At 41.3% G+C, this 228,740-nt stretch overlaps 2 protein-coding genes, 1 long non-coding RNA gene and 1 pseudogene across 4 annotated transcripts; 2 read left to right on the top strand and 2 right to left on the bottom strand.

The window, feature by feature from the left end:
• Positions 1 to 26,373: 26,373 nt before the first annotated feature.
• LOC116705784 (uncharacterized) lies at positions 26,374 to 26,565 on the bottom strand (annotated as a pseudogene).
• A 21,359-nt stretch (positions 26,566 to 47,924) lies between these two features.
• On the top strand, positions 47,925 to 210,916 carry inpp5a (inositol polyphosphate-5-phosphatase A). Of its 2 annotated transcripts, none has more exons than XM_032541127.1 (16): positions 47,925 to 48,439; positions 97,279 to 97,320; positions 109,444 to 109,544; positions 110,947 to 111,034; positions 142,687 to 142,750; positions 144,623 to 144,726; positions 152,550 to 152,602; positions 153,810 to 153,929; positions 167,009 to 167,093; positions 184,155 to 184,250; positions 185,146 to 185,220; positions 192,260 to 192,333; positions 203,599 to 203,710; positions 207,790 to 207,858; positions 208,777 to 208,813; positions 209,155 to 210,916. In XM_032541127.1, the coding sequence occupies exons 1-16, from the start codon at positions 48,362 to 48,364 to the stop codon at positions 209,586 to 209,588; spliced, it is 1,632 nt and encodes a 543-aa protein (XP_032397018.1). In that variant the 5' UTR covers positions 47,925 to 48,361; the 3' UTR covers positions 209,589 to 210,916. The 2 variants fall into 2 exon arrangements, with proteins under 2 accessions (XP_032397018.1, XP_032397019.1); XM_032541128.1 differs by having other exon boundaries at positions 47,928 to 48,439; positions 208,777 to 208,864; positions 209,155 to 209,278.
• On the top strand, positions 55,472 to 75,297 carry LOC116705182 (uncharacterized). Its single transcript, XR_004335871.1, has 3 exons — positions 55,472 to 55,571; positions 61,357 to 61,361; positions 75,286 to 75,297. It is a non-coding gene; the product is annotated as an uncharacterized LOC116705182 (long non-coding RNA).
• A 2,086-nt stretch (positions 210,917 to 213,002) lies between the features above and the next one.
• On the bottom strand, positions 213,003 to 216,431 carry nkx6.2 (NK6 homeobox 2). Its single transcript, XM_032541129.1, has 3 exons — positions 215,594 to 216,431; positions 214,817 to 214,989; positions 213,003 to 214,472 (listed from the first exon to the last, which is right to left on the bottom strand). The coding sequence occupies exons 1-3, from the start codon at positions 216,030 to 216,032 to the stop codon at positions 214,224 to 214,226; spliced, it is 861 nt and encodes a 286-aa protein (XP_032397020.1). The 5' UTR covers positions 216,033 to 216,431; the 3' UTR covers positions 213,003 to 214,223.
• Positions 216,432 to 228,740: the final 12,309 nt, after the last annotated feature.

Below are 228,740 nucleotides of genomic sequence, written 5' to 3'. Positions count from 1 at the left end.
AATGCAAAGAGGGGGGAAAGGACCTATGAAAACGGTGTTTTTATCCGTTTAAAGGGGGGATTTTAAAATTTTTAACCTTTTGTTTTTTCCCCTCGCCCAGCAAGTTTTGGGTTTTTTGGGGTCCAACTTTTGGTTTTTTATCGACATTTAATAATCCATTTATTTTAAAGGGGCCCTTTCGGACCAAAAACGTTGTCTTCTTGTCGTTTTTTTTCCCCAAATTTTTGTACTTTTTTACAATTTTTTTTTTAGCTTTACCGCTCTTTAAACGTGTTTTTCCAGATGCTTTTTTATTTTAATAAATTTTTTGCATTTTGGGCGTTTTTTGGGTGGAATGTTGGGTTTCATAAAATGTTTGGGGTTTTGGGCATAAAAAAAAATTTTTGAAACTTTTTTAACGTTTAAAACTATAAAATTTTTAAAAAAACCCCCCAAAAAAACCCAAAAAAAGTAGGAACCCGGCCCTTTTCTGGGAAAGCGAGATTGGCCCATCCAGATTAAGGATAAAATTTCCCGGGAAAAGGGGGGTTTAAACCTCTTTTCTTTATGGGCAAAACAGTAAATGCCCTTTTTTCATACCCCCAAATTTCCTCATGGGAGATACTCAGCCATTTAAAAAGGGTTTTATAAATTATAAAGGGAGAGATTTCCCATAATATTAAAAAAAAACAATGTCATTGGGGCAATTTTGGATTTAGCTTGTGATGTCAATATTTTAACTGAAAGCATGTAAACTGTTGGTTTAGGGAGGGGACTAATGAAAGATGTTATCCAGTTGCATTGTGGGAAATGTAGGATCCAGTGTTTTAGGATTTTGCCTCTAAATAGGGTCTGAAAGTGAGAATATCTCGGTCTCGCTTCAGTTATGACAATACTTCCTTTTTTAATCCGTCCCTCACAAGTCCCCAGTCTTTGAAGTTTGAAGTGTGCTACAACATTGCTGGAGTGGTCCTTCTAATACAATAAAATGTAGAAAATACAGAGGGTTTATGTCACTAATTCAGATGAAAAAAAAAAAACTTCTTAACATCTCCACCCCCAACTAAATTCCACACATTTTTATTTTGGATCACCACTGAAAACTGAAAAAAGAAACTGCAGATTCTATTTGGGTCTGGTCATCACCACTTATTATTTAAAAAGAGGATTGATGAATGTGTAAACTTCTATCAATGTTATCATAATAGCCTCATTTATGACTTAAATTTGATAAAAAGCATAGTATGCACTTGGGGAGTCCATACTGCTAAAATGCTGCTGCTTCTGCTTCTGGTCCTTTGTGTTCTCATTTGCTATAGGAACCATATAAAATCTGTTTTTAATCTAGAAATTCCCCGAGCTATAATCAGACACGCCCACCAGTGTTACGGCTGCACCTTTGCATTGAGTTGAACAAAACTGAATTCATGATATTTGGAAATCAAACTATAAATACAGATGTGAAATTAGTAATTGATATTGAAACATTTGAAAGTACAGGTGTTCTGATACCAGTATCGGTACCGCCTTCGATTCTGCCTTAAACGCTGGTATTGGTATCAGGAAGTTTATGCACCAATCCCATACCACGTGATAAAGCCCTACAGAAAGTCTACGTTCAATAATTATTCATTTTATTTTACGTATAATTACATTATTTGACATTTAATGGGCCACACCCGAAACAAGGACCCAACATTTAAGTTCCCTCCAGAGCAGCAAGTGCAGACAGTGCGAGAAAAAACCCTGTAGCAAAGAAACCTCGGTCAACCCATCTAGTCACGTTGTCTGACGGCCGGTTGGGGTTTAGAATGAAGAGGAATAACAAAAATTAGAAATTAATTTAAGTAGCAGTTCTTTGGGTTCTGGCATAAACAGGACCGTCAGAATTCACGGCAAGCAGTAGCAGACATCATGCAGGAGCAGGGCACCAAGGTACAGTTAATGGCATCACTAGAACTGTACGGTGCATGCTGGTATAATTTGAGTCTCTGATCCTTGGCAACATTGGGGAAACAGATACTGGCTGGGAATGACATCCCAGAATAACTTAGTAACAGCATTTCTGGACAATGAGCACTTGAAAAAAGATAGAGGAAGATGAGCTCATGTATCAAAATAGTCCCTCCCTTGTCTAACACTAGTACCAAACCAAAAGACGGGTCAAGCTCCTCCCCCGGCCAGAACTCTCCCCACGGATCGGGCGTGCCAAGTTCCTTTTGTAATTTAGTAGATGGGAATCAAAAATGCTATCTCTCCTACATATTGCGATTCTAGCCTAACTAAGCTTATCAAAAGGAAGGTCTAGCCTACCTTAAAGTGGAGACGGTTCGCCCCCCGGCCCCACTGGGAACCTGGTCCTGTTCTACGTGAGTAGTTATGTAATTTTTCCGTATTACACTTGTTTAGATTTATGTGATCCAGACCGACACAAAGAAAGAAAAAATCCCATCCATACAGAATAGTACAGCTGTTAAAAATGAAAAAAAAAAAAATTACACACTGGTGTCGATCATAACCATAAAAGGCCAACGCAGGTGTTAATCAAATCGGGGAAAAAAAATACAGACCTCTCCTTTAAAGAGTATGAAAATAAGTTTCTTGGTGTTGTAATTGACCGTAAACTCAGCTGGAAGCCACACATTACATATCTGTGCAGGAAGATGAGCCAGGAGTACTGGTTTATTGAGCAAAACTAGATACTGTACGTGTTCTATTTATGGTTTTAAAATTTTAGTTTTGCCTTGCAACATTGTTGATTGTTCGAGATACTGTAAAGAAATGAAATGGAACTAAAACTAGCAAGGCACAGGACGCACTCTAAAAACAGATCTGTTATGTTGTTTCCTGTATGAAAATCTCTCCCTGCATGTCTCCTTGTATCCTCCTTCCGGTCTGCCCTCTTTCACCCATCTTCCAGGCTCTTCCTCAGCTGCTTGGGCCGTGCCGTGTGTGTGGATTTGTAGCCCCGTAGCCAATAGGAGTGGGTCAGCATGTATGATGCGTAACCAGTGTCTGCGGGTCAGTGGACAGGCCGGTCGAGGTGGGGGGGACTCTCATCTGGCTGTCTTCTCACCTGATCCTTTTGCTATAGAGGCTCAACTGTTGTTGACCCCCCCCCCCCCCCCCCCCCCCCCCCCCCCCGCATTCATTTTATTCATTCATTTGATACAGGAAAGTTAAAAAAGTAACATTACATTACAATGTAAAAATGGGCCCGACTCAGTTTAAAAACTGGTTTTCAGCAGGTTCCTGTTTTGCATAAGACATAAAACATGATTACAGCACGTGAGGTAAATTTAGACGACTAAAAACAACAAAACAGTTACCTAAGGACAAAGACATTTATACGAGACATCAGCTGGGCTAAACAAATACAGACAGTGCAAACAAGGCCTGGACAATACATGAAAAAATTAATTAATGCGTGTAAGTGTCACTAACTAACTAACCTGACTGTATCTACACTGTTAGACATTTCATAACTCTTCACTCTGTTTCCTTTGGACCAAAGCTGCCCCAGAGCAGACTGACAGGGGACAGGACAAAGAAATTGATCAAGAAAAGTCTCTCTAGAAATAGACCTGATTGGGTGGTAAAGGCCAAAACTGTTACAGTAACTTCTATTAGGAAAAGTTTAATTCAATAAGATCAAATATCTTTGGTTGGGAATTTGTCCCTGGCTCACCGAAGACAAGAAACAAGCAGTGGACAAGCAGTGAGTCAAACAAACATAGACGAGGCCATGACAGCACTATGCTAGACCAACGGCACCATTAGCATTCTACTGCAACATTTCTCAACAATGCAGTGCAGTAGGGGTCATTCCTATGTTCCCAGGGTCCTTTTATTTAAAAAAAGGGGTATTTTTGCAGTTGAAATTGCAAAATAAAAGGAGACAGATGTTTTAAATGCAGTTCGAATGGTCAAAAATCCAAGTGACTTGCTCAGGGACACATAGGCTGATGTATCACAGTGGGAATCGAACCCGGGTCTCCCAGTCCAAAGGCATGTTCAGTTCAGGGGCCTGGACACAATACGAGAGGATACATAAGACCATTTAACACAGTTGAATTAGTTTTATAGTAAAATATGATTTGACAATTTTATGGATACGCTCTTCCAGGCATTTAAATCAAATACAAACTTTTTGAATGAGTGAGAATTTCAAAATAAAGGCGCATCTTAAAGGTCCCATGGCATGAAAATGTCACTCCTATGAGGTTTTTTAACATTAATATGTGTTCCCCCAGCCTGCCTGTGGTCCCCCAGTGACTAGAACTGATGATAGGTGTAAACCGAGCCCTGGGTATCCTGCTCTGTCTTTGAGAAAATGAAAGCTCAGATGGGCCGATCTGAAATCTTACCCCTTATGAGGTCATAAGGGGAAAGGTTACCTCGCCTTTCTCTGCTTCGCCCGCTCAGAGAATTTGGCCCACCCATGAGAGAGACATCATGACTTTCAAATGAGCAAAGTTGCAGTTGCCCCCCCCCCGGTCTCCCTTCTCAAAAGCTACAGACTCAGAAGGGGCACATCCTAAGGAAAGCTCATTGTGGGACCGGCTCTAGTGGCTGGAATTCTGCACCAAGGCTGAATTTTGGGAAAGAGACTTCAGATACAGTATTAGGGGACCACTAAGGTCTATATAAAAGAGACTTCAGATACAGTATTAGGGACCACTAAGATCTATATAAAAGAGACTTCAGATACAGTATTAGGGGACCACTAAGGTCTATATAAAAGAGACTTCAGATACAGTATTAGGGGACCACTAAGGTCTATATAAAAGAGACTTCAGATACAGTATTAGGGGACCACTAAGGTCTATATAAAGAGACTTCAGATACAGTATTAGGGGACCACTAAGGTCTATATAAAGAGACTTCAGATACAGTTATAGGGGACCACTAAGGTCTATATAAAAGAGACTTCAGATACAGTATTAGGGGACCACTAAGGTCTATATAAAAGAGACCTCAGATACAGTATTAGGGGACCACTAAGGTCTATATAAAAGAGACCTCAGATACAGTATTAGGGGACCACTAAGGTCTATATAAAAGAGACTTCAGATACAGTACTAGGGACCACTAAGGTCTATATGAAAGCATCCAAAGAGCACAATGTCATGGGACCTTTAAACATGACAATATATATACTGTATGTTTTTTCACTTTGTAGCAATAATCATTGAGGATTGAATTGATATGTCGGTCCAGATCGATGTAGCGTTACACCCCTAGTTCCAAGGTGTATAACATCAGTAGGCAATAAGCTGTAGGGTTGAACATTTGACCTAAGGAAAAACCTTGCTGAGAACATAAAAACCTTTTGAAATGTCTCATTAATGTGTCATATTACGGTGATACACCAGTGGAGCAGTTACTCTGTTCTTGAAAGTAGGTCAATGTTTTTTTACCTTTTTCTTTTTTTAAATGTACACTTCACACAATTGCCCGACATGCCTCATCATGCCTCTACTCTCTGATAAACTGAGCGTCCCAAACACGCCTTTTATCAGCTTCTATAGACTTTGTCTCTGAGAGACATCCTCTAACAAACAGGATAAGGACATGGACAGCACTCTCCTATCTTATCCTATCTCCCATCCCTTAAAAATGATGCTACGTTCAGGAAATGCTTAGCTTAGCTCAGCATAAAGACGGGGGTGGGGGCAGGGGACAGCTGGCTCTGTCGGTCACCTCTAAAGAAGTTGTATCTTTAGTCACACACACAGCTCAGTTAACCATCTCCTGGCCAGTGGTGGAATGTAACTAAGTGCATTTACTCAAGTACTGTACTTAAGTACACATGTGTGGTACTTGTACACTACTTGAGTCGTTTCTTTTCAGACCACTTTCTACTTCTACTCCACTACATTAGACATCTACTCCACGACAAATGCACATGTAGTACATAAAATGCCATGTTTTATTATAAATTAAACTACCCAACAATTCAATTTTATTTATAGTCTCAAATCATAACAAGAGTTATCGTAATACACTTTACAGATAGAGTAGGTCTAGACCACACTCTATAATTTACAAAGACCCAACAATTCCAGTAATTCCCCCAAGAGGAAGCATTTACTGCGACAGTGGCGAGGAAAAACTCCCTTTAGGGAGAAACCTCTCTAACGGCCTCCAAGTCCAGCTGATGTGATTAACTGATTAAACCCAGAACTGTTTGGATCGGTTCCAGTTCCTAAAGGATTTGTTCTGCATTGAGTACTTTAACTTTGAATACTTCAAGTACATTTTCCTGATGATACTGACATACTTTTACTTAAGTAACATTTTATGCAGGACTTTATGCAGGAGTATTTTCTACACTATATATTCATTTTCAGGTTCATAATTGTATTTAGAAATTATATCAGAACAGGTTTACATGGTGTATCTTTTTAAAACCATATTTTTGTTGTACTGCACATTGCTGCAGCTCCTCTTTTCACCCTGTGTATTGAGCTCTCTGTTTTAGCTACAGAGTGAGACATCTCACTCACTCACTGTTCCATCTTTGTTGGGAGTTGCACATGCACAGTACCTAGGTAAGGACTACTAGCCAGTCAGAAGCAGAGTATGAGGAGGTGCCCTGACAGTACCTAGGTAAGGACTACTAGCCAGTCAGGAGCAGAGTATGAGGGCCCTGACAGCACCTAGGTAAGGACTACTAGCCAGTCAGAAGCAGAGTATGAGGACGTGCCCTGACAGTACCTAGGAAAGGGACTACTAGCCAGTCAGGAAGCAGAGTATTTGGGCCCTGACAGTACCTATGTAAGGACTACTAGCCAGTCAGAAGCAGAGAATGAGGCCCTGACAGTACCTGGGTTTAAAGACTACTAGCCAGTCGAAGCAGAGTATTAGGGCCCTGAAGCACCTAGGTAAGGACTACTAGCCAGTCAGAAGCAGAGTATGAGGACGTGCCTGACAGTACCTAGGTAAGGACTACTAGCCAGTCAGAAGCAGAGTATTAGGGCCCTGACAGTACCTAGGTAAGGACTACTAGCCAGTCAGGAGCAGAGTATTGGGCCCTGACAGTACCTAGGTAAAGATACTAGCCAGTCAGAAGCAGAGTATTAGGGCCCTGACAGTACTAGGTAAGGACTACAAGCCAGTCAGGAGCAGAGTATGAGGCCCTGACAGTACCTAGGTAAGGACTACTAGCCAGGCAGGAGCAGAGTATGTGGGCCCTGACAGTACCTAGGTAAAGACTACTAGCCAGTCAGAAGCAGAGAATGAGGCCCTGACAGTACCTAGGTAAAGACTACTAGCCAGTCAGAAGCAGAGTTTTGGGGCCTGACAGTACCTAGGTAAGGACACTAGCCAGTCAGAAGCAGAGTATTAGGGCCCTGACAGTACCTAGGTAGGACTACAAGCCAGTCAGGAGCAGAGTATGAGGCCCCTGACAGTACCTAGGTAAGGACTACTAGCCAGTCAGAAGCAGAGTATTATGGCCCTGACAGTACCTAGGTAAGGACTACTAGCCAGTCAGAAGCAGAGAATGAGGCCCTGACAGTATCAGTGACAGTAGGGTCTAAAAAGCTGTTTAAAAGAAGTCCAAATGCTCAGAGCAGGGCCAAAGGACCACCGGGCAGGACGGACAGCGGGGACATAAAACTTTAAATAAAAGGTCTCCTCCACTCCTGCTTGGCTCCTCTCCCCGAGACACTACCACATGATTATAATAAATAAAATTACAATAATTAAAACATGTATATATACACTGTACATAGAGAAAAGAAAAAGGGGGAGGGGGAGTTATTAAGATAAATAAAAAAATATATATAGAAAGAGAGTAAGAGTTGTGTTGATAAAGAAAATGCCCGGTGTCTAGTCTAAAAGAAATTCTATTAAAATATGTTAAAATATATTAAAATCATTTTTCGACATAAATTACTTTGGAAACCACATTTAAAAGTACTAAAATACTGTTTGAATTACTTGCCCCTGAGGATAAAAAGTACACATACCATTAAAATTAGTAAATAAGTGCTTTTGTAAAAAAAGCGCCATGAAGATAAAAAGTGCCACGCGATAATAAATAAATAAATAAATAAATAATGGTAAAACATTTAAAATACATCATAGGATAAAACCACACGGTTAGTAGCATGCATAAAACCGATGGTATGTGTATCATCACGTTAAAATCCAGAGGCCAGCAATTCATGGTGTAAAACAAGATGATAAATATTAATAATCCCATTAAAATAAACCATATAAACACCAGAGAATAAAAATCATAAAGGACCACCAAGGCATCTTTAAATAACTTTATTTAAGAGAGTAAACACGAAGAATTGTCTGTACATTGGTTGCCCCCCCCCGCAGGCAGAAATCAGTTACCTAAAAAGAAAAAAGCAATACACTCTGAAAAACATTATATAAAATAAGAAAGTCATGAAAATAGTTTTATCTGTCTTAATGTTTTTATTTTCATTTTTAACTCTTTCTACCTGTGCTTTATCTGCTTTTTGTTGTTGTTGTTTTTTAACTGATTTTGTGTAAAGCACTTTGAATTGCCCTGTTGCTGAAATGTGCTCTACACATAAAGCTGCCTTGCCTATACTGTTCTTTAAAGACCTAAATTCTGTGTTTCTGTGTTTCAGCGAGAAGTTGCTCAAGCTCAAAACGAGCTAACTTGAAGCAATCAATGAGGCTGTGCTATGGGCAACTATAACTAATCATAGGAGACAGCACATTAATACAGTCTGCTTTGAAAAACAGTTATTCTATGCTTTTTGTGTCCGGATGTCTTAATTATGACTTTGCTGGGATTCCTATCAGCTCTTTCCGTGTTGCTTCATGTAGACCTGCAGTTCTCCTCAGTCGTTGCCCGATTGTTACGTTGTATTCATGCGGAGAGGACGTCGGTTCTTGTTTCTTTACCTGCCTGCTACGCTAAGAAGGACATTCTGCCTGCTTCTACTGCCTGATGTCTAGCCTGCCACCCAGTTGTATTGCTGGCCTCACCTGGTCCTGACTGCACTGCAATAAACGTTGTAAAAAGACCTTCCACCTTTGTCTGCTTCTGGGTCCTGTTAAACTATATCTGACATTTTGTTCACAAAATGATCACAATATGGAATAATCTGCAAAGGGGTTCAGGTTTACCAATGAGTATTTGCCACATTGTGCGTTGAAATCGGCGACGTTGCCCCTTTAACCCTTGTGTTGTCTTCCCGTTATGAATGGACGTTTGTTATGAACTTATCCTTCCAGGCCAAAAAAAAAAAAAAAAAATTGCTTTTCCAATGTTTTTGGTGCTTTTCTGATTTATTTGTCACTTTTTCCATGCTAAAAAAATAACCTGAGCTGGTTTAATAATAGGTTTTACACTTATTCTTGGAATTCATGGTCAACAAAACCTAATTTAGATCAAATTATACATACGTTTTTAGTTAAAAAGGCAGAAATTAGGAATTATTTTGACTAATAGTTAAGATCAGAGGATGTTGAGTGGATCACAGATGGGTAGATGTCAAAGTTTAGTCTGGATACTCTTTTGAAACAATTAAAAAATCGTCCATGTATGGAATCGTCCATGTTATTTTTGGACAATTTGGTTGAAAGGAATCCACATTTGTGATATAAAACACTTTGTCAATTTGACCCGAGGACAACACAAGGGTTAACGATCACCCTTTTAGATCTGTTGTTTTCTCCGCTGCCCGTTGAAGGTCTGATGCCATGGTTGGAAGCTGTTCAGCGGGTCTGTCTTGCTTCCTGGACGTCCATTGTTTTTACAATAGTTGGTTATTTTAGCTACAAGAAGGACAGCGAGGGCGTGATGCTGCACTACACGCGACTTGAAGCCCGATTGAGTCCCGGCTTTTGGACTGTTGTCTGATTGTCTGGTATTCACATTTACACATTCAAATATAAAAAGGCCAGTGTCAGCCCCCACGGAAATAGAACTCTGATTTACAGTTTAGAGAACGCCATCTGGTTCTGGCTCTGTTTAATACAGCTGTGTTGGTTTTTCTACTTTGTGTTAAGTCTGTTCTTCCCGCAGGCGAGTGCTCGCCATCTGAGTCTGTGTTTGGCCCGGTGGCTGTTGTTAATGTCGATCCGGCACACTGTGTAGGGGGGGGGGGGCTGGGGGGGGCAGGCAGCCAGACAGACACACTGCATTTTCTAAAACCTAGCTGTGCTAGACGCACAAATGACACACGCGCACGTGAACACGACGTGTGAAACAAAGACGCTGTGTTTGCTGGGAGACCTGCAGGCAGGACAGCAGTGAGCACTGTGGGGAGATCTATCATGCTGGGGCGGGGGGGGGGGGGAGTTTTTTTACAGAAGTGGAGCCAATATCGCCTTCCACTGTGGATCCATCGGCCACCAAGGGGGAAACGTCTGCTCCAGTTAATCCACAATGTTGGCATTACTATCCCAGCGTTACAGTATCTACAGCTCTGAGATCAGATACTTTTGTTATTCATTGGTGGGCTATTTGGATATTTGTGATAACTTAAATATGAGCCAGTGGCTTCGGTCCTGAGAGCTCAAATAATGTGCCAATAAACCACACACAACACACATATCCAGTGCAACAAAATGCCTCTACATTGTCTACACTCAGGGCGCTTTCACAGCTAAAGTTGGCTGGACTCGATTCGGGGGTGACGTTGCAACATCAGAATCAGAATCAGAATCAGAATCAGAATCAGAATCAGAATCAGCTTTATTTGCCAGGTATGAGGACACACACGAGGAAGTTTTCTTTGGGGCATCGTTGCTCACACTGTGCTTACACACAAAACAACCAATACAAAATATACACACTATTATGTACACAATATATACATACTTACATGCCAATTAACTGAGTAAATAATACAGTTTTAAATGCTATAATCAATCCTGCACTTAGTGTTACCAGGTATTCGTCAAAACTATGGAATCACTGGAACCCACGCACTTGTACCTGTTTTAATTATTGGACATTGCAATTTGTAGATTTGTATGTATGTGTGTGTTTCTTTTGTGATATTTTTGGGGATCAGTTTGTCTATATGTATTTATGTCTGTGTTTGGTCTGAACCCCTTTTGTAATGTGTTGAGTGTACTTTTTTGTGTTTTTTAATCTGGACCTTGAGTCTGTAAATAAAGAAATACAATATAATATACTCTAAACAGAACAACATAGAGGCATGAGTGAACGAAGAGTTCAATAAAAATGTTTAAATATGGAGCACAGTGCAAGGATACTGGGATAAATAGCATTAATGTTATTATATTACAATATGAACAGTATGAACATTGTTGCATTTTTGATTTTGTTTTCATTTTTGCTTTCGCTCTGTACTTTCTCAAATGCACCAAACACTGTAAACACGTTTCGCGATTAATTGGACAAAATATCAGAAACGCGCCGATACTTCTGGGGTTCTATTTTCAGGCGACCAATGTGAGCCGCTGACAGACAGACGCACGTACCAGATGTTATGTAAGCCCGGAGCTTCATCACCACACAGGTGTGGTGGCGTACTGCGGCAGCCTACTTTGAATTTTTTCAAAGTAGGCTTTTTTTTAAAGTGGGCCCTCTCTAAAATGGGCCTCAGCTATCTGCCTGCCCAGGCTGTAGAGGGGAAACAAGCTAATTACATTTTGAAGTTAAAAACACAGTTCTTGGTTCAACGTGTAGGAACCAGTCCCATGACCGAGCAGGAGGGAACAGATCCTGTTGATATAAAAACACACACTCCTACACACATGCACATAGTCTTAGTAATCCCTGCATTTCCTGGGGTTGACATGTGCCGTTTTTTGGTGTTGTTGTTTTTCTACCCCGTCCTCTTTGAAACCCAGTCCTAGACTTAGATTGATAGATCACACACGCTCACACACAGGAGGTTCTAGCGTTGCATCACTCCTTCCCCTCCGTCCATCACGTTTCCCTTTTCGCAGCATGCGGAGGGCTTTGCTGCTTCTTCTTGTTTCAGTGCAGCGTAAATCTGGGACAAAAATAGGAATAGGAAGGCACATGGCAGTGGGATACTGGGTGCAATTATTGCTAATGATATGCACCCATGCAAGCTGTGGTCATAATTATCTTTGGAGGAAGCCTGGTCTGTGTGTGTGTGTGTGTGTGTGTGTGTGTGTGTGTGTGTGTGTGTGTGTGTGTGTGTGGAGATGCTCACAGGAACAGGCTCAGCACTGAGAGCCAAGGCTAAGAAAGCAAACCTGCCTTGACATTGTTCAGATAGCATGGCCGCTACCCCAGATTAGCCCCTTTGGGTGGTCCAATGTTAGCGGTAACATGACACCATGTTAGACAACATAGTCCTCCGGAACTTAGCTTTCAACTTGGGTTTACCCAAGACTGGTTGAATTGGAAGTCAGCAAGTAGTAGTGGTAGTAGTTTATTTGAATGTGTAAAACACTAAAATAAAAAATATACAGTACAGTACATTATTAAAATGACAGATAAATTAGGTAATGTACTGTACTTCTTAGCACTTGTCTCCCAAAATGATTGATTCAAAAAAAATTCTCATTTCCAAAAAAGAGTAGGAAGAAGATCATAAACAACTTCTCAGGTTCCACCCCGTTCTCTACTTTTATCCTTTAGTAAATACACAATCTTATGCTTCACTTATTTACACATCATAGACACAGACGCATGCATACACACCTACACACAAGTTACTGTGTAACTGGATGTTTGCATGTATGGAAGCCCATTTGTGCCAGCTTAAGTTTGTAAAAGTAAAAAAAAATATACTAAATGAATACTCATGGTAAGACAACATACTTGTACTATGTACTAGTCCAAGGTTTTGAGGTAATAAATGGAAATTATGAAGCAATAATTCCAAAATATTCACTTTGTAATCCAAATTTTTTACTTTGTATTCCACAATTCTGACTTAGTAATTCAAGCACGCGTGAGCAGTTTTAGTTTTTATCATGACTGATCAAACAAGAAGTGAAATGATTGACTCAGCTCGTGAAAATTACTTACATAGTTATTTACTTGACTAACTTTTCACAATTGTTTTTGGTGAAAGGGGGACTTCCGTAGTCTAGAGACCTGCAGAAACACTGATTTTGCTCAACATGCTCTTCACTTGGACTCATTAGACCTCTATTAGACACACACACACACACACACACACACACACACACACACACACACACACAAGGATGTGTTTTCCACTCTATTTACCCCAGAGGATGCCTTTGTTCTTAGTGAGTTCAAATGAGATCCTCTATCTTCACAGACAAACCATCCAGCCTGACGTGTTCCACCTGTCCCCGGAGTTGCTAGGCAAACGGCAGGGTGGCTGCAAAAAAACAGGCTTTGGCGCGCATCCAGCTGAGCCGTGCATGTACATGTCCTTTGTCCTTGATGTCTCCGAGTCATTCGTCCCTCCTGTCATCTGTATTGATAATCTACATTTGCTGGACAGGCTGATTTAGTTTGGGTCGTTTTATTGATCCAAGTTAATCATTCGGGGTTTGATCTATTCAGTCTCTCATTCACATCCAGTGGCCTCCACCTCTTAATCTTTGCCTTTACAATGTAATAGGGATAATAAACACTTTATAAATGGGTCATTTTCCTTCTTTAATTGAAATCTTTTAGCTTGAAGATGAAAAAAGTATTGAAACGTGTGCTGTAAAATGAGTGCTGGCCATCAGTGTGATTCTAATTCTGATGAATGACATTGCAACATCAAGATGTTCCTTAGCAATAACCACATTATGCAATTTTAAAATGTCTCTCCTCCTATGGTTGCCAAATATGCAGTGTTTCCCAAACGTTCCACCACGCATTTCTAGGAAGAGTCTATTACATATTTTTCAAGGACCTGGGTGCGGCCCAGCTCGACGATTCCCATGACAGCTTGTAGGTCACGCTGACCTGGCTAATCACAGTCTGGGCCCCGACAGGAAGCAGCCTTCACTTATGATGGACTTTAAACCTTTAAACAGTGTGCTTGTGTGTTACATTTCTCTCCCTGCCCATGCAGCCACACAGGGATTTTCCTCAAATATTAACACAAGCGGACGGATTGAGTAAACATTGGGACTTCTTTGTCAAGGCCGTCTTTAGTTCAGGTTTCTCCAGTTTGTGGTCGGGGCCCTGGCTGGGAGCAGGCATGAGTTCTGGGCTGAATCCTCCAGGATGCGGCTGTGGTTCTGCCCGGCAGTAAGAAGCAGGCCCCAGGCCTCCCCGAGCAGCTGTCAGCACGCTCCAGAGAGGGAAAGAAAGCGAGTCGCCCTGCCCCCAACTTTAGAAGCCTGCCTGCTCTCACTGCAGGGACTAAAGGGGGATGGTCACTCGTACACAGACGTATAACATGGAGAAATCACATGCAATTCCTCAGCATCTCTATATGAAATGACTTTTAAAGATGTGGACTTGGTGAATCATGAATCCTCATGTAGATCTATTGTCTTTTTTCCCAAATGGTTGCCAAAGTAGAGGGCCTATTAAAGCCTTTTGTCCTGTGTTCCTGTGTGTCTTCCCATCTGGCCTTGTCTTTCTCAACCCCCTGTTTACCACCTCGTCCATTGTCTGCTGGCTGTCCTCTACCAAAGACACAGCCAGGTGAAACATCCTCAAGGGTTTTAAACCACCAGTGTGCCAGCGTCTCCCCCAGGAAGTAAGAGCCTGTGTGAAAAACTAAATGGCAGGATAATGAAGACATAGGCTGACTTATGATTGCACAACAGTGTACTTTGTGGTGGAAATGCAGCATGACAAAGTAGGGAGAAAAGGTCATGCTGTATCTTAAATGTAAAATGCTAGAGGATCAAGCGTGAGTGAGTGATGTCTGAGCTTGAGTAAGGACATTCAGCAATAAGAGAGCACTGTAAATAACTTTTAAAGCTTTTATTAAATTATGTTTTGTCTTTGGTGAATCTGTCTGTGTGGGATTTGTTTCTTTAAGGGTACTTTACATAATGTCTGCTTTGTCAGATAGAAGCCGATGTGACTGAAGACTGAAAAAAGTTGAAGAAGAGTCATATTTGAAGGCGAAACACAGGATTTATTTAATAATAATAATAATACATTTTATTTAAAGACGCCTTTCATGACACTCAAGGACGCCGCACAGGGAATTCATAAATTAAGAACAGCAAAACAAATACTATACAACAGCAAAACAAATACTATACAACAGAAAAACAAATACTATACAACAGAAAAACAAATACTATACAACAGAAAAACAAATACTATACAGCAAAACAAAACCAAAACTATACAACAGCAAAACAAATACTATACAACAGAAAAACAAATACTATACAGCAAAACAAATACTATACAACAGAAAAGGCGGAGCAACAGACATTTAGGTGGAATACGCAGTTATAAACAGATGTGTTTTTAGTTGTGATTTGAAATGGGGAATGAATCAATGTTTCTGAGTTGGGGGGGTAGTGAGTTCCAGAGACGGGGAGCAGAGCGGCTAAATGCTCTGCCCCCCATGGTGGTGAGACGGGGCGGGGGGACAGACAGGTTTATGGAGGAAGAGGATCTGAGGGAGCGGAAGGGAGTGGGACGCTGGAGGAGATCAGACAAATATGGGGGGGCGAGGTTGTGGATGGCCTTGAATGCTAATAGAAGGATTTTGAATTTGATACGGAACTGGACCGGGAGCCAGTGGAGCTGTTGGAGGACAGGAGTGATGTGGTGGATGGAGGGGGTTCGAGTTATGATGCGGGCAGCTGAATTCTGGACCAATTGAAGTTTGTGGAGGGATTTGTGAGCGAGACCGAAGAGGAGAGAGTTGCAAAAATCGAGACGGGAAGTGACGAGACTGTGGACAAGAATTGCAGCAGTGTGGGGGGTAAGGGAGGGGCGGAGGCGATGGATGTTACGTAGGTGGAAGTAGGCAGACCGGGTAATGTTATTGACATGGGGTTGAAAGGATAATGTGCTGTCAAGGATGACACCCAGACTCTTAATTTAGTGCACATATGTATATTTGAATGGATAAAATAGGTATTGGACACCGGGACGAATACTGTATTTGAGTATGAGGAAAGAAGACAAGAATGTTGCAAATAAGACCCGGTTATTGCGTATTATTTAAATTACTGAGTACCTGAATATTTACAGTGGTACAGTGATGTTGATACCTTAAGCAGGACTGAGTTAAGTGGTAAAATGGTGTAATAATGACAACATTTTAACATTTTGGGGGAAATTGCTTTGTGAATTCTGAGTGAATTCTGAGTGCTTATAATAGCTTACATGATGTGTATTATTGTTTTTTTGTTCATGGGTTTAAAGAAAATAAATAAAGTTGATTTTTAAATGATGACCAAATCAGAAGGGTGCATTCACGGAATTGTGTGGTCCAGTGTTAGGATCTATCTTACAATCAAAAAGGATGTTAGAGTCCAAACCTCTATATTATTCAAAAATAAATAAAACGTTTTAAACATAATTAAGAGAGAAAAAGGAACTCCACACATCGAAGAGAATAGCTGGAACCAAAAATGACTTAAAGGTCCCATGAGTCTCTTTTATATAGACCTTAGTGGTCCCCTAATACTGTATCTGAAGTCTCTTTTATATAGACCTTAGTGGTCCCCTAATGCTGTATCTGAAGTCTCTTTTATATAGACCTTAGTGGTCCCCTAATACTGTATCTGAAGTCTCTTTTATATAGACCTTAGTGGTCCCTAATACTGTATCTGAAGTCTCTTTATATAGACCTTAGTGGTCCCTAATACTGTATCTGAAGTCTCTTTTATATAGACCTTAGTGGTCCCCTAATACTGTATCTGAATCTCTTTTATATAGACCTTAGTGGTCCCTAATACTGTATCTGAAGTCTCTTTTATATAGATCTTAGTGGTCCCCTAATACTGTATCTGAGGTCTCTTTTATATAGACCTTAGTGGTCCCTAATACTGTATCTGAAGTCTCTTTTATATAGACCTTAGTGGTCCTAATACTGTATCTGAAGTCTCTTTATATAGACCTTAGTGGCCCCCTAATACTGTATCTGAAGTCTCTTTTATATAGACCTTAGTGGTCCCTAATACTGTATCTGAAGTCTTTTTTATATAGACCTTAGTGGTCCCCTAATACTGTATCTGAAGTCTCTTTTATATAGATCTTAGTGGTCCCATAATACTGTATCTGAAGTCTCTTTTATATAGACCTTAGTGGTCCCTAATACTGTATCTGAAGTCTCTTTTTAATAGCCTTAGTGGTCCCTACTACTGTATCTGAAGTCTCTTTTATATAGACCTTAGTGGTCCCCTAATACTGTATCTGAAGTCTCTTTTATATAGACCTTAGTGGTCCCCTAATACTGTATCTGAAGTCTCTTTTATATAGATCTTAGTGGTCCCCTAATACTGTATCTGAAGTCTCTTTTATATAGACCTTAGTGGTCCCCTAATACTGTATCTGAAGCTTTTTTTATATAGACCTTAGTGGTCCCTAATACTGTATCTGAAGTCTCTTTTATATAGATCTTAGTGGTCCCCTAATACTGTATCGAAGTCTCTTTTATATAGACCTTAGTGGTCCCTAATACTGTATCTGAAGTCTCTTTATATAGACCTTATGTCCCCTAATACTGTATCTGAAGTCTCTTTTATATAGACCTTAGTGGTCCCCTAATACTGTATCTGAAGTCTTTTATATAGACCTTAGTGGTCCCTAATACTGTATCTGAAGTCCTTTTATATAGACCTTAGTGGCCCCTAATACTGTATCTGAAGTCTCTTTTATATAGCCCTTTAGTGGCCCCCTAAAAACTGTATCTGAAGTCTCTTTTATATAGACCTTAGTGGTCCCTAATACTGTATCTGAAGTCTCTTTTATATAGACCTTAGTGGTCCCTAATACGTATCTGAAGTCTCTTTTATATAGGCCTTAGTAGGGGAAGGCATATTAATAACCTCATAAAGTGACTTTTTTATGCAAGGGACCTTTAATAAAGAGTTAATAAAATGTGTTGCCAATAGTAATCTATAACAAAGCATCATATTTTATAACCTCCTCATATGTTTTGTATGCAAAATCTTAATTTGTAAAGCAAATAGTAACAAAAGATGTCAAATAATTGAAGTGTGAAATCAAAATACTCAGAGTACCTCAAATTTGTACTTTAAATTTGTTCCTTTTCATTGCATTGCTAATGCAAAAGAACACACTAAGCGTATCCTATCTGTACCCTGTAAATATTAAACATGTACAGAGTAGTTAAAAAATACTCTTTTGTTGTACTTTTCACGCTGTAAAAAATTGTGTGTGACCATTTCTGTCCATTTGTCCACTCCACAAATCAACGCACAAGTGTGGTTACGCCATCATCTACACGACAACTCGCTCTTGAACGCAGCACTGGTGTGTTCTCCGAACAGGAAATTGAAGGAGAGATAAATTACCACACCTCTTACTCTTCTCCCTTGTCGCCAAGAGCGATAACAGTAACAGTCCCACACAGAGAGTACTAAAGAGAGACATATCAACTTGTCTGGTTCAAGACCCTGAATTTAAGGGGGTTTTGCAGGCGCATCCTGGGGTGACTGATTCATTTACTAAAAAGAATCTGTTCTGTGAGACATTCTAAAAACATTTCCTGTCTGAATTGGCCCTTTAGTCTTCTTCCGTCATTGACAGTACTTTCCTAGAAATGCCATTTAAGCTCTTCCATTTGAGGTATTTTGTAATTTATCTAACCCTAACCTACCCAATACAGGCAATACATTTTAAGGTCTCAGGTCTACATTTGATTATTGATCCACAACTTAACAGAAGGACATTTAATGTCCCCCAAAACCTCCCCAGGAGTCTGCATACCAATAAGATGACTCTCTGGAGAGCTACATATATTAGCATTGTAACAGGTTGACACATATTAACCAGAAATGCATGAAAGGGTGTTGTTGTGTGCACTGAGAGGGGGGAGGGGGGCTTCTTGGCACATGCTTTGATCAGTGTGTGTTCACATCTTAATATGTAACCTTTCCACATCATCTGTCATCTCCTATGACTCGTCTTGCTGGAATTCTGTAATCACACCAATACACACACATGCGGTACATTCTTTACATGGGGAGGTGCTAACAGCATTGTTATCTGCTGGTATTTCTTTTTGTTTGTCTTTTAAAGTCCAGTCCATGTGTACCTTCTGACTGCTCTGGTTCTTCTATTATTTAAATGACACACACACACACACACACACACACACACACACACGCATTGTGTTCTCCTCTATAAACCCTACACTCAGATTAGGGACTGGAATCTGCTACACGGATCCAAAAATCGAAAATGTGTCTGTCTGTGATTGTGCAACGTGATAACGTGATACGTGACAATGGAGATGAAGTCTGTAAAAAGTAGATTAGATCATTTGTGTGCGTGCGTGTTCAGCCTTGAGGCTGGAACGTTTTGATCCCTGATCTTTTGCGCTGTACTAAATGTGCAAAACAGCAACGGGTGCACGTACGTGTTTATTCTTTTGTAGACCTTTTACTTACACATGGGACTCTCCTGTCCCTAGTGTGTGTGTGTGTGTGTGTGTGTGTGTGTGTGTGTAGCCCAGCCCGGCCCAGAAGCTATGCTGATCCCATCTGTGAACCCTGCCTCCTCACAGCTTGATCCCGGCACCATCTCAATTGTCCCACTAATCCACGACTATTAACATTGCAGCACGACAACAGGCGCTTACTGGAGCCCCGGATAGATCCCAAAACTCTCTCCTCGGAACAGACTGCAATCTAATTAACTCAGAAGAGGAGGGGGGGGGGGCGAGTAAAGGGGGTCTAGTGTGTGTGTGTGTGTGTGCAGTTAACAGGATCCAGTGGATTAGCGCCTTTTGATAATGAGGTGAGGCTGGGCTGCTACAGGTGCCAAAATGAAAATGGCCTCATCCAGGATCACCACATTATGTCCACACTCTAGACCAGAATGTCCAGAATCTGTTTTTGTTCACATCATTGATTAGGAGTGAGGTCTTCCTAAAAGGATTTACACTGAGATACATTTCAATCAGGAGAGACTACTTGCAGATGTGCGACAGTTATACACAGCATGATAAAATACACATTTATTAGGATGACGGCTGAATTGATTTAGGAGAGCATCCATTAGAAATGAGGTCTTCCTGAAAGAATTGACACTGAGCTACATTTCATGAGATCAGTCCCTGGTCCCAGGTGGTCAGCTCTTTCCGTTTACCTAAAGAACTTAGCTTCTAATCTCTTTGATTTATCGAGCCGGTTTTCAATCCACAACCATGCGAAAACTTTGCATAGTCTAGTTTATTCGCTCTAACCCATCAGATGGAAACACTTCTAATCCGCATTTTAAAAGTTAGATGGACAGTGATGCACATACAATGATAATACATACAGTCTAAATTAATATAATCCTCTGGGGACATTCTGCATAGTGATTACTTTTGATACTTTATTTCGGATAATACATAATACAGTGTTTTTATTTAAGCTGAACAGAGAGCTTTAACTCTTAACAATGTTGCATTTTTACACTTTTTTGAATTTTTGACATTCATAAAGATATGAGTACTTCTTCTAACACTGTCCAAAGACCAGGCAAAGCTAGCATGATCAGATCAGTGACACAGAGAGACAAAAACAGAGAATCATACACAAAAAACTCCAGGTTATGACCACTTAATTTGAGTTGGATCTCTTCCTGGCCAGTATGGATAGAAATAATTATCACAGCAACCGAATGTTTCAACATCCGTATGGGCATGGGAGTGTTGAGATGCGTGGACCTCTTTAATTCAAGGGAACATTGGTTAAACCACAGCTTTCTCACAGTTTACACAAAACATGAAGCATCGGTTTGTGGAGCAGTTAGACTTCAGCAGAGCAGGGTCATCTAAAAATGGACTGTGTGTGACACCGCTAATAGGATCCTTCATTTTTGACCGACAAAGTCACACGGTATCCCGTAAGGTCACTGCTTTTTTAAGCTTTTTATTTTCAATTTTGACATTAACTGATTTACATGTTGCTGGGACCAATCCCATGTTCTCCAATCCTTGTTTTTAATGGTATTAATACATGAACCGCTTTCCCTAAAGGCCTGGAGGGGACTGCAGCCGTTGGTGCAAACACAAATAGTTCATGTAGATAAAAATCACATCATAAGACATTATACAAGCACAAAAGCATTTGTCTCCAGTGCTTGGGGGTCTGTGCAAACGGTCTTAGCTCAGCTCTGTGGGAGAAAAGAAAACAGATCTGTGCTCAGGTTGTGGTTAAGCCGAGGAGCTTACTTGCTTACTGTAAATCAGAGCAGCTGAGTTTGCATAGCTTCCACCTCTGAGGCCTGGGAACTGTTGATTCTTCAATATTTCTGTGTGCATGTGCACATGTGGATGTCTGCGTTTGCCTCTTAATGCAAGCTCACAACTGTATGAAGTGAAATGTGGAGTGCATGAAGCAAGCTTGCTTCATGCACTCCCTGCCCTCCCTCATAGTTGACATTCTTTGGCCTTGTATGGCAGATCAGCATCAGCTGGTGCTCCAGAGGAGAGTAATAATCTCGGCTCGCTCAGTCTTCTGCACGCCACAGCCCTTTTCGCCAGCGGGTAAAAGAAAAGCCGATCATGTACAGTGACTCTCATTTCATATTCAGTCCTACAGCTGGAAAAGCATGCTGGTATCTGCACCAGTTAAACCTTTTGAAATGTCCCGCACACTGAAGAAATGATAAATACGCAGCGCAAATGACAAGTTCTGGCTCTCTGTGTCTCTCCTTACAGAATGCGTCCTGATGAGTCAGTGTTACAGGCGATGATTTGCGGCTGTGTTTCCGGATGGGGGAAATGCCAATGCGTGCGTTCATACCCATAAGCTGCACAGTCATTATCTCTGCCTCTCCATGTGCAACGCAGGCATTCTAAAGAAGGCCCAGGATCACTGCCTCATCAAGGACTATCTCACTTGTGTGAAACATCTACATGATTTCAGGCAAAGGAAAGGCGAGGTGTACTTTTTTGCAATAACAAGCGTAATTTGTCTGTAATTGCAGCTTTGTGCTCCAGGGCGTGTTATCATGTTATTTTTTTTTGGTCTCTGGTGCATTCTATGTTCATAGCCACTTTGGATGAAGGTCAGATATGAGATTACCACAGGGAAAAAATACGTGAAGGGATTTTGCAATGTAAAATACAATAGTGAAAAGTGCTATTGGGCATTAAATCAATGTTCATTTTGATCATTCTTGAAAGTCTGTTGCATTCATGGGTATGTATATATAAGGTGTTACGGCCATGGACATGTTCAGTTGGATTCTCAGGTTAGTGATATGAGCTGGTGAAGGCTGATAATGATATGTAAGACTGACAAAACCTGCACTGTATTTATAAATAAGAATATGAATACAAACATAAAAAAACGTATTGTCCAAAGATGGGAACATTTTTCTTCGGTTTCACCAAAAATGCAAGAGAGACAGGCCAAGACGGCAAGACGGACAAAAACAGACAATACATTACATAAAAAGGGACTTTACAAAAGTTACATTTATAAAAGTAAATAAGTAAATACATTGATTAATATAGCCTACTCAAAATGCTTGCTGCTGTGCATAACCGTACGTACACACAGCAGACGACTTGAGCTGCAATAAGCTCTGGCTAGTGACCAACAACCTAGTGATCCAGACTAACCTAGGATCCAGAACTAAACACTAGTGACAAGACTAACCTAGTGATCCGACTAACCTAGTGATCAAGAAAGAACACTATGATTCAGACTAAATAGTTATCCAGACTAACCTAGTGATCCAGACTAACCTAGTGACCCTGACAACCTAGTGATCCAGACAACTAGTAACCCAGACTAACCTAGTGACCCAGACTAACCTAGTGGCCCAGACTAACCTAGTGATCCAGACTAACCTAGTGATCAAGACTAACCTAGTGATCCAGAATAACCTAGTGATCAGACTAACCTAGTGATCCGACTAACCTAGTGATCCAGACTAACCTAGTGACCCAGACTATCCTAGTGACCCAGACTAACCTAGTGATCCAGACTAACCTAGTGACCCAGACTAACCTAGTGACCAGACTAACCTATGATCCAGACTAACCTAGTGATCAAGACTAACCTAGTGATCCAGATAACCTAGTGATCAAGACTAACCTAGTATCCAGACTAACCTAGTGACCCAGACTACCTAGTGACCCAGACTAACCTAGTGATCCAGACTAACCTAGTGACCCAGACTATCCTAGTGACCAGACTAACCTAGTGATCCAGACTAACCTAGTGATCCAGACTAACCTAGTGATCCAGACTAACCTAGTGATCAAGACTAACCTAGTGATCCAGACTAACCTAGTGATTCAGACTAAACTAGTTATCCAGACTAACCTAGTGATCCAGACTAACCTAGTGACCCCTGACTAACCTAGTGATCCAGACTAACCTAGTAACCCAGACTAACCTAGTGACCCAGACTAACCTAGTGGCCCAGACTAACCTAGTGATCCAGACTAACCTAGTGATCAAGACTAACCTAGTGATCCAGACTAACCTAGTGATCAAGACTAACCTAGTGATTCAGACTAAACTAGTTATCCAGACTAACCTAGTGATCCAGACTAACCTAGTGACCCTGACTAACCTAGTGATCCAGACTAACCTAGTAACCCAGACTAACCTAGTGACCCAGACTAACCTAGTGGCCCAGACTAACCTAGTGATCCAGACTAACCTAGTGATCAAGACTAACCTAGTGATCCAGACTAACCTAGTGATCAAGACTAACCTAGTGATCCAGACTAACCTAGTGATCCAGACTAACCTAGTGACCCAGACTATCCTAGTGACCCAGACTAACCTAGTGATCCAGACTAACCTAGTGACCCAGACTAACCTAGTGATCCAGACTAACCTAGTGACCCAGACTAACCTAGTGATCCAGACTAACCTAGTGACCCAGACTAACCTAGTGATCCAGACTACTAGTGACCCAGACTAACCTAGTGATCCAGACTAACCTAGTGATCCAGACTAACCTAGTGATCCAGACTAACCTAGTGACCCAGACTAACCTAGTGACCCGTGCAGGATTCACTGTGAGACTGTTAGAGAGTATGTGACGGCAGCTAACGCTAACTGGTCCCTATGTTTTGGGACCAAACAACATTATATCATAACCGATAGGTAACCTAGCAACGGCGATTATGAGCTTGTCCTCAGAATGAATGTTTTGGTAGGAACCAAAGTTCACATCGTATGTTTCTCCGGGATCAGCCAGCGCAAAGGACGTCTATGTTTTGATTGACGGCTAGCGTTAGCCGCTGAACCGCGCCATAGCTTATTACCATAAAGGTGAAAAATGTCAACTTTCTGATTGACGCTCAACGTGCTCAAAACACCCAAAAACAGACCGATTTATCACTCCTTGCAGCTGAGAGAAGCTTCCATTGAAAATGAATGACTTCCTGTAACTTTAGACGCTCAAGTCGGGGGCGGTGTGACCTCGCCCTACATTCCGTTCTTAAATTGGAACTCTCCCCAAAATGCAACCTAGGGTCTTTTTGTGAATGGACCCGAGTCAGACTTTAGTTTAAAAGCATAATTAAAACGGAAGCGCCACTTTTGAGGTTCACCGTATTTGTTGTTTTGGGTCAAATGGCCTTTTGAATGGGAATGCTAGGGGCGCTACTTTACTAGCATCAAAATCAACGTTTTTAACACACTACACACACTGAAAACACTGAAACTTTGCTCCAAGTATCACCAGGGACTCTACACATGAACTCAGCATCGAGAACGTTGTCTGTGAACACACACTCTCACTCTGACATCTCTCCATTTAGTGCATGTACAGGACCTGAGCATGTGTGTGTAATTCAGGCCTGTGTGTAGTGTGTGTAACAACAACAGAGTGTAAATTGCAATTTCACGTGTAGAGCCCCAGGGGATACCTGGAGCAAAGTCACAGTGTTTTCAGTGTGTGTGTGTGTGGTGTGTTAACCCTTGTGTTGTCTTCCCGTCAAAATTGAAAGTCAACACTTTTGTTGATGATTTTTATCGACGTTTTTAAACTTTTCTCATGTTTTTGTCCCTTTTTTCAACACTTTTGACGCTTTTTTTCACTTCAATTTTACGGTTATTTTAGGAATTTTATGGTCAATAAACCTCATTTATAGGAAATGATACCTAATGTTTGAGTTAGAAAAGCAGAAATTAGGAATTATTTAGTCTAAAATTAAAGGAATGGATGTTGATGGATAATCACAGACTGGAATATGTCAACTTTTACTCAATACTATTTCAAAAACACTTAATTTTTTTCTTCAAATGCTATAAAATCAATAATAATTTTGCAATGCATACGCTTTAAATACTGCTTAAGTGCTTTTGTGGCTTCCTTATAAGTCTTGAGGCCATGTTCATTTTTCTCTGCAGTTTGTTCCTCCTTTGGATGTTTAGGTTACTTTTCTTTCCTTTCTCTCTCTCTTTTCTTTTTTTTTCTCTTTTTTTCGTTCTTCTTTTCATTCCCTTTTCTCTTTCTCTCTATTTTTCCTTCTCTCTTCTTTCTTTCTCTCTCTTCTGCTTCTTTTCTTTTCTCTTTCTCTTTCTTTCTTATCTTTTTTCTTTCTCTTTTTCCTTCTCTTTTCTTTCTTTCTCTTTCTCTTTCTTCTGCTTCTTTTCTTCTTTCTTTGTCTTCTCTCTTTCCTCTCTTGTCTTCTTTCTCTCGGCTGTCTCTGTCTCTTCTTTTTCTCTCTTTCTTCTTCTCTCTTCTTACTCGCTCTCTCTCTTCTTTTCTTCTTCTTTCTCTTTTTTTCCCTCTCTTTTTCTCTCTTTTCTTCTTTGTTATCTTTTTTCCTTTTCTTCTTCCTTTTCTCTATTCTTCTCTTCTTGCTTTTTCTCTCTTCTGCTTCTCTTCTCTCTTTCCGCTCTTGTCTTCTTTCTCTCGTCTGTCTCTTTCTCTTCTTTTTCTCTCTTTCTGCTTCTCTTTTATTTCGCTTCTCTCTTCTTCTCTCTTCTTACTCGTTCTCTCTCTCTTCTTTTGTTCTTCTTTATCTTTTTTACTTTCTTCTTCCTTTTCTCTATTCTTCTCTTCTTGCTTTTTTGTTTCTTCTGCTTCTCTTCTCTCTTTCTTCTCTTGTCTTCTTTCTCTCGTCTGTCTCTTTCTCTTCTTTTTCTCTCTTTCTTCTTCTCTTTTCTTTTGCTTCTCTCTTCTTACTCGCTCTCTCTCTCTTCTTTTCTTCTTCTTTCTTTTTTTCTCTCTCTTTCTCTCTCTTTTCTTCTTCATCTTTTTTCATTTCTTCTTCCTTTTCTCTATTCTTCTCTTCTTTCTTTTTCTCTCCCTTCTCTTTTCATTCTCTATCTTCTCTCTCTTTCTCCGCTCTCTCTTCTTGTCTTTCTTTCTCTCCTCTTTCTTCCTCCTTCCACTCCAATCATATTCCATTCCTCAATGCTCCATAAACAACAAAGAACAATCATGAACGACAGAGAGCATATGAAGTGAATCATTACTCTCTGTGAGTGTCATGCTCAGAAAGGAATATCATGACTCATCACACTTAAGAAATACATTTCTCAGAAGTCAGAAACTATAGAAAAGATCCCCGAAAGTATAGTCTAGGTAACGTTTAGGTCACCACACCACATGATGAAAAATAAGACGTTTTTATTCCTTCATTCTGAAGGAATAACCTTTAAATGCTGACCGTTTTATTCCAAAACCAAAGCTACAACCTGTGCAACATGGTTTAAATTAGCCTGTAATCATTTAAAAATATAACACATAGGACCCAAATACATTGTGGGTAATGTTATGTCACATTTTCCTTTTCACATTAAGGGCTTTCCATACAACTAGTTTATAAGTTATCACTGAGATTTGTCAGTGTACTACTACACGCGACTGTATGAAGGATGTGCAACTTCCCCATAAATACGCATGCATTATCATATTGAGATTGTGTTCTGGCATTGATATAACACATCCTTTTATGTGTGCTGTTGGTATAGACTGGCAGAATATTAATAAACACCAGAAGCAAACTTCAACTTTATAATATTCTGGTGTACGCTGAATTCTGTTATTTGTCAAATTCTGTGACATAATTAGGAATTCTGGCTATTTTGCCGTGGCATTGGCATTGTTGGGCTACGGTTGTTGTTTTGTTAGGGTTGGCTGATATCCAGTATAGAAGCAGATGCACATTTGAGCTGGAACATGGGCATTAAAAAGACACTAATGTGTGTCTGCTTCTCGGAAATAAAATAAAAACTCTATGGTTAAAAATGAGTGGAATTAGTGGTACAGGAACAGGTCCTTTAACACCGGCGTTGTTGTTGAGAGGCAACACATTTCTCACCCACAATTCCCCAGGGCTGTACTGCCACGTCACTCTCTGACAGGTTTTCCACTCGTCTCATCGACGGCTCCCAGCACAGAGATGAGTGATACACACAGACACACACACACACACACACACACAAACCCTGGACGCCACACACTCCTTATCAGCAGAGAAGAAGTCAATGGCTCGGCACTGCATCTCTGCTAACGCCATCCGGTAAGACCTTTCAACTGTTATGCAACATGCTTCATGTGTTAAAATGAATCCGCCAGAATGAATATAGCCGTGAGTCACCCTTAATCACAGCAGCAATTAATTACCCCCCCCCCCCCCCCAATTAAATCTGCCACAATCTGTTGCTCATGTGATATCAGATCTAAAAAAACAATAATTATCTGCCATGTTTTCCCTTTAGCGCTGAGGTGGAATGGAACATCTTCATGTGATGCCCCCTGGTGCTCTCACAATAAACAAAGAATGCTTTAGTGAACACACATTCAATCACACACACACACACACACACACACACACACACATCATGTGCATCAGAGATTACGAGCTTGGTTCAGGGTCTGAATCACAATGGTGTAACCTTTTGGAAAGCAGACTACCTTGATGCCAGCTCGATGACTCATGCAGAGAGCAGTCATATGGGACAAAGGCATGGTAAACTAATGGGGGGGGAAATAAGAGAGAAACTACAGCCAGTGGACCCGGGAACTAACTCAAACTTCAACTGTCTGTACTGCCTTTTGACCTTCTGTCTGTTACTGATGCTATGCTCACTGGAGTGGATCTGGTTTTTAATTAACCCGTATAGAACAGTCTGGGTGTGTGTGTTCTGGTTTAGTCTTAAGGCGATGTTCCTTCCAAGTGTAAAAAATGAGAAAAGTACTCTACAGTGTCCTTTTGTTAACTAATAAGATAACAATTAGCTTACTGGTGAGGGTTAAAGACAAACAATATGCCTTAGGGTTAGTTTTACTTTGTTAGGTGGAAATCAAATGACTGTTGCTAAAGTCCAAGTACAAGTTCAGTAGAGCACACACATCAACTTCTGTGTGTGTGTGTGTGTGTGTGTGTGTGTGTGTGTGTGTGTGTGTGTGTGTGGGATATGGTGACAGTGCCAGGGGCTTTGGGGAAAGCAGGCCATGAATCAACAGGACGGTGGTACATACAGGAAGGACTGTGTCATTACCACCATTGGATCAACCTCCTCCCAGAATTAGCAACTCGGCCTGTGACTCATCCGACAGAAAGGCCGGATCCTTCTGCGCTAGTCCGGATCGTATTCATCAACCACTTCTAAAATCTTTAAACACTCCTTACTACGATCAATGATGGAAATGCTCGGGGTGTGAGAAAATAGAGAGTTCACAGTGGAGATTTCTTTCACTTTCCTAAGAAATAAATGTTCTCATTTAACACATGTAGCTGAACTTAGAGTTGAAAGACATGAGTTTGGTTGGAGTTATTGGAAAAGTGGCCCGCTATTATGCAAACGTAATGTCTGATTATGACCTTTTATCTGGAACTTATGTTGCTATTCTGTACTAGATTCATTTGTTCTTTTTCAGAATAAGGGAGTGGTGGTGGAGCACAGTACAGTCTGTTCTGGCAATCAGAAAGTAAATGTCCATCTGCAGCCAGAATCAGCATTTACAACTTTGGGTGGTGACATTTATTCTCTTATAAAACTCACTGATTACTTCTTTAAAATGAAAGATTAATCCATTGTCACAACATCGACACAGGCAAATACCAATAATTGTACTTCTGGGGTGAAGCTACTAAAACAAGCTCCTTTTTAACATGTTTTGCTGAGAGTAATCTCTTTCAATGTCACAAAATCCAGCCGTGTCATAGTCATCACATTGGGGATGCATGACAATAAACGAAGATATTCTGTTTGTCATCGAAGCCAAAGCCAATGTTGCCCAACCCTGAATGGCTATGTTATGAAATATAGCCACGCTATATGTATGTTTGCAGAAGAACTGACGCATCTATGGGCTTATTCACGACTCCTTTAATAAAAAGCCACATCTGTTTTCTTTAAAATTGCCAGCTCAAAACTTCCTTAGCACCACCTCAGTGATCTTCTGCTCTGCAGATTGCTTTCATATATATATATACATGGATGCACATGGTTTCTAACTCTTGTGACCCTTAAGATGAACCACGGAAAATAGCCTAACAGTAGAGCCAGAGAAAAACAAGAATATATATGTATACATAATTTTGTGTAACATAAGTATTTTTCTTTCTTATCTATTAGCCATGCTAGTTGCACTAGGGCTCTAGGCAAGGGCTAGGGCTCTAAAACACCATTGGATGCATTGTCATGACATTTGTTAGACATATTCATGATTTCTCTTCTTCATAGTTCTTTTTGTTGACTTTAGCAATATACATGGATTAAGCACGCATCCCTCCCACCCCACATCACACACGCCCAACCCCCCCTGCTGTCACTCAAGAATGAGACTGGTTTTAATGTAGGAATGTGCAACGTATGCAAACATATCACAGTGTAGACAATGCAAAGGCGGAATGCAAGGCGCTTAGTGTTGCACAGTGAAGTTGAAATATGAAAAGTAATTAAGGGCCAAGAGCATGATTCCTTATGATAATTATTATCCCTTAACTTTCCGTGTAGCGACACTGGCAGATCATACAACGTTATGCCTGCTAAACATATTCCAGCTTGCTAAAGTTATCATTTAGCTCCAAGCACCACTGTGTTAATCATAGTGATCCTTCTGTATCCTTCAGTCTTACCCACAGTACTCTGCATGAAATATTTGGACTACTCAGCCAAAAGTGTCCCTTTTTTAGCTTTCATCAAATGTGGATTTTTGTGTCATTTTTCAAATAAAGAGTGTCAGCTTTTTTCTGTTTTGCTGCACACATCCATGTATTTTTTGTTCTTGTCATGTTTGCTGCAAAGTGCTCATTGCTGAGCTCTTTTTGCACTCCACACCCCAATCTGTCAATCAAACTTCAGTGTGTGCAGAGTCACATTTTGTATCTTGGATTTTCTGTTGAAAAGGTTCAAACTTCTGTAAGTTTTTTTTTTTTTTTTTTTCCTTGGTCGCCCACTTTGGTTGATGCTCACTCCTTTTTTTGTTCATCCCAAACAATTTAAAGACTTCAATTCATCGGCCGGACACATTACATACATTTACTTACATTTCCCTCAACACACAGCTGCCACAGACCTGTCACTCAGGATGTTATCGTGCCCCCTCATCTGGACTGGATAATTGGGCTTCTGGTGGGAGTGGGCATTGGCCAGATATGTCCACAGTGACTCCTGGACACCACCCACAACTCTGAAGGGACGAGCTTCAAAAGCTGTTTGGTCAAATTGACCAAAAATGCATTAAAGCATCAGGAATAATTTGTCTTTAATTATGAATTCAATACTCATGGTGGTACTATATCAATGTAATGTGTCTTTGCCATTACAAGCAGAAAATCCTTTATTTTCCAATGAATAAAGTCAAATTAAGTCCAACACTGCCACCAAGTGGTACTTCAGAGGTAGCTGGCCGTGAGTACACGACATCAGGATGATCAGCCAACAAGTCCAAAGTAATCAAACTACCGGTTGAGGGTGTTACTGTGAACAAGACTAACAATTTTCAATTACTGGCTGAATAAAGTGGCTTGATTGACCTTTGTATATGCACCAATAAAACCTGATAGCTGACATATCTTTCATTAGACGCAAGGATATTTGTTCATTTGAAATGAACCATTTAAATTGAGAGAAAAATATGGTAATTGTGGTTGGATGAGAAAATATTTTAAAGCTTAAAGACAATTTAACATGACAGACAAGGTTATAGAAGTGAAAATCTGAATCTGAATTTGCCTTGGAGATCCCACCCGTCCTCGGTATTTTATAAAATGATGACGAATAGTCTGCGTGGCAATTAAGACCTGGAAAATTCTCCAATGTCTGGTGAGGATATATGGATGGAGATACTGTATAAGAGGCAAATGCCACGTGGTTTGTCAAAAATACAGTTTTATAAAATGACACACAGAGGGTATTATACACCATAAAAAAAACTAGAATCGTGGATGATAATTACTGTTTAAAGTGTAAAGATGTATTGGACTATTGAGAGGTTGCAGAAACCACAGCCAGAATTAATTTAGCTGTATCTTGACAGGTCTCTCTTACCACCAGATAGATATATACAGTAGAAAGGGATTCGCTCTTGCATAATCTGTTGGATTATTCGACCATTGGATGAGTCAGACAAATGCAGATTTTGGTAAATGGTTTTAACCCTCATGTTGTCGTCGGGTCCATTTGACCCGTTTTCCCACATCAATGTTCTTTATAATTCCCCAAAATAACATGATTGATTCCACCCAACGCTCTTTGGCAAGTACAAATCTCTACTTTCATTCATTTTGGGGTGTCTTATTCAATTTTAAAGCATTTGAGAAAAACATTGAAGTGCTTTTGAAATGGTATTGAGTAAAAGTTGACATATTCCAGTCTGTGATTATCCATCAACATCCATTCCTTTAATTTTAGTCTCAATAATTCCTAATTTCTGCTTTTCTAACTCAAACATTAGGTATTATTTCCTATAAATGATGTTTATTGACCATAAATTCCCCAAATAACTGTAAAACTAAAGTTAATAAGTTGGTGTTACGTAGTGTTGATAATGATAACGTCAAAAAAAGTGACAAACTGTTGAAAAAAGGGACAGAAAAGTAAGAAAAACTTAAAAACATCGAGCAAAATGTCAACAAAAAACATTGAAGTGCTTTTGAAATAGTATTGAGTAAAAGTTGACATATTCCAGTCTGCGATTATCCATCAACATCCATTCCTTTAATTTTAGTCTCAATAATTCCTAATTTCTGCTTTTGTAACTCAAACATTAGGTATCATTTACTATAAATGAGGTTTATTGACCATAAATTCCCCAAATAACTGTAAAACTAAAGGTAATAAGTTGGTGTTACGTAGTGTTGATAATGATAACGTCAAAAAAAGTGACAAACTGTTGAAAAAAGGGACAGAAAAGTAAGAAAAACTTAAAAACATCGAGCAAAATGTCAACAAAAGTGTTGATTTTCAATTTTTGACGAAAAGACAACAAGAGTGTTAATTGATGACAAACATTGCTTATTTTTCTAAATCTCTGATTATGAGGACTAAGGGAAGTTCTATGATGTTTAGTCTTATTTCTTTTTAAGAACAACATGTAACAGGAAGTAAGCATTAGCTACTTTAGGTGCCCTGATTTGTTTTGTTGTCTGTTCTTCAGTGATTTACTGGAAGATGTTGTACAGTGTGGCAGACCCTTTTAGCACTTATGAGAATGGAAGTTTCAGTAGAATGAATATGTATTGTCACATTGAAACTGAAATGGTCGTCTTATCAAGACAAAGGTGTCCATGCTGAAAGCCTTCCTCAAATACCAAACTACACCATGAGATACGTAGCATATTTATCCAGGAAAGCAAAGGCAGACAAAACAAAGCTTACATAAGGCCATCTGTAAATATAACTATAATGTAGTGTAGGCAAACATCCTGTAGCCTACAACAGGATATGAAGTGTATTTTTACAGGTGTCATATTCCTCTCTTACAGGTATCGCCACAGCACAGACATGTCACGTGACTGAAAGTCATTTATTTTCCTGCATCCTCTGACATTCTACGAGATGAAGATCTTTGAAAAATGCTGCGTTTTAACAGCATTCATCTCTGCCGCCATCTCCTGGATTAAACAAGAATACACATGTCACATTTTATGTTCCTTACTTTAGGCTATTTTTTGATCCACAGTGGGGAAATGACAATTTACACTCTGTTAGAATCACTACACACAGGCCTGAAATACACACACACACACACACGCTCAGAATGGAGAGATGTCAGAGTGAGAGGGCTGCCAGCTGGACCAGTGCCCTAAGCGGATGGGGGGGGGGGGGGTACAGTGCCTTGCTCAAGAGTATCTGGCAGTGCCCAGGGAGGGGAAGTGGCATCTCTCCAGCCACCAATCCACACTCCGTACTTTGGTCCACATGGGGACTTGAACCGGTGACCCAATTCCCTACAGACTAAGCTACTACCACCTTTCCTTGTGCTTATTTGTCTTTTATTATCATCACATTCCAAATATTCTGCATTTAAAAAGGTGGATTTAATCATTTAAGCCTTCAGATCCCTCTCTGGATATATGTGCAGCACACAGTCTAGTTTAGATGGGTTGGTTTGTGTGATTCTACTCACCAAAAATGTTCATTTCTGGTAGATTGTTGACACTCTAACGGGACTCGACTGCCAAAATGTAAACGGGTCAGACAAGGAAGCTCAGTTATGATCTTGAAAGCAACATCTGTTTGGTTACAAGGTGGAACGATTTCACCATTTTCAGTCTGGCCGGGGCCACCAGTCGATGTCAATTAAGCCCTGCTCGGCCCGGGACATTTACATAAGGCTCTGGAGAGCACAGAGCGCGGTTTGTTTCCCATTTTGGCAGTGGCTGTTTCCTAGAAACACACAGGCCTGTTTTCAGCACCTTCAGGAGCTTTGTGTTTGACAAGCAGCAGAAAAAAATTGGGCTAATCCCCCTCGGTTTATATTTAGTACAGTCCTCTCATCCCAAGGAGTCTGAATCTCGGGGTCGTCGTCTTGACATATTGCCAGTTATGGTTTGACTGAATGGAGGAAGAAGTGGGAGAGGTGATCTTGGCCCTGGGGGGGCAATCTCCTCTGTGTTTTAAATGGGCTGCTGTTGGCCAACGATTCCCACATGTGACGCACAACTATTTCTGAGTAGACCCTATTTGCTGAAAACAAGCCTGCTTTTGATACAATGCTGCTTTGATGAAATAGATCCTCACTCATTAGGTTTGGCTTGGTCAAAAAGACACTTTGGATGAAACTTTGTGTAAGCTTAAAGACTCTGACACACAACCCGATGCCGACCGTCGGCAGAAAAGGCCGAGTTGGTCAGAAAAGAGTCTCGGAACACACCAAAGCAAGGCCAACTTCATCACATGTTCTATACGTAATCTGTATTGTTGCCCAAGAAATGAAAACCAATGATGTATTGCTGATGATGCTGATTGGATGAACGCGTCACGTGGGTCTGGCTTTTCCAAAATTTCAAAACCACTCATTCCACCCACTCATATATATTATACCTTATGTGTGTGTCTGTATGTAGTACAGGCCAAAAGTTTGGACACACCTTCTCAATCAATGGGTTTTCTTTACTTCCATGACTATTTACATTGTAGATGATCACTGAAGGCAGGAATGAATACATGTGGAATTATGTACTTGACAAAAAAGTGTGAAATAACTGAAAACATGTCTTTAAGTCTAGTTTCTTTAAAGTAGCCCCCCTTTGCTCTGATTACTGCGTTGCACACTCTTGGCATTCTCATTAAGAGTCAAAACACTCATTCGGAATACGATCTCGTATTTTACAAAAATAGTTCACCGAAACATGTTTCTGAAAACATTTTAAGGAGAAACAGGCCACGCAGTTGCCGCATCTGTTGTCATTTCAGATAGACAAAGGTCACTTCAAAAGAGTTTCGTCAGATTTTGAGAGGCGTCAGTCACGCCCATCCCCCTCGTCCCACTTGTAATTTCCGTGTTAGCATTCCACCAATCAGATTGGTCATTGAGTGCAACCGCCCGCCTTCCGATTCAACATGTCAAATCGGCCCAAATGAAGGCCGACGGTCATTGTGCACAAGTGCAGTACCTGTACAACGAGATTTAAGCAACCCCTTTACAGTGTCAACACAAAAACATGAAAATATAAAATATAAAAATATAAAATGTAAGTAGTGCGGGAAAAAAGTAAAAAGGTTAATGTGGTGTACAGTCCTGAGAGCAACTATAAAACAGTAGAAAGATAGAGGGTTTGCATACACATTATGCAAAAATGTAATTTGGTGTATCTAAAGTCCTGAGTATTAATTATTGCACAGTAATGAGATTAGGTGATTGAGTAATACAGACAGAATCATCCTGGAGTGAAAATAATGGTTCCATGATTGACAGATTTACGTCCAACATGTTACATCAGTGTGTGACATCATTTGATTCAGGTATTAAGGGGAGATAAGATAGGATTTGAATTGCAATTAAAGAAGATAATAGGTCCTAAAAGCAACATTTCATAAATTAACAGGATTCAGAAGGGACATACAAGACTGAAAGTGGGAGCAAAGCAGTAGGTTTGATCCTAAAAGAGTTATTACAGAGAACACTGTCATTTAAAGATATCTTTGTGGGCAAGCTGTAAACACAACATTGACATAATTACCTCAAGAAAATACTTATGCCAAATGTGCCAAATAAATTGGCTATGAAGATAACAGTAATAACGTAATGTAATAACAGTAATAATAATAATTTGGCAATAAAAAAAGACATTTACCAGTAATTATCATAAAGTGTCAGTGTCGAGTTAAGTGTTAAAGTGTCCAGGTATTTATGTGAGTCCAAGTGTGTACTGCATGGGTATGTACGGTCTTCTCTGCCCTATTTACCCCTCCCCCGAGTGAGGAGTGATAGAGTCTGATGGCATGAGGGACAAAAGGAGTCCTTGAGTCTCATGGTCCTACACTGAACAGGCTAGTCTGGGTGCTGATGACGGGGTGCAGGGGGTGAGGGCTGACGTTGTCAACAATGTCCAGCAGTTTGTCCAGTGTCCTCCTCTCTGCCACCGTCACCGGTGAAAGGGGTGTCTCTGGTTCTCAAAAAATGTCAAAACAAACCAACAAAGCACAAGTGTTCTCAATGCAAGCAGGCAGCAGAGCGAAAAGGCAGAACGGGAGCATGCGCGGTCTTCTTATAAGACTTAAAAGACAGCTCGATCTCTTGATTTGCTCAGCTTCAAACCTGGTGACAGAGCCATACAGTGATGATGGCAGTGATGATGTGGGATTGGAATGATTCGTTACATTTTTTGTCATTGTAATTGTAACGAGTAACAATGCAGCACATAAAAAAATGTATTGCAGTAAAAGTATTCATCGGGAATATGTACTGAAGTAAAAGTGGAAGTAGGAGACAACAACAATACTCCAGTAGAGTACAGATACAGCCTTTTAGTACTCAAGTACAGTAGTGAAGTAGTTCTATTTCACTCTTACATCTCTCCATTAGTGCATGTACAGATCCTGAGCATGTGTGTGTGTGTGGTTCAGGACTGTGTGTGATAACTAACAAAAAGTGTGGACACAGAGTGTAAATTGTAATTTCCCCATTGGGGATCAATAAACAGATTAAAAAGATTTAAAAAAAAAAAAGATATTTCGTTATTATACTGTTACATGTAGAGACGAGAGGACCCAAACGCAGGAAGAGGCAGGCAGGCAGAGTGAGGTATAGTCCAGAGTTTATTGCAATAAAGGGGTTCATGAATAACCAAACAAAAGGCAAAAACGCCATCCAAAAACTCCAAAATCCAAAAATCAAAAGAGTTCCGGGAGGAAAAGGCAAGAGGGAGACAGGAAGCAAAAACAGGGACAAACTCACGGGAGAACCCAGGGAACAGGATCAAACGAGGGACGCTTGTTCTAGAACAGACAGACCACGACGATCACAAGGACTGGACAAAACCATCTGACATTAAATCCACAAGGTGATGAGGCAGGTGACAAGAGGGCAGGGAAGCAGGTGGAAAACAGGTAATCACAAGAGCGGGAAGACACAGGAAGTAAAACCAAAGACAGGACGAGAGAAAAATCCAGTCTTCAAAATAAAACAGGAAACAGAAGATGGAGACACTCAGGGGAACACAAGACCGGACCAACAACACAAGACCGGGGAGGAAACAAGACCCACACACAGGATAAAAAATAAATTAAAAAGAGGAAAAAACAAAGCAAACAAAGCAAAAAAAAACCCAAACCAAAACATATACATCTGTTAGTTACATAAAAAAAAAAACTGTTAAACAGACCGGGGGGGTCTGTCCTATGTAGTGAAAATAGAATTTCAATTCAATTCAATTTCATTTATAAAGCGCCAAATCACAACAACAGTTATCTCATTGATCTGAACTGAACTGAAAGTAGAACAAAGGGTCATAAATCCACAACTATACTATATAACTCCAAAGCTATGTGCAAATTATACAAATTGCTAAGACTTGACTCGGCTCTTGGTGTGCAGATGGATGACATTCGTATGGATGGGACTTGTAATGTAGCGAAATACAATACTTCACTCAAAGTACATTTTAACTTACAGATTTTTAAAAGTACTTTTACAGAATACAGAACGCACAACAAAACTACTCAATACAGTAACGTGACTGAATGTGTTTCGTTAGTTTCCACTTCTGAGTTTGACTATGATGTCTCCAAAGTACATGATGAGAAATGTTCTGAAAATAGTAAAAGCAATGAGTTTTGCAAGTCAGTCCCCGTCGAAACTGAACATTATTTAGGCCATGGGTAGCCTCTCTCAGAAAATAACTGACCTCTGTCCCAGTAGACTGATGTGCTCCAAATTAATTGGTAGGGGAGGATAAATTAGTACAGTGTGATATTATAAGGCACCCAGTGGGAGCTCCAAAATAGGCTTCCTCGCAGTGGGATCCACTCTGGCCGATGGAGAGAGGTGGAGAAATATGCCAGAGATTTAAGGCTACAGTCCAGGCAGAAAAGGCCAAATTTGTCAACTGACCCAACTAAAATACTACGTCAGGTTTAACTAGCCCCCCCCCCAGCTTAGCATGTCCCTGCATGTCCTCTTCTTGGTGCTTGGGTTTTTGTGGGGTCCAACATGTTTTCCCTATGATTTGACGAAGCAAGTGAAGAGGTATTACTTGAAATGTGGGAATTTCGGTTATTCTTTCTATTAAAAATGAATAGATTTCTTTCTTTTCTTTTCTCATAGTAACCTACAGTACATATGCTTTGTTCTCCCATCTCTTTTAACAACAACTCTTGATACTCTGTGATACATATATTGTCAAGTGTGTGACCAAAGTCCGGTTGAACACAGTTAAAAACAATTATACTGATTTGAACCCTTTCTTCAAGCAACTAGCAATCATTCATGATAACAAAGAAGTCAGAAATGGTACATAGTAAGTAAGATATAACTAAGAATATGTAAAGGGACATGTATACTAAATGTATTTTAGCCTCACTTGTTATATATATATCTATCTGTAAAAATTATGTTTATAATAATAGCTGTCTGTATATATATTTATAGTACATATTCACCTGTAAACTCTGAAAACCATTAGTATGTTATGTTCATTGCACATATCTGTAAAAATTCTATTTTTAGTAATAACCACTTGTATATTATATTCAGTACATATCCAGCTGTATATCTTGCTTACAATACTTGTTATCTATATATTATATTCATGGGACAAATCGATCTGTAAAATTCTGTTTATAATAGCATTCATTTCTATATTTATTCAGTACATATCCATGTCCTGCACTTATGGAATCATTGTATATCCTGCACTTACTGCTATTGCACTTCTGGTTAGACCTGAACTGCATTTCGTTGCCTTGTACCTGTGTTACGACAGTAAAGTTGAATCTAATCTAATCTAATCTAATTTTCACTTACAATCATGTTGGGAAATTGTAAATTCTGCATGTTTTAATGCTGAATTTCACCTGTTTGACTCATGCATGATATCTACTGTATTAGAAATGTACGTGGCAACAGCTGTACCTTGCACGAGCTAACACCAGATCAGATGAACTGACAGGGCTGACATTTAGAGCTTGTTCTGGCCTTTAGTAATCATCATGTGATGAAAAGCCTGGGAACCATCCACGCAGCTTCCAGGTCTGAAAAGGTCCCATCTAACTAGTTGGCTGTTCCTTTTTCTAAGCTTCATTTCGTTTCAGGCATGATTTTCTCTCGCTAAAATTAGCATGCCAATCAATATCCCAGTTAGAATGAATTATGCATAACTTGCTAACTAAGATAGCATTAGCTCCACACTCTCGTCCGAATCTGGTTACTTCTGGCTGCAAAAAAACAAGATGGCAATTGTTCAAAATGCCGAGATTGAGTCTTTTGAGGTTGAATCAGCACATTTCTGCATGTAGCAATAGGCTATGGCTTAGTTTATGTCATAAAAAAAAAAAATCCTAAGATAATACAACATGTGGTTCAATAAAGGAAACATGTTATAGTTTGTTCCAAATAATGGAAATATACTCAAAGAGACATAAATGGTCTCTGGAATGACACACACACACACACGCACGCACGCACGCACACACACACACACACACACACCACACACACACACACACACACACACACACACACACACACACACACCACACACACACACACACACACACACACACATACACACACCTCTCTTCCAGTGTTTTCTCATGCTAAATTCCCATGCTAACAAAGCTCTCTTGGGATACATGCATCAGATCTACATGAAGCTGCAGATAAAATTTCATGGCGAGGGAATCTTCTATCAATCTACATCATCTGAATCCTGCTCCTTTGGCGACATGAGAAAGCATGATTATTTCCAGGTTTGCCTATTTTTAGATTTCAAGCAGCAGAGATTGGGGTCAAAGAGCACATACTTGCATGCAGTCTGGAATTCCGACATCGTTTTTTCCATTACCCAGAGTGCGGAAGGAGGGGCTTCTGGCCAGTGCGTAGAACTTCTTTATTGGCAGGAGAACCTCATACACACATGCACAGACAGACACACACGCACACACATTTCATTCCCCCCCCTCCTTACATTCCCTCCTGTGGGAAAACCCGCCCAGAGCATACGGTGTAGTATTTACTGACCCTCATGGAACGCATTACCTGAGTCGTTATCTGGGAGCACATAGGGCTCCACACATATTAGTCCTGTTATTTTTAGGGCCATTTCCACTTGCTCTCCCTTCAAGATGTTTGATTAGCAGGGAGAAAAGTGGCGGCGTGCAAGCCTTAGCAATAGCAATCTCACAGCTGGGATACAGTTGTCTGGGAATTAATGGTTAAGTTTTGAGGGAATGGCATGACGCTTTGGGAAATACACTAATTTGCTTTCTCGCCAAAGGTTAAATGAGGGAATTGATACTGCTCTCGTGTCCGTGCAATGATGATAAATCTAGAGCCAGGAGAAATATTTGACTGGAGGTTACACTGTGAATATTTCTTGGCTGAGAAAAGGGACTTTCTTGGAGTAAGTCGCTACACAACCTGATCTACATGAAGCACCTCTTGACATCACATCACATGGTTGTGGCACGCAATGTGTTAAAATTACACCATGTAATAAAATTTAGATTTGAGCAACTAAACTACTTGGTTAAGTTTAGAAAAAGATCATGGTTTGAGTTAAAATATGTAAAGTAACTTAAATTGGAACTCTCGCCAAAACGCAACCTAGGGTCTTTTTGTGAATGGACCCAAGTCAACCTTTTATTTAAAAGCATAATTAGGACGGAAGCAGCACTTTTAAGATTTACTGTAATCTTGTTTTCAGTCAATGGTCTTTTGAATGGGAGAGCTAGGGGTGCTGATATGATATTTGATTCGGAGATTGACACTTTTTGACTGGCAAGATGGCAGCGCCCTGAAACAACAACAGCCAAAGAGAGTGGTTAAAACCTCTTTTTTAGTAAACTCTGTGTACACAAACAATGTTCTCAATGCTGAGTTCATGTGTAGAGCCCCTGGTGATGCTTGGAGCAAAGTCTCATGTTGTGTTGAGCCTTCTTAGTCTTTAAAAAAGGTTGATTTTGATGCTATCATAGTAGCGCCTCCTATTCAAAAGACCATTTGACTAAAAATAAGAATCCTGTAAAGCTTAAAAGTGGCGTTTCCATCCTAATTATGCTTTGAAACAAAGCTTTAACTTCACAAAGAGACCCTGGGTTGCATTTTGGCGAGAGTTACGCTGTAACTGAAGTATGCAAAAAATGTCAACGTTGACTTTTGGTCCCCAGGACACAGACGTCTGAGTGAAAGTCCTGTGTTTTTTTTTTTTTACCCATCCCTCCCTATGCACACTTTGACACGGGCTGTGTTGAACCAGGGAAATCCTGCGTCCACCACGACAAAGGATCCTGATGGACTTTCCCCTGGCATTGTTTCTGTGGTGCCAGTGCATAAACACCGTGGTCATTTTTACATATTTCTGTGATATCAGACTGGCGAAACCATTTCATATCAATGTAGCAATTAGACTTTTGCACGGATTAACCCTTGTGCTGTCGTCAAAGTTGAAAATCAACACTTTTGTCGATGCTTTTTAGCAATGTTTTTAACTTTTTCTTATGGTTCTGTCCCTTTTTTAAACACTTTTTTTCAATAATGTCACTTTTTTTCAACTTAACTTTTGTTTTACAGTTATTTTTGGAATTTATAAACCTCATTTATACGAAATTATACCTAATGTTTGAGTTAGAAAAAGCAGAAATTAGGAATTATTTTGACTAAAATTAAAGGAATGGATGTTGATGGATAATTACAGACTGGAATATGTCAACTTTTACTCAATACTATTTCTAAACCACTTCAATTTTGTTTTTTGAAATGCTATAAAATTGAATAAGACGCCCCAAAATTGTTGAAAGTAGACATTTGCACTTGCCAAAGAGCATTGTGTGGAATCAATCATGTTATTTTGGGGAATTAATAAGAACATTGATATAGGAAAACGGGTCAATTTGACCCAACGACAACATGAGGGTTAAACTAACAAGATCTAATGTTTCATTTGTAGAAGCAACTTCAAAAGCGCATACATTACGATATAGATATATAAATGTTATCATCTAAATCTCATCAAGAATGCAAATAAGCATATTTATCAAAATCCTTAACAATCCTCTGCTGAAACTGCAGTACAGAGAGTTTAGCAAGCAGTTAGCTCAAAGAGATTATTTCCCTTTTCAATAAATTCTTCATTGAATGGAATGAAGTACAATACCTAGAACAAGTATCGGGGGGCGGGGGGGGGGGGGGTGCAGAGAGTCTCTACATGTAACAAGGCACCAACTTCATCTGCCTCCCCTCGCTCCTTTGTCTTCCTAATACTCCGTCCCTCCTTTCCTTCCGTTTTCTTCTGCCTATTAAGGGCACCGCTAATGGTTTTTCTTTTTTAGCTTTGTCTTCTTTCGGCCTCCTCCTGAGCAAAACTATTAACTCTTAGTCATCCAAAACCCAGCATACAGTAACAAAATGTTAACACTATGATAAACATTAGTCAGTCAGAACTAAGAGTGTTAACATCCTGTCTATCTAATGGGTTTTCTGCGATGGTGGTGGTGAGTGTAACATTCTGCAAAAGAGATATTATCGTGCTTGGATTGTTTGCAAGGGCGGTCAGATCCTTTTTAGATGAAAGCACTGGATGCACCAAAATAAATACACACTAGCACTGGCACGGATTTCCTCCCTTTGAATGTTATCATTATCCTCTTTATGTTTCTGAATGACTGACCAGAGATATTCTGTAGCATATCATATTCACACATACGGAACATGGAAAACACCATGCAAATAAGCATCCACTTGTGCAAAGATATCACATCACGGGAGTCACAAGACACACACACACACACACACACCACTCACACACACACCACACACACACACACACACACACACACACACACACACACACACACTCCACACACACACACACACACACACACACACACACACACACACACACACACACACACACACACACACACACACACACACTTTCTCTCTCTCCTCATGCCAGACACAGCTGTGAGCACTCTTGTTTTGGGAATAATCTCTTAGCTTTGTGACCGTGGCCTTCCTCCCAAAACCCACACACACACACACACGCACACACACACACACACACACACACACACACACACACACACACACACACACACTAGTCTGATGCTGATAACATAACAGCTACAACTTTGAGGATTGCCACCGATCCCTCGGCTCCTACAGCTGGACGCTGTCTGAATGTAGTGACATGCAGTACAATGCACACAAAATACAATATAGTGTGTATTTAACTTACTCACTAGAGTGAGTTCTCACTAAGATTCTGTCATCTGTCCACTTAGGAACAGGATCTCATTCCACTGGTATCCAGCGTGACGTATGCCTGCCCTGCTCTGCTGACCTCGAACTACCTTTGACTGAAGTGGGCTATTTATGGTTCCAGGCTCCCTCGGAGCCAGCGGGGCAGATTGCATCACGCTGCGTGAAACGCACGTCTGTAATTAATGCATGATGGCCTGTGAATGATGCAGAAGAGTCACACTGTGTTTCTGCCAGATGTTGGGTTTCATAGGCAAAAAGGTGACAGGAAGCAACAGCACTGATCATTACCTTCCCACAATTTGGCAGATGCACTTCACCCTTTATTGTACGGATGTACTAAATCAATTTGAACTCTGCTTGGTGTAATCAGGGGTACCCCTCAGCCTAAACTAGTATTTAACAGTACGTTTTCCCTTGACGTGTTTTCCCAGATCAGTCCCAAGCATTGTGCCAGAAAACAGGTGAGCTAATGCTGGATGAGCGATGTCTTGTCAACAAACAGGTTTTGTGAAGCCAGGAAAAGGCCCGATGTAATCCACTCTCATTCACAATAATCCATTACGCATGGGGTTGGCTGTGTCTCTGAGCACCCTTGGCAAAATCCACTCATGCACACTGATTTGGTTTACGGTTCTTCTACAGACATTTTCCAAAATTTTCCTGCCAAAAGCCTAAGAGAAACTCTTTGGATCGAAGAGTGCGTGCCATTTTTTGGCAAAGGGAGTCTGTGCAGACATTGCACACGCAATGGAAAGAGCAATTATAGTCTAACTTCTGGAGCGCAACATGTTAGGACATGTGTGTCAGGTCTGGACCATTTTAGCTGTCTGCCAATGGCGGCTGATTGAGCCCAGTTACGTAGCTATGTGCTGTGAGGCATCCACTGGAGATTATTGTAAAGGCTAATCAGAGGTGTGATATGATAATGACTTATCCATAGTTATAAAATCATCTCGGGCAGTGCTAAGCTCCGGACGCAGCGGCGGTGGCTCTGTCTCGGGAAGGAACGTGTTTTGGGGGAACATTTGCACCCCACAAACAAAAACGCCATGTGTAGTAATGGGAGCTATTTAAATGAGCTGGATACATGTTACATAAACATATATAGATAGATAGACAGACAGACAGACAGACAGACAGACAGACAGACAGACAGACAGACAGATAGATAGATAGATAGATAGATAGATAGATAGATAGATAGATAGATAGACTTTATTAATCCTAATATTGGGAATAACTGTGTTACAGCAGCATGTTACAAGGGCACACACATAGAAAAAAATGCACTAGAAATAGTAAATAAGATAAAAATAACAGAACACCTACTCCAAACAAAGTCAGCTGGAAGGTTGTTGGTGTTTTCCGAAGCAAAGGGATTTGGAAAATGCAACCCAGAGCGGGAGGTGAGGGACGTTTCAGGCAATTACCCTGGAAATGTAGGTGACTCCCGTCGATCCACACTAAGACCACATTAATATCTATTAAAATCGTTCCCTCCAGTGATCTACTGCTTTTGTTTTAGCTGTTTTAAAAGGCATTCCCTTTGGGGGCATCGGGGTGTTAAGGCACTATTACCAATTAAAAAGCATTACACGCAAATTTTTTTTTTTTTTTTGTGTATTAAGATTTCTAGTACTGCGAGCACAAAACCCACTACTTTTTTAAAGTAATGCACCCCCCCCCCCCCCTTTGCCCCAAGCTCAAATTTAATTTCATAACCCCCAGTTGAAATGGCCAAGAAGATTTTTAATTTAAAGTAATTATAAACCCTTTTTAAACTAAAGGAGCCCAGTGTAAAAGCTGGACCATTTTCGAGCATTGCAAAGACATGTTTCTTTTTTTGCTGAATGTTAAGTAAAATATTTTTTTTGGGGTCTTCTACCCCCCCGGGTCAAAAGTCCCAAATTTTAAAGTGCATTTTTGAATCTCATCCCCCACATGGCATTAAGTATTTCAAATGTTGTTTGTGGAGGTGCCCGGGTATCCATGGAAAGCGTGCGCCCCCGGTACAGAGGCTCGTCCTCAAACCCCAACAACCCAGGTCCATTTTGATTAAGTCCCTTTTATGGTAAGAGCCTTTAAATAAAAGGGTTTAAAAAGCATTAAAAAAAAAACATAAAAGTTAGATGTGTTTTTTTGTCCTCAGCCGCCTAACGCATATATTCTAGCTTTTACCCCTTTTTCGGATTTGGATGGTAGGAAACCACAGGGTTTTGAATAGATTATTTTGTCCCGTTCTATTTTAAACCGTGACAGTGGCAGTGAGCCCCCATGCACGACACAAAACCCCTGAAACTAAAGGTAAGGAATTCAGATCTTTTTTTTATTATTTAAAATGGGTTTTTTTTTGTGACATGCAAAAGTAATTTCTTTAAAAAAAAAAAAACATGTGGGGTGGCAATTTGTTCAACGCTATGTTGCAGCTGATTTGAATAGGCTTTATTGGCAAGGTTAACCTGGACAGGTGCAACTTGACACGATGGTCTCAGCAGCATGAATGGGTATGGAATATGTTTCCAACGACAATAAATGTACCATAAAGACAGGATAATGCAAAACATAATAATCCTTAAAACAGTATGTGCAAGCAAAACAGACTTGCCTGTAAACTTCTCCTGGCCCCTAGTTTCACCTGGTTCATGGTCTGGGACTAGACTTATATGCCTGACATCATGGAAATGTGTAGTGGTTGAAGAAATTACACCCCTGCCCACCAATAAGTAGGCCTGCACGATTCAGGGAAAAATTATGAATAACGATATTTTTGCTTGGAATTGGTATCATTCTCCGCCATGATTGTTTTCTCATGAAATCTAATGTTTGTTGCACACGTGAACCATGACAAAACAAAACCCATTGGGAGTACCAAACTGATTTTTGTTGGCACCTATAGCACATGGCACACCACCACAAGCCCAAACATGGAGGCTTCAATGCAGAGAAGGGAGAGCTTTACGACCTTATTTACACAGTCCATGTTAAAAACTCACAGAAGGAAGGAGTTTGTGACGCAGTCGGCCCGTAAAATTAAATGAGAATCAGAGTCATTTAAATAAAAAATAATAATAATAAAAAATCGGTTATTTAAAAATGAAATCGTGAACAGGGTGAATCGAGAATGCGATTCTATAACGTGCGGACCTACACTACAGTTTAAAAAAAAAAGCATCAATGAGGGACGGCTTCAGGGGAACTTTTGTGAACCACCTAGCCAGAACAAGCATGCAGCATGGGTGCCTGATATGAATCACGCAAAAACTCGTTCCTAATTTGTCACTTACGATGACAATTTAGTGACATTCAATCACTGCATTTAATCCATCGTAAGTAAGAGGAGTTTCGTTGTAGCGCTTGATGGTTTTTTTGCGACTGCACTTGGGGACACATTCAAAGTTTTTCGCAATTTTCCAGACCGACTGACCGTCATTTCTGATTGGTTCTTGTCATAATATGACTTCTAACAGTAGTCCAATAGGGCTGTCGGCTGTGTATCAACCTGACTTCTGCACAAGTGATGGTCCCAACTCCGTTAATAAGGCAAGAAATTCCACTAATTAACCCTGACAAGGCCCACCTGTGAAGTGGAAACCATTTTAGGTGAGTACCTCATGAAGATCAGAGAGAACACCAAGGGTTTGCAGCACTATCAAAAAAGCAAATCTATCTATCTATCTATCTATCTATCTATCTATGTACATGTGGCATCAGTGGCTTTTTTGGACAAGTATGGAACCTGCATTGTTGTAGGTGATGTCCAAAAAGATTCAACCTCGCAATTTTTTTCATGCAAATCACTCACCAATTCATGCCTGAGACATAACTGTGATGCATGTAATGATATAAAGTGTGGACATTATTTACATAAACAAAATAAAGTTGCGGTTATTATTGTTAAGAACAATTCCAATGGATTATCCCTTGTGTTGTCTTCTCGTCAAAATTGAAATACAACACTATTATTGACATTTTTTATCAATGTTTTTAACTTTTTCTTACATTTTTTTAACATTTTCAACACTACGTAACACTAACTTATTAATTTTATTTTACAGTTATTTTTGGAATTTATGGTCAATAAACCTCCTTTATAGGAAATGATCCCTAATGTTTGAGTGAGAAAAGCAGAAATTAGGAATTATTTAGACTAAAATTAAAGGAACGTATGTATGTTGATGGATAATCACAGGCTGGAATATTCCAACTTTTAATCAATACTATTTCAAAAGCACTATTTTCAGATGATGTACAATTGAATAAGACGCCCCGAAAGGAATGACAGTAGAGATTTGTACTTGCCAAAGAGCGTTGTGTGGAATCAATCATGTTATTTTGGGTAATTAAAAAGAACATTGATATAGGAAAACGGGTCAATTTGACCCGAGGACAACATGAGGGTTAAGAGAATAAAGACAAACGGTTACCATGGGACAGCCCCAAAAGTCCCCGGTTGTGTCCGATAATGGACGCTGGGTCGTTGAGGCCAGTGTTGTGTTGACGGTGCGCTGGCCCTTTAAGACAGCGCGTGTTTCCATTGGCACGGTGACGTCAGAGCACGAAGGACTCCAGCCTATCCTCTCTAAACAGTGAAGGCAATGGTCCTGGCAGAGAGTCCTGCTTTCGGAGGGAGACTTTTACACTGCACTAAAGCTAGGAAAACACTATTCGCTGAAATGAACTAGAGCCCTCGGGCACTCGCCGTGGATTAAACGGGAACTTTTACGATGGCTGTGAACGTGAAAAAGTAGCACGAGACAGAGCTCGCTAACCGCCGCCGCCAACGGACCTTCTACTGCAACTCCTAGTAGATGCACGGCCACTGCTGAAAAATATGCTCCAGCCGAGCCGCCTCAACCCCGGCTTCAGTGGCAAATTACCAGTGTTATAACCAGTTTCGTGAGACATTCGCCGGCGTCTATTTGTTTAGTTTTTTTTTCCCGCTCCTCAGCTATAAAGTCCGCAGTACAAGTCCCCGCGACCCACCTGCGAAAGAGAATTATGGCAGGGAAGCTGACAGCAACGCAAGGCACAGGAATACTGCTGGTGACAGCCAACGTTGGATCTCTGTTCGAGGATGTGAGTTTCTCCATCGACACACGTTGTCTGTCAGTGATGTCTGTTGTGTTCGTACTTATTTTTTCCATACTGCCAACTCCATCTTCACGTTATGCTAAATAACGTCTCAGCTGGTCACGACTCGTGTTCGTCGAGGCGCGTGCGGTTATACTATCATAAACACATGGGCCTCACAAACCCATGAAAACACATGCTAGCTCTGTGTGTTAAGGGTTATGTATTCTAAATGCACTGGCCCATTTTTTTCTCTCTCGTGGTGTCTGTCTGTTCTGTGTGAATGGCAATGTAAAGATATGGATATTAATCATTGCGTGTAACATATTACTGCTTTGTGCTGCCATGGCCATAATGGTTATTATATATGTTCTATGATCCAACCTATTACTTGGACATGCACAACCCTTTGCAGACAACACCCACTTTTGTGGTCTGATGTGAGTCTGCGTGTGTGCATCACAGCAAGTAAAACCAAACTTATGTAAGTTCAATTTGTTTCTTTTTAGGAAGCACAAACCATATGCCGCTATAAAATTTTAATATAATCTTACTGATATTTGTGGTTGCTCAATGGTCCTGTGGTGTCACTGGAGGATGCTGCATTTACACCTTCTAGTTGTGTTTTTTCATTCACGTCAGGGCTTCCCTGCATTATCTTCGTTAAACAAGAAGTAGGGTATTTCCTAGAGTAGACAGGGTTATGAGTAACAGATGCCAATTGAGATCGTACACTCACCAACATCCTATGTGCATCCTTAAAAAAACAATCTGCATTCAAATATTCACTTCAGATAAAACCACTTTGCTTGGCCAAAGAAAGCAAAAGCATGCTCTGCGTGAAAGTAGGTGAAAGTAGGTGCGCAAATGTGACATCATGAGAGCGCCATAACTATTTTATACCCGCGCTGGTGGTCGTCGACACTTGTTGCATTCTTCTCCTGAACAGAGGTGGCGCTGATGAGGAAAGGCTAGCAACTTTTGCGATTCCTACGGACCAGAGGAGCAAGAAAAAAAGGTAAACAGCGGCAGAACTGGCGGCAGCATTGGCGTCAACGCTTCGATTCGATGTCCTGCTTTGTCGGATTTTTCATTCGCCGTAAAAGAACTCATCTTAACCCAGTGCAAGAGAGACACGCCGTCTGAGAGTCCTGGCATCCGGTTGTCCGCGAACTCGTCCATGCTTCCTGTTTCGATGGAAAAAAAAAAAAATAGAGTGGTGCGCGCCCTCTGCTCGCGCACTCAAAATCCTGGCGCGCCACATTCACGCGCAACCTCGGGTGCGGCTAGTATACCGGACGCTTAAGGAGTGGCCGTGCGGTTTGGTGATTGATACATATGGCTGTTGTTATCATGTCTTTGGACTCCTAGCTAGTCCTATCAGGCTGTAACTTGGCATCTAATGGCACTACATTATGGTGGAAAGTGTTTTTGCTCAATTAAATGCTTCAAGTACAAACAGTTTGTGTCACTCTCAGTGTTGTGTCAATAGAGAGAGAGAGTCCCCCTCTGTCTCCAGCCTGCTACCCATGTGAAGAGCTGATCCCAAACATGAGGGGAGAGGTCTCCCTCACTGGAGTAAGCCTATTAATAGCCTGCCTCTGTCTTTTTTTTTTCTTCTTCTCTCAACCAGACTTGTAACAGACGGAGCCAAAACGCACATTAGAGCATGTTTCCTTTCTATGAATGTGTGTGTGCTTGCCATATAGGAGGCTATCTGTAGTCTGCAGTGTGTTAGCCCCCCTTATGATGCACATGAGTTCAATGAAGTCTTTGTGGACTGCTTGTAATGCTTTTTCCACTACTAGTTTCATTGTAGACAATTCTGTGTCATAGCCTGATCCTGATCCTATATAAGACACAATATAAAATGCATCAAGCCTTTTAAAGTTGAAGGTATATTCCAATATCATCTCATAGAGTTTTATTTCTAGATGGAAAATATGTTATTTGCTTACTGCAACACAGATTACATGGCTGCGGGCTCCCGTGTTTACAGCTGTTATACATATAAGCTCACTCTTAACAGCCTCAGCATGGTGTTTTTGAACAAATCGAGCTTCTCCGCAAGTATTGATTGACATTTAAGGTAAAGTGTGCACAGATGTGTTTGTTGTTGATTAAAGGTGTATGAGAAAGGGGTGTCTTAAGATGAAGTGGACAAGATGGCTGTGGACAAATGTCAAGTATTGATCGATAAGTTTAAGATCAGCTGACGTCGGCTGTGTTATCATAGGCTCTGAGCCTCTGGGAGTTTGGACTATCAGGTTTGTAGGTTTCAGCAAGAATGACGAAGAGCACAGTGGACACAAGTCACTTCTGTAGTTTCTGAAACTGTTTGTCTTGTGGGAAAGTAAGTTGTTTTAAATGTAGTTTTTGAGCTGGTACGGGTACTTTGGATTAAACAGAAGATTGCAAACTAGATTGCAGCTTTTTTGTCAAGTGGTGGCAAAACTCCCACTGAATAAAGCTCAGGAGCATCGTACCACACACGTACGATATCTTGGATGGTGGATTTAGAAACTGCATCACAGCTGCATGTCTGTAGCTATGTGTCCATCCACACGTTTTATCTAAATTAAGTGATATCAAATAAAAAATGCCTCGTGGAAAGAGTAAAATTCGATGAAATTTCATGAATATCGATTCAAAAGAAATACGTTCAGTCTCATCTGATTTTATCTTAATCCATATTTGGCTTATGCGATAAACGCTGATGGAAAGGTTATTTGCTAAATAAATAATGAATTGCGATTAAGTTGAAGGTCATTTTATGGTTGCAACCCGCCACAAAACAAAGAAGTTGTAGTTCATTTCCCCCAGTATTTCCTCTCCATCTGCACACATGGCGGGCGTCAACAAAGACAGATGGACGTGGGACGGACGTGGACGGACGTGGACGGACGAGGAGACGAGAGACTTTCTGAGTTTAATTTATCTGGAGCTAGCGAAGGAAATGGCCGACAAAGGTTAGGACAAGCCGTGGGGCGTCCTGCGGAGTAAATGGAAGGCGCTCAAACAGCGAGACATGTCTCAAAAAAAGAGTCTTGCAGCGGAGCCGGAGGGACAATAAAAGACAAGTTGCATCTGCATCGTCATAGCGATGTGTTGATAGCGTCGTTCCTTATTATAGCTTGATATGTTGCTATCAGGACTAGTATAACTTCCAATATTGTTGGTAGATGGCGCGATCCATTTTGTCCAGAAACACTTTGTTCGCTAAAGTTTGCTTCAATGTTGTGCGATTCAGTGTGAAAATGAATGGAAACACCTTAAAATGTCTAAAATCAATTTGAAATACCAATTTGATGGCAAAACATCAGTTTTTTTTTTTTACCGAACTTCAGATAATTTGATTGAAAAGTAGATGGAAACTTAGCTAATGTCTGCAAACCGTGTGGGCCAACGGGAACAGGACCCCTAACTCTGCCAGTCTTAGTCCAGGTTCGCCTTTTTTTAATGCTTCTAATACTATTGTTTTCCGGGACTTTCCCTCTCACTGTTATTTATTCAAATACAATTTAATCTCTAATCTATCATGCTGTTTTTTTTTTATTACAGTTATGTGTCCTGTGCATGGTAATTAAAATTGATAGTGGCTATTCTGCCAGTCGGCCTCATTGTGTCGTCTAAACAATTACAATTTTCTCTGACTCAAGTTCGGAGTTATTGTTTGAACAACCTTATAAACAAAAGACAAACAACTATCCTGCAATTTAGGTCATTTTCCATTGTTGGCCCCCTGAGCCATCCTCTGGATCTCATTATGACAGCAAATGTTGGTTTGTTTAAAACAGCCATCAAGAGTTGGCCATTATTTGTTGAGTTTCACATTGCTTACTTTCTGTTTCTAAGGTAACCCCTCTTTACAGTAGCCCCCCCCCCCCCAAGCTGGAAAATCTGTTTGCTACTAGACATTTTTAAATTTTTATTCCGCCGCATTTATAAGGGTGACTTGATTATATAAAGCAACATGTAAATGTAAATGTGCTGTATTTATATAGCACTTTTCCAGTCTTAACAACTGCTCAGAGCGCTTTTACATCTACAGGAAACATTCACCATTCACACACATTCATACACTGTGGCCGGGGCTGCCGTACAAGGTGCCACCTGCTCATCAGATAAACATTCATACACATTCACACTCCGATGCGCAGCACCGGGGGCAACTCGGGGTTCAGTGTCTTGCCCAAGGACACTTCGACAATGACTGCAGGGGCGGGGATCGAACCACCAACCTTCCGATTGGCAGGCAACCGCTCTACCACTGAGCCACAGCCGCCCTCATGCCACCACTCACATGTACCTGTACGTGTGAAACACCACACATGATAGATTACACTGAATTCCCCTTTCTTTCTAGTCCTAATTCCTTTATTGTCATCCAAACCTGTCTCCTCTGTCTAAATAATGACATTTAGTCTTAACCCTGTTTCTATCCTGCGTCCCGAGTGTTGCTGGTCTTTTGCTGGACAGTACTTTTAGTTTCAAATGTTCAAGTGCTAATGTTTAGACTCTATCGTGTGTACTGCCACTGTGGAAAAAACACATTTTCGTAATCTACGTTGAGCAAAGAATGTTACATGTTGACCTTGTGCTGAGACGAAACCACAGAACCTCAAGAGGTGGTCTCATTAGCCGTTCCCACTCTGAAGAGACACAGTAGGAATGCACTGCAATGCAGGATTTCGGATCCATTTTCTGATGCTGGATGCCAGCTAGACTTTGGAAGTCCAGGGTTTCCTGAACTCATCGCAACAGCCCTTGTAGATTTTGTTACTGGCTGAAGAATACTGACTAATGTATAGTACAGTAAGTCATTCTTATTACCCTAACTTGACCTGACTGTTGAATTCAGTAAGTGCTACTTATTGGGGCAGCTTACATTGACAAAAGCAACGGTAATGTGTTGGGAACATTTTATGGGAATCACTCAGAGATCACTTCATCTACTGTTGAGCCATTGGTGATTCTTGTGTTCATAAGTGCTTCTCGTTAGGGTTTTATTGCTTGTGAAAATGTGATGGGATTAAATTATGGCTGGGCAATATGGAGAAAATCAGATATCGCAATATTCTTGTCCTAATACCTTGATTTTGTGGAGATATTATGGGGTTGACAAATGGTGCTTTAACAAAACATCTTCACAATGAGATTTAAGATAAATAATCTTTAGTAATGTAAATATAATGACTAAGTGGGTAACGATAAAAATAATAGAAAAGCTAGTCAGGTAACACAGAAAATGACATCACTTTACTGTAAAATCAGGAAAAGACAACACGTAACCCATCTGCGATATAACAATTTCCAAAATTTAAGACGATATCTAGTCTCATATCACGATATTAATATAATATCGATATTTTGCCCAGCCCTAGATTAAATGCAATACATTTTTTTTCTCATCAGGGTCAGTTTGGGTCATTACCAGGGGTGGGAATCACCAGAGGCCTTTTATAAACATATTGCATTATTCTGCAATAAATAGTAATTTTATTAATTTTTTGTTTATTCCCAATTTCAAATGATTTCCCCAAAAGGAAACTTTGTCGACAACATTTGCCACAGAATATATTGCAATACGATGCTGTATTGATTCCCCCCTCCACCCCTAGTTATTACCCTCAAATGCACTCAAATGCAGGAAGTGGTCATTGTTGGGCCATCACATGAAAATAGGCTAAAAGAGAGTAAAGGGAGTGAGTATGTGAGTGCACAAATGAGTGAATAAATAAATAAATAATAGCTTTCTCGATTCAGGAAGCCCATTAAATCGCCCCTGTGGGTACCTTACAAACAAGTCCCACTGTGGCAGGCCTGTTGCACCAACCTAAAGTTGATGATGAAATACACTCCCAACATTAGTTAACTGTTACAGCTGAGTTGAACTGTGGTTGGAAACGCGTGCCAGTATGTTCCCGTCAAACATGTTGGGAGAGCTCCTGGAGTGTTTTCCTTTTGGTGCTGCTTTGTTTGAACAGGTAGACACCTCGCTGGCTGGACTTGGGTGTCACCAGCAGCACCATGACGCGTGAGGCACAGGTTTCTTTTTGAACGAGGACAGAGGTGTAGGCCCTTGACGTCTAAAAGTAATAACCAGTTATGGGAAACGACTCCCAAATGGAAAGTTTCATTGTTGAAATACAGGCTTGAGAGCTCAATGGCTGAATGCAAGTTACCACCTATAATTGGAGACACACTTTAGCTGGCAAAGCTCTGCTGCTCTCGGTCTCTGGTCCTCAGGGTGGGAGAAGGAGTGGCCAGGGCCAGCGGATAGAGCGGAAAAAGCCAATGTGGGCTTCTTCGACCTACATATTTAACCATATCTTTTTCATTTCTAATCCAAACAACGTCAAACTTGGCGTCACACTTACCCGTGTCCGTAGCAGGACACTTGTCCAGTTTGAAATCCATCCGACTAACAGTATGCTCACTATGCTCAAAACGCATACACACACACACATACACAGACGCTCCTTTATAGATAGATGTTTTCCTTCCCTGACATGAACGTCTAAAGAAATGGCAGACAAGCCTGTGCAGGTATGTCCATCGTGGTTTACTTAGCTTACTGGGACTCTAATCCACTTGATTTCACATTTTCCACCACCCAAAATCTTTACCCCTCAGAAGTCCTCGTCAGATGTGTTTACAGGCCTTGGTTTGTTTGCATGTGTGCAGTCTCAACCTAAATAAACCCAACAAAAAAAGTAACAAAGTAAACTTTTCCACTATGTTTCGGTCCAGAGAAAACAAACTATAGGTGTGATTTGAGTGCCTTAGTCCACTATAATTCCTTTCCACTTGACAAAAAAAACACCTAACATCTGGCTGTTGTCTTTTAGAGGGTGAGGTTACAGTTCATTACGAGTAGGGCTGGGCAATATGGCAATTTTCATTTTTAAACATGGTCCTAAGTTGCAAATAAAACTCCCGCACACTGTCAAAAAATATGTAAAGTTAAATAATGGGCAGTGTTTTTGTACTCAACCATCTTCAGGCAAGGCATCTTCTAGTACCGAAATATTGTCCATTATTAAACTTTTTGCAAATCACACAGTGTGCAGGAGTTTTCTTTGCAACTTTTGACCTGCTTGTCCCCCTCCGACGCACCTGTCTCACGTTGTAGATGGTTGAAGTATTATTCTCTAAACATAGTCCTAAAATATAAATTCAAATTGATTTTTGAATGATTTTTTTCCGGCGCGATGCTAGGACGCCCGTCAAACACGAAACCCAAATTCCGTCAATCTAAATGCAAGCAGCGCTCAAACATTATTCATTGTTCAACATACTGAATAAGTAACAGAAATAAAAAAAGAAGCAACCACAAAACAATTTTTGCTGGCCTTCACACTGCCTTCTAGTGAAAGGCCTATTTGGCAATGGGAAAAGAAGTCCAACTATTTTTAGCAGGTTTCCCGCTTTAAAAACAACATTTGGCTCTAATTTGTGTGGAAAAAGGGTGTGTGTGTGAGCTCTGGTGATAAGTGAAATCTGGCTTGTTGACAGAGATCATATCATGACTTTTCAGTGGAAAGCTCAGTCGGATTAATCCAAATGATTAAAATTTGACAGATGCCAAATCAATTCTCCAGCCAACTTCCCAGGCTGTGGCTTTCATTTGATTACACCCACTCGGTTTTTGATTACATACACCTCTCGTTAGCCAAGCCAAGATGACCATATGGTGATGCAATAGATAACTATGAATAGCCCCCCTTGTGGATGTGGACTTCTATTATTTTTCACCATATTTCTTCCTCTGTGTCTCCCTCTCCTGTCCACTGACAGCTCTTTAGCTCAGGCTATCGCAGCCCCAACCCCACAGAGCTGCCATATTTACACCACTAAATATAGTGCAGAGCAGGAAAAAATACCTGCCTGACTCAGTGTGTCCTGAAACCTGGAAGCTACGCACACACTGCTCCCAATGTTTTGTCTTTGTGAGGTTTGTGAGAGGTCTGTGCTCTGACCAAACACACTCCTCTGCATCTCGTTAGTGGTAAGGAGCAGTGTGCTTTAAATGTATTTTCATGGCAAACGGGAAGATGTTACTGCATCCAGCATAGAAACTTTATTTAGCCTTTACTCACATGGCTGCTGGTAGTGAATTCCCTAACTGTGTTATATGTAATTGTAATTTAATTCAGGGTGTGTGTTTATAGTGTTGGTGCAAATACTTGTTACCAGACATGATGCTGTGTCGAGGTTGAAATGGAGGAAGCTTACAATGGGAGAATGGCTTTATTCTTAAAGATCATTTTTGGGGCTTTTTTAGGCCTTTATTGACGGGACAGCTGAAGAAATGAAAGGGGAGAGAGAGGGGAAATGACACCCAGCAAAGGGCTGCAGGTCCGAGTCTAACCTGGGCTTGCCGCGTCGAGGAGTAGACCTCTATATATGGGCGCCCGCTCTACCAACTAAGCTATCCGGGCGCCCTTCATTCTTAATATCAAGTCTTTACTTTGTGTCCAGCTCTCCATGTTTTGTCCAGTTTTTATGGGGCTCAAGTTGTATGAGTAGAAGCTTAATATCCGTCACTGTGACCAAATCCTTCATCTGACAGCTTGATTTTGGGTTTCTTCCTCGGCCAAAGCCTGTTCCAGTGTGTTGCTGCAGGGGTGGAAAAGTTTATGAAAGAAAGATCAGATGATGCTATTTTGGTTTTCTCCCTGCTCTGCCCTTCTCTATCCTGTCATAACACGGAATTAGAATTTCAAAAGGAAAAGATGTTGGAAAGAGCTAAAATTTGCCAGCAGGCAAGGCAAGTATAATGAGTTATGTATGTTTAACAGTATCTGATGGTATTTGAGAGTTGATTATTTGATTCATGGATTTAAGCCTGGATTCATAATAAACACTTTACCTTTATATTCAAACTTGTATTTACATTTTCACTGCTATTTCTTTATAATTCCCTCAATATGTGATTCTAAGAGTACTGAAATTTTTTTTTTAAGATGGTAATGAAATGGTAGAAAGTTCAATGGTATTGCGAAATGATTAGCCATATACAAACAACCCCATGCAATACAGAGTATTGTAGATTTTGCATGTCATGTGTTATTGTATAACGTTCATGTATATGTAATCATTTGCATTTAAACCTCATGCTGCCATAGCAGAGCGTGATGTATGTGTTAAGTCTTAAAGGAAAGCTGCTCTGCACAGAGTCCAGCCTACAGCATCCACTCAGCCTGTCACTGGGGATAAGAGTGGAGGGCCCACTTATGAGAAGCGAGGCCCCTTGTCTGTGTCACTCAGTGCTTTGTGTTTTCTTCACACAGCCAGTTGCTGTCGCGAGAGACTACATGCCAGATTCACCGACTCGTCACGGCCTGTCACCGCGACAGCTGGCCGTCAGTCAGCAAGTCCGCTTTCTCAAAATGACCTACAGATTGATCAGGTTACATACATGGGTAATAGCTAAGGATGCTTTGATGTCTCCAGCTTTTTTGCATTGGTCGTTTATATTTTTAGCATTGATCTGAATTAATTAATTTGGGAAAACCACAAGATTCATTCCATAGTTATGGGAATTCTGGACTTAACCCTCCTGTCGTCCTCGGGGTCAAATTTGACCCATTTTCAAAGACTTTCTAAATCAGAAATGTGGGTTTCCTTCAACCAAATTGTAAAAAACAATAAATAGTTCCATACGATGCTCCTCACAAGTTAAATAACTGATCAGTTCACTATTTTCATTGAATCTGGGTGTTTTATTTAATTTTATTGCATTTTAAGAAAACAAGAAGATTTAAGAACACTGTGAGAAAGTGACAAATGTAGGGAAAAATAACGAAAACCTCAAAAAAAAACGCAGAAAAAATCGACAAAGACATTGTAAAAAGTGAAAAAGAACTTCGGGAAGAGTTAGAAAACGTCAAAAAGTGACAACAAATGTCGGAGAAAGCTTCACAAACTTCAAAACAACATCAAAAATGTTCCAAAAAATCAACAAAGAACTTTAGGAAAAGTGACAAAAGTGTCAAAAAGTTTGACCCAAAAAAACTAAATGACGCAAAATGCATTAATTTCAATAGAACTGCTGCCGTCGGTGGTTTTGCTGGCACATTTTACATTTTGAGTTCAACTTTGGGTACTGTAACTTTGACTTTTCATTTTTTAGGGAAGAGTATAAATTATAATCTGCTCCTAAAACAGGAATGGTTTTATAGATTATATTAAATTATGACATAAGAACCGACAGATGAATTACGTCTTTTGAATAAACGGTGCAAACGGTAATGCCAAGTGGGAGTAACACAGCACAGAGAAAATAGAAGGTTGTGACTGACTAGTGCTAACATGTTCCCGGCTGGCTAGTGTGTTACAGCTGCAGTAGTTCCCCAACTAGCCCAGCCAATAGTTTACCTTGGACAGGGTTCTCGCGATCTCATCGGAGGTGTGAAGAGCTACTGGCAGCTACTTACATAGTTATGGTGTGTGTGTGTGTGTGTGTGTGTGTGTGTGTGTGTGTGTGTGGGGGGTGTCGGCGACTGATTGACTATGTCTGATTGTCCTTTTGCATTATCAACTGTCAGGTTGCTCTCTGACTTCACACAAATGGCTGCAGGGTTTTCATGGATGTCTGCGGCCGCCTCACGTCGGATGAACCTGAGGTCTAACAGCTTGCACATTTCCAAAACAGTACAGAACCGAGGTCACACTGCAGATAGATGCTCAATGCGATTCATCCCGAACCCTTCCAAATTAGGAAGTTGTAGAGAGCCCTCAGTAGGAACAACCTTATGCTGCGTGTTTTATCAGTGCAGATGTTTACATTCTTCCTCAGGTTTTTCTCCTAAATGGCAATGAATTATCGAAAGTCGTCCTGGATGGATCTTATTTGGTACATCCAGCTTATCTGGCTGTTTTTCGGAGCTGTGTCTCCCCAGGTGCTGAGTCGAGTCACCATGAGGTGTAGACATGATCATCTTGCTGATGTGGAGAAACCATCTGGCCCCCCCCCGCCCCCCCAGCTGGCCCGAGCTGTTGATGTTACCAGTTAAAATAAACAGTCACTCACTAAACCAGACAGGAGACTTTATAGTGGGGGTATTTCAGGGGAAATGACGCACTCACAGACACCGTCTCACATATGGGAATCTGGAGACGGACTCTTAGTACTATATAATACGAGACAGGGACTTTACAGTGGGTCGACACAGACAACTTTTTCAGTTCAGAGACCCCTCTCAAGAGGATTTGCTAATGCGTTTGTGAGCAGAGCGGGGGGATGAACAGCCAGGCCCCATTGGGCCCACATAAGGAACTGGGATAAATGTGGGAGTGTCGACACGGAGCAAGAGAAGGGTTTATAATAAATTATAATGATAATAAAAAATAAAAATTTATTTATACAGCCCCTTTCATACAGAGAGTGTAGCTCAAAGTGCATTACAACAAAGCAGAGAGACCACAAAACAAATAACATTAAGACAACAAAATCAGTGTCCAAATAATCAAATCAACAATGTGAACCGCCACGGTTTTCTCTTCAGGGAATCATCAGTGGGATGAGTACGGGGTGTTGGGAGTTGGGTTGGGAACCAGAGGGTCGCTGGTTCAAATCCCCTACGGACCAAAGTACAGAGTGTGGATTGGTAGCTGGAGAGGTACCACTTACTCAAGAGCAAGGCACCGTACCTAGGACCTAGCGTGTGTGTGTGTGTGTGTGTGTGTACTGTATTTCAGAGGGTAAATTGAATTTCCCCACAGGGGATCAATAAACTGTAGAAATTTTAGTATCGCAGCTTCTGTTATTTGATTTGCAAGTCTGATGTCCCCACAGTGCTAAACGTTTCCGCACCCACGGTTAATGTGTTTTAGTATGAAAGTAAGGGTGTAAGCTATTCCTGGGGTGTTCTAGTCTATTTACCCTATGGTATTTATACAAAACAAGGTTACGTTGGTAACCGGGTTAAACACAGAATTGCCCTGTGCTAATAACCCTAAACCCTAACCTTAAATATGTCAAACCCACAGTGCACTATTGTCACTACGGTTTTCCATGAGTAGACCTTAGAGCCGACTCCCTTCTGCACATGCACAATGTTAGTAGACCTGCAGAGCGGAGTTACCTGAAGGATTTCTCATACATACACAAGGGTGGCTGGGAATCAGGTGGTAAGGGTCTACCGATCAGAAGGTTGGTGGTTCGATCCCTGGCCCTGCAGTTCCATGCCGTGGTATCCATCGGATTGTAAATGAGGCCTCGGTCAAGTGTATGAATGTTTGTGAATGGTAAATGGTCCCTGTACTATGTAAAAGCACTTACTAGAAAAACACTATATACAGTATATAAATACAGTCCATTTACATTACACACTCTATATTTTGCCAAGCTGTACATCCATGTCCAGCTATGCATGGCTGTTGAGTCATTCGTTACATGTAAGGATGGAAGTTGTGTGTTTAGTAAATGATGAGTGTATTTATGGTCTTTTCAGATCTAATGTTCATTGATTTTCTTTTCTTTTTCTCCCATATGACGGGCCTCTTGTGTCACATAGAGAATGAGAGGGTTCCACTAAAATTATTATTATTAACTTAATAATGGTTCCATTCACATAAATCACAAAGAAATCTCACTTGACTGTGGTGGTATTTAGCCATGCAGATAGTTTTGTTTTTATCTGTTGAGGTTTTGAGATAGCTATGTCTGAGAACACAATGATTACAATACAAGAATTATATTTATCTTGTGCAGGTTGAAGTTTCAGAGGCATATACTAAAACCTTGTGACGTAAAGTATTTCATTAGGGCTGCAGCTATTGATTCTTTTTTTAGTTATCGAGGTTTCTCTGATTATTTCATGATTAATCGAATAATAAGTACTTTCGCTTTATATTAAACAGGAAACCGTAAATATACAAAAGAGAGGTTTCCTTTTTTTTTTTTTTTAAAGCAGAAAATGTATTGCCTAAATTGCCTACAATAACAAGAATAGATGCTAATATTTTTAAGCATTGGCCACCAAGCCCCTTATTCTGTTGGCTAAAGCACATTTTTGGTGGCCCAAATGGAACTCTTTTCCACCCCCTTCCCCTTCTGCCTTTACTCTGGAAATGCAAAAGAGCTGTTTACTAAGCCCAGTAAATGTGACTGTTCAAAGCTTACATCCGAGCTAGTCCACTACACCGTTCAGGGCGACACATTTTAAGAAGGCTAATACTGAGTGAGGAGAAAGACCAAAGAATGCAGACATCAGCGGTATGGTCCGATGTCATGATTCACGTGCATATTAAGTAGCCATGAGGTTAACTGCTCCAGGGGGGAGGGGCTAACATCAGCTAAGTTTACAAAAATGTGTCAAAATGTCAAGATTTGTAGCAAACCAATAAACAGTTAGACTACAAATTGACGGCTTTTGTTTCAGCGTGTTTGTAAAACCTTGCTACTTGCAGAGTAGCATGCTGTAGACTAGCGCGGTGGACGTTAGTTAGCCTACCTTGTGTCGGGTTCGTTCCCGACACAATAGCCCTATGGTAAGTTTGTGTGCGATTTAAGAAGATTTAAGTCTTTGTTGATAAGTATCTGCTGTCTGTCTTGCATGTCATGTTACGTTAATGCTCTACAGATACGACAGAAGTTCATTTAGGCCAGGTTTTGATAACAGCACATGGGATGTTGGGGGTTTTAACTCCTCTGTAAGTTTGAAGTAGACTTTGCACAGGGGAAGTCTGTTCATACACGATGACAACCACGGCTTTTTTCATCTGTCACGTATGTTTGCCTTCTTGCTATTTCACTTTTTTTTTACCAAACTTGGGTGAGGTGCCAATGTGGTTTGTTACAGCTATGTGCGCTTCAAAACCAAATACAGAAGTAAAGCATGCCAGCCTTATCTTGGCAAGACATTTTTTCAAATGGGTCTAATTGTTCACCGCCTTGCACATTTTGCCTTTACTTGAAATTGCAAAGACGTGTTTACAGAAGCCACTTTACTGTGTACCCAAAGTGCGTCTCTGAGCAGTCGCACTTACACAGTTCAGGCGACACATTTTGAGATGCTTTATACTCGATGAGGTAGATAGACCAAGAATGCGACTCCATCGTACTGCGTCCGTGTCATGATGAGTGCAATTAAGTTACCAGAAGTGTACTTCTCCAGAGGCGAGGTAAAAGTCACTAAGGTTCCCCAAAATGTGTCAATGTCATAGATTTAGCATACCACTAGACGTTCCTACAAACAAGTGACCGTTTTATTCACAAATGATTGATAAACTTGCTACCTTTAGATGCTCTTAACATGAGCGGTGGACTTAGTTGAGACTACTTGGTACGGGATTCGTTCACTCACATAGAAAGCCTATGGTAATGCTTTGTGTGCGTTTAAAAAATTAAGTCTTGTGAATAATCTCGCGCTGTCTTGCATCCATGTTACGTAATGCTCTACATCGAATACGAAAGTTCATTTAGCCGTTTTCATAAACTAACATGGGAGTTTGGTTTTAACTCCTCTTAGTTCCATCTTACCAAAAAGTATCTTCTCACATATCTGAAGTGCATAATGAGTATCCCATGCCGCCTCAGACATGATGCAATGAACTTGATTTGCCAGTTTGACACAAACTCTAAACTATTGACACTTTATTATCAAGCCTAAACAAACTGTAGTCTCCCCCGATGTCTCTCTGTTTCTTTGCATCTTCTGTGTTACTGCTCTAGTTTATTAATCTAGTGAAAACGGCTTCTCCAGCTGGGCTGCACTTCTTCTCACTCCCTTTATCCCCTGCAGAGATCTCTACACTTACCAGTTCCCTTTATCTCTTTCCCATACACACTCAGGCCCACATTCCCAGCAGGACGGCTGTTTACTTAACCCTAGCCTTTGACGGAGATTCCTCAGTGTCTCCGTCCACGTACAGTCGGTGGGTGAAGAGTTCCCAGTTAAGGCTATTGTTTTCTTTCCACCGTGGCCCCAGCCTGAAAAAGTACAAGCTGGTCTGGCCAAGCCATCAAGCAGGGCTTGGTACTGAGTCTGAGTCTGCTTCTGACTGACTATTCTTTCCCCCCGACCTCTTACTCTTTCGGGTTTCCTGCTCTAGAGTAGGGATCAACCGATTAACGGCCCGTTTTTTTAACTGGTTTATCTGCATCGTTTTCTTTTTGGCCTGATAACCAATAAAGTTAATATATTAAAAAGTGTGCTACTTTGGCTCTGCTCCAGCTCTGTGTCTGTCCCTCTGCTTCGGTTTCACTCACCGCTGAGTCCGACTCCATGTCCCGCCCACAACACCGTGTGATTGGCTAGATGTTATACGAGTAATAATCAATCAACACTCAACCACGCTGCTAACAGCCAATCAATACTCATCAACCTCAGAACTGCTGAAATGCAGCGGCCCAGAGCAGAAGCGTCTCATTCCCAGTGCAGTTTGTCCATTAAGCTTCTAAGGTAAGGCTGCAGGAAGTCCCCACACCAAAGTTAAAAAAGTCGCTGGGCTTCTGTAAATATCTGGTATAATTTGGTCATGATTATACATTTTTGGTGAATTAAAAAGCATGTTAAGTTCTCGCATCAATCATAATGTTACATTGTTCAAAAGTACATCTTCAGTCACTTAGAACTCCGTCTGGTTTCACTCAACAACTTGCTAAGCCATAATGGAAAACTCCCGCCAGATGAACATCAGTATTTGACTGTTTGACACTCTCTGGTTCCCATTTAAGGCAAGCCAAGAGACAGACACACACACACACACACACACACACACACACACACACACACACACACACACACACACACACACACACACACACACACACACACACACACACACACACACACACACACACACACAGTAATACAGCATACACTTGCTACTGGCACTCCATAACTACTGAAATAGCCTGATAGCTTCTGTTATATGTCACATGGCACTCCAAAGAGTTTCAGCTTTATATTTATTATACTTGCAAAAGTGGAGTAGTGTCTTTAGATATGTACTACTACTGAATATATGGATTTTTTTTTTTTTTTTTATTTCGCTATTGGGAGTCAGTTTTTGTTTTCCTCCTTGAAATGCAAATAGAGGGCCAGCTGCACAAGATGCTGTGGTGTTGGAGCTCGGCGTCTACTTCAATTACTGCATCACTTGTCCTCCCACTCTCAGCCTCACTTCTGGGGGAAATGAAGGCACAGAACAGTTATGTTGTATTCTTTCAAAAATACTAAACACCAGATTAGTACGGTATTCTAAAACAGTAAAATCTACATTTTAGACACAAACTGACACAACAGTGAAGCAAAATGTCTCCCTCTGTCACCAACATGTATAAAAGGTGCTCCGTGCTAGGCATACATAGCTCAATGCAAGTGTACAGCATTTCTTCGCTGTCGGGCAGAAAGCAAAAATCAATGCCATTGGTCAACCTTAATGACTTCCTGTGGGATTTTACACATATTCAAACGCTGATGAAGCATTTCATCTGATTTCGTCTAAGGTAAATAGGTCAGTTACATTTTTTCAAATTTTTATTTCCTGGAAAAACAATGGTCTTGGACATATAATATTTTCACCCGACCGCAAACATTTTAAGTTTTTTGTATAGCAATGATATATATTAGTTTTCTTGAACTTCCCTTATAATAAGTATAGCAATAAACAATATACTTTAATACTTTAAAACACACTGAACTATAGCTGTAAGCATGTGTAGGGGCATTTTGTCCTGTGAAGCATCTATAACTGGAGAATGACAAATCCTATAGCACTGTTCTTTTCATATAAAATGACATATGTTTTAATATGAAGTATTTATTTGTTAATAGGGGTGTAACGGTACACAGACGTCACGGTTCAGTTCGCACCGATGATGGGTTCGGTGTGGGGTTTGGTACAGCGGAAATAAGAAACAAAAGCACAAGAATCCGCTTTTTTAAAATTTATTTTGGACATTAGTGCAAGTGTCAAAGACGGGCAAAATCCTCCTGCTGGAGACTGAGGTAGCATTTTGCCCCCCTGGCAACATTGGTAAACAATTTTTCCTTATAAAAAGACTTGAGACAGAACATTGTGTGGATTACAGTGATAGTTTAATGTAGTGACCCCGATCCTAAGCTAAAAAGCAGGGAGCCTCGACTGTGCTGATGGGCCTGAGTCGTACACAGCTGGGTGGGAGCGGGACCACTCCCCAAAGATTTCCCCTTTGTTTTTAAAATTATCACTGGGGCCTTGCCAGTTTTCCAGCACACACTGTTTGTGTGCATCTATGCAGAGCGTGTGTTGTGTGTTGTGTGTGTTGTGTGTGTGTGTGTGTGTGTGTGTGTGTTATCTGCCTTATCATCCCCGGCCTTTGCAGAGGGTTATCACCTGGTTCTTCCACTGCGGTCAGCTCGAACAATGCAGACCCTCCCTCGTCTCCCCACCACTTCTGCCTCTCCTCTTGCAGCTATATATAAACCTCAGCCACAAGTTTGTCTTTGTCCATGACATCCTATTATTTCTTTATGCGGTTGCCGGAAAAAGGTCCCATGTTCCCTGGCCTGGGGAACTGTGTGACAGTTAAGTAGGTCTACATAGCCTCACCCAAATTTCCTCTCCCAGTAGCAAAACAGTGAGAAAGCTATCATAGGAAACACTACATCAAGTGGATGGGTATTTGACATGTCTAAAAAATGCTCTTCCTGGTGTTTGTTTGGGACACATTTTATTTATTAATTTATTTGTCATTTTGCTTCATCTACACCTCTGCTACATCAGAGATGTCAGTCAGTGTCTCTGTGCTGCAGTGCGATTCCTTGATGAAAGAGATTAAGATTTGTCCCGGGAGCGGTAAACTGTTGTTTGTAACATAGATTTGAACAGAAAGATGGAGCAGTGATTTAAGTGGCCATTGAATTGACAGGCAATAGACAAGGAAGAAACTTCACACGCCACCTGGACGTACACTTGTCTAAAGGGTTGCTCTGGCCTTTTGCCTGCAGAGTGTCAGCGCTCCTTTAGAGAGAGTGTCTGTTCATCCCTCGGGCTCCATGGGACAGCCTTGAAATGCCTGTCCACATACCAGCTGGACAGACGGTAGCATCTCCACCTTGCCTGCCTCACAGGTTTTTATTACCTAATTTGGCCAGCGAGAGGGTAGTTAGAGTAAGAGGACAAATGCCCGGTGAAAACGGACCACAATTATCCACCTGCTAATGTTCATAATGTCGCTTTTATTGGGATTTGCCTTTTCTGGATGACAGATGGTAACCTTGTTAAATTGCGTAAGTAAAATGTGTAAATGGATGTTCCTGCTCAAGTCCCGCTTTGTGTGCCAGTTGGGTTGCAGAAACAGTCTAGCTATACTGTGCTACTGAAGTTGTATGGCAGGAATAACATCATTGTACTTTGGCTATTAAAAGCTGTCAAATAGACATAAAACTGTCAGGCTGAAAGTTGAACAAGGATGACAAAATCTGGCATCTGGTTTGTGCTATTTGTAAAATGAATTAAAAACCATAGCCTGGCCGTGCACTTTGTATCCAGAGATACAGCGATATAGATTCATCTGTTTTACTGGCAGTGTGCTGTTGACCCCTTACAGCCCAGGCCTAGTTATAACTCCTTCTGTAACACTCATCTTTATCTGGATATCTACCTGCAACTATAGCATGTCTTAATACTTCAAGTCTTATAGACGGCTCAAAGAGAGTATTTGCATGGTCAAATTTCTCCTGTCTGTATAATGATACAAAGCACACTTTGGTGCCTCAGTGCTCAAACTATAATGAGCGGACGTAGGGCTGGGCGATAGGGAGAAAATCAAATATCACGATATTTTTGACCAATACCTCTATCGATACTGCAACGATATTGTTGTGTTGACTATTGGTGCTTTTACTAAATATTTACACAATGAGATTTTTAATAAATAATCATCAGTAATGTGGATATGATGACTAAGTGGGTAAAGGCTAATAATAGAATATTGCTACAGTCTGGTAAGTTCAGAAAATGACATCAGTTTACTGTAAAACCAGGAAAAGCGCCTCCAGTAGAATTGCTCGGTGGTAATTTTGCACCAATTCACAAACCGTTTTTAAAATCTGTATTATATTTATAAATCAACATATTTATTAAGCATTTTTTTTTGACAACAACCGAGCCAACTCTGTTTGCGTATGTAGGCCATGAGACGTGGCAGAAAGTTCTGGAATGAATCTAATAAAGGGACCTTGACTTTTTTTTGTCAAATTACTATACCCTACTGTGCCAATTTAAAAATATCCTTAGTGTGGGGGGGGGCCTCTAGCTCACCCAGTAAGAGCATTCGACCCATGTTGGCTGAGTCCTGCAGCGGCCTGGGTTCAAATCCCACCTGCTGCCCTTTGATCCCCCCCATCTCTCTCCCCCCCCTCATGTCTATCCATAGTCATTAAAAAAATAAAGGGAAAACCCCCCCAAAAAAACTCCTCAGTGAAAAAGGCCTATCATATGTTTTGATTATTTTTGCAAATAAGGACAAGAGACAATAATAATTACATTTCGGCATGACTGGAACTAATTTTGTCAATTGCGATCTTTAAATTTTTTCTAATTCCAAGTTGCTCTTGAGCAAAACACTCCTCCAGTGGAGGTGCTCAGTGGCTGTGTGTATTATTTTCAGTGTAAATACTCAGTCTGTGGATAAAGTGATGGTTAAGTGGAGTGTAAGTGGAGTTAAAGCTACTGTATGTTTGCATTCTCGGAGTAAGTCTACATGAGCACGTTGGGTGTTGGTCTTGAGTGAGGCGCTTCTTACATCTACATGTTTGCACACACACGGATCCCAACTCAGCGACTGGGAGAGGCAGAGCGAGGGTCTTATCTGATTGGCTGCTGGCGGAGTTAAAGTGGTATGTAAAGGGACACCTAAGAAGATCAGTGGCCGGGGTTTGCCCTTTCTCCTCCGTCATATTTTCCACTTTCCGCTTCTGTGCTAGAAAACGTAGTACAAGACTTTCACCCTGTGAAACCGTGGCAACATCTAACATGGCAGAATAACATAGGCTTTTTCATGGTGCTTGAACATTCACAATTCCAATGTCATGGTAGTTAGCTGCACTGATTATTCTTATTTTTTTTTTATTGATTTGATAGCAAATACATGCATACACATGGAAATGGGGAGTACTATGCCCTTTCACTGGCGGCAATCTTTTTCTTAAAGGCTAACTGTCTCCTACAATATATTGATATCCTCTGTTCTTTTAAGAGCTGAAATTAAATGGGTTAATCTAGCTAACATAATCTTATTGGTGTGTTAACTGTAATTACTGTAATGAGTCTACAACAATGTTTAGGCCCAATGCATTTGGCCAGTCAAACAGCAGCACAGTGGAGACACTATGCTACTGGCCAACGGCATGAATTCACATGACAAGAATTCATCAAAGTTAACTCTACTTCAGAAATTCTCGCTGAAAGCCAGAGATTCTATTGAAATGAATTGATTTAGCAGGTGTGAGAGGGCCATTAGGAGAAAGAGAAGCAGATCAAACCAGAATCACATTAACCAAAACGAGACCAGATGCAGCCATTCTACTTCTTTTTTTTCCTCTAGTAGCAATTGTTATTGTTACTTTGATCCTAGTTATTCATTTTTGTTAATCACGCTGCTGTAGGAAGGATGCTGCGGAGAGTTAAAGTGCCCATATTATGAAAAGAAAATCACTTTTTCTTGGATTTGGGGTGTTAATTTGTGTCTCTGGTGTTTCCACACACATACAAACTTGAAATACAAAAAACTGCTTATGTTTTGAGTGAGATCTAGTTCCAGTCTCTGGGTGAGCTGTTAAACATCTGCACGGCTTTCTACATCACTAGCCGAGATGAGGTGGTAACCGTAGCAAGCTAGCTCGTTCTCAATGGCAGAACACTGCTACAACACCCACTAATGGACCTTAATCTCCAAAAGAACTACTTCCTGTCCCTGTTGTGCAGGTATTCCACAAGTGTCCCTGGTCTAGAAGAAGTCTCCCACCTAATCCTGCCTTGGACTGACCAAAGCTGGAGAAAGAGTTATCTAGCTGATGGGAGCTTACCGAGCTACTGAGCATGTGCGGCTCCCAACAAAGATAGGAAAGAAGTGAGATCTCTCACTCTGGAGCTAAAACCGAGACACACAGGGTGAAAAGAGGAGCTGCAGAAAATTAAACCATGTAAACCTATTCTGGTACAACCTCTAAATACAATTATCAACCTAAAAATGATCATAATATGGGAGCTTTAATGTGTGAAACAACCTAAAAACAATGGCCATTTCACCTGGGGGGGGGGGTAGTGAAGGTGAGTTTAGGGCACAAATTTTTGCTTTTGTCTGTGGGACTCAGTGGAGTTCCTTCACATAAGTTAGAGACAACACTGTGTGTGTGTGTGTGTGTGTGTGTGTGTGTGTGTGTGTGTGTGGTGTGTGTGTGTGTGGTGTGTGCTAGCCAAAGAATGTTTGTGAGTTTGTATAAATTTTGCATCTGGAACAGAGAGATTACATAGAATTTTGTCTCTCAATTCCTGTTTACGCGTCTCTAATGACCCCACTTTACACTCCTTATCCTTTTGTGTGTGTGGTTGTGTGTGGTGTGTGTGGTGTGTGTGTGTGTGTGTGTGTCTGTTGTTCTTTTTGTCTGTGTGTGTGTTTTGTGTGCTGTGTGTTCTGTGTGTCGTGCGTGTGCGGTCTGTGGTGTTGTCTGTGTGTCCCCATTTCTTCCTGTCTTATTGTATGCCTTTTATTGTGCTGGAAGGTCACCAGAGAGTGACAGGACTCCCGGGAGGCGTGATTGGATGCATGAGATGATGAATGGGAACAGACTGAAGTAAATAGGAACTCGGGGGGGTTGCATCTGGAAAACTGAGGAGGAGTTTTGTGAGACCCACTTCACTCCAAAGGGAGACGTACCGACTAGGGATGGGCATCTTTGAGATTTTTACGGTATTACTTAGAGCCCGACCGATAAAGGATTTTTAAGGCCGATACTGATACCAATATTTGGTCATTTAAAAATCTGACATGCCAATATATCAGCCGATATATATTTAAGAAAAAAATTAATCAAGAAAATGCGTTACTAAACATAAACCGATTTCCCTAACATTTATTTGTCGTTATTTATGACTTCTCACTAAAATATGATAATTTGTTTTATTGTCACAACAGAACAGAGGAACATCCAAATATATTAATTTTCTGTCAGAATCATTTATTTGTCATTATAAATAATTCTGATTAATGGATAATTAAAAATATACAGATTTTTTTCAAATTGGCCATTAAATGACGATATATTGGGAAATGCCTGATATCGGCCGATATTCACGGCCCGCCGATATATATCGGTCGAGTCTAGTATTACTACTCTTTATCGATACGGTACTTTTTTTAAGAAAAACAAATTAACAACAGAATTATTATTTTCTCATATGTAGTGTATATTAACATTCTTGAGTAACAAACTACAAAAGCAATGTTTTGAGAAGATTATAGAGAAATAGTATAAACATTTTAAAGCAATGAAACAGCATTTTTCTCTGTCTCTGGGTCCAATTGACCCATTTTCCTATATCAATGTTAATTTTTAATTCCCCCAAATAACATGATTGATTCCACACAACGCTCTTTGGCAAGTACAAATCTCTACTTTCATTAATTTTGGGGCGTCTTATTCAATTTCATAGCATTTGAAAAACAAATTGAAGTGACATATACCTATTTCCTTGTTTACTCAACATCAGTCTAATTTTAGCGAAAATAGCTAATCTTGCTTTTCTAACTCAAACATAGATACAATCTGTAAAAACTGAGGTTCATGAATAATTCAAAAAATAATGTAAACAAAGTTGCAAAGTTAGTATAAAGAGTGTGAAATGTAAAAAGTGGCAAACTGAAAAAAGTGTTGAAAAAAAAGACAAAAACGTGAGAAAACAGTTAAAAGCATGTGAAAGATTCACTAGAGGGGATCATTGACGGAACAACAAGGGTTAAAAAAACACATTGTTATTTGGCTTGGGTGAGACATGCAGATCGGATGCAAAAGGTCCAGCAGGTCTCAGGTGTTGTTCTGGAGATAAAATCAACATGTTCCCCTTCTCTGGACGAAGTCAGGAGCTCTCCTGGCTCATGGTGTTCCCTGCAGATCACTACCATGACACTGTCTGACCATCTCAGTTGAATTAATAAACCGCCCTCACCAATCAGCTGGCTAATAGCTACCTGTAATCATTAACTCTCACTTAACTCTGTGTGTGGGCTCCAGGCTGCTAGCATACAACATAGCTGGGGCAACGATAGAGGAACTAGCTAGAGGGTCGGAAACTGGATTTCTCCACCTGTATATGATGGACTTTACTTTAATGATTTGAAAGATTACTCATGTTTTTTTTTTAATTTTATTTGTCAGCCTCAATTATCCCTTGTGTTGTCTTCTTTTCTGGAAAATCAACACTTTTGTTGACGCTTTTTGTCTATGTTTTTAACATTTTCTTACGTTTTTATCCCTTTTTTCAATGTTTGTCACTTTGTTTTGACGTTCAACACTATGTAACACTAACTTGTTAACTTTGGGTTTACAGTTATTTTGGGAATTTATGGTCAATAAACCTCATTTATAGGAAATGATACCTAATGTTTGAGTTAGAAAAGCAGAAATTAGGAATTATTTCGACTAAAATTAAAGGAATGGATGTTGATGGATAATCACAGACTGGAATATGTCAACTTTTACTCAATACTATTTCTAAACCACTTCTATTTCTTTCTCCAAATGCTATAAAATTGAATAAGACGCCTAAAAATGAATGAAAGTAGAGATTTGTACTTGGCACAGAGCGTTGTGTGGATTAAATCATGTGATTTTGGGGAATTAAAAAGAACATTGATATAGGAAAACGGGTCAATTTGACCAAAGGACAACATGAGGGTTAAAGTAAAGTGTAGCTACACTAAAACAGGATGTTGTGTGTGTGTGTAGATGTGCACGCGCAGCAACGTGTGTGAGTGAGCGCTAAGCTGGTTTTAATCCCTGAAAACAGTGAATCATTTTGCGCATCTGTGAGTAAATCTCAGGCAGGTCAGGATTCAGTTTTTGCAGTCCGCTCTGCTGGGCCCAAAGCGCTTTGCCTTTGTTCAGGTGATCATAGTTTTTTTTTTCAGTGTCTGCCCACATCACAGCTCCCACTCATCTATATGATACAGCAGTTCTAGTGTTCATTCTATTTGTGGACTGCACTCATTTCTCAGTATCTGGAGAGATGTGTGAAGACTTTTATTTGGATAAGACTAAATTTGATTGTTTTGCTGTTGCTGGCTTTAACAATAAGAGAGTTGTACAGAGGCGCTATGCATGGCGTTCTTGGTTGGCCAGGCAGAGACAACTATCAGATGCATTGCCCTGACATTTTCCCAGACATTTATTTCGCCCACAGGCAAGACAGGGGATCACCGAGTCCTAAGGGACTTGGTGATCCCCTGTCTGGGAACTCCTGTCGGTAAGGGCCGACGCCAAAAATTGTAGTCTGGACAGGCAAAAACGGCGACCTTTGGAAACGACAATGCACGTCACTCAGTCTTATTGGTTAGGTAGGCTTCCATTCCTTTTGAGCAAAGTTTCCATCTTGTCGTTGGTCCCAGCACGTAAATCTCTGGGCGTACTTTTCACCATGGTCTTTCTTTCTCCAAAGCATTTGTTGTGTTTTCAACTTATGTAAATGGACTGTTCTGATATAGGGTTTTTCCAGTCTCAACGACCAATCAAAGCGCTTTTACATAGTACAGGAACCAGATAAACGCTCATTTACACTCCGATGGCGCAGGGTTTAGTGTCTTGCACTTCAAAACGGGACGGCAAGGCCTGGGATCACACCACCAACCTTCCAAGCAGGCGTTGGCTTTACCACTGAGCCACAGCCGTCCTTATACACCTAGGATTTCAAACCACAGAGTAACGTCAGACAATCCGCTTCCTGTTTACACCGGCACGCAAATGCCCAGTGAATGGTCATGTGAATGCGTTGTCAGACGTGTTAGTATGGACGGATTTCATTTCTGATATAGATCCTAAAGATAGTTCTGTAAAAACATTCAAAATGCAGTTTATAAATGAAAATGTATGAGTGTGGTTGTAGCCTTAGGTGCACATGGGACTTCATAAGCACTATGCTTTTTCTTATATGGCAAGACCCTTCTTCATCTTACAGTGCCATGGCAACCTAAAGGTGCATCATGTGTTACTTTCTCCCCTCACTGGCCGCTAGGCTAGTTTTTTAACTGTAAGAGAAGTTAACTCTTGAAATGTCTTCTGAAATGTAGGTTAGTGTAATCACATTCCCAACTGTGGCTCTGTGATGTCAGTTCTTTAGAAAGTTTCAAAACTGGATTGTGAGATGATTGTGTGATTGTGTCATAGAGGTTGTGAACTCTAATTGCCCAAAAAGGGAAATGATAAAGATAAACGTGTATGCCCTGCTTGCAGGGACCTTACCAGCTGTGTGCTGAAGTTTTTCAGAGAAAATGTTAAAATATTCAGGAAGGAGCCACAGAGAATATTAAATGCAAGTAGAGAGAATGAGCGAGAAGAAAGAGGAGGAAGGATTGAGAGAGTTCAGCTGTAGGGCCAGGTCATGGTGGTCTAAGTACCTCCACCCAAACACTTCCAGCTCCTACGTACAGCTGGTGCCTTCACTCACTTCACTACACATTTCAGCTGCCTCAGCAGATGGTCAGCCATCGTTTAACAAGCTCGCCGTGTGTCCATGGTCTTCGTCCCACCCAGGTTTTAACCACCGAGGGTTGTTGTGGTGTTTGTGAGGCGTGACTCACCCACTCTGGGTCTGGTTGAGGTCTGTGACCGGGCACTGTGTTGTGGAAAGCCAGCGCTCCCTCCACTGTTTATTTTGGAAGTTTGGTTTTCTGGCACTTTGTGAAGGTCAATGATGAGGGCTGTCATCACATGAGAGCGCTGGGAGATGCAGTATATGCTTCATTTTGACATATTTTGTACATGTTTTCTGATGGAGGAGCAAGGGGAAGAGTCCGGTTTGGCCTGTTTTGGGCTTGCCTGATGGACTGTGATGGATGTGACCTATTTTTGTGTGACACAGATCCCCACGTTGATCTCGCTGCTCAACACAGCACACAGTGACAGAAAGCACTGTTGCAGGGCTTCTTACTTTTAGACTTTTTAATGGGGTCCTTGTGGAAATGGAAACTAACCCTTCCGTGACCCTCCCCCCTGCTCTATCTCCCCCCCTTACTTTTTTCCCAATTCTCACTCTCTCTCAAGCACTCCCACAGCAGGAAGAACCCAATTATAGAGATATCGGTCCATGCTGAAAAAGTGATAGCCTGTGAAATGTCTTCGGCGTCACACAGAGACAATGTTTGTCCTGCCCCAGTGCAAACAGGATGCTGTGTGCAGGAGAGCGGCGCGAGATAAGAGCAGACAACGGCAAGTGGGAAAGACAAAAAAAAACTAAAAATAAAATAATAATAATGGCAACCAACAGTGCAGAGGGCAATGTGGACAGATAGGGTGAAAAACAGCTGGAAGACAGATGATGTAGAGATGATCTGTTGACCCCAAGAGAGACAGGAGCAGAGTAGGGTTACAGTTACAGTATCACAAGAATAGTGTGATTCTTCAACAGGAAGTAGGAGGGTATGCGCCGCCACCTTAAGGAAACACAACTTGTGCTACAGACATTGTGTTGTCTCTCCTCCTCCTCCTACTCGTAACCATATCCTAAAAGGTTCACAAGGACTTCAATTACCAAGGAAATTACCGGTCGATTTGCATCATCATTTGTAGAATAATATAAAAAAAGGCTCAGGTGCACGACGTTGGCGGATGCCACGGTCTGCGCAACGGAACCGGCAACAGGGATTTGTATGATAGGTGTAATCACATGTTATTCTCACACAGAAACAGATTACAGGGGATTATATTTTATCCCCCCCCCCCCCACTAAGCCAAAGATCATTCTCGCTCTCAGTGGAATTATCCACTGAGCTCACTTTGTCCTTAATGCGGGTCATGCCAAGTGTTAAAAAATGATTATGTTAATGCTATGAGGTTATGAGTTATTTCTTTTGAAAGACACTTACATGACAAAAAAAAAAAAGATCTTGTTTGATTAAGAGTTAAAGTAAGTTGTTTGAACTTTTCCATACTGATTAACCACTCTACTCCTGTCACGGTTACCGCTGATTTATGGATGTCCAAATATTTGCATGCACTCTCACACTTTAAAGGCTTAACTTGGACACCATACATCACACAAAAACCCATTCAGACATTGCCGTTGTAATGTAATTATGGGATGTTACTTCCAGGGGACATGATTGACGTTATCCTCCAATAGCAACAGTACATAGCAGCCTAACAGTTATTCATATCACTGGATTATGGCTGCACAATATACCGTTTTTTTCTTTTTTAATCGTCATCGTAATGTCAACACATTGCAAAAGGCTACAACTTATCGCAATAGACACTCAAAGATTTTGAAAGTAAATATCAGTAGAAAGCTGCACTTTAAAATGTAACTGTCATTCTTTTTTTAGTGGTTCCTTTTGTGTATGATTCAATGTTCAATTTGTTCAATAAAAGAATGTTAGAAATGGTTTTATTTAGTTTTACACTCAACAAGGAAATTGTTGAACTTTAACAGAATACTGAAAGCATTAGAAATGCAGGAGTGTAAGAGTACACTTTAATATTTGTTTATTCATCACAAGTAGAGCCAATATTATCGGCCGATATTAGGCATTTTCCGATCTATTGGTATTGGCATTTATAACAGCAGATTCGGATAAATGAAGATTTAAAAAAATTTAATGAAAACGGACGGCCAACCATGTTATGAGTGTTGGCGTTGCATAGTTTGTCCACCAGAGGACGCTCTATAACGTCCCTGTTAGCTATACTGATTTTTTTTGTTATTGTGTTTTTGTTCAAAGGACACTAAGTTTCAATAATACAAATAACTAATGTTAGAGAAACATGTTTTTTGTTTTGTTACTCGTTTCTGGATTAAAAAAAATGATATGTATAATTATACATATTCTGTTTTGTTGTTGTTGTTTTTTAAAATATATATCAGCCGATATTTCGGAATATCAGATTTTCAAATAACCAAATATTTGTATTGGTATCGGGATCGGTCGGGCTCTAAGTAATATCGTTGTCGTGCTGTTTAACCGCGTTTTCACATATGCTCTTCATATCGTGCAGCACTACACTGGAATAAAGCTTTTTATTAGGTTGTGGTTTGCTGTTGCTGTGACATTTGGTCCTTTTTTGCTAGCTCTGAAGATAAACACCAAAAGTCTGTCTTTTGTTGGTGTTGTTGAGTCGATCCGAGCATTGGTCTCTGACACCCGAAGGTACAAACTCCAGAATCAATATCAGAATCAATTTCTGACTTTTAACCTCACGCACAAACACACACAGACAAAAAGCCGAGCTCAAAACCCAGCTCCGTCCTCATTAAGCATTTCTGTGCCGATGCCTCTACAGAGGGGGAGGCATGGGAGCGACTTTTCAAAGCTGGAGAAAGTAGAGCAGGCTTTTCATGTTGAATCTGTGACAGCTTAATTCTCTTCCTCTCTTTCTTCCGTTGCTAAATTATACATACGTTTCTAAGTATGTCCTTCTTGCAGATTGAATCCTCCTTTTGAAAGTGGGAGTAAAACCAGTTTTAGCATGTCCCTCAGGATGTCCTCGGGCCATCAGAGCACGTCGCACCTCGCCAGTTGTTTAGGCCGTACGTGAACTTTTGGAGTTTTGGTTGACAGAATTACTATTGAGCAACTATGCAGTAATATTGAATTGCAATAAGTGTTGTAACATTCAGTAATTGTCAATTGTGTGTGTTGTAAAATGTCTTGTCATGGCTTATTGAGAGGCAAATCCATAGAAGCAAAGGTCAGTACGGCAATAAACATTGTCTTTAAGGCTGATTATTGTATGATATCTTCAAAAAAATAACGGCGACCTTAGGCCATAGCTAATTTGCAAAACCTTTTTGGTCTGGAACCTCGACTTCCAAGTTTTCATTGGCACAGACCCCACGCAATTGAATAGACACCACTACAACCAATCAGGGCTACAAAATGGGACCTACAACCATTCAGAGCAACAAAACGGGGTGAAAAAAATCCGTTTCTGAAAACATTTTGGGCGAACAATAAGCAGTACAGTAATCTTGATTGATATTTGATCAGAACCGTCTAGTTTAAAAAACTTAAAAAAAAAAAAAAACGCCGATTATTGGCCCGTCACTGAATGTGATTAGCTTGATTTTTTTTTTTTTTTTTTTTCTTCAAACAATGTGTTAATTGAGTTTAATTTTAACCAAAACATAGATGTAGAAAAACAATAGAGACAGAAACCAAACTACAGATCACAGCAGCCGACTAAAATTAAAAACACAGATTAAATGGAGTAAATACAGACAGAATGACCTTTTACCTTGGCTTGATTCCATCTTTGAAGACATAATTGGAGCATATACCCAATCAAACAATGTCACAATCTAATACACACATCTCTCCCGCATGAAAAATACTAAATTACTCAGAATTCCTCTCATTTGCCAGTATATCACCCACATCATTTTGGTCAACAAAGTCCAAGAATGGTCCCCAAACTTGTTTAAAGGTATCTTGTCTATCCTTAACCATATATGTTATTCTTTCCATTGTTCGGCAAGAAAACATTTATTTTAAGCCACCGACCAATAATAGGCCTATTTACATCTTTCCAAGCAAGAGAAATCAACCGTTTGGCTTGCAGTAAGCCCATATCTATAAGTACTTTTTTAAGTTAGTATCAGATGGGTATGAATGTGATGATAATACATCATAATGAGCTTGCAGATTTGTCTGCTTTCCAGGGTAATTAGGGCACTTAGCAGTTTAACTCAGCTGTGATACGTGGGCTCAGAAGAACGCATTCTACTTAAAGCGTGGAATTATTGATCTCGCTTACAAGGGACAACATGATTGACAAATTCAGCCAGTATCAATAAATGTCAAAAATACATTGGACATGATATTTCACAGTTCTATCAGCCTTGTTTTGTTCAACCAACAGCCCAAAACCCAAAAGATATTCAGTTTACAGATGAATCAAACCAGCAAATCCTCACATTGGAGAAGCTGCGACGAGACAATGGTTCGCGTTTTTCTGATTGAAATATGTATAATCAATAAATGAAAATGGCTGCAAGTGGAATTTCTGTCACTTTTCTTCAGAGTGTTAATTCCTGCAGCTTCTTTAACATCTTCACTGATGTGTGATGTGTGTACCTAGCAGCACAGCTGTGTGGAGTTGGAGCCTGTTGGGAATTCCCTGCTCCTTGTCACATGATCAAAACTCACTACACTAGTAGTATTTAGAAAGACTTCATGGTGAGGCCTGCAGTTGGTTGGAGTCACCTGATGAAGGCCACACTGGTGACCCTAATAAGGAAGACCAAAGACAGAAATGTGTTGGTCTCCTGATAAGTGGGGGTGGTAGGGGCTCAGTCAGTAGGGAGCTGGGCTGGGAACCGCAGGGTTGCTAGTTCAAGTCCCCATACAGACCAAAGGATGGTGGTGGACTGGTAGCTGGAGAGGTGCCAGTTCACCTCCTGGGCTAGGCGCTCTTGAGCAAAGCACCGAACCCCCAACTGCTTGGGGCGCTTTTCCATGGGAAGCCCCCTCCCACACACACACACACTCTGGCATCTCTCCATTTAGTGCATGTTACTGAGAGGTACTGAGAATGTGTGTAATTCAGGCTTGTGTGTAATAACAACAGAGTGAAAACATTGCAATTTCCCCTTGCGGGATTAATAAAGGATACGTTATTATTATTAGTTTGTGAGTTTTGATCCTTCGAGACTTAAGTGCCTTACAAACCTCGCCAACTGCTGAAATAACTCCTCAAAGTTGACATGTTTGTGTTCTCCACTTAGAAATAATATGAGTAATGCCTCTGTAGTAAAATAATAAATGAGTCGAGCCGCAAAATGAGTTGATACATATTTCTCATGTGACTTTTTAGGAAATCCCCAAAGGTTCCTGGGAAAAGAACCAATAACGTTGACAAAGCTATTTCTGGAAAAACACTGGCAAGATTCTATGCATCATAAATGCATAATCATAAATCTCTTTTCCCTCAGGTTTAACTTTCAGCACGGCATCTGACGCAGGTTTTACATCTCAGATAGAATCCATTTTGAGCTCCAAATGATAAGAAATCCTCCCAGTTTTCTCTTTGGCCGTCGTACTGATCCATTAATATGTAGAGCCTGACCTATAAAGAATTTTTAAGGCAAATAACGATATGAATATTTGATTAAAAAATCCAATATGCTGGTATATCGCCCGATATATATAAAAAAAAATCCATAAATGTGTAACAAAACAGCGTTCCCTAACATTAGTTATTTGTAGTTATTTATGAGCTCACTAAAATAATATGATAATTGTTTTATTGTCACAATAGAACAGAGGAACATCAAAATAAAACTTCTGATAAATAAAATGAATAAAAATACAAACTTAAGATATGAAACTTGAAGTCCTTTGAACAAAAACACATTAACAAAACAAAATAATCAGTGTTGCCAACAGGGACGTTGTAAAGCGCCCTCTGGTGGACAAACTATGCAACACCATCACTCATAACACGGTTGACCATCGGTTTTTTATTTTTTAAATATTAGTTAATCAGGATCATTTATTTGTGTTTAGAAAGGATTCTGGTATAGTACAGGCCAAAAGTTTGGAACCACCTTCTCATAAGTTAAGTATATCTATCCATATGTGTTAATTTATAGTTTTGATCCCTTCAGTGATAATCTACAATGTAAATAGTCATGAAAATAAAGAAAACACATGGAATGAGAAGGTGGTTCCAAACCTTTGGCCTGTACTGTGTATATATGTTTATATTTTTTTGGGGGCATTATAAATGTCGATACCGATAGATCGGGAAATGCCTAATATCGGCCGATAATATCGGCCTGCTGATGTATCAGTCAGGCTCTACTCATGTACTGTAGGTAAACCTTCGCTTAGTACATCCTCTCATTGTCCCACAATGCAAACTGCTTCCCGGCTCGAGTGATAAAGATGTTGTTCTTACAGTGACAGTAACCAGGCCTGTAAAGCGTTTTATTAGATCTCTCAACCACTGATCCCATGTTTGATACTTCAGGAAAGTGTCTGGTGCTTGTAAAAGTTGAGCCTTTTTTATTTTCATCCCGGAGAAGTTGCACTCATTCAGACGTGGATGTTTTTTGTTTTTTTCTACAACCTCAGCCTGTCACTGTTAAAGAACTGTGCTTTACTACACTCCATCATATGAAGGCAAGACGCAGCTGATAGAGGTGCAATGTCGCCTACTATAAAAATCACATTTGTCCAAAGGCAAATCTATTTACTTTACTATTTGTTTTATTGAAAATATATACCGCACTTGGAAATATAACAGGTATTATATCCTTTTCTGTGATGGTCTTGAAAAATATTGGGAAAGAATGAAATTTCAATGACTTTCAATTTCCAGTAGAGTCATTAACTCCCTTAGACCCTTTCCTTCTTGGAGGTGGTATATATGGAACTTTCCACAGCACGGATTAATGGAGGGCTGGGAAAAAAACTCTGGACACTTAGCGGAGCATTGCAGACTCTGTGAGGTCCTCTAACTTGCACAGGTGTTTGGTTCCTTGTCTTGTTCTATCTGTGGTGTGTGTGTGTGTGTGTGTGTGTGTGTGTGTGTCTGTTTCTGTGTGTGTTTTTGTGTGTCTGTTTCTGCATGTTGTTTTGTCTCTCTCCCTCCCATTTAAAATATATATATTTTCTTTGGTCCTGGGACGCGCTCCTATGTCCCAGTGTATGTCCCAGTGTATTGTTTGGAACGGTTTGTAGATGTTTATGTTTTTTAAATCAAAAAAAGAAAGAAAAAAAGAACAAAATTTGATGACAAAAAAAACCCTTTTCGATGTCTCCTAATGTCAAAGAAAGTTTTGCTGTCACAAAAAAACAAACTAGATGTAATCTACTTAAAGCTGCCGCCATAACCTTTGCCTTAAATTCAGAATAAGCACCAAGATATCTAGTAATTTAACTAAAGCAATACACAGTATAGTTCATTTCCATCTTATTTTTCTTTACTATATTCTTGTTTCTCAGGATCAGTTTGAAACATGAGGGCTAACCGTGCTCTATACCAGGACCAGCTAATCCTGGGTGGGCCCTTTTTGCACTGATTGCAGATATGAAATGCTTCTTATCTCCATGAGTAGTTAATTTTTTACTAGGTCTATTAAAGGTATACAGGAGGACGCCACACCCAAGATCAAGTCATCCAAGAAATCTGGAAAATGGATTGAGTTTGGAAATGCTTGTTCTAGGTTATTCTCTGTGACTACAGTACAGCAACAGAAACGGTTACTGTACTGTATAAGCCATGAGACAGACGAATAGTATCTGTCAGTCAGTCAGTCAGTTGTAGCTTGATCATGGGGGGAACTATGGGAGATTTCCCTGTAGCCTTGTTGAATGGTAGAGATTCATCAAGCAGCCTTCAGCTTCCTCACAAGCCGTTGAATGTGAACTCGCATAGGTGTGGATCAAAAGGAGAAACGGCGGGCCTTCACAGTAGGGATAGCCTTGATCCATGCTTGATTTGTGACTCATACTTAGTGTGCTGGGTCCGAGTGGCTTCCCGAACACCGGACCCTCCTTTTGTCTCAGTGGTGGTGTTCTTCCACGCATGCCTTTTGCAGAACAAATAAGGTGATTCATAGATTCCCTTGTGTAATTAAGATCATTGTTGCAAGAACTTCTACATTTAGCTGTGACTAGTTTGTATCCAGAGGGCCTACGTGTATTTAATAAGGACGTAATGCAATATTCCAATCACTTGTGAAACACAAAACTCTCAATTGAACATGGGAAATTGAACAATTTAAAATGCATGGTGTCCAAAATCAACCAATGTGGTTCTGCAGTTTCTGCCTCTGTCACTTCATCTGGTTCTTTGTGTTAACTGTATTAGTACTCCACTGATTGTTGGACAGTAAAACAAAAGAAAAGATCATAGATAGATGCGGCAGAACCAGTGATGTCCTCTTTTTTTATTCCATGCATTCTTCTTCCTTGTCCAGACGGTGCCTACGTACATAACCCACAATGCACCTTGACCGCAGAACAGTTTCAATAGCATGCAATAGCGATTGGTATGAAATGAAGCAGCATGAGGAATCATTAACAGGAATTTTGCATGGACTTGATTGCTGTTTTAGTTTACTGCTTTGTTACTGTGAAACCAAGTTAACTATTAACTTTGTTTGTCATATTTGTCAGATTTTGCTGGGTCATTTCAACGGAACACAGTACAGTTTGGGTATTTGATACGTCAAATATGGGTTTATTAAGCAATTGTAATGAATTAGATAGATCTTCAATCTAAGCCCAGTCAATGGCACTGAATTAGGACATGACCATATGTTAAGGATTCCTTTGTATAACTTGTCACTAAAGAGGTATTTGAGTGCAGTACAGTAGCTCGGTGCATCATATTGTTGTAGGGAGATTGGGGCCGGTGTTGAGTAACACATGGCAGAGGTGTGAGTGGGAGAGCTCTCTCAGTTCAGCTAGTAGCAAAGCTCTGTCAGTTGCTGGGCTCTTAGTGTGTCTTACACAATGAATACACTTTTCAATACTGCATTCGAAGTGAAAAGAAACTTCCAGGATGTCCTTGGTTCTTTATCTGCCTTTGAATGCAAACTGTGTGGGCGCCCTGGTAGCACACCTGGTTGAGCGTGCGCCCCATGTACCAAGGCTCTGTCCTCACCGCAGTGGCCCGGGTTCAATTCCAACCCATGGCCGTTTTCTGCATGCTGTCTTCCCCCTTTCCTGTCTACAACTGTCCTATCAATTAAAGGCAAAAAGCCCCAGACAACTAATCTTAAGAAAAAATGCAAACTGAATGAAGATTGAAGATGAATTTATCGGAAGACATTTTTGACATGTTGCCTGACCAAGCCTTAAATCTGTACAATGCTGCTGATGCACTGCAGTGTTTCCGTCATTCTGCGTCACCCTCATCAGATCCTCTATCTAGAAGGTGTAAAAGCCGCCAAACTGTTGTTGGTTGTGTGTGTGTGTGTGTGTGTGTGTGTGGTGTGTGTGTGGTGTGTGTGTGTGTGTGTGTGTGTGTGTGTGTTGTGTGTGTGTGTGTGTGTGTGTGTGGTGTGTGTGCGCTGCAGTCTAATGCAGTGAGAATAAAAGGCTGTGGTTGCTCTGAGTGCTGTCATTTCCTGTTTTCTGATGCCACTTATCTACACAAATCCCAGCTGATTGTAGAGTTGCTTCACTCTAAAGGGGTGGGTGTGCGTACATTACTATGAATACTAGATTTCATGTTATGCTTTGTTCTTTATTCCACTGCTGCATTTACCCTACAGCTACCATTCTGTTCATGCAGTGTATGTTTTTTTCTGTCAGCTTTCTCTCTTTTTTTTCTTCACGCATCTAAAGCACTTTAAAGCTACATTGTCAACATGGAATTCTTTTCTTTTTTTTCTTTTTACGTAATAGTAGTTTACATGCACATATACTAGAGCCCTACCGATAAAGGAGTTTTAAGGCCAATAAAAATAAGAATATTTGGTTTATTAAAAATCCGATATGCCGATTTATCGGCAGATATATACGTATATTTAAAAATAATAAATCTAGAAACGCGTTACAAAACAAACAGATTTCAGATTAGTTTTTTGTAGTTATTTATGAGTTCCCACTAAAATAATATGATAAGTACTTTTATTGTCACAACAGAACAAAGGAACATGAAAATGTTTGAAGGTCTGATAAATAAAATAAATACAAACTCAAGATATGAAACTTTGTCTTTTGAACAAAAACACACTAACAAAAAGTGCGCCCTCTGGTGGAAAGACTATGCAACTCCAACACTCATAACATGGTTGACAGTCCGTTTTTATTTTTTTAAATATGATGATTGAATATTCAAATGACTTATAATTTCCAGTAGAGTCATTAACTCTTGTCATATACATTTAAAAACATTTTTTTTCAAATGCCGATACCTATATATCGAGAACTGCCTAATATCGGCCGATAATATCGGCCCGCCGATATATCGGTCGGGCTTTGACATGTATCCACAACAATTTCTATGGCTGCTGACACACATAAAACAACAGTGTCCACTCTCAGAACTTCAACTCTGAACTCATGCTGGCATGCAAAAGCACTAGAGAGCGCGCAAACACACACACACACACACACACACACACACAAGATAATAATCAGTTGAACATAAAAGAAACACTAAACAGAAGCTTAAACAGACTTTATATGGGCCTATGTTGGGGATACATACTAGATTAAAAAAAATAACAGGAGATAAAACTTGTAACCACACTGAGGTAGCAGTCACTGTCGGATTTAATTTGCTGCTAATGCTAAAAGGTGAAGTTATTATACTATCTATTATACTGAAGTAGCGAGAAGGAAACATCAGATCTGCGTGGACCGATGAAGAGACAGTAATCTCGCTTAAATTGCTGCATGAAACGAAAAATCAAAAAAAAAATGAATGGGCCACGGGGGAGTTTCATTAGATGATGCGACAGGCACTTCATCCTCCTCCACACCTCCATACGTCATCCTCTAGGAGGATGAAGACATCTCCCAGGAGCCATCCTAGGTCTAATTCAGTGTTTTGACAGAGTGGGCCTGCTCTAATTAATCCCATAATGAGCTTCTTTGATGTGGAGTTATATAAAACACTGAGGGGACACATCTCCGTGTCATCAAGCCTCCGCTGAATAACTGTAAAGGAGAGGACTTAGAAAAAGTGACCACCTGTCGGAAGGACACAGGGCCAGCTAATCGACCTGATTCTTCCGCTGCTCCCCTCTCCTCTCTCAGATCTCCTCCCTCCATCAATGGCCTCCATCTAGGCGGAGTATTTTTAGTCCACTGCCTGCTCCCCTGAAAGCCAATAACCTCCTTTCGAACAGTCTGTCAACACACACACCAGAGCTGGGCAATATCAAGTAAATCCAACACCACGATATTTCTGACCAAAAATATTGATGTCAATATTGCAGGGTTGACTTTTGGTGCTGTTAACAATGAGATTATAGATAAATAATCCTCAGTAATGTGGATATGAAGACTAAATGAGTATAGGAAAATAACAGAACAGCTAGAACAGTCTGGTAAGTTCAGAAACATACATCACGACTGTTATGGAGCCTTTAAAACCAGAAAAAGACAACACTTGTGTCATATCACTATTTTACGATATCCAGAGTTTAAGACGATATCTGTTCTAATAAATTGAAAATCCATATGTTGCCTAGCCATAACACACACCCACACACAGACACAATGCATACGCGTCCCATGCCTTCTTCCACAGCTGTCTTTACCGTCTTTATCTAGATACAAGGAAATAAGATCTTGTTATTAATAGAGGATGACTATAGTCAGTTGAGCTTGGAACAATATCAAAGCATTGAAGATGTTCTCTTTGTTTTTGTGAGCTGTGGTTGTTTGGAGAAGCATTCCAAGCCTCTGTACTATGAAAAGGCATTCACTGATTTATTATATTATAACTGACTTTCAAACTGGATAAAAAGAAAGTTCTGTGGCATTTAACCTGAGCCAGACCGACAACAAAGATAGAAATCATATCCCATCCATACAGGGATAGCAGTATACAGCTGTTAAAACATAATAAAATATATGACATACTGGTATCGGATCAGTACTTGGGATCGCCCGATACGCAAGTTCAGGTATCAGAATCGGTGTCAGGAAGCAAAAAATGGTATCGGACCATCTCTACTCAAATTAGACGGGACTCGTTAAAGGGTAGTTTTAATTCAGTTCTCTGAAAAGCCATTCTGAGAAAGTCACAAGCAAAGAATATAAAAAATAATGGGAGTTGCATCAGTGACGTCACCCCTTGGTAATAGTGGACTAATGTTTTGAGGCCAGGAGTTTGGCATTTGGCTGTCGCCATCTTGTTTTTTTGGAGCCAAAAGTGACGATATTTGGATGAGTGGGTGGAGCTGGCGATTTTAGCGGCTAAGCCAGTGTAGTGTGTGGTTTCAATGGAGCTGCAGTAAGCTAAACGCTAAAGAGGGAAACTTTTTTTTCTCTTAATGAATTAATGGATTAGTTGTCGGAATAGCTGAAAAATGTCAGTCACATCAGTGTAGTGTGGCCACAGAGGAGTGAAAACACACGTAAATATTAACATTTAAGAAGCTGGAATCGAGAATTCTTATGTACGATAAATATAATTGCTAACAACCACTTCATTTGATGGAATTTTTGCTGCTCAAGGCAGTACAAGATTTGAAAGTAGCGTTTGAGACCGTGAACATGAAAGGAAAATGTGTACTGAAGTAATAAATCAAGTGAAAAGTGGGCTATTGTAATTTCCCCATAGACTTGCATACAATCAGACTTCTATTTCAAGCCAGTGGAGTTGCCTTGATTGGTATGGGTGTATGGGCTACAGTATATGAGTGGATATTACAAATCATGGGCGGCTCCTTTTAATCCAAACAGATATACAATATTCATTAGATTTTACACACACATGCTTGGATGTTGTCCTCCTCATTGCTGTGTTTTGTGTAGTAATGAGAAATGAGAAATGCTCTTCATCAGCCCACATCATTCAAACAGTGTCAGCCACTCTAGATAAAAGCATCAACCTTGTCTTATTGATCATGTTTCTGTACATGTTAAGGAACTCTTACACATGAGCAAAAGGTTGTTTTCCTTTTCAGTCATGTTTTTAATTTTGTATAGTTTGTATGTCAGAGAAACAGATGTTAAAGACAACCACATTAGAGCCGTACTGTGCTGCACCTACTTTATAAGTCCTACCTCAAATGGGGCTTGGTATTAGTGTCGGGTGTAACCAAGCAACCGTTGCTTTTTCAAGACACCTCATTTCCAATCTCTTTTTTTTTTTGGTTGCCTGCTGCAGAGCAAAGACTTTTTTTAACCATATTTCTCTTACCCCATGCTGGTCTGCTCGGAAGAAAGTGAGAGCCGGGCACGCTTGCTGGGAATTGGATGAAAAGCATAATTGCTGAGAAGGATGAAGCAAAAATAACAGCCAGCTGAGACGGGAGAACGGACAAACTTAAAGTTAGGGGTTGACTCACGTAGGTATTGTGATTTTTCTTTTTTTTTTTGCGATGATTTTTTAAAATGGATTCTCTTCCCCAGAATCAACATTTATATTGATTTTTTCTTTTTCTTTTTCTTTTTTACTCCCGCCAACTACATCATATTTCTTTCCAGCAAAGAAAAGAGCAAAAGCAGAAAATGCAGAAAATCTGTTATGTTCTTCTTTATGTCAATGTCAATGTCAATTTTATTTCTATAGCACATTTAAAACAACAGCAGTTGACCCAAAGTGCTGAACAGGGTAAGTATCAAATATACAAATACAGTGTAAAAATCACTCCAACCAAATACATCACAGGGAGACAAACAACATTTTAAAATATCTCAATCCAAGTTAACGAGGGTTAAAAGCCACAGCAAACAGGTGCGTCTTAAGCAGTGATTTAAATGTTTGTAAGACTGTGCCGCTTTAATATGCATGGGGAGGTTATTCCATAGGTGTGGGGGCGCCCCTGCGAAGGCTCTATCGCCCTTGTTTTTTAGCTTCGTCTTGGACGTCCAAGAGCAGCTGGTTTGACGACCTCAGCGTTCTGACTGGAGAATGGTGGCATAAGAGATCAGCCAGGTAAGATGGCGCCAAACCATTTAAGGCCTTAAAAACAAGCAACAAGATCTTAAAATCTATCCTGTAACGGACAGGTAGCCAGTGGAGGGAGGCCAGGACTGGTGTTATATGTTCCTGTTTTTTTGTTTTAGTTAAAAGGCGAGCAGCTGCGTTTTGGACTAGCTGGAGCCGATTTAAAGATTTCTGGGGTAGGCCCATATATAGAGAGTTACAATAATCCAGCCGAACAGTGATAAAAGCATGAATGACTTTTTCAAGGTCTTTCAAAGGAAGATAGGCCTTTATTTTAGCTAGAAGTCTTAACTGGAAGAAACTGGTCTTGACAACTGCACTGATTTGTTTGCTAAAAGTAAAGGAGGTATCAAAAATAACACCAAGATTTTTAATATGGGATCGATTTTGGGAGGCTGAGGGGCCCAAAATGCCAAAAGGGTCACCCAGAGCATCCGAACGTCCAAACGTGATGAATTCTGTTTTATTATCGTTTAGATTGAGGAAGTTTAACTCCATCCAGGTTTTTACCTCCTTTAAGCAGTCAAACAATGGCTGCACAGACTCTTTGGTTATAGATTTCATTGGCAAGTATATTTGGACATCATCAGCGAAACAATGATAGGAGATGTTATGTTTCTGAAAAATAGAACCCAGTGGCAGCATGTACAGTGAAAATAGGATAGGGCCCAGAATAGAGCCTTGAGGGACCCCACAGGTAAGAGGAGCAGCTGACGATGAGTGTTCAGCTAAATGAACAGAGAAGCTCCTATCAGTCAAGTATGACTGAAACCATTTCAAGACAATACCTTTGATACCTACACAGTGTTCAAGGCGAGATACAAGGATTGTGTGATCCACGGTATCAAAGGCGGCAGTCAGGTCTAAAAGCACCAGCACAGCAGAGTTGCCTGAATCCACTGTTAAAATGAGATCATTAAAAACCCTTAAAAGTGCGGTTTCTGTACTATGCCGTGGTTTAAAGCCAGATTGGAACTTTTCCTGGATGCCATGGTTATTGAGGAATGTTTGTAATTGGATAATTTATAAATGAATTAAATAACTGACTGACTGACATGTGATGTGCATTCTTTTTTAGGAATGTCTCATTAAATATTGTCTCTAGAAGTGTATTATTCAACTTTTGTTTTTGTTAAAGAAGGAAAAGAAAATCACAATACTCAATACTATTGAATCACAGTACTTCTAGAATGGCAATGACTGACAATCGCAATACAAATCGAATTGGTAGCCATGTATCGTGAAAGAATCAAATCGGGCCATGGACCATATGGACCCAACAACGACCATGTTGGGTCCATATGGTCCCGGCAGATCGCCACAGGGGGTCGCCACAGGACAGGGCTAGATGGAGTTTCCCTACCAGCCTCAGTTTAAACGGCCTGCTGGGACCCCAATGGGATGAGGAATGCTGCCGCTCTATTAGCCAAAGAATGCCTCACTGAAGGGGATTAGGGGAAGACCAGTTTGTGCACTCTGCACTCTGTGGCAGCTTTTAGGTTGTGACGTCTGTTCAACTTGTAGGACCTCATGTTACTGTTTTAGTCCAGCAAAACCCATCCCAGTGGACAAAAAACCACCCACTAACATCTAGGGGTGGGGGAATAAACCGATACAGCATCGTATCGCGATATTTTCTGTGGCAATACTGTATCGAGACACAGAAGCCAAGTATCGATCTATCATTATCATATGTGTTGGTCCTTTTGTCTGCTTGACAATCCCATTTTGCAGCAATAAAATTAAAGTGAGATAAACAAACCGACAATTATCTTTTTAAATGCAACAGATGTTAACAAAGTTTCCTTTTGAATTTGGGAAAAATTTGAAGTTGGAAAAAATTGCAATATATCGCAGACTATTGCAATATGTTTAAAATCGCAATTATATCGTGTTGTGACATAAGTATTGTGATGGTATCGTATTGCGAGTCCTCTGGTGATTCCCACCCCACTAACATCTGGATTCTGTCTTTTTGTAGTAACGGTTACAATTAGCATTCACTCCCGGGAAAATGACTGCAGTAGTCCCAGGTATTTCTCGGCTCTATCTCAGAGTGGTGAAAACACGACACCCGGGTCGACACGCTAATTTTGGCCCCTTTTGTGGCTATGATGCACGTCAACCACAAATTTAGTCTATCTACTCCGCAGTCGTAGATTTGGAATTAGTCGCCACCTTGTTTGAGAGAGAGACTGAATAAGAAACAGAAATAAATAGGTAACCACCGTGATGTGTCACTGGCCTCCCTGCTGCCTTCCACTGTTTACTAACCCTGTTTTCCGCCACGTTTACATAGAACGTGACACACTAGAAAAAGAAAACTCATCTACTGGCAATTGGAAAGGAGTTTATTACCTACTTCAAGCAGGTTTTCCTATTTAAAAGAAAAAAAAACTGCATATACACGCTAATTTGGGGGTGGTAGTAGCTCAGTCCATAGGGACTTGGGTTGGGAACCGGAGGGTTGCTGGTTCAAGTCCCCGTACGGACCTAAGTATGGTGGTGGACTGGTAGCTGGAGAGGTGCCAGTTCACCTCCTGGGCACTGCCAAGGTGCTCTTGAGCAAGACACCGAACCCCCAACTGCTCGGGGCGCCTTTCCATGGGCAGCCCCCCCACTCTGTCATCTCTCCATTAGTGCATGTGTAGGTCCTGAGCATGTGTGTGTAATTCAGGCCTGTGTGTAATGTGTGTAATACAACAGAGTGAAAAGTGTAGTTTCCCCTTGTGGGATTAATAAAGTATAATAAAAAAAAAATAATAATAATAATTTGGGTGGGAAAAAGTGTATTATGCCAAGCAAGAGATTGGTCACTCCTGTACACTTTGCATGAAATTGTCAGCATTCAGAGTACTGACTAAATGTGGATGACATTCCCAGTGTATAAGGGTTAATTTAGAATAATCTAAGTAACTAAGGTAACTTCTCAAAACGTTTGCACACAAATTTTATCACATCACCTGTTGACAGAGAGGCCACCACACTTTACACTGGAATTTAATTTTAGCAAATGGGGGCAATTTACAGAGTCCTAATTCGGGAAAATAGCATGTTGTTTTCTGTTGCAGCCTCGCTTTGTGGTTTAGGTTAGAGGCAGGTCACTGAAATCACACATATGTCTGGTGGTGTTAGTCATATAGATACACACACACACACCACACACACACACACACACACACACACACACACACACACACACACACCACTGTCTGTACATTTCAACGGACAATTTATGTTGTTTGAACATAGACTGTTTATTATTCGACAAAGCATTTGGTTCGGCAAAGTACTGCAAATGCAGTAGTGCCTGAAACCTGCATTCCGTCTGATCTCCAGCAGGGGGCGACACATGCGGTTCCAAAAGGAGGTCGGTTTCTGTAGAAGTCTCTGAGAAAGTGACCCCCTTCTCACTTGAGTGTGTGGTGTCAGTTGCTAGTTTTAAGTCTTCTGCAATCCAGAATGAGAATGTCTTGAACTATGGTCTCGTTGATTCTAAAATCGGCGATGATTGCCAGTGAAAGTGTGTAATGTGTAAGGGCTCCTCCCTCCCTCCTCCCTGCCGTCTAAAATCGTCACATCCGTAACCAGGATGGCTGTGCCTGTAACGGCAAACCCGACCACTATCAATGGGTCACCAATGGGTGACGTCACACACGCTCTGTCCAATCATACACAGTCTATGTGTAGAAAGTAATTCCAATAAAAACGGTTCACAGCAAAATCTATTACCTCCACTGCACTGGACAGTATGCATTTCATATAACATATATTCTTTTTCCTAAACTTAACTCGTTTTGGTGCCTAATTCTAACTGTCGACCCCATGCATGACGCTCACTTTTTCTGGCTAAACTCCACTACCATGGTCCCTGAAAGGACCGCCATCTGGTGGTGCCTGTAGCCGGCCCGCAGTCACCTATTAACGGCTAAACACATCTACCAACCGCTGATTGGATTTTATAGTTCTATTGCACTGTTTACGTTACTTTGTTTTAAATACTTATATTTTAGGTACATAATATTTGGTCTATTGATCACTTTGAGGGGGGATACATTTAGTCCCCATCCGGGATAAAGAATAATTCAGCCGAGGCAGGGATAAAGATATAAACAAGAGAGGGGGGAAATCCTGTGCATCCCCCCCAGCAAATCACACCCTGGGTGTAAGTGAAAACATATTTGGATGAACAGACCAAAAAAATACATGTAGGTGTATCTACTCAAAATATTGGCTTGTAAAACTTTGATATTTTGTAATATCAGTCCAAAGTCATTCACACTGTAGAATTTCAACTCTACTCAGTGTGATGCCACATTTTGGCAAGTATGCCCAGCCACAGTGCTTTGCATTTTATTTGTTAAATTCAAAGTTTGGGCATTTGCAGTCGGCAAATATCTTGTCACAAGACAGTCATACCTACACTCAGCACCCAAACACAGTGTGTTGATGTTGTTTAAAAAAAGAAAAAAAGAGCTTTAAGTGGAAAGTCAAACTAAAAAAGTAGAGCTGATATCACTTTGAAAGTCACATTTCTCTCCAGGGTTGCCTACAGTTTTGGGTAAATCCAACAGCAGTGTTAGACAAATTTGACGCTTACTCTTTTCCACAAAAATCCCAAGCAGAGTCTCCAAGTTCCCCACGCTGTCTCAAAAGTAGGCCATCGAAAACAGAAGCATGGGCAAAGTAGAGAGAGGAGGTGGAGAGAACTAAGCGAGTGAAAGTGCCAGCGGAGGAAGAGGAGGTGTACGTGGAGGAGAGGCTGGGGAGGCTTTGGGTTTATTTTTACCTTTCTGCCAGTATAGCCCCACTTTCTAATTAACTGCAAATTACCTTATGATGAGCTGAGGGCGGGTGGCTACAGAAATAGACTAGGGTCACGTTCCCTTCCTTTTCTCTATTAGACTTTTTCTCCGGGGCCCAGGCCTTCCGAGGGCCCACCAGTCCTCCTCTGAGCCACCATGGCAGGGTCAACATCTGTTCCCCAGAACCATCACATCCGAGGTGGGTCTAAATCTGAGCACTCTAGAAAGCTGACTCTGTTCTCTTGTCCACGTGGAGTTGACCTAGGACACATATTCCCCCAGATGAGATCCTTAAAGGCTTGTTTGTAAAACTGTCAACAGTATAGTGGACATCCCTACCGTCAAATTGGCGTCTGCTGCGTTGTTTCATGTTTCACTTGCGCACTTGAAGGGAGATTTTCTTGAGGTTAAATCCATTCGCCCTCGCACCCTGTGTGTGTCTGTGTGATGTGACTGTGATGCATAGGAAAGCTTTGAAATTAAGAGCGCCGCTAAAAGTGGCCCTGGGAGAGAGACAACCAATGGAAAGAGCTAAAGATATCTGCGTGATTCGTCACTGGCTATTATTTGGATGGAACTGTCACTGGGATCCCACACTTCAGAGGATAAAGGTCTATACTTGAGACACTACACAGAAACATGCTTTAAATGTGGTTTTGGTGTACCATTTGCCAATAAGCCATTGACTCAAATGCTGCATGCAACTCCGAAAGGCACTCATCAAACTGTAAAACAGCAACTTGCACCTATCAGTCTGACCTGTCAGTGTACACATCTGACTGTCTGTGGCCCTGTAGTACCACGAGGGTCAGGTGGTAGCTCTGGTTTGAATCTTTCTGTTCCTCTGTCTCGGTCTTGCTCTCTTTTTCTCGTCCTCCATCCATGTGACCGATGACAAGGTCCAGTGCTTATGTCCTTATATAGACCTTTGCTCTGTCTGATCTGAGTCTGGGACGAGGGTGCACAGACACACACACACACACACACACACACACACACGCACACAGACACAGTAAGTCTTTAGACATTTAGGTGCCCCTGGAAATGTCAATGTATATCAGGCATTATATTCTTAATTAATGTGCAGATCTGTCTATTTTAACTATTCTGCACATCACAGGGATCATTTGCAATGTATGCCTTTTTTTTTTTCTCCAACAAATTTCTGCCATTAATTGTTAGTTAGTAATTTTAAAGCGGGAACACACATTAAGCCCGTTATGAATATGAAATGGGCGGGACAACTGATTGGACACAGGACCTGATCTGGGTCAGTTGGTGTTGACAGTTGGCAGATAAAATGATATACAGGTAGTCAATGATATGTTAAAATTCTAATCTTACGTCTTACATCATTCTCATGAGTATATTTTGAACCAGCGGCCAATGAAAATAACTTGTCCAACCCGGTAAATAAACATCTTAACCCTTAGAGATTATTTTTTGGGTCTTTTCCCTTTTATTCGATAGTGACAGTGGATAGACAGGAAGGGGGGGGGGATGTTTGAGCATTTTCGACACAAATTGCATTGCATATAAACAGTGCAAGCTTCCAGTTACCGTCCACGTTAGTTATGGTACTAGAATACTCAACAACGGTATCGCTGGATTGGGGGGGGGGGGGGGGGGTCTACCGCTGCAACTCCAGTTGCTACCAACCAGTGGTTCAGTGTGTTGTCTCATGTTGTTAGTCATACTCCTTAGTGACTGTCAGAGACTAAAATAGGCTGTGGCAGTTGGTGGAAACAGTATTTAGTGTAGTAGTCTTCAGGTTTGACCCAGCTTTAGATGAGAAGAGCTTTAGATTTTGGGTCGGTGATGTCATCCTTAATAGGGATGTCATTCAGATAAATTAGTTTTTCTAAACGATAGCCAACTCTCAATCATTAAAGGAGAATTCAGGTTGATTTCAACATGTAGCTCTGATTTTTTTTTTTAAAGATCTTTTCTGCAAATCTGACTGCAGTAGATGTGACAGAAAGGCATACAAGTTGCGTTAATCCATACCTTCACACTAGTCGATTGTCACAACTTTTATGCCTTTCTGTCACGTCTGCTGCAGTCAGATTCACTGTGGAAGGAATACCTGCACATGGGTAGGCACTTGTAATGACATCTTGAACATGTTAAGAAGCTAAAAACACGTTTAAAACTTGCCCTGTTTAACCCTGTTGAGTGCTAACTCTAGCAGGAGGATAACTTGGTGTGGGCAGCACCAATTGTTGTCATTTGTCTTGCTACTGACAGAAATGCACATTTAAAAAAAAACAACAGAGCTACATGTTGAAATTGACCGGAATTGTCCTTTAATCATTACTCGTCCCCCGTGTGGAGCCACGATGTTGTGTGCATCGTCGTGGACACATGCAGCCACTGTCCTGGGACCGCTCCCGCGTCTCCACTGCAAAACACCTTTTTAAAATAACTTGAATAACTCAGATCAATAATATTGTTTTGAACTGATTCATTGTATTAATCGGTCAACAATTATGTCTGTTAACGCTTCATCATCAACAAACTGCAGTAGGACATTTTGGGCTAAGACACTGGTCTGCGATTCATTTTGGTCACCTAGGGAGATGGATTCACACCGAGGCTTCATATCATTTTTACTGAAGAGGGGATTGTGATCCTAAAAACTCTCCCGCTTGGCCAGAGTTGTCATTCTTTAATTCGATTCAGTGTCTTATTTAAAGTAAAACCTGTTAATCTGCAAGTTTATAATGTGTGTTCCTCGAGATAAAGTCACATTTCAGAGTTTATGTAAGTGATTTTTAGAGCCCGACCAATGGATTTTTAACGATTTAACGCCACAAACAGATTTCCCTAACATTAGTTATTTGTAGTTATTTATCAGTTCTCACTGAAATATGGTAACAATTAGTTTTATTGTCACAACAGAACAGAGGAACATCAAAATATATTAAAGTTCTGATAAATAAAATGTATAAAAATGCAAACTGAAGATGGACAGGGACGTTGTAGAGCGTCCTCTGGTGGACAGACTATGCTACGCAAGTTCATAACAGGGTTGACCGTCCGTTTTTATTTAAAAAAAAATGACCAGAATCATCTATTTGTCATTGGAAATGATTCTGATGAATAGATTTTTTTTTTTTTTTAAATCAGCCATTAAAATGCCAATACCGATATATCGGGAAATGCCTAATATTGGCCCGCCGATATATCGTTCGGGCTCTAGTTATATTTAATCATTTAGATTGTTTTGTCAAATAAGTGAAATGTTTTGATGAGGTATTTGGAAAGCTTTGTGCCCTGATGCCATCCAAGGATACTGTACCTACTTCTGTAATAATTTAGGGCTTTGTTTCAGATACCCACAGAGCCTGCAGATCCCTGGTGTATTGTTATTATAGACTAGGACAAACTCTTTAACACACACACACACACACACACACCACACACCACACACACACACACACACACACACACACATATGCAGAGCTGTTCATCAGACCTAGTTATCGACATAGGGAGATCTCTCCTTAAATGGTAGACTACCAAGGGCCGTGCCTCTATTTCCACTGCACAAACCAAATGGAGTCCAGGTCTGGAAAAGAGACAGAGAGAGAGAGAGAGAGAGAGAGAGAGAGAGAGAGAGAGAGAGAGAATCAACCTACCCTTTGAGGGACATGCACATCATTTGTTCCGTATCTACAATTATATCACAAGTATCCCGTTTACTGTATTATTATATCAGATGTATTTACTCATTGTTGTTGTTTATATGCATGTTTGTTCTTATGCTTTGGCAACACACATGTATTTTTTGTCATGCCAATAAAGCAACGTGAAATTGAAATTGAGGAAGAGGGAGAGGGAGAGAGAGAGATGCAGGCAGAGCAAAGGAAGCTGAGAGAAAGAGAGATGTCAAAGGGCTTGTCGATGCCCTGCAGAACACGATTCATGACCATGAGAGAAAGACACTGTAATTGGAGGAATTGACTAAATGCTATATATATGTAAATACATATATTTATATATACACACACACACACACACACACACACACACAACACCACACAGACACACACACACACACACCCCAATGTGTTTGTAAACCAAGAGAAATCTTAGTCAGTTTGGTATGTGTTTAATTGGCAAATTAGGTGATACCGCGCAGCCCGTCTGGCATTTAGGTTAAAACACACCCTTAGATCTGATGATGTTGCCAGAAAATCCTCTTAATTATGTCACTAACATCTCGCCTTTCTTCTCTTTCCAGCCTGACAATCTACAGAAAACGTGGCTCAGGGAGTTTTACCAGGTAAGTGATACGGTGCCCGGCCTCAAATATGTAAGGACTGTAGTCCAACAAGTAACAAATTACTGCTTGGGCTCTTTCCACCTAGCCTGCTGATCTCATGATACTCCACATGGCCAGTTCACTGCTACTGTCCAACCTGTGGACTCCTAGAGTCTTTAAAGCTGTGTCCTGCAGTTCTAATTGGACAGGAATGCTTTATGATTTGACCAAAGAGAGTGACGTCTTTGCTTCTGTCTGCAGATAAGCATCTGTGTGTGTTTATTATTCTATAAATAGTTATCGCTAATGAGATGCCAGTAATACATTGAACAATTATTGTTGAAATTGAATATGACAGATTATAATTCATAGGGTATCACTATATATTTCTAAACATTATTGTTTTCTGAACACACATTGAGACCATAAGGACCTTGTATTCAATCCAGACTTAAAGCACACTTTTATATGCAGTGTTATGCTACAGCTTTTTACCATTGCAAAATACGTAATCAGATTTGTAGCCTACATATTTCCACATCATCCTTACCTGATTTGCTACATTAGGAGTACAGTGCATGTACTATTGGCCCAGGCCCAGCAAGTGTTTCTGTAGCTGTTGTCACGGGACTGTGAGTCTAGTCCACATGACTTTTTTCAGCTGGAGCTCTGTAGATTAGGTGGAGTGAAGGCATGTGCTTCCCACAGCTACAACATGCTATTTCTTTGCAAAGAGAAAATCAAAATCTAGTTATAACCTGCTTGCGTTGGGATCAAGTGCTTCACTGTAATTCTTGACTAACATGTACGCGTTTTTGAACTGATCTTATTTGGGAGTCTTTGAAAAAAGAAAGAAAGACTAATCTTGTGTTCAGCCGCTGTGATCTTATTCACCTTATTTTCACCCCTCTAAATGCAATTTTTTTTTTTTTTTTAGAGAGCAAAAGCTCAAGCTCAGTCATGTTTCATATCTTACCTTTTCATCTACATAGGAACCCCTGACTAACCACAACTCTTTCCACTGGGGTAAGGGAAGTGAGGCTGCTAGAACTTTAACTGCTGTCTGAAAGTGCCAGACAGACAGCAGAGAGACGGAGCAAAGACAGATCGTTTAGCTATAATAACTAACATTTTTCTACACAACCCTGCTGTGGTTGTGTGGAATTTGAGTATACAAATACATTCTGCAAGATGTTTTTATTAAAGTGCTATCAGAGGGCTTATTTATGCAGATTAATGAAATCACACTCAAGAATGTGTGTACAGTCAAAATTCCCAATAGTGTGAAGTATTTGTTCCGATACTGGTAGTACTGCATTAAAATAGCCTTTTGGCTAGATGTGACAGTCTGGACATTCCCCCCCCTCCACACACAACTGGACCCCTTAAGGAAAGACAGCTAATGCTATCTAGCAACCCTCCTTGTGTGTTGTAGGATGCACACACCACGTGCAGGGGAGCTTTTTTAGCAGAATTCAAACAACATGAAAAAAAGGAGCATCATGTGGGACTCCTTCCAGTGGAGGCTAGTTAGCCTAATGCCTGTTTCATGCTTCTTGTGGGCGGCGCGGTGTTGACGCCAGCGAACGTCTGATTACTCATACTGATTGGGGTCAAAACGTCTACAAGAATTGACCCCCGCTCTTCTGTAGTCTTGCTCTGTGGTTGTACCGTAGACTACACTACTGCTTGATTTGCTTGATAGACGGCGCCCGGATACCTCAGTTGGTAGAGCGGGTGCCCATATATAGAGGTTTACTCCTCGACGCAACGGGCCCAGGTTTAACTCCGACCTGCGACCCTTTGCTGCATGTCATTCTCCCCTTTCATTTTTTTTGCTGTCCTGTCAAATAAAGACCTAAAATGCCCCAAAAATTATCTTAAAAAAATAGCTTACTAGATTCACCCTTCTGAGTGTTATAAACATAACAGCAAGATGGGTCCTCCAACATGTTGAATCTTATAAAGAGACAGATGTCTTTAATTACTAACTAAAGCTAATGATATGTGTATGTAGGGTTTTTAGGCTACAGGACTATACCATTCTCTAGCCCAAGGCTGCCCAATTTAGGGTCCCGGGGGCCAAGTTTAGACTGGGCTCCCTTTGTTTTGGCCACCATGGCATTTGACATGCTCATGCTTTTATTCCTCTTTAGAAAGTGCTGTAAAGTCCTAACCATAATGACAACAAAACGTACATTTTGTGCAGCTAAAAAGTAATTAATTGTGAGTTTTACGGCAATGTAAAACACAGTGCTTGTAAACTTTCCTATCCAATAAAATGCACAAGTTTTAACTACAAAAAATTAAAAGAAATACAAAATTCTTTAACATTAACATTTATTTGTGGCCCGTGCCCTTCGTATGAATTTGGGCACCTCTGTTGACAACGTTGGCCCCCAAAATGTTAGTAAACAAATGTATCCTCTTTGGAAAATTAAAAAGATTCTGCTTAAAAGCACTAGTGTTATTAAAAATTGTATTTCCTATGAAAATGAGAATAACTCTATTTTCAGTCCACCAATGTCACTTCACTAGTCAAAGTCAAATGTGGCCGCACTTGGAAAATGAACAGACAGAATGACACAAAAAGAAAGTCAGATAGAAACTCTGAAAGAAGAAGATAGATACTGAAAGACACCCAAGGAGAAACAGTGATGTAGAAAGAGAAGAAGACACACCGATTGAAATGAGCTGCACCTCCAAATGAATCAGCGAGGACGGCCGGAATGGAGCCATTCTTTTGCAATACTCAACACTGCTGTCGCGTTAAATAGCCCAGTATTGATTTGTGTTTCAGTGATAGTAGCGTGCCAGTGCCAACCAAGAGGGTTTAGAGCCAGGAACGTCTGTAGCCTGGTGATGTATCGCCAATGCATGCCTATACAGCAAGACAGGCCCAACAGGAGGAGGGTCCTACCGGGGTAGCGTCCAGATGCACACAGCGTAGTGGACTACACCAAGATGTAGTGACAAGTGACATAAAGGGGTTTAGTAATACATTGTGCAGTGTGAAGAGAGCCATGTAAGGTTGAGAAGGCGCATTTTCACTCTGAAACTCCATTAATAACTAACTGTGTAGTGGTGTTAATTTCGTCAGACGAGACGACGACGAGACGGCACCACTGTCCAAAAACGCTGACTAAGACTAAATGAACGTGCATTATCGTTGATGGGAAAAAGCAAGACTAAAATGTTTTGCGTAAAATACAATATCTAATAAAATATTTTTGTGTATTGTCTCTACTTTTTCATCGGGAGAATAAACTAGTGCAGTGGCCGTTTGGAGCGCGGACTGAAATAATTATCAGACAAAAACTTTATTATATTTAAAAAAGACTGAAATATTTTGACTAAAACTAGACTAAAATGACGAGACTTTTAGTCGACTAAAACTTGACTAACAAAAAAACGTGAATGACTAAATATGACTAAAACTAACAAGGACATTTGGCACAAGACTAAGACTAAATTCAAAACAGGTGACAAAATGAACACTACTGTGTAGTAGGGTTGCACAATATATAGTTTTCATTGCGATACCAACTCGCGCAATAAGCACATTGCAAAAGGCTGTGACATATCGCCAAAGGCACTGAGATCTTTGAGTGTGAAATGTTAGTAGAAAACTGCACTAGTCACTTTAAAGGTTTTTTAGTGGGGCCTTTAACATTCAATTGGATGTTCACGTTGTTGGAAATGATTTCAAATTGTTTTAAAATCAACAGTCAATTTGTTGTATTTTCTTTTATATTCACTGCAGTCTGCTCTATCTGTAATGGATTGCCTCATCGTGGACGTTGTCATGTAAACTGAATACGTCATACTGATGTGATGCAAGATAAATAGTGCATGATTAGATTTCCTGGTAATTGCTAGATTAATAACTTTCCGTCCACTCCAATCAGCAGCGGCCATGTTACTAGCTGAAACATGAAACTTGGCACACAACTTTCTCTCATGCAACTTATTCACTGTATGTTAGCTGATGGATTCAAATGCAGTAGGATTTAAAGGCAACCAAATGTCCCGAAAGGTGTTTTCCTACACGGCCTAATCTAAGTTAGGCCATAAGGCCTAATCTAAGTTTGAATTCTTTAATTTTTTTTGTAATAATAATACTATAGGCATCATATTTCAAGAGTTTAAAATCCCCTTTGGATATATTTGAAGAAACGGTGTCGTAGCTTTGAGCCACTTGGTGGCTATGTCTACTTCTGAGATCTACCTCTGAGGTTGGGCGTAGCAGGAGACACACTGCCCACTGACCAACGTCCTGGCCATGTGTGGTCTGCAAATATTGATATTGAACTAAATATTGAACATAGTGTTGGTTGAGAACCATTAGCAACCTGAGCTCCTGTTTTACATCATTCCAGACTCAACATTCAGGAGGACCTAGGCTATATCCTCGACGTTCCACTTCCGGGATTGCTCCGGAGTCGCAAGAATTCCGCCGGATGCATGTATTTTTGCAGTGGACAATTGTGATTGGTTTAAAGAAATGCCAATAAACCAATCACGTTTTCCTGTAGCAATCCCGGAAGTGGAACGTCGTTGCCATAGACTACATCAATAAAACCTCAATTGGCTCTGGTAGTGATCTTTAAAACATTCCTATTTTCCACTAACACCAACTAATTTAAGTCCATTAAAGGGCCTTTTTATGCCGAGCTAATTTCACTTAATTTGAGACTGTACGGCTAGTTACAGAAGTAGGAAATACACATGAAGCAACATCTGCTCAGCTGCATGATTTTTCTGCCTTTGTTAACTTTGCCTTACTCTTTCTTGTAATTATTTCTTTCACCAGCGTGCCAAAACATGTCCTGTGCCAGGTGATTCCAGTCAGAAGGTTTTGTTTAGCGTGCATGGGTGTGCGAGTGTGTGCGTGTGTGGAATCTTGTCCTGGTTACGTATGTTGAGGAATTCTGTTTGCATTGTGCAGTCGGCTTGCGCAGAAGGGATCATATTTTCTAATGTGTGTGTGTGTGTGTGTGTGTGTGTGGTCTGTGTGTAGTGAGCATGCAGAGAGAGAGAGAGAGAGAGAGAGATGTTTGCCCCATTGCGAGCCAGCCTGTAGCCTCACTCTAGCTCTGTGCGGCTGACGTCATGGAAAGAAGCATCAGACTCTGAACTCGGCGCGGCTGGGAACAACCAGCAGTGACTGCTAGAGTGAACTACAACCAGCCATGCTGTGTGAGCATTCGAACCCCCCCACCCCACCCCACCCCACCCCAATACACAATGCATTCACTCTTCTGGTTTGTCAACTCTTAAAACCATGATTTGTTTTTAACTGGAAAAACTCAGCGGCTGGGAAGAAGAAATGCACACTGCGTGTTATAGTGTTATGACTTCTGCTTTGAGTTGACTTGGCGAGAATCCAAAGGAAAATCTTTTGCCTCACACCCAGTCAGTTGAATCAGCACATTAATCATTTTGGAGCACCTTGTCATCAGGAAACATTTAAGAAAAACTTGAAATAGGTGTCGCCAGTTCACACCGTAGCTCCGCCCGAAAATGCTGCGGTCATCGCCGCTCCAAGGCAACCGTACTGTATGCATTCCACACTCGGCCAACTGTTACTGACTTACAGGCTTCTAAGGAAAGAGCATGACCAACTCTGCAGTGTTAACCTGCTTAGTTTAGTTCATCTGGGATAGATACTGAATAAGATATCCGTAAGTGTAGTTGTCTTTTCTAACAGAACTGCAGTGCGTTCCTGTGAGAATGCATTTACAGGTTTTATGGGTGTGAAGACACATATTGACATCTGGCAGTCAGCACTTACTCATACATGTAAATAAAATGTGTGCTTTTACTCATTCAGCTTTCCTTTCATGTGCTCTTAACTGCTGTGAATATCTGAGACAACATTTTACAGGAAAGAGTGCAGAAGCATCCCATGGGCTTAGTTAAAGGGAGGGCTATTTTTGACTTGCAAAAAATATTAAAAAGAAATAGTTTGATTGTTGGGATCACAAGTTGCTCTGTTCAATGAAGCTCTGGGGGATTTCTTGGGACTTGGGTTTAGCCCTCGGTTACATTTTGTTGGAGCGTATGACAATAAATAGAGTGACTATCAACTAACTATTATTAATGAGAGGCACATTATACATGTAATGACTAGGCTTTTTTTTTTGCTTCTCATTTCCTTACTTTTTATGCTAGTAAGTCCAATCAAATCCTGTATCAGGACTCTCGCCCTGTCTCAGGAAATCCCAGACATGTCCACATAAGCAAAGCAGGGTCATTTGCCTGCTCCACATGTGTGTGGGTAAAATTGGAATCCGGCTTTGCGGTTGTCATATATATACAGTGCTTTGCATTGCACCACACTGAATTGAATAATCCCACAGCCAATTTGCATTGGAAACTTCTCTGGACCGTCACAGGCAAGTGATGGTGTCAAATCCTCACATCCAGTCTTGTGATTTGTAAATTGCAGAGATGCAAAGTAAGGTCTCAGATAATCAATAAGGCCCTATTTTAACAATCCAATTGTACGGCGTAAAGCGCATGGCGCAGGTGCGTTTAGGGCGTGTCCAAATCGCCTTTTGCTAGTTTGACGGTGGAAAAAAGGGTCTGTGCGCCGGGCGCATGGTCTGAAAGGGTTGTACTTAGTGTCTTCCATAAGTCATAGGTGTGTTTTGGGCGTAACATTCAATAAACCAATAAAACCTGTGGGCGCTGGACGTGAAATTGACAACTGCGTCGGTCTTTTAGCTAGCAAAGACACTTGGGTCGGGCTTTGCACTGTGCCAGGTGCAAGACAGGGCCTATGGACTGGATATTGAGATGGTGGAAACATCTCCACTCATTCCACTGTACAAAAGGAAGCCAAATAGCCTGCCATCTTGCATCTGGAAAAGTCATTTGGAGTTTGAGTCTGTGCTGTAGGGATCATGCGGTAAAGCAGTTCCGCATGATTTAATCGTCAGGACAATCAAGACGTTACAGCCCCTTGTTTTTAGCATCGAATGGACTTAATTTATATAGTTTTGTTCTGGTCTTCACGACTACTCAAAGCAATTTTGCATAATCAGTCACAGTTAGAGTACATACACCGGAGGCTGAGGCTTCCTTACATAGTGCTACCTGCTTATCAGATTGACATTCACACACATTCACACACAGATGGCATTTAGAGCAATTCGTGGTTCAATGTCTTGCCCACTTGACAGGAATCAAACCGTCGACTTTTCAATTGGTACGAATTGGACGGCCGCTCTACCAGCTGAGCCACAGCCGCCCTTCCAACCACCATTATCAGGAACACGAACCCTTGAACAAACTGATAAGATCTGCCTTAAATGACAGAAGCTCTCTTTGAGAAAGTTTTGATGTGTACTATAATTTTTTAGTTTGCCCCATGTCACATCCGCTAACATGGAGGGGGCGGAGTCTGGGAGTATGCCGCAGCCAGCCCCCAGGGGTAGTTCTTGATGTTTTGACTTCACTTGTGGGGAGCTGTCATGTCGTCCATCTTTGCATAGTTTACAGTCTATGGTTGAAACCCGAGGCCTGCCTGACATAGACACGTATTGGAATTTTGCTTTAATGTTTAACTCCAGATTGCAACCCAAAGCCTCATTTTCTCCATATTGTGTCATGAGAAGAGTTTGTCTTAGTGAATCCACAGTTGGACAGTAAAGCAAAGCTTGCTTACAAACTCCTCTCATAATTATATTCCACCTCTAAATAGGAACCATGAAATAAGAGTCAGGCTCTCCTGATTAGTCCTCCTCAAAGGCCCTCTCTGTCTAGTAGATAGGGTAAGGATGCATCACCCGCCGAAAGTGTCTCGCCACAGAGCGCTGGTGGTTTGTAGGGGCGCCGTCATGTTCTGCTCCTTAACCCTCTGAGACCGAGACACTCGCCCACGAGTAAAAAAGTACCTCTGATTCATAGTTTAATAACTTTTGAACGATACAAGCGATTTACTCACTTTCGGTTTCGTTTAAATCCTGACGTTTTCGGCTTTACGGCGGTCTTTCTAGCCTCTACAGGGGATTTTCTATCCAGCCTGGAACTTCAGCCTCTTTGGGCTTTAAATCCATACTGTTATATCCAAGATTGGTCCACTTTATATCCATAATTCATCGCGTTTTGGCTCAATTTAGCCGCTGAATCGTTCGTCTAATCTCTGGTCTCTCTCTCTCCGTCTGTCCTGTCTATTGTTTCAGGAAGTACATGCCCATATATGGGAGATAAAGGCACCCCTCTTGTATGGAAGGCCAGAGGGGACAAAAATGCCTATATACTCTACTAAAGGCCAAATGTTGCAATATTTAGACACATATTCATATTCTTGTATAACATTGCTGTGGGTGTAATATCAATAAATATGACATTATTATGTTATTATTGGCATAAATAAATGTCATAAGAGCAAAACGTCTTGACTTTTTTGGGAAAAATGCATGTATTTTGTCAACTGTATAAGTTATAATGATTATTTCTTCACAGTGTGACTCCCAAGACATATGAGAAGTGTTTTAGAATGGAAAATGGCTTAGGTTTTACTTATATGTCTGTGATATCAATACATATCTGGAAGATTTATTTATTTATTTATCTTAAAGGCCCTACAACCATTTTTAACATGCAAGTGACCTCACTGCAACCCAAATATTCCAATAGCCCAGTTTGTCCTAAAAAAAATGATGTTCATATGTTGACTGTAGACAACAGGGTTGATGTTTTACAAGCTTTTATATAAAATAAATCCAGACGGAAATTAAACTGTAAAAATGGCCTCAGGGCCCAGAGGGTTAAAGACCCTAAATATTTTAAATGGGTGGCCAGGTTGGCTCAGTGGTAGAGCAGGTGTACACGTACTGAGAGGTTTATGCCTCGACGCAGAGGTCTAGGGTTTGACTCCGACCTGTGACTATTTCCTGCATGTCTTCCCTCTCTCTCACATAACTGTCCTGTCAAAAATTAAAGGCAAAAAGCCCCAAAAATAATCTTTTAAAAATCTATATATATTTTAAATAGGCCTAGTTAAAAAGAAAAAGAAAACTGGGATCAACCACAGAAAGCAAGCAGGCAGGAAACCGAAGTAATTGACATGTTTTGCTTGTTTCTGTATCTCCTACACTCCTACACATGCACACACACACACAACAAACAGTGCTATCTGTCTGAAAATATTAAAGTGCCCATACTATGAAAAAATGGATTTTGGGATTTTGTGTCTGTCATGCTTCCACACACATACAAACCTGGAAAGAAAACCCATCCATGCTGTTTTCAGTGAATCTCTTCTGCTTTCAGTCTCCGGGTGAGCAAAATCTGCACGGCTTTCTACGTCACTAGCCGACACGAGGTGGCTAACCGTAGCATGCTAGCTTGTTCTCAATGGCAATACACTGCTACAACACCCACTAGTTGACCATAATCTCCAAAAGAACTACTTCCTGTCCCTGTGGCCCTCATCTAGAAGAAGTCTCCCAGCTAATCCTGCCTTGGACTGACCAAAGCTGGAGAAAGAGTTATCTAGCTGATGGGATCTTACCTCGCTACTGAGCATGTGCAGCTCCCAACAAAGATAGTAAAGAAGTGACATGTCTCACTCTGTAGCTAAAACTAGTGAGATGTCTCACTCTGGAGCTAAAACAGAGACCTAAACACACAGGGTGAAGAGAGCAGCTGCAGCAATGTGCAGTACAACAAAAATATGGTGTTAGTTGAAAATTAAACCATGGAAACCCATTTTGGTACAAACCTCAAAACACAATTATGAACCTGAAAATGAGCAGAATATGGGCGCTTTAACTAATTATCAATCAATGTTGATCTATAATGAATAGTGCTGGATGGATAACTATTCCTATTTGCATGGGGGAGGTTCATGTTTCACTAATTGCTTACTGTTAAAGTGAAACTCCTACGTCTTTCAGCTTTTCCAAACTTCTTTGAAGTATTTGCAATTCGACTGCCACTTCAACTACAACTTCACAACATTTCCAGCAGCGAGCACGCTTTTGAAACTTGTTTGAGGTTTGTTATGCCTCTTTTTCATACATGTGTCACATGAAGTACGGTCTTCTCTCACGATTAATATAAGAGAACAAAAGGCTGCTGTTGTGACTGAGTAAAGCATTGGGAATTTGGAAGACAATGACTTTGATTAGACTTTAGTACGGCGGTGCCTCCTCTGCCTGTGTGACAAATATATGGTTTAGGCTCCTTGGAATTCGAATGTCACAAATAAGGTCATGTTAAAATGCAAAGAGAAAAAGAGAGAGGACACACCTTCATATCAAACACATCAGCGTCTGACATCCTTGTAAAGTTAAAAAGAAAAGGTCCCATATGGCGAGCACGCTGTTAGTCATGTCTGCACAGCACTGGCAGCTGTCACTGTCTAAAGGGCTGTTTAGAAGGGCCGCTATTGTTGTTGCCCATCACAAAATCATGTTTTATAGATGCAATATTTGGCATGTCAACATTTCAGCCCCTACTCAACCCTAATGTCAAGAGAATTTCTTGATAACAGTGGTACCTTTTGTAATTGGATACTGGTCACAGGTTTGCTCTTTGTCAAAGTAAAGTAAGGTCTCTGGTTGATGCTGTTTGGTTTCGGGCTGATAGCATTGGTGACTCTGGTAATGAAATTACCACCTAGATATAGTGTCTGTTTGCCAACGTAGACCAGGATTTACAGCCTGGAAAGATAAATAGAATGCAGTCGATTAACGCAAGCACGTGCATGTTGGTGTGTGTGTGCACACACACACACGTCCCACACGTCCCATTCGCGCCTGACATTAGTTGCAAGCTCCTTGAGACTGTGACCTTTTTCCATCGCGAGTTGATAGGTCCACTAATCTTTCCAAGTTTGAGCTGCTCTAGGTCCCCGCTCTTGGGTCATCGGGCTAAGTGACAAGCCATAGGTTGATGGAAAATCCATAGTGTTATTGCCATACATTACTTTTATTTGATTGGGCCTGTAGTGAGCATAATGCAACGGCGAGCCGGGGTGGGGTGCCGGTGAAGTAGCAGGGCTCCGTTCGGGTCCAGGGACCATTTGTCGCTCTTCCCATCACCGAGTGACATTGATGTACAGTATGTTCCCTGCCTATATCCATAGGCCTGGCCCTGTGAGTGCTTGTGAGTGCCGTATATCACCCTGCGGTATTGATTTTTCCATTAGAGGTCAGCCACCCTAAACACCTCTGACAGGGTGCTCACAAACACCACGCTATGCTTAAGAGGGAATGTAAAAGCAACACGAGGTCACGTGAGTCTGGATGGAATAGCTTGCAGTTAGGGGTGTAAATCACTATATCATATTGAGTCTTTGGACAACAATAACATATGATATTTGCTGATATCTTTAAGGGGCCTGCGATCAACATGAGGTGACATATGCCCATTCAACAGATACATTTAGCACTCAAAAAAATCTAAAATATGATTTGACAATTTTATTACTGAGCTCCTTCAGACATTTAAATTCTTTTGAATCTAAAATCTTAAAGGGGCATCTTGCAGATGATATGTATCGGTATTTTCACTTTGCATCCATCCTATTGGGTGGATCATTGACCTGATAAAAGTGAATCTTACCACTTTTTATAAACACTAACCACCAATTTGTATTAATTACAGAACATGCATGCAACTTCTTCTTTTTTTTTTCTATAACAGTCTGTATTTGCTGGAGTCTTTCCAGCATTCTAATCCCCGACATATGCCTGCAGCGATGGAGTTGTTGGTAAAGTGAGTGATGTGTCAGAGCGGGCGCTGACACACGAGCAACTATAACATACGTACTGCGCTTCAGGCACATCCCTGACAGTAAATGAAGAGGGCGCCGCATTATGCTTGTGGAACAAGCTCACTAAGTGCCTTCTGCCTACATTAGCAAGGCACTTTGTCTTGTGTAAATATAGTGCCATGTCAAAGAGTTGAGTTAGGAAGATATGTACAGAGGCCCAGGCGCCGCGCTCATTTAGGTTTTTTGCGCTTGACTGAATAATTCAACTCAAGGTTTGTTTATTATGAGCAAATGGGCGTACTGTAGTGTTGTTCCAGCTGTTTAGGGTGCACTTGCACGGAAAACGTGGAACTGCTTGTCTTTTTGCCCTCCCTTTTTCACCTGTGTTTTCTTTCCTCTCTCTTCCCTTACAGACCGTACAGACACACAAGCCTCACTTCTTGGCAGTGCACTGCCAGGAGGTGGGCGGGAAGAATTATGAGGCATCTATGTCACACGTGGATAGTTTTGTCAAGTAAGTGTTGTGCTCATGATGTGGTCATTTGCCTAATTAGGCTTCTAAGTTTGTCTGTTTTAGATACTATTATTTGTTGTCTGGAAGTGGTGTGCATGCGCTTCTATAGAAATAGGAACCCAATCGGCCACATGATGGCGCTGTAATTAAGGCTTCAAAATGCCAACTTTGAAAGGCCACGCCCCCCACACCGTAAGTCCGACTGACTTGAATATTCTCACACAGGTGCAGCTTAATGCGCTCTACAAAAAAGCCTCAAGGACCATTTTGGTCCGCCTAGAAAAATGTTCCGCCGTTTTGAATGTTTTGAAAAACACATTTTTGAGATCTCCTCCTACACCGTAGCTCCGATTGCCACCACATTTTCAGTGAATCATCACTGGATCAAGCTCATTACAACTTGTATAAAGCATGTCCATATCTCAGTTACTTTTCAAGTTATTGATCAATGAACTTCATAAGGGGCATGGCTCTGGAGATAATTCAACACAAATCCGTAACAGTAAGGTCAGTCATCACAAAACTCACAGGGTGTGTTCAGATAACTGCCCCAGATACACCCGGAGAGTTTTATATACATACGCCACTATGGGGCGCTACAAGAGCAAGACAGGTGAGTGGCAATACACACATTTTACAATAAATTGCTTGTTGTTTTTCACTTTCCCTTTTAGCTTTTAGTGATTCTTTGTTTAATTTCCTTCTTTTCTGTTTCGATTCTGCCCCTGTATCAGCCATAACTACACTAGATAACTTCTATATATAAACTTCTATATATTAAAATACAATTAAGCCTGGCTTTGGATACGCTAACACAGGCTTTTCCGGTGTTCAGCCGAAATCTGTTTATTTTTATAGACCCTGGGCTGTCTACAGAGACTGCGTTTTTTTTTCACAGTGTTCAGGGGACAGGCAGCTTACGGATAGTGAGATGCTTCCTGTATGTGACAACAAATGTTCTAGCCTAAAACACGCGTGACATCGCTTAGAGCACCTTAAACACCATGGATTAAATGGACATTATATGGAAAATGACAGCGCTTCAGAAACAGTAAAGGGTTATTATTATAGTCACCTTAAGCTGAGCAGTGTCTATGTTAAGGAAACACCCCCTTGATGTGAAACATGCAGGAGTAGTCTGTTTTTAAACTGGCGGACTACTCCCCCCACTGGTCACATCGCAGCTCTACGTCAACACAGCAAAATATGTTTTCTTTCAAAAGAAAATGCCTTATTGTATACATCTTGGACCAGGGTATTTTGAAAATGGGGTGTAACTGGAAGAAATCCAAGGTGTTTTTGGATTTGACTGACATTTCCTGATCTATCTGCGCGTGGTGTGTGTGTGTGTGTGTGTGTGTGTGTGTGTGCGTGTGTGTGTGTGTGTGTTTCTATCCATCAGAGAGCTGCTGTCCAGTGATGCCATGAGGGAGTACAACAGAGCCCGCGTCTACCTCGATGAGAACTACCAATCCCAGGAGCATTTCACAGTAAGTGGTGTTTGATGCTCCGATGGTGCATTCACATTCAATGGGTAAAGCACATACAAACTCTTGTAATCCAAGCTTACAGGTGTTGAATTGGGGATGAATCACAGGCTCAACAGTGCTCATTCATTTAGATTTTTTCAAGTGTGCAATTCGGTTTTGGATTGGTTTCTTTCTTGGTTTAGTCTCTTTCAAAAACCAGGACTTTATTGCCAAATCTGTATACACATCAAATACAATTAGAATGACATGAGAAAAAAACATTGTAGTCCTAGAAGGTGGAAAACAGACGGCATGAAGATGTATTTAACCTCATTCTAAAATAAGAAGCAAAAGTAACGTTTTTATTATTACACTATTATGTCTTGACACACCACCAATTCTCTGAATCCTTAACCATAACTTCTCAGCCAGTGACGTGTCATCACATGAGTCATTTTGCCATCACAGCTCTTAAATTGTGACGCTGTGGTGGAGTTTTTTAGCTCGTGGTTGAAACTGCAGCTTCGCTCTAGATAGAAGATAAAGCTGTAACCTGCTACGTGCCCGCATGTTTGGTGTGTGAAGGCCGTCAAAGAGCGTCGTTATCAGATGCAGCCGAAGTCCGTAGAAAGCGTTGAGCATGCTGTTTCGTTTAGCTACCAATGAGTACAGCATGAACATGGACCTACAGACGGACTACAGACATGACACGAGAACAGCATACCTTTTCAGAAGCAGCAGACCTGCAGCTGTCAGTTGATCCAAAGACGAAGCTAGTGATACTTCATGGGATCTACTCATTGTATTTTGCACATTGAGGCATTGCTTGGAGTACATGTTTTGTGAACTCAGAACTAAAATCCCATCTTGATATACCTATAACAATATTATAGTTAAATATATGTTATATTTATTGCCTCCCTCAGTATGTAGTGCCAGCAGATGGCCACAAGATGACAGTAGATACTTGGAATTAGTGTAGCAGTCAAACGTTTTAACATGTTTTGGGACTGCTTCTTTATTGGTTATCAGGATTTATTGGCAAGTCATGGATTCCTTAGCATTAACTTTAGTTTCTTTACAGTTTAAATACACTACAGCTAATTATTAAATACTGGATACACAGGCTAAACACACTTTGGCCTAAGTAATACAACTAAAAGTCAATGCAAATATTCAAACTGTCCATTTTCTTTGCAAAAGTATCCTGTCCAAGAATGGGATATCATGTGCTCTGAAAGATGCATTTTATTATGCTATCATCTTCAAATAATTGTATATAAGTTTCCTGTTTAACTGACACATCATAGTACTAACACAGGGGTGAAAACTGAAAACAGAAAATCACATCTATGTATAGTTTATTGGCGTGTTTTTTGTATTTTATCGGAAAAGTCAAATATCTTTGACTGTATAATTGCTTGTCTCCTGTGGTCTTCTCATTTACAGTTTGGTCGACATAAAGCTCTAAAAAAGTCAGCAGAAAAGTAGCCTTCGTAGGGTTTAACAAAGCCAGCAAAACAATGATTACATTTTTAAATGCAGCTCCCACACCTGCCGACCCACAGCCTGAACATCCAAACTGTGGGAATGTCTGTGTCTCAAAGTCGGCAAATCTGCCAAATTCTGCTCTGAGGGTTGCGTGATTCATTGTAAACCAATATTGATACACAGGCTGGATCAAAAATTGTGAAGGGCTGGATTTAGCCCCCTGGCTTTGAGTTTGACACATGTACCAACATCTTTGAATATAATTTAGCTATGTATGGAAGTAGAAAATCTTAAATCTTGGTCCATGACTCACTGATTGAAGCCTTCTTGTTCTACAGCTGAATAGTAGAATAGCAGTATGGTATAACGGCCTCTTGGTGGAGCCAGACACTCAGACCTAACAGCAGCAGCGGGGGACATCAACTCGGTGTTCTGGAACCACCCGGGGCTTCACAAGGAAACATGGTTTTAAAAGTGCAGTTTTATGTCTGATGCTTAATTGACTACAGGTATATCATATGCTCATCTCTGCATTCCCTGGAGATTAGTTGGTGGGGGGGGACACCGGACTATAGAATAACATATTGAGATATGGACTGTGATGCCAGTTTGTCTGCGATCACAGTGCAGTGTGTGTGTTTTGGTTCTCCTTCATGATTTTTGGCGCTACCGCCACGCTTCGCTGCACCTCCACTAACGCTCATAAATCACAGCCACCACTGAGTCACATTTGCTCTTTTCGGAAAAAAATTACAAACACTGGCCTTTAGAAAATATAATTATCTGCCATTTCCTATAAGTGCCGCTAATATGCCGGCATTATGAGCTATTTATTCAATGGTGTTTGTCTATGGATTAACCTTTTTGTTGTATTTTCATTTTCATCAAACAGACATGACACTTTGTGCCTCTCTTTGTGAATCAGTCAGTGGAAAGGGAAAACATCTGATGCGCTTTCAATGATGTTGATATTGAAATCCCGGCAACAGTAAATATGAATAGACTCTTCAGTCTTTCTCACACAGGGCCTGCCATTTAGCTTTGATGACGACACCCATATTTGTTTTCTCAATCTTCGATTCCCCCCCGTGCCCCGGGGATAATTGTTTGTTGTCTGCCCCGCCTGTCAATTTTCAGATAATGTAAGTGGGAACACTTTCTCGGGCCTCTTTGTATGAGTGTGTGTTGTGTTTTTGTACGCAGTTATGTGCGTGTAGTTTCTTTGGAAGTAGACGAGTGAATGTTTTGGCCGAGTGGGAGTGTAGTAATGTTGCGAGTGTGTGGTAGAGGCCAGAGATTGTTGACATGCCTGCCCAGTGTGAGGGTGTGTTTGAACTGCATCTCTGTGTCAGTGAAAGACAGGAATGTGATTGATAAATGAACGTGGGAAATTCTGTAACGAGAGAAAGACGCAATTTATTTAAAAAAAAAAAAAAAAAAATAAGAGCTGAAAAAATAACTCAAATAGACGATTGACACAAACTTAATCAGCAACTCATTTTTTATAAAGTGCCATAAGACTCACTGGTTCCAGCTTCTCAGATGTGACTTTCTGCTGGTCTATGATCGTAAATTAAATTTAGGGTTTGAAGCATTAATCAGACAACTCAAGCAATCTGTGAATTTGGACATTTCTTACTATGTTCTGTATTGTATGGACCAAAAGATGAATCATGAAAATATCCAGCATACATCTAGCAATGTAAATGATCATTAGATAACAGTGCTTACATGTGAAGAAATGATAAAAAAACACAACATAAATATCTATTTTATAAGTGTTCTCTATGAATGTTTTTTCAAATAGTGTAGAAATAGATTAAAATTTAAAAAACAAAATCCCCTTTTTAGGTAATGAAAATGCTTATTTAGTCAGAAAAAGTGAACCTGAAATGAACCTTTTATGTTATTTGTTGACCAAAAACAGTTAATTATTTAGTAAGAAACAAAATGAGATTGATTCTGTAGGGAAGAGTCTGTAGAGACGAGAGGAAAGCTGTAGCCTCGTCTTTTTACTGCATCCTAATTTCTCTGAATGAAACTGTAATAGTTGCCTCGATGTTAGAATGCTCCGTGTAACACCCTGGTGCTAAACCTGAACAATGAGGAGTCTGGGCGGGCTGGAGCGGCTCTCCCCTCCCCAGAGGAAGGCGGCAGTGCTGGGGAAGAGCTTGACTGACACGTCGCCCCTACGGCCGAGCCCGGGCCCGGTGTTTTACAGCCCTGTTAAGGTATACAGCAGGTAAAATGTCAATTAGGAAGGCCCGCCCTGATAACTCAACTCCCAATCCACTCGTTCTTGGCCATTAATATTTATCGTGGGCCTGGCCCTGGAGCTGCAGCTCCATGTCATCTGGAATGATGTTACAGCTTCCCGACACACGCTCGTACTCTGGTGTCTGCACGGCTTAACGGAAACGCCGGCCAAACCCGGCATACACAAACTACACATCTACCATGGTTACACGGTCTAATCAAGCTCTCCACATACACAGACAGTGACACACAGCGGCACGCACTGCCTCCTCAGCCCTCAGTTGTTCCAGGGCATTTTAATGGGAAATTAAAGGCATCCCTCATGTCTGTGGTCTGCAGGACAGGAATGAGAGCAGTGACAGAGGATAAATCAGGCTCTGTGGCTTGACAGGACACCGCTGTTTCCTTTTACCCTGTGTGTGTGTTGTCTGTGTGTCTGTGTACCTACTTCACTTCCAGAGATAGTGTTATAGTATGCAAGCAATCCGTCTGAGCAATTTGTGTCATGGATCTAAAACACTTGTACAGAAAGTTCATAGCAAGTCTTTGATGTCATCGTCATAGGAACAGTGTCCTATTATAGAGCGTATAAAAACTGTAAATGGTTAAAAAACTTCCACTGAAAAGCCACAGTCTAGTGTGTGGCTGCATTATATGAGGAAAATATGCAATAACGTTGTTGAATATCGCGATAACGATATTACTTGCAGTTCATAAACCAATATTAAAGTGTACTTCGTTCTGCCTTTCTGCTGCTTTCAGTATTCTGCTACAAAAACTTGCTTGTTGACTTTAAAACAACTGAAAGGAAATCATTTCCAACATTCGTTTATCAAACAAATTGAACGTTGAATTGAATACAAAAGGCACCACTTTAAAAGAATGCCAGTTACATTTTAAGCTGCAGCTTTCTACTGATATTTGCTTTCAACTTCCACTAACAAATCTCTGAGTGCCTTTCCCAGTATGTCTCAGTCTTTTGCGATGTGGTTATTGCGCCAGTGGATATCGCAGTGACGATAAAAAACAATATGTTGGGCAGCCCCAGTCTAGCGACAATCCCAAAATCCCAGGCTTTGTCTTTCCTGAGGCAAATAATCACATAAAATATCAGATAATTAGAGAAAAAGGAAAATCGAAAATCGGCAGAAGAACCAAAAGCAGCAGAAACACAAAACAAAATCCTCTAAGATAAATAATAGAAATGTGTTTTATAAATATGGATGATGTTGCCTGTTCACATATGACACATTTAAATGAGTGAGTCCTTTGGAGAAGGCCAGGGAGTTGAGTGTATAAAAAGCTCTTTATCAGGATCAACTTTAGGATTACATTCTTTCATCTGCTATTTGAGTACAATTTAGCTGAATGTTTTTTAATTGAAAGTTTACAGAAGCATATATAATGTTGATGAGTGAGGTGGTTTCTGTATGATTTGTATTCTTGTTACCAGTAGATTTTTGTCTTGTGTTCCCATGTGGGATGAGCCAAATGCTCGGCGTGACACAGAAATTAAACTGTAAACATAAAAACAATACTGAATAAAAGTAAATGTACTTCATGGGAATCCTCAACTGGATAGAAATATCTTTGTATTGTAGGTGCAGGTCTCAGATCAGCAGATAAGCTGTTCCAAACATAAAATGTTGAATGCAATAGGACCACGTTTAGATACAGCATATGTGCTGGAACTAGAGGAAATGTTTACCTTTGTCAGAAGACACCAGGGCTGCACAATTATGGCAATTTTATCAAAATCGCAATATCTCAATATTTGTTAAAGGCAAAATGTGTGTCAAACCATTCTGGTAGTATAAGTATTGGGCTGCTGCAGAGACGTCCCAGCCTACAAATCCTATCCTACAGACTACAGAACAAATCCCATCCTCGCATAAATCCCGCTGTAATGATACAAGAATGATCGTTCCCTACAATATCATGAACCATATCGCATTGCAATATCGGTCAAAATAACGGCAACTAGATATTTTCCTCATATCGTGCAGCCCTGAAAGGCACAAAAGTATCGAGGTGGACTTTAAACCTTGTGTCGTCTTCCCGTCAAAATTGAAAATCAACACTTTTGTTGACGCTTTTTATCAACTTTTTCTTACGTTTTTTTTTGTTTTTTTTCACTTTTGATGCTTTCATTCAACGTTTGTCACCTTTTTTTTTTTTTTGGGACGTTTTCAACACTACGTAACACTAAGTCACTAACTTTAGTTTTACAGTTATTTTTTGGAATTTACTGTTCAATAAACCTCACTTTAGGAAATTATACCTAATTTTGAGTTAGAAAAGCAGAAATTAGGAATATTATGGACTAAATTAAAGGCATGGATGTTGATGGATAATCACAGACTGGAATATGTCAACTTTTACTCATACTATTTCAAAACCACTTCAATTGTTTCTCCAATGCTATAAAATGGAAAAAAGACCCCCCAAAATTAATGAAAGTAAGATTTTTTTCCCCCAAAAGGCATTGTGGAACAATCATGTTTTTGGGGAATAAAAAAAAACTTGAATAGGAAAAGGGGTAAATTGGCCGGGGGAAAAAACCTGGGGGTTCAGTGGTTATCATTTCGGTTGGTGGGAAAGTTACATTGTAAACTTCAGGCTTTGGAAAAGCCATAAACAGCAGCAGTAAGTAGCAAATCTTTTTCCCCTGCCCAAGCGTGCTACCCTTTGGTCAGAGAGGGCCCTGCAGTAGCTGCCAGCACCCCTCCCTCCTCCGCTCCAAAGGGGTCCTTTAAATTCCCCTTCCAGGAGGCGCTGAAATGCAAACTTTAACCGTCGTGGGCAGGAATTTTGAACACTTAGGTCCCTTTTTGGGACGGGGGGGCCTCAGCCGAGGGGTTTTTACGGTATACCCAGAAATGCGGTCACCCTTTTATCCCCTCTTTTTTTTTTTTTTTTTTTTTTTTTAACTGCATATATACCCCCCTGTTCCCTTTTTTTTTTTGTGAAGCAAAAACCAGGTTGCATATAGGTTTATACTTCCTGGAAAAGGGGGGGCTAGAGGAGGGGTCTCTGGTACAGCCTTGGTTTTACCCAGGGGTTTAATAGCAGAAGCAGCCCCCCTCCCCCCTCCCCCCAGCTTGTTTTAAAAGGGCGCGGGGCCGTTAAGCAGTTAAAAATATTGCAACAAATTATGGGAGCTCTTTTCAAATGGTGAGAGTACGGACCGATGAGGCCACTAAAGGAGAGTCGCACAGTAATATGGCCAGCCATAACCTCCAGGGCCATCATTACTTCAGGGCGAAAAAAGTACACACCACCGCAACCCCCGCACGAAAACCTGGAAAAACACTACCAAGCACAAAAATTGAAACACCCCAAAATCGGGACAGGGGGTTGAGCAAAATCTGAATCTCCCAAAAGGGAGTTTTGAGGTAGAGAAGGGGCATTCCCTGGTGAAAATTTTTGACTGAAAATTGATATAATTAATAGATGTTAAAGGGGGGAGAAATGATGGTTTATTAAAGGAGTAAAATTTGGGGGGGGAAGTGATTTTCGCCCCCGGGGATGTCGGCCACGGGCCCGGGGCGGCTTCAACCACCCACACAGCACACCCCCACCAACCTTGGCTAACACGCCCCCGAGGAAAGGGTTTTTTAAAATGGTGTTTTTTGGGGGGTGTTTGGATGGGATCTAGGAAAGGGGGTGGTTTTTGGGGTGTTTTTGTCCTTTTTTAGAGGGGGGGGATTTGTGGTTGGTGTGTGTGTGTGGGGGTGGTGGGTGGGGGGGGTCTCGCCACGAAAGGGTGCCCCAGCATGGGGCGGGCTGGTGGGCTCGCCCCCGTCCATTTGATTGGGGGCCCCCAGCCACGAGGGGGCGAGTGAAGGTGAGCCTGCAATGATCTTTTTAGTGCAAATTGACCACTACTTCCCCTCCGGCGCAGGTTTGGGTAAAAAATAATAACTGGCCCCCAAATTTAAAAAAATATTGATGCTTAGGGGGGTGTTGAAGCAAAAAAACCCCTAAAGGGATTTTATCCTTCTCCCCCCCCTCCGTTTGTCCCCCCCCCCCCCCCCCGTAAAAGGGCCCCGGGGCGGGATGGGGCTGCTGAACGCAAAAAACCCCCCATTTTGGGTTGCTAGCTTTCCAAAATAACCCCACATACAGGTTTTTGATGCCTTTTGGTTTCCCCAAAAGTCAACAAGCAACCACCCTTCGATACTTAAACACTGTTTTGATCGGGTTTTCCCCCAAAAATCTGGGTTCCATCTCCCCCCCCCCCCCCCCCCCCCCCCCCCCAGGGTCATAATTTTTGCACACCGAGCTTGATTTTTTTTCCTTCCCCCGCTGTAACGAATGGTGAACTGGCCATCAAAGGGTGGGAAAAAAATTTCCCAAAGGAAATTTTTATTGGCCGCTTGATTGTGAAAGGGGGGAGGTGTTTCCCCCGGGTCCTGAAAATGGCCGCGCCGAGCAGGCAGGAATGAAAATGAGAGGGGAGAGGCCAGGCACGGGGAGCTGGAGTCCCGCCGCCCCCACCTAAAATTTAAAATTTTTTTGACTCTCAAAATTGTATCTGATTTAAAAGGGAGCCCCTTTATTTTGTAGAGGGCCGTCATGTGTCCGGGCCAATTGCATTTTACACACCCACTTTCCCCTGTACCCCAAAAAAGGTTATACCCACACATCCTAAACGGAGTCTGTAGGAAAATAAACTACTTAGTGTTTTAAATGCGGCGAAATTTTGGGCGTCCTGGTAGCCCCCAATGGTTACAAGGACTTTTTTTCTTTTTTTGGGGCCCAAAGGCGGGTAAAAGAATTTGAGGAGCGGGGAAGGGGCTGGACCGGGGCTGTGCCCTGGGGATAACCAGGGTGGGGGGGAATCCTGCTCCCGTGACATAGTGAGGGGGAAAAACGGGGCCCGGGAGTGGCGTTTTCTCCCTTTCCCCCAAATGAGCGGGGTTCGCTGGCTGAAAGTATCCCCTTGGGTTCAGGCCCTCATCCTCGGTTGTTGGGCAGATGTTTTGTGGATTTGATCCATCTCCGGCCAGCATGTGCCCTACATCGTTCATCCCCGCACTGGCTATCCCTTTTCTTTGCAGGGCCCCGGGGACCCCGGCAGTCAGTGGCCATTATATCCCATTAGAATCTCTCAGTTTTGATTTCCAAAATCCCTTGTCTATTGAGAGCCTACAGCCTCACAGTCGCCCCCAAGGAGAAAAAAAAAACCCCCCACTCCCAACCCCGCCCTTTATCTCCAAAACTCCCCCAGAAATTGAAAAACCCCCCCCACACACCCAAAACAAAAAACACACACACACACACACACACCACACCCACACACACACACACAAAAGGCCCTTTTGCCATATTTGTGCTTATTGAGTGTGTTAGTATTCACCCCTTTATTTTAATAAAAGCCCCATTTCTTTTTCTACAAAATGCCCCGGGGGGGTCCCAAAAAGAAACGTACCTAAGCGAATGCTATATATTTTTATTTGGTTATTATAGAAGATTTTTACAGTACATGTAAGCTTTTTTGGTTTTAATGCTTTTCAAAGTGGAGTATTTACATACTTTTTGGGGGGCTTAATCTGTAAAATTGTGAAAACATTATAAAATAAAATTATTTTTGGGGGAAAAATCTGAATTTGAATCACTTTTTGGAAAGAAAAAGGGGTTGTCTGGGCTTGTGATGGCCCAAAACCGCGAGGTCAGGGGGATTGAAAAAGGGTTTCAGCGTCGCATTTTTAAAAAAACCGCCCTTGTATTAAACCCCACCGCGTGAAAGGCAAAAGAGGGTTTGTACAAAAAAAAAATAGATAGTTTTTTGACGGTTTTGAAGACAATGGTTTTGCCCCCTCAAAAATAAAATCACGTCAGTTTTCAACATGGCGGCCGGGTCACAAACTTTCTCATTTGACAGTAAACAGTACATTCAAATTTGTTTTTGAACACCTTTGAGATGAGAAATAGAAAAAAACAGTAAAAGAATCTTGATTCATAGTTGACTCCTCGGCTCTGATTGTTTGTTTATTTTCGGGTGTGGTGAAATCTTGTAACCCTCATGTTGTCCTTGGGTCAAATTGACCCGTTTTCAGTTCATTTTTTTTTCTTTTGTCACAAAAGAATGGGCCGTCGAAACAAGCACTGAAAATGTCAACATTAAAAATATCAAAAAACTTTGGAAAAAAACACCAAAACATAAAAAAGCACCCATAACATTGAAAAAGTGAGAAAAATATGGGGAACATATCATAGTTTCATAGGGAAGACAACACAAGAGTTAAATGGCAGTAGGGGTATCAGGAGGAGGCAGAGGAACGGTATTCTTCACAGATTATCTGTCTCGCTGATAGTTTCTATCAAATATTACAAAAAAGATCACATGTGTACCCAGGTCTCTCTTTAAAATGTCCCCTCATTATCAAAATAACCATCAAGGCACAACACAAGGAACATGATCATACGTCAGCTTTGACAAATACAGACCATCCAGATTTTCAAACCTTTTTTTTAACAGATGAATTCCAAAGATTTGTTAAGCATGAATTCTTTTTTTCATTGATATCTAAACAACTGTCCTTTACAGCCCCAGCATAGTAATGACCCCGGTCATCTTTATGCCTACTAGATAAATAGACTTTGTCATTAATAGCAGTATTAGGTCTTTAAAAAGCAGCAAGAGCTAAATATGTAAGAGAGTGTGTGTGTGTGTGGACAACATTTAAACAGGCAGCAGTGATCTGTTTAACTCAGTTGAAATGTCTAACACACACACTTAGTGTTTTTTTTTCTCTCTCTCTTATTCATGCATGTGTGTTTAACCCGCTAGGCCCAAAACTAATCACTAATGCTATCACTAATGCATGCCAATAGGATACAGCGATGTGGATCAGCTACCTACAGCGAACACATCCACCTCCCACATCTCCATCCCAGGGGCCCCCGCGTCGTCCTCTCCTGGAAGACACGTCCAGTGTGCCAGGCCAAATTGACCCTAATCACCCTCAGTAGAGTTCTCCTGGAGCGATTGCTTACATTGATCAAAGAGGACTTACCACCTAGCGCCCACTCTCCACCATTGACACCTCCCCCCCCCCCCTCTCCAAATGAGCTGATAATTAATAAGGGCTGGCTCCGCAAACACAGACAGCATGATGGATCGGACAGCTTGGACACAAACCAATACAATGGCAAGCTTTTCTCCGGCCCCTGGGTGTCCTTTGCCCTGCATGATCAGGCATGCATAGGAGCAGCCACCCTGCTAATTAAATACCCACAGGTTGCCCTTGTTTTTCAGCAGGGAGGCCTTCTATCTGTCCACTATTGGCATGTATTTAATAATTCATGGGGTCTGGGGGTCTGGGGGTCTGGGGGCTGAGGGCTGAGGGCTGAGGACGGTGCTTAGGGTTCGTGCTGCACCGTGGCACACTGTGATAAAGTTCAGTCAGATTTCAGAGCTTTTACAGCTCACCACATAATGCATACTGTAATGATATCGGTACGATATTATCACGATTAGTTATCTCATGATACGATATTATCGCAATTTGAAACATATTTTGATATTCTGCGATATGTTGCAATTTGTTACCTTTTTTCCAACTTCTTTTTTTTATCTAAAAAGATATGTTTGAAAACCTGTCAAAAATGTTTGCAAAAATGTGCAATTTATAGAATAAAAGATCAATACTTGACATCAGTGAATGGCAATACTATGCTGTATCTATTTTTCCCCCTCAAACCCTAATGTTCATGTAGGACAAAGATATTCGTAATAATTAGAATTAAGACTAAGAAATTGTTTTCATTGTTCTGAACAGGCAAACACACCAGTGTGGGACATTTGCTGTAGAGCTGCTAAATAACTACACCTTGAGGCGATTTCCTCTAATTGTCCCTGAGGTGGTTCAACATGGGTGACAACAGAGCTGTCTGAGCTGAGCAGTGACGGACACGTCCATGACTGATCTGTACCGCTGTGCTAATGACTTCCTTTTAATCACTTCCTCTTGTTTTTTTGTCACCACGTGCCTTGTTAGCTGCTAATTGTGAGATACGGGCTTATTCCACAGAGGGAAATTCTGTTAGCTGCTCCACTAGACTTGAGTCCAGCCTTCTGAAATGGACTGCTCGTCACCAGTGACGGTTTCAATATTCCTAGTGCTTTTTTAATTGTCATTTGGAATTGGTGTGTATATCGGAGAACGTTGAGGAAAACCGAGGAAACAGAAAGTGGAAACTGCAGGTCTGATTCTTAATGATGTTAGGGCCCCGTCTCAGCAAGGCAACAGCTGGAGTAGGAAGTGTGGTGGTCTGGCCCGCATTGTCCCCCCCAATTGGTGTGATTGGGTGTAATTGGTGAATCTGGCCTAAGAGGAGTGGAGGATCGCCGGCCAGCGGTTGTGAGCCTGTCATAATAACAACCAACAATGTGATCATTTCATTTCCTTTTCACTTACACTTCACCTCACTTCACATGAGCCAGGACACACACACACACACACACACACACACACACACACCACACACACACACACACACACACACACACACACACACACACACAGATACGCGTACAAGGTTAACGTTGGGCCCCATTTATTTCACTATAACAATGACTCTAAATAGCCTTTCAAAAGCGGAGTGAGGAGGGAGACAAAAATAATTGAATCACACAATTACTGCTTGGCTTCATTCTATAGTTAAGTGCATTTTTATTGTGTAACGTTTCTTTTTTTTTCTTTTCTTTTTTTCCCCCATGCACCCTCTCCCACCCCCTCTATTTTTCCTGCCTCCCTCTGCAAGCGTTCTCTCCCTGCCACTTCTCATCTAATATGGCCATAATTGGGTTTGGTTGTACAAATCAGATTTAAGCAATTGGGTTATCCTCCTCTAAAATTGGAGAGGTCTCTGGGCTGGCATGGGTGGAGAGTTAATCTGCTTTTGTTAAGCCCTCCTTTTGGTGGCTGCGGCGGCTACATCGGGCTGTGCCAGTTAAAGCGTTTTACCTGTCACGGCGGACATGGCTCGTAATTTACCCCCCCCCCCCTTTCAAAGAAAAAACAAAAAAAACACACACATTATACACATCCAGCCACCATCTGCTTCTCCTCGTGCAAATAATGACATTTGAATCGAGCATTAACGGGCTTAATTACTTTAAAATTGTCATTTTAATTTACACTGATATAGTATTGATCACACAAGCAGAGATTAAGGCCCTCAGTGGAGCAGTTGATGTGGAATTAAACAGGGCCAGGTCCTCCTGGGGCCCGCCTGGCCTGTCCTGCCGCAGCCAGAAGAGGAATGACATCCTCCCCCTAATGAACTGGCAGCATGCGCGGACATGAATTTCAGGCCCCACTGGGGAAGAAGGGAAATAATGGGGTTTGGGGAGCCATGGCGGGTTATTCATTCACTGCCATGCACCAATTCTCTTGTGATTCCTCCCTAGGCCCTCAGACCCCCACTGCCTGTTTGCCTGCCACATTCAGCCCGCCTGACCTTTCTCCTGCCTAAGTATAATATATATATATATATATATATATATATATATATATATATATATATATATATATATATATTCCCTCTCTCCTCCGGGAGCATCTTGCCCCATACCAGGTATCATGTACAGAAGGAGGAATGGCATTGAGGGTGTGAGGGTGGAGAGGGAGCAGGACTGAGGCACAGCGAGCCACCAGGCCCTAATCCAAACATCCCCGCCAGTGGTGGAAGTGCCGCTGCGTGATTCTCCCTCTCATCCTGGCTCGCCAGCCTGTCGGAAGAGGACAATGCTTTCCTGGGGAATTGATCTCCTCGCTCGAGCTCGGTGTCACGCGCGGCTGGTTAATATCAGGGGAGAAATCGTTACATTAAATCCGAGCCATTTCTCCGCAGTCTGAAGAAAGCCTGCGGCTCCTGTGGTGAGCGCTGTGCTGTGGAGTAATTATAGCAGTAAAAACAACCTCTTGACACCTGTCTCCAGTGAACACACTCAAACAATCACACTCCACACAAGTGCTTTTAATGACCGGCTCTTTGAGTGAGGGGCCTGATAAGAATAAAGCCAGGGCTGTGTGCAGACATAGGGAAGACACATTTTCCAATTCATCTGGTGTGTCTGACATGACACATTTCTACTGAAATCACTGCTCCACATGTTACTCACTTAAAGCACTTTCTACATTACATGAAGCTTACTTTTGTGGGACAATAGTTGCACCTGTGTGAATGGAGAAACGTAAGTAGTTGAAGCCTTGTCATCCTTGATTTATTGATCACAAGTCAAATATCATTTACAAAAATACCCAGATCTAGAAAAAATAGTTTGGTTTTGCTTGCAGCCAATCAATGTGGGATTGGCCCTTTACCGCAGCAGGTACAGTCCCCACACAGTCTGGGGTGTGGTGAAGTCGAGTGCAGGGTATTTGATGCAGTTAGCAGTCCAGCGTGCCGAGATGCCACCAAAGCGGTTGATGTAGTATGGCCATACTACACGCATGTGGCGTCTGATAACAATAAATGCATAAAATGCGGGATTATTTCAAACGATATCTAGCCCTACAAATAACACAATCTCATTGCTCTTTAGCTAAGCCCCACCGTTGATGTCCTCACGGTTTAATACTGTGCATCAGTTCAGAACTGCAAACCACCACCTGCCTTTCAATGGATACCGTTAAAGGTCCCGTGGCATGAAAATGTCACTTTATGAGGTTTTTTAACATTAATATGAGTTCTCCCAGCCTGCCTATGGTCCCCCAGTGGCTAGAAATGGTGATAGGTGTAAACTGAGCCCTGGGTATCCTGCTCTGCCTTTGCAAAAATGAAAGCTCAGATGGGCCGATCTGGAATCTTGCCCCTGATCAGGTCATAAGGGGCAAGGTTACCTCCCCTTTCTCTGTTTTTTATTAGGGGACCACTAAGGTCTATGTAAAAGAGACTTCAGATACAATATTAGGGGACCACTAAGGTCTATGTAAGATAGACTTCAGATACAGTATTAGGGGACCACTAAGGTCTATATAAAAGAGACTTCAGATGCAGTATTAGGGGGACCACTAAGGTCTATATAAAAGAGACTTCAGATACAGTATTAGGGGACCACTAAGGTCTATATAAAAGAGACTTCAGATACAGTATTAGGGACCACTAAGGTCTATATAAAAGAGACTTCAGATACAGTATTAGGGGACCACTAAGTTCTATATAAAAGAGACTTCAGATACAGTATTAGGGGACCACTAAGGTCTATATAAAAGCATCCAAAGAGCACCATGTCATGGGACCTTTAAGAATTTTCTGTAGCCAGAATATACATATATTAGACAACTCTCAGCAATCATGGTCGTAACTCTTATCAGCCTCCATATATTAAGGCAGTAATATGTTCTTGCATGCTCTCATCTTCATCTCTTACTTTCTTGTTGTTCTCCACTCTGAGCCGTCAGGAGCTTTAGAAGTGATTTATGGAAACATCATGAAATCAGACAGTTATGGCTTGGTGGCAAAGTCAAAACAGAACTCAAGTCTATGCCTGTCCTTGAGCCAGTGGCCTACCCGGGTTTTCCTAAAACAGCCCACAGGTCCCCGGGCAGATTGAAAGTGGGTGGGATTGTTTGTGAGGTCGTCATTTGATTGCATTACCTACACCTGGATGCCGCGAGGTTAGAGCCATCTTGACAATGAAGGCTAAACAAAAACAACAACCTCTTCTATCTCTTGGCTGGCAACTCCCCATGACTGATATCAAGATGTCTCCAATACACGTAATGGACTTGGCAAGGCCCGAGGTGGCTGGGCTTGGGCCTTCTACTCCACTCTGTCATCCAATCACCTTATTCTAATGCTATTGCATTGTTTAGTCAACCAGCCGTCCATTTACATCAACCCATAACCACACAGTCACACCACCGAGGCACTTAATAGAATTAGCAGGTATTGTGCAGCACATTTTAAACATATAGACCATTTTAAACACACACACACACACACACTACACACACACTCAGTCACTCCACCTCACTCCCTGGGCTGATGATCCCCGCTAGCTGTCACAGTAATGGCATCACAAGCTCTCCATGCTGCTCCTGCCTTTTCTCTTCAACTGTCATAACTCTATACTCTGCCCACCGTGGGCAGTTTATTCACTTTAAATGTGTAGCCAATATTGTTGTCATGTTTATGTTATGTACTACATATTAATAGCTCATGAAGCACATTTGTTGCATTATTAAATCATTCTTCACTTGCTCCTCATTAGAAAATAAGAAGCCGAAGCTCTCGACTGAAACAGCCGGTTTATTATAGGGCTCATAATTTTCTAATCCGATTTTGGGGAATGTTTGCCAGTCTGTTGGGCTGGCCAGCTTATAAATAGACAAACAAAAATGAAACTGTCCCATGGCTGGGGATTTACAGTCAGATGCCTTCTCTTGCCCTTGACTGAATGTATTATTTTGCCATCTTTTCAAACAAATGAGTCTCATATGCTTTCCTCTTGTGATTAACATGGAGCAATTTCACTTCAAATAGCCCTAAAAATTGTCTTAAGGCCTCATTTTCTAATGTTATAAAATTTTGCATTTGTAAGATTATTTGGAATGAGTCATCTGTGGGGTCAGGGGAAATGAGCAATCCCTTTGTCCCCTAGCTGCCACCCCCCTGTTAAACTATTACCTATAAAAACAGCCGAACACTTCCAGTGAGAGGGTGTGTCCTGCCCGGTGCAATAACGAGGGCCTTCCTCCTTGTCCCATTCCTCGGCCGATTGATTTTTGTTAGGAAAATTAATGCAGTCGCTGGAAGGTTCTGGAGGTCAGAGGTAGACGGGCTTCGGCAGATGATGGGCGGTGCTGTGCAAACAGAAAGGCAGCACACTGCTACGGGACCTCCAGAGTCTGCCTGATGAAACTTACTGTGGGTTTGTTCGAGGGCGGAGCGTGGAATAGCTTTTGATGTATTGTCTCTGTGCTGTTTTATGCACACACCAAAATGCATCTGCTATGATTGACCAAGAAAAAAGGGATGCCCATTTATTGAATATGCTCACTCACCCCAATCTCGCTTTGTTGCCCTTGTTTTATCTTGTATGTTTGTTGTCTTAATGGCAGAGAAACACTTACACTTTTAGGTAAAAGGGCAATTCATTTAAATCTTCACTTTAGAACATACTGTACCCAAGTGGTGTCTTGAGAGTTATGAAGCAAAGCATAACCCTATTTTAGTGAGTAATGCTTTCCAAGTGGGAACCAATCTAACACAAAGGGTGACCCAGTCAGCAGGGTCCCTGCACAAGTTCAAGCCACAATGGCACCTTGTGTGCACCATGCTGTAGCTAATTTCCAGCTCATTAAAAAGCCCTCTAATTAGATTGGATGTTATGCTTTTTCTGTTAAATTCAAGCACTTAATTTTAACTGCCTAATTACATTTCTGAGAAGAGGAAAAAAAAACTCTTTCAAAGCACTCTTTTGCCAAATGGAAATGAAGCATTCCTCTGAATGCTGAGCTGCAGAGAGCTGGAGGTTCTCATATCTGTTTAGTTACTCTGTAGCTGTAACTTTGAGAGTTGAGGAGCATAAATCAGTGAAATGTGCTTATTTGTTGATATTGGGGATATCAGCTAGCGGCCTCATTGGAAGTCCAAAGTTTTTGGGGCAAAAGTAGGTTCCAACAGCTGATTGACTGTCCTCCCAAAATAGGATGCATGCCTATTCCCAACGTTCCCAAATTAGTTTGTATAGTGAAATGTGTAGTTAAATAGAAATGCTGCGCTTAATTTTTGGAATGGAGTCATGATTTATGTTGTTGGTACCCCTTTTCAAAGTCAAACTGCTGTAAAATAAAAAAAAGGAAGAGTGCTCTGACGATAGTTTCTAAACGGGAACATGACAGCCTCAGTCCTACGCGTGAAAGTAGTCTAAATAAGTCAACAGAATTACAGAAATATCACATGTGATAAATGTTTAAACTGTAAATTATATGTGTGCTATTTAGATATGTGATTTTTAATAATAATAATAATATATTTTATTTATAACGCACTTTTCATTCCAAAGAATCTCAAAGTGCTACACAGGAGAATAATAACAATAAAAACAATCAGCACAAAAATGCTTTCCTGAATAAAAAAGTCTTCAGTTCAGCATTGAAAGGGTCCAGGTTCTGCACTGCTCTCAGGTCACTCGGGAGCTGGTTCCAGAGCCGTGGTGCAGCTGAACAAAAAGCTCGGTCACCCATAGTACAAAGCCTTGTGGTAGGGACCTGAAGAAGCAATTGTCCTGTTGATCTAAGGGGGGGGGGAGGGTTTCAAGGCGATGAGTTCTTGTAGATATGGTGGTGCATGTCCAGTGATACATTTTTGTGTAAGTATGAGGATTTTGTAGTCGATCCGGAATGAAACAGGGAGCCAGTGCAATGAATATAGAATGGGAGTCATGTGATCATATTTTCGGACTCTCATTAGGACTCTGGCAGCGCTATTCTGAATGTATTGAAGCTTCTGGATATTTCTGCCAGACATCCCAGCGAAGAGTCCGTTACAGTAGTCCAACCTTGTGGAAATAAAGGCATGAACAAGTTTCTCTGCATCTGGAAGAGTTAGAAGGGGGCGGAGTTTGGAGATGTTTCGAAGATGGTGGAAGGAGGTTTTACAAATGTGTTTAATGTGATCATTGAAGGTCAGCTGGGGGTCAAACCGAACCCCTAGGTTTATGACTCATTTTTAACAAAAAAACAACAACTTGTAGCTTACTTAGTGTATCAAGTCAGCTAACTACGATCTTTTTCAGACATCATAAGCCCCTGACACACCAACCAGATGGCCGACCCTCAGCAGAAAAGGCAGTTGGACTGATCAGCCTCCCCGAGTTGGTCAAAAAAGTGCCTTGGAACACACCAAAGCGACGATATTTAATACGTCTCCGTAACAGTAGGCGGCGCTAATCTGTATTGATGCCCAAAAATTTAAACCAGCAGCTTATTGGACAAACCCGTGACATGGGTCTGGTTTCATGGCGGCTTGTTCAGAATACTCTCTCATATTTTAATATATTTTACTCACCAGAATGTGTTTCTGAAAACATTTTAAGGAGAAATACGCCATGCAGTTGCTGAATCAGTCTCCATTTCAGATCGACAAAGGTCAGTTTAAAAGATTTTTGTCCAATTTTGAGAGGCTCTAGTCATTCTCATCCCGCTCCTCGTTTCTGGGTTTGAACCCCACCAATCAGATTGGTCATTTGAGTCCGACTTTCGGCAGTGCCCGCCTTCCAACAGAGCACGTCAGGTCGGCCATAATGAAGGCAGACGGCCCCTCCGGACCACTCCCGACGGACGATGGCACAGAACACACTAAACAGACTCGAGTCACCGACCTCGCCAGACTGTCCGACGGTCGATTATCGGGTTGGTGTGTCATGGTCCATAGTTGCACTGCGTACTAGCTAACAAATGAAGTTATGAGTTAGCGTCACTAGTGGGTTGTAGTCTTTTGACATGCATTTCAGAATGGCCTACTGGCTAGATAGAAACAACTAAAACCAGTGGCTAGCTAGCTGACTCTCAAGCTTGTTTTGTTTTTTTGGAAAGTAGCTAAGGGTGAGAGGCAGTACACACAACTTAACAGCAAAACACTCAGTTGCACTGCGTACTAGCTAGCAAATCAAGTAGGAGCTAGCGTCAGTAGTGGGTTGGAGTCTTTTGACACCAGATGCATTCTAAAATGGCCTACTAGCTAGATAGTTAACCAAAAAGCAGTGGCTAGCTAGCTGACTCTCAAGCTTCTTTTTTTTTGGAAAGTAGTCAAGGGCGAGAGGCTGAATGTGTGTCAGTACACACAACTTACTAGCAAAACACTTAGTTGCGCTGCGTACTAGCTAACAGATCAAGTAGGACCTAGTGTCAGTAGTGGGTTGTAGTCTTTTGACACCAGATCCATTACAAAATGGCCTACTAGCTAGATAGTTAGCTAAACAGCAGTGGCTAATTTGCTGACTCTCAATTTTTTTTTTTTTTTTGGTAACTAGTTAAGGGCAGAGGCTGTTGGTGTGTCAGTACACACAACTTAACAGCAAAACAATTAGCTGCGCTGCGTACTAGCTAACAAAAGAAGTAGGAGCTAGCGTCAGTAGTGGGTTGTAGTCTTTTGACACCAGATGCATTCCAAAATGGCCTACTAGCTAGATAGTTAGCCAAAAAGCAAGGGGCTAGCTAGCTGACTCTCAAGCTTTTTTGTTTTTGGAAACTTGTTAAGGGCGAGAGGCTGTTAGTACGTCAGTACACACAACTTAAAGCTTTAGTGCGTAGCTTTTTTAATATTTCCAAATGAGTTGTGAAAGCTAATCAAGACTATCAGCTCCACACAACTCCCTTTGTATTTCTTAGCATGGCTATGTTCAGAAGATTGTGTCATCAATAAAGTTAATGCAAGGGATTTTGTACAACTACAGTACATGTATACTTCTGTAAAAATACAGTTTCAACTGGATTTGAAATGATGAATGAAAGGAGTTCAATATATTGATTCACAGAACATTTATAAGCATTCTGTCTAGAAGAGGTTTTAAGAATAGCATTTTCACATAGAAGCATTGCTGTAGTATCATTATGTAATTCACCTGCTACACCGCTCCAAAACAATATGTACAGGTCAAAGGGGTCAGAAAGCTGTCTGTTGAAGCTTGGTTGTAAATGTTTTTGCCCTTGCTTGTGCACAGCCACTGCTCTGCTAAAGCCAAAGTCATGTCTCAGATTGAGTCTGATTGGTTGTCAGATGTACATTGTGTATTCTTCTCTAATGACATGTGACCTAATGACTTACAATGCAGTACCACCTGGTCGTCTGGCGAGCACCCAAAGGGGCGACCCAGGAGCCGTGTTGCAGACCTGCATGGGCCCCTCCAAATCCTCTTTTCCTCCCACATTTCTGTGGGTGTGATATTTACAGGAGAGCAGACAAGGGTTTGCTGCCACTCTTGCCCCTGGCACAGGACCTCTGCTCACTCACATCTTAAAGCTGTCCTTTTAAGAGGGGCCACGGGAGAGGCCGGATGCTGCAATTGTACGGATAAAAAGAAACATCTGCGAAAGAAAAGTCCTCCGTTGTTCGCCCTTTTTTATTTATTATTATAATAATACAATAAGGTGGAAAAAAAAACCCATGACATAATTTCTTGTTATCTAAGAAGCTGAGGCTGCATTTACATTTGCTTTTCATGCAGCGTCCATGTGCTCTTAGGGGCGATTCACTGGAGTATAACTAAGCTAGCATGGAGGATATCCAACCATTTAAATCAAGCCTCTGGGAATTTTACATAACACATCATTGGCGAGCATTGGTTTTTACATAAAGACAAAGAAGGCCACAAAGAGCCACCGGACGGGCGTCTTAGCCTGAGACGAGCCGCTGCGTGTGTTTTTGCAGACTCCTCTAAAGCTTCACGGTCCTGTGGTCACTGTTGTGCTCCGAGAACGCCTCTGCTCATACCCAGACAGAACTCAGACGGAAAGCTGCTTATTTTTTTATACATCCAGGGGAAAAAAATGATTTTATGAATGCAACCTCAAAACTGAACCCTGTCCTCTGATGGGGTGACTTCTCAGCTTGATCTTCAGAGGACCGCTCTCGAGCCTCTGGCCCCATGGAAATAGTGTAGACCGCCATCGATTGTCCCTGTGCCGCGGAAGCTGTCATATATTATAGATGTTTCACAAGATGGCTCATGATCTAGACGGTGTTGCCTTCATTTAGGAAGAGTTGTGTTTGTAGTAAGGGAGGAGGAAGGGCTCTTGATACAGAGATACAGAGGACCTTCCTGATAAATTCTTCTCACAAGTCACAAAGTAATGCCGCTAAGATGCAGCAAACTAATATATTTCATGATGAGGCTCTGCAATAGAGCTGTATCTCACTGGGCAGCCAAGGATGCCACTTTGTCATCGCAAGGCCACATGAGCGAGCCACAAGGCAGCATGGGACAGGGACAGAATCAAAGCTGTCTCTGGACAGAGGCTGACTGATTACTTTTCCAGCTGACATCATCGCTCTGACAGCCAGTGTCCTTAGAGAGAGTTGAGTTTGCCTAATATTCATTATTTGACATCGAAAGTTGCTTATGTCACTGGTCCCTTTGCCCCAGATGTTGACAGGTGTGTGTGCACAAGTGCATCACCTCTAGAAATGCTTTTGAATGTTTAAAAAGTGGTCATTAAAGGCAAGTAAACAAGTTACGTATGTAAAAAAAAAACTTTTTAATCTTCTTTACAGTCTTCATTCAACCACACCGATCAGTTAAAATGGTATTGCTTCCATTCTCCTTTCAGTCTGTATGATCCTAATTTAATCAGTTCGTTCACAAATGAGGCCACATGAACAGGCGCAATATTAAATCAGATAATAATATAGATTGATGAACAGTCCATGACATTAGCAGCCTTTCCAAAATGCAGACATGAAAAAAAGAAAAGAAAATCAATGAGCTCAAAGACCTGTCATTTGCATGGGCCTCTTCCCCTAATGGGAATACTTTTACAGGCGGGGAATTACAAGTTGAAATATTCTTTTTGATTATTGGACATCCATAGCCAAATATGATTTACATTAATGAGCATAAGTATATTAAAGGCATTTTATCCCTCCAGCATCCGAAACAATTGAATAATGGCTCTGGCAACCAGGCAGAGGCTGGAGAAAATAGGGAGGAGGTAATGTCACCTTAATTACTAATGGATCCTCAATTGTTCAGACTTTGATTTTTCATATTTAGTGAACAATCTCATGATGCAAATATTCATCATCTTCATCTCCCCTTTTTAAAATGATGATTTTGTCAAGCCCAGACAGCGTAGTTATTTAAAGAAAGTGGTTATTTAGCATTCTGCCCTCTAACAGCAACGGCTTATTTGGAGATTGCTTTCAAAAAGACTCTTTTCCCTGTGAAGAAAGGTCTTTTCAGGCCCAATTGCAGATGTCTAATACACTTAGGCTCGAGAAGTTGACCTTGTTAGCGGGGACAGACATTGTAAAATTCCCCTTTAGAACTATAATTGTCCCACATATTGCTCTTCACTCTTGTCATTGAATGGATGTTTCATTGTGTTTTCGTACTAGTTGTGCTTGTGTCTTGATTAAATTGTGCACCGCCGTTTTTTGACCTGAGCTTTATGACGAAGTTACAGTACAATCCTAACATAGCTGTGTGTAAATCATGGGTGGCCTTAAAGTGCTCTGCTTGCTTTATTAAACTGCTCTAGTCAACAGCAGTGACACCAAAACCAGATGCGTAGCAGAGTACTCTCTGACGTCTCTGCATTCAAGGTCCTTATGACCCCTTAAGTCAATGGCAATGTATTGTTAATTATCTCTGAGTTAAAATGAGCTAACCTGAAAAAAACCTGCAATGTGTTGATTTCCAAAAAAAAAACATACCATACTGTAGATATTTTATGTCTGGCCTAGGGATTATCTTAAAAATGTGGCAAGAATTCTGGATAAAAAACTGGCCCAAGGTAAAAGAGGTACTCAGGTGATTTAGGATTGCCTTTCCATAAAGTTGAAGGACTCACAAGACACAGATTTAAAACAGAACAGACAAAAATGGAAACAACACAAGGTCAAAATATTCTCTTGTATTGACCAAGCTCCAGACCCACAAGATCCTACGCTTCCCATAATGCAACTCAAAAGCAACTTTCACTAGATCCTCCCTGCCTCCTAAGTGCCTGCTTCTTCCAAAATCCCACACCTCCAGTTTTTAATGCATGCATTGTGTTGTCAATTTTGAAGTCTCACACCCAAGAAGAGACGACCCATTTTGAGCTTGCGGTAGTTGCACCTGTGTCAAGCTGCAAGCAAAAAGCCCCCCCCCCCCATGGCTTCATTTAATCCATTTTCGCTATGAATGTACGGACTGTTCTGCCATGCAGAGACATTTTTCCCAACCTCCTTAAAGAGGTTAACAGCAGCACAGGCCCCACAGGTGTAATCCCATTTACTTTGATCCTGTTTTTATGTCCTCGTTAAAAGCTGCTGAAGTAGCAACATGGTATTAGTAAATACGCAGCTGGAATATATATATGAGCATTAATCATTCTTCCGTAGTGGACAGGTCCACTGCTACCTCACTGGAAATCGGGGACTGTGCAGAAATGATGCATTGAATTGAATTTTGATTGTTATCCATTTATTACGACTGGAGATCTAAGTATCCAGCGGCCCACCACATTTCTGTCCTATTGCTTCATCAGAAGACATTTATTCAAGCAACCCTTTCTGAAAATAGAAACAAGGTGCTATTACTGTATGCATCCAACATTTTTAACAAAGTTATCAAACTCTTCCATCTGGATTATGCTAAAGAAGCCAACGATGTGGTCTAAAGCAACAAAAAAAGCCCAGGCATTATAAAAAAGCTCTTTTAAAGTCTGAGTCATATTATGTATACGCGTGTTCACTTTTTTTTTTTTTGAATGTCATTGCTGTGATGGTTTTATTGCTTTAGACCCCTCTGCCGGGCAGGTTAGAGGAGCGACTGCACGACTGATGAGCATGGCAGGAAATTGGCAGATGGAAGCATCCATTTCACCGCTAATTAGGGGGTCCAGAAGCCCGCCGACTGACAGGGTTCAACTGGGCAATGTAGTGCCTGCCAGCTCCCATCCCATGCGCTTTATAAAACGCTCTTTAATTCCCCGGCACAATATCATTAACTTTGTAAGTGGATGAACACAATGGACAAGCAATTTAATTAACTTCTACCATTGAATGTTGGAGGGGAGACTAAACGAAATTAATGCACAATATTTCCCAGGGAGGCAGCCAACCTTGGGAGTGGGTCTGGATTGTTGGCAGGTCAGGCGCTGCCGTGGCTTTGGCCAATTATGCCTTGTTTAGATCCATCCATAATATTTTCCTCAAAATAAAATAAAATCAGTGGTTTTGAGATCAATCACAGGCGCATGTCGCTCTGCATTCTGGGAGATTTTAGAATAATGAAGTGGAAGCCCGGAAACACAGTCTACAGAGCTGAAATACAGGTATCATATCACTGATGCATACAGCAGTGTGGGTTTACTTGAAGTAGACAATCAATGAATGGATAGGAGGAGATTGGGTTTGGGAAATACTGTGTACTGTAATAATACTATAATACTGTAACAAACACAGTTGTTTCTGATTATGGATCTTGGGATGGCAATGTCAGCGCTCCATCACTTTGGTCCAGATTAAAATAATTGAACTGTTGGGAAACTATGAAACTATGCAGACTCTCAAGGTCCCCAGAGGTTGAATCCTAATGACTTTGATATTCCCCTAACTTTTTCTATAATCCCACCATGAGTCTTCCATTTAAGTTTTTTAGTGAAATGCCTCCGCAACTGGATTACTATTATATCTGTACAGACATTCAATATATTTGGTGATGTTCACTTATTCAGTGAAACATCTCTACATTTACAAGACGGATTGGCAACACGTTTGGTACAGAAATTCACGGTCCCCAGAAGATGAATCCTAATAATTTTTATCCCTCGGTTTTCCTCTAGCGCCACCAACAGGTTGATATTTGTGCTTTAGGTTAAAATGCCTCCATTCATCAACAGGTCAACATTTTAATTTGTCAAATTATCTATTTGGTTTTCTAGACAATACCTATTACAGTCTTGTAGAGCTGCTAGCGTTGCCATAGACTCTTAATTTTGTCAAGCATATATTATAGATGCAAACATTATTACTGTCTAAATACGTTTGAAGAGCCTCATCCGACCTTCTTTAGTCAGTATTATCAATGTAGCCACAATCAAAAGTCAAAATGAGGCTCAGGTGGTCTGGATCAGATTTCTCTGTTTTAATTGTAAGGGATCAATACTAGTCCTGCTTTCCCATGTAAACCAATTTTCTTCCAAGGTTTGCTCATAAAGGTCCCAGTGGAAGAGCATTGAGGAGAGCAAGCTTAATTTAAATCTTAATTACTATGAAACAAACAAGTACATTTAATTCAACATGTTTCCTTTTAGTATTTGAACTGTCTAATTTCCTCCCTCTGTGCCTTGCCTTACCTTACCTTACCCCTCCCCCCCACACTCACCCCAGAGACAAGGGCTCCTTCAGGACGTGACGGATGGCTCCAACACTCGGGGCGCTTTCAAATCACAGGAAGTGACAGAGGAAGTTTTAATGAGAGTTTTGTCTGTGTATCCAGTCAGGCCTTCCAGGCAGCCGATGAATAATACACACTGTGGCTCAATACTCTGAATACTCAATCAATGGCACTGGGAGAGGGCCTTGGCAAACACATTTGGCAGCCCTTGGTGGGCGGTGGGCTCAAGAGGGGTAGAAAATACTAAGGCTTCTCCTTCTGTATCTCTGAGCGGAAAAATCAAGCCATCTCTATTGATGCTGCTCACTTTTGTGCCGTGGTGTTTTCCTTGCCGTGGATGACAAACAGGCTGTTTGTGCAGTATTGGAGATTTGTGCAGAGAGGCTCCTGTGAAGGTGCTCTTTTAGCCCCAGATCCTGCATATCAATGGGTCCCTTGCTGGGACATAGAGGGCTAATCTTGAAACACATCTGTGGATTCTTACATTCAGTAGCTGTCAGAGCACATAGCAAGCTGTTCTATTGTGTGCGCAACCTTTACACTTTGTGTTGGAGGATGTTTAGAATGTAGCCATGTATGAATGCCGGTAGTGACTAATGAGGATATTATGTAGCTATTAGTCAGAGCTTATGTCGCTGCCTCCTTCCCTTAGCTGTTTTGACATAACATGTGTTTGTGATATATTGCAACACCATTTCATCATGACAGCATATCTGATTGACCTTTTCGATAAGACTGCGCGTGCGTGCGTGTGTGTACATTTTTGAGTTGTTTTTCGCGGTGATGTTTCTATGTGCAGGTTTATGTCGGAAGTGTGGCATCACTCGGGATTTGACAGATGAGGGGACTCCAGGGATGTCTGAGCAATGAGATATAAACTGGAAAACGGCCCATTTTGTCTCTGCTGTCTAGAGGGCGAAATGCCACAGAAAACCCTGAGGAGATATTTCTGTGAGGTGGCCCGTCGCCAGAACACGGAGATAACCCTGACCACGGCACAAGTACTCCGTCACTTTAAAGGAAGTGTTGTAAATGGGTCATTTTCTATTATTACAACTGGTCTTATTTTCATGGTTCAGTCTGTACTATAAAAACTGTATTCACCAAGTTCATTTCTGAGACCTCGGATTATGTCAACGTTGCTTAAAGGGAATACAGGCAGACGATTAAACTAATGGATTACTGAACTAATCATATCGGTTTTGCCAGACCTTCCTCCACAGCACTGCAGAGGAGGGTCTGGCTATTCCAGGATGGGAGTAAAATGCGCTCTGGTTTATTGGCATTTCTTTATACCATTCACAATCGTCTTGGGCGGCACTAAGCACCGGACAGATCCCCGGTGCCGCTGCAAAAGAGCTCTGGGAAGGAACTTGTTTTGGTGGAACATGGGTACAGGAAAAACTAAAAATTCGTATTGGACAGATAGTCTAGCTAGCTGTCTGGATTCACCCTGCAGAGATCTGAGGACCAGGTAACCATAGTCCTCAGATTGGACAGATAGTCTAGCTAGCTGTCTGGATTCACCCTGCAGAGATCTGAGGACCAGGTAACCATAGTCCTCAGATTGGACAGATAGTCTAGCTAGCTGTCTGGATTTACCCTGCAGAGATCTGAGGACCAGGTAACCATAGTCCTCAGAAACCCACCGGGGGTTAGAATTCCAACACAAACGCGGAAGGTACGCATATCCGGCCGAAAAGAGCATGATCCGGCGGAATTCCCGGCGGCAACGGAGCAATCTCGGAAATGGAACATTGTGGATACTATATCAACTCAAACGTACACACAGTCTTTCTGAAAACATTAGGGATCATAACCAACATTTCAGATGCTCACATATTAATTTTTCAGATTATCTGGGTTAGCTGGGGATTTGTTAACAACCTTTCTGATCGTCTTACTGCTTGTTGTACTTGAACACTGGAGTGCTTTTACTGCTCCTACTTATTGTTTCCATGCAGTCCAGTTCCTAGTACAATTGTATTATTATGGATAGGGATGAACACCACAACTTCAAAAACAAGACCCACGTTTTAACAAACCATAATCATGCCTAAATGATGACAAAGCTGCACCAGTTCCAAATAAGGCGGAATGATTTCTAACTATAGCTGCAAAGATTAATCAATTAGTTGTCAGCTATTAAATGAATCACCAGCTATTTTGATAGTTTGAGTACACATTCTCTGACTACAGCTTCCTTAATGGGAATATTTTGTAGGTCTTTTTCACTCCTCCGTGTTGTGAACAAACCATAACATTTGAGGACATTGATCGACATTTTGCTCAACATTTTAGAAACCAAAGAACTAGCCGATTAATTAAGAAAATAATTCATCAACAATGAAAATATTCTCGTTAGTTGCACATGCTCGTGGCGTTGTGGAGCAACCAGCACTTTGCTAGTGTGTGTGGGACAGCAGAACATTACCCTCGGAAGTTGTACAGTGACACTGTGATGGCACTGGAGTGTGTATGTGTCAGCTCTCCTGGGACTGGCCACTCTCCCTTAGCACAGATTGGAGGTGAGACCTTGAGGAGAAATTATTACTTTTATGTTTGCTTTATGGCTCATTTTTCACATTAAACGCAGAAAATCTATTCAGAGGTCACAGAATTCCTGCTTCTCGTCGTCGGCCAGAACTAATTTTTGCAGCCCTCGGTATCGATAAAGCATTCAGCGGAGCAAAGTATGCAGGCTATGTACTGCAGCTCTCAAGTCTCTCTATTTTCCACCAGCCAGTCTATTGGGACTTGTTCAGCCTATATCTGCTGGGCTTTTGGAAATGTCAACTACACACTTGTATGAACACACAGACACAGACACACACACACACCAGACACACACACACACACACACACACACACACACACACACACACACACACACACACACACACACACACACACACACACACACACACACACACACACACATCTAGGACAGTGTGTTAGTGTAGCCCTGGATCTGTGAGCGCCGTTGCCAATACAACTCGCGATAAGAGATATCATTGCCAGAGCAAGTCATAAAACCCCAGCTTTTATGGCGCGGTTATTGTCTTTCTGTCTACAATTATGGTGATTACTCATTTCCACTCACCCCCCACCCAACCCCCCCCCATCCGCAGCCCTCGGGCCTCGTGGTGCACGTAATAGACTGCATTTTACTAATGGAAAATTAAGTAGCAGTCGTGGCAGTGGGGTTTATAAATATGTAAAATATACTTTTAATTATTTCAAGTGAATCTGGCAGCTAATCAATAAAGAGGGACGTGACAAACATACGCTTGACACAGGCCATTGTAAAGCTACTGGTAAAAGATAAGCATGGCCTGTCAGCGCAGTCCAGCCCTAATGAATATTTTGAGCCTGTCATGCAAGGAGACAAATGGATTAATTGCGCCCCGCTAATATAATAGCTTCTTCATGAAGAGTGCAGGAGGGAGGCAGAGGAGAGGAGAAGGAGCCCAGCAGCTGCTAGCTTCTGAACCCTGATGTCAAATAAATATTTATTAGGGTTGAGGGTTAAGTAGATCTTTGCGATTACACGGTTAGCCACTTAAGCATAGTTGTTTATCATTTATTTGAGAATTGATTCATGCCGATTTGTTTGATGTCATATTAAGTTTGTTTTTTTGTTGGCATTGAAGGGCTGTTCAGGGATCAGCTGCACTGCAACAGAATCAGAGTGAAGGGTTTGCTCATTAATTTCTAAAGGTCTTTATTTTTTTTATTTATTTTGCAGACAATAGTTGTTGGAGACTCCCTGCAGGCATTAATCGGATTTTGGGGAAAGTACAAAAGTGATTGTACTCCTTTGGGCTGCAACAGATGATTATTTTCAAATCAAGTATTTTTCACCACTCACTGATGAATGATTTTGTTTTTGAGAAAAGTCAGGAAATAGTGCAAAAAGGTGAAACATTTAGCTTTTTGGTTTTCAAAGATAGTCAATTTACAATAGTATATTAATAGCAGAATATCCTCATCTTTATATTAGGGCAGCTGTGAATCATTAACATTTCTCTTCACAAACCGTTTATCATTACCATTAATCAGTTATTAGCATTTTTTTCAATTCTTTTTCTGTCAACCAACGAATCAGTTATTCGACTAATTGTTTCAGCAGTAGTACTTTGACTCTCCAGAGGAAATGCAGTTCTTCTATTTCATTTCTAATAATGCGAAATATATCATTTGATCTCTTATCTATCTCATGTGTCGTATTTCAAAATCGTCGTTTTCACTTGACTGGCCACTGAAATATTTACACAAACAGCAGCAGTTAGCGTAGTGGCACCATTTTGACAAATGGCACGGCTTTCCCTCCCTCGGCCTGTCCTCCGATCCATCTCTGTCTCCAAGTCTGTCGTTGGCACTTTAAGGTGAAAGAGAACATAAAGACAAGTGAGCACACATGCGTGTAGGGGGCCTTCCTGGAAGCCGTCCCCTCGCGATGGGAAGCTGTAACCTTGAGTCCTGCCTTCGCCCAACGCCTTCCCCTCTCATACTCGCAACCCCATCTCCCTCTTCCCTCTTTCTCTCTGTCCTCCGTCAGAACAGGAGAAGGAATGAGGGAGGCTGGGAGGGGAGCGCGGCGGGGGGGCTCGGGTCACCAGCCGCTGTTTTCATCAATTAAATGTGCGACAGTGTTTTCCGTCGCCTGAACTTATATGTCAAGGAGATGGGCAGGACCTCATGTTTGTGCTTTTGACAAATCAGCAAATGTTTAATCTCAAGATGTGCCGGCGCTCATAAATAATGCAGAGCCCGGGCCGGGGCCCAAACTCTTCCCCCAGCGCGCCGGAGAGAGGCGTCTGCACCCGCCTTCAATAGGAAAACACAGGAAACCCTCCAGATGAAATCCTTCTTCATGCCTCAAGCCTTTTTTCTTTTTCTACAGATCTCTCCGCCTTTTGATCACTCCCCCCCAAGCCCACTTTGTCACTCCTCTTTCTTTTACTGTACCTAAGTCTGATCTCCCATTTTCTCTTACCTTGCATCTTCACTGTATTCTGTCTAGCTTTGTCTTTTGCCATTTTCCCTCCGAAGAGACTCCGAATTATCCCGAGCCAAAGGTCTGCTATCTCAAAGACACAGGGGATTGAGCTTGAGCTTTGCCTCTATTTGCCCTAAATGTAAAGAGGGCAACAGAAAGCAGTGTAGTGGACTGTGAACCGCATCAAATCCCCCCCCTCCTCTGCACAACTCTCACTTCTTCCCACAGACTTGGATTGGCTCGTCCACCGACTGGGAAAGTTTCCCTGATTGTTCACAGGGAAAATTAAGATTTTAAGCCTATTGAAGTTGATCTTTGCTCATTCAAAAGTCCATCTGAATGTGTCCTTTTGAAAGCTCAAATTGTTGACTCGCCACATTAGAAGACTCTGAGCCAGAGAATGGGGTGTGCAGAGACAGCACTGAGTGTACTGTACTGAGACCATGTTGCACCTGTTGTTGTGTAGTTGATGGTGTGTAGTGTTTGAGCCTCCCCATTGAGCAGAGCTGTGGGAAGTGTGCTGTGGAGTGTGTTGAAGAGTGAGGCTCTATACTTTAAGCCCAGTTAATTAGTCAAGCATTCTCACATCGGGTCAATCCTTTGCACACTCAACATTGTGAAAAGGCTATGAGAACAGTTCTTGGAAACCACGCAACTAATGTGATGATTTGTAGCTCTTGAACAGGTTGGATAATTATGCAAAAATGGTGTGAAATACAGTATGTAGTTTTATTCCACCAATAATGTGGAGAATTCATTTGTCAAGTGATAAAACTTGACCAAAACCAGATCCAGTAAAGAAATAAATACCTTGAAAAAGTAGTTTCCAAGCTCACAAAATACCTTTTTCTCTTGCAGGCTCTCGGAAGTTTCTACTTTATCCACGACTCGTTGAAAAACGTCCACCAGTTTGATTTCAAAGGTGAGTACCACCATCCTCCTCCTCCCCTCCGACACACTTCCACACATACTTCACCACCAGCACTGTGTCGAAGTGAAATCCTCACGCCGTGCCCCCTCATCCCACCCCTGCATATCACACACAACCATTTGCAGGCTATTCCCGCTTCCATCAAAAAGCAGCGAGCTAAGATTGGCTTCGAGGATAATGTAAAGGGAGGGGGACAGAATGGTAATGCTTATTAATATTAGGATTTAATTCATAAGATTTCGGGCCTACAGTAATAGTGTGTGGCGGGTTATTGGACAGTTACGGCGGTCTCATCAGGCTGCGGTGTCAGAGGGCCCCGGGGTCTGGCCGCCGCGCTAATTAAAGAAGGGATATAGATGTGGAGGCGCCTCGCTTCCTATTAGACCCAAGTCAGCATAAGCACCAGTTACCCCCGTGAAGGACAGGGCGCAGGCAGGGGAGGGGTCAAGAGGGGAGAGGACCACTCCCCGTGTACACACACACACACACACACACACACACACACACAATTTTAAGATTTGATTTCAAGTCAGAATTACATAAGCTACTGTACATTCTGTGTGGCTTTGGGCTTTTTGTCACAGGCCTTTTTTTCCCAGCATACATCTTGACTTGTGATGGTGGGAAAAGCACAGGTGTAACTCAAAATTAACCCTGTTCTATTCAAGTGTCCCAGTGAGCTGTGACAGTGCACAATACCAAGACGCTGAACAGAAAGCAGCTAAATGGAATTCAGCCATTGTTCCTGTTATTATGTACACCTGTGCTTTTCCTTCTGGCCTTTGCACACAACTCAACTGAAGAACAAAAAAATCACATTTATTTGATATTGCAATCCTGTTTCTGTACCACAACAATATATTGGTACACCCCGAACTGACACCAGTTCTCCCTTTACTCTTTTTTAATCAAATCACTCTTGACAGCAATGTTTATACATGACATACTTTGTACTTTGTGGCCGCGTTATTTATGTTGTCCAAAATCAGGAATGACCAACATGCGTTGGAAGACTAACATGGATCACACAACACCCTGATGTTGATCCTGATTGGGCTAAGGAAGTACCTGCTCATTATGAACCCTTTAACCTCAGGAATACCAACACCTTTCAGGGCAGCTAGTCGTGTACTAGGTGTTGTCTATACTGTACAATAGGGCTGGGCAAATATGGATATTATGTTGATATTGTGTCATGAAACAAGATATCGTATAGATTTAGGATATCGTAATATGACATAAGTGTTGTCTTTTCCTGGTTTTAAAGGCTGCAATACAGTGAAGTGATGATTTTCTGAACTTAACTGAATTTGCTTCTACCCACTTAGTCATTACATCCACAATTCTGATACTGATACTGATTTCATTGTGCAAATATTTAGTGAAAGCACCATTTGTCAAGCCTACAATATCGCCACAATGTCAACAATGATGTATTTAGGAAAAAGAATATCAGATTTTCTCCATATGGCCTAGCCCAATTGTACAAAGTCAAAAGTAAGAGGAACTGGTATGCCCCGTTATTTCATCTTTATGTTATGGTAAATACAGAGGGACCTGGATGTTCACAGTCATTGTTCACAAATTGACCAGTGTTGTGACCTCTCCAGCTGAATCCAGAGATCTTCCTTCTGACCAGCAGGTGGTGCAGTTGTCTGAGGAAGCCAAAGTTGCTCTGGCTTCAAGTGAGCTCTAATTGTATCAGGACAGTCAGGCTCTCACATGGGGTCTCCAACAAATTAACCTGCCATGTTTGTAACAGTAAACCCGTCTTTCTGCCTTTTCCTTGCTCTGTTTCTCCACCTCCTCCTCCTCTCCCCTTTCTTTCTACCTCTGTCCGTTTCCTCTCCATCTCCACTTTAGCCAAGAAATTCAAGAAGGTTGTAGGGAAGGAGACCTACTCGGAGACACTAGAAAGCACACCCTCGCTGGAGAAGGAGAAGTTTCCACAGGACTACTTTCCTGAGGTGGGTTAATGTGATAAGCACACCTGACTGACTGATGGTGCTTTCTGCTGAGACAGTTGAGACAGATATCACAGTAAGAGGGGGGAGGTGTGGCATGACACACACACACACAGCTCTTTCACATTGTAGGCAGTATATGCAAGTTTAATGAAGCTGCTAAATTAAAAAAAGTCAAATCATCAAATGAATTTTAATTAATTTTTCCGCAAACAAGATTGCAAAAGAAATCTTCTAATGTATCTGAACCACTGAGTCTTGTATTTTTTAAATGTCAAACTTCAGATAATAATTTATACAAAAAAGAGATTTCTTTCCCCGGCCTTTTTAATGGCTTTTTCAAAAGCCATTTCATTCTCTATGTATCTTTGTGTTTTAGAGTCCAATTTTCTTTTTCTTTGTTTCTGCTTCGAGAAAATCCGGCGGACACATGGCTGATTTGAAGACAAATCAGTCAAAAAATTCAAATCGTGAAATGGAGAAAGTCCTCGTTGTGTCTGCCGTGTCCCGTGGAGCAATTCTCTGCTCACTCCGCTGTGTTCAGTTTCCTGGTTCCGGCGGGGTGTGTTATCAGAGGGGAGCTGAGCATAGCTGTGCTGATATAGTAATAAAGAGCACGACCGCCCGTGTGTCATCCTCGCACTCCCCACTCATCTGTCAACCATGCTCCGACGATCGCCTCTGCAAATATATGCAAAACAGATGGATACGGCCCCCTTCACACACTTCCCCCCAATTTCCGTCTCTTTCACACACTGCAGGACTCCCCACCCTGAGCCACCCTAGACATACTCGCAAACATATGCATTCACACACACACACACACACACACACACCCACCCACACATCTTCATGTCTCAGTTTTGCCACTTTCCCTTTCCAGAGATGATCTAAAACCAATTACACTGATTGAGGCGCAAAGCCATTTAAAACGATTACAGTAAAAGTATTGTTCTGCGTTTACAGGACAAGCAAAGCAAACCACAAAACAAACCTGGCATGGCACAGCGCGAGAGGGATGAGGGGAGTGATGTAGAGAGAAAGGAGGTGCGGGTGGGAGGGGGCAGATGAGAAAAGTTTTGCCCGGTGATTAATGCCTCTTTCCCGGCTGGGATATGAATCTGGGATGATGCTCCAGAGAGCAGCACTCCAGATAATGTTAGCCCATTTAAAAAGAGCAGATTTGTGTAGTCTATCAGGGTCGCAGAGTATTTTTTTTTCTTTCTCTCCCGCCTCCCTCCCTCCCTCCCTCCCTCCCTCCCTCCCTCCTCCGGCCCCTCCGTAGTGAGAAATTGGTTGTTATCATAGATCACAGATACTGCTCAAACCTCTTATGAAAGATGAATTAATTTCACTAATGCTTTAATGCAAAGCTCTCAGGAGGGAGGCAGACTGGTGATAACCCCTGCCTCGTCCCCGCTTCCTCCGCTAGTGATTTATGCCCTCTTTTAGTAGATGAAACCGCCTAGATTTGCCATCCATCTGCAGCTTTGAGGAATCCTATTACACGGGGATCTTGGACCGGACAGAACGCCACACAAGGTCCCAAACCAGTTGCCTGAGTCCCAGCACTCATTTACGGGTCATGTAGCCTTAGACGTGTGGGGTAATTACTGAAACAAACATGGGAAGATACCCCAAAGGATGATTTGAAGTTTACAACAAAGACAGGTATCTTGTTTACATGCTCATAACTAACTCTCAGTGAGAGAGAAAAAGAAGACGTGTGGTTGAAATTCATCCACTTTGTCAGACACAATCCTCTGAGGAAGGTTAGAGAGTGACAGCAGGCCGCTTAGGTGGCCGCTGGGAGACTGATGTGTGTGTTCCTCTGCTTGTGTCTTCCCTTTACAGTCCCCCATTAATAAAGTGGCACTGAGCGAGCTGCTGATGACATCATGGTGGGAGGGCTTGGTGTGTGCGTGTGTTTGTATAACAGAGAAACCAATTGTCATTAGGGTCCATATCACAGCACTTGAGTGGTGCGTGGTGGTTTGGACACATGATGCGCGCCCACATTTGGAAATCCTCACACAGAACTGTACTGTATGGCTGTAACGGTTTATTTTTTGTAAGTATCGATAAAATCGCAAATTATTTTGGAGACCACAGTTTCCCAGAACCCACTGTGATGTTGTCAAATTTCTAATAAGACGTTCAATTTACACTGAAGTAAAACAGAGAAAAGCAGTACATCTACCAGCCAATGTTTGGCATTTTTCTTGAAAGTAAACAAATACTTGATTAAAACCAAAAATAGTTGAATAGCCTTAAATTAAATAGTCTTAATTAATTAAATAGTCTTAGTTAAAATAGCCTCAGATTCAGTTTCTGTCTGTCGACTCATTGATTGATTTAGTAATTGTTTCAGCTGCGGTGCAGAGGGTGAAAACTAATGTCCAACCCGTGTGGAAAGACAGCAGAAATGAAACCAGCAAGTCCTTTTCTTGGAAAAAATATCCGTTGTCATTGAACCTACATCATGCTTTCTAATTCAGCTTTTTAAAAGCGGCTCGAACTCAAAGGTCATAAAACAAAATACTGGGTAAAATCACACTTCCTGCTTGTGGCCCTTTTCGGCTCCCACGGTGGTTTGATTCTGATTTAAGTGACAACCCCTCCGTATGCAAAACATCAGTTCTTTCCATAATCCCGCTCTGAGTTATAGCTGTAAGTGGAGGAGAGAGAAGCGGGGACATTAATTGAAATGCTGAATAAGAAGGAAGTGGACAAAATCGCGGGGCGCGTTTCCTTTGAAAGGTCGCCGTGATGGATTTGGACGGCTTGTCGTTTCCCGTTGTTCCGTCAATCTCTCCCCCTCCCCAGTGGGCATTAATACATTTATTTGTTTGGCGCAGTCATACATGCCTCCAAAAACCATTGCATCATAAGGATTTGTCATTGCCTTATATAAATAAAGTATACGACCCGGACCTTAATGTGCCCTTGCTATTGATTGTTTAACACAGCCGTTGGAAGAAAAGAAAAAAAGAGAAGGGGAGGCAGTAGCGGACAGGCTGTAGATCAACATCGATATGAGTTTGTATTTGTTGTTTGGCACCAGGAGCGTGTCCATAAAAGCATTGACTTTTCATACCCTTTTAGTGCCCTCTGTAGTAAGCTCTGCTACAGGGCTGTGATTACTTTCAAGTTCTGCCCCCGATGAAAGTTAACTTCTCTCATGTTTTTCCCCTTTGATTTAAAACGCTGTACGTGATTCACAGATGCGATGCGTGCGTTAAGGAGATGAAGTCATTTAAACTGGCATTGCTTGTTAAATGCTCTCTGCATTTATCACCAGACAAGACACCTGTGACACCGACGCTGTTCTCTGTGACAGGCGTGATCCACGAGACTGCAAAGAGCTCATAAATGAGGGGATAATGTCGAAATCAAAGCAAGATGAAGGCTTTGCACGCTCATTTTTTTTTTTTTGTATACAGAAGGACCAGGAAAACTATATTGATTGACCACTGAACTCTATTGCAAAAATCCAATCTGGGCTGTTTAAATCCATCGTTTTTCTTTCATCTCCTTGAATTTACCGTATGAAATCTTCCTACATCGTCTTTACTGCAAAATTTGAGTGGTGACAATGACAGGAGACTGCTCTCTGCACATGTTCTGCATCTTTACACACACACACACACACACACACACACAGCCAAATAAACCCTATGTGAGGCCCTCTCTTATTTGATGGGCCCCCCCTAGATGATGGAATAAAGATAAATGTGGCTGTCTACCGGCGCTCAAATCAATCAACGTTTGTGTGTATTACTTATTACTCACAGTGCATTTCTGTCACAGGGCTTTTGTGCAACCCCCACCTCACCCCCTCCCTGCCCTGCACTCTTCTATCACACCCCCCCTCCAAACATCACCCCGCCATAATATTATTTATGGGGGTCGGACTTTGAGCAGAAATATAAGAAAGGTCAAAGAATCGGGATGGATCGGGAAGCTTTGAGGGTGTTTTTTGAAAAGTGTGTTTTGTGTGTGTGTGTGTGTGTGTGCGTGTGTGTGTCATGTTTGACATTTAATAGGTGCGTAATTTACCATTGGTCACAATAGGGGAGTTTTAAGTAGTGGTTTCCAGTTTCCAGTGAATCTGACGTCCTACATCCCACTATCATCCCATCTTGTTTTTGTTTTTTTATTTCCCCTGTCTGTCTCTCCGTCTGTCTCATCCTGCGTGTGTGTGTGTTGCGGTCAGCCCTTATATGCATTGCCCGACACCTCCTGGATGTGACCCACTGTGTAGCCGCCGTTCATCACTGTCATGGGCGGAGACGCCATCGCTGACCTGTGCACGGTCAGCCAATGTCACCCTGAGCCTTGTGACCTTTTACCGTCGCCCTCTGACTCCAACCCTTCGTCCCCTCTCACTGACTCCCAGCCCTCGTCCCCTCTCACTGACTCTTTATAGCCACCCAACCTGATATACGATATGATTACATGTCACCTCTCCGTTCCATCCAAATATGTCTTCTGTTCTAAATTACTGTGACATAGCAAAGCAAAGAATATATTGGCTGAATGCATCTGTTTTTAAGAAGGTGTGTGTGTGTGTGTGTGTGTGTGTGTGTGTGTGTGTGTGTGTGTGTGTGTGTGTGTGTGTGTGTGGGGGGAGTGGGGATGGAGCGGGGATGATGATGATGTTTCAGCAGGAGATTAAATGGGGCTGGACAGCATCTGTGTCATCTCTGCTTCAGTATCAGCTGCAGCAACCAAATCATGATGTCATCATGTCAACCAATAGAGAGAGAAAGAGAGAGAGAGAGAGAGAGAGAGAGAGAGAGAGAGAGAGAGAGACTCTTCTTCTACACTTTGATTGATTGTGTGAGATAATAATCTTAACTGGACTCCCATTACAAAATAAAAACACTCAAATTGGGTAAAATAGACAGCAGAGTGTATTTCTTTTCTTACTTTCTGAAATTATAGATGCAAGATACTTGTTCCACTTGATTTGGGTGTGTGTGTGTGTGTTGTGTGTGTGTGTGTGTGTGGTGTGTGTGTGTGTGTGTGTGTGTGTGTGTGTGTGTGTGTGGTGTGTGTGTGTGTGTGTGTGTGTGTGTGTGTGTGTGTGTGTGGTGCCATGTTTATAAGCAAGCGATGAAGCAGGGGGTCAATCAGTCATACGTGGAGGAAATGGGGCAATCTGGGGCCGGGTGTCAAGGAAGTGATGGATTTTAATGCTGCGATTGTAGTTAATGGCTCTTTAAATTAAATCGAGATTAAACGTCTCTGGCTGCAGTCAGAGCTTGTATGGCCACTGAGCATCAAACCCCCCCCCCCCACCACCCCACCACCCAAACACTTTCTCTTCATCTTGCCCCTCCTCATCCTCCCCTCTCTCAGACTTTCTTTACTCAACTTTGCATCAACACACGCCCACAGTACATCACATTTATGGATTTTCTATTTAATATAGTGAACGTGTAATTGAATATACGTGTACATAAGCACATGAATGCAATTACTCAACACTCGTTGCTTTTGTTTATCTTTTGGATGTATCCTGATTTAGTTTGTTTAAAACATTTTTATTTGGTGGAAGGTCAATGTGTTCTGCCGCACCGTGACACTCACATCTAATTCCATTTGCTCTTTTCAAAGTCACAATATTGGGACAGCGAGTTATAATTGGGCCCATACATCCTGCAGAGGCAGTATGGATTAATTCAAGTATGCTAATGTAATTCAATTTGATACAGTTAATCTTGTACTAATGCAGATTGAAGGATGTGAGGTGCAATCAAATACCTCTTAGCCTTTTAATTTGCATCTGAGTTTTTTAAATAAAATTAGTCAATTTGTAATTATGTGACCTGGCCCATAATTAGTTTATTCATCACTGCAGTTAACTCCCCATTAGGAGTATCAGAGAGAGATCGACAGAAAACGAGAGGGACTTATTTATCTATTCAGAAGGAGAACACTCGCAACATCAATTTGTCTCTCATTTAATAACCAGCTTCATGGCGAATCATGTGCTGTTTGAGAAAAGTCTTTGGACTTGTGATTGGACAATTAACTGGAGGCTGGTGGGATCTGATCAAACAGCTGCATACTGGATGTCCATGTTGAGTTGAATGCTCTTTCTATTTTCTGCAAGCTGTACTGTAGGTACAGGTGTCTGCAGTATTTATCAGACATCTTGCAAAGGAACTCATGAGAAATTATAAAACTAATTTTTGAAATGGTCTTTGTAGCCTACATGTACAGTGTACATTCTTTTGTCAGCTGGATTTATACAAATAAACGTCCTGTCTACATAGTATCACCGGTGGAAATATCATGGTATATTTAGTGCTTTACTTAAGTGCAATTTTTACGTACTTAACTTGAGTATTTCCATGTTATGCTACTTCATACTTATTTTCACTATACATGTCAGAGAAAAACACTTATGACACTACATTTATATAGTTATTAACTACTTTTCAGTTTATGATTTTACTAACAAAACCTATGACGACCTTATAAAATCGCTCTTGCTATTACCTTACTTACCAGTAGTGTATGTATTAGAATCTAAAATTGACAGCACATTACAACATTATTATCCAATTGTGTAATGTATTAATAATTTAACACTAGTATTTTTGCATTAAAAGTACATTTGGTACTTATATTTTGCGGATTATTCTTTACTACTATATTTTTACTTAGTAGCATTTTCAATGCAGGACGCGTACTTGTTAAGGGAGTTTTTATAGCCTATGGTATTTCTATTTTCACTGAAGTTAATAGTTAAAGTTATAAGTTAAGTTAAGTTAATAATAAAAGTTATATGAATACTTCTGCAACTAATGATTATTCATTGGCGATTCATGTGGTGATTTATTTTGTAATTCTTTTGGTCCATAAAATGTCAGAAACACTAAAAATATTACTCACCAACTTAATGTCATCACATTTTGTGCAACTAGCTGTCTAAAACATGAGATAGATATTTCATTTACTTTTTACATATTACATAAAAGAAAGCAGCATATCTTCCCTATGAGAACCTGGAAAAATAACATCAACACCTAATCAGTTATGAAAATAGTTGCCGGGCAATAAAGTCAATTGACAAACATAAAGTGGTAGAAATACTACTTTAGTTACTCAAGGTGTTACTTTGTAAGCACAATATACTATATGTTTTTTGAAGTAAAGGTACTTATTATGCAGCATGGCCCTTTTTTGAGTGCTATTATGTAAATTATATTTTGGCTTAATATTAATATATCTGTCAGATACTTTAAATGCCATGGAGTAAAAGGTGCAATAAAACCCTCTGAAATATAGTTAAGTATAAAGTAGCATCAAATGTATTTAATTAAGGAAGTACAACTGCCTCAAACGTACACTTAAGTACTCATTTATTTTTCCACCACTGCTAATGTTAAATTTGTTAATAGATTATTAGTCAGCTGTATATTGATTTGAATCTGTATCTATCCATCAATAACGTTTTTTTTGGGGGGGGGGGTGGAAATGGTTATTGAATGTCTTGCTATGAACGCTGAGTGCTATGAGCACACTGCGCCAACGTCCTAGCAACTTTGTTGCATGGCAATTGAGTATTGAATCTTAAATCTTCCAATAGTTTTATTCAATGGAAGCCCTCATAATTCAGCACAAGAGTACATTTTTAGAATGAAAATGGAACCGAACAGTTCAAAATGGAAAAATTGTGCTCCAAGATGATGGACATTTTTACTTGACAGTGGAGACAATCCACATTCTAGCTGTCTTTTGTGTCGCCTGAATCCTTACTAATGTCCCATTCTACCAATGTCGTGCTAAACTGAGTCTCTCCGTCTCCGCAGTGCAAGTGGTCCAGAAAGGGATTCATTAGAACTCGATGGGCCCTGGCTGACTGGTGAGTCCCTACAGTGACACATCCCACCTCATCTCTGTTCAACCCTGAATCATCACCACTGTATCATCCTGATTAGAGATGTATCTAACCATGTCAGTCATGTCCGGCTTCTTTTTTTTTCCTTTTTTCTTTCTTTTTTTCCTTTTTATGTAATATGTAGCCCCAGTGGGCTGTGTGAAGGTGTGGTGGTGGTCATAGACGGCGCACACACCGAGAGAGACAGAGTGAGTTCCATAGCTGAACCCTCTCTGGACAGTGTGCCACAGAAGAGCGCAGGGATTTGATTAGATGTAACCGCGTTAGTCAAGCGGTTGCATATGACAGATGACTACAAACATGACATGCAATTGAACCTGTACGGCATGAATACAAACGCTGGCTTCCATGTGCAGAGCAGGGGATTGGGAGAGGAGGGGGGGGGGGATTGTAATCTAATAAGAAGATGACATGAAAACTAAAGAGCTGAAACTGTATGCATTAACTAGAGGCATGACGTTTGACAAGAGCCGTAGAGAAAGAGGCTGGTGAAGAATAGGGAGATCAGATCAGAGATGGGATGGCCAGAGATAGCCTAAGCCACGCGTGTATTCATTTGTTCAGGATGTCACTGCCGAATAAACCCCCCTTGAGATAAGGCCAATTCCTCTGGGTCACCCTGCCATACACAACACTAACAAAACCGATTGATAGGATCAGCAGGGAGGTGTTCATCACTGTACGTCCACTGTCTTGCTCTTCCTTGACAGGACAAACTGAAATAAAGCAGATTAGTGTTTTTATGTACTGTAGTGATATCTGCGCTAATGTGTAGTGTTAGTGGGCCTGGGTTGGATAGCACTTGTTTTTCCCCCTTACAAGAAGGGTGTGTATGTGTTTTTTTTTTTTAAATATCATCAGGAAAAGATAATGTGTAGGCAATGACAAAAATATATCCTTGTTACTGTACTACATTTAATCACAAATGTCTCTCTCTCTCTCTGAGGATTAGAGTTTGATTCCAAAACCTTATTAAAAGTACACTGAGCTTTTTATCAGTGCTTACGTTGCCTCTGATTACTACGTTAAAAGTCTTAATGCAGTTGATTCATTTCTTAAAAAATAAAAACCGGCAATTCTTTTGTTATTGTGCGTTGCATATGAAACTTCACATGTTGTTGAGTGGGCATTTCTGATGCTGCGGTTGACGAAGGTGTTCTTTTCCTCCCAGTGCATTTGATCTGGTCAACATCCACCTCTTCCATGATGCCTCCAACTTGGTAGCGTGGGAGAAGAGCCCCTCTGTCTACTCCGGGACCAGGCAGAAGGCGCTGGGCTACGTCTTAGACAGGTACTGTACATGCCGGACACCCCCTCCTGTTTCTCTCTTAGCTTTTCCATTTGTTTCCCATTCTTGAACACCATTTTCTTCTCATTGAGATGAGACCATAAGTTAGTTTAGTTTTTTTAGTTTAGTTTAATAGTTTATTTGAACATAAAAAAAAAACAACAACATTAAAAATAAAGATTTATATACATGCATTCCTGCATACATATATAATTAAATGACAGATAAATAAGGTCATGTACTTTTTAGCACAGTCTTCCAATATTGAAAGTCATTCAAACGCACAAAAATTTTCCATGTTCAAAAGGAGTAGGAAGAAGTTGATAAACAACTTATCAAGTCCGACCCCTTTCTCTACTTTATCCTTTAGTAAATCTTATTCTTCAGTTATTTACACATTATTATTTACACATCCTAGACACAGATGCATACATACACAAACACTTATAACCCTCTTTTTTATTATATATATTTAATATATTAATTATAGACATACCAGCATATAAATGCCAAGAAACCATACAGTCTACTACAATACCATCACTTCAAGTCCTTTTCGTATCCCTTTAATATATTCATTTTAAATAATCTCTTGAAATTACTCATTGTTATAGATGATTTCATCTCTTCACTGCAGCGTTTCCATAAAGTAACCTCCTTTAGTTGAGATGCAGTGATATTTAGCATTCGTTCTTATAGGTTTTGTTTTATATACAAATATTCCTCTTAAATTATGTTTGCTCTCTCTTATTTGGAACAACCCTTGGACACTGTTTGACAGCTGATGATTATTTATTTTGTGACATAATTTGTGCAGTTTTAAAGTCAACAATATCTCTGAATTTTAGTGCTTTTAATTTAATAACAGTGGATTAGTTGTGTGCTCTATAAGTGGTTTTATTTACAATTCTTAAGGCTCTCTTTTGAAGAATGAATATAGGTTCAGTGTTGGTTTTGTAAAGTGTTTCCCCATATCTCCAAACATAAGTAATGTATGGAAGTATGAGGAACAATACAGCATATATAATGAGCGCTGGTTTAATAATTGGTTTTATACAGTATAGCAATTGATTTAGATATTTTACCATTAATATAGCGTATATGTGCTTCCAACATAATTTTCGTCGATTATGACGCCCAAATTTAAGTTCTTTTACTCTTTCAATTTCAATATCATTTATCATAAGTTTTTTTGTGTAATGTGTTTACGATTACCAAAATTATAAATTTAGTTTTACTTAAGTTTAGTGTTAGTTTATTAGCATAAAACCAGCTCTTCATCTTTTTTATTCATTTTCTGCTGAATCCAAGAGTTGTTCCAATTTTCCCCAGAACAGATTAAATTAGTATCATCAGCAAATAAAATGGTTGTCAGTGTTTTTGACACCTCCCATATATTATTTATATACAAGTTAACAACAATGGCCCCAACACTGGACCCCTGGGGGACCCCACAGGTGATTTTCTTTATCTTTGGATTTATGGTTTTGCAATTCAACATATTGTGTTTCTGTTCTGTAAGTAGCTATTTAACCATGAAAGTGCAGTCCCCCTAATTCCATATTTGCGTAATTTCATGATCAGTAAATTGTGGTCTACTGTATCAAATGCCTTCTTAAGATCCAAGAATATCCCCACTGCATATTTGTTTTGTTCTATTGCTGTTGTTATTTCTTCTACAAATTGTATAATTGCATGTGAAGTTGTCCTATTAGCCCTGAAACCATATTGCTGATCACAGAGAATATTATGTTTAGTAATGAAGCTATCAATCCTTGTAGAAAATATTTTTTCTAATATTTTTGAGAATTGGGAGAGCAGTGAAACAGGTCTATAGTTTGATAGTGTATGTTTTTCACCAGCCTTGTATATTGGTATCACCTTTGCCATTTTCATTTTATCTGGAAAGACTCCAGTTTTTAGAGATTGATTACATACATGCGTTAGAGGTTTGGCAACACAGCCAATAATACTTTTGACCATGAACATGTCAATACCATTCCAGTCGGTGGACTTTTTACTCTTAAATTTGTTAACGATCTCAATAATTTCTTTTTCATCAGTTCCCTTAATAAACACAGATTCATTAATTTTGACATTCTTGCTTAACACATCATTCATATTGTCAGTCTTTGCAAACTCTTCAGCTAAACAATAAGTCATTGCCTCACTCCCCGTGTCTACTTATTTTTGAATTTTTTTAAAACATTTTTTATTTTACTTTTTTTTTACTGAATTTCTTTTTCATTTGATTAAGATTTTTAGTGCAAAAAGAGTGCAAGGACCTGAATGTAAAGTGTCCAAATGACGTACATACTGCTGTGTTCCTGATTGGCTGCTGGTTTTCCAACATTGCAATCATTTATCTTATTTTATGATTTATCCCTACATTGAGAATCACATTATATCACCAGTTTTCACAATCATTTCTGGATTGAAAACCTTACATAGTCTCTGTGTCTGTTTAAAAACAATAATTTTCTTTTCTTTTTTCTTATTCTTTTTTTTTTTTTTACAATGTTTAAGAATAGGAATTGCACATGTAGAAAAGTGTAGTGTATGCTATCCACAGTTCCCAGTCCTGTCTGGCTTGGCAAGACCTGTACTGATGTTGTGATGGAGGCTTAGAGTGAGACTGAGCCGGAGAGGGACAGCGGAAAAGATTTCCGCCTAGACCAGTTGGATTACATCTGTCTGTAAAAGTAGGGGGTCTTACTCACTACACGGTCTGTGAACTCCCAACTCTCTTCTTTTTTTATCTGTTCTTTTTCTGTCCCTCTCTCTAATTCCTTCTTACTTTTCAGCATTTCCTGGTGTGTGTGTGTGTGTGTGTGTGTGTGTGTGTGTGTGTGTGTGTGTGTGTGTGTGTGTGTGTGTGTGTGTGTGTGTGTGTGTGTGTGTGTGTGTGTGTGTGTTGTGTGTGTGTGTGTGTGTTGTGTGTGTGTGTGTGTGTGTCTAATCCTACATTCATACTGTTTTTTTTATATCCAACTACCGGCAGGAAAACTGCTGGAAGTATTTGTTGATTGTCCGTCTGGGACATGGGTCTGTCCAACCCTTTGGTCCAATATACAGTATATACTGTATGAAAAAAAATACTAGATAAAATACTTCATTGCCATGATATTAAAAGGGATGGTTTTGTGGACCATAACCTTTTTGGACCATAATTTTCCTTCAAAAATGAAAATTGGGTAATGAAGAAGTGTCTTGAAATGGGTTTGATTTACATGAGATTTACTATGGATAATATGGCTTCCCAAAACATAAATCCTAATTTTACAGCCTTGACATTTACTAAGGACATTCATGCTCCCCAGAGGAGGCAGCTTTTCCATTTTGGGCACTCTGTGAGCTCTCACCCCCCCCCCAAGTCTGTTTGTCAACTTTGTACACTAGAAATTATAAACAATTTAAATAAAGTGTGCTGTAGATAGCCAATTCAGTACGAATTTATTATTATAATCTAACAGGCAGATTGTAATTCCATTTCCATTGGAATTTGTGCTCCCAAGTGGATCAGCCCTTAGAATAAATTTAGCATTTTTAATTATGCTGGCATAGGCTCTAGGAATCTTAATAGTAATCGTAATGATTTCCTCACTCTGCACTGAGTAAGGCAAGCGTCTATACAAACAGGCCAGGTTATCCATTCATTGGCCACGCTAATGTGATTTATGGGATATCCATTTGCAGTGGAGCAGAATGAGAGAGTGCCCGGTGCAAACCCTGCTCTATACCTGGTCACGCTAACAGAATAAAAGCCTCGCAGCAGGTGACCTCCCATTCCGATGACATCAGAATGTATGGCATGGCTCCCTGACGCCTCCACTTTGAATAACTACATGCATATATGAGTGGCATACATTATCACCAGGCTTTCTGATGTGCATGAATCATGAGGCACTTTTTAAAGTATTCTCAACGAGGGCATATTTTACCTGTACTTCATTCGTGATTTGATCTAAGAATGCTCTGCTTTTAATGGACAGGGAAGCTGGAGTATTGAAAGAATATGGCAGCTTTTCAAAACGACCTCTGTTGCTGCTTACATTTAAGTGTTTTCATTGTATTTCCTCTGCTTTCATCATGCTTTTTCAGTCGATTTATTTCCCCTTCCCTTGTAAACACACCTAAATAGCGCAGTCTCTGAGGTTTTCGCTGGGTGGCTGAGGGATTGAATAGAAATTGTGTTGGCTGAGTGGCAGTTTCCACGCTCCCTCTTTCTAAATCCCCTTGTGTTGTGAATGGTAACCTTGTTGTTACTTCTGGGCCATATCATTTAAAGGTTCTTTTTTGACAGGGGTGGGGATGAGGGGTAAGTGGTGTGAAGCAAGGTGGTGGTGGTGGTGTGGGGGGGTATTCCTTGCTAGGGGTACACGGGTGGGTTAGTGGTGGCATCGCGCCTCAGTCGCTCACTTTGGGGGAATCCGTCGGGCTCAGATCCGGAGCACCGGAGTGAGAAAAAGCTGGTGGTGCAGAGGGAAGGGAGGAGGAGCACAAAGGGTGCTTGGGCTCTGTAAAGGGCAGTGAATAATGGGCTGGTCCTTTCACAGAGGCTGCTAACCTTTTGGCAGCCACCAGCAAACTCCATTCTCCTCCGCCGATCTGGGAGGACAATGTGCCCGGGCCGGGCTTTGAATGAAGCGCTACCACCAACAGTGTTCCCATTCAGCGGCTGGTTGGGAACCATCTTTTTGGCCATTGTCCTAACTCTGACTCCTACCCCCAGAAAGCAGAGCAGGAAAAGGGACAGGGGGAATATCTAAAGCCACCCCCCCCCCCTTCCCTCTTCCCTCTTCTCTCTGCTCTCTCCCTCTCTGAGCTCTAATCTCTCATCGCGGGATGGGAGAGGAGGGGAGGTGGGCCGAACACATCACCAGCTGAGTTCCATAAGCCAGCCAGAACAGGAGCCTGATCACACAGCGGCGGTGCAGGGGACACAGTTCTGCTGCCGGGGCTTCAAAACTTGAGCCTCCACCTTATCTGAGGCCCAGGCCTAATAATGCAGCTCACGGCCCATTGAGAAGACATCTGATAAGCCTTTTCCTCTGTGGCCCTTTTAACTGCTAAACGGTGTTTATCTCCAAAGTGCTTCAAGGCCTCGGGGGAACAATGCTGAGAAGGAACAGCGTTTAGCCAGCCAGGCCTCACTATTGAGTCACATCAAAAAAGCACTGCTCTATAGCCTGCGTTGATGTGTGGGCCACTTCCAAGAGAGCAAAGCAAAGCTCTGCTTGAAATGCATCCCCTGCTTGTTTTCCTGTCCTTTGAAAATGCAAACATGTGCTTGGGGGCTGCATCAAGCATTATTTACCTTGTTGACTCAGCTACGCCTTGATGTGGAGAATCATTGTTTCATAATTGCACCAAGGTTTAATGGTTTTGGTGTGCACACAATGTAATGTCACATTTTAGCTTTCTGTTTTTTTTTTTTAGAACCATTTCTTTGGACATTTTATTAAATATAAGGAATAATTCTAAAGTGCTATATTAAGGGACAGAATGCCAGAAAGGTGTTTGCAGTAATAGAAATCTGCCTATTTCTTTATTTATGTGCGACACAGCTGATAATGAAAGTGATGCTCTGGAGGATGATTACCATGTCTGCCAAATGAGCCTGTGAAATGATTGCATGAGATAAAATCAACAGTTTTTTTTTTTCCCCTTTTCCGAAAAAAACCCTTTTGTGTATTGGAGTTTGTTTCTTTTTTCCAACCCCCATTCAGAGTGGCTGGTCCGGTTCAGGGGAGAACAGTTTTACATTACAACTGTGAAATCCTGGCATAAAGGCGTCTTTTGTGACATGCCATTATTTTCACACAAATATAGTCCATTGTCAGAGTGTTGAAGTTAATTTGATCAACATTGGGGACATTTAACTGTTTTGTTCGCTGAAAAGACTTGTTTCATGCTCATTTTCGGGGCATTGAAAAGCAATGATTGGCAGAAAAATAATGTTGCCGTTAACAATTCAAAGCAATTAGTTTCCCATGGGGAGGCAGTGGGCCGCACTGGCCACCACACAGCGTTGCTTTGTCATTTTATGGACGGTCATCAGTCAACTGTCAGAGCGTCTCAAAGAGCCCTCCAATCTAAATGTTTCCCTTTAGGCTTTTCCCAGAACAACAGGCTGAAAGAGCAGAGAAAGGCCGGCTAGTTTCCAGCCAATAGATATGTTGAGCTGCAAGAGGGAGGACTGGATAATCACAGGGAGATCCTCCATAAAGCCAGAATGAATGCATTAACCAGAGTAGCTTGTGTGTGTGGATGTCTAATGTTTGTGTCCATTCCAAATGAAAAGCTGCAATAAGCAGCTATATTCCAATCATATTGTATAACAAGGCTGTGTGTGTGTTTTGTGTGTGTGTGTGTGTGTGTTGTGTGTGTGTGTGTGTGTGTGTGTGTGTGTGTGTGTGTGTGTGTGTGTGTGTGTGTGGTGTGTGTGTGGTGTGTGTGGTGTGTGTGTGTGTGGTGTGTGTGTGTGTGTGTGGAGAGTGTGTGTGTGTGTGTGTGTGTGTGTGTGAGAGTGTGTGTGACTCTAAACTGCCTTCTCACCCTGGGAGGCCTGCAGGAGCAGAGGTTAATCTTCCCCACTGTCTCCGATCATGGTGGACCTGTTTATTACACACCACACACACACACACACACACCACACACACACACACACACACACACACACACACACACACACACTGGGGGTTAGACATGGAGAAATCTCTCAGCACCTACAAGGAACTATGAATGTCCCCTTCCCCCCATTTTATACTTTTTATAGCTAGACATGGACCATTCAGAGATTTGTCGGGTACAGCTTTGCCACCAGTATCTCTTCATTTAGAATTTTCATTTTATTTCATTTTATTATAGATTTATTATAGATAAACAACAAGACAACAAGTCCCATGTAATGGAAAGACGGCTTTAGTCTTACTTACCTCATGTGTTTTATCAGCAAACACAGGCATGGCCAAATGTAAATAGTTTGAGGACCCAAGTTTTGCTGTTTGCCACTATTGTGTCCCTGTTCTTATCAAGTATTATCTACAATATGACAGGCTCCGTATAGTTTGCACTGAGACCCAGAAACAAACACTACCTGACTCTGGGTCTGTACGACAGTTCATGATAGTTTGATGAGATGCTATTCAGGAAAAAAAAAGCAACATGTTGGCACAATAAACCTAGGAATAACAAAGCTGTTACTGTACAACGAGATTTTGGCACAGGGCCCCCAACTAAGGCTCCGTTCAAAGACTGCACAGGTTTTCAGATGGTCTGGCCCACCACCTTGCAACGAATCACTGGATCAAATTTTCTAGTGTGCATTGGCATTAACAACATTACGTAATGATACAGGACCCAGTTGATTTTGTACCTTAGTGGTACAAATTGTGCAACAAATTAACAAATTATTACCAACAAACAGTGACACAAAGGGAATTTGGGGCCCCCAGACATCCTGGGGGTAAAGTTGGTCTGGTATTCAGTTCAACCAATTGTAGACCTCCATGCCCTTTTAGACAGGATTCAACAGCCGCCTCTTACTGACAGTTAGAGAAAGTTGTCTTGTCTGCTCCTCACATTAGCTCAAAAGTTGGCTTCACCTTTTCTCAAAGGTGTCTTTTGTGTTGACAGTGCTGTTGGCTCAAGTCGACTTAATTGTTAACCTCTGTGTGACCGCAGCAACATCCTTGCACCCCCACAGCACCCTATCTTCCCTGCATGGTGTTCCTTGGTGGGGTGGGCGTTACTGTGGAGCTGTGGTGCTAACAGGGGAGACGAGGGAAAGGCTGTCCTGCAGTGTCAAAGGTCCCGCCAGGGGCCATCACTGGCCCATTCAGAAAGACGTCACCCTGCACATTCTTCACAATGTTAACATTCTCCCAAATTCTCAACATTTACTTACAATGGGTGACTGCGCTCAGCACAGCTATTGTGTGCAAAGTCGAATCTGAACGGCCAACTTATGGTAAGTCATCTTGTCATTATGATCATGACATGGCCCCCCGTTGCACCCTCATAATCTCATATAGACTGTCTATTGTGGCTCAGTTCAGCTGTCACTCACAGCGTGTAATCTGGCGAGAAGTCAGTGAGGGATTGAAGCTGATGCGTGGCTGAAGGATTTATAAGCAGGCAGGTTTTTTACCTGTTATTGAGTGTTATCTGTGATATTTAGATGCTGTCCGTGTGTGTGGTACAAGAGCATTTTTTGTGCACAGGTGGGTTCCTTTTTTTTTTTGCGTGTTTGTTCACTTCTATGACATGTTTGTGTGTGAGAGAAAAGTCGAATCAGAATGAGAGAATGTGCTGTGGTTGCTTTGTGCTGGTGGTTTAAGGAGCCTGGGAGCAGAGTCAGGGGCCATGTTATAAATTAGCGTCTGACCCCTGTCTTTGTGGCCCCTAGGAAGGCCTGACGAAGGCCCCAGCCCATACCTCAATGAGAACGGCCCTTGTGAAGAGCCTCTTTCAGGGGTGTCACTGCGCGATGAATTGGCCCGCAGAAGCATGTTTATAGACTGTGTAAAGGAGTGCGTCTTTGTGGGAGAATGTCACTGACACTGGTACAGTTTGCTTGAATGAACTGTGATGACGAGGCTAATGGGGCCCCCGCCGCAGGGTGAGGGTCAGCGAAGCGGGCCCCCCAAGCTCGGGACCCCCCACCCTCAGGCTCTTTTCACGCCCAGTAGCTGTAGCTAATGTTGCAATTCTTCGTCCACCCCCCCACAAAGGCCAAGAAAAAAAGTCAACTTTCACACCAGCGGGTCACCATGAGTGCTTTAGGAAATGATCGTGTAAACAGAGTGTTACCTTCTGACCTGTGGCTGATACCTTGGAGCAGCAGACAAAACAGCCAGGCCGCGGGTATTAGACATGGCTGTTAGCGGGATAAAGCTCCAGGCGACAGAGGAGGAAGACCTATCAGGGAGATTGTTTATGTGTTATCATCTGATCTGCACATGAAACCCCAGTTTGGATTTTATTAGATTTACTTTTGCTTATTTTCTTCATTCACAGCAGCAGATGTGGTTAGTTCTCTATTAGCGCATGGAATACAGGAGTTCCCACGGCTGTAACAATCGCATTGACGCTCGTCTACAGACATTTTACTGCCCTCCACTCGAGCCAATAGGATAAACTGACCACTAACCCTGTTTGAATAGAGCTGAGTCTCTTAGCACCAGGATGTAAGGTCATTAATGACATCAGTCCCAGTTAGTGTTAGAGCGTATAAACGTCCGCACACACACCTTCCAGTCTGTTTTTGAGTCTCTATCAAGGCACAAACATTTCTCTTGCACACACAACCCGAGCATCACATCTCTTTGTTTCTATTTGGCCGCACCTCTTAAGCTTTTTAAGAAACCACCATGTCATCAGTCATTTGCTTTTCCAATAATGGTTAACGCTACTGCCATCGAACAAGAGGCCTTTTAGTATTAGTAGAGCAGACAGTAACTGAATAAACAAACAAGCAATTTGTAGTTGTCAAAGTTTTTTCAATGATATTTTATCGACCAAACATTTAATCACTTGAGAAAAGTGATTGATTAAAGGTTAGTTGCAGCCCAAATTGCAACCACACTTAAGAAGGATCCATTTTATCCATATATGACATATGATATAAATGTTAGAATTCATTTTGAAGTCTTTCATAATTACATCAATCCTATTGTGAAACATTTCAGTTTTTATTTTGGGGATGAAATTCTAAATGCTGGCCCCCATCTTTCTTTTAACCCCTCGTGAAAGGACGATGAAGAAAGACGATGTAGTTTCTGTTTGATATAATGTGATGTCAAAGTCACATACTCTCTATTTAATGTATTAGCTGCGTTCCCTGCATTTTTTTTTACTCCAGTCACCTTCGCCTCCCTGCCATTCCCTCTCTCTGCCTCATAGAGAAGAAGTGGACATGCTTTACGACAGCAGGCCAGAGCCGAGACCCACCACTAAGAAGAGGCTTCTTCTCTCTTTACGGCCCCATAAATATATTGTTATCTGAGCCTGGGAAGTCCGCGTTGAGATTTATCCGCACAGTTAGTGGAGATAGCGAGCCAAGCATCTGAATCACTAATTACACAAGAGGCTGCGCTACGTCCCCCTTAATTTCCTATCTCTGCTCCGTAGACGAGCAACGTTAAAGTAGGTGATGAGGCTTAGGAGTTAATTATATGTCGCTTAGGTGCATTTTTTTTTTTTAAGCACTGTGATGCTGGCGCTGGGGTGAGGATCCGGAGATTTGGAAGTTGTCCATGACAGAGATGATCTAAACTCTATGAATCCTCTGATACTGTACTCTCAGGTTTAAAAAAATGCATATAGTACATTAAAAACATTTGAGACAAGGGACAATAAAATGTGCCGGGTTGTAACTCCATTGTGAGGTATCAAAAGACACATGTCCCCCCCCCCAGTTAGCTCACCTGGTAGAGCGGGTGCCCATAAAGGGGCTTACTCCCTTTGCTGCATGTCATTCCCCCACTCTAACCCCTTTCATGTCTAAGCTGTCCTATAGAAATAAAGGCCTAAAATGCCCCAAAAATTAATCCTTAAAAAATATATATAAGCCCTCCAACAAATATACAGTCAGTAGAAAGTTACCTTTCTCCCAGGCAGCTGCCACCATGTCACCGCTGGGTACAGGACCAACATAGGGAAGATCTGCCGCATTCATCTCTTCGGGGTTGGGGCTGGTTCACTCGGCCTTTGATCAATTTGGTAAAGTGACTTTTATTTGCCGTTAAAGCAGATTATCAAAGGAAATAATCAAAACGTATTAATTTAACTGTGGTGTCAGCTGAGAACAAACGGTTTGATCTGAAATGTTGTTACTTGAATCCCTGCGAAAGACAGTCTCTGAGCTGTTTCTGTCTCTCATTCGTTTGTATAGTGCAGGTAGGACATTGCAAACATGTTAAACATATCACTAGATTTGCATAACACATGGTGTCCTGAAGGCCAATAGTTGTGGTTTTCCTTATCCAATCGAGGGTTAATAGACAGAGGGTGCTGTAAACCCTGTTAGGGCAAATTTGTGATTTGTAATATTAGGCAGTGGTGGAAAAACTAATAAAATATTGAGATAAAATAATAAATAAACTAACCCCCCCCCCCTTCATAATAAATATAAAGATTAAAATTTACTCAAGTACAAGTGAAATTACCTATCTGAAAAAATACTCAAGTAAAAGTAATGAGTAGTTAATTTAAAATGTACTTTAAGTAAAGGTTACTTACTGTAGTTACAACAAAAAAATTACAACTGTAAAACAGGGCGGGGGGGATTTCTCCCATGTAGTGAAAACAGGACAAGGGGAAACCGGAACTGTTGTTGCTTTCCTGATCCACCTCCATCTCGTTCTCAGTCTCCTACATAAAGACTTGTGGCCTGGTAGGAAGACTAGATGCTGATTGGTCCCTGTAGTGGTTCTCCTACAGAAGAACTGGGGGCCTGGTAGGCAGCCTAGATGCTGATTGGTCACTGTAGTGGTTCTCCTACAGAAAGACTGGGGGCCTGGTAGGCAGCCTAGATGCTGATTGGTCACTGTAGTGGTTCTCTACAGAAAGACTGGGGGCCTGGTAGGAAGACTAGATGCTGATTGGTCACTGTAGTGGTTCTCCTACAGAAAGACTGGGGGCCTGGTAGGCAGCCTAGATGCTGATTGGTCACTGTAGTGGTTCTCCTACAGAAAGACTGGGGGCCTGGAAGGCAGCCTAGATGCTGTACACTGTAGTGTTTTATTTTTATTTTTTTTACATATTAAAGGATGGGATTTGTAATGTAACAAAGTACTCAAAACGTAGTCAAATACGTTTTGAATTACTGATTTTAAAAACTACTTGGAAAAATAAAGAATACCCAACAAAACTACTCCTCTGAGTTTAGGCAATATAAATGAAATACTTGTACTTTGAAATACAGTAATACTACGATAGTATAGTTATAATAATGACCAGTAAGTCCAGAATATTTTTTTTTTTACAAGGTTACAAACAATTGAAACACCTATATTTCCTCCTCACCTATAAACCATCCAGAGCTCCTGCTCTCAATTAGTGCATGTACATGTCCTGGGTATGTGTGTGTTTCAGGCCTGTGTGTAATGTGTGTACAAAAGACAATAGAAAAAGTACAACAGAGTAACAACAGAGGGGAAAAAAATTAATTTCTGCTTGGGGTATGTCTTCTTCTTCTTCGTCTTCGTCTTCGTCTACGTCTTCGTCTTCGTCTTCAAATCCTTCCGTTGTTCCTGAAAATTTGCATTACATGGGTCTGTCATTTTCTCTATCTGCCCCATCCTCACATCCACCCTGTGTACTCTGTGGTTAGTCATGAATGTCGTAACACTTAGAGGTCACCAGACGCCTCCCGATACCATATCATCCCGATACTTATGCCGCGATACGATACTATTGTGATTTTAAACATATTGCAATATTCTGCGATATATTACTATTAAAACCTTTTTTCCAACTTCTAATTGTTCCCAATTTCAAATGATGTCCCCAAAAGGAAACTTTGTCAACATCTGTTTTATATAAAAAGAAACATTTCTCTGTTTGTTATATTACTTATAATTTTATTGCTGCAAAATGGGACAAACTGACCAACACATAAATAATAAAAGATCCATACTTGGCGCGTGTGTATCGATACAGTGTTGTCACTGAAAATATCGCGATACCATGCTGTATCGATTTGTCCTCCCACTCCTAGTAACACTCTTGTGCCAAAAGAGTGTGTCAGATCACAAAAGTTGTCGAAAAGCTTTCCCAAACCAAGTCCTCGTCCCGCTCTGTTAAGGTAAATATCTTCTAATTGAAGTGTTCAGACCACCAGGTGGTGCTGTGGCCCTCGTTAGCTAAATACCCTGAGGTCATGGGAATCATCAAATAACAGCTTTGGCAACTTGTGGTGATGTTGGTCAAGAACGACAGGGTCCTTTTTGTTAATTAGAATGTATTTTTAGAATTTGGGATTAAGAGGATCGGTGGTTTTCAGTTGCCCGACCTGCCAGCACCCATCACAGGGCTTAAAGTGGTTGTTTAAAACAAATGGTTTTAATGTGTTTCAGGATCACGGACCAGCGGCATGAGAAGTTGCCATATTTTGTCTTTGGGGACTTTAACTTCAGGTTGGACTCAAAGCAGGTCATTGAGGTGAGTCTTTTTGTATTACGATATGGGGACATTTGTGCCATAATATACAATATAGATTTGTGGTTAAGCTATCAAACTTATAGTAATATAAAGTGTGTGTGTGTGTGTGTGTGTGTGTGTGTGTGTGTGTGTGTGTGTGTGTGTGTGTGTGTTTGTGTTGTGTGTGTGTGTGTGTGTGTGTGTGTGTGTGTGTGTGTGTGTGTGTGTGTGTGGTTGGGAGAGAGACTGCAATATAGTAAAAGTGTTTTAGAAGCCCACTGTCTCTCTAGAGTTATGACTCATTAAACGCTTCACTGTTGCTGGCCCAGCTGTGTTTGCCAACTGAGCCTCCAAGTGCATTGTTAAGTTACGGTGCCATTCACTGCTCTTTCTCTCTCCCTTCCTCTCCTGCGCCCTCCCTCCCTCCCCTCTTTCTTCCTCCTTCTTCTCCTCCTCCTCCGCTCCTTTTCTTGGTGCAAATGAGGCCAGTGAGAGCCAAGGTAGCGCAGTCATTCAGCATTCTCCATGAGGAGATGGCAGGGTGGGGGAGGGGGGGGGGTTTAGTGGCATAACAAGTCATAAAGGCCCACCGCAGACAGTTGTGTCCTATGATAACAGAGTGGGAGAGCCACTTGTTGGCTGATCCTCTCCCTCCTCTGCAGCACAATGGCCACTGGAGTCAGTGGGCCTGTTCAAGGTGTGGGCATTGTTCAGTCCAACCAGAGCCCATTCAGGGCAGAAGGGAAGAGGAGGGAAGGCTTTCTGAATGCAGGGGTTTTTACTCAAATGACTTAGGAAGGACTTCACTCTGTGTGGCACACAAGAAGAACCCGTTTGTAGTTTAGTCATCCAGCCACTAGGGGAGCATTACATCGCCGTCAGCTGAGTGGGACCAGCAATTTGGGCAGGCGCATTGATTGATGGCCTCAAAGTTTGTGCAGTAGATTTAATTTTTGGTCTGTAACTAGGTCACATTAACCGACTGATCATGTGAACATGCTTCGGAGCTAATACATCCGAGTACAGAATCCACAACAGCAGATGTGCAAACACTGAGGCTATTCAGACGTCAACTTTGTACAATTAAGTGTTACCTGGCCGACATTTAGGTCACCACAGTGATTTTAAAGCAGTTCTAGGCTGTTTCATATCTATATATCAGCATTGCTCTGTTCTATACATTGAAATACATAAAATGTGACTTGGTTTTGTAAGAAAGATGTGTTTTCAATGCCAGTACTGGCAGGCAGCAGAGATATATTACACTGAAAGGAGAGCATCCAATTAAACAAAGTCAGATGAGATGATTTGAAGGCTGTCTGCGTTCCTCCCATATAGCTAATCTAGAACACTCTGTCCTCATGTTTCCTGTCTTGTCCTGGCTGCTCTGTGGTAGGTAAGCACTCACCCTCTCCATGTCTCTACCCCTCTGAGATGCTGTCTGAGTGCAGGAAGGGTCATGAACCCTTTTCCAGGGATGTGTCAGGCTTGCATCGGTGAATGTCCATCTCTGCCCCCTTCTCCCCTCCACACAGCTCCTTTCTTATGCACCTAGGGCCCCCATTCACATACACATCCACAGCCATAGTGAATACACACACACACAAACCAATTTGTTAGGCTAAATGAACCTGATTGATTCACCCCATTTAAAGAGGTGTGACAGCAGTGCTGGGGGGCCTTTTCAGACATCCTCTCAGGAAGTTAGAGCTGTGGGCTATGACATAAAACACACACACACACACACATACACACACCTACACAAATAGACATTTTCCCTCCAGCTTAGTGAGGATCCTCAAACCTGCCAACCATTTAATGGTTAGTGTAACAACAGAAAAGGCTGATGATGTCATCTGTGTGAAATGCGTGGTTAGAGGGGCAACACTGTTCAATATAAACCCGTCCTGAGCAGTGGTCAACCTGTCTGATTTAACAGTGACCTTATGCGTTAGTGGCAGAGAGAGCTGTGATGTCACCAATAAACAAATGGGTTGCAACCTTAGCGCTGGACGTAACTCACAGCCGGGAGGCCGTTTTAAGCCCTTTAATGACAATTAATGTCAACAGGACAATTAGTGCACATCCACTGAAGTGCTTAACTGTAGATGGGCTGGTGGTGGATCGATCGTCCATACTTATCTGAAGATTGATTCAGACACAGAGAGGCCGGCTCTCATTCTCACTGTCTGAGAGTCTAATTTTTTCACTTTTTTCTCCACTTTCAATCAATAGGAAAGGGCCCGAAAAAGCTATGCAGATGAATAGATCCTTTTGCTGTGTTAAGTGGACAAAATAATCGCAAATTGAAACTACTTGCCTTTTTGATTTGGTGTACACCTGGGGCAACCCTCAAGCACCCATGGGGATCACTAGGCCCCACTTTGAGAGTCACTAGATCAGAAAATACTCCAGTACATTTTCTCTACAGCTGCACGCTACACCACTTCTATTTTTCTCTGTCTCTGGTCCATTGTGTGGGACTAGACTGTGGACAACCACTAGCCACTCCCCTGTCACCCTCGCTGCCTTGTGGGTGTGTTGATGGGACAGGGGGTATTTTAGGATGTATCCATGTGTGTACCGAGGCTGGTTTGGAAGGGGGTGGGTTTTGATATTGTCGCGGGGCAAATTCCAGGTGGCAAATTCCTGGCATGCTTGCGCGGCAGGATCAGTAACCAAAGGCCTGAGGCCGCCCCCCTCCTGCCCGATCCGGGCAACCCCATTAATTGTGTCCGACAGAGGGAATTGGTTTCAATTGACCCCCATTCAGTGGCCCTTTGACTGGCAGACAAAAGACACAGCCACGTGGAGACTAATGCTAGGGCTGAGCAGGCTGGAGGTGGTCCAGTCCCCACCAACCTTCTCTCTCCTCTCCCATGGGTGGGATCAGGCTTTGGCTTGATCATGCTTTGCATCGGTGCTGATAAAACAGGAAAGCGCAAAATGAATGGCTTTTGAAGGTTTTGTCTGCCGAATCAGATACTTCACAGTGTGCAATTTCTTTGATTCCTTCATGGAGCACTCATGTTCAAGCCAGTAGTGACACAACTGACTAAAGATGCAGTGCATGCTGCCCCCCCGGACCTGTTGCAATAAAAGAAACCCAACTTGATTGTGGAGATTTCAAGAGAGAGCTTAAATTAAGGACAGCAAATTATGTATGAAGATGGAAGCGTGCAGAGAGCACTACGCGATTGATGTGGGATGACATTTTAAACATAAAACGGTTGGTACTATTGATCTTAACCATGCATGTACAGTAAATCCATTTCTTTCCATTGAACTGTTTCCCTCAATGGCGATAAGTACGTTTCATCTTATTCTTGATCTCTCTTTCTCACCCACTTTCATTCTGTCTCTCCCCCTTTTAAAGATTTACACAATTGTTTTTATGAACATCAATATCATTTAATACAATTGCCATCCTTGACTTAACTTTGATTTGTGAACAGTAACCCTGTGACTGCTGCTCTGAAGCTTCAGTTAAATGGCCTGTAGCTGCTGCAATAGGAATCTACATTTAACAATTTTTCATTTGTTTAATTTATTAACAGTTAGTAAATGGACATCTCCATTTATTAACATAAGTGCTGATTTCTTTTCTTTTTTTTTTTAAAGGCCTTGTTGCCAGTTCATGTGCCAATGGGAACTTAAACCAGTGTGATGGGGCAGACAGATTTACAGCAGACAGCATTGTAAGTTGTCAGAATCACAGTGGGGGCAAGCAGGAGAAGGATAGCGAATCTGTTAAAATGGGCGGTAATGGAGCAAAATCCTGCAGGATCAGACAGGTGATTTAGAAAATGGTCCCACATAAACACCTGTCACGGCCAATTTGTGCCATGTTTACAGTAACAACAGGGTTACAGTAATAATTCAGTAATCCCTGAGACAATCCTATTATAGAAACCCATGTTCAGACCCTTCAGACCAAAGCTCATGCCGCCGTGTCACATAACCCTTGTTTGCTCATTCACACTTATACTGCATCCCAGCTTTTTCTTGGTTCCATGCTTTAGCCAGTGGACGGTATAAGGTGTACAGTGGTGTGTGTGAAAGAGTATGTATGTGTGTCCCTTCGAGGTGGCCGGTGGCCGTGAATCAGCGGTGTTGATGACAGGCTCAGGGCTCCGTGCCTGGACTCCTAGTATATTTAAAATCCCTCCTAATTAAACTTAATAGAATGTAAATTTAATATCTGCAGAGATTGTGTGCTGCTGGCCGGCCTGCTCCAATTTAAGGATTGATAGAGGCCAGCGGGAAGGTTAATTGCTGACTTGATCTACTGTCCCTGTGACATGGTGTGGGGCTGTTTTAATTGGGGCTGATCTGCTGCTACATGGACAGATTTCATTAGGGTAGCCGGCCTCTCACTGACTGGAGAGAGGTTTGGAACAGTGCCCCCTGTCTGCATCTGCAGGAAATGCAGAGGGCCGGACCAGGCATCAATCTTCCTCCCTTCCTTTGTCCTGTGTCCTTTCTCTCGCTTGAGCAGCATGAAATTAAAGGTGGGGCCCTAGACTAGCCCCTCTCCTAATGAATGCTGTAAAATGTTCAGTAATGACAGGCCAGCATGATAGATCAGTCATTTTTCACACTGTGGAGTTACGCAACGCACACGCCCACGACAACTGAGAAAACATATGAAAGATAAATTCTGTCATGAATGCCGACTTTTCTTTCTTTATGTGTATTGCGGCATGATTGTGCGAGGTTTAATACATATGGGGTCTGGGAGGATTGCTTTGCTATTTTTGGACATTTCTGATTTTCTATTTATAGATACCGAATTTACATTTCAGAAGAAATATAATTGCCTTGATCCAGTCTGAAAAAGTTCTGGAAAACAACCGAAGAAAAAGTTTAGTGACTAACTATTTCTGAGCACCATTGTGTGTTAATCTAATATGAATACTTTTTTTTTTTTATTTTATTCCACCTTACTTTTTACAGGCAAGAATAGCTTCTTATTTCTAATGCCCTATGTGCCAAAGCCACATAGGGCTAGGGAGGAGAGCAGGGCTAGCAAATGAAATACATTAGACATACAGTACATACAGTTTAAAATGACATAAAATACAATTTAAAATGCAAGACAGACAGCAGAAAAGTGCAAGGAGATGGCGTTTTTTGGAAGATATAACGGTAATGAGTTTGCCAGTTGTAGTAATACTGTAGGAAAGAAAGATAAAACAGGTTCCCTACCGTCTGTGTGTTGCCCCTGTGGTTGCAACCAACAGGAGTTCATCACATAGTCGATGGCCATTGTCCTGGCTGCTGAACCTAGTCTGGGTAAATAATTTGCACCAGTAAAGTGTAAACAATTTTCCCTTTTTAGTCCCGGCTTTGACTAGCATGTGTGTATCTGGCCTGCTATAAATCAAAAGGCGGCCAGTGTAATTAAGTGTACACTACATTAGTCAGGCTAATTAATTTTGGGGGCCATCCATCCATTAACCAGCGGGCCAGCACTGATTGGGCCTCTGTTGTGTGGAACCCCTGACACTAGGGACTGCGACCCTCCTTGGCTGCCCTCAGTTTTCCAGATACACCCATGCATTAACACCCTGAGTCACAGATGTATTACACACACATACACGCACCAGTCCCTCGTGTACTTAATCAGATTTGGACTAAAAAGAAAAGCTTATTACAATACATTTGGCAGGTTTTATGTCTATGTTTGATTCTTCAGGACACTGTTCTTCCTTCTTAATTGATTGTCGAATATGGAGTATTAGCAAGGCTCACGTTACTGGGAGGAGGTTTTATTGCTGGGCCAAGTTGTATTGACAAGTCCTTTTACATGGTTTGTTGTAGCCTACTAAATCAATATACTTTTCTGTGAAAGACAACTCACCTGACAGTCTTGATTGTCCTGGTGCAGTAAACCCCACCCAATGATTTACTACATACTACATACCTTACAGATTCAAACTGACTTATTAACACCTTCAATGTGCCCCCCTCCTGTTTATGGCCACACAGGTGAAGCCTGTAATGAAGATGTTTCCTGACAATACAATAAAGGCATATTATCTGGCTAGAAGAGTCCAATCTATCACAATGAGGGCCCATTATATCACAGATAACCCATCTGGATATAGAGGGAGACTATTCCCTCTAGACAACAGCGCCTGTTCTCTCCCTCTCTATCTCTCTCTCTTCTCTCTGTTTGCTTTCGATGCTAATGAATACAGCGCTGAAGACACGGAGGAGAAAAAAAGAGTTCAGCCATGAGGGCGTAACTTGAGCGATGCAGCTTTGATGGGAGCGCTGTCCATATAATTAAAACGCTGGCAAATGAAGAACAAGCAGTGGCTTCTGTTGGTCCTGCTCATTAACAACAGGCCGTTTGAGCCCGGCGCCAGCCATGCTATTGCCATTGTGTACTTGGAGGTCGGGGCGGGGGGGGGGGTGGGGGGCACTGTGACTGGCAGCTGGGAACACCATGCCAACGGTGGAACGGCGTGACAAACTAAGCCAAGGATGAGCGCAGAGCCTGGCACTATCAGGGCCTGTGAGGGCACGTTGCCTGGTAGGCCCCTGGGGTTGGCCCCGGTCAGGGATGTAACCTGAGGTACCCCGCCATCGCTGTCCCCTTCCAGCTGGAGCCAAGGTCTTCACTCCAGACTTGCCGCACTGTTACTCTTTCTAGCAGAAGTTTTATAGTATTTACATCCAATAAAGATTTGTCAGCTATACTATTGATGCACATTAGATGAAAAAAGGGAGTTTCCTATCATGCTTTAACCCTCATGTTGTCCTCAGGTCAAATTGACCCGTTTTCCTGTAGCAATCTTCTTACCCAATTACCCAAAATAACATGATTGATTCCACACAACTCTCTTTGGCAAGTACAAATCTCTACTTTCATTATTTTGGGGTGTCTTATTCAATTTTATAGCATTCGGAAAATTGAAGTGGTTTTGAAATAGTATTGAGTAAAAGTTGACATCTTCCAGTCTGTGATTATCCATCAACATCCATTCCTTTAATTTTAGTCTAAATAATCCTAAATTAAGATTAATTCCTTAACTTCTGCTTTTTCTAACTCAAACATTAGGTATAATTTCCTATAAATGAGGTTTATTGACCATAAATTCCCAAAACAACTGTAAAACTGAAGTTGATAAGTTAGTGTTATGTAGTGTTGAAAACGTCAAAAAAAGTGACAAACATTGAAAAAAGCGTCAAAAGTGTTGAAAAAATGGACAAAAAAATAAGAAAAAGTTAAAAAGCGTCAACAAAAGTGTTGATTTTCAATTTTGACAGGAAGACAACACAAGGGTTAAGTGTTGTGGTGCATTTGTATCAGGCTCTTCATTTTTTAAATTATTGTGTAGTGAAGTTTTGCTAAAAGACAGGGCAGTAATTTGCAAGATATTGCCATTAAAACTATAAAGTATTTAGACATAACTTAGTAGCTCAAAATACACCTAATGTTAACTGTGCTTCTCCCTCTCTCTCCCAAACATTATTTATCTTCTTATTGTTTACTACTCTTTAACTTCCTCTCTAGCTATTTCCTCTTTATCCAAAAATGTTTATTAGCACTCTATAGCTACAAATTATTTTCGTTATCAATTAATTTGCTATTATTGTCTCCATTAACCGAATAATACTTGGTCTCTAAAAGGTCAGAGAGTAGGGGAAATGTCCATGACAATTTCACAAAGGGACCTTTTTAAATATCTAGTTTGTTTTGTCCGACGAACATAAACGCTAATTCAGTTTATTACCACAGTAAACCAGGACAACCTGCAAATATTCATAATTGAGAAGCAGGAACCAGTGCATTTTTGCTCATTTTGCTTAAAAAAAAACAATTCATTGATTGTCAAAGTAGCAGATAAAGTCAGATCGACGATTGTTTCAGCTCTACATCAAATCTTTTTTTAATTGTCTTTGAAAAGATCAGGAAAAAGATCTACCATAAAAGACACAAGATGTTCAGCCCCTTTCAAGGAGCATCATTCTGAAGAAAACCCTCTTGAATTGAATCGGTTCTGTAAAGCAGATTAAGTGCACTTAGTTAGAGCCTCTTGGTATGTTTCAAACACACTAAACTAGTAATCTAGTCAGGAGACGCATCCTTAAATGCCCCTGAGCATTCTTTCAGTGGAAGGACACCAGACACTTCATGTACAGTTTATTTAAAAAGGATGGAGATAAGTCTCTTTGTGTCTTGCATTTATTAGTATCCATTATGCGGTTGCCAAGATTACACAAACGATATATAGATATTGTAAAATCTAATAAGTGAACCATTTGATCATTCTGTAAATTCAAGTGGACTGGATTCAATACTCAATCCATGTCTTATTTTATTTAATGTACCACACAATGCAATCTTGCTATGAATCATGAATAATCAACTTTCCAGTCTCGGTCCTTCTTTATCGCTTAGTTTCTTGATGGTTTGTCTCGTCTTCTGTTGGTCCGAATGGAGCCCCGCCTTTGAAATCCCGAAGAGGAACAGCAACAGCTAACAGTGATGCTATTATTTAGTCCAGATGAAATGTGGCATAAACTGTGAAGGATAGGAATCTCTTTGTGCCTGGTACATAGTGTCCAACTTGAATGATGTCAGTCTATTTTTGACTAATGCAGTCCTCGGCCTTTGTAGAGCCGAGCACAATAATTGTTTTTTCTCTCTCTCTGAAGGATAGTTGCCAAGATAACACGTTGTCTTTGCGGCCTGTGCACAAAAATGCACAAACACCATCTCCAGTGCTATTTCCAGCCTTTTAATCATTACCGTTTGCTCTAATGCATCTGCAAAGAAGCAGTCTCATGGCTGAATTCACAACCTGCTCAACAGTTGGTCACCGTCACGGTTATTTAAACTATTGTAATCCGGCCATAACTTAACTAAGTTGTTTCCAAATTTATTCACATAGACCCCTAAACCAGTGGTGGAATATTTAAAATGCATTTACTCCAGTACTGTACTCGAGTATAAATTTGTGGTACCCTTTCTACTTCTACTCCGCTACATTTCAGAGGGAAAATTGTACTTTTTACTCCACTACATTAATCTGACAGCTTTAGTTATTTTTTTGTTACTTTATAAAGTAAGATTTTTGCACAGAAAACACATGTAGTAAATAAAATAGGATCTTTTAGTGTGAATGAAGCTACCCAACAATGCTGAACTCATTACACGATTAACACAGAACTGTTTTTATGGTTTCCCGTTTCTAGAATGTGAGTATTTTTCCGCTTAGTACTTTAAGTACATTTTCCTGATGATACTTGATCTTTACTTAAGTTACATTTGCAGTGCAGGACTTTTACTTGTAACAGATTATTTGTCTACTGTGGTAGAAGTACTTTCACTTAAGTAAAGGATCTGAATACTTCTTCCATTACTGCCCTAAACTGACTCAAATTAGACCACGGCAACTTCATTTCATTAGATTTCTGATAGGATTTTTGCTTTTAGATGACCAAATTAGTCATAAATTCTGTCATTGTTGTATTTATAAATGGAATTATAGTGACAATAAATTATTATTCTTTTTACCGGGGTCCCCCTGGAACCCCCTCAAGGACCCTAGACTGCCTTAACTCATGGTATGTTTGCTCGTTCCATTGCGAAATGAAAAAGAACAACAGATGAGTGAAGTGTTGGTGCTGTTGTAAAGGAAGCCAGTAGAAGTTTTAGGATTATTTGAACAACTTGACCCACAGGTTTCCCAGTGTGAATATTTACTGTCGGTAGCAGAGTGATGTCCCGACAGAATGGCTCATTGTAACACAGCTGTAAACCCAGTGTTGGCACCATGGGCTTTTAAACAACTCTGCCCTCTGACATTAAAAGTCGCTAGGCTCCATTCGTATCCGCACACAAATATCCCATCATATTTAAGAGGGCCCATTAAGGGCCACATTGAGAATTCATGGGCTTTTCTCTCACTCCCCCTTGTGTGATTTATCTGTGACGGCCATATTGCCGGGCCCTTTTCAGAAGGAGTGGCTCCTGTTTTTGTCTTAGAGGAGGCCCAAAACAATGCATTTCAGGCCCATTTCTCTAACAGGGCCTCCTCTTTCAGGGGGCAGAGAGAGCCGGGGCTGGCCTAACATCTGTTTGTGTCCAGAGCCAGGCGGGACCGGAGCACAGCGTGCCTCGGTGGCCCCCTTCTCCTCTCCCTGGGGGTCTTTGTTCCCGATTTCATGCTATCAGAGCGGCAGCATGTTTTCCTGCGCAGAGCTGTCAGCAGCATAAAAGGCCCTGAGTGGGGTCACATCAAGAGGGATGGCCATGAAAAATTGGTAAAATGTATCACAAAGCCCACCCACTAGATGGTTGCCTAGCGCCCTGTGGTGGGGTGTCAAGACCCCTCCTCCCTCCCCCACCTCCCCTCTGTACCTTCCTCCTTTCCCTTTCCTTGGCTGAATTACACCTCTCTCTTTCTCTCTCACCCTGGCGGACAAGCAGATCATTTAGATGAAATGGTGCAAACAAATTAAAGGGTGGTGCTTCAAATTAATCAATGTTCCTTGTGTGTGAGGAGGATTTTGTGCCTTGCCAGGGTCTTCTCCTCCCAGTGTCCCCTGAAAGGAAGATGGCTGGTCACCTGCCTGCCTGAAAAAGCCATCAACTGCTTTGGTAGCTCAACTGTTGCTAAGAACAGGAAAAGAAATAAATAGTAATAATAATAATACTCAAAATGTAGTAGTAAGCAGTAGTGACATCAGTGTTGGGTGACTGGATCTTAGACTAACTAAGTTGCATACTTGTAGTATTTGTAGTCTCGGTGATAGTGCTAACCAAGCTCCTGCTCTCTTTAAAAGGTACAGAATTAGACTTTCATTAATTGTTAGGTCCTGATCTCTATCGAATACCAGAGTAATGAACTCAACAGACTCTGCATTCCTATTGGACCACCACTAATCACCAATCACTGATTGGGTCTTCAATATTCTGTAATTGACTCAGCAACGACAAATTACCTCAGTGTCTGTTTCCTTGAATTGATTCCTAGCTACAGCTCAGGTGGAATAGGTAAATTAAATGAGAGCGCAATGTTTTCTAGTGCTTAGTAAGTGTTTATACTCTATATCAATAGCTCTTCTGTTTGCCATGTTTAAATGTGCTACAATGATTGCTTCACAGTTGGATGTGAATGTGGTTCCTCATTAACAGGATAAATGCTCTTTTTAAGTCTGAGCCGTTAAAAAGAAAACATGAATGGCCGTTGCATTGCAACCTCCTCCTTCACATACCAAAGCCTCCTTTTGGAAACATAACAACTGCAGCTAACAACATCTTAAATGAATGCCACATTAAGATGACTATTGAGCAATTTAAGCATGCATGGCCTTATTGAGAGGTTAGGAGAAGCCGGTACGTTAAACAGCCTTGCAGACATCTGCCGCAGTTGGTTTCAAAGTGCTGACTAAAAGTGGCAGGGGAGGTTTCTCAGATTAAATCTCTCATTAGGTTTTCTTTGTACAGGTGGCAGTAATGTGTCAAGAGCCCGGCCTGAGACAATGTCCTCCTCTTAGTAGGACTAATACGCCTCAGGAGAACCCAGCCTCCTTTTTACTGCCACTACTTTACACAGAGAGACAGTCACAATGAAGCATCTGGTGGCCTTTTCCTGTGTAGAAGGCTTTTCCATGGCTATTGTGTCTGCTAGTGTGCATGTGTGAGAGAAAGAGACACAGAGATCAGGAGGCTTAGTACATTTCTGTGGCTCGACTTGCCTTGTGTCTTATTGAACTTGCTGTGTATTAGTATGAATCTTTACTTAAATGTTTGAAGATCATTTCAAAACATTTGTTCCCAGCTCTGACAATGTGTGTGTGTTTGTGTGTGTGTGTCCGCGTGCGCGTGCGTGCGCAACCCCCCGGTAGAGGGAGGTCGCCAGGGTCAAAGTGATGAATTTTTATAGGCCTGTTCCCTGTGTTTCAGCCCTGTCCCTTTCTCTGCGCGCTGCACTGCCTCTCAAAGACAACCATGCAGGGCAATTTGTCCTGCGGGGCCTTGCAGAATGGGCCAGCAGAGAAGTTAAATACCAGGGGGGAACACACACACACACACACACACACACTCACACTCACACACTCACTCACACAAAACATACACATACATTCAGTTTCTTTCTCACACACACATACACACCCCTCCGTCCTGTTGTCCTGAATGATTTGTGGCCTGTCCATTATCCATTTTGAGGGGACAAATGCTTTTTGGTCAGTTTGTGAAGGTAAAGCCAGAATGGCAGTCCTCAATGCGTGCCATTGTTTTAGAGAAGTTTCCCAGATGTTATAATGCATGAGATAAATAGGGCACATTATCACTACCTTGCACGCCCTCTTATCTTTCCTCTTTATTTTGGCAAGGGCGGGGCATGTTAGGAGACCTCCTACGACGCACATATTGCCGTCAAACCTCAGTGTCAGCTCTCACACAGCTCGACGACTTCGTGGGAGGGGGTGAGGGTTTGTGTGTGAGTCGCTCGCTGTTAGGGGTGACACAGGCCAGGTTTACTAGGGTCAGTTGTTGACCGGTGGGTCACACAATGGCTAACTTTGCTGGTGATAATATGTCCACTCTCACCTCTCCTCCATGTTGAATCCCCATCCTGCTGTGTGTGTCAATGATGAATCCCCAGTGTTTGGAAGCATTAAATTAGCCAGCCACAGGGAGAGAGGAGTGGATAACTCTGGCTTGTGTCCAGTCAGATCGGGCGGGGAGGGTCACAGCTGATTTACTGGCTCTCCTGTGTAGTAGCTGGCATGAAAGCAGGAGGAAGAATTTGTTGTTGCCTTCTTTGGATGCCCCCTTCTACCCGGCTCGGGCAGATGTCGCAATCACGCATGCGGGATGGCCGTGATGAACGGTGGCAAGCGGAAGAAAAGTGATCGCAGTGCTAAGCAATTCACGATGAACCTGCCAGCCCCGCTGGCACACCTTAACTCAGCTGGCAGACCCTGCTTTGCGTGGCAGCGAAAAAATAATGGCGCGTTCTGACAATGCCACTGCCCCTGCTGACACAAAGGGGAGCCCTTGTCCCCTGCCTCTGGTAATGAAGAATGAATAGTTAGCTCATTGTCCACTCATCCTCTGTCTCCCTCTGCACACAGTCTCACTCTCTCTACCTAATTGGGGTTTAATCACTGAGTTCTAAAGGCACTCAATGGATTTTAATATTGGTGGAATGACACTTTAGTGTGATTCATTGCATGGGATTGGGGCGAGAGAGGGAGGAACATAAACTCCCAGGAGTTAGGAGGAATTGTGCATTGGCTGGCACCCTGTTATGTCTAACATGTTTGCTACATGTTCACACTTGGCAGACTGTAATTCTGATTGTATTTAAAAAAATGCAACCTTTACTAACTTTTCAAAACTACTGCATCTTCATCAGAGTCAGTATTGACTGAGTCATAAAGCCAATACAAATATAGCCAACCACCATTAGATATTAAGTCACAACAGGACCTCAAAAGTCATGGTTTAAAGGCATGGTGTTGTCAGAGGTAATATACAAGTACCTTAAACATATACTGTAATGAGTATACTGAGAAAAAGAGTTGCAAGTACACCAATACATCTTTAAAGGATCCTACTTAAAAGTATTGCCTGTGTATCTGAAGCCTGATATATCTTATTGGTCTAAGCCATAGAGCTCCATTGTTGTCCAAAAACACATCAGTGAGCCACACCGTTGGACATGTTCCTTCATTACCATGAACCCACAATGTAGTTTATTTGGACTCAATCCCAGATTCATCGTCCTGCTGCTGTAAATACTCACTAGAGTGTGTACAAATGTATATTAATCTGCGGCTTAAGATAGTCCCTAACAAATGCACTATATACTCCCGTTTCAGCAATGTTTGCTAAACGCTAGAGTGCCCAGCTGTTTTATTAATTAAATTAGTGAGATTTTTTTCTTTCTATAAATAAGTTTTTTATATGTGACCTGTTTAAGGTTAACATCTTAAGTAGATTGGTACATCTTAATAGGCTTGGGGCTCTGTGCCGCAGAGGGTAGGAAAGTATTGAGAGATGGACTAACACATTGTTGGATTTGTTATCTTCCTGGGATTGACAATGAGAAAAATATATAATAACACCAACCTTTTCATCTCTTAACCAGCTTTGCATTGGCCCCAGAAACAAGAATGTTAAAAAGAATCAGCAGAGACGGTTTTATTGTTTTTAAAATATGTAGTAGTGTAATTAAATGTTCTTTTTCTGTGGGTTCTTCCCATTGACCTCCCCCTGTGTGTAATATGCATTGTCAGGAAGACCATTGGGTCGTCTTTGGGCTTCTTGGTGTTAAAGTTGGGCACAGTGGATCGCCTCCATCTGTTGGCAGGACCAGAGACAGAAGGCTTGAATGCGTGTGTGTCTTTGCTCTTTGAAGTGGGACAGATTGCTTTAACCTCTCTTCTAAGGAGACCAGCTGGAATAGAGAGCTCCTTTAAACAGCCGCTTCCTCCTTCGACAGTCATGAGATTATCCTCCATTGATGCACAAAGGCAGCGCCGTCCTCCGCAACCTCTCATCCCAGCCCCCCCCGGCCTCTGGCCCTCTACAAACACTCAGTGTTGACCTGTGACCCATAATGCAGAGATGTTATGCCAAGTCACTTTGCAGATCTGTTAAAGAGCCCAGAGGAGTGAAGACATCCTTACTGTCCCCTGGACTACAGCAGCTTTTCCTGACAGCTGTCTATTAGTATTTTCCCATCGCCTGGTTTACCCTCTCCCTCCCTCACAGTAATTGTCATGTATTAGATAAGGAGCAAATTTCAGCCAAATGAATCATGATAATATCATTTAGTGTGGTCAGTGAGAGTATGTCCATGTTTAATGTGCTTAGGAGGCCGGAGCTTTGAAGGGAAAGATCTGTTCAGAGATTCTGAACAAGCACCTGGGCTCTGCTGGCAGTAGGAAGGAGACATCACTGCATTTATACGGTCCTAAGTGACAGCATGGGATTCTCATTTTCCCCATCTTGGTGTTTGGTGATCAGATCTTATGACAGGGGCACTGGGATAAGCAAGGACTGTGGTTCGGAGGCTGTGTGTGCGAGTGTGAGTGTGCGTGTGTTGGATGAGGGGGAGGTTTATCACGGAAGGACAACCGTTGGGAAGCTGTGATCAATCGGGTGCAATCAGCCACCACCAACTGCACTGACACACTGATTGGTCAGTCGATGAGCTTATGAATGGATCAATCAGCCACACGTCAGCATCCAACGCCATGCTACAGTCCAGCCCAGGATGGTATAACATAGGGTTTAGTTTGTTAAAAAATATAGATGATAATAGCTTTAATCCTGTTAAGTTAGACGGCGCACATCCTAAATAAATCAAGTGTCTTCAGCTTCTTCTTTGTCGTTCTTGCAATGGGCCAAAAATCTGCCTTTGGAATGATTAGTTTCCCTAAAGCGTAATTCACCTTGGAATCCAGTATGTAATTGTTCTAGGGAAAAGACACTTTTGCCCACAAGAAAAGGCAGCATTAGCTAATTGTTCTTTTTTTCTAATTGAGTCTTCTTTGTAGTGACACTCTTGGCACAAGTTAAAGGCTGTCATGAATACGAGACCTGTGGTTTCAATTATTTCCATCCCATTCTATCTGTTCATATCCATTTGCATGTACTTATGCATGCATGCATGCAGGTGTACCACTGCCAAATGTAGAGGACACATTCATGTTCAGTGATGACCGTGTTTTGATCTAAGCTTGCGTACCAAATTATCCAAATCATTTCATCACGTAAATAGAGGGACTATTTTTGTCCTTGTGATATTGATGCTTATTGTGCCAGTAAGCGGTGTGAGCGTCTGGCCTCAGAATTAGCTGTGGCCAGGGATTTGTGCTTGACTGACTTTTGGATTTGCAAAGCGAAACAGAAGGTGGCTTGCTGGGAAGAATTATAAGACCCAGATATTTGTAGAATCCAAAAATAAATGTGTGTATATATATATATACACTGTCTAGAAAGGCTGTAGTTTTTGTCACTTAAGTCTGGAAAAAAAACATGTTAAACATAAAGTGTACCACATTATACTCTATAATACGCTAATCAGTGATGCCAAAAAATGACTTTCCGTGGTTGTCTTTGGCTAGTTGTGGCTACAATGACTTTTTGACAGGGAAAGTATCTCTTGCCCTTCTCACTAGCTCCTTCTTTGGCCTATTCATTGCACAAAGCTGCTTAAGCGCACTTAAGCGCATTAGCATTTGGCTGCCAGGGGACCATATTGACCCTGCATTCGGATGGCCTAAATGAGTGAAAGATGGAGCGATTTGTTAGGGCTTTAGAAAGTTGCTTTTGGGAAGGGGGGGGGGAGCATGAAGGAATGGGGTTGAGGCAGTGGTGGGGAGGGGGAGAGGGAAGGTGGAGCGGCAGAGAGTTGTTCCACTTTCTCTCAGGGCATGGTTTGTTCTAATCTGGTGTGCCGTTTCTTCCTGGCCGAAGCAGGACTGATTTGTGACATTTCAGTCTAAAGGGCTTTTTTCTGCTCGCTATATTGGCTTAACCCGATTATCTAATCTGTGCTTTGAATTTCAATCAGGTCACCCAGTCTCTGCTGTGTGGTATGGGAACCACTGGCTGAGGGATTACCTCATTCAACTGTCTTCAAACACAGATGGTCGAATGTTTAACTAATTGTTAAGAGAGTCCACAAAGGGGAATTTAACCATGCACACAGTCCATGGGGTCAGTACATAGATCCAGATAAAGGGAAGGGACAGTGAGGTGGTAGTTTGTGAGACAGATTTTTAAAAATCATTCAAATGCGGCACAGTATAGTGTATGGTGTTGGGTACCAAGGGCTGTAGTAATGGTTTGCTCTCAGAGCATAAGAAACCACTGTACACATTCTGAGTGCATGTGTGTGATGGTGTAAGGGTTGGCTACACTTTTAATACGTATATGAACATCTGGGTAACCGAATAATCCAATTTCCATTATAGCAACTTTGTTTTTCCATGTGAACACACAACCAGCTTGTATACCTAACAGGATTCAACCTTCACACTCTTTTCCTTCTTCTTTGTCTCTTTGGGAGGACTCACTCTCTCTTCCTCTCTCCCCTCCAGAGTCTCTGCTCCACTGCCACCCTGCAGACAGTCAGAGCCGCCGACACCAATGAAGTTGACAAGCTAATATTCCGAGAAAGTGACAATGACCGAAAGGTAAGCTATACTGCATCAATGTTGCCTGTCAAAATACTGACTTGTCAAAACGTCATAAAAAAATGAAACCTAAATTTAAGTCATAGTGTCATTTTAACACCTTTTTGTCAAATTCAAATTTGTTATGAGGCCTAGTCCCACCAGAAAATTCCCCTGTGTGAAATAAGCAGGCCTAGATGTTTGGTGACATGGCGACTACACACATGACTCCAAGAGCTTCTCTCTATTTTCGCCATACTGAGCCGTCATATTTATCTTAATATAATAATTTAATTCAATACAGAGTTGTTATAGAGGGGGGAAAACCTCTTTGAACTAGCTAGTAAGCTTTTTTGGGCTAACTGGACAATAATTCACACAGTATATTCAAGAAAGCTAATTGCACCATTGCCTCCTGTCTTACAACTGTCTAGAAAATCTTGTATTTTTTGTGAAGCAGCTTTATTCTTCTATTTGAGTGCTAAATAAAAGTGAGAATTTGTGTGTCAAAAAGTTGAACTTGACGTGACATATTCGCGTTGGCGATTCCATTGAAATAGATGATTTGGTTGCAAAATTCCTTTGTTTTAAACACTGGTGTGAACAGGCCTTAATAACATGAATATGATGATGCATCTACACTGCGTGGGGAAAAGGGAAAGTTGCACTTGTGGCCTTGTAAATAAACCTTCAAATACTACTTATTTTCTAGTTCTATATTTGTCACCTCCCTCACCTTGAGTCATTGCAGGTTGTGTCACCATGCAGTGTAGAGGGTGTGATGCCTCGGCGAGACACGTCGAGAATTAACTGTGCTGCAGCACACTGCTGTTCATTAGTGCTCTAATTACAAAGTGCAGTGCACATTAGTATTGATATTAATCAGAGCACCGTTTCTCTCTTGCCACTGATTCAGGTTGTTCTTCAACTTGAAAAGAAGCTTTTTAATTATGTCAACCAGGACGTTTTCCGAGAAAACAATGGGACCTCAGTAAGTCACCCCTTTGCTTCCTAACCCTTTATATATCCATCTACTCTCTTTATTTCTCCACTTCCAGTTGTTTATTACAAATGTAGTTCACTTTATCAACTGTGTAGACGTTCTTTTTCCACTTTCATAGTACAACAACTGCCATTGACTACATTTCAAATTGATTATCTGTGAAAGGAACAGAGCCCAGAATGAATTCAAAGGTTTAACGGCAGCCACATAATTGGATTTGAGGGCTTTCTATATTTGGATAATAGGTACAGAAAGGCTAGTGTAAAAGGAAATATGTTCATGTGCAAACAAGCCCTGGCTGCAGCGGCTGACCTGAGTCATGCAGACGCTTTAATTGATGCCTTCACATCCCATCGACACACAACACACACTGTCTTTGTATCTACTGCGGGGCCAAGTGTCTTTGAAATAACTTTTAAATGAGATGAGAGTGTAGAGGAGGTGAGTGTTAAATGTCTGCAGAAGACAAACACCCGGTACACACTTCCACTTTTATACGGCTATATATTACATTAAGTAGTTTAAAGTTGGACCTTGTTAAAAACCACATGAAGAACAAACACACACACACACTCACACACGCTCACACACACTCACACACACTCACACACACTCACACACACACACTCTAAAGCTACTTTGTGGTCACACTGGAAGCATAGAGTGTATTTATGTTGTTGGCCACATAATGTATAAACATAATAAAAGTTAAATGTATGAACTTTAATTGGAATTGTGTCATGCTGATATCTTGTTATCGTTTCACAACACCTTGATTCCAAGGAAATTGTATAACATTGTGTTAAATTGTGGTTATTTACATTAAATATGACACACATTTCTTTTTATAGCATGCATCTAGCAATTTATGAAAATGATATGTTTTACCTGTAAAGGCCTAAGCCTAATTGATTGACAGATGGTTCAAGATGCTCTTTTTCAGCATTGCTCTGCTTTATGCTTGTGTACTGAATGCAGCGCCTGTACTCATAGAAAAAAACAAATCATGAAAGCTTCTTCTTCCCCATCAGGTTTCTTTAGATTTAAAGAGGAAATGTTTTCTGCACTGTCAAATCGTAAAACAAATTGATTGTGTTGTGTTCTGTATAAGCTTCAGCACTGCACTGAAGTTACACATGCTTACCCCAATTCAGCATGACGCTCTGAGTTTAGTAACGCTTACACACACAATTTCAGTTGTGTGAACGAGTCTTTTTGACCTACCGATTAGAAACCTGGTTATTTTTTAGGGGGAGAAATAATCTTTAAGCATATCTCCTAAATACACGGTGTTATGTGATCATTTTTCTGAATGAATTCACTTAAACCGGCCCCTAGTGATAAGTAGATCACCAAAACAGCAGGAAGGGACATTATTCAGCTATTAACCCAAAGATGGAATTTGAAAGACTCAGATGCTGGCAGATATTGACCTTACACATTGTACCAGTCGACAGGGCAGAATCGTTGAATCTCATCAGCAGAAATGTGTAGGAAGTGCGTAATAGTAGCTGTAGGAGGCTGAGGACCCCCCCACCCCCCACCCCCGACATCCATCTACTCACCAAAGCCTGACAAGATGGACGACATAATGGGGGCATCAGAGATAATCTGATGGTCATGGTCTAGTTAAACACACCATGTTATGATCCTTATAAAACAAACTACCTTTCCAAAAGGATAAATGTCCCTCCTCACACTCCTCCACTTGGGAAGGAAGGGAAAGAAGAAAAAAAAAATCCATTGCATCCTTCATCAAGTGCAAGACTTGTACCGGCTTGACAGAAATTTAATTCGAGGCAGCTCTTGAAAATAATTATTGTATTTTGAGAGGAGTAATCATTGGCCGGGACATGATTGAATGTGTCCATGCCTATTGACTTTTGCTATGATTAATAGGTTTGTTTAGTCGATATTCCCATCGAAATTGTATAATTAATTATCCCCGGTGCTGTCACGGCGGGACGATGGAGAGCCCTGATGAGTATTTGGGAAGATTACATTTTCCAGGCGCTCGTGGCGTCAAGGGGCACCGCGGGGCCTTGCTTCGGTGGAGAGATGGGAGGAGCAGTTTGTGTGTGTGCGTGTGTGCGTGCGTGTGTGTGTGTGTGTGTGTACACATTCGTGCATCGGCAGATCTGCACAGTTTCTTCCTCTCCTGGAGCACATGCCCGTGGGGCTGTCCCCCTCCTCCGTCCACATTGATTTTGTTTCAGTATCTCTTTATTGTAACTTTATCAGTGTGGTGTCGGCAGATGGGGGACCGGGTGAGGAGGGTGCGTTTGTGTACTAGCTGTAGTAAGTGATGAACCTTTCTGTCTGGCCGGCCTCTCTTTGTCATGCTGGCAGCGTACTCCTCAGCATTACTCAAAAGCCCGGAGACGTTTTCAACATGAGAGGACATAAAAAGAATAAAGAACAAATGCCGCTCCAGCTTAAAGTTTTTTTTTTTCCATCTTTTACCTGTCAAAGCTCTTAAGTGGTAATACAGAAGCCACGCTGAATGAAATCTGACCTTATAGGATTTATATAAACTGATCCCGTGTTGGGTCCCTGGTTGTCTCTTTGTTTAGCTGGCTTTTATTCTGTATGGTTCAGGAAAGTATTGACTGCTTCCTGAGCCTTATTAGAAAAGATAGCCTACATGTGCTGCAGGCATTGTTTACGGTAATATGGCTGTTCAACTTGACTTTTGCTTAGTTCTTCCAACAATGAAAGAAAAGGATCCCCTTATTGTGGAAGTAGGTGTCCATTTTCTGTCATTTTTTACATTTTTATCTAATTTCCTTCCTATCTACACAAAATAATTATCATGGACATGAGAGTTCAGCCGTGCACTGTAGTGTTTTGTTTGGGTCAGTCCTGTTCATCACCAATCGGCCACCCCCCCCTGCCAGTGACAGTTTATCGTTTTTCCACACAAAATAATGAAGATCCCATAAAAAGAAGGAAAAATATGACCTCTGCAATGAAAGCCAAGTGTGAGGTGTAAAAATCAAATTAAATGACCTTTCACCTCAACATTTATTGATGGGTTTTAATGGCAGCAGGTGTTGTCACAGGGGATATTTGACAACGCGTAAATCAAAGCACAATTACAGGTGGTGGACAAGCCGCCAGCACAGTGAGAGGGACAGTTGGGGGCCGAACACATCGTATTCCTTTTTTTTTTTTTTTTTTACCCTCAACTTCCTGCCTCTTAACTATTACTGCCACCATGATTTAAGAGCGCGCTGATCGTCCAAGCAAAGTCAGAAATTTGAGCCCATGACAGGGTAGTTTTTATCCAGACACTTCTTCATCTATTTCCCTCTGTGATATTGCCGGAGCTGCATGATCTCGCACCACCTCCTCCACAACTGCCAAGGTTATTTCTGGTTGACAAACTGCTCCTGGCTTTATAATGCCATGAGGCCTTGAACCAATATAAGCTGTGTTTTTCTTTTTTCTTTTTAAACCACTGACCTGGCAGAGCAGTAGAGCATTATGCTTAATTGACCTGGGATGAAATGTAGTGTAAAATGTGTTGCTGCAGGGGATTTTCATTCACCTGACTGAATTACTCAACATTCACTTAAGGCACACACTCCGTAGATACACACGGCCATATGTTGCTCATCCCCTGCTGTTTTAACTGTCACACACACACAAAACAACAAGCAGAATCCCACCTGTGAACATGATACTTACCTCAACATTCACCATTATACCAGTATGAGCATTTCGCTAAATACACACTAACACTAACTTCCCACCATTTTATTTTTTCCAATCTCTGTCTCACACTAGTTGGGCTGATATATCAGCTGATGTTAGCTTGCAAACATATCTGTATCAAAATTTGCTTGAAATAACTTGGAAACAATGTCACCATATCTTAGTTTGTCTACCAAATTTATTTGCAAAATGGCCCTCTCATTACACAACAATTCTTTATAAATTAAAAAACTTTATCTTGAAAAATCACTATTGGCCAGTGTATACATAATTGACCACTCACTTAACCCAGACCAGTCAAAGTTTAGCAACCGTAACTAGGCATTGCAGGCCTGTCAAGCTTTTGATGTTGTCAAGTGCATTGGGCCAAACGAATACTCTGTATAAAGAGTTTGGTTTGTGGATTTCCTTTTTAAACCATCCCGCAAACTTGAAGGACATTAGAATAAGTGTAAAGAATGTCAGGCCAACTAGCTTTCTGCCTCCAGTAATAACCAAACCAGTGTCCAATATGAAAGCTAAGCAGTCAAACAGGGTTATGCTACAATAAAACCTGACCTGACATTTTCCTTATCTACAGTACAATAAAAGAACAATGCTGTTTTTAGATCATGTTTTGGCATTTAGGCTTTAATTTGATAGGACAGCATTGTACTGCAACGTTTTGACCCAGCCGGGTCTTCCTTTGGCAAATGGCATTCAGCATTGGCTCAAGCATATACATAGATCACATACATGGTCAGGTGATCATACATCAGCTGAGCTCATTCAAACTAATTTCCAAGGGCTTGATCAGCTGAACTCATGTAAACTGATTACCTAGGCCTTGATGGGCCTAAGTGCCACCTTTACCATATATTACCACAAATTTGTATGGCACATAATGGGAACATGACAAAGGGTTCTTTGTTCCCCATGTCCTATGTCCCTCCCGCTCTATATAGCACATAATGGGAACCTGAAAAAGATGTTCCCCAGCTCTGTATTCTCCTAATATCACATATATGTGTGTGTGTGTGTACAGTTAGGATTAGGTTAGGGGCTATAGCTAACTCTGGCAGTCAAAAGATGAAAAAGGGACAAAAATCATTCTTAAACATTTAAGGAAACGGAAATCAATGGTAGCTGGTTAAGATTAGGGATAAAGTCCAGGGCCAGAGTAAAGTAAAAGAGCCCTAACACTCAACTATTGCTATTCTCAAACAGGTTAAGATTAGGACAAAGGTTAGGGCTAACTGAATAATATTCATCAACACGTTTAACTTGAGACAGATAAAATTTTAGGAGGGATAATATGTGTTAACAAAATGTGGAGCTCCCATGAGGATGCTAACTTTTGGCCTGTGACATGCAGATTATTTTCAACCAACTCATGCAGCTAAACTGGTCAGCGGCTAGTAACCAGAGTCATGCTTTTGTCCACCTCGGTTTAAAATCTGAAATTTACTGTTTTAAAAAATACTTAGATTTTCTAAATTTGCCACTGAATTATTACAGAAAGCTTGACAGGCATAGCAACAGTAACTAGGGGGTATTAGTGAACAGTTATTAGTTAGTTATATGAATTATCTGATTTTTGAAAACTCTCAATTATATGCATTGCTATCAGCCTCATCACGCAAGTATCCGGCAGGCTGCAGCCCACACACACACACACACACACACACACACACACACACCACACACACACACACACACACACACACACACACACACACACACATACATCTAGCGGAAGTTATCAGTGGGTGGATGGTGAGACGGGGTGTACAGTGGAGCGTGGGGTTGCATCCCCTGCTCATCCATCCCTCATCCACAGTGTGTGAGTCTCTCCTGTGACCCCGGCAGTGTGAGTTTGATGAATGCAGCACATCTGCCCTCTTGAACCACTAAGACTCTGTCTGGGAGGCCCCTCTGCCTCCAAGTAATGGCCACTGTTCTACACCACTGACACATATCACACATACACACAAACACACGAGTGTCATCGTGAAGGCACAAACTGGACCTTGGCTTTTTTTTTTTTTTTTTTTTTTTAAATGTGTACTCAACAGTGCCGTGAAGACAAACAATGCATACATGGTCATACATGCGCAACATAAATATGTCAGTCTAGATGGAAGACTGTAGTTACCTTCTGCTGATACAATAACATCCCTCCTCCCATGTCTCCACTTTGTGAGGACGTCCTTCCCAATATTACCCATGTGCACCGCGTCAGCCCCGCTGATATTTCATCATGTAGCCATCAACATATTGCTGCATGTAAAACACCAATGTAATGTCATTAACGTCAAGCTGCCTATACAGCCGCTGTCAGACTCATACCGTGTAGGATGAGGTCTTCATCAGGCCATAATTGTAGCCTGGTGTTTGAAACATGTACAATAGCCCAATTTACCACTAAACAAACATGTCCCGGCTTCATCTCCATGTCTTCCTGTCTGGAAGGAAAGAGTGGTGCTAGCGCGAGGTCCTCCAGGGTTGCTGGGAAGCGTCGCTGTCAGTCTCTCAGGAAGGCAGTCATGCAGGTGCCCAAGCTACCTGTTCATCTCCCAGATAATTAATGTGTACAAGGAGTCGCTAATTGCACTTTTCACTAATGATTTATGGGTTTTGTGAAAGGGGGGAAATTGGGGGACGTGTGTGTGTACACTCTAGTGAGTGACTACAGCTGGGTGAGGAGACATGATTGATGAAGAGTGTGTGGATGCACTGTCAGTATGGAGAGATAGACCCCCAGTAGGACATGGCTAGTAACACACACAGACACACACACACACATACACACACACACTGGTCAACTGCTGTCAATTTTAGCCAGCGTGGGGAACGTGGAGATGACTAAATAAAGCCAAAGATGGTATCTACTCTGCTAAACTGTCATTTGGCCTGATAATAAAGGAGTATTGACTTCTTGTTTCAGTTAAAATCAGATTATATTGTGTTAAACTGTGAATAAGAAGAAGCTTCAAATTGTCCTTGATCTAACTCGGCATGTGTGCGTTAGTAGGGAAAAACCAAACCTATTTTTCTAAAGACAAATCTAGATTTCGAAGCCTAAATACACACCTTTACCGACCATATTTCATAATCACAAAAATGCTCAGCAGCACCTGTAACTGCTCAGGGACCAACAGCGGACGATTGTTTAAGCCCACCAACTTTTCAAGAGAAATGTGCAAATTGTATGAACGTTAAGCAGGGCAGAGCTGAAAGAGAGCATTTAGGCTCTGCTGAATTGCCCTTTTATCAAAAATTAAATTCTCTCTCTTTCCTCATTCCCATTCTTTTTTTTTTTCCAACACAGCTTTTAGAGTATGACAAAGAGCTGTCGGTGTTCAAGGATCGGCTGCATGAACTGGAGATCTCCTTCCCACCCAGGTATGGAGCCATTTTACATCACAAATAACTTTGTTTGATTATTAAGCATTCACAACACTAACATATAAGTACAACGCTTTACTACTCTCCGTGAAGTGTTCTTTAGACTCTCCAGCAGCATCTTAACGCGTCTAGGTATGGCAATGGCAACTACTGTTGGATGAATTGAAATTGTGGTTGCCAGAGGATGAATCCTACTGAATTGGTGATCTCATAACACAACATGTTTGTTCAGTTTGATGCAGACAGCCATGATCCTTATGAATGTTGATTTTGCTTCATTAGCAGTGTGGCGTCCTGTACAATGTGCATTACGGCCTCACAGAGCTGCTAACATGGCTGTGGACTCTTACTTAAACTCTGATTAAACATGGAAGCGCAGCGACTAGTGCAAAGAGGCAGGTCATGGGTGCACGGACATATTTTCTACCAACAACTCGCTTTGTGCTGTCTCATCTGAATGATCCTCCTACTGAAAAAAAATATGCTTTTACCCTAACCTAACCTTAGCTGGAAATAGATCATTCAAGTACATTATCAGCTGGTGGGCGGCGATGATGTACAGAGGTTGAGCTGCATCCAACAAGCATAAGAAGACAGTTATTGATTGGCCTGTAACACAGAGGAATTCATTTAATTCAATCTAAATCCCATATGCAGAAGAACCCTGTTTGTGTGCCAGTTGCTCAAAGACCAAAACACACAAAAAATGAAGACTAAAAAACTAAGTAGTCTTAAAATGGTGTTTTTATGGATTTTATACAGCAACGTTACATCTCTTACATTATTTAATGATAACAGTAATACAATAATGATTGCTTGTTCTACATAACTTTTCATGAGCTAAGAAAAAAAAATGTCAGCCTTGTAACAACCCATTTTTTAAGGGTTAATGGGACTTTTATCGTTTAAAAATGTCCCTAAGTTGTAAAGGGAGCCTCAATCCTTTGAAAAATCAGAAATGTTTTTTACTGGTTAGTGACACAATTAGAACAAAACACAACAACATTAAACAGAGTAAACCCTAAGGCTTGACTTTTCACCCACAGGCTACTATCACTTGTTGGTAAATGCAGTTACTACACTGACTAGATCCTGTCCATGAGGACCCTTTAATATTATGTAAAATTCAGAAGGAGTCAATCAACCCCTTATTATCCAAAATGGTTTAATAAAAGCTGTTGGATCTGTGTTTGATGGATATAAACTGTTAATTATGATTGGATATGGTTTCAAACTGCTCCCATGTGTATGTTTTTTCATATGCATGTGTGGGTGTGTGGGTGTGTGTCGCTTTGCAAATGCTTTGGACAGCATTGATATTCCGTCTCAGTGGGACTTGTGGGAGACTGGGGCGGGTGGTCTCCTCTCCTCTTCCTCAAACAAATGCATTTGCAATTAGCCCTTTCAGAGGAGAGGGAGGGCAAACACGCGGCCGGCATGGAAATATGTTTCGGGAGCAGCGCGTTAATGGCGCTTGACCTTTGCCGTCGGTTGTGACTCAATCAGTGCAGATAATGAAACGCTGTAATCAAACAATAATTACTTGATAAACTGCTCTAGTGGCAGGCGCAGGGCGGCGGGGGATTTTAGTGTGTGTGTGTGTGTGTGTGTGTGTGTGTGTCTGTGTGTGAGAGCCAGTGGGCTTGAGATACATAGAGCTATCAAAGCGTATGTGTATATGTGAGTGGCTTTGAGTGTGAGGTTGAGATTGTGTGTGTGAGTGCATGTGTCAAGGTTCTGCCAGTCCCTGTTTTTTAAATGACTCTGTGTCTTAATCAGGGACCCCATTTACATCACTTTGCATAAGTGACAGGTGGATTTATTGTCCTTTTACACTGGCTGACTTCTGCACCATCCATATAATACTGAATCATCTCTCCACAGGGAGGAATGAATGTGCCGCTGTGAAGGAATACAAATGATTTCCACATACTTCAGGGTGATGATGAATCAAATAGATGAAACCCAGGGAGCAGCATATGAAATTTGATTTGATCTACTCTGTGCGTGCGACAAACCACATCATTGTCAGTCTTGTAATGGGTAGCAGTGGCCTAGTTAAACTTAAACAACCCCCTCCTCCCACTTCACACATACACACACCGCACACACACATACTGGTACCCCCTCCCCCTGTCAGGTCTGCCTTGTGCTCCTTGAGCAATCAAGCCGCAACGATTGTTCTCCATCGCATAGCCTGCTCCGGACCGGCCCCTCGCCATCTGTGAGGTTATTACTCTTTTTAATGCACGCCATCAGAACACACCCTCACTGAGACACACACACTCATGCACGCACACGGCTCGCTTTTGTTGAAATCTATAAATCAATACTAGTCACACACATTTAATCTGCAAGTTAATTCTTTCTGTTGTCCGCTGTTGGAGAAGAAGTTGTCACACAATGAGAAATGCTGTCAGGGATTAAACTAAGGATTGATAAGACAAAGCGACTGATGTACATACAAAGCAATAGCCCCAATTGCAGATATTTGGATCTCCAGCTTTCTATTTTCACCAGGTATCTACAGCTGAAGCATCCTTGACCAGCATCTTCTTTTCATTGTTTTGGAATAGACATCCAGTTTTGGCAGACATACATATCTGACCACACACACACACACACACACACACACACACACACACACACACACACACACACACACACACAACACACACACACACACACACACACACACACACACACACAAATTCTTCTCTGTTGTGGTGCTGCAGACGCTGCGAGCCGTAAATTGTATATTTACTTTCAAAAAGTCGTCCGTCAAAGTTGGCCGTGACAAGTCTAAGTACTTGGGCACCGGGGTGAGGAATTTGCCCGGGCCTTGTCACAGTTGGACCTGGAGCCAGTCGGCTGCTGCGTGACGACTCATACACACTCATTCACAGGAGCACATGTATGGGTACTAGCTTTCTCAACCAGTGCACTGGGCGAGAATAGATGAGTCTATAGATTAGAAACCAATCAGCCAGTTTATTTAGACCTAGTTTTTCCTGTGTATAATGCATGGATCTGCAACAAGCCATTTGGTCATTAACTTCGCGTAGGCTGCAGCATGGCCATTTAACTCAAAATAATGGTAAGTTTTATTATACATTATGGTACTTTTGATTTCATATTTGAAATGGCATAACTAAGGTAATATCCCCTAAAACATACTAAGGCACCAGTAACTTATTCATGTATTGTGATTGATTTAGGGGAAAGCTTTTAGTACTCCTCTGATCTGATTTATTTGCCCTTTTTTTTGCACGAGATCGATGCAAAAATTGAATCGGGACCCCAGCTCCAGGAGGAAATGCAGTGGACAATGAGGGAGCAGTGGAAGAATGTATTCTGCCTGTAACATGGTTACTGGGAATGAGCTTTGAGGGAGATTTTGAGTGACATCACACCAGCGGTACAACTCCATCAGTGGACAAATCATGAGCGATTTTAGAGCAGGGAGATGGTGTGGAAGCTGTGCAATGTTTTTGGGGGAAAAGATGGCTGCTGTCCCATGGTTCTGTTTGTAAAGGTGGAGAGAGGAGCCAAGGTACACATACATGCAGTAGATAACATCTGGAAACTGGTGAGGTACTGCTTCTGTTATTAAAAACACTACGTACATTTTTGGAAGGGCAACATAGCAAAGAAATCACAAATCAACACTGCTACAGGGAAATTGTTAGAGGCCTGCTATACAGTGTAAATGCACACAGTTCTGTTGATGGTGTGCAGTCTTCGTGCACAGTCCCCATTTATAATCCTTGCAGTCATGGTCAGTTGCTAAGATTCATGTCTTTTGATTTATTTATGGATCTTTAAACACACACCACTCCCACCGTTGACATAATTAAGTATGAAACATTTCCCCCAAATGGTACATGACCTGAAATTGAACTTAACATGCAACAATAGAATCTTAAAACCAAAACTAGTCTTTGCTAGATTAAGACCAACAGCGTTAAAATTGCAAATGCACAATTTTTGCGCATGGGCGTGCTGGTCTTACAGGGAGGTGTGTTCAGGTGCATTCTTGACGTGTTGCTATTTTGAGGCAGCGGGAGTCGGTTACACCATTGACCAACAAAAACCTGGTCTAAAGTCACTACAGAGCAATTCATTGGTAATTTAACAGTGCATTAGTAAAATGCTGCTAGGCTTGTGCACAGCGTGCGCACACTATGCTATGCTAGGCTTTTTTCCTCCGTTAAACTAGCAAAAGTGGATTTGTACACACCCTAAACGCACCTGCACCATGCGCTTCCTGCTGTGCGCTACATTGTTAAAATAGGACAATTAAAAGAGTCCACAGCCATGATAACGGCTCTGTTAGGCTGGCTAAATGCAAACATCAGCATCCTAACTCGCTCTCAATGGTGATGCTTTGACATTTATGTTTAGCAGGTATGTTTACCATGTTCACCAGCAAAGAACAGCAACAAATTTAGCAATTGCTAGCAATTTTAGACCCGAGGTGGCACTAGACAAAAGATTTCAGGAGATCACCAAAGTCAGTAGGATTCATCTTCTGAGAAACATGCATGCACAAGATACAATATTTGGATTACATACAAATCCCTCCAGTTATTGTTGAGATATTTCGGTCTGGAACATAGTGGTGAACCAACAAACACAATGCTGCTAATGGCGCATCAGTACACCTTAATGCAGCAAAAACTAATTAATTGCTTACGTAAAAGTTTATTAATAACCTGACACCTTACTACATGCAGACTGGTGCTGCTACATGAACACAAAGTATAATTAGAGCGAAAAAAGCAGAAGAACTGCTCTGGATTTAAAAATGGTTGCCAATAACCTGGCAACAATGCAATGCAAACATATGTAACTCACTGGCCTGTATTTTTTTTCTATTTATTCTGAAGCTCAACTGAACCTCTCTTTAAGAGCATATAGACAGAACGATGGGAAGGTGCTAGAGGCAACAGCCTGGCTCCAGTCCCATGTATCTGTGTTTGTCAAGTCTAGACATGGAAGGAAGCGCAGGGGCAGAGCGTGGCCCAGGGGTCGGGGGGTTAGGCCAGTGAGGAGGCAGAAACTGGTAAACAGTTGTGTCTTCACTGTTTGGAAAGCACCATGGGACCAACTTTGGCACGTTAGCATACATATCCCAAAACTGCTGTGAGGACAAGCCAAAAAAGTGACCTGCCTGCTGAGGAAAGCTACAACATTCACAGGTCCATGAAGAGGAAGGGGGTGGTTTGAAGGCTGATGCCAGGCAGAATGACTTTGCCCTTCAGATGGGAGAAAGACTCTGGTCAAGTGACACAAATGGCTCCCTGCCAGGTCCTTGCTAACTGCTAATGAGTACATGTGAGAGAATTGTCAGAGCAGTGGAGAATTCCTCGAGACTCATTTTGCGCTCATAGGAAGTGCTCACCCAGGTGGCTCTCCTGTATACAGTAACTGTCTTTGTTCTGTGAATAACACTCTTCACACAACACCTCTGGCCACTGAAGGCCAGTACGCATGATGTCAGCCTCTCTGCATGTGTATTTGTGTGTGTTCGACTGTGCATACATTAGTCCTATAGCCCTGCCGTTTGCATCCTACATGAACAGGCTTCTTGTTCTCTGCTCTGTGAACAGCCATGCTGTACTGCAGTGGAGGCGTGTGACTCCATTTAAGGAGCACCACAGGCGCACTTTTACCGACAATGTTTGGTTAAAGCACTGCGCCCGAGCCACTGTAAGTGTGTGGGCTCAGTGCGAGCACAGGATTCAGCTCTACAGGCTGATTTACTGAACAGGAACATTGTTATACAACCATCTGCACATCCATCATTCTAACTACTAGAGAGCCTGTGGAAATGATGAGCGGGGGCCATTGTGGCGATAATAGCTGAAGATTGTCCACTGTCATGTGTCATTGCCTCTCGTCTGAGATGATGCCACTGAGAGGGAGGCTTTGTTCAAAACAATCTTACGCGGAGAGGATGAAATGGATGCCATCTGTGTCTCCTTGTCTTCATTTAGAGCAGCTAAAAGGCAAACCATGGCATAGCTGAACCCCAGCAGGCTGACAGCCATGAGCTACTGATGGCATTTCACTTTGTTTGTACTGCGCTATGCCAATGTTGTGCCTGTGAGCCTCCCAGCTCTACAAACCGAAGCAAACATTCAGCTTTATTGATAGCATTTGGCTGATCTTTTTGAATGTGTGTGTGTGTGTGTTGTGTGTGTGTGTGTGTGTGTGTGTGTGTGTGTGTGTGTGTGTGTGTGTGTGATGTTTTGCTGTGCTCCTGACACGGCAACTGGTGTTGAGGAGAGTGGGTCATTCAAACCACACAGTTTGTGACTTTCTAGCCAATCCTAGCCCGGCAATGGCCACTCCAACCTCCTTGCAACTATTACGCTACAATCCCATAATGCTCTTTACCGCCATTGACCCTAATATGACTGTTACTATGACTTTTATCTTTGGCTTCCTGCCCTACCTATGTTTTCAAGTTTATATTGCACTCATTAAATACTGAGCCCACTGTTTGGCCTGCCACTTATTTGTCATTATGTAGAACTAGGTAATAGCTTTTGATGGGAAGATAAGAGAATGTGGGACATGGAAATGAGGGCTGGAGTAGAATGCTAGTCTGGTCTACCCACAAATTCTAAATTTAGATTTTATACACTGCTTTTTGTTTGAATCTTTTTTTTATTTTTAAGTGTTATTTAAATAAAGTGTGTAGATAATACTGTAGCTAATGTATGTTACGTAAATGGCCTCTCACTCTGCTGGGTGAGGCTGAGGGACACACTGTAGGTAGGGCTTACGCTCCCCTCAGCAGGTTTTACTGTTGCAAGACAAACAAGCTGACACCGGGCCGGAACACATGTGAGTAATGTGTCAGCAGCCAAGTCAAACATTAAACCCCAAACCAAGCATGAATGAATGTGCTCTCAATGGGTGCTAGAGGGCCTCGATGTGCGAGCGCACACACATGTATCATCTTGTGATGTGGTCGGCAACACAAAAGAATGGAGGAAAAAGCAGGAAAGCACTATTCTTAAGTCAACTTTACACAAGAGGTGATTACTGTAAGAAACTGGGACTGAGACAAATATTTCATCAGCAGTGACCATGCCGTTACCCAACACTGATGATGGTCAGATGTCTCAAACTTGACACTTTAACACTTTCGTAGCATGGAAGCTTATTATACACTGTAAATAAAGTAAGAAGTATCATTTATTAAAGTTGGCCTCATGGATGAACAGTGTATTTAAAGGCACTGGTAGCACTGTGCAGATCATTTTAAGTCTGTCACTTTTGCACAGGTAGCTAAATATAAATATACTGCATATTAATTGTACACATTATATACTCCATGCTACTATTCATAGTACACTGGGTTTTGCAGTTAGTTCACAAGCAGTCAACATACTTAAACAATAAAATACATCAATCAAACATCTTTGGCATGCCACTGCCAGTTAGAAGTTTTTATTTATTTTTTATGAAAATGTTACAGCAGTTTCCTGTTTTCTTGTGTTGCCAGAGTTATTTAACCATCAAACTCAATTAGTTTTTTGATTTATTTATTTTTGACAGTTGAGAATAGCTCCTGATTGTCCTTTTTTGCATTGTATTCTGGGAGAATAATGAGAAAAACAACACACTCAAAAAAGTTTTAGTTTAGTTTATACTTAATTACTTTTACAAATGCACGTCACTATGAACGTCATAGATTTTGATCAACGCCAGTAAAAATCTAAACTATCTGTGCATAATTTAGTGCAGAAAGCGAGACTCTACATGTAATTCCAAAATCCCTGCAAGGGATCTTAAACTGTGACAAAACAAAATGATTCAACAGCATCCCAACCAGCACCAAGTGGCAATTTGTCAGCCATCTCACCTGTAATTACATGACTATAACTGGAACTGAATTATTCCCTCGCTCACACACACAACTTTTCTTTAATGAATCAACCCTGCATTTTTAACTGTAAATTGTATTTGTATCTGTTCCTTAAGGTCATTCATTGGTGCATTTTTTTTTAAATATGTTTGTTTGTGTCCTTTTAATTAACCCTTGTGTTGTCCTTCCGGGGTAAAAAACAGACAACATTTGTGTCCCTTTTTCTGACTTTTTTTTAGTTTTCACTAACTACCACTCGTTTTACACTGTATACCTTTTGGAATTCATGGTCAATAACCCTCATTTATAAAGAATTATACCTAATATTTGAGTTCAAAAAGCAGAAATTATGACTCATTTTGACTAATAGTTAGGATCAGAGAAACGAAAAGATGAGTTTAGTCAGCAATGAAAGTGATTAATTGGATTTGCAAAGAAACTTGAGTGGAATCCAATCCATTTTTGGGGGGAAATTTGGTAAAAAAGAAACCTATATTTCAGATATAGACATTTTTTTAAAGGGTTAACAATTGTTAGTAACTTTACTTTATATTCTACAAATTATGAATGGTAGTGTGTGTGTGTGTGTGTGTGTTGTGTGTGTGTGTGTGTGTGTGTGTGTGTGTGTGTGTGTGTGTGTGTGTGTGTGTGTGTGTGTGTGTGTGTGTGTGGCGCGTTGAAGTGCAGCTCCCCCTCCTATACAGGTACCCAATAGTTGGATCAGTTATCAGCTTGGCCCATTAATTAGTGTAATTAGTCTTGCTGTGGGCAATAAGGGTCTGATATGAGCTGACGGACTCCAGCCCACACGCCCTCTCAGGCCGTTTACTTTCCCCGATAAGTTTGTGAGCTCGCTAATCGGACACATTAATCACTTTGGCCCCATCGCGCCATTCCACTGTTTGCTGTTGCATTAAGACTTGTTATCTCTATTGGAGCCAACGGAGGGTGCGGTAAAACAGAAACAACCTATACCTGCACACACAGGGACGCAGAATGGCCCTTTAATGGCCATTGTTGAGTATTTTTAATCAGCGTTTACAATGGCTGGCTGTCATCAAAAATGACTGAACGATAGCAGCGTTTTGTTGTTGAAGTGCTCGGGGAAGTTTGCTATCAGGCGGGAGTTCATTGTTTGAAGGAGGTGAGGGGAGAAAACTTGATTTTCTCTCAATCTCTTTAACACCAAAATGACCCCATGCTTGTTAGTCAATAAAGCTATAACAGAGTGCCTGATAGGAGGATTGTTCACCAGCTGTTTAAAGCTAAGGACCATCCCTCAGGAAGCAGGAGCAGTCAGGCCACCCTGAAGTGGAGCAGCTCCACCACTCCTTTGAAGACTTTGCTCTTTTCCACCCTCACTTTGCCTCTTTCTGTCTGATCCATCTTTATCCCCTCTCTTCTGCCTCCCTGTCTATCTCTGTTTCACTCATCCTATTCTTCATGCTCTCTTTTATCCCAGGATCACTTCTTTAGCTCCCTGATTAGCATACCAAAACCCCCATGCATTTCCCCCATGGTTTAAGTGCTATTAATGCTAATTGGAGGCAGGGAACTTCTCTAAGTAGCGCTCTGCAGGTCTGTTTGTACACCTGGTGGGGGGCTGTGTGTGTGTGTGTGTGTGTGTGTGTGTGTGTGTGTGTGTGTGTGTGTGTGTGTGTGTGTGTGTGTGTGTGTGTGTGTGTGAGTGTGGTGTGTGTGTGTGTGTGTGTGTGTGTGTGAGTGTGAGTGTGAGTGTTGTTGCCAGTCAGTTGAGGGTACATCATGCCCCAGCTTTAACCCCATACACACACTCACACATGTTCTTTCGACCTGATGTTAAAAAGGCACCAGATTGAATTAAATGACAGTTCTTATAAAATCCATGAACACAACAAAACAGATATGCACAAAATGACACAATAGACAATAAAAGGTAGCAGAACAGACAGCTAGTATCCTAATGTTCACGTTTCAACTGGCTAGTGACAGAATGGTCAGTCTTGAGTTCTAAGACATGCACTCAAAATAAAGGAAAATGAATAGTTTTTGGCGCTGTTACAGAAAACACTGTGTGACTGATGGTGCCTCTGTTGGAGCTGTTGTTCCAGTGTAATGTAACGCTTTAGAGAACAGAGGGGTGACACGAAGACAGTCAAACAAAGGTCCCCAGTTGCATGCAAAATGGGGACGTCGCGGTTCATGGTTTGCGCCTTAACCCCTGGGTCACTGGGGCGCCTCTAAACCCAGGTCTTTATCAATTCCGTTAAGATGAAACATTAAAACCTGGCAGCATTGTTGGATATTGCATATTTTTACTATTTTCAATAGCCCAAGTCAGGTGCATTTTGCTTGAAATCATGTGGGTTAGCTGTGAGCACATAGAGAAGCTATATGCTACTAGTTAGTACTCAGTACCAGTAGCTGTGTATAGTTGTATGTATAGTATAGTATAGTATAGTATAGCAATAGCAACCACATGGTGATTTGAATGCATGCATATACGTACAAAACCACCACAAACAAATGCTTCTAATTGTTTTCTGCTTTTGCATAAAGTCCAATTAAGCTATCAGAGTCTGGCAAGTGTGATGAATCGAAGGCCCAATGTGTGTGTTTATTTTATCATTAGGATATCACCATTCTCCGAGAAGAGGCACTTTATGTTCTGCTACGGTTAGCACGTGTGCCACTGAAGGAGCAAATTGGATTGGTATTACAGTATGTAAGCCCGGTCTTACATCCTGATGAGCGCCGACAAACAAATTGGATTGGTGGCGTGTAAATCTGAAGCAGTTTGATGAGCCGAAGGCGCAAATTGAATTCTCAACAATGTAAATCTGTATCAGCTCCGTGGCTCTCTGCCCGACTCCAGCCCTGCGGCGCTTAAATGATGCGATTGTTCCCTGCTGTTCAAGATAAAATCTCTCATGGCCATTTGCTGCCGCACCTAATCTGTTTTTGATGACCCTGTAGGGATGTAGCTATACATATGGGCAACTGAATCTCCCTCTGGTCCGCTCTGACTGAATTCTTCTCAATTTTCCTTTTTTTCCCCCCTTCATCCATGTGTGTTGTTACAAGAGATGACTCAGATGATTGGTCATACGTATGCACCTCCTGTTTTCTCGGGGAAAAAAACATTTTGATCTCTCTCTCTCAGAGATAAGGCAAATGACTTATATTTATTACTTCTCTGGAGCCCTGCTGATTCATATAAATCACAGTTATTGCCTTCCTTATTGGCTTTCCTTCTTTGTCTTGTTTCCTCTGCAGCACTTTACAAGAAAATAAAGTTCATTATTACTCGGATACCAAATGTGTATAAATGATTACAAATGTTTAAGTCTGTGCTTCTTTTCCATTTACTGATTGTGTTTCGCGTATGTGTGTCTCTTCAGTTATCCGTACAGTGAAGACAGCAGCCAGGGGAAGCAGTACATGAACACCAGATGCCCTGCCTGGTGTGACCGAATCCTCTTGTCTCCCTCTGCCAGAGACCTGGCCTTAAAGGTGAGCCACTTTTGATCCAATTTGTGGGCTTGATTTCTTTTAAAACTCACATTCTTTTATATTTGAACCAAAATGTCACCACTCCTCCCTTAAAGGGGAATTCCGGTCGATTCCAACATGTAGCTCTGTTGTTTGTAAATGTGGAGTGCTGTCAGTAGAGGGAAAAACTAAACCAATCGGTGCTGTCTACACTGAGTTATCCTCCTGCTAGAGTTGGCACCCAACAGGCTGAAACAGGGCAAGTTTTAAACGGGTTTTTAACCTCTAAACATGCTCAAAATGTCATTACAAGTGCCTACCCGTGTGCAGGGATTCCTTCTGAGGGAACACCGTGAATCTGACTGCAGCAGATGTGAAAGAAAAGCATGAAAGTTGTGTAAATTCAATTGTGTTTAGTTCCTGTGTTGATACTGCAAGGAGTGGTTAGGGACTGTCTACAAACTACAACAATGAAAAGAGATACAAACACATTTTCAAAAATAAGCTTATGCTTTTTTTTTTTAAAGTACTGTAGTACAACTAGCAGGAGAAAAGTTATAATTGAGGTACGTTTGGAGACACTACCTTATTTAATCATTTAATTGATAGCCTACATATTGTTGTTTCATCTTTTTTCTGTGTTGTAGTTTGTAGACGGCCCCTAAGCTCTCTAACTGGTCTCAACACAACTGAATTAACACAGCTTTCATGCATTTCTGTCACATCTGCAGCAGTCAGATTCACTGTGTTCCCTCAGAAGGAATCACTTCACATGGGGGGGACACTTTTAATGACATTTTGAACATGTTTAGAGGCTAAAACACGTTTAAAAGTTGCCCTTTTTAAGCCTGTTGGGTGCTAACTCTAGCAGGAGGATAACTCGGTGTAGACAGCACCGATTGGTTTAGTTTTTCTCTCCACTGACAGACCTCCAAATGTAAAAACAACAGTGCTACATGTTGGAATTGACCGGAATTCTCCTTTAACTAAAACATAGGTGTCTTTATAAATGTCTCAGCGTTTTATTTCTACAACTCGATCGTCCTTGATCCACATTCCCCACCCTCTGGCGCTCCACAGATGGAAGGATGAGGTGTCTGTGAATATTAATTTGGAGCGCTAAGCCACGGGTCCACCCAGACAGTATACATATCCCAGCACTTATAGAGTTCCACCGGGCCCCATCTTCTTCATAAAGCCACAGATTTGTCTCCTTCCTCAGAGAGTAGAACACTGCTCAGCTTGTAAACTCCAGCCAATCTGTCACCTCTGGCTGCTCTCCTCCTATTCTGTTTGCTGGATTACTTAGAGATCCGCCATGCAGCTCTGCAAAGTTTTCCCAGATTTGTTGTTACCCGTTTTCCATAAGACAACTCCTTTTGATTTGGAAAACAGCTGCCATGACTACCAGAGAGAGTCCAGTAAGCATTTCAGATAAGTTCAACTGTCGAGGTCGGGGTCTTTGCAGGGCTGGAGCACACAGGCTTTGGTACGTGTGTGTGTGTGTGTGTGTGTGTGTGTGTGTGTGTGTGTGTGTTGTGTGTGTGTGTGTGTGTGTGTGTGTGTGTGTGTGTGTGTGTGTGTGTGTGTGTGTGTGTGTGTGTGTGTGTGTGTGTGTGTGTGTGTGTGTGTGTGTAGCGGTGTATTGTACAGGTACAGTCAACAGCAGGGGTCTGCTCGGGAAGTTTGGCTTTCTTTTGTCCACCACCAATGAGAAATTCCTCCCTGATTTTTCTTCTTTACTGACTGAAGCCACACGAGAACAACAACTACAGTTGTGAAAAACAAAGACTGCATAACCCCCAGTTTATTTCACCCACTTAATGTGTCAGAATTATGTAAAAAAGTGATTCACACACACATACACAGCTGGGTTGTTGTTTGCTTTTCGTCCCCTGAAGCACCAGCTAATTGCTTGTATTGCAGGGACAGAGTGGAACAGTTAGTGTGTTCGCAGATTGGCTGATGATTCACTGAGCACACACTCTCTGGCTCCGAGCATTACAGATTGTTGAGACACAGGCCCGTAAACAGCCCGGCGTGTGGCATCATCTATCATGGCACGGTCGGTTAACTCGCCATCATGTTATTTTCTGCTTGCCGAGCCCTAACACGCCAAAGGTTGCCCGCTGGCTGTGCGGCACGGCACCAGCTCCGGGAGCGCCGGTAATGAATGTTTAGCCGAGCGAGCGTTCCCTCTCTGCCGGAGGGCCCCGGGTAATTTGTTTATCTGTCTAAAGATTATGCAGCCCGAAAATCCACAATTTTATGCTGCCTTTGTAAATTATCAAGTGTGTGTTTGATGAATGTATCTCCGGCTTTGGGAGGCGGCGGCTTGGGGGTCCCTGCTGCCAGACAAATAGAGAGGTGCCGGTGCGTGGCCTGCTGGGAAAGGTAGAGTGAGGTGGGGGCGCGCCGTGTGCTGACCCCGCTCCGCTGCAGGATTGGTCTGAAGTTAATTTGGATTTGGCTTTATGGTTCATTCTCAAGCTCTCTGTCTCTTTCTTCTGAAGCGCCAGTGCAGCTCACCGAGTCACAACTAGCACCCACCAGCCTGTGTGTGTTGTGTGTGTGTGTGTGTGTGTGTGTGTGTGTGTGTGTGTGTGTGTGTGTGTGTGTGTGTGTGTGTGTGTGTGTGTGTGTGGTGTGTGTGTGTGTGTGTGGTGTGTGTGTGGTGTGTGTGTGTGTGTGTGTGTGTGTGTGACTTTAAAAAGTCTTTAATTCAACCAGACAAGTGTGATTTATTCTCCAGTCTGCAGATTCATGTGTGAGTGGGTAACAGCTTCTTTGTGTGCAGAAAGTGATATTGAAACATGATTCCCTCAGATAGGCACTTAGATTACAGTGAGAGACTTCTTGGTCCAGAGGCAAATGTCCACTCTGTAAATTACTCCTGCTTTTCATTTCTCCTCGCTGCACCGTGCACAAACTGAGCCCAGTTCCTAAAGCGGCCTCACTGCATACTCGTGTTATCCATAAATCCGATGCTGTGCTCTCTGAGAATCTGTAACAACACTTAAATTCACCAAAACAAACATGTGGACTTTGTGATGTATACATGTGATGTTTCCAGAGTTATTCATTAATTGTAAAGCCAAGCATCATTAGAGTTTCATTAAACAATCAGAAAAAAACAACGAGACAAATCTTTTTTTTTCACTTTCTGTTGGTCACTTACCTGTAATAGGCGTAAATGTTCTAAATAAGTGTCTAAGTACGTAATTACTTGGCAGTTACAATTAGTTGGTAGTATTTATACTAATTTGAATGGCTGAGTCAATACAATTATATTTTAAACAAAAGTATTATGCAATTGTCAAATAATTTGCACATAGTTTGGGATTGTAACAAATTAGGATTGTCCTTACAGCTGGGTGTCGTTCTAAACACTCCCAGAGTGGGGCCCATACTGCGAATCTGATACTAGTTCCTTAACTATACTATTTTCAAAATTCATTTTAACAAAAATAAATTACAACATTATACATTACAGTACTTTTTTCAGCTTCTTTACACCCTACACTGTAGTCAAGCCTCCTAAATACAACAACACACACACACACACACAACACACACACACACACACACACACACACACACACGTGAGCCCCGTCTGTGTGTTTCCTGCATGCCTCTACAGCATGTTATGTTAGACAGCCAATCACAGACATGATTAGATCTTGGTACAAGCACGCTGCATGCTTATTGGCTCCCTGACGCTGATGAGATTTACTACCTATGTATTAAAAGTTGGTAATGAATGACGAGGCATTTTTCTGTTCTGTTCTGTTCTGTCCTGGCAGATTCTTGCAATTCCTTTAAATATCCAAATTAAAAAGGAAAAAGAGTGAAGCTAATAGCCACAGTTTGGACATATTTTAATCTCACCAGTGTTGTTCTAGGTGACTTTTATTTTGAAATCAACAATATAATCCCGCTAATTGTGCTAAATGAAGCCACTACACTGCATTTTTATCCATGAATGTGTCCTCAAATGTAATGAAATGATGTGTAAACACCAACACAGTGTTGCTGATTCTATTAAAACATATTGATCAGCACATTTTCATCCCCAATTGTTTTATTTTGTGTGTCTGCAGCCTGAAAATGAAGAGAAGTCTATAGTCTATGATAACATCGGGCCCAATGTCTGCATGGGGGACCACAAGGTAACACCAGGGGCCCTGGCCACATCCTGTCTGTGTTGTGATGAAACTGATTCTGTGAAAAGGACGGACTCCTCAACACATGTCCCTCTACAACTGTTTGTATACGTCTGGAAATCAGTGTGTTGCAGCTTTATGACAATTATTATGTATTTCATGTTATAAGGTGTGGTTTACTTACACTACGCTGGCTTTCACCTGCGTTTATTGCATTGCATCGCACGCGTGTGTCTCAAAGTGCCATAATCAGGTTCAGTTTAAAGTTTCCAATAGTGTAAATAATGTTGCAGATGCTTTCCCAGATGGGACAGGAAGAAAATTTAGAATCCTTATGATCAAGAATTACACAAAGAAGGAGAAAAAAAATAAGAAATATGTAGACTACAGCTATATTCAATCTTGCAACTAAATTTCCCCCACTGGCAGCCCCCCCCCCCCTCCCCCCTCTTCAAAGACGTGTACATTTAAGAAAGTAGGATAGAAGTATTTTTTTTTCTTTCCTAGCTGACTTTATAGAAAGTGTTTAACACTGCCGCTCCAGTCTCCGCGGTGTCAGACAGAAGGTCTTATGCTGAAAAGAGAGGCGCCTTAAGGCAGGTCTTTCATCACTACTTAGTGTGACATAGACAGTCGTGTGTGTGTGTGAGGTGACCTGAGCACACTGACAGATACTGCAGCAGCGCTCACCTCCCGGCCGCGCACTGCTGAAGTCCCAGCTGGCCATGTTTAAAAAATGTCCAATGTAGTTAGCACACAGGCCCAAAAATGCCCAGCGCCGCTATGTGAGTCTAACCTGTGTGTCTGACCTGTGTGTCATGGCCGCTCCGAGAGGGAAAGAGCATGCACTCGTCTCAGAGAGCATTAATAAAGTCTAGTTTTGAGTTTCTTTTAAACTGTGGTTTGTCTCTGTCCCCCTGCCAGCCCGTCTTCCTGTCCTTCCGAATAACAGCGGGGGCAGGTAAACCTAATGCAAATAAGCACAAGTGTTGTGTGGTGCAGTGATGTCGTGGTAAATATCAATTTTTCTTCATTATAATTCTTCCCTGTGTTGCTGTTTCTTTGATTTGCTTAAGGTCGTATTCCAAAATAAAACATCATCTGTGGAAAAATGATTTGCTTAAAATGCTTTGGTCATTTTAAGACATTTACTTACAAACTTACTGCATCTTGTGCTTAAACTTAAAAAAAGGGGGGTTTGTGGTGGGGGGGGGGGGGGGGGGGGGGGTCATTCATTTGATTGAAATGATTGACTTGGTATCTTGGTATGTATGAATAAAAATGTCCATTTTCTCTCAACAGGGAAGGGTTGCCAAAGGGGGAGAAGATATTCCGTGAAGCGCCTCTGTGAGAACACTGGAGAACACGACAAACACACACACACCAACACACACACACACACACACACACACACACACACACACACCACACACACACACACACACACCACACACACACACCACCCCACACACACACACACACGCACACACACACACACACCACACCACGCATGCACACAATACACACATTGCACAACAACACACAATACACACACACACACACAACACACAGCACGCACAACACACATGCACACACATACACACACTTTGCATCAACACAACACACACAAACACACACACACACCACACACAACACACACACACACACACACACACTTTGCACAAGCGTACACTGAGGAGGTTTTCAGCAGTGTTGACCAGTTGCAGTTGTCCTGACACCAACATCCATATGAAAACCCGGCCGTTTTCTCTCCATAAAACACTTGTTGAGATGTGGACGAGCACCCGAGGGCCCGGCTCCAGACAAGACAGACATCGCTGACCTCACTGTTGCCAAGCAACCCCATTCCCCAGAGAAGAAAGAAAAAGAAGAAGAAAAAACTAACGGACGGACGGACGACTCTTTTCCACGCCACAGCCTCGTTGCCAAAACTCTAATTGAATCAGTCCTACTACATAGTTTTAGACACCGTACTTGCCATTTTTAGGTATGCCTCTATGTATAGAAGCTACTTTCCACACAGTATGTAAGGTGTTTTAAGAAAAGAAAAGTGCAATGCAAAAAAAAGTTGTATATCTATATTGTTAGGTTTATTTGTACATCGGACAGTATATCATAGAGTTGTTCATGGTTTTTAGTGCCGTTCTCTTTTCTGACCAAACTTTGTGGTCCCTTTGTTGGAACAGATAGAAAACCTTTTTTCCGTTTATTTCAACAATTTCTCTAGAAATATATCCATTTTTTTTGTTTTGTTTTTTTTGAGTTGTTGTGTGCACAACACACTGCTATGCCTGACACATCCGTTGAGTCTCATTTTATATGCTGTTCTTTTTAAAGAGATAATTTATAATTCTTACCAAAACGTTAACGCTGAAGGTGTGACACAGTAACCTTTGAGTAGTCAGTGAAAGAAAAAACACTGTTGAGTGATTTATCGCCTATCCAAGATTGTTTAAGCAGTGCCATAGACCATGCAAGTATATAAGATATTGTTTCATATATAGCACTCACATTATTATTCTTACTCTAACTTATTTCTATAATATTATGGTTCTGAATGTGATATTTTTTAGATAGGCTTGGGTATCTTTAAAATGTAAACTGTTTTGTTTTTTTCTGTCATTTTTTTGTTACTGCATTGTGGTGCCAAGTATCCTACACAGAAATAAAGTGTATAAGAATTATAAAATACTTAAGTCAGATGGTAAAGGTCTTGATTGTGTAATGTAAAAAAAAAAAATAGAGAGAAACTCTAATCGCGGAGAAAGCTTTTTATTTGTTTTGTGTGTAGCCTTCATTGCAAATAATTTGAGCATTAAAGAGAAGAGAGGTCTTTTTTTTTTGGATCGGTTTCGTTTACCAGGCCTACACTACAGGTTTCAGACTGTGTGAAGCCGTCACATTTCTCTTTTCTTTTCTTTTTCATCCAATTCACAATCGCAAATGGAAATGATTTTGTGCCTGCTGCAGCGTTCATGTTGTCTTGTGTGATTTGGGGTTTGTAGTCAAAACGTTGTTTTCCTGTTATCTTGCTTGTTTTCGTTCCTACTGGGCATTGTGAGTGTTCTGGAGGAATAGAAGCCGCGAATCTTTTCTTCACTCCATCATATAAAAAGCAGATAAGAGATTTTATTCTAGCCTTTTCCGGCCTGGGCCTCTACTGTAGGTGATGCACTTCTCTCAAGCAATAAAAACCATTAGAGCTCAACGGCTGTTTGTCCTCATTACCTCTCATTTGACCAAAGTAGACTACTACACAATAAGAGCTCTTTGTCAAAAGGTCTCCATCAATTAGCCTTCCGCGGGATCCTCAGTGGCTCCCCAGTAGATTAGATAGTAGATTATTACAGCGTGGTACCAACAGAGGAGAAACCCACTCCCTGGGCTCGTCTTTTCTTCATGGAGTTGCACTGTGACATCGGCTTTAATTGGATTAAGATGGGCCTCCTACCCGCCACCAACGGAAAATGATATTCTATATAGAGGATTATAGTTCCTAATATCGACTTTAATTAGGAGACATTTGCATTTTCGTATGTGTCGCCACTTTGGCCTATAGTCCCTCTTTGTGTGCATTTTTCTCAGTTAAGAAAATACCACTCAATGTTGTAAAATGTGCAATGTGTGAGCCATTTATGGGACAATTTGATCCAGACTGAAGTCCATTTGTCCAATTAAAAAAATAATGTAGATATATAGATATGAATAGCCTATATTTGTAGATGTATGACCGGCTGAGAGACATTCCAGTAGAAATTGATTATAAATGCATTTAAAAGACGATTGGGCAATGTAAATAACAACTAGACCTTTTGAACACGGCATTTGACGCTAAAACGTCCTGAAGATGTAATTATTATTCGAAACTATTCAGAATTATAACCTTCAGATGGGCTCTCTACAAACATCTATATAACTTTAATTGATAATAAAGATACTTAACATACCGCTTCTTAAAAGAAAAATAATACTTCTGTACTATAAAGTCAATATAAAGCCATCATTAAGCACGTGCTGTTGGAATATTATCCAATATGATAAATGTATGAAAGGGGCAAATAAAATGCATATTTTCATTTTTTTTTCTCTATCTTTATTCAGAGCCTCATTGTGTGATATGACAGACATGGGTTATGAAGGATTTCTGAGTGAGAGCTGACTTTAGGACTGCTCTTGTCTGATTGGCTGCCTCCAGCTCCCATTCATAGCCACTACAGGGAAGAACGGCACGGTGTAGTAGCAGCAGGGAGCCAGAGGGGGGGCACTTCAGTCAGCGAGCTCCACATCCCACCAAGCAGGAGCATTTCCTTCAATTAATGAATTTATGGCCTAAACTAGAATACTGTTGCTGGAGGAAGCCACGAGGAGTTCATTGATCCTGAGTTATGGAAAAATTAGGATGAAAAAGAAAACCAAATCCATGACAAGAGGGACATTTTCTGTTTTGATTGGTAAAGAAAATCATCAAACTCTGGCTATAATAATGTTGGAATATCTAACCTTTGAACTATTTGCAATAATAATAATAATAATAATAATAATAATAATAATAATGCTTGATTTAATGATTCTTTACCTCTCGTTGGGATCACTTATTGCAAAATACATGTTTAACATATTTCACTTTGGCTTTTAGATAAACAATGACTGTCATTATATATATATATATATATATATATATATATATATATATATATATATATATATATATAGTGACATTATTATGATCATTATTTATTATTAGTTCCTTATTTCGTTTCTAAAACATAAATCCTTCTCAAGTTAAATCCGCGTGAACCCTCTAAAAGCATCATTGTTGCCAATAATGAAATCCAATTATTGATAGTCATGAATTTATCTTTAATTTATATTAAGCCCATACATAACACCAAAACCGATAATAACACAACAAAAAAATGCTTGTTAAATAATTTATTCATAATACAAAGTGTGTGTGTGTTTTTTTTTCTTCCTATAACCTTCCCGGAAGCGATAATACTCTTTAGTTCCAACACAAACAATGGTGTGTGTTTCTACTCCGCTGTGTGTGATGAGGTAAAACAGAGACTTCAAAAGAAAAGAGATGGCGTTAAACAAGCTGTCCTTTGCAGTGATTATTTACAGCGTCCTTGCGTCTATACATGTGTGTGCCGGTACTGAATTGACAATTTGTAAAAGGCGGAGGACCGGGGCCGACGTCACTCTGCGGCAGCAGAGCCCTTTACGTCCGGGAGGCTGCGGAGGGAGGACGGCTGCCACGTTCCCACTGGTTGGATCATAACTTATTCAGTAAAAAATATATACAGTCTCACGTCCATTTCTCTTCTTTAGGCTACAGCACAAATCATTCATTCATCTCCAACCTGCGCCCCCCCCCCCCCCTCTCAAAAAAAGTCACTCTCTCGCCTTTTAGGACAGTGGATACCCTGGTTAAACTGAGCTTTAGAAGCGTCACAGGCCCCGTTTCCACCTGCCATAGGAAACATGCGTCTGGGATCCGGATCAGAGTCGGCTGCTAAGAAATCCCTCCTACTAAAAGCTTCCAGTCACCTCTCAAGCTACACCAACTGTTGCCTTTCTTTAAACCAAAATTGGATAGAGGCTGAATTTTATGAAATGGTGCACTTTCTTCACTTCAGAATGAAAAAGGACTGGCGGTAAAGTCTTTTTTTTTTTTTTTCTGCAGATGAAAATATTATAAGTACTGAAAACCAATTCAAAAAGAAACCGCCATCCGTCTCATTCAGAGAGAAGAGAATGGCCATCCTGGCTTGGAAAGGTGACAGAGGCTGTAATCTTGGAAATAATGTAACAAGTGTCATGAATTACACTGCACGGGGAAAGCAAAGCAGCATTACTTGTGGAATAAGTCACAGCAATAAGCCCAACACTGATCCGGATTGTGTGTGTGTGTGTGTGTGTGTGTGTGTGTGTGTGTGTGTGTGTGTGTGTGTGTGTGTGTATAATAATATGTTTACATTTACACCTGTGGTTTAAAACTCCAGTTGGATGCGTAAAAACGGATTTGCGTCGCCGAAACAATTTCCAGTCCCAATATTTCTGTCTTTTCACCTGACATGAACTTGTCATTATCAGTCTTCTTGAAGTCCATTGTGGACAGGAGTAATATCTCCGTGTTTACAGTGTCTGGGTGGGGGGGTTGGATGCAGCCAAATGCGTCTCTGGCCGTGTTTTGGTGGGCGCGTCTTCCGTGCGTCTTTCTCGGTTTTTACACATTTTCTTGCTCTGTCAGAGCCCAATGCGACCGCGACCACTCCCCCCCCCCCCCCCCCCAGGCGCATGTTCGCAGTGTCAGGTGGAAAGGGGATGAAAAAAAAAAAATGAGTGCATCACAAAGTGTCCGAGCTGTTACTGCAGGGGCTGATCAGCGCCAGGTTGCTGGCCTTGTGCTTTTTCAACAGTCTCGTGATCTTTTCGTCGTCTGAGTTGGGGTCCAGGGGCTTGTTGTACTCGTCGTCGTCCTCGTTGTCCGAGCTCTCCTTCATCTTCTCCGTCTCGGAGTCGTGCTTCTTCTTGGCCGTGGCCATCTCTGCTGCGTGTCTCTTCCGCCATTTGGTTCTTCTGTTCTGAAACCAAACCTGTTGAGGGAAGGGGGGGACAGATGCGCACAGATGCTCAACAGGTCCACATATAGGCTACTGCATGAACACGTAATGAACAGAAACGCTCCATTAAACTAATCACAGCAGGTGTGTAAATCACCCTGGATACACTCCAATAAAAGGCTTCCAATAGCAATAACAATTGCACTGAATAATAATAGCAACATCTATAATAATACTTTGAATTATATATGTTGTATGTCATTGATTTCAAATAACTTATTTTCTTGCCCTCTGCAAATGGAATGGAAAATGGAATTTTAGCATGCAGATTGCAAATATTTTTTCCCAGATCTTCCTATAATTAAGCAGGTTTTTACCTTGACTTGACTCTCGGTCATTCCTAAAGAGTAAGCCAGGCGGGCTCTCTCTGGGCCGGCCAGGTATTTCGTCTGCTCGAAGGTTTTTTCCAGTGCAAAGATTTGCTGTCCTGAAAAGGTCGGCCTGGAGTGTTTCTTCTTTCCATCCTTATCCAACATCATACTAGCTTGAGCTGGAATAAGAAACACAAGAAGCTACGGGTTTATACAGAGTGGACGTTCAGACCATTAACTTCTTCATTAACTAACTTAAAATTTAAATCTTCTATTGATATTGAAATGCAATGCTCATAAGGGAACTCCAAATGATCCTTAATAAATCTGAAAAGCCTCGAGGTGTGTCTGAGCTCATCCGTGAGTTGGTACTAGCCTCCAGTTTTATAATTATTTTTATTAAAAGTCTTGCCAAGTATTACATTAGAATAAAATGTTCTATTAGGAACTTGCAGTGTGTAGCCTACTCATAGCGGCCATGCAGTGTAATGTGTATCCCTTCGTACAGCTAATATTTATTATAACCTAATAGTTTTGCATTACCTGTGACGGCTGTGTAAAATATAATGTATTTGTTTTGTTTGTGTCTGTTTGCACCGTAGTGACAGGCCAAAATACTACTACTACTAATAATAATAATGTAGTATAAAATCACAAGACAAGCAAAGTAGCTCTACAAAAATATTAGGCTATACAACCCCACAAATGTGCCGTGGCTTTATCGGAAATTTACAATTCAAAAACTACCCCCAAACGTGGACCAGCCAGTCAGTCAGGACTTACAAGGACAAGGAACTCGCGGGTCCCTCCAGGGAGAACCCTGCATCACCCCGGGCCAGAAGATAGGCGCCCTCCCCGGCAGCTCGGCCAGCGGCTTCGGGTACCGCGACATCGCCGGGGTGAAGTACATCCCCGCGGCGGCTGCTGCCGCGGCGGCTGCGGTGGTGGCCAGGCCGTTTATCCTGGGGAAGCCGGAGAGCAGCTGTCCGGCAGAGGTGATGGGTCTCCCAAGGATGTCGCTTATTCCGTGCGGGGTCCCCCCGGCCATCTGGGAGTTAAGACTGGAGAGGTGGGGCGCCTTAAAACCCGCCGGGCTCTGCTGCAGCGTATACGGGAAAAGGGAAGTCTTCATCTCGGTCATGTTGTGCAACGCCGCCAGCGGGGTGCTGCCCAGGACGAAAGCACTCTGCCGGTTAGCCTCCATTTGCCCGACCGCTAACATTTGTGAACATGAACCACCAAACTCGCTTGTATAAAAACGGGAAATAAAAAGAACCTTAATAAGAGTAAATGAAGGCGCCGAGCGGACTGGTGATATTCAGGAGCCAGGCCACTTTTGCCGCCTTCTGCGAAAGTATCCTGGTTGAGGAAGAAGCAGACTCTTGAATGTTGAAAAACTTGAGCAAAAGCGAACTTCTCTTCTCTATTGGGAAGTGAAGAGCTTGGTCAAACTCCCAGAACTGTCTCTCCGCGGCTTTGTTTTGGTCGGAGTCTGCATGCGTCCGCCACAGGAATCCTCGCGGAAGTCGGCCGCTCTGATGATGTTTTTAGTGGTTTTGATGGGAACCATTAAAGGGTCGACTTGTCTTTCCATAAATTGACTCGCTCTAGGCTGGGGGTGAAGCGGGACCCGCTGATAATAGCGCAGCCACCTGCACGCGCGCTATTCCTATTGGACGGGGCTGAGTGAGACAGCGCCCTGATTGGAGGAGACAGGAACTCCGCTGCTTCACACGTGCGTCTTCGCAGGACGGGTGCTGCCTTGACGTGCTGTTGGAAATAATAGCTTCTAGTTAAACTGCATACGAACGACTCTGCTCGGTGGTTTTAATGATTGACTGGATTTATTTAGGCTATGATGGACGATGTTCCATGTTGCGGACAGTGACGTTTCACAGCGGGTAAAAAAGTAGTTCATTTACTTTTCAAACCGAGGTTAGCTTAGGCTAAAAGTTGTTTTTCCTGCGTTTTTTTATTCCTTTAAACAGCGTTTTTGTAGCCTTGCTATTTGACACTTTAAGTTCCGCTATAAGCTAGCAAATAGAAACTATAGGCCTAGCTAACTCTGTTTCAGAGACGACTGATTGGCACTCATAGCCGTGTTAAGGGCTTTGAAAATTGTGGAAGTCAGAGTGTCGGAGGAGACCCTGAATGCATCAACAGCCACACTCTATTAAGAGCTTTAGCTCTGCTGTTAATGATGCGTCTCGCACCGTGGAAATCTTTGTTTCCACAAAATGACAAAGAATATACATTTACATTATAAGCTGTGACGCAGACAGTGAAAGTAAATTAAAGTAGAAACGAGACCGACCGGGGTGAGGACGGACTCCAAATGGTTGCAGACTGAAGATTTCATTTTAAAGATAAATCCACGGCAAACATAAACCGATTCTACTTGATTTTTTTTTTTACTATTTTAGAATTTATTTTTGTTGATATCTTTGATATGAAATGCGGTAAGGTCTTTTCAGCCAGTCAGCGTGTTATTTTTTTTTTTTAATTTTTTTTTATTATTTCCATTGCACACTATTTCGCGATTAAATCCCGGTACTTTGGAGAATGAGGTCAGAAAATAAACTGAGTTATTCCAGCGCGTGTTGTAAAAGATTACGGTTTCACTCACTTCACCCCCCATCTTGAACACCGCCACTATTTCTGATCATTTCATATTTTTCATTTTTTATTAGAACGAAGTGGGATGAAAAGACCAGTGTGTGTGTATTTTCAGATAAAACAGAAGTTGATCAAAATAACAGGGTATTAAACTCTTTAAAGGACACATGGGGGTTTAATAAGAGTGAGATAATAGCCTAAGTGTTTTGGACATAAACTGCGTTATTACGGGGAAAGTGTGTGAGAAAAAGCGCCAGGCTCCAGTCATCACTCTGAGTGCTGTAATATTTTATGGAGATGTGAGAAGGTTGTAAGAGTGAAATATGGCCACGTTAGCATTTGAAAGGCTTCAACAAATGCACCTTGCTGCCCATTTGCTCACCAGGGGAAGACTGTGGGTTTTAAAAGGTTTGCCTGTATTTCTTCAAGTTGAAGGGATGCAGCATACACACGTTTTCTAATTCTGCAAATGGCCCTCTATTTCTAATTCATGTCCGTATATTTCCCCCTGATCATATGGCACACATTGGTTTTATTACCTTGTTTTAAAGTCCTTCAAAAATGATCATAGGAGGAGCTTTTTTTATATATATAAATAATACCCCTGATATGTCAAAAAGCTCAATGTCTCGGTTTTTTTTTTTTTTTTTTTTTTTTTGGCGTTAAATCAGCTGACCCAGTTTGAGGTCAATGACAGAACGATTGGCACTTGTTTCTCCATCTCATCTGCAGCCAAAGACGAGAGCTGCCAAGCAAGCAGCGCGTGGCCCTAAAACCATAATCGCAATTTAACATAATGAATAACTTGAATTTTTATCTTCCTTAAATTCACAAGTAATTTCAAGTTTAAGCCCTTAAACTCCGATCTGTTACAACATAGACGGTGGGGGGGGGGGGGGGGGGGGGGTGGAAAAATCTTGATAGATGCCTATTATTGGAAAGAATATTAAAGCCATAAAAAATACTTTTATTTCACCCGTCTACATTATTTTAATTATGGTAATTCATTAGTAAAATAAGACAAACAACAGCAATGATACTAGCCCTACTGCTGCTGATAAATAATAATCTAACACATCAATTAGACATTATTGGATATTATTTATCGAAATCACCGTAGTAACTTGGGAACCTGTTGCTCACAGCAGTAAGTCCTGATAATGCAGCGCAGATGAATATAAGACTGATTTATGCTGCATGGATGCTATTGTGAGTTTTAATAATGGCCTGTTGGCCTGCTGATGGCGCGTATGCCGCGGGCCTTTGTCCTCCTATTGGAGGGGAAATGGCTTATACACACCGTCGAGATAATCTTATCGGAGTGTTACCTCGAGCCGAATGGGAACTGACAGAGCAGTGACAGGGAAGATAAGGACATGTTGGACAAAAAGACTCTTGTTGCACTAGATCTATGCGCTCAGAGTCAGAGAGCCTGCGTCCAGCTGCTTCATCGCCACTCACTGCCTGTTCTCTCTGGCCCATAGGCGTGGACACACACACACACACACAACACACACACACACCACACACACACACACACACACACACACACACACACACCACACACCACACACAATCAACAAAAAAAAAAAAACCATGATTGTTTTTGCACTTTTTCTTTGACTTGGTTGGACATTTTTGTAGTTTTTTCTGTTTTTTGTTGCTTTTGAGCATCTTTGAAAGATCATTTTTTCACACATTTTTTTTCTCCACACATCACACATTCTTTCTGTATTTTATTTTCTTCTTCAATTACAGACCAAAGTCTAAGTAAGAAGCTGCCAGAACTTTTTTTTCTGTTAGTACACTGATTTATTTCTCACAGTGCAGAAAATGACGTTTTTCCGGGGTAGGACCCCCAGAGCCCCCAGTTATAATGCATCCCCCCCAACCCCCAGGTTGAAATTAAACCTACGCCCTTGCTCTGGCCTATGTGTATATATTATATATATATATATATATAATATATATATATATATATTATATATATATATATATAATATATATATTATATAACACACAATCAGAAGCACATGCATTACATACGTACACATACATAAGCTTCAATCTCAATTACAGAACATTTATAAAATACAAAATAAAAGCACTTAAGTGCATTGTTATTTTCTAAACAATCATAGAATTTCCCAAGTTAATCAGCTAGAATGTAAAACATGTATTGTCAGACAGCCTACATATATATATATACATACATATATATATATATATATACATACATATATATATACATACATATATATACATATATAATATATATATATATATATAATAATACATATACATACATACACATATATATATATACACACATATATATATATATATATATATATATATATATATATATATAACACACACACACATAGTATTAAATTTACATACACACTGAGAAGTGAAATGGAAGAAAATGAACTCTTCTTCAAACGTGATCACGTGTGAACGAGTCAGTGCACAAGACATCCAAATAAAGAGCTGTATACTGTGGCCAGGATCGCCCTCTAGTGTCACACATTGATAACAACTCAAATAGATTTTTTTGTGGGGGGGGCGGGGGGTTCTTTTACTGTCTATGGGTTTGAGTCCACCTGCTGACATGTGTTCACCCTTCATCATCAACCCTGCTGACACTTGAGTTTAGACTCTATTTTAATTCCATGTAAAAGCCAAAGGAAAACAATGTGGAACCTCATTCAAAAAATGAGTATTCCTGAAAGAAAATTGGGATATGATGAATTCTCCCTAAGTTAAGTGTGGAATTTGGAACGATTTTAAATGTCTGCAAGTGAAAACAAAATGAAGCAAAGGAACCGTAAGAGGGTTCATCTTTCTAATGACAAGGGTGAGTTTATCAAATCTGTTGCACTGTAACTGGTTCCTCATCAAGACTGAAAAATGAAATGAAAATCAAAGGATCAAAAAGAACTAGAAAAAACACAGGAGTTTTTAAAGTTTAAAAAAGAAAAGAAAAACTCCCTAAAATGAACAGACACAGTATCAAGATCAGAACTTTTTTCATTGTTGAGTGCAACAGTGAAACAAGAGCGGAGGCCTCTTCAGGCACATTTTCTCTGTTTATGTTCACTTCTGCTGCACTGAAAACAAAAATAACCAAAAATGCGCGTTTGTCAATTATTTGGAGCACTGTGTCAAAGTCCCAGAGGCCTATATAGTTATTGTTTATTTCATGAAATTACATCACAGAATTTACTTGAAATTCCTCATTTGACTTGCCTCCTAATTCATAGACTAATAAATGGTAGAAGTTATTTTATTAGGAATAACCCCTTGAGATGTGGCACCTCGTTTTCGAGGAGGTCCTTGAAGGCAACCAAAAAAACACAATTAGACAAAAGAGTTACCAAAATAACTTGAGGGAACATTAATTAAAACAAAATAATACATACACAAACGTACACACATACTGACAAAAGCTCTCCATCACACCAAAACTCACCCATATCCTCCCTATTCCGACCAATAAATATTAGACAATAAACAGTTATGTCATTAATATAGACAGTTGACAAAAATAAAAAATAAAAAAATAAATACATACAGTATATACAAAACATACATACACATACACATATACTTACACACATATATTCATATATACATATTAACACACATGCATACATACTGTACGTGTAAGCACATATCCATACGCACAAACAAATATAAAAAAAAGAAAGAAATCAAGTACAAGTATCAGTTATGAGTATCAAGTATGAGGAAAACAGTTGCAGCTTGTATGCAAATAATTATGAAGAGATGTCATAAACTTTGTCAGTGTTCCATTTTTACACATTATTTTGTTTTGTTATCATTGTACATTTTAAAAAAAATACGTTCACATGACAAACGTGTTTCTGTTGAATCCAACAAGGTGTCATGTTTTTCTTTCCAATTCATCTTCAGCTCGTGTAGGGTGGTTGTAACAGAATCACGTTCACCAATATGGGATAACATGAGAGTCATGGGATACATTTCATGTATAATAACCAGTCCCTCCCTGATCTTAAATGTGAATTTGCACGGCTGGGAGAAGAAGTAGTGTGCAGGTTTTACAGCCAAAACATCAATTTTCAGGTAAGAAAGTAGTTTTTGGGACCAAGTGTATATATTGATTAGTACTAATACTGTTGAAGTTTGAAATAGGTAACTTGTATCAGGTAAGTGTGAAGGTTCTTACGTAACATGTGAGTCATTTCAACTATGCTATGGGGGGAGGGGGGGGCATGGTTGTAACACCACATAAGAAAATGCATGTTTGTTGTCTAATGGTTAAATGCCTTCCTGTAATTTCATGTGGATTATGAGCTACAGCTGAACCCCTCCTGAATGTTTCCATTTGTATGTGTAACATACATTATAGAATTATCAGAATATGTTCTTCAACCCTTGTGTTGTCTTCCCGTCAAAATTGAAAATCAACACTTTTGTTGACACTGTTTAGCAATGTTTGTAAGTTTTTCTTACGTTTTTGTCCATTTTTTCAACACTTTTGACGCTTTTTGACACCATGAGGGTTAAGAAAGGAAGCAAAGGAAGATGCTTTAGTGTTGGCACATGCACAATAAACTTATCCATAGATGCATATTTTGTGGTGTAGTCTCAGTTTTTAGTTCTTCAATCTTACTGTTAAAATTTCCCCAGGTTGTGTTCCCACATACCCTGGTAGTGGGGTAGGTTGTAACAATGGCACTCCTTGCATTCGACATCAAATAATGAATTCTGTGATATTGTTGGAGAAGTTAAAAACGTTGCCATTTTTAGTAGACACATGAGGGTACTTTGTGTCAAAATTTGAGTGTCCTACCACAGACATTCTGCAAGTTATGGGCGCTGAGTCAGAAAGTGTTACAACCATCCCCGGTCTCCCTACTTATTTAGCAAATCAGATAATTTTACTTCCGGTTGGAGCCATTCATTTTAAAACTTGTCAACACATTGCATGTAGGGTAATAGTTAAAGGTGCTCTAAGCGATGTTGGGTAACGTCAACCAACCCCCCCAAAACCCCCAACACTCACCCCCAAATCCTTCTTGTCGGTTTTTGGCTGGAACGCTGTTTGTTATGTTTCGTGGTGCAGAGGCCTGTTCTGCAAAAAAAGATTTGGTGTTAACGAGATAACTTCAGGTTCAAGCCGGGGTTTTGTGTATCATGACGGTGGATCAGTTGTTACCGGGTTAATTCGTGGCAACTTATGCTGAACACCTAACCTGGTCTGGGGCAGGCTATGTTGGAGAATAAAGATCAACCGGTGTAAAAGCACCTCCCACTGACCAATCAATACTGGACTGATAACAGCGTCACTGTTCTAAGAAGAACTAGAGAGGAGAGAGAGAGAGAAAGAGAAAGAGCGAGAGAGAGAGATGTGTTAAAAGTTAAAACATTTAGAAACTGACAACCTTTTTATGAAATATATGGATTAGGAATTAAGTGTAGGGTATTTGCGTTTTACGAAGCTAAAAGTACTGATTATTTAAATGGAGCCTGGTACGTTTGGCGATGGCGATTTTGTCCTTAAATGAATTAATAAAAAAACATATTCAAATGTTGGCTGAGTGAGTATATCCTGCTATGGGATTACGTATAGGCCATTCATCCGCTTTTTGAGCTGTGTGTTGCCAATACGTACATCGATTTGAATTATGTTTTTATATTTTTTATTTGCTCTCATGGTCGCTTACCACTGCCAGGGTTGCAACTGAAATAACAGGCTAAAGCAACAACAGTTTATGGAACGCACGAGTGTAATTCTGGTCAGATCTTGTGCCTGGTGAGGAAATGTTTTTTACAGTCTGTTCTGGGGACAGGCAGCTAGCAGATAGTGAGATGTTTTTTACAGTGTGTTCAGGGGACAGGCAGGAGATAGTGAAATGTTTTTTTTACAGTGTGTCCTGGGGACAGGCAGCTATCAGATAGTGAGGAGATGTTTTTTACAGTGTGTTCAGGGGACAGGCGGCTAGCAGATAGTGAGATGTTTTTTACAGTGTTCAGGGGACAGGCAGCTAGCAGATAGTGAGGAGATGTTTTTTACAGTGTGTTCAGGGGACAGGCGGCTAGCAGATAGTGAGATGTTTTTTACAGTGTTCAGGGGACAGGCAGCTAGCAGATAGTGAGGAGATGTTTTTTACAGTGTGTTCAGGGGACAGGCAGCTAGCAGATAGTGAGGAGATGTTTTTTTACAGTGTGTTCAGGGGACAGGCAGCAAGCAGATAGTGAGGAGATGTTTTTTTACGGTGTGTTCTGGGGACAGGCAGCTAGCAGATAGTGAGATGTTTTTTACAGTGTTCAGGGGACAGACAGCTAGCAGATAGTGAGGAGATGTTTTTTACAGTGTGTTCTGGGGACAGACAGCTAGCAGATAGTGAGGAGATGTTTTTTACAGTGTGTTCTGGGGACAGGCAGCTAGCAGATAGTGAGATGTTTTTTACAGTGTGTTCTGGGAACAGGCGGCTAGCAGATAGTGAGGAGATGTCTTTTTTTACAGTGTTCAGGGGACAGGCAGCTAGCAGATAGTGAGATGTTTTTTACAGTGTTCAGGGGACAGGCAGCTAGCAGATAGTGAGGAGATGTTTTTCACAGTGTGTTCAGGGGACAGGCGGCTAGCAGATAGTGAGATGTTTTTTACAGTGTTCAGGGGACAGGCAGCTAGCAGATAGTGAGGAGATGTTTTTTACAGTGTGTTCAGGGGACAGGCCGCTAACAGATAGTGAGATGTTTTTTACAGTTTTTTTAACTTCCACTTTGAGGGGAACTCGAACTGCGTCGGTTAAGACACTATGGCTTTTCCCATAGTGTCGTAACCGACGCAGTGTCTCATTCCCCTATCTCGGGGAACAAGGGTTACATACGTAACCCGAGACGTTCCCCTTCGAGGGGAACTTGAACTGCATCGGTTACGACACTATGTGAAACGCCATAGTGTCGTAACCGACACAGTGTTTCGTTCCCCTATCTTGGGGAACAAGGGTTACATACGTAACCCGAGACGATAGTGAGGAGATGTTTTTTACAGTGTGTTCATGGGACAGGCAGCTAGCAGATAGTGAGATGTTTGCTGTATGTGACAACAAATGTTGTAGCCTAAATTACGTGTGACATTGCCTAAAGCTGTTGTGGTTTGGGGTTTTGTTTGGGTTCATTTTACCCTTTTCTTTGGCCTCCTTGTGTTTTTTGTCTTTGTTTTTCTCTCTGGTCTTATGTTGCTGATCCTGTCTTGTGTTTCCCTGTGCCTGTTGTTCTACTTCTGTTTTATTTTCTGATGGGTTGGTTTCCTGTCTTGTTTTGTCTTGTCTAGCTTCACTTTGTTTGTCTGATTGTCCAGCCCCGCCCCTGAGTGATTCACCTGATGTCTCACTGTTCCCCATTACCTCGTTACTTCTTGTACTTAACCTCTGTGTTTCCCTTGTCTTGTGCCAGATCGTTTGTCCCATGCCGCATGAAGTCCTGTTTGTCTACCTGCCTGTTTACTCAGTCTTCGTTGAGAGTTGTGTCGCATCTTCCCTGTGAGTTATCCTGTTGTTCCTTGTGCAGTTTTCTTTGGCTTTGTTTTGGCTTCCCCGACCAGTTTTTGGATTTTTTTCCAGTGGGACTTTTCTTCGTTTTTGTTCCTGGATTGCCAGCTACTGTTGCCCCCTGTGTTTGCCTTAATTCGTCTGTTAATAAACTCCTGTTTACCCCCGCTTGCCTGCCGCCGTCCTCATCTCTGCATTTGGGTCCAATCTCACTCACCCGTAACATAAAGCACCTTTAAGATAAACCACTTGTAGTGAGGACAAGTTCAATGTGTGTGTTCACCACTGGAGGAAGTGGAGCACACCACAGACGTGTCTTCTTCCAGCTGTTTCAAAACAAATGTAGTTTATCTTTTTCAACCAAACTTTGGTGCTCGGCCTGTCACATAGCTCCTTTAGTTAATTATATGGCATGATATATCAAATAGTTGATCTTACTCTGTCACCCTCAATGTGTCTAGAAAGCATGTATTTTTTTCAACAGATTGGATTATGTTTTATTTATAAATCAAAGTATTTTAAATGTATGTAATATTCCGCATAAATACAAATATACTGTATATATTCAAAAACCTTCTGATTTAACCATTGATTACTAATATATCACATCACACAGATATCAAAATCTCAGTCAGTGAATTTAAGTGTGAAAAAAGTTGATTGCTTGGTTCTAGAGCTCTGAAAAACAAAAACATTTTCTCATTGGTTCCCAGTTATTTTCTTATGTTCTCCTCTGGAGGTTGAAAATACAAAAAAAAAATCACATGAAAATTGTGTCACCTGTCCATCTTGGGAAAAATTGTGATTACTTTACAGAATACATTTTTTAGCAATATATCTTTTAACATTTTTGTAGAGTGAGTTGGTTCTAATCTAAATAGTAACTATATTGTGTAAAATTCACAGGAATACCGTTTGCAAACCTTATTCAAAAGGTCCAATCTGTGTTGAAACCTCACTGAACACACTAGAGGAATGGACCCAGGTAAGCCACTAGATGGCAACCTGCATCAAGAAGAAGGACGAGGAGGTGTGAGAGCCTCCTGGTGGTGGGTGGGTGGGTGGAGGAGAGGGAGGCACCCTGGGGTCACCCATCATTCGGACACACAGTACGTCAGTGGTGAGCCGAGGCAGATCATTCATCAAGGAACCACACTGGCAGTGGTGAAAGAAGAATACCAATCCTAATACTACACACATGTACTCTGTTACGAGTAAAAGTCCTGCATTGAAAAGGTTACTTAAGTCCAAGTATGGAAGGAAAATGTACTTAACCCTCATGTTGTCCTCGGGTCAAATGTACCTGTTTTCCTATATCAATGTTCTTTTCAATTCCCCAAATTAACATGATTGATTCCACACAACGCTCTTTGTCAAGTACAAATCTCTACTTCCAATAAATTAGGGGCGTCTTATTCAATTTTATAGCATTTCAACACACAATTGAAGTGGTTTTGAAATAGTATTGAGTAAAAGTTGACATATTCCAGTCTTTGATTGTCCATCAACAGCTAGTCCTTTAATTTAAGTCCAAAGAATTCCTAATTTCTGCTTTTCTAACTCAAACATTAGGTCTAATTTCCTAAAAATGAGGTTTATTGACCATAAATTTCCAAAATGACTGTATAACTAAAGTTAATAAGTTAGTGTTACGCAGCGTTGAAAACATCAAAGAAAGTGACAATCTTTCAAAAAAGCGTAAAAAGTGTTGAATAAAGGGACAAATACGTGAGAAAAGTGTTGATTTTCAAAAAATACTCAATGCAGAAAAATGTTTTAGAAAAAGTGTTCATCAACTAATCATTTCAGCTGGACTTGTAGGAATGTATATCGTTGGTTAGTTTCATTTATAATAAAACATTACATATTGTGTTTTGTGTGCAAACATCTTAATTCGTAAAGTAACTAAAAGGTGTCGGAATAATAAAAAGAGGAGTAAAAAGTACAATATTTCTCTCTAAAATGTAGCGGAGTAGAAGTCAAAAGTGGCATGAAAAGTAAAGTACAAGTACCTTACATTTGTACTTAAGTACTTACGTTCCACCACTGCACCCAGTGTTAATTTACAATACAGTGACAAGGAAGTATACTGATACAATCATTTGTAATACAGTGGGCTAAACTGCCGTTTCTTTTTTCCTAAGAGTGATGGACAGAAGCGTATGTTTCTGTATAGTGTGACTATATGTGTGACTGATGTAAAATATTAAGAAGTTGGACAAAACAACAGAGACTATCTTGGCCCCACAGAGTGAAAGCAGGCAGGCATTGAACTTTCCCAGTCTGTGTTGTTTATTTATTTATGCTTTAGGCTGTTTAACGATAAAATAAAAATTATTTGAAATAAACTACAAAATGAAATAAACAAATTTAGTCAGTAGGGAGTTGGGTTGGGAACTGGAGGGTCCCCAGACGGACCTAAACATGGTGGTGGACTGGTATCTGGAGAGGTGCCAGTTCACCTCCTGGGCACTGCCAAGGTGCTCTTCAGCAAGGCACCAAACCCCTAACTGGTGCTCAGCCACCACCACTCTGATATCTCTCCATTAGTGCATGCACAGGACTTGAGCATGTGTGTGTAATAACAGTGTACATTTTTATTTCTCCTTGTGGGAATAATGCATTTTTATTATTATTATTATTTTTACTTTGCTCTTTTTTGTTAATTTTGTACAAACCAGATATACAACACAATACAATAAAGGGAGACTTCATAATCTACCTAACATACCAGTAGCTTGTGCTTTTTAAAATAAAAGCTACTTTAGGTCATGAAAATGGGACTTTGGCGCCCCTTAGTGTTTTTTTTAAAATACTGTTTATTGATCCCCAGTGGGGAAATTACAATTTACACTCTGTTTGTTATAAATCCCTACACACAGGTCTGAAACCTGTCCATGCACAAATGGAAGGATGTCAGTCATGCTGCCTTGCACTAGAGCACCTGGTAGTGCCCATGAGGTGAAGTGGCATCTCTCCAGCTACCAATCCACACTCCGTACTTTGGTCCATCAGGGAGGGACTTGAACCAGCAACCTTCCAGTTCCCACCCCAACTCCATACGGACTGAGCTAAATTTAAATGTAGGACATAGACAGCAGCCTTTATCCTTTGGCGAGCCCTATTTTTTACAAACAAAATCATGAATGTACTGTACATTAAATTTTTAGGAAAGTTCTGGTTAGTTGAATGTCCAAATTGAGTTTTTCTTTGAAGATCAATCACAAACAATAAGCTGAGACACGAGAATGTGTACACACACACACACACACACACACACACACACACGGAGAAACAAGGAAGGAAACATTATAAAAACACACATACCAGTTATTAGATGAGAAATGTGCATGTTTCAAACTGCGGGCCAACATTGTACAAGGTTACTTAGTTTTGGCTGTTCTTAGTTATCTGATATGTTTCATAACCATGACACACTGAAGATTCCATTGTTTTTTTTTAATCCTCCGTGTCCTCCTTGGCTACTAGCAACTGTGTGAATTCCTCATGCGGGCAACAGAAACTACGTGCTATAGCTTTAAGCCATCTGGAGCTTTTCTCTGTATTTCCACAACACACTGGATATCCTCATTGGAAAATTGTGCACAGACAACCTTTACTTTGCACACTGACAAGATTTTATGAGAAAAAACAATGTGTGTAAAGTGAAAGTGGTGAATGTGCATGCTTTATTTGTGTATCTGCGAGGTGAAAGTGGTGTAGACCTATGTGCATATACAGCATAAGGCCTATTCTGTATATATGGCCTA

Source organism: Etheostoma spectabile, chromosome 17, assembly GCF_008692095.1.
Source record: "Etheostoma spectabile isolate EspeVRDwgs_2016 chromosome 17, UIUC_Espe_1.0, whole genome shotgun sequence".
Classification (NCBI taxonomy): Eukaryota; Metazoa; Chordata; class Actinopteri; order Perciformes; family Percidae; genus Etheostoma; species Etheostoma spectabile.
This window is presented reverse-complemented; position numbering and strand designations above follow the sequence as displayed.

Excerpts from the sequence above, each read along its gene's own strand:
- inpp5a (XM_032541127.1), top strand. The coding sequence starts at position 48,362 with ATGGCAGGGAAGCTGACAGCAACGCAAGGCACAGGAATACTGCTGGTG. Across the intron at positions 167,094-184,154 it reads ACTCAAAGCAGGTCATTGAG|AGTCTCTGCTCCACTGCCAC; the intron begins GTGAGTCTTTTT and ends TCTCCCCTCCAG. Across the intron at positions 184,251-185,145 it reads AAAGTGACAATGACCGAAAG|GTTGTTCTTCAACTTGAAAA; the intron begins GTAAGCTATACT and ends CCACTGATTCAG.
- nkx6.2 (XM_032541129.1), bottom strand. The coding sequence starts at position 216,032 with ATGTTAGCGGTCGGGCAAATGGAGGCTAACCGGCAGAGTGCTTTCGTC. Across the intron at positions 214,990-215,593 it reads CCCGCGAGTTCCTTGTCCTT|CTCAAGCTAGTATGATGTTG; the intron begins GTAAGTCCTGAC and ends TTCTTATTCCAG. Across the intron at positions 214,473-214,816 it reads TGACCGAGAGTCAAGTCAAG|GTTTGGTTTCAGAACAGAAG; the intron begins GTAAAAACCTGC and ends TTCCCTCAACAG.